Source organism: Xyrauchen texanus, chromosome 21, assembly GCF_025860055.1.
Source record: "Xyrauchen texanus isolate HMW12.3.18 chromosome 21, RBS_HiC_50CHRs, whole genome shotgun sequence".
NCBI classification, from domain to species: domain Eukaryota; kingdom Metazoa; phylum Chordata; class Actinopteri; order Cypriniformes; family Catostomidae; genus Xyrauchen; species Xyrauchen texanus.
In genome coordinates this window covers 36,909,664-37,198,021 of record NC_068296.1, presented here as the reverse complement: position 1 = coordinate 37,198,021, position 288,358 = coordinate 36,909,664, and the positions used below count along the sequence as shown (strand labels likewise).

General features: G+C 39.2%; 6 protein-coding genes, 1 long non-coding RNA gene and 1 pseudogene across 12 annotated transcripts in view; 4 read left to right on the top strand and 4 right to left on the bottom strand.

Moving 5' to 3' along the window:
* The window catches only part of leo1 (LEO1 homolog, Paf1/RNA polymerase II complex component), a 21,932-nt gene extending 1,124 nt beyond the window's left edge, over nucleotides 1–20,808 (bottom strand). Inside the window, exons 1-9 of the mRNA XM_052152990.1 lie at nucleotides 20,724–20,808; nucleotides 15,415–16,080; nucleotides 10,517–10,618; nucleotides 10,335–10,429; nucleotides 9,027–9,175; nucleotides 8,530–8,709; nucleotides 8,310–8,444; nucleotides 4,392–4,527; nucleotides 3,627–3,819 (exon numbers count right to left, since the gene is read on the bottom strand). Of these exons, the coding sequence (XP_052008950.1) occupies nucleotides 3,627–3,819; nucleotides 4,392–4,527; nucleotides 8,310–8,444; nucleotides 8,530–8,709; nucleotides 9,027–9,175; nucleotides 10,335–10,429; nucleotides 10,517–10,618; nucleotides 15,415–16,080; nucleotides 20,724–20,781 (1,714 nt within the window). The 5' untranslated portion in view covers nucleotides 20,782–20,808. The remainder of the gene's footprint in view (nucleotides 1–3,626; nucleotides 3,820–4,391; nucleotides 4,528–8,309; nucleotides 8,445–8,529; nucleotides 8,710–9,026; nucleotides 9,176–10,334; nucleotides 10,430–10,516; nucleotides 10,619–15,414; nucleotides 16,081–20,723) is intronic.
* A 2,596-nt stretch (nucleotides 20,809–23,404) lies between these two features.
* Nucleotides 23,405–67,472, top strand: LOC127661522 (tropomodulin-2-like). The gene is made up of 10 exons (XM_052152260.1): nucleotides 23,405–23,552; nucleotides 35,752–35,927; nucleotides 39,389–39,545; nucleotides 56,910–57,032; nucleotides 58,221–58,292; nucleotides 58,432–58,562; nucleotides 59,723–59,830; nucleotides 60,167–60,310; nucleotides 62,211–62,355; nucleotides 66,034–67,472. The coding sequence occupies exons 2-10, from the start codon at nucleotides 35,802–35,804 to the stop codon at nucleotides 66,063–66,065; spliced, it is 1,038 nt and encodes a 345-aa protein (XP_052008220.1). The 5' UTR covers nucleotides 23,405–23,552; nucleotides 35,752–35,801; the 3' UTR covers nucleotides 66,066–67,472.
* Nucleotides 67,473–97,831: 30,359 nt separating this feature from the next.
* LOC127661774 (lysM and putative peptidoglycan-binding domain-containing protein 2-like) lies at nucleotides 97,832–112,609 on the top strand. Its single transcript, XM_052152658.1, has 3 exons — nucleotides 97,832–98,333; nucleotides 105,380–105,714; nucleotides 111,973–112,609. The coding sequence occupies exons 1-3, from the start codon at nucleotides 98,079–98,081 to the stop codon at nucleotides 112,019–112,021; spliced, it is 639 nt and encodes a 212-aa protein (XP_052008618.1). The 5' UTR covers nucleotides 97,832–98,078; the 3' UTR covers nucleotides 112,022–112,609.
* Nucleotides 112,610–121,015: 8,406 nt separating this feature from the next.
* LOC127661336 (E3 ubiquitin/ISG15 ligase TRIM25-like) lies at nucleotides 121,016–175,236 on the top strand. 4 transcript variants are annotated; one of them, XM_052151970.1, is made up of 7 exons: nucleotides 121,016–121,539; nucleotides 162,345–162,449; nucleotides 166,183–166,278; nucleotides 166,375–166,608; nucleotides 166,770–166,914; nucleotides 167,079–167,114; nucleotides 173,320–175,236. In XM_052151970.1, the coding sequence occupies exons 1-7, from the start codon at nucleotides 121,066–121,068 to the stop codon at nucleotides 173,847–173,849; spliced, it is 1,620 nt and encodes a 539-aa protein (XP_052007930.1). In that variant the 5' UTR covers nucleotides 121,016–121,065; the 3' UTR covers nucleotides 173,850–175,236. The 4 variants fall into 4 exon arrangements, with proteins under 4 accessions (XP_052007930.1, XP_052007928.1, XP_052007929.1 ...); XM_052151968.1 differs by lacking the exons at nucleotides 162,345–162,449; nucleotides 166,183–166,278; nucleotides 166,375–166,608; ... (1 more) ...; nucleotides 167,079–167,114; nucleotides 173,320–175,236 and adding exons at nucleotides 121,850–121,945; nucleotides 122,042–122,275; nucleotides 122,437–122,584; nucleotides 122,782–122,826; nucleotides 126,516–127,732 and having other exon boundaries at nucleotides 121,016–121,644; XM_052151969.1 differs by lacking the exon at nucleotides 121,016–121,539 and having other exon boundaries at nucleotides 161,814–162,449.
* A 1,409-nt stretch (nucleotides 175,237–176,645) lies between these two features.
* LOC127661338 (secretogranin-3-like) lies at nucleotides 176,646–203,628 on the bottom strand. 3 transcript variants are annotated; one of them, XM_052151974.1, is made up of 12 exons: nucleotides 203,264–203,628; nucleotides 202,476–202,528; nucleotides 201,672–201,702; nucleotides 201,336–201,560; nucleotides 196,451–196,593; nucleotides 196,024–196,176; nucleotides 193,537–193,771; nucleotides 193,284–193,400; nucleotides 188,875–188,958; nucleotides 188,641–188,748; nucleotides 186,992–187,078; nucleotides 176,646–183,932 (listed from the first exon to the last, which is right to left on the bottom strand). In XM_052151974.1, exons 1-12 carry the CDS (start codon nucleotides 203,358–203,360, stop codon nucleotides 183,859–183,861), a joined length of 1,407 nt encoding a protein of 468 aa, XP_052007934.1. In that variant the 5' UTR covers nucleotides 203,361–203,628; the 3' UTR covers nucleotides 176,646–183,858. The 3 variants fall into 3 exon arrangements, with proteins under 3 accessions (XP_052007934.1, XP_052007932.1, XP_052007933.1); XM_052151972.1 differs by having other exon boundaries at nucleotides 176,785–177,634; XM_052151973.1 differs by having other exon boundaries at nucleotides 176,785–177,634; nucleotides 196,030–196,176.
* Nucleotides 203,629–207,593: 3,965 nt separating this feature from the next.
* LOC127661849 (long-chain specific acyl-CoA dehydrogenase, mitochondrial-like) lies at nucleotides 207,594–218,721 on the top strand (annotated as a pseudogene).
* Nucleotides 218,722–229,527: 10,806 nt separating this feature from the next.
* LOC127661916 (uncharacterized) lies at nucleotides 229,528–230,950 on the bottom strand. The gene is made up of 3 exons (XR_007972809.1): nucleotides 230,196–230,950; nucleotides 229,913–230,101; nucleotides 229,528–229,805 (listed from the first exon to the last, which is right to left on the bottom strand). It is a non-coding gene; the product is annotated as an uncharacterized LOC127661916 (long non-coding RNA).
* A 7,589-nt stretch (nucleotides 230,951–238,539) lies between these two features.
* Nucleotides 238,540–281,031, bottom strand: LOC127661722 (tumor necrosis factor alpha-induced protein 8-like protein 3). Its single transcript, XM_052152562.1, has 2 exons — nucleotides 280,777–281,031; nucleotides 238,540–241,486 (listed from the first exon to the last, which is right to left on the bottom strand). Exons 1-2 carry the CDS (start codon nucleotides 280,820–280,822, stop codon nucleotides 240,924–240,926), a joined length of 609 nt encoding a protein of 202 aa, XP_052008522.1. The 5' UTR covers nucleotides 280,823–281,031; the 3' UTR covers nucleotides 238,540–240,923.
* Between the last annotated feature and the right edge of the window lie 7,327 nt (nucleotides 281,032–288,358).

The following is a 288,358-nucleotide window of genomic DNA, read 5'->3' as shown; positions in this document are numbered from 1 at the left end:
GTTTTGACATCTGCCTTGGGCAGTTAAATAGTGCTGGAATTACTGGTGAATGTAGTGTTTAAAACTCATTGTTTTTTCATGCTTTCTTTATGGCTAGACTGTTGCTGGGTTACCCAAAGTGTTTTCAATTTACACATTGTATACTTCGGGCATACATAATTTATTTTTTGCATTTCCCCAATTGTAATGATCAATATCCAGTTGAAGTCAGAAGTTTACAAACACATAATTTGAAGTCATTAAAACTCATTAAAACCAATCCCCAGATTTAATATTAGCAAACTAAAGTTTTGGCAAGTAATTTAAGACATCTACTTTGTGCATGACACAAATAATCTTTCCAACAATTGTTTACTGTACCTTCAAACAGCTTGGAAAATGATGTCAAGCCTTTAGGCAATAAACCAATTAGCTTCTGATAGGAGGTGTAATGCATTGGAGGTGTACCTGTGGATGTATTTTAAGGCCTACCTTCAAACTCAGTGCTTCTTTGCTTGACATCATGGGAAAATCAAAAGAAATCAGCCAAGACCTCTGAAAAAAAATGTGTGGACCTCCACAAGTCTGGTTCATGCTTAGGAGCAATTTCCAAAAGCCCAAAAGGTACCATGTTCATCTGTACAAAAAAAAAAAATAGTACCCAAGTATAAACACTATGGGGCCACAAAGCCATCATCCCGTTCAGGAAAGAGATGCATTCTGTCTCTTAGAGATGAAAACAGTTTGGTGCAAAAAGTGCAAATCAATCCCAGAACAACAACAAAGGACCTTGTGAAGATGCTGGAGGAAACAGGAAGACAAGTATCTATATCCACAGTAAAATGAGTCCTACATCAACATAACCTGAAAGACTGCTCAGCAAGTAAGAAGCCACTGCTCCAAAACCACCATAAAAAAGCCAAACTACAGTTTACAAGTGCACATGGGGACAAAGATCTTTTTGGAGAAAATACCTTTGGTATAATAAAACAAAATTTTAACAGTTTGGCCATAATGACCATCATTATGTTTGGAGGAAAAAAGTTGAGGCTTGCAAGCTGAAGAACACCATCCCTACTGTGAAGCACGGGGGTGCTTTGCTGCAGGAGGGACTGGTGCACTTTGCAAAATAGATGGCATCATGAGGAAGTAAAATTATATATATTGAAGCAAAATCTCATGACATCACAAGACAAAATGGCTTAAGGACGACAAAGTCAAGGTATTAGATTGGCAATCACAAAGGCCTGACCTCAGTCAGATTTGGAGTCAGAACTGAAAAAGCATGTGTGAGAAAGGAGGCCTACAAACCTGACTCAGTTACACCAGTTCTGTCTGGAGGAATGGGCCAAAATTCCAGCAACATATTGTGAGAACCTAAGTTAAACAATTTAAAGGCAATGCTACCAAATACTAACAAAGTGTGTGTAAACTTCTGACCCACTGGGAATGTGATGAAAGAAATAAAAGCTGAAATAAATCATTCTCTCTACTATTATTCTGACATTTCACATCCTTAAAATAAAGTAGCGATCCGAACTGACCTAAGACAGGGAATGTTTTCTACGATTAAGTGTCAGGAACTGTGAAAATCTGAGTTTAAATGTATTTGGCAAAGCTGTATGTAAACTTCTGACTTCAACTGTACAAAGTTCAATAGGCTGTTATTCACGTTCATTTAATATTCTTGATGAAATATAACGCTTGCCAGCCCCAGTCAGAGGTGTGCTTTGTACACTGCGAAAGAGACCGCCCCAACACACACAAATATACGCACTTACATTGACCTCAACGGATAACACGTGTGAAACTCGCTTAATTTCAAGTGGCCCGCGAGCTCATTTCTGAAACGTAGGATGGCAAGGAGATTGCAACGTTTCAATGAAAAACCCTCTAGCGCTTTCCTTGTGAATATTAATGAGCCTTCCCGTCATCTGTATGTTTTGGAGCGCATTTGCTCACTTCAAATGCGGAATGAAACAGCGCAACACGGGTCAATAATCAACTCAATCATGGACAAAACAAACAGCCCCAATATTCTAAACGGCACTGACAAAGTAAACAGGAGAAAACATAAATTAGAAGGCTTTTCAATTCTCAGATCACGATGCTTACAAAACTTTACCATGGATTTACTGCAGTAACACTAGTTGTGGCATAAATTCCAGAACACGGCTATAGTTTAATCAGTATGTTACTGGGGGCCTCAGCAAGTAAAGGTGCTGACTACCACACCTGGAGTTGCAAGATCGAATCCAGGGCATGTGGAGTGACTCCAGTTAGGCTTCCTAAGCAACCAATTGGCCCGGTTGCTAGGGTGGGTAGTCACATTGGGTTAACCTCCTTGTGGTTGCTATAATGTTGTTCTCACTCTCGGTGGGGCGTGTAGTGTGTTGTGCATTGATGCTGCGGAGAATAGCATGAAGCCTCTACACGCGCTAGGTCTCCGCAGCAACGCGCTCAACAAGCCGTGTGATAACATGCATGGATTGACTGTCTCAGATGTGGAAGCAACTGAGATTCGTCCTTCGCCACCCCAATTGAGGTCAGTCACTACGCCACCACCAGGATTTGGAGCACGTTGGGAATTGGGCATTCCAAATTGGGGAAAAAATTCTGTATGTTTCGGTTGTTAATATCATAATTTCCATCTGCATTCCAACATCGATGCTGTACTGTCAAATGTGTATTTTAATGCACATAACATGTAAAATAATTGGTAACTGCATGAGTGCTACCAAAGCAGGTGCTGGTGCTGGTGCAACATTTTCAAGGAGCTCTTTGAAGGCACAAATAAACCCTGATGTGGCCCAGGCTGAAATGGAGTTTGACACCCGTTTTAAATTATTCTTCGACCAACATGCATTCATTTAGGTCTTGCATTGCGGGCTTGTGGATGCACACATGACAGCACTGCTGCTGAAAAAAATCCTAGGAGGAAACACTACAGAATATAATAATTTATTTGATTGTGTGCTGAAAGCAAACAGAGACCATGCTAAAGATGACTAGACGTTGACCAATATATCGGATTTGCTGATAGGTAACTTTGAAACACAAAAAGACTAAGAAAATGTTCTTATAAAAAAAAACATTAAATAAGCTGTTTTAGAAAAACTTTAAACCAATTAATCGGTTATCTGTTTTTTTCCCTCCACCATCTGCCAAAATCCAATACTGGCTTTGGGCATTCTGAAATAATTTTTGCATTTTCCAATTGTTAACATCCACATATATATATATAAATACAAGATAAGCTTTAATACGATATAAGGTTTATTATTATTCACAAGATATGAAGTTGGAGACACAATGTATGTGCTGATAGGGCACGTTTCCAGTCGCATTTTTCTTTGTATGCCCTCGCTTCAATTTAGATTGCTTGATTAGCTAATCAAAATAGCTAAACTATCGGCATAGATTTTTGCCAATCACGATAGTTCCATAAAGCAATTATTGGCACTGATTAATCAGTAAAACGGATATATCGGTCTGCCTCTAGTCTCGTCAGCTTCCGAGGCATTATGGGATAGTACAGTGTCCAGTGGATGCACACTACAGAATCACATGTATGTAGTAGTAGTAGTAGGTCGTGTGGGTTTTTCTTGCCTACTTTTTTCTGAATACTTCGACTTTTATTCACCCACCCCTCAATCCTCCTCCACCCTTGTATTTGCTCTTGATGGCAGCAAGGCTGATGGATTCTTCACCCTCCTCATCGTCATCATAGCGGTCTGGCTCCAGGTATCCAGCATTCAGACCACGCTGATGCTGTTTCTCTCTCATGCGCCTCTGCTGCGACTCACGGCGGATAGATGCTCTCAACCTCTCCTCTTCTTTCTTTATAGACAGACAGAGATCACTCAAATTAAATACAAACTCTTATATTACTGCAAAATTTCACTTCAACGTCAAAGACAACTACAACAAACATAGAATATAAGTTCACTTACAGGTTGAATAAACATATCAACTCCCCAATTTAAACAAAAAAAATAAATAACTATACATAACTTTTTTCCATTTTTCAAATTGGCCTCCAAACACTCCCTCCATCTGCCATTGGTTGAGCCAGTATTGCTGTTTTGGGCTGATCGAGATGCTTCGATCGATATAGCAATTAAATTCCCCAGCACGACAGCTGTACAACACCTTTTGCATAAAATCCCCAGATTTGCAGGAAATAGAGGTTTTAGAGATATATATCTAGAAGTGCATTTATGCGTACGATATCACAATGATTATGCTTAATAAGCCGAGAATGTTTAAGGTCATGTAAACGAACCCTGATATAACCTCTCTGAAATCACAATTTGGGTGTATGTGTGTTGATATGAATCTCTCTGAATGTTTTGTCAGTCTAGGGCTAAAATGATACCTCAAATCTTTGTGGATGTTTGTGTGCCCGTTACCTTTATCATCTCATTTCTCTGGGACTCAGGGTCCCGTCCGGCCATGGGAAGAATTCTGATCTTCTGTGTTTTAGAGCAGCGGTCAGCGAGAGAGAGGGTCATCTTCCTGTGTGTGGCGCTGTCTGTGGAGTGGGGTCTAAACACACACACACACACACACACACACACACACTTAATACGTGCAGTAATACACACATATACACTGCCGTTCAAAAGTTCAATTGACTGAAAGGTTTCTCATTACATGAACCAAATAATAAAGAAAAGCAGCCAATAAGTGCCCAAGATAGATGTGAACTCCTTCAATACTGTTTAAAAGCATCCCAGGGCGATTCCTCAAGAAGTTGCTTGAGACAATGTCAAGAGTATTTGGATTTTGTTTAGTCAACATAATTCTCATAGTTCCATTTATGTTATTCCATAGTTTTGATGACTTATCTATTATTCCAAATGTGAAGAATTTTTTTTTTTCAATATCGGTCACATGAATGAAGATTGAAATCAAGAGAGCATGCAAACTCCATGAAGCTTTTTAGAGTGGCTTTTTTTCTTTGAAGGCCCCATGAAATCAAAATAAACGTTTTGCTGGTTTTAGAACATATCTACAGGCTTTAAGGTCATCTATATGCAAGTGTACTTCTAAACGTTGGCAAAATTTGTTTTCAGAAGATGTAAAATCTGCCGTCTCTCTCTTCCGACTAAAAAGACGCTGCAACACCCCATGACGTCATATAGAGGACCTTGTCCAATCAAATGCTTTCTATAACTAAAATGGTCCCTCCCCTACATCTGTTCAGCACTCACTGCCACTGATAATGCCTTCACAGGGCACTTCGAAGGGAACACAATCCATGCTGTAGGGTTGTTCCAAACAGATTTTCCCAATATGAATCTCTTAAAAAAGTGAGTTCTGACTGAACGTTATCACCTTTCAGCTAACTTTAGCGCTTAGAGTGGAGGGCAATTGTCTTCGTAGGGAATAGGGATGATCACTTGTGAATGGGACGCGTGGACACGGGAGCTGGATATGAGAGAAGTTGCTGGAGTTCATTTATATTTTGTGTGCAGCTTAAGGGGTATAGAGCACCTGTGAGTGTTCTTTATGCCTAGTGTATTGTGATTCAAAACATAGATATATTATCTTTCTCACTTGTTCGTCATTCATTTTGCAAAACGGCTCCAGTCTTGTCAAAAGCAAAGACCTGTGCTATGTGCGTTTTTGGACTGTTATGGATTAATGCTGTCAGATCATCATTTGGCTCAATCAACGGCAATTCCGTTGATGCTAGTGGCGCAGAAACGACACACTTTTAAGGAGCATTGTGGAGTGTGTATGGAACAGATCTGCAGTAAAACAGTTGTGGCAACATAGTGACTCCTGCTGGTGGACCAGTGGCTGTTTAACAACTAAACTGCTGATTAAAGGGACCGTTCACCCACAAATAATAATTATCTCATAATTTCTCACCCTCATGCGATCCAAGATGTGTATGACTTTCTTCACCAGAATACAAACAACATTTTTTAGAAGAATATCTCAGCTCTGTAGGTCCTCACCATGCACATGAATGTGACCAAAAAACTTTATTTCCAAAAATCACAAAGGAAGCATAAAAGTAATGAATACAACTCCAGTGGTTTAATCCATGTCTTCTGAAGCGTGAGAAATTACCAAAATATTTTTTTTTAAAAATTACGTGTGGGGAGCGAAAGTTAGCAAATTGCTGAAAAACGTAATGCTGGCCATGATAGATAGGAGTCAGTACACAGTGCATCGCAGCTTGTTGTGTATGGGGCCAAGTAGACGCAGACCGATCAAAGTGCCCATGCTGACCCGTTCACCACCGAAAGTGCCTACAATGGGCACGTGAGTGTTGGAACTGGAACATGGAGCAATGGAAGGTGGCCTGGTCCGATGAATCACGTTTTCATTTAGATCATGCGCTTGCGTTGTTTATCTGTGGAAGAGTTTGCAGCAGGATGCACTATGGAAAGAAGGTAGGCCAGCAGAGGCAGTGTGATGTTTGGGGCAGTGCTGGGAAACCTTGGGTCCTGGCATTCATGTGGATGTTACTTTGACACCTAAAGATTGTTGCAGATCATGTACACCCCATCATGGCAACGGTATTCCCAGATGGCAGTAGCCTCTTTCTGCTGGATAATGTGCCCTGACACACTGCAAAAATTGTTCTGGTTTGAGGAACATGACAAAGAGTTGACAAAAGTGTTGACTTGGCCTCCAAATTTCCTAGATCTCAATTCGATTGAGCATCTATGGGATGTGCTGGACCAACAAGTCCGATCCATAGAGGCCCCACCTCACAACTTACAGGACTTAAAGGATCTGCTGCTAATGTCTTGGTGCCAGATACCACAGGACACCTTAAGAGGTAAGAGTTCATGCCTCAACAGGTCAGAGCTGTTTTAGCAGCACGAGGGGGACCTGAACGATATTAGGCAGGTGGTTTTAATGTTGTGGCTGATCAGTGTGCATATATTAGGGATGCAACAATTCTCAATATAATATTGACCAGTTCGGTACATCCACTGTTGTGAATTGCGTTTTAATAATTTCTCTCCTAATTGGCTCTGTGTGCTCGTGAGTCTACACGCTTAGATGATGAAACACATCCCTGCAAGTAAATATCCAATTCAGACTTTAACATGGCAAGCGGTGAAGTGAGGCTGCAGCATGAGCAAGCACCACAGTCTTTCAAATCTGTGGTGTGGGGACATTTCGGATTTGCCATCAAGTATAATGCCGAGGAAGAAAATGGCAAACATAAAAATGACTGTGTGCTAGCATTGTTTTACACTCAAATGGAAACACTTCCAGCATGACTACACATCTGCAGTGCCATCACCCAGTTATATCACTGTCTGTAGGATAGAAGGGAAGGTAATACAGTCATCCAAAAAGCAACAGTCCCTTGCTGATACAGCATACCAAAATGGTTCTGAGAGACACAAAAAAATAACAAAAGGCAGTGGGGGTGTTCCTTGCCAAAGATTTGCAGTTTCTTTTATTTTTTCTGCTTAACTTCTTACTGTTCTTGTCGCCCAAGCATAGAATAACAAAAAACAACCTGATGTGCCAAGTCATCAGAACCGAACACCGTGGTTAAAAAAACTAGGTATTTTATTCTGTATTCTGCAGCGCTGACACGAGTCATGTGATGACCCTTAACGCTATAAATATCAGTCACTTTTGCACAATAATCATTGCTTTAACAATCACAAAAGTTAATGATTATGGTTTCTAAATGGCGACTTATCAAAAGATGAGGAGTTTGGATCCCTGAAATATATATATTTTTTCTGCATTTATTTATTTTGTGGAGTTTGTTCATTTTCCACTACAGTGTACATTTTACACTAGTGTCGATTATGTAATCGTCACACCTTTTAATTAATTTGATTGACAGCCCTAAAAACTAATATGTTTAAAACCCATTTTTTATGCAAACTCTAAAGCTGATTCTGGACTAGTTTTGGTAAAATAATTTTCAAGGGTTTCAGGAACTAAGTTTAGTAAAATTATAATGTAAAATTTAATAATACCTTTTAAACCGTACCTTATTTTGCTTATTGGCTTTTTAAAAAGCAAATACAAGCAATTTGTGTTCATGAGTTTTTTTCCATAATTGGCACAAGAACAATATTTTCTAGTTAAGTTATGACGCCATCTCTTGGTGTGTACATGTATTATTGACTGGGACACTGAGGTTGGAAGTGCAAAATTTCAATTTGGGTACCTCAGATTTCATATGGAGCAGCATCAGTACTAACACTGTAGAAAAACTGATATATTTACAGTTAACATGGTACCGATTTTTTGATATCATTAATCTCTACTGGAGAAAGGGTGCGTGCGTGCAGAGAGAGAGAGAGAGAGAGAGAGAGAGAGAGAGAACGCACCTGAAGGTGAGTTTGGTCTTAAACACAGCTTGTCCCTGCAGTCCTGTACCCTGACGGATGAACAGGTGGTTGTGATCACCCTGCAGTGGAGCTTTATACACGTCAAACACCTCATTCCCCAGGTGCAGAGACATGCTGCATGAAGAGAGAGAGATTCATCAGCAGCTGCTCAGTGCTTTTGCATGATTATTCAACAATCATATCTGCACTGTGTCCTCACCTGCCATCGGACCATTTAACAATCCGTGCGTTGCTCTCTTTAACTTCATTGCCCTCCTCATCACGGCGAGCCCGCCACCTGATGGTGTTCTCCACCTTCAGCTTGAGACGTGTCCGCCCTTCCTCATCCAACATCTCCTCATCTTCAAACTCATCCTCGTAGTATTGAGGGTCAAACGGCCTGCGAGACAGCAAGAGAGAGGTGTTAGATCACCAAGTCATCAATTGTGGCTTTTAGCCCACATATATCATCAGACATATCTGCTACTCCTAGCATACAACATGACTGAAAGTCTTTCTGCTTTGATTTTGTGCGAGAACTAATTTCAGGATTGTAACTAGATTTTGCAATTGAATCGTGAAAACCAACACGTCAGAAAACAAGAGACTTTAAGTCTTTAAATGTGCACAGGATGACAAACTTCAGTCTTGTTGTGTGCATATGGGATAAGCTTTTTATAGCCTCTTCAAGATGCCACTTGCAGCACACTCACATACCTGGGCTCAACACTGAGAAAGTTGGGTAGTTTGACGAAGTAGAGTTCACTACCCAGATCTGTGCTGACTTTAGGAATCTCCACCTCGATTCTGGTCTCTGGAACAGGCTCCTCCTCGGGCTGATCTCCCTCCAGACCATCCTCTCCATCCTGTTTATTCAGATTAGATCAATAACATTGTTGGGATGTTGTTCCGGAGTTCACATGCAAAGTGATCATTTTCTTATAGAATTCTTGAAGGTACAGTTGTGAAAACAGCCTGTTAAATTCAAAGGGCCAAAGTTCACGAAAAACATTATATAGACTGTTTTTGGTGCAGGAATTCTCAACTGACATAAGTCGATAAAAATAAAATGATACAAAAGTGAAGACTATGGATTATTTCATTTACCAAGCAGTTTCATTTGAAAACTTAAAAACAGTCACAAGCATTTTTGTCTTAAAAGATGAATAATCCAAACTAAAGCATTGTTACATCTAGGAGTACAAAAATAATTTTTCTGTCAGAAAGACTTCTTTTGTTGTTCCCATCTTTTCTAGGTCTTAAAGTCGATGTTTCAATTGATGTTTCTTTTACCAAGTTTTAATATTCAAAACTTAACAGTAGAGATGTTAACGATTAATCGCTAAATTGATTAACTTTTATTAACAATTTGATCAACTTAGCATATCGATTGTCGATTAATTATTTTCAGGACAAATGCATTCAGTAACCATGCCAGCAGATGTTAATAAGGCCATATATACAGTCATCCACCGCTAGATATATATTTAGATATGATCAAACTATTATTTGTCAGTTTACTGCAAGTGTCAGTTTTTGCAGTTAATGTCATTATGCTTGCAATCAAACCTGACCATGGTGTTACAAAGAGAAGACACAGAAAAGCATTTTCTAACAATATATTTCAAACATAAAAATATAATAACTCAAAAGTAAATACTAAATAATGTCAAGAAAATGAACATCAAGAAACAGAAATAAACTGCTAAATTATGAAAATATTATAGTATAAAACAGAGCAATTGTAAACATTTTGCAATTTCAAAACATTCTATAGTAAAAATCTATTTTTCAAAGTGTGTCTGTGTCAGATTACCATCATCAGATGGAAAACAACAGATGACCAAAAGATGGTTGTCGGGACCAGGTATCATAATATTGTAATAATAGTACAATAATACAAGTATAATAGTCCAGATTATGAAAAGGTTAGAAAATTGACATCCACACTAAAGAGTGTTCTAGTTCTAATTTCGTAGGCACTTTTATTTTGATGTTGCGTGTGCATTTGTGTAAATGTCTCACCATTGGTTGCCCGGGTGTGGGGGGCTTCTCTGCATCGCTGTCTGATGAAATATCATCTGCTTCCCCAAACAGATCATTTGCTCCTGGTTTCTTATCTACACACACACACGTGCAGTTTAAAATAGGTGCTGTGTGTGTGTGTGTGACATTGTGTTTCATCATAGCAAGTGTCGGTCATTCACCTCTCTGTGTTTCTGCATCAGAATCGGAGTCTGAGTCTGAAGCCATTTTCTTCTTTTTCTTCCGTGTGAATTCCTCCTCGCTATCACTGCCTTTCACAGATTCTGAAATGAATAACCAAAAGAAAAACAGAATGATTCCAGTTCCAGGAAAACGACACATTGATTGTTTTTGTCCATGTTTACACCAGTGGTTGGACTCTTCTTACTGTTGAGTTTTATGTCAAATTTGAAGATGAAAAATGCATCCCAAGACCTTCTATTCCATTTAGCTTTGCTGCGACTAGCTGTTTTTTAACATAGTCCTTTTAGGCCCAGATATACTTCGTCAGAAATCGAACAATGAAGGGGTATGACATAAATTTACATCTGGCCAAAAAGAAGGTGTTTTTGCATTCGTTTCGGTGGTTCGTAACAGCTCGTCTGGGCGAACATTTAGGAAAACTAACCGGCTGCTAAACACCTTCTTGCTGCCATTGGTCCACGTCATCAGTAATGTAGTTGTGACCTGAAGCTTCACCTACTACTTTATCAGGGCTCAACGCTACAGATTTTTTCTACTGGCCCGGTCAGGCCAGTGCTTCAGATTTTTCCATTGTGTAGATTACTGCATTTCACCAACATGTAAAAATGAAAAATGTGGGGATTTCACGCACTGTGAACACTGAATATAGAATAGAATCCTTTATTTTGGTCACACATTATACACACAGTTTTTTTGCATATATACAGTGAAATTTATTGGTTTTCACATATCCCAGCTAAGCTGGGGTCAGAGGGCAGGGTCAGCCATGATACGGCACCCCTGGAGCAGATAGGGTTAAGAGCCTTGCTTAAGGGCCCAACAGTGGTATTCTGGTCAGTAACCCTGAGCCTCAACCACTGAGCCACCACTGCCCCTCATATGCAGGGATACTTAATGAATTTCGTAGCGGTATTGCGTGTCTCACGCAATATTATAAAACGTTAGTTTTTTCCTTCTATTTTCTACACATTGGTAATAGCTGCTGCTAACACACTTGGAAAAGAACGAGGACAGTGCTAGGAGAGTGCATTTGGGGTCTACACGATCTTGTGCATGCACGTGACTGTGCCTTGGCGCGTCCAGTATATTACGCGCTCGCGCATCTTTGCAAGCTATACAGAATTGCATTCACTCCTCGGTTACAATACTTCGTTCACTCAGTGTAATTGTTGTGCTCTCTCACTTGTTGTTGTCTTGCACTAATGTTATAAATGAGGCACTGGCCCGATTGTGCACACATCTGCACAATAATAAGCCTCTATAATAATTATTTTGTTTTTATTCTGCACATTAACACTTTTTTTACACCAATCTTTGCAGTAGTATCAGTGTCATCATAAATTACTACAACAGATTGTAATCGGCGCATATTATGGCCACATGTAGCATATTAGCGCATTAACGTCATGAACTGAATATAAACAAATTAAAGATTTTCTACTGCATTTATATTATTTAAATCCTTGAGTGGTTAAAGCAACTTTTTACTGATGTCGTGAGAATTCTACTCAAAGAATGAGGCACAAAGTCATTGACATCACATTTTAATGTCACATTAGTTTAGGTTTTTACATGTAGTGTTCTCATATTTACAGTTAAAGCTCCTCTACGGTGGAGCCAGTGTCTGAATGTTCATAAACACTATATCGTTTCTCAGTCGTTTAGAATTATTTATTTTTTACACCTGAACGAAGAACTTCTCTGAAAGTATATCAGGGCCTTTAGAGATTACTTTACAAATGCAAAGGTGCCATATGCATTTACTACTGAGTGTGGTTCGAGTAAGAAAAGGAATTTTTTTCCCCTGCAAAATGAAGGTGAATGGTGACTGAGGTTATCATTCTGCTTAACATCTATTGTGTTCTACAGATGAATAAAATTAATCTTTCAGCGTTTCCATCCCATGTGTTAAAAAACAAAATCGTCACCTCCGGAGAAATTGTAGCCACTGTGACTCTTTTATTAATAAAATACACACGGGACAAAACACTCTAAAACAAGGGTTTCAACCAGGGGTCCACCAATTAATATTTGATCACAAATACATTTGTTATAATTAATACAATTAAATACGGGTACAAAACAACCCAAAGTTAAATATAATATTTCATTTAAAATGATTATTACTTTTACAGCATTAATAAAACCCATGCATCCACCTGCTGTCATGAGGATATATGATATCATCAATGTAATGATCGTTACTGAAGACTATGAGCACTACAGCTTGCAAACCCTACTGACTAATAATTTATACAATTTAGCACAACAGGATGGATCGCTTTGCAATATCTACACCAGAGAACACGACTCCACCTCTTCAGAAAAAACTGGTGCAAATCCAGATGTGGAGGCTAACAGACCAGCTACAGCAGCAGCTCAGGCCAAACGCAAACAAGATAAGTCCAGAAAGTATTCTGAAACATTTAAAGTTTGAATTTACATACAAGGACACGGATAGCATTGAATTGCTGGTGTCATTTGTTCAGCTGTACTGTCAAACAAAAGCATGAAGCCATCAAAGCTGCAGCATCATTTGGAGACAAACCATGGTCACCTGAATGATGAACCACTAAAATACTTTCAGGCTAGCCTCAGATCTTTCAAAGGCCAACAGACAATAATGAGACAATCAGCTTAAGTTGGTGAGCTTGCTTTGAAAGCCTCATCACAGGTTGCTCTTAGGATTGCTCAGAGTAAAAAACATATACAAATCGCAGAAGATCTGATATTGCCTTCAGCCAGAGAAATGTGCAAAACAATGTTTGGGAACTAGGAGTGTGTAAATAAAATGAAAACCATTCTGTTGTTGGATACAACCATTACTCGGTCCTTTGCATTACAGCTGGATGAGTCTATGGACCTCTCAAAGGATGCACAGCTTTTGGCATTTGGGCATTTTGCAGACCAAAATGAAATGCAGGAAGAATTGTTGTTTTGTAAACAGTTGCCTGAACGCACAATCTATGAAATTTTCAGAGTAATTGATGAGTTTTTCCAAAGAAAATGACATACCCTGGGCAAAAAATATTGCGCCGTGTGCTGATAGTGCAAGGTCCATAACCGAATTGAAAAGTGGACTAATAGTGCTTGTAAAACAAATAGCCCCAAATGCACTGTTGACACTGTGGAATTTGATGACGTCATGGATTCTGTTGTAAAAGCTGTTAATTTTATTAAGAGTGCTTTGCAAACACAACTTTTTGCTTCTCTGTATGTTGTTGTGTTCTGAGGTCCGTTGGCTTTCTCGTGGATCAGTATTGTCATTGAGTTACGTGCATCTATTAACAAGTTTTTACTTTAACATTGTGCAGAGCTAGCTGCAAAGTTCAATAACAATACCTGGCTCACTAAACTGGCATATCTTGCAGATGTTTTCTTGGAAATGAACAGACTCAACATTTCTATGCAGGGCCGTAATCCACATGCCATTCAGCTCTATGACAAGATGGATGATTTACTGAAGAAATTAAAAGATGGAGAGAGCGAGTCAAGGGGGAATGTTTTCCATGTTTCATCAGTAGATGACTTGGGTGATTCTGCGGTGCTTTCGCCTCAAGTGACGCGCATTTAATTATTGCACAGTTGGAGGCACTCGAGGGGCAATTTGGAAAGTACTTTTCTGAAGCCGAGTCCTGGCGAAGAGACATGACATGGATACAGTTTCCATTTAAAGACAACGCATCAGATGGCTCAAACTTGACAGCGACAGAGGACGATCAGCTGATCGAGTTAAGCACTGACAGTGCACACAGAAACATATACGAGACAAAACCTCATCCAATTCTGGATCCCTTGCCAGAAAGCCTTTACCCAGCTGGCAACAAAGGCCATGATGAGTCTTTTGCAATGACATATGTTTGCGAAAGTGCATTCTCCTCCCTCTCTGCAGCCCGAGTCAGATATGATGCTCTGCCTAACAACCTCCATCTCCCCCAGAAGACAAACTTTGTGCCATTCACCAGGGTCAGCTGTCTCATTAAAAAAAGTCTCTGTAATCTTAAAGCTAAAAGTATATTGTTTAATTGTCCATCTCACATTAAAATATATGACTCTGCAAATCCATTAAAACAAATGTGACTAATGAGTTGATTTTTATTGCAACATGTAGTATGTCAAATCTGTACGATGCTTAAATCTCCATTTTAATAATGTAATAATTTAATATTAAGACAATGATGCATGTACAACAAAAATAACATGCATATAGTTCTAATGAATATTGGTAGAGAAGTTGGCAGAGGCCTTTGCATTACAGCTGGTTGAGTCTACAGACATCTCAAATAATGCACAGCTTTTGGCATTTGGGCATTTTGCAGGGATGAAAAATAAAATATGGTGAATCTGGGGCAAGATGGACATCTAACCTCATTGGTTCTTGGTCTCATGACCACATTTTATGACATTAAAACGGCACCATAGTTGACATATTTAAAGTAGGTGTTACAAACTGGAGTTGATCACTTCTTTGCTTTGAAAGTGAATAATGACTTTAATTTTGATCTAGTCATTAGTCACACCTAACCATTCATTATATGGAAACAAAGCTGTGTGAAGAATCTTTAAAATTACACCTTTTGTGTTCCACAGAAGACAGTCATACAGTCTGGAGTGACATGAGGGTGAGTAAATAACGACAGAATATGTATTTGAACATATGGACCATTTTGATGGCGCATTTCTGCCTAAATTTAGCCGATTAAATCTGGCAAACTTCTTAATATTTTCAATATAAATTTAGAACATCACATATTCTTTGTTATATTATCATAGCGTGAATAAAATAAAAAATCCAAACCCTTAAATTTGAAAGGAGTCCATTAGATGTAACCCAATGTGTTACATCAGCACATGTCTGTCTCTCGTTCTCACTCACCTGGTATGCGTCTCCCTCCATCATCAGAATGCTCCCTCTCGTCATCAGAGTTCTGCAGTTTCTCTTCATCCTCTGATTGGTCGCTTTGTCCACCCCTACCCCACTGCTCATCTCCAGAATGACCGTCTTTCCCAGACATCTCTCCTTCTGAATGAGGTGTGCCTGGATCTGAATGACCACTTCCTGCTTCGGAGCGTGGACTTCCTGCATCTGTCCCTGGACTTCCACTTCCTCTCTCAGACCGGTGACTTCCTGCCCCTGAAGCCGGGCTCCCCACGTCTGACCTGTGACCCCTGATGTCATCATCCTCTTCATCCTCACGATGACCCTCAGACCCACTGTGCTCGTTGTCAGAGTGCATGGTCACATCTGATCGGTTGCCTGATCGCTCTGATTGGCTCCCGCTGTGGTGGCTCCCGCTGTGGTGGCTCCCGCTGTGGTGGCTCCCGCTGTGGTGGCTCCCGCTGTGGTGGCTCCCGCTGTGGTGGCTCCCGCTGTGGTGGCTGCCGTGCTCATCTTCGCTGTCATCTCCGAACAGTTCTTTATTGCTCGGTTTTCCCCCGTCCTCATCCTCATCATGATCTCGGTCACTCTCGCTGCCCGAAGCGTTGCTGGCAGATCTTGGTCTCTCGTGCTCCGAATCAGAGCCAGAACCAGAAACAGACTCTAAAAAACACAAAGCATATATATTTATTTATATAACTGGCAGCGCTGTAGTACCTGAAACCGGTCGAGACCACTTTTTGAAGGTCTCCGTATTGACCACATTTTTACTCTGTCTTGTCTCGGTCTTAGACAAAGAGGACTCAGGACTTTATTTCAAGACCACATCTGCGGGGATATCACTAAATTGCCTGTGCATTGACGGATTTATTTGTTAACATCATTACTGTGATTGGATGTAAAACTTCCTGCTTCAAATGCAAACAATAACTTCACTCATTTCGAACTTGAAATTGTTGTTACTGGTAACGGCTGTCACCCCTCCCTGCACACCTTCACATGCACTCAAAGAAAGTGAATGCGGGAGACAGGAGAAGAAACTGTGGCTGTCTGAGAGATGTCAGCCAAACTTTCTGTAATACAATTTGGCTTCCTAAACCAGTGTTTCCCAACCACTGTGCCGTGAAAGATTGTCACGTGTGCCATGGAAAATGATCCAATTCCTCAAAATTAATAAATCGTTTTTTTTCCTGTATTTAGGTGAAGGCATAGAGACTAGGGTTGGGCGATGTCCCCTAAATTGGCAGTTGACGATGTAGACAGTAAAATATCGCGATGGACAATGATATCGTCTGTGTGTGTGTGTGGGAGCGGTTTAATATAATTTCATATAATTTTCAAAAATGATATGAAAAATTATAATTTCGTTATTTTACTAACCCAACTAATGACTCGGCGCTTCATCACTAGGTTGCACGACACGTGAAGCATTTTTTTTTTTAGCTTTCACTTAAGAGTTGTGCACTTTTTATTTTAATATATCTCTTTACATAAATACTATTTTCCACTTAAAAACTATAATTTCGTTATTTTACTCACTGATGAGCAAAAGGTCGAGGCAGAAATGACCATGTACCTGCAGCAAATGGCCATTGATGGGGAAGAGGACCCGCTGACTTGGTGGAAAACGAACGACAAAAGGTTTCCGTTCATGGCAAGTTTAGCACGGAAATATCTGTGCATATGTGCTACCAGTACTCCATCAGAGCGGGTCTTCAGCACAGCGGGTAGTGTAGTTACTCCAATCCGCAGCTTATTAAAACCAGATAAAGTGAATATGTTGGTATTTCTGGCCAGAAACATCGTAATTTAAACATGGTCTATGGTGAAAGATATTAAACTTCTTCACGCATTTTTCGCCATCCGTTGCGGAGCTATTCGATTTTGCATATTATTTTTTAAACGTTCATTTGTGTAGTTCATATGACCACTTTACAATATTTCAATAACATAATTTATTTTGTAGCCTGTGCTGAAGTTAATTGTGCTGCTAATTATAAGTGAAATGTTAATGCCGAGTTTCGGTCTGAGTGTTGTTCCCGTTTTCTTGTTCTTTATTTGTTGTTCTTCTATGTTTTAATAAATGTGTGTTATTCATATTCACCTTGTTTCTTTCATTTGATTTGACATTATGGATTTATGGCCAAGGAAATTTTTCTTTAAAAGTATTAACCAGACAAAAGTTATTTGACGTTCGCTGGTCTGGGTTTATCTTAAACTGCCGCTTCAGTGTATACAAGAGCATTTGACAATGTGACAATGAGCAAGATTTTCTGAGACACTAATAATTAATTAATTAAGGCTATTTTCTTGTAGCCTACAACATAAAATATTTTAATCTCAATGTACAGTGTAAGACATGTAAAAAAAAAAGAGAAGAAGCTAACAATGTCAAGATCAATATTTGTGTAGCCTGCCTGACACGGTATTTTCACAGACTAACACGTCACGTCTCTGGCATATACTACAGTATTTAAAATAGCATATATGCATTAGTTATATTCTCAATTTAATTTACAGAGCAATCCCTGCAAAGTTTTTAGGTTAACTATAGAAGAGACTTGGATTAGTGAGTCACACTAGCAAGACTCGCAAAACGGGGCGTGGCATCACGATGGTGGCTCGACATCGTGATGTTGGTCAGCCATCACGATGGACGATGATATCGTCCATCGGCACAACCCTAATAGAGACAGTAGAAGTTTTAAAGTTGCCAATTCAGTACATTATCCATTACAAAGTATTTTAAGCAACCAGTTTAAATATTTTGTCCACCATAACATTATTGTTCTAACAAACTCTAGTGCGCTGTCAAACGCAACTGCTCACATGCCCACAAAATGATGCTTCATCATCACACTTGTAGTAAAATCATTCAGTCAGTGCCCCAAATGAATTAATAGAATACAACAGGTGTATTATTTTACTCAGACTAATAAACAAGCTGTATTTGTGCACAGCATAGTTACAGATGTTATGAACAGATGAGGCTTACTTGTCGGGTTTCTCTCATGAAACATAAAAAGAATATGTGAAACTGTAACATACGATTACTAAAGCAAATTCTCCTGTTTTAAACAGTGATATGATGTGTAGATTCTGAGGTACTGTAATCTTCACAGTGAGTGTTTGACATCTGGACCGGTGAATGGAGGACTGGCGGCTGCTCCTGGGTCTTAGTGCCAGATCCAACCTCTTTCAGTGCGACTTATGTTTTTTTCTCTTTATAAACAACCCGATTTTGACCCGGTGCGACATAGTCAGGTGCAAATGTATTTCCGGAAAATGCTGTAAATAAAATATGTATTTGCTGTGCCGTTGTAAATTTAATTGGCAAGAACAAATCTACAAATTGGAAAAGACACAAATTTGTTTGTTTTTCATTATCCAATTAGCACTCTTGGCATCTGTGACCTCATTATACAGTACCTATGTTATTTGCGTTATTTGCATTGCTGAATTTCAAACATTACAAGTACATGCTACAAAGACAGAAAACATGGACAAGTTCTTGAAAAGTAAAACTATCGACAATGGTTATGTGGGATAGTGGTGTGCCATGAGATTTTTTTTTAATCGTAAAAAGTGTGCCGTGGCAGAAAAACAATTGGGAAACACTAACCTAAACCACAAAGAGTTCATATTCAACTAGGAAAGCCTGATTTTACAACTTCCTGCAGGGAAAGTGCAATGGAACGCCACTTGAAGTTGTAATTACAACTTGGAAAGTCGTGCGGAAATTGTAAACTTCGATTTCGCCGAGATGCAGGTGCGTGATATCACACAATCTTGGCAGCAATCACGAAGATGAATGGAATGCAGAACCTGTACCTAAACTCATCTTCACTTCTCACACAAAGAGATATAGCGAGTATTAGCTACCTTTGTATTTAATGTTTTTAGGGTACTGGTTTCAGTTGCTTGCCAGCTATTTGCCACCTAGCTTGGGCAAAATACCTAATTTAGTTAACATATATTGAGGGATGTAGCTAATGCAGAGATAGCTTTGTGAGAGATTGAGGGGACAGGGCATATAGTGAATTTTTTTTCCCCAAGTTACGTTTTTGCTTGTGATAAACAATGATGAGACACATAAAGTTACAGTTGAAGTCAGAAGTTTACATACACCACCAACAATCATCCATGTGATAATCTAATCATCCAATCATGTGGCAGCAGTGCAGTGCATAAAATCATTCAGATATGGGTCAAGAGCTTAAGTTAATGTTCACATCAACCATCAGAATGGGGGGAAACGTGATTTCAGTGATTTAGAGCGTGGCATGATTGTTGGTGTCAGACGGGCTGGTTTGAGGATTTCTGTAACTGCTGATCTCCTGAGATTTTCAACAGTCTCTAGAGTTTACTCTGAATGTGGCCAAAAACATCCAGTGAGCAGCAGTTCTGTGGACAGAAATGCCTTGTTGATGAGAGAGATCAACAGAGAATGGCCAGACTGGTTCAAACTGACAAAGTCTACTCTACAAAATAACTCAGATAACCACTCTGTACAATTGTGGTGAGAAGAACATAATTTCAGAATGCTGTTCTGAGATGCGGGTTGGTGCTGTTTTGGCGCCACGAGGAGGACCTACACACAGGCAGGTGGTTTTAATGTTGTGGCTGATCGGTGTACCTATAACGGTAACTGCTTGTACAATTTTAACAAAAAAAATTACTGTTACTCATTTCCCTTCATATTGTAGTTGGGGTTCATTTTCATTAATGAGTTCACTCAATAGAATTTTTATTAAATTACTTTTTTGTGTGGCATCACTGCGTGTCATATTCTTCATGTCCACATCCAAAACAAGCCGTTTTTGAATTAGTACACTGATCTGCCTTAATATCTACCTGTTATTAATGCTGTAGTAATTTTGTTCTTGTATTAATTTATTTACAATATCTAATTATTCTATCTACGAAAACATGTTTTGTGCCTGTAATGCTTTACATAAATCATTGGGGCACTAAACAGCACAGTCGTGGAAAGTGTCCCGTGCTGTTTCCAATAAAATGTCATAACTACTACAGCTATTGTACAACTACTGTAATAACAATACCTGTAGTAACTATGTATTTGGCGGAAATTATGGTTACCATGGTAAATTACTAGCAAAGATAATGTCTAATCCTCCTTATCAAATGCAATCTATGAAAACAGTGTGCTGTACCGGTGCTCTGACTTAAGATGAACTAACAGGATTCAAACAGAACATATCGCTAAATACAATATGAGCTGATATCAATATGTTTAACACATACATTGCGTACAATTGAAATTATTAATGAAAAGCTTAATGCACCTCGTTGCTCATTGTCGCTGTCTCCATCACTGCCGAACAGTTCATCCATGTCCGCCATTTTCACCAGCGCTCAACCTTCATCGACATCCGGGTGAATTTTTATAAAATAAAAGCCCTATTGAAATGTCATAAAATAAAAGCCAGTTGAATGCAGTGACTAATTATAACCACAAGATGACCTCAGAGACCTTGACTCATTTGAAAGTTTTCCGTTTGCACTTCTTGTCAAAGTTTGGACTTGACACTTGACTGAATTTATGGTTCTCATGATGTTATCTAAAATATTGCTTAAATATGCACTCTTTGACTTTTGTCTTTGTGTCATCTTGGACTTAATATTGACACCTAGCTGCTTGGATGCAGCATAATTTAAAATAAATAGTTTTCAGTTTCAGATGTCATTGTAAAAATGTATTATTCACAGTCAGACATGATTACTTTAATCAATGAGTGAAAGTGTCATATAACAGGACATTTACTGAGATAATGCAAGTAGTATTCAGCTGGTCATGTGATTCAACATGGCAGCCCCCATGTGCGGACCCTCTTCATGCAGAATAATACAGCTTTTATAATGTTACTGATATGACTGAAGTCTTTAATTTAATGCGAGTGGTCATGATTCCCTTCATATACTGCAAAATTACAATTCATGTCTTTAGGAGTTCATCCATCCATCCATCCATCGTCAACCGCTTATCCTGTGTACAGGGTCGCGGGGGGCTGGAGCCTATCCCAGCTAACATTGGGCGAAAGGCGGGGGACACCCTGGACAGGTCGCCAGTGTCTTTAGGAGTTACTTTTTATTATTTTTTATCCCCTTTTCTTCCCAATTTGGAATGCAAAATTACCACTACTTACTAGGTCCTCATGGTGGCGTGGTTACTCACCTCAATCCAGGTGATGGGGACAATTCTCAGTTGCCTCCGCTTCTGAGACCATCAATCTGTGCATCTTATCACTGTGCATGACTCCGCGGAGATTTCCAGCACGTGGAGGCTCATGCTTTCTCCGCGATCCATGCACAACTTACTACACGCCCCATTGAAAGCGAGAACCACTTAATAGCGACCACAATGAGGTTACCCCATGTGACTCTACCCTCCCTAGCAACCGGGCCAATTTGGTTACTTAGAAGACATGGCTGGATTCACTCAGCACACCCTGGATTCAAACTCACGACTCCAGGGGTGGAGAAAATAGCATGAATGCACTATAGCATGGCTAATATATTTTAAAGAAGCTTTAATGGGTCAGTCCTTGTCCTTCATCAGTGATCTCACTTCAGGTTTTAAACCATATATACCTTCATGTTTGCACTGGATTTTGCTACAGAACTGGGCAACTAGGTTCTACATGTTAACAGTAGTGTATGTGTAACCACACCTGCTCAACCCACTCCGATCGGGATTCCAACCAGAGTCTCTGGCATGGGAGGAGGGCACACTAATGAGGATGCTAAAGGCTACAGCCTCTAGCAAAAGTCACTGGTGCACCTCTTGAGGCCAGGGGAGTGAGGTTTAACACATACCGCACAGCTATCAGGTACCAGCTGGCTCCCGTTACCTATGCATATAAAAAACTTTCAATGCAATGAATAACACTCTTTTACAGTATTTATTAGGGTGAATTTTCCTTCTAACATTACATTTTTACTCTAATGATGGTTAGGTTTAGGTTTGGTGTTTGGGCTGGAGTGTACAGTTTATAAAATTAGCATTTCTCTTCACTGTATTACAGCTTGTACAGCTGAAAACAACTCGCTTCGCAACTTGCTTTTAGCACCCCTCTGTGGACATCACACCTGGAAAACGAAGCTCACATGTGCCCATATGCCCAACAACAGTTTCCGCTTTGGTCAGTGGGGGCAGTGTTTCACATTTCGGTAAACGCAGATTGATTTTAACAATCCAAAAGTCAATCAACTGCTTCCAGTTTCACTGTGAGATCAGTCTGACCTTTAAGATTGCATCGTAGTACTGGACCTGCTTGAAACAATGTGCTTTTGAAGTTAAGGGTATAAAAATACAATGTAGAGAATACCCCCCCTCCCCTCCCCTCCCCTCCCCTCCATTTTCTTTCAGGTGGATGTGATGTGGGCAACAAGTCATTCAACACAGTGTGCACTGATCTGACCAGTTTCCCTACATGTTCTCACAAGTATCTTATTGCTGGTATTTTCATTGATGCCCCTTTATTATTCAGTAAAATGCTTCTAAAGAACTAAAGATTTGTCTGAACATGACTAGGCTACTCCAGAGATTTACACAATTCTAATAAAAATCCATTTGTGTCTCTTTTTATGCACATAAAATCACAAAAAAAACTATTAAATTCACCCCCACGATAACATATGAGTTACAACAAGTCTTGGGTAGAAAAATATTAAATTTAGCATATCAATATTTTCACATTGATACATAGACATTATTTGCATTTGTTATTATGTGCATTATTAATTAACTTCAAAGATATGTATGAGAAGATACGACCAAAATGACTCGACAAACAATTAGAAAGATGTTCTTGTGGATGACCCACAATGACGCAATCTTTAAACTTCATATCCCATACTTCTTTGTGTTCTTACAATTCTACACTCTCTGATTGGTTGTGTGGATCCAGTAGGTGGTAAACAAGATAATAGGCGTGTTCTTACGTTTTAATTGGCTGTTGTAAGTGTCAATCATCAAGGCATTTCTACAGTCTTGTTTCCTTGTTACCGCCCTTGGGTTGAGAGAGTAGTGAAGTGGGGTGCGGGAGTCTCTTACATTTCCGAACAGGAATAGGAGGATAAAGGTTTCAAACGCGTGGTGAAATTCATTTAAGGTAAGAGATACGCTTTGTCCACTTTCAGTCTGAGGAATATACATTGTAAAAAGACATTAGTGTTACTGTTTGTATGTTTTTTGGTTTAGCTGGCTAAGCGCTCGAGCGCTACTCTCTCTGAGCGCGAGCAGATGGGCCAACTGGATGATATCAGACTTACTATATGTCTAACATATATGCTATCGTTATGATAACATAGTGTAGCACATTGAACTCACTAATATATGCGGATTATCAATCTCTTTATCCAAAAATACGTTAGCTTTACTCATCTTATTCAGGTAAGACTTGAGACCACATGTGATGTGCGCTGCACACCCATCATAGTATTTAAAGCAATGTAGTCAAAATTACAGACAACTATATACACGGATCTGAATATATCTGATCCCTCATAGCTAAATCTGAAATGCAGTGAATTAACTGAATTTGATAATGAATATTTTCAATACAACTACTATGAATTCAAGATTGTGGGGGGAAAAGACTGTATATGAATATTTGTTTGCCTGTTGTCGTTACTCATCTGTATAATGTGATTGATATGGGCTGTTAAAACAGGTGTGAATAACTTCAGCTTTTGTATTAGTGCTGTTTTAAGTATTGCATAATAACATGCTGATGTTATCTCACGCAGGTGTCATGGTTACCACTATGGTGACAGGGGTTATAATTATTACTTGCCCATCTCGCGCAGAGCTGCCTGTCCACGAGCGCAGCTGTGAGCGAGTTTATGTCGGGTGTGGTGTCCACCCGGGGCGTGACTTTACATAACTGACTCATGGGATTTCATTCATAATATCATTATTATTGTTTTAAACCTCAATATAGTGCTCATAACAAAATATGCCTCTGTGATAATGCAAATTGCTCCAACAGCTACAGTATAAGCTCCTGAATTGAAAATAATGCAAACTATCACCAAGTATTAATTGTGATATTCTAAATGAAGGCTGTCTGTCTGTCTGTCTGTCTGGGGGACTCTGTGGCACCCCCTTGAAAATGGGCATTTAGGGGTGGCTCTGTAGCACCTCCATTTTCAACTACAGTCACCAAAATAGGTACATATATTGTTCTCAATCCGGAAAACTTTCGTAATTATAGTTATTTGCTCGCCCAAACATGAAGTCGACCATTTTGGATTTTCTGTAATTTGCTGGCTTGGAACTTTTAAAATCCTCCTTCTAGGGGGATTCATGTGACTAGCACCAAATTTGTACAACATCATACCAAGATATTGTAGATGCTAAATTGCAAATAGATTGTGATATTTTTAAAGTTAAATTTATGACAAAAAAAAAAAAATGGGGAAACAGGATGTGCCTTATCTTCTGTATGAATTGTGAGATTTTTATGAAAATTCAGATATATTTTTGGTAATGGGGGCTGATCAAATGGATGCAGCTGTTATGGGTCACGGTCATAGCGCCACCAACTGGCAGCAGGAAGTATGGCACTCTTAATAGACTTTGAAATAGCCCTCTTATGTTTACATGAATTGCTTCAAAATTCTTTAGCATAATGTCTAGACACTGCTGATGTAAAAAATTGTCAAGGGATATTTGATTTCTTAAATATTATTGCCATGGCAACACATTAATTAATATAAATTTATTCCTATATTTGGGTGTTTTTGAGGCACTTGGCATACTTAAAATTTGAGTCTTCAGAATTTTTATATATCGAACAGTGTTGCCATGGCGAGTCATTATATTAGTGGCAAAAAAAGGGAAACAGGAAGTGCCTCATATATTCTGTGCAATGTGTGATTTAGATCAAAATTGAGATGTAGGCCTATGTTTAGACTTGGGGGCTAATCACATGGATGTGACTGTTTTTGGTCACGTTCATAGCACCACCACCTGACAGCAGGAAGTGTGGTGGTGCTTCCTGCTGTCAGGTGGTGGTGCTATGAACGTAGACTCTAAAATAGTCCTCTTATATTTACCCAAATTGCTTCAAACCTGTTTAAAATAATGTAAAATGGCAAGTGCATGTGTCCACTTTGCATTGTTTTCTGAAAGCCACCAGGTGGAAATGGACCCATCACTGCTTGCAGCTATATTTATTATTTTATTATTATTATTATTATTATTATTACTTTCAGGACATATACAAAACAGTTCCTTTTCTTGACTTTAAAAAGAAGCTTTAAAAGTACTGTTTATTAGAGAATAAAACGATCTATCAGGGATGGAGTGGGACAAAAAAAATCAGCAACTCCAGCAGATGGCATTGGTGACACCAGAATAGAAATATTGATAATTCTGTCCAGCTGAAAAATACATAATTATGTTAGATTAGGGCTGGGATAAACGATTATTTTTTAAACGATTAATCTAGCGATTATTTTTTCCGATGCATCGATTAATCTAACGATTCATTTTTCCAGTTCGATTTCGATTATCTCCCCATTAATTGACTAATAGCAATTTATACATGTTTTTTTCATTCAGATATGTAAATCAACATGAATTCCTTAACATTGCAATATATGTTTATTGCTCTTAAAATTCCAAAATAAAAGACTATACAAGTGCAAAGTAATGCATTCTTAGTCAGAGGTAACATTAAATAAAACCTTGAAGCCTTGAAAACACATAGTCCTAGCTTACTGAAAAAGTGCATCTTGTAATTCTTCTTTCAGAATAAAATAACAACAACTTGATGTCTAGCATTCAATAAAAAGGTCACCCAAAATTTAGAGCTATTTAGTTTAGAGCTATTGAAAGAATACAGTAACCAATGTAAACTTGAGGGCTTTAAGCTAATACAGAAAGTGCTTTTCCAACAAAAAATAAATAAAAATGAACAGCGACAGTGGGAGCCAGCAGCCTGTCATGGCGTCCTTCCTGAACCAACAGAATTGAACATTTATGTTGAAAACACATAGTCCTAGCTTACTGAAAAAAGTGCATCTTTTAATTCTTCATTCACATAAAAATAACAACAACATATAGTAGTAATACACTCTGCCACTCACCTTTTTCTTAAACTCAAAAATAAAATTCAAGTAAAAGGTGTACAAGAGCAAAATAATGCATTCTGATGTCTAGCATTCAATAAAAAAATAAAAAGGTCACCCAGCAGCCACCCTTTCTTAGAGCTATTGAAAGAATACAGTAACTATTGTAAACTTGGGGGCTTTAAGTGCTGGAGCTGCTCATGCTAAATATTTACTTATTAATAAACCCAGCCTTTTGTGATTCACAGAGCTATGGTACGTCTTCAAGTGGCTGATCACTTAACTTCTGGTGAGGGGTCTTTAATGTGAAACTAGGGCAAACTAGTGAATTGCAATGTCTTATGCTTTTTTAACACTTATAAGATTCAGTGATATTTTTGTTTGTATTTTGTGCTGTTACACTCGTTTAAATGTTTCTGTTATTGTCCAAGCGAACACTGTTAACGGGCAATGCTGATAATCACTGTGGCAGGGCAGAGGGCGGGGCCGGGTCGTGATTCTACACACCCGGTCCCTTATCAGGCTAATCAAGCCTCCGAGAGGGATAAAGGCCGACTGCGGAGGATTGTGCGGGAGAGAGAGATTGTTTACGGACATGTCCGTCAGTGTGTGTGTTTGTTTTTGTTTAAGTTAATCATTCAAATATAATTTATATTGTCAAGCCGGTTCTCGCCTCCTCCTTTCCATCGAACTGCTTTACAAACACAAACGGGCTAAATATCGGCTGATTAATCGGCCTGGGCTGCATTTCCCAAAAGCATTGTAAGTCTAGGTAAACCAAAGAAACCAAAAAACATGAGCTTGCGATACTTTTGAGAAATGCAGCACTGGCCGATATACCTGTCTATCACTACTAAGGCTATAATATTGTGAGAAAAAGTAGTGTGATATCGATATCTGATTGAATTAGCACAGCCTTATTTGCGCTTTGTTGTGTGGAATTCATAATTCCTATGTGCATTTGTAAGAGACTTTGATAATATTATTTTGATAAGTTGACATAAAAAATGTATCACTATGAAAGCAGCAACTTTAAAATTAAGCGTCAGTAGACAACCAGATAATACAAGCTTATTGAGTGTTTAGACTATTGGAGGGATGTAGCCAGGAAGTGGTTTGAATGCATACTTTGTTGTTTCGTGGGCTGACATGAGATGTGACCAACCCGATCTCATGAAAATTCATTCTAATTTATGAGCTGGCTATTATGTTTGGTGTCGCACGATGTTGTTCGCATAAACTCATGTGACTTCATCACTTGTAAATTCCCGGATGTCTAATGCGGAAGTAAGCGTGAGTTCCGTGCACAGCGTTAAGGACATATTAATATTATGCCCTTACCAAACCCCTTATCTAAACTTAACCAATCAGCAGAGTGTGTAAACTTCATAGGAAGCTGTTGTGTTTGACAGAAGCAAGTTTTTGTCGTGTATTAGATGGAAACAATGTCCAGCGATGTCACTGGCTGTAGTGAAAGTCGTAGGAATTGAAATGAGTGCAGTCGCACGATATCATACAAATTAGACAAATTTAGAAAAGTCGTACGAATCCTGACAATAATGCAGTGAGAGTGTGTTGGATGTGGCTGTGTGCAGGTGTAACTGGGCGATGGGATGTTGAAGATTCATCTTGTATGCTAATCTTTAAAGTTGGAAAGATCTGCTTTCTATGAAGTCAGAGCAACAATACTCACTAAAGGCTCTAAGAAATGGGCACTTTTTTTGTTATTTCCTTTCCTGTAATAGCCCTTTAAAGAGCACTTGTCTCTTACAATTCTGATGAGTACCTCTTACACAATAATTGTTTCAAAACACACCCTCCATCTGGCCTTGGTTTCTGCCTTTCAGAGGAAGTAGCCCAATGGATGAGAAAGAGTGTAAGAAAAGATTATGAATGTTGTCACTCTTGGGAGCCCAGCTAAATTTAGCATTTTCTTTTCAGTGAATTTCTGTAATGAAGCAGATCTCCTCTGGTTTCTGTTGTTTTTTTTATTTTTTATTGTGTTTCAAGACACTATAGGGTTCCTGTCTAAGATCAATCCCTCAGCTCTTTCTAGAGCTGTTTAAATCATCACTACATAACATCTTGTCATTCTTTTCTCCGGAACGTTCTACAGAATACTGATGCCTTGTTTATGTGTTGTGGTTGGTTGTGTGAACTTTTGCCCTGAGTCATCCTTATTATGGGTTTGTCTTGTAATGCACTTAAGACAGACAGCAGAGGACATAGTTGGACAGACCTCCTCTGTAGTTTGCCTGTCTACTGGATTAACAGTGTAGAAAATGTTTACTTGGAGACAGCCACAGAGAATATAAGAACATATCTAACATTATTATATTTTCGAAAGAAATTGTGAGTGGTGCTTGCCAATGCAAAGTCACATCCATGATGCTATGCGTTTGCCAGGGTGTTCTGGGCATTTGCTATGCCATTGCTGTGTTCTGTTTGGTTGCAAGAGTGTAGCTTACTGCTTTGTGATACTCTTTAAGACTTAAGTTAACACCAGGCACATCCACAGACGAATGTTATGGGTTTTTTCAATGTCTGATGCTTAGGGCCGGGATATCGTTAAAAAAATTTCGATATCGATACCAGTACCGATATCTTCAATACCGGTTCCTAAACGATACCTTTTCCAATACTTTGGTCGGGGGAAAAAAAACTCGAGAAAACGACGAACGTATTACAGGTTGGACATTAGGTGGTACTATGGGATAATTTTCTGTAAACATGGTTAGGGTTAAGCTTACACAATAAAGCAACAAAAAACGTATATAAAATACATTTCTAAATTCAAATTGCACTCCAAACGAAACTTAAAAGCAAATAAATAAATAATAAAGTGATAAAATAATATATAAATATATTATTATTTTATGTAACAACCTTTCCATTTACCGTCAGGCAAGAATCCATCTAAACATGCAGGCAGAAAAATACTAACACAAATGATTACATAAAAACAATTATAAATGTTAAAATAATAATTATAATGATTTTAATGATCACTGAAATATAACTCATGGTTCGAGGTGAACCGTGTTTTTGTATTTTATATAGTTTGTATTATTTTACAGGCTGCAGAGTTGTGTTCACAATAAATTGCTCTGTGGAAATAAAGTGAACTGAGCTCAAAGCACCTCCTGAGCTGAGGTAATTTCCAGCACTCATAAAAAATAAAAATCGGAAGGCAGAAACAAAGTGTGAGATCCTTAGATGCGCATGTTCCACGAGACTGCACGTCTCTGTATCAGCACATCTTATATATATCCATACGGCTTTTCTGTCATATGCACATAATAACATAATAAAGAGTGTTTCCTCAAATGCGTGTCTTTGTGTCTACAGGCAAATTATTTGTAATATTAATTTGATAATAATAATAATAATAATAATAATAATAATAATTTAATAGATTCATGGGAAAACGAGACAAATTTTTGTCATGACATGGTCAAAGGCATCAGTAATTGGTGATCACTGTGTGACCATCATTGATCCTGAGATCATCGTCTTTTTACTCAACCTGAATGTGCATTTCTCTCTATAAATTAACTAAATGTTCAGACAGCCTCTTGCTGATTTTTCCGACACATTCAGAATCATTACTGCTTTTCCCGGTGTCGCTGCGGCTCGCTTCGTGCATGCGCTTGTTAAAATGATATTTTAAAGGCTTATTATTGTTACGGTTTAGTATTTCTCTGTAATGTAGAACAGTGACACTTTTTTTCCCAAGGAGTGCATTCGCTCCTAAATGAAAAAATGTAGGAGCACAAAAAGAAATTTAGGAGCACAGTGAAAATTTAATACAGAGTTTATTAATAAACAATTTATTACATGCATATTTATACTGAGTGCGTGTACTAAGGGACACACATCTGTGGAACAGCACATACCTCCCAAATCACACATTGGTCCGCAAATGACTGTTTGATCCACCACCGGCAATCGTTATAATAACTCCCACGCGAGTGATAGACAGTATCGCCACTCCCTATGTGCATATTACGCAGTCTGCGCAGGGCACCAACTCCCTAGGGGCAGGGATGGATTACCGACCGGGCCAGTGGCCCTTGACTGCCCGGGGGTGCCCTGGGATTTAAGGCAGCACAATCTAGTTTGGCGACCATAATATTGTACCTCATTATTAAAGTTAAAATAAGCTATTACACCATTCTAAGTTGAAGTTGATTTTATATTTGAGTTTTATAAAAATGCTAAATGCATTAAGCTGAAGACATCTTTTAGTTACTATTGTTTACTTAGTTATTTTTGTAAACAAACAAAAAACTGTCTGCAGCTTTATTATCGAGGCAAATACAAGTATCAGATCATGACTCTGTATCTATATTTAAAATTTAAATATCGGATCAGGATCGGTGGCTAAAAAAGCTAATCAGACATCGCTAATAGGAGCAGTTACATGCCAAAGTTTTATACTTGGTGTAAGAGTTTCTAAATGCAGCTTTGCCTTGTTAAAATGGGAAATTAATGGGAATATGTCCATTGAGAGTCTTACTGTACACATCTCAGCTTAGATTTGAGCGTTAAGCCGACACCAATCCTTCTGAACGGCCCAAAAGCGATTTAAACTTCAGCTGGATTAACCACAGGCTTTTCTTAGTCTTAGTGAAAGTCTGGTTTGCTTAGCCAATAAACACTCATAAGTTAAATTGAGTTGAATATAAAAATCTTGCTGTGATTTGCTGTTGGGTTTGGCTCAATATTCAGAACTCTTTCATATAAAAACACACATGCAGTTTAAATGGATCAATGCTTAGCTTGAATTTTATATCGGGTTTTGCTCCAGCGCAGGAAAAAGAGGAGTCTGTACAATAGTAATACGTCCTTTAATTCTTGGTCACATACAGCTTTTCTACACTTAAAAGTTTTTCCATACTCATTCAAAACAGCTCAAGTAAATGGGCTGTAATGTAAACATACAAATAAATGGCATAATTGCATGCACTTTGAATAAACTTTAATCTTGTGCAGTGGTTTTTCCCAGGCACTGTCATTACGTATTTTGGCAACATCTAATTAGAATCTTGTATGTGCTATTTTTAATAGCTAGTTTGTGTTGGAACCTAGGCATTTCCTTTGAGTTATGAGCCAAAGATTGCAAGTTATTTGAGATGATGAATATGACATCAATTATTAAAGTAATTTTAGGCTGTCACCATCCAGCACAGCAAAGTTGCATACACAGTAACAGTTCTTGGTTCATTTCGAGTCAGATATGATGAAATGAATGGCTTCCAGTTCAGTAAGTAATTCACTACAAAGATACGGCTGGTGAGAGTCATTCATTTGGGAGATATTATATTTTGATGTGTAGCTTTTAAAAGAACCAGCTCATAAGAGCCACACTGTATGTTTTATGCTACTGATAGTAACGGTTCAGGAAGGAAAGTCAAAGTATTTTAGTACAGTGTTGAGTCCAAATTGACAGAAGAATGTATGTTCGAGGACCATTAACCGATCATTCAGTTCTGGTGGAACTGGTTCCGAATAAGAACTGTAACCATTTCTTGGTTCTAAACCCTAATCTTGGCAAAGAGTTTTGGAGATTTGTTTTTTCCCCCCATTCAAGTAGATAGGAGCTGTATGTGCCTGATGGAAATGGCTGCTTTGAGGTCTTACCAATATGGCCACTTGCCTTGAAGTCATGGATGAATTGCAGGCTTGGGATCGATGCCTTTTTCACACAAAGATAATCGGAAGATTTTATTGATGATTGTCTGGATTCTTTTCAGATATATTAACATATTTCTCAACACAACTTTGGTATAGTGTGAGCAGCAGGTTAAATTAAAGGGGGCACAGGTCCGGACATGTCTGGTGGACGTTGTTTCGCATTCTAAAATTCAAAACAATGATTTTCTATGAAGGTAAGCACGCACCGCCAACTCTCAAGTGTAGAAATCCTGCAGTGCCATGGAGCACAACTCGCATAGTTTTCCATTAAATTCAACACTAGTCATTATCAAAGGATAAAGATGATTTACACTCTCAATCGCAGGATGATATATTGTAGATATTTGTCTTTTATATAGCCTACACAATTTACTTTTAGTTGCAAGTATAGTTTTGTGGTTTGACAGCTTAGTGTGAAAGACATATTCAAGGTTACATACAGAGAAATTGTATAATAAATGTCACCATTTATAATTGTTTAGTTTGCGCAGTTAAACCAGTTTCATACACTAACCTTCAAACTAGGGCTGCACGATTTGGGGAAAATGTCTGTGGCAGGGCGGAGGGCGGGGCCGGGTCGTGATCCTACACACCCGGTCCCGTATTAGGCTAATTATGCCTCCGTGAGGTTTAAAGGCTGACTGCGGAGGGCCGTGCGGGAGAGAGAGATCGTTAGCGGACATGTCCGTCATGTGTGTTTGTGTTGTCTTTTAAGTTTTCCATTAAAGTATGATTTATATTGTCAAGCCGGTTCTCGCCTCCTCCTTGCCCATCGTTTAACTGTTTTACAATGTCATATTGCGATTATTGAGGTTAATGTGATTTGCGATATAATAAACAAATGGTAACATGAGTCAACTTGCTTATCAAGGAAAATGCACAAATAGATTACTGATAATGCTGAAATGTGTATTTTTGAACTCAAACATAAAACTAGCAACAACAACAACTAATAAATGCACAGTGTTTTAAATTAAAATTATATTTTTACTAAATCAAATAATAACAACATCTTTGCAGTACTGCAAACTTATTTTCTCAATATTACACCTAAATAAAATAGAACAATAAATAAGAACATACAAATTTTCACGAAAATAAGATTGTCCAAACAAACAGGACATTTTTTCAGGATGTAACATGTACTTTCTATAAACTCTTTTGAAAAGGAAACTGGATATAAAAGTGCGGTTCACTCAAACCACTAAAATTGTTGTTGCTGTTGTGTGTTTTTTACTTTTCTTTTTTTTTTTTTAAACGGCCAACTGGTATTTCCAAATCCTCTTTCTAAAAAGTTCTACTTATCACTGGTACCTTTGTCCAGTGTGTGTGGATCATTTTCTGAAATCCCATTTTGCTAACGGTGCGTCATGTCTCTGTGAAGACTGTGTGACACTTGCAAACACATCTGTACTTGTGCTTTGTTTTGTTTACTGGGCTATTTAATGTAGTTTTCGTCAATGAAAACTGTTGACATTTTAGTAACATTTAGTCATATTGACGTGTTAGTCACTGAACACTGTAAACATTTTTGCCATAAGAGTATTATTGATAAGCATTTGTCAATGAAGTCCATCCAAAACCTATCTATATATATATATATATATATATATATATATATATATATATATATATATATATATATAATATATACACACACACACACACACACACACACACACATTTTATTGTTGTTGTCATTTTAGTGTTATTTGTCACATAAGATTGATCTTATCATGATTATCTCATCAGTGATGCTACACGTTGCGAGCTTCAGACAGTGGGGTGAGTGACGAGCGTCTTCCTGTTTTTAGTGCGCATCACCCGGCGGAACTTTATATCTCTCCCGGTCTCGACTCCCGCTCAGATTGTGTCTCTTCCACGACTGGTTGAAGCGGCTCTGACCGCACAGAGAATGACCGTTTTGGAGTTTGTGCTTATTTACAATTTCATGATCCCGTATTATATGAACTTTAATTATGGATGAAATAAGGATATATCGGCAAGTGTTTCTGTGTTATTTTTCCTGACCACCAGTTCAGTGTCTGTCTGCTCGGCGTCCATCTTCACCAGATTTCTACGCTGCTCACCGGAAACTAACATGACATGACCACACGTGCCACTCCCTGAACTGAGACTGACTGGTCATCTGTTTATTAGCGGTGTTGAAAATGGGCAAACAGCTCTGAATCTTAATCGTGCAGCACTACTGCAAACTCTTCAACGTCATTCTTGAAGAAGTGCAAAACCTTCGTAACTTTGGACTGCCATGTGCTGCACCACATCAGCTTGTCGTGTGTGTGTGTGTGTGTGTGTGTGTGTGTGTGAGATCATGTCCGTGACCTGCTTCTTTAAATGTTTTATCAGCCTCTTGTGGTCTCCCAACGCTATTACACCAGACTGTTAAAGAAAATGGAACTGAGTGAATTGAAAATTACATAAATGAATTTTCTATTTTAAATGTCAGCTAGTTTTAACATGTCGATGCCTCAAAAGTATATTGATAAAATAATGTATTGACAATAATCAATATTTTATAGCATCTCTAATGAATTGTGAACAATAAGACCAGTAATGTGTACTACGATAAAAAGGTTTGTTAATATTTTGATTGCATGTTTACTTTAAAATTTAAATTTTACCCAGTTTTTATTCATCTGAAGCAATGTGCTGTACACTAGCTTCAGTGAGCACTCTGAAGTGTTCCTCTCAAGGGTCCTGCAGTGATTATGATAAGTATATGTGTTGATAAGCTAGATGTGGAATTTGGAGATGCTGGAGTTCTGCAAGGGAGTGAAGGTCAAAGGTCAGGTTGTTTCCAGATGGGAATGAGATTGAGCAAAATTAAATTCCACCACAAAGTTAAAGGTCATGAGAGGGAACAGTACATGGAGGACATCTGTCAGATATTATCCTACACCGTTTTGTATCTCTTTCATTGATTAGTGGAAAAATCAGCTTATGTAATGTAAGACTAAGTGTGTGTACTAAATATTACAGGATACAATCTTTCATACAGTTTCATACTGCTAAAAATAGTGTCATGAAGGATATTGATTGGAAGGATATTGATTCTTTTATTGCAATGCATTGGCCAAGTATTTGTGTTTCTAAATCTGTGTTTGCACACTTGTATAGAGCATGTTTTTGGCTCTATGCATGCATTAATTTGCATTGTATTGCTAACTCATTCCCCACTCACAAGTTACCTTGTCACGTTTATTGCAAATTACGCAACATTTTTAATCTCTCCTTATACACTCTTACTTTAGTTATAGATGAATGTACACAATTATAATCAGATCTACTACTTTGTCATTACAATTGTTTGTGTTTAAAAAATGGTTTTATATTTGTTCATTGTTGAAGCATTTTTTTTATTTTTAAGAACACATGGAACAGATTGAGTGGGATGTGAGTGCATGAATGAGACTTCAGTTGTGTGTGTCCCGTGTGATCTCACCCCTTCAAACACCTCCACTGAGAGAGAGTTACGATATTGTGTTTTATTGAATAATCCTGTGTGTTTCTGTGCAGTGGCTCACTCAAACTGGACGGTGGCTTCTCTGCGACGGGTGGTGTGAATCATGGCTCTTCCATTTAAGAAAGATCTGGAGAAGTACAAGGACATTGATGAGGATGAGATTCTGGACAATCTCTCAGAGGAGGAGCTCAAGCAGCTGCAGTGTGCTCTTGAGGAGATCGACCCAGAGGTGAGGGATTGTCATAATTGTAAGTCACTGAAAGAAGCAATCAGTTAAAGCAACAAATAAATTAACCTTAAAACAGCAATTTCTCCATGTTAACATCCATTCATATTTATCTGCAAAACTCTAGATGATACCTTTTTTATTTATTTATTTGTGTATATATATATTTTCAAAGGTGATGTTTCATGAGTAGGGATGCACCGTTACCACATTTTCTCGGTATTGAGAAGTTTGTCACTTCTCGCCGGAGCTTACACTACACCTACATCATACGCCGGAACTCGACTCTCGTGAATGTGCAGACGGCCGTTACCGGAAGCCAGTGATTATGGTTTATAAAGTTATAAAAATGTATGTTTTTCTCACAAAAACGCATAGCTTCACTTCAGAATGCCTTTATTAACCCCCTGGAGCCGTACGGATTACTTTTTTGATGGATGAATGCGCTTTTTTTGGGCTTCAAAATCTAAAGTACCATTCACTCCCATTATAAAGTTTGGAAGGATATTTTTTAATATTGCTCTGATTGTGTTTGGCTGAAAGAAGAAAGTCATATACAACTAGGATGGCTTGAGGGTGAGTAAATTATGGGATAATTTTCATTTTTGGGTGAACTAACACTTTAAAGTTAGAAGTTATTCAAAGATCCATGCATAAAGTGCATCTGGAATTTAATTAAATTAAATCTGGCCCTCCTCACAGGAAAGAAAGATTAAGAACATTTAATACCAATAAAAAAATACTATTACCAGACTAACTGGATTTCTTTCAACACATTATCAAATCAGCACAATCCAGTATCAGTCGACCTCTAATTTATATAATGGTACTGTAATGGGGGGGGTGTTAAAATGGGAAAGGAGGAGGTGGGAACTGGACAAGCCATCAAAGTAATATTTTTATAAAAACTTAGACACAAACATAAACACACACACACGGCAGCTGCATGTGGCTCTCTCTCTCAAACTGCCACATCTGGCTTTTCTTTATCCCTCTCCTCGGCTGATTAGCCTGATTGGGACCCGGGCGTGCGCACTCACGGCCCGATGCCACCCTCCTCCTCCTTTGCCTCAGGCTGGGGAACCCCCGGCATGGCGTACATCCGCCCCTCCTTTCCGGGGAGACAAGAGGAGAGGGAAAGAGCGAGGCAGAGCGACAGTGAGAGGAGAAAGAGAAAAATTGCTTGCCGGTTCCCAGACATGCCGTCGCCTGGTCCTCGACTATCCTTCCTCCTCCTGACGGAGGACAGCTGTTAATCCCAGGGAGGACAGCAGCGAGTCTTCCAACACCTGGCAGCTGCTCCACTGCTCCAGGCGGCCGGCAGCAAGCCCCTCCTCCCCTCGCGGACTGCGGCTGTTCCTCCACGGCCGGCAGCAACTCCTCCGTTCCCCAGCGGACGGCAGTGGCAAGGACTCCACGACAGCGCATCCCGGGGGGGAGGGGTTAAAATGGGAAAGGAGTAATATTTTAATAAAAACTTAAACAAAAGAAACAAACGTAAACATACACACGTCAGCTGCGTGTGGCTCTCTCTCGAACTGCCGCACCCGGCTCGTCTTTATCCCTCTCCTCGGCTGATTAGCCTGATGCATGCATGCGAGTGTGCTATTTCCAGCTCTCGCTTTCCCCTTGAACAAACTTGTCGATCTCTAGTGCAATATTCTGCTCAAGGAGAAGTGTTATACGGCCACTCTGTGTCAATTCTTTAGGCTGCTTGTGATGTTTGGTGCTACTAAGTTTGCAGGTAAACCTTCTCAGTGATGAAACTAAATATCTCTGCATCATTGACACATGGAGGGGTAATCATTGACACGCAAGCAAAAGCAAGTGAGAGATAAATATGTATTTTAATTTGTGAAATTTAGAAATGTTAAAGTCCCTTGCTCCTGTATGTTAATCTAACTCTTGCAGTAATCATTTATCATAGTCATGCAGCCGGTTTTATTTAGTTATGTGCTGAATGGAAAGTCAAACCATTGACGAAACCCACATCATGACCCTTTTTGCGTGTAAACGGGTAATGTTTTGAGAATAAAATAAATAATCTTGCCTGCTTTGCGACCAAACATTTAAAAGTACTATATTTTTTTTTATTTTATGAAAACAGACCCCTGATATAGAGTGTTAAATTGAATAATAAATTAACAGTGAAGTAGAGATGGTAAAATAAATATAATTTATAATAAGCTCAGCCTTTATTCAGTTTTTTAATGCCTGATAGAAAAGTATATACCTTTTGTAGAGCAATACAATACTTCAGGCATTTGCAGAATAGTCCCATTAGTCACATATACACTTCAGAAAATTGAGTACACAATGATGGTTACAAATGGGTACAAAACTGGTTGTGTGCGTCTAGTTTTCACCGCTTTGGACTAAGTATGTGCACCATGTGGATGTATCTTCTGCGTATTTCAGCATGGATTGCTTGTGAACAGTCATAAAATGATTCAAGCTTTGCAAAGGAACTGTTATTGAAGGATAGGGCAGTTAAAAAACACTTGGACCTGATATAAAACCGTAAGTAAACCGTTCCATTCATGAATATTTCAAATGTCATGACTGTTTGATAGTTTATGGTGCTGACATCCTGTTTACACTGGGCAAAACTCTACGGCTTGAGGCTGTCTTCACCGGATGCGTCGACACAAACTTTCTAAAGCATTTATTTGTGTTGTTGGCAGTAGTAGCGCCAGCGCGTGCAGCGCAAAATGGAACAGGACATCTGCTTACTGTCGGTGCATCGCATCGGACGCTTCCATTGTAGACAGCATCATTGATTATAATGGGTTCTATTGCTTTTGGCACAACCCATCCAGTGTAGACGTTGTGTGAGTTTTAACAGTTGTACTTGAAATGAACAGTTTAATATATTCAGATGCAGTGTGTTGGATGTGCGTTGTGTAACCCCTGAAATTTAGTTTTATAATATTGTGGAGCTTGTTCATTCTCTTCAGATTGAGTTTATAAATATGGCTGTATTTGAGGGGCTGCACTGTAAGTCAATCAGAACAGTGGGCGTTTACACTGAAGTTTTAAGGAGGCGCTTATGCCAAAACCGAGCGTTTCAGACATAGGGCCAGAGACAGGTTGAACTATGATCATATATTGCTAAATTATGACCATTTCAATGGACTTTATCAGCCTGTGTAAATCTGCTGTTAAGAGTTTCGGCTGTGTGTAAGAATTCTCATAAACAACTCTGTATCTGTTTGTTTATCAGTAAACAAATGTAAATATGCTAATCTATTTGGTGGATTCTAATACTTTTTTTTTCTCATTCATTTTGTTGTGTTGCAGCCTTATTCCAAAATGGATTCAATTAATTATGTTCCTCAAAATTCTACATTTTTATATAAATAAGTATTCACAGCCTTTGCCATGCCACTCAAAATTGTGTTAGTGATCATGTTTTTGACTGATAGTGTAATTGATACTACATCTGTTCTAAATCCATTACACAGAATGCTTTGCTGCCAGCTGGACTCAGACAGAAGGAACAGACCACAAAGGCAGCCACCGGTCCGTTTAACCGTGATAAACTCATGCAGTATCTGGAGAAGGAGGCCATGGAGTATAAAGACAGAGATGATGTTGTCCCCTTCACCGGAGAGAGGAAAGGTACAAAAATGTGATGGGCCACGTTTATGCATTAAATTTCAGTTTAAGAAATAGTGCTTTACTCAGAGCGTAGGAACCGTTTTAAAGTCTCAAGAAAGCTTGAGTCACGGTGTAACAGATCTCATCTCTCCTCAGTTATGATCCAGAATCTTGGAAGATGTTTGGAGAGTTTATTAGAATGAATCAAGGCCAAGCAGTGATAGACTGTAGTAGAAGTTCCTGGAAGGAGACTGTGTGAGTGCTGTCTCAGCTCCTGTAGTGATATAAATTTGCTGTCTCTGCAGATATGATTCATTAATACTGTCTGCTCTTACATAACTACACATACACTGCATAGTGCTTATATCTCTGTGTGTACCTACAGACTGGGAATGTGAATGTCCTGCCCAGTAAATACACACACATTGATTCTATAGACTGAAGCTCTGATTTTGCTCTTGCACACCTGATGTACATGCTCACGCTCAGTCAAGTGATCTTTAAAAATGAATGGTCCTGTGGGACCATTTGGTTTGGAACACTAAAATAAACTACAGCAGGGTAAACTGTAGCATTCACTTTCATTCAAACAACAAAATAAAAAAATCAACTGTTACGTTTCCATAATACAGTGAAAAAATAAGTAGCTTATACATTAAGGGGCGAAAATGTATATTTGCTAGGGTGGCAAAGATGCATCGGCCAAGCATTGGTATTGGCTGATAAAAGCAATAATCTGTGCTATCCGATTTCAGCCATTTGTTTAAAAACAGCAGATCATCAGTGCAGATTATTTCCAGTCAATCAAAATTGGGCAGATTAAAACATTGATCAATAAGCCTACAACTCATGCTGTGTGAAAGAAAAGGTGTTAAATAACTTTGAATTGGGTGACCGTGATTGCAGAGTTGCAATTGGCATGCTTTGCACTGCTAAAATTTCACAAGATAGAACTTCTGTTAAAAAGATAGGTACTAGAACTAGATAAGGCTGAAATGATTAGTAGACATTATCGACCACGTCGATAATAAAAAAAAATTGTGTCAAAAATGTTAATTGACGAATAGTAGTTTGATGTAATTTAACATACTGATATCATATAAAACTAATGATGCACACGAGAGGAGAACTTCAGCTCATGCCTGATTGAGGAGAGGAATTATTACACAGCTCACAGTCCAGATGCTCTCTAAATGTTCCAAACAGCTTCAGGTGATCGTAAAGTATGGGAACTATACAAAAAATACCAAATAAGTAAATACAGAAGCACTCTTATTGTCGAGCTTTTTGTGCCGCTCCGCTGAAGCAAAACTTGCATGTCGAGCATTTTTAAAGGAAACACTATGGTGTTACATCTTTAATGCATTATATTTAATGTGTAATGGCTTTATTAAAGTTAAAATAATACAGAAGCAGATCATGTAAATAACTACAAACTCCGAAACTGTAATTTCTCTATGCGGTTAGCACCTCCTTCTATGAGTTGCATGAATGTCCCGATCTAAGGGGGAGCGACTGAAACTGCATCCGGCTGATGCACATTCTGTCACGTGGATGCTCTTATAATATAGATTATAATGTGATGCCTCACGACTAATTGAATCATAATACAGTATACAGGTGAAACTCGAAAAATTAGAATATCGTGCAAAAGTTCATTAATTTCAGTAATTCAACTTAAAAGGTGAAACTAATATATTATATAGACTCATTACAAGCAAAGTAAGATATTTCAAGCCTTTATTTGATATAATTTTGATGATTATGGCTTACAGCTTATGAAAACCCCAAATTCAGAATCTCAGAAAATTAGAATATTGTGAAAAGGTTCAGTATTGTAGGCTCAAAGTGTCCCACTCTAATCAGCTAAACACCTGCAAAGGGTTCCTGAGCCTTTAAATGATCTCTCAGTCTGGTTCAGTTGAATTCACAATCATGGGGAAGACTGCTGACCTGACAGTTGTGCAGAAAACCATCATTGACACCCTCCACAAGGAGGGAAAGCCTCAAAAGGTAATTGCAAAAGAAGTTGGATGTTCTCAAAGTGCTGTATCAAAGCACATTAATAGAAAGTTAAGTGGAAGGGAAAAGTGTGGAAGAAAAAGGTGCACAAGCAGCAGGGATGACCGTAGCCTGGAGAGGATTGTCAGGAAAAGGCCATTCAAATGTGTGGGGAGCTTCACAAGGAGTGGACTGAGGCTGGAGTTACTGCATCAAGAGCCACCACACACAGACGGGTCCTGGACATGGGCTTCAAATGTCAAACGTCTTACCTGGGCTAAAGAAAAAAAGAACTGGTCTGTTGCTCAGTGGTCCAAAGTCCTCTTTTCTGATGAGAGCAAATTTTGCATCTCATTTGGAAACCAAGGTCCCAGAGTCTGGAGGAAGAATGGAGAGGCACACAATCCAAGATGCTTGAAGTCCAGTGTGAAGTTTCCACAGTCTGTGTTGGTTTGGGGATCCATGTCATCGGCTGGTGTTGGTCCACTGTGCTTTATTAAGTCCAGAGTCAACGCAGCCGTCTACGGGACATTTTACAGCACTTCATGCTTCCTTCAGCAGACAAGCTTTATGGAGATGCTGACTTCATTTTCCAGCAGGACTTGGCACCTGCCCACACTGCCAAAAGTACCAAAACCTGGTTCAATGACCATGGTATTACTGTGCTTGATTGGCCAGCAAACTCGCCTGACCTGAACCCCATAGAGAATCTATGGGGCATTGCTAAGAGAAAGATGAGAGACATGAGACCAAACAATGCAGAAGAGCTGAAGGCCGCTATTGAAGCATCTTGGTCTTCCATAACACCTCAGCAGTGCCACAGGCTGATAGCATCCATGCCACGCCGCATTGAGGCAGTAATTAATGCAAAAGGGGCCCAAACCAAGTACTGAGTACATATGCATGATTATACTTTTCAGAGGGCTGACATTTCTGTATTTAAAATCCTTTTTTATTGATTTCATGTAATATTCAAATTTTCTGAGATTCTGAATTTGGGGTTTTCATAAGCTGTAAGCCGTAATCATCAAAATTATATCAAATAAAGGCTTGAAATATCTTACTTTGCTTGTAATGAGTCTATATAATATATTAGTTTCACCTTTTAAGTTGAATTACTGAAATTAATGAACTTTTGCACGATATTCTAATTTTTCGAGTTTCACCTGTATGTGTCACTGTGCATTTCTTATCGTGAAGAAAATTGGCAATGCACAGCTTTATTAATAAGAGAGAGTTTGATTTTGTGTGAGTTAAAGATGGATTGAAGTGAACAAAGGTTTGAGAGGATAATCTGTGCCCCATTATACACTGCAACAAAATTTGTTTTTGTTTTGGCTTGTTTCCCCATAAACATATCTAAAACTCCTTTAAACAATGTGCATTTACATTAGCAGCTATACTGCAGAAGAAAAAATTGTTATCTGAGAATGTTGAATATAATATAAAAATATTTTAAAAAAGATGCATTCATCTGAGAAGCAGCATGTAAGATATTTATAATTGCTTTTAGAGAATAGATCTTGAATATAAGTATATTTAGTATTTTATGCACTCGTAGAAGTTTAACTTTGATGCAACAAACACTCTTTTGTCTCTCTTTTGACATGAGATTTCCCTACTGCCACTTTCAATACTACACCCTATACATCTGAAGGATGTTAGTGCATTTTTCTACTGCTGTGTGCATTTTCACTGTGGTACTGTCATTTTCTGTTGTTGTATTTGTTTCTAAAGAAGAAAATCAAACTCCTGAGTAAATGATTATACTTGTGTGTGTCTAGAGTTTCTTTCCTAGGCATTCGTTTCTTGTCTGTTAAGTCCATCATCTCAGATGGTTTTAAGATCATATTTCTCACATTCATCTTAACACACACATGTGCATCTACAGTATTTACACTATAATGCATGAATACAGTCCAGCTTTGTCGTGGACGTGTATTAGCATTGCAGCAACGCTGTTTAGTGATGTTTCTTTAGGCATGCAACACTATTATTATTATTGTTCATACATAAGGTTAAGGATTTGAACAAAATCTTTTTTTTTAAAACTAACCCTAAGTATCACATAATTTGTGATATAGACATGAATGAAGGCTCAAATTGTGCTGCTTTTAAGGAGACACATGCTTTTACTTTAAGTATAATGTTTTTAATCAGCGGACGATAAAACAGATGAAAACATGTCACAGATTTACATGGTGGCCTGAGCCGTATCTAGAGAGCAGAATGTCTTTATCTTGTTGTTAGTCACGTCTCATTAGCACAGTTTAAGGTTCTTAAGGTCATCAGATACTAACAAGGAAATGTCTCATCATTAATTTAAGTATCTCTGTCTACAGTAGACACACAACTGCCGTTTAGACACTCCCATTACCACATCTATGCACTGTCCATACTGGACCGTTAACAGCAGCTCTCTTCTGCATGAATGTGCTTCTTTTTGCCTTTTATTCTATAAAAGTACCACAAGTTTTTATTAGAGAAGTTTCCTGCTTCAGAGTTTGTGTGACTGGACTGAAATTTGTTCAGTGTCACATTTGAGAACACAGGAGAAAACAGGAAGTGCTGGGATTCCTCAGGGATGAAAGAGAGAGAATGTCAAATGCTGCGTATCTCTCTCTTTATACTTTATGTTTCTGTGGTAATACTGTCAGTGTGGGCAGGCATTACAAACAAAGGGTTTGTCACTGAGCCGAGGTATACTGCAATATCCCTCAGTGGTAAGGTTGCTTGACTGATGGTGAGTGCAATACTTAACAAGACTGTGTGGTATACTGGCACAAAAATATTATGATACCACGGAATTAAAATGGGACAATATCTATATTTTGCACATTTCTGTAATGTGGATTCGTAAATAATTTAACAATTCCGGTTCCAATTCCTCTTAACAATTTCAGTACTTTAACGGTTCTATTAATGATTCTTTTAGTACTTTTGAGGAAGAATTATTTGAAAATAAGAAATGCAATTCTTGTTGGATTAACTGCTCTCAGCAACCTACTAAACTGTATGATTTCATATTTTGACAACAGATTCTTGTAAAAGGTGTGTTTACACAGACACTGTAATTATGAAGATATTTTATTAATTCATTTCTATATATAATATATAAAATACCTCTAATTACAAGACTCATAATGTGTTCAAAAACACATTGTCATACCAACAATCATCCAGAAAAGAAGAGTCATTTGTTCGGTATTTATGAAAGATTAATAATCTTTTCAATTAATTAAATTGCTTCACTTTGCTCTCATACATATTCAATGGTCTACCTAATTAACTTACAAGCAAATATATATTAACCATGTTATATTCTAGCTATTTTTTCATGTGATAAAAGTATCATTTGTTGGTCTGAATTGTTTAGGTGACAACTGCAGATGACCAAACTCTTATATCACGATATGAGTAATTTAATGTCATGATACAGGGCTCCAGATTGCGACTAAATGGACGAAAATGCGACCAAAAACAAATGATTGTGACAATAATTTATAATCTAGTCGCCACTGGCGATTTGTGTTTTCATATGCAGTTTCATCAGATATCATCTTGTGAGTTATTGAATAAATCTTGTGTACTCCAGTGTGTCTCGTGCCCCTTTTCACCCTTTATGTTGATGATATGAGCTTGCTGGCTGCACGCAACAACAAACACCACGCAAGCCATGATGTCCAATTATTATTATTATTATTATTATTATTATTTTTTTTTTCTCCCAATTTGGAATGCAATTCCCAATGTGCTTTTAAATCCTCGTGGACACGTAGTGATTCGCCTCAATCCGGGTGGCGGAGGACAAATCCCAGCTGCCTCCGCATCTGAGATCATCAACCCGCGCATCTTATCACGTAGCTTGTTGAGCGTGTTGCCACGGAGCCATGGCGCATGTGGAGGCTTCATAGCATTGATGCTCAACTCACCACGCACCCCACCGAGAACTCACCATATTATTGTGTCCACAAAGAGATTACCCCATGTGACTCTGCCCTCCCTAGCAACCGGGCCAATTTGGTTGCTTAGGAGACCTGGCTAGAGTCACTCATCACGCCCAGGGATTTCAACTAGCGAACTCCAGGCATGATAGCCAGCGTCTTACCAATGAGCTACGCAGTCTGGAGCCCTGGGATAACAATACAATTACGATATAGTGATTTTTCTCTGAAAATATAAATAAAAATGGTTTAAAATATTAAATAACCATATATTGTAATGCCCTATGGATAATCCAGTCAGTCAATATGGGTTTTTTTAATATCCAGAGAGCGGGGTGACCGATAGGCTGACACAGTGAATTGACTGACACAGTGAATGACATTTACTTATAGCGCATACCACGCTCTTGCAGATCCATCAATCTCCTGACAGTTTAAACTGCCTGGATCGCGGACTGCTTCATGATTTGTGAATCCGATGATCCTGAAGTTTTTATTCTGGCTGATTAGAATATGTGCTTCAATGGAAGATCTTATTTGATGAGTGCTAGACGGAGGTTTGTGAATTACCTGTTTAAATGAGACATCTGTATATTTGCAGATGGTATATGATATTAGTTTTATTGATATTTGCAGTTAAAAGTTACAGGGAACTGTTGTGGAGAAGGAGAATGAAACAAACAAGCACTTTAACATTATGAGCTCATACATGTCTGTCACAGCTTTGATATGTGGATTGCTTAAATGAGTGTGTTGCACACCGTTCTGTTATTGTAGTTGCACCATGGCACGTAACAAAAAAAGGACTGTGATTGCTCATTTACATGTGTCAGACACTTCAAATGCAAGCAGGCGATTCTCTGCACCCATGCGACCATAAACAAATCGGCCAAACAGGAAAATGTTTCGGCCTATGCGATATATCGGTCGACCACTACTTGTGATGCTCGTGTCAGATGAGAAGCATATTTAGTGCTTATGAAGCACATAATGCCATAAGAATGTCATTGAATTTGCTGAATTTCATTCATTTTCAGTGGTGGAAAAACCCTGTAAATGTCTCTTCAATTCTCTTGAAGCCCTGCCCACTGATAGATATGCACACGCCACGCATATGTATATTTACATATAGCCATATACAAGATCTAGCAAAATCTCTTCATTGACACTTTATATCTTCACCATGATATCGTCATATCCCCCAGCCCTAGTTGATACACAAGGGTTCTAATTCTTATAATTCTGATAATGTCAAAATGGCTAATTAATCAGCCTTGCTAACATAACAGTCCATCACTAAATATTCCGAAGCCAAGATTTTTGGTACAAGTCAAAACCTAATCCATAAAATCTTCACTTGTTGTCGGTTTTGTTAACGTCATGTTGATTTATTCCCTTGAAATCTTGTGATTCATTACTGCATCTATTTGACTCCAGTCTCTATGACTTCCTCTGTTGTCTTGCTGTGATCCTTTAGTGTTCGGCTGGCTGTGACAGCGCCCCAGCGGAAAGACTCATCTGTGTTGGTCCACAGGGAAGAGAAGAGAATGTGATTGGATCTTGAAAGTAGAGGAAGTATTTAGGGAGGTTGAGGTCAGCCAAGATCAGCCAAGCCCAAGAAACCTGCTGAGATATGCAGAGCTCCTCTCTTCTGGTTCTGACTGGTTCTGTTTGTGCCACAAGCTTTTCTCTGTACCACAGAGGTTTAGATGAAAGAACAAAAAACAACCACCAAATAAAGGACTTTTTAATAATGCTTTCCGTCTTTTCATGGGGCCCTGGCTGTTACACAAAGATGTCCCTTCAGATCCAGTACAGAACTGGTGTGTTCATAACTTTTGTGCTGTACAAACTGGTGACTTTTCTTCAGGAAATGTAGAAATCTATTTATTATCAGTTTAATGGCCATGTTGTCTCTAGCAATACAATATTCATAGTTGTTACTTTAAAAGGGCAAGTATCTTGCTCAAGAGCACCGTGATAATGGGGGATTGTCTTGTAATTCTGAAGTTATCATCTACCCAGAATATCGGAAAACATTAACTGTAAATCATCATGTGACTGAATCAGTTACACTAACTGCCGGTTTGATCATTTTTGCTAAAAGCGCAAATTCTGCAGCCAGGTCAATATCAATAATACTACATTAATTATTCATTCATTGATTGTCACACTCTTTGTGAAAGTGTCTTAAAGGAATAGTTCACCCAAAAATGAACATTTTGTCATCATTTACTCACCATCTTGTTGATCTAACTGCACAATTCTCTTCTGCGAAACACAAAAGCAAATGTTGTTCAGTATAAGGCTGCATCTAACGTTTATTTTGATAATCGACTAATCTAACGATTATTAGAATGATTATTCGACTATTTGGTGATTTATTGCTTCGATTAATCATTAGTTCTTAACTGGTTATTCAGCTTGTGCCCAGAGATAAAAGGTTGTATTAAATGTGCTTACTAACAATAAAGAGGGAAAATAAATTATCTTTTAAAAATACCTCTAAATGACATTCACTGAATTTCAAGGGGAATTTTTTTTTATTAAGTTTAATTCAGTAAACCTTCACTGCAAAAAAACCTATTGTAATCAAGAGTTTTTGTCTTGTTTTCCACATATTCTCTTAAAGCAAGTCTAAATATCTTATATGTTGCTTCTCAGGTAAATGTATCTTGTTTTAAGTAGGCTGTTTTTATTTATTTAAACATTTTAAATATTGTATTCAACATTCTCCAATAACAATTTGTTCTTCTGCAGTATAGCTACTAATGTAAATGCACATTGTTTTAAAGGAGTATTTGATATCATTTTTTGGAAAACAAGCCAAAAAGACTGATCAATAACTTGATCAAATACTGATCAAAAACTTTGTTGTAGTGTATAATGGGCTAAGACTCTCTCACCTTTATTTTCCCTTTGATCCATCTTTAACTCACAAAAACTATCTTCCTAATAGAGCTGCGTATCGCTGATTTACTTCACAATAAGATACGCACGGGACACATAGGCTACAGTATATTGTGATTCAATACGTTGCAATCCATCACGTTATTAATCTATCTACAGCAAACGTTCACGAGGGACGGGCGTCCCCGCGCCAGAGTGTGCCTCAGTGAGGTGCAATTTCAATCTCTTCCCCCTTCACGCGACTCATAGACGTGGCACTGACTGCACAGAGAAATGCCATTTTTGTAGTTTGTTTATGATGCATTTTGTTATTATTTGAACTTTAATAAAGAATGCTTTAAAGATATATAATGCCAGGTTGTTTGTTTTTTAGATTCTCTGACATGCAGGTTTTGCTTAAGTGGAATGCTAGATCCCGCTCTGCTTTATTTCACAATGACAGTGCTTCTGTATTTCCTTATTTTGCATTTTTCCATTATAATTCTGTTATATTTTGTGATCTACATCACCTGAAACTGTTTGGAAAGTTTAGAGTGCATCTGGACATGTTTTCTTCCTCTCTCGCGTCATCATAAGAGTTTAATGTGATCTCATGTTACGTTAAATGACATCAAACAAATATTTGACAACAGCAATTTTTGTAGACAATTGTTTTTATTGTTGACATTGTAGATTACGTTGACTAATTGTTTCAGCCCTAGTTAAGAATGACCAAGCTGCTTTTTTCCACACAATGAAAATGGACAGTTATTCACATTCCGTACATGTAAATGCACGGTTATAATCGAGCTACTGCAGGTTTTTGCATAGTAGACCTATCTGTCTTCATCTGCCTGTCTAAGTATACATGACATAATATGAAATTTAATATTTGGAGGAAGGACATCAGCTCAAGAAGTGTTAAATACGAGTGCGCCTCTGTCTTTAGGAGTACGTGCACGGCGCTAAGGCCAATTGTGGCCTGATTAACATGTATCAATGCTGGACTAAGCCGAATTACAATTGCATTATCTAAGTCAGTTAATCCGACTTCACAAAAAGGTACGGTTTCTGTCTGACTAAGCATTTAGGCTACATGACATTCTAAAAAATATTATTTAGGGATGCGCTGATGTATCAGCCATTTGTATTATTGACCAACTTTAAACCTTCGGCATATTGGCCAAGAATATTGGCGTATCTTGTGATAACAGTCATAACAGTGAATATGGCAGTGGGAGGGAGTTCCCTCATTTCAAGCTTAAAGCAGATTTGGATTTGTGCTTGTTAAAATGGTTGCGGTGTGATCTAATCCACAGCATGCTGTCCTGCTGTTTTCACTTCAGTGCTGCTTGTTCCAAGTGGTTTCTATTGCATAAGAACCCATTTTAGTACATTTTCTACCTTGTGTTGTTCATTTTAATGACCAGGTCTTGAAGTGTGTGTGTGTGTGTGTGTGTGTGTGTGTGTGTGTGTGTGTGTGTGTGTGTGTGTGTGTGTGTGTGTGTGTGTGTGTGTGTGTGAGTGAGTTTGTGTTTTTCTGGCAGTGGAAATTCTGTGCTCAAGTGAGTTTTATGAATTATTTTTAGTCGTGTGTGTGTGAATGAAGTAATCTTTGAAACACACCTAACTGAGCTGACAGTGAAATTGGAAACAGTAGGTTGAGTTTTCATTAGCTAAAACTGATCTGTGCTTACCAAAATGTGAAACACTGCCCCAGTGACCAAAGCGTTGTTGGGTGTATGTTGTAATACAGTAAAGAGGATTGCATATTTTATAAACTTTACCCCCAGCCCTAAACCTAACCATCAGTGAAGTAAAAATGTAATGTTATAGGGGACAAGGCTCCCATATTAGCATTCAGTATGCTTGTCTGTATGTAAATAAGCTTAACTTGCCTCCAGATTCATCTGATTGACCCATTGTTTTAAAACCGGAATAATCTGCTGTATTGTATCTTAAAAACAGAGTGCTCAGAAAACAACACATTTTGTAGTGACCAAAAACATTCATCTAACACACGTGTGCATAGACCAACTGTTAAAAATGGCTAAACCAGAGAACAAGATCGCACCCTGTGTGAACGGCCCCTTATACAGACTCCCTCTGACTTCTTCTCCAGTAGCTCTTCACCCTGAAATACTTTTCACTAATCTGTTTTTTTATTTTCTTTAAATATGTCCCCATTCATTGCCTGCACTGATAACATGTTTGTTTGCACTCAGTATGTTTCTACCATGAAGGAATTCAGCCACACCTAAAACTCAAAGCCTGCTTTTGTTTCCAGAACAGTCATAGAGGTCTAACTACTTCTAGACATTCTGTTTGGAAACATTGAAGAATACAAGTTTCTAGTTTGGAATTCAAGAGCAGCAGTCGGCCCAGTAACACATACGGTTTTCAATTGACCAAAAATTTGAATCTGTTAAAACTGGACATCAAAGTCGTTTTTGCCTTTTTATAAGGTGGTTATTGCATTATTACTAAAATCTTATTTTCAAACAATGTATTTTAAGTGTTTTAATTGAGAATCATGAATTTTCAAAATATTATCATATTAAAACATTTTTAATCAATAATACCTAATGAATATATAAAGTGAGGCAGTAACCAATATTTAGAACTCTGAAAATAAAACTTACAGTAATTTTTTCTCATTATAATGTGCTTGCTTTAAGTGTGACCCTGCTTGTTAAAGTTCTTTACCCGCATTTTAACGCTGCAAGGGATTTACATTTACATTTATGCATTTGGCAGACGCTTTTATCCAAAGCGACTTACAGTGCACTTATTACAGGGACAATCCCCCTGGAGCAACCTGGAGTTAAGTGCCTTGCTCAAGGACACAATGGTGGTGGCTGTGGGGTTCGAACCAACAACCTTCTGATTAACAGCCCTGTGCTTTAGCCAGTACGCCAGATGCAAAAAACTTGGCATCATACTATTACTGTTTTCTCAACACCATAAAATGAAATTATGCGTTTTAAGGAGGGGAAAATTCAGCGTTATCCCGCCTGACTGAAATTGCTACTCAGTATGATACCTTATGAATTTACAAGTGAATTGTCATTTTTACACAACTTACACATAATTGATGTTCATAATACATTTTTATGTTATGCAAAGGGAGTCACACTGAAAATAGTTTTTTCAAGGAAATGAATTGGGCTACGCTGTAAAGAAACCTTGCTGCTCTTTGTTTGACAGTGGCATCTAGAAAAATCATCAAAATGTGAAAACTGTACATATACATATTAACTGTTAATGATGAATAATTATATCAATATTAAGCATCTAGACAAATGAAAACATTATGAATATGGTGCATTCTCTTTTGACACAAGTTTAAAAATGTAATAACTAATAACGCACTGTGTACGATGAAGTATGCTTAATAACATGCTTTATTAAGAGAGAAGTTTTCATGTTTATTAAGGCTTTATTAATGTGTAATGATGCTACACTTAATATAAAATGTGACCCAACAGTGAATAGTTGACAAATTATCCAAATAAAGCTGAAATCTGTATAAAAGAATATAATGTCAAACATAACGGATGAAATTATGGGCTAACAGAAAATAACGGTTATCCTATATGACAAAATTGTTATCCGGTATGTGTTATCTCAAATGACAGGATTTTACTACATAGTGTACCAGTGAGCAAAAGGGTAAATTAAACACATTTTAAGAGAAACTTACTAACCTTTCACCATTGTTTGGTGGTCCTTCAGGGTCTTCCTGATTGTGTAACATCCTGTCTGATAATGTATCAAAATAAAATGCCCCTGAAAATTGCTCCAAATTGCTTGTTATCCCGGATGACATTGGCTGACTGCCAGTTTTGGGATAGAATGCTCCAAAGCATAATAAACAACTGGATGGCATATTGTTTTAAAAATTTCAATATATTATTGGCAACAATCAAACAATAATGTCTGTAGCAGAGATTTTAGGTTTAATTAGATTTTTAACACTTTTTGTAGCTTTTTTGCATTTGACCATGATGTCCGGACTGTTATCCGGTATGACATTGTGTGACTATAATGTCTAATAATTCTTAAACCCTAATTACATGTTCATATCATTTGATAAACCTATATTAATAGATTAAAAAAAAATGTTTTTATAAACAGTTTCCTGATTTTTACTCCATAAAGGGGTTTGGACATAAAAATTGCATGTCACGTCATTGGTCCAGTCACAAGTTTAAGCAATAACCCTTAAAAGCCCAACGTGCCCCATAAATGTATAGTATTTCAAAAATGAAAATTCTGTCAATTTACAGATTTTACCATTTTATGACTTCCTTATGTGGAACACAAAAGCAGGGCTCTACACTAACATTTTGTTTAGGAGCACTCATGCTCCTTTTTGGCAGTCAAAAATGTAGGGGGACAGTTTGTGTTCAGTGCATTATGCTTAACTATCTGTTAATGCGATATTTTTAAGATATCCGTCATTTACCAAATGAAAAACATTGACCACTAATTCAAAATACAGACCATAATTTTGACAGATATAAACAAGGAAGAAACTCTGCTTAAACCATCTTTACTTTGTATGTATGCTTAGGGTATGAGCGCTGTCAGCCATGTCAGTGTGAGAAAATGGCACTGTTAATGCAAAACATTTAATTCAACTCGTAAATGCATTTGAAATGCTCGCACAGTATATTCATGAAATGGAAAACGTTTTATGAATACACCGTTCTGTCTTTTCAGTAAAATGACAGTTGATAGTGACTCAATTTAATGTTAAAAAAGGACCCACATCTCCATGCATCTTCTGCTTCATATTCAAAGTCTTTAAAAGGCATACAATTTGCTGAGAAACAACCTGAATTTTAAGACGTTTTTCACCACAACGGAGGTGAGGTATTGGTTTCCACAATCTAATATCAAGACTGTATTGCTTGCCTTAGCAAATGCCACTAATAATCACCATAAATAATTCTTCTGCTAACTGATATGGGTTTTTAGTCTAACTGTAGGATGTTTACGGTTGCCAAGCAATATAATGATCAAAGCTTTGGACATTAAGAAGTGATAAAATAGAATTAAATTAATGTGCTGTCATATGTGGCTCATCCAATCAAATTTTAGTCAGAACCAGTGTTAGGTACACTGTGTGTGTGTTTGAACACAGCCATAGAAACCCTGTTTAATGACCTTCAACTGTCTTAAAAAAGACAAGCAAATCATGTGTTCCGCTTTGGTGGGGTTGGAGTCTCTCTGAATTATGAGAAAACGCATAATAAGTGCGTTTCCAGTGCTCACAGGTCTGACTGACTGACTTGGCTGTCAGAAACACTTACTGAATGTGAAAAGGAAGGAAATTAAGTACGTGTGTGCGTGCGTGCGTGCCCAGGACAGAGCTGAGGTTTTGTTCAACATTTTTTACTTTATGTAATGAGAGGTTTGTGAGATGTAGGGCTGCTGCCAGCAGCTTTTATGATGGTTGGAAAGATTCTGTCCCACATAAAAGTCCAGAATCATCTGTGTTACATCAACAACCCTTAAAAATCTCTCGGAATCTGTCAAGAATTGGAAGTTTCCATAAATGTTTTAATGGACTGGAGGAGCTGCACATATCTTAATCCACAATATTGAATAATTAAATTCAGGAAGTCTTTCTAATGTCTGAGGATTATGTAATTGGTGGTTTTTGGTAAACTATTACTATTGGTTATACTTAAAGGGATAGTTCGCCCAAAAATGAAAATTCAGTTTTTACCCTGATGTTTTTCTAAACCTGTGTGACTTTCTTCCTTGGAACACAAAAGGAGATGTTCATCAGAATGACCAACTTAGTCACCATTCTTTTGCCTGCCATTACATTTCGTGCACCATGGAGAGTTCTAGCTTTTCAAAGTAACTTTTGCACATATGGATGCATAGAGAATTGAGAATGACTTGGCCAGTCTAAAGAACAAATGCAAGAAATAGCAAAAGAAAGAAAGAAAGAATGAACAAATAAGAAAAAAAAATCCAAGAACAAATGAATGAACAAACAAAAAAAAAACAAAATGGAAAGTATGAGCGAATGAATGAAATATAATGAATTAAAGGAAAAACGCAAAAAGATGAACAGAAGTGCAAATGTAAGGAAGTATGAACAAAAGAAAGTACAAATGAAAAGAACAAAACATGAGCGGAAGAAAACGAACAAAAGAAAGAGATGGAATGAACGAATGAATGAACAAAAAGAAAAGTAATGGAAAGAATAAAGAAAAACAAACAAAAAATGAAAAGGAATGAAACAAAGAATAAATTTACAAAAGAATGAACGTACAAAAGAAGGTTCAATAAAAGGACTAGAGAATAAATTAACAAAAGAGCGAAACAAACAAACAAAAGGACAAACTTTAGAACAAATAAATGAAAGAATGAATGAAAGAACAAACAAAAGAACAAATAAATGAATGCACGATCGAAAGAATAAACAAAGGAAAGCACGAACGAAAGAACAAACAAATGAAATCCCAAGCGAACGAAAGAACAAATCAAAGCACGAAAGCAAACGAAAGGAAAAAAACAAATGAAAACACGAACGAAAGGACAAACAAATGAAAACACGAACGAAAGAACAAACAAATGAAAGAATGAATGAATGAAAGAACAAACAAATGAAAGAATGAACAAAAGAACAAACAAATGAAAGAATGAACAAAAGAACAAACAAATGAAAGAATGAACAAAAGAACAAACAAATGAAAGACTGAATGAAAGAACAAACAAATGAAAGAATGAACAAAAGAACAAACAAATGAAAGACTGAATTAAAGAACAAACAAATGAAAGCAGGAACGAAAGGACAAACAAACAAATGAAAGCACGAACGAAAGAACGAATGAATGAAAGAACAAACAAAGGAAAGCACGAACGAAAGAACAAACAAATGAAATCCCAAGCGAACGAAAGAACAAATCAAAGCACGAGCAAACGAAAGGACAAACAAATGAAAACACGAAAGAACAAACAAATGAAAGAATGAACAAAAGAACAAACAAATGAAAGAATGAACAAAAGAACAAACAAATGAAAGAATGAACAAAAGAACAAACAAATGAAAGACTGAATGAAAGAACAAACAAATGAAAGAATGAACAAAAGAACAAACAAATGAAAGACTGAATTAAAGAACAAACAAATGAAAGCAGGAACAAAAGGACAAACAAACAAATGAAAGCATGAACGAAAGAACGAATGAATGAAAGAACAAACAAATGAAAGCACGAACGAAAGAACAAACAAACAAATGAAAGAATGAACGAAAGAACAAACAAATGAAAGACTGAATGAAAGAACAAACAAATGAAAGAAGGAACATACAAAAAAGAACAAACTAATGAAAGTGAAAGAACAGACAAAAGAATGAAAGAGAAAGAAATAACAAACGAATCAAAGAATGAAAGAGAAAGAACAAACAAATGAAAGAATGAACGAAAGAACAAACATGAAAGAACAACAAATGAAAGCACTAACGAAAGAGAACAAATGAAAGAGATAATAATCAAAAGAACGAACAAAGAATATAGGAGACAACGAATGAAAAAAAAGGATCGACAAAAAAACGAATTAACAGAAGAGATGAAGAAATGAAGACTAGCAGAACATTTCTCCCATCCTTGACACACACCGTGTGAGAGATCTCAGCAGCAGTCACTTGTCCTGAATGAAGCTGTAGACTGTGTTATTCACTGTACAGAGAGGGCAACCTCATCACAAGACTGGTTCACAAGATGGTACCCAGCTTGATTATTAGCAGCAGAGAGAGTCTGATAGCACATAAATGCAGTCTGATGAGGTGAAGCTGTTATCATGATGGGCCTGCTGTCTGTGTCCAGTTCATCACACCAGCCATTCGTACACATGTCTGACCACTAGCCCGATGTATCTCTCTCTCTCTTCTGTTGTTTTGTGGTCTTCGGTATGTTTTAAGACTGATGATGATGTAGCTCTAAAAAGATCTTGTGTTTCTTGATATAAACAACCAAACAAATAGATTCAAAATGTTTAATGCAATAAGTAAAATACATCATAAATCGAAAGGCATTTTGTCTACACTGTTTTTCAAGAAGGCTCCATTTACGTCTGATATAATGCGTTTTCAATGCCTCTTGTTAATGGGGCATAAATTGATGTAAAGAAGAATCATATATAGTCATTTTTATTTACATGTACATTTACATAGTAATAAATTACAAAGCAATAATTACCAATATGTATTTTTACGAAAGCAGTTTTGAATTAAATCAATGAAATTGACAGTTTGAACTAATTCAAGCACATTTATCCAACTTACTAAGTCTAGCCATTTTTGTTACTGAAGTTTAAATAAACATCCAACTCATACTCTTGAGTCCTGAGACAATAAAGTGAAACTAGTCTAATGGCACACTTCAAGAAACATAATGGCCATCGTTGCTTAATGTCGCTTAATTTTACATCGCCAACTAAGTCATCATGAATATTCCATAAATCACCCAACCCTAGTGTTTATAGACAGATTTATGTGACTAATTGCTTTTTTCTTGTGGTCCTACAGGAAAGGTGTGGGTGCCCAAACAGAAGCCAACCGAGTTGCATCAGATTGAAGTCACAACCCTTGACCCGGAACTGGAAGAGGCACTGTCCAGCGCTACTGACATTGAACTGGGTGATCTGGCAGGTACAGAAAGAAATCATGCTATAAAGCAGGGGTGCCCAATACGTCGATCGCGATCTACCAGTCAATCGCAAAGGCAATGCTGGTAGATCGCACAAAATGTAAATGTACTTTCGTTAAATTTTAATAAAAATAAATATAATGTCTTTCCATCTTTTAGTTTCTGTCTAACTTGCACTTGACGAGTAAATATTGACCAGATCAGGTTTTGTTTATTCAGTTGCCATGACAACTGTTTGCTCATACGCGCCTTCCAAGGACTTCTGAGAACATAGCGCGAAATTGCGATGCTACTGCCCGGATTAGGCAAAACTGAATGGAATCGGACAGTTTTGCCTAATCCGGGCAGTAGCATCGCAATTTGTTTTGCCTAATCCGGGCAGTAGCATCGCAATTTCGCGCTCCGTTCTCAGAAGGCCTGGTTCAATATTTACTCGTCATCAGAATAAGGTACCCTGGCTATTGTAATCTATTGTGCTGTAGGTGTTTTGGGTTTAGATTTAAAACTGAATGATATCAACATTGAACATTATTATATATTTTTTTATTAATTAGAAAAAATGAATACATGCAGTAGTCCCAACAAGCATTTTCTTATTTTAAATGAAACTGTTTTTTAGTTGGTAGATCTTATTGAGTTGGTCATTTAAAAGTAGATCATCACACAAAAAAGTGTGGGCACCCCTGCTATAAAGTAAGCTAGAGACAGACTCCCAAACAGAGGAAGCTCAGAGATAAACAAGAGTTACAGAGGCTTTGTTCAGAATTGCACGCTTGCATAGGGCTCTTACTGTTTCTGCAGGGAATAGTATCTTCTCTTTTAACTCATTATTTCTAGTGTTTTCTGTTGTTGTTTTTATCATTTTACATCCCCTCTTTGACTCTGGGAGTCTGAACGCCCATGCTGCATCTATTCACAGCCTGAGAAAACAGCACAGCAAACACATCCTCTGTCTCTTTCAGCACGCTATTTTATTGCTTCTGGCTGCTCGCCCTCCCTACACGCCCTCCCCTATTATTTTAAGCAATGACTATTTCATTTTTTTTAGTAGCCGAATATCACGCATGCATATTAAAATATGAAAATAGTATTGAGGTCATTAAAAGTACTTATTTTGTATGTATATTTTAATGTACAGCATGTGTGTATATACTGTAAATGTAACAGTTTGTGTTTTGTTGTTCATTTAGCTATTCTTGGAGTGAACACACTGGTGACAAGCACACAGAGTTACGAGTACACCGGTAAAGACGGTTATAACAGTGAGTTCATTCTCTTCCTCTTGTAGTGGAGATCATCACATCTCAACATTTGTAACACACATCCATTCATATGCTTTTGGAATCTCACACTAATGTGACACACAGTTAAAGCTTGTTTGTGAATGAATTTCTGTTGTAGATGTTGTTATAGGAGAGAAAGTAAAGCCAGTTTTTGATGAGCCACCGAACCCCACAAATGTGGACGAAACTCTACAGCGGATAAAATCTAACGATTCCTCATTAACTGAAGTCAATCTCAACAACATAAAGGTAAAGAGACCCAGTTAACTCCACTGAATGCATTAAAATACTGCTTTTTATGGAAAAAAAGCACTAGTTTCACTAATTGAAAAATAAACACATAATATGGTTGTATATTGGTGAACAAATATAAATGTGAACATTTCATTAAAAATTATGTTCATTATAAATATTAACCTTCCAATGTTCAGTTCCAAAATATAGTTGTTGTTGTTGTTGTTTTTGTTTTTTTTATTTGATCTTTATTATGCGACCGGTAGTATTCAGTCCATAATATTTTGCATTGCAAATTCACCTCTAAAGTATTAGTGGCTAAAATTCGGTTGGAAATTCAACCTATTTTTAAATTAAAGGAATGGTTCACCTAAAAATAAAAATTGTCTCATCATTTACTCAAACTCATACCATCCCATATGTGTGTGACTTTCATTCTTTTGCTGAACACAAACAAAGATTTCTAGAAGAATATCTCGGCTCTGTAGGTCCATACAACATGAAGCTCAAAGAAGCTCAACATGCTCATAAAGGCAGCATAAAAGTAATCCATACGTGGTTAAATTCATATCTTCACAAGCAATCTGTGAAAGGATCAATATTTAAGTCCTTTTTTACTACAAATTGTCCTCCCTGCCCTGTAGGTGGCGATATGCATGAACAATGTGAATCACCAAAAAAAAAAAGAATGTGAAAGTGGAGATTTATGGCAAAAAAAGGACATGAATATTGATCTGTTTCAGAAGACATGGATTTAACATCAGAGTCATATGGATTACTTTTATGCTGTATTTATGTGCTTTTTTGAGCTTCAAAGTTCTGGCCACCATTCACTTATAGTGTATGAACCTATAGAGCTGAAATATCCTTCTAAAAATCTTTGTTTGTGTTCAGCAGAAGTCAGTCAGTCACACATCTGGGATGGCATGAGTGAGCAAATGATTAAAGAATTTAGATTTTTGGGTGAACTAACACTTTAATAGCGTTAATTATTTTAGTAGTGTAAATCAGTGTGCTTTTTATTTTTCCAAAGACATTTGTCATTAATATACTTCCATATGCTTGCACATTGTGAAAACTCATGACGTTTTTAATTGATTTTTGTCCTCCAGTCTATTGATTTATTTGTATTTTTTTTACATATGAGCCAGTCAGATCAAATCCTTTTCTTCCAGAACATTCCAATCCCGAATCTGAAAGAGTTAGCCAAAGCCATGGAGAGGAACACTCATGTGAAGAAGTTCAGTCTGGCTGCCACCAGGAGCAATGACCCTGTCGCCGTGGTGAGGGACATGATACAGTTCATATCTTGACTTTAAGGCCATGTCTTGACTTTAGGGCAGAGTAGCACTTAAGCAATGAAAACTCTTAAAATCATGGCTCTGAAAACCAGATAAATTCAGTGGAATTGCAGTGTTTGTCTAGTATCTTTAACCAGTTTCTGAACCGAAAGTTTGCTGTTGTTTTGCCATCACTGGTGTTTATGCTGGTGCTACATATATCATTAACTATAAATGGGATTTCTTTAACCTCTGAAGAAGGTTGTTTAACCAGTTAACTTCTTTTCAAGTTCGTTCTTTCTAAATGTGGTTACTTGTGGTTACAATGTGGTTATGCAGGCGTTCTCAGATATGCTGCGAGAGAACAAGACCTTAAAGAGTCTGAATCTGGAGTCTAATTTCATCACTAGTACAGGAGTAAAGGCTCTGGTAGAAGCTCTGCTGGACAATGACACACTCTCAGAGATCAAGATCGACAACCAGGTACAAACACACAACATTATTTAATATCAATACATGGTATCCTTTTTATTTCATAAGTAATAGAAGATGAGCAAAAGGAGACATGCATCAGCTGGCACTAGCCTGCACTATAGAGCACAACAGTCTGCTTCCAAAAGTAAAAATCCCATTAATTTTTTCCATGCGGGAATAGATTTTTTAAAAGATAACTATAAAGACAGACCTACAATGAGCTCCAAAATTGTTAATCAATGATAAATGCTCCTGTTGAAGCTATCAGTCTTTGTTATTTGAACTTAATTTTTTAAAACTTCATGTCAAATAGCAGAAGACCTACAATACCCATGATTCTGAAAGAAAACAAAACCACCAAACCTTCCAAGATGCACTATTATCAACAACTTAAAATCAGTAGTTTTATATTTTTCCATCGTTTTTAATTCAATTACATCATTTGCAACGCTTCATGGGATTGCACTTAAATCCAAGATGGCTGATAAATTGGCACTGTTGGGATCTATTGAAAACTACATTTAATTTGTTACTTTTATTCCCATAATAAGTCAGTTATGTGGTATTGAGTCCTAGAGAGTTAATGATCAATTAATAATTGATGATAATTTAATCAGTTAAGCTTATATATTATAAGTTTAAGCACAAATTCAATACTAGCATATGAAAGGGCCAAAATACTGTCTTTAGACTTTAGTCCGCTTAGATGCCACATTTATTTTTTCACGATTGAAACCTGAACGGCTTGTGAGTGATAGACATACGGTATAGTCTGTTCAATCTAAATGATTAAAGTCACATCTAATTATAACAACCCCATTTTTCATAGGAGTGTTTTTTTGTCTGCTTCAAAGCAAGTAATATTTCAGTTTTAAATGTTTAACTGTAAACAATAATATCAACATTAAAATAGAACAATATGACTCCAGCTCTGAATATCCCCCAGTCATTATCACACACAGTTGATGCCCAGGCAAGCTCAAATCATCAGATTCATCCACCAGTAGAGCAGTGCACAAACACGACTAATGTAAAGTGTTCTTCCACAAATTGCTTTGCAATTTTACGTTTCAACCACAGATGCCGCTAGAGAGCACAAAGTTGCGTAGTGCAGGTTCAATACAAGTTAAGCTCAATCAACAGCATTTGTGACAATGTTGATTACCACAAAAAAAAAATATTTTTACTAGTTTTCTTAAAAATAAAGCAAAACTCTGTGTTACAGTGAGGCATTTACAATGAAAGTGAATGGGCCAATTTTCTGAGGCTTTAAAGGCAGAAATGTGAAGCTTATAATTTTATAAAAGCACTTGTTTAATTCTTCTGTTAAAACTCATGTGTTATTTCAGCTGTAAAGTTCTTTAAATTGTCATTTTTTTTAGGGTTTGTTGACTTTACATCGTCATGGTTGTAAAATTAGATATAACTTTACACAGACATTTTTATTACACTAAAATCATGTTAACACATATTTTTTGTCTTATGGCTATACTTTTGATATAGTGAGAATTTTCACGTTTACAGATTGTCCCCATTGACTTCTATTGTAAGTGCCTCACTGTAACCTTGCTTTTTTTAAAAGGAGGGGCAAGTCAAATACATTTTTGTGGTAATCAACATTTTGCCACAAATGTTGTCTGTTGAGCTTTACTTGTAGTGAGCACAGAATGTTCCTTTAATTGATCTTTAATTTGAATATCAATCAAGTAGGAAAACGTACATGCCGTAATTGCATCATTCTGCATCTCGTATAAATATGATTAATTATTTGTTGAAATGAGTTAAAACGCTGTATGCAAGACACAATGCAAATAAATGCAAATGTTATTCATAGTGAGTGTGTGTGTGCATATGTAAGCTCATGTAATAGATATGTTTCTGACGTGTGTGTGTGTTATTATGTCATCAGCGTCAGCAGCTCGGCACATCAGCTGAAATGGAGATCGCTAAGATGCTGGAACAGAACACAAGCATTGTGAAGTTCGGGTACCACTTCACTCAGCAGGGTCCTAGAGCCCGCGCTGCTGCGGCCATCACAAAAAACAATGACCTGGGTGAGAACACACTTCCTCTCTCTCTCTCACACACACACTCTGTGAACAAGAGTTACTCTCAACAGCCAAGAGGCAAGAGTTTGATTTATGAGAGAGGAGGGGCTTACTGTGAGTCAACATTGGTCATTTCCTGTTCAGTAAATAAATTCTCCTTCAGGGCTCCACGTCCATTCTACGCTCTCTGCTGTTGCCATGGTGAAATTAAAGGGGCCACATGATGTAAAACAGATTTTTCCTGCATGTGGGAAATTAAAAGAGTTTGTTGAACCATATTCAGACATTCTCAAAACTTGCTCCTCATTCCACACAGTACATTTATTGGTACTAAACATCAAAACGAATCATTACTTTATTAATGTTTGGGTGTTTCTGTATCTTTGGGCACTTTTAGAAGTGTTGACTTCTAGAAAGTAAAGTCACGTAAAAAAAAATGTATGCACAATTATTTCTTTTTTTTGTCTACTAACAATGTCCAACCATGGCTGTGCATTTATAATAGGTCATGTAAATTTCCAGCACATGTTAAATTCTGTATTGTTTTATAGAATTCTGTGGTAAAAATGACACTGATAGAAAGGAATTATTTACATTTTTGGAATAAAATGGCTGACATCTTTGTGTTGCTTAGCCTAATTTTATAGCTAACATTTTATTGATCTTAAATACACTCAATAAAGTAATATTTCCATTTCAATATTTCCAATATTGAAAAATGTATTAAAATCATTTTCACGCAATAATTAATGAAATCTCTGTTTACATTATCATAGCTTTAAACGTGTAATAATTTGTATTTTTATCATGGATTTTTATAGTTTAATATTGAAAGTCAGTCTGGGGCAAGGCAAACATTTTAATCTATAAAAATAAATGAAGACGTCAAAAGTTTCAAAGTCAGTTTCAATGTGACCTTCATTTCAAAGAATTTGAAATCAGTTTTTTTATTTTTTTATTAAAAATAACCGCTGGAACATGAAAATGCCCGACGTTAAAGAAACACCCATGTACATGACTGCCACATCTACACATCAACACCTATTCAGTGTTCAGTAACACAAGTATTCTGCAGGGATGTTATCATTCATTTCACATGCAAAATGCAGGTTAGCCAATCAAAACAGTAGTCATTTACATGTACAGTGGCAAGAAAAATAATGTGAACTCTTTGGAATTATCTGGCTTTCTGCATTAATTGGTCATAAAATGTGATTCATCTTCATCAAAGTCACAAGTATAGACAAACACAATGTGCTTAAGCTAACAACACACAAACAATTATAATCTTTCAAGCCTTCATCGAACACATCCCTTTATACATTCACAGTGCTGTGGTAAAAGTAAGTGAACCCTTGGATATAATAACTGGTCAATCCTCCTTTGGCAGCAATGACCTCAACCAAGCATTTCCGGTAGATGCGGATTCACCTGCACAATGTTCAAAAGGATTTTTGGATAATTCGTCTTGACAGAACTGCTTCAGCTCAGCCATAGTTTTAGGATGTCTGGTGTGAACGACTCTCTTCTGGTCATTCCACAGCATCTCCATTGAGTTAATGTCTGGGTTCTATCTGGGCTTCTCCAAAAGGTGGATTTACTCTTTTTGAAGTCATTCTGTAGTGGAGTTACTTTGATGTTTTGGGTCATTGTCCTGCTGCATCACCAAACTTCTACTGAGCTTCAGCTGGCACACCGCCACCCTGACATTATCCTGTAGGAAATCTTAATGAACTTGTGAATTCATTTTTCCCTTGATGATGGCAAGTGGTCCAGGCCCCGAAGCATCAAAGCCATCCCAAATCATGATGCTCCCTCCACCGTTCTTCACTGTTGAGATGTTTAATTTTTTTTTATGTGGTGCTCTTTTTATACCATACGTAGTGCTGTGTGTTCTTCACCAACAAATTAGTTACATCAGTCCACAAAACATATTTAGTATTGTTGTGGAGTGTCAAGTTGGTCTTTGTCAAACTTCAGGCATACAGCTATGTTTTTGTTGGAAAGCAGCAGCTTCCTTCATGGTGTCCTGCTTTGGACATCATGCCTGTTTAATGTTTTCCATATAGTAGACTCGTGAACCGAGATGTTAACCAGTTCCAGTGATTCCTTCTTTAGTCTTTAGCTGTCATTGTAGGGTTCTTTTTTACCTCATTGAGCATTCTGCAGTGTGCCCTTTGAGTCATCTTGGCTGGGCGGCCACTTCTAGGGAGAGTAGCCACAGTACTAAATCATCTCCATTCTTAGACAATGTGTCTAACTGTGGACAGATGAATATTAAAGCTCTTTAATATAACTGTAACCCTTTTCAGCTTTATACAAAGCAACAATTTTTGATTGTAGTTCTTCTGAGATCTCTTTTTTTGCGAGGCATGGTTCTCATCAGCAGATGCTTCTCATGAATAGCAAACTCAAAATGTTTGAATGCTTTTTAATTGGCAAAGTAACCGTAACCCACACCTCCAATCTCATTTTATTAATTGGATGCCAGTTTTGCCAACTCCTGACTCAAATTTAGCTTATGGGGTTCACATAATTTTTCCAACCTACACTGTGAATGTTTGAAGGATGTATTTCCTGCATTGTTCATGGTACTTAATCTGGTCTCTCTCTCTCCCTGTGAAGTTTGGATATGTCTCCTGCCCTCAAGACTTATTATATTACCACAGACTGTTTTACACGCGTGTAGAAGCACTATTCCAGTGTCACACGCATCTTTAGGTATTAGCGTGAGAGCATGGGGTTTGACCTTTAATCTCTGATGTTCTGCATGTACTTAACGGCACATATGGGAAAGACTTATAAGGTAATGTTGTAATGAATGTGTGTAGTTTTGTTGGAGTGTTTGTATGACTCACCTGTACATTGGACAAGGTTATGCAAGTCTGATAAGTTATCAAATTCACACTGCAGTCAATTCAGGCGTTGTCTGGAAATGAACAAGACATCACTGTTTAAAGGGGCAGTGTTTGAAATTTCTGTTTAAAATAATGTACACTCACTTGAAATGACAAAGCTAGTCACATCAAGCTGCTTTATTCTTCAGACATATGATGTTGAACGCACATTCACGAGTGCCATAAATCAATAGTCCTCTAATTATTGAAGGCTTTCACTCATGGAATAAATCTTGGGTATGATTTTCACAAAAAATAATCCACTACAAATTACTTCTCTAAAATGTGTAATCAGATTACTTTATGGATGGATTTTATTGGAAAGTAATCACATTACTAATTACTTTAAAGTTACTTTCTAAAACACCTTTCAAATACGTTTAAATTTTTACTCCCAAGAAATGTACTTAAAAGTAATTAAGTTAATTGAATGTCAGTACCTTTAATCCAATTACAAGAATTTACAATAATAATGTTTTGCTACTTTTTTTACTTGATTACTTTTTAAATCAGATAAATTTTTATTTTACGTGTTTTTACGTCGCTAGGTGTCAGTGCAACATAAACACAAATATTACTGAGCGTACCTTTATTTTGAAATTTCGTAATTGTGTGAAGCTGTGTAACAGGATAAAGGTTTGACTAACACAAGTTTGATTCATTAAGCCTCTTAAATGAGCAGATCTTATTATCGGTTCTCATAGATCACAGCATGTTCACACGGTGTGTTGATACTGAGCGCTGTGAAAATTAAACGATTACTAACACATGTTTTCCTCTCTTTCAGTGCGGCAGAGGCGAGTAGAGAGGGACATGTAGACTATTCTGTATCTCTCTCTCTCTCTCTCGAGTATTGTGCCAAACCCTCTGAGGCTGTTTTACCTGAAGAAGGGACACAACTGGATATTTTCCCTATCTATTGTTAATACTCAATGATCTTATTTTGTCATGTAATATTTTTGTTTATTGTCATTTGTTTTTACCACTGCAACTTCTTTTTTTCATTCCGTTTTTGCAAATGTAAAACCTTTTTTGCTCTTATCTCTTTAAAATTTCTTTAAAACAAACTGGTTTAAGACAGTTACACACATGTGCTAATGGCTGGACTGGGTCAGAACCTGTCACCCACATTGACTCTGAACAAATCTAGACTCAACTTAACTGGATCTGCGGTGTTCCCTGCTAAATGTGAGCTTAATCTAGATGTGTTGAGTCTGGGTTTGAAGGAACACACACTGAAGTATCGGCCAGTGAGAGTGTTGCTGATCGTAATGGATGCTCCTTAGAGAATGTGATCGACACTTCAAAAACCTTTGATTTGAGTGTGTAAGATGATTGTGTGGCTGTAATTCTATCAGCACTGGCTGTTTGTGGATGTCGTCAGGCAGCTTGATCTCTTGAGTTAAATACCGTTCATGCGCTTTTTCCAGGAATAGAGGTTTGTTCTAGAACTATCAGTTTACAAACTCAAACCACATCACATCTACATTAACATGCACAGCAAAACATCTTCATGGTTTCCTGTAAAAATATCCAAAACATTCTTAAAACCAGATCAGCTTACTTTAAGCAAAATTATATTGTAATATTTCCCAATGGGGTTAGAAAAATAAACTTGATTTAAAGGGAAAATAAGTTAGTTATTTTTTTACCCTATTGGCAAATTTATTATTTTTTTTTTTTTACATTTTAAGCATAAACCAAATTGTGTTCGATTTCCTGAAAACAAGACTTCATATTCTGTTTTACAAGTATTTTTTCTTCTCTCAATCCTTTTTGGATGTTTTTACTGAAAAATAAGTCAATAAAAAAAAAAAGTGTAGTCCCATGTTCAGCAACTAAGAAATTTTCTCACTGCAAAAATAATTTTCTAAATCAGTACATTAAAAAGAATTCAGATTTGCACATTTCAATTTCATAACAAAATTCCATCAAATTGAATTGAATCATTTTTAATAAAATAAAATGTTAAAAACGAAACATCACACAATTCAGTTGGAATTTTGTTATGAAAGTAAAATGAGCAAATCTTAAAAATAGGCTAAAAAACATTCAATGTAGTTTTGTCTTTTTTTTCAGTGAACGATATGCAAACATCCTAAAAACTAGTGAAATGTAATTGAGAAGCAAATTGCATAAGATATTAAATATATAATATGTTAATTAGCTTGATTTCAGATCATATAGGCCTATCTTTCATTTGTTGAAAACAGAAATCTGGCCATTCTCCCCTTCGTTTTAAGCAAAGTAAAAAAAACAACAACAACATTGTCTATTTTTAAGATCAACATATTTCAGTTTTATAACAAATTTCTATTCAATTGAATTAAATAATCTTTAACTAAATGTAAGATTAAATATCTTTAAAAGCGTTTATTACAGTGCTTGAAAGGAAGTACTATACATTTTTGTCTTATTTGAGTGAATCTGTTATTTTACTTTATTTTGTTGAAGATTTCTCAATTAAATTTTATGGAAATTTGTTCTTAAACTGAAATGCGTAAATCTTTAACATAGGCTTAAATATTTTTTTGAGAGTAAATCTGACTACATTTAGTTAAATTTCTACTTAACTGTTTTGTTAAAAGGGAAAAGTTCAAAGTATTACTACAGTTTTACACGTGCTGGCATGTCTGATGCAAATGTCATCGTCAGCATAGTACACATGGACTGTCGCTATACGGCCTGATTTTTCTAGACTCACAAAGTCCTTGTCTTTGAGTGTCTCCGGCACATGCACCTGCCATTGACTGTACTAAAGAGTACCACAAGCACTTGTAATGCATATGGGTCAAATACATCCCCATGGGCTCACTTAGAAGTGTAGCAAGTGGGAAAAACAATGTATACCCTAACCTTGTGAAAAATAAGCTTCGTTCACTGTATTCTGTAATCTTTTTTCTTGTTTTAAGGATGTTTAGATATTTTACTGAGAAAAGACAAAAATACTGCTTTTTTTTTTTTTGCAGTGTATCAGTTTGTATTGTAAAATTCATGCCTGTTCCAAAGACACAAGCTACTATCAGAATACAAGTGTCAGTGGAATTACAGGGCTAAATTTGGATCAACGACCCATTTTCATCTAATTTCATAAAGACATGGAAAGCAAAACTCATTGTAGATCAGTACTAATAGGAACTTTGGCCCATTTGACACTCAGGTGTGTAACTAAAGCATCTGTGCAGGTTTCAGGTCCAAGGTTGACGTTTCACATATGGCTTAAAAACAGCAGACTTCTAAATTGTTATTCGCACCCAGTAATGCACTAAGGGAGATTTTTGTTATTTTTCTATGTAATGTTGTCATCATCTGTAGATTGAGAGGAGAGTATCTCGACTGTAGATAAATCTGAAATGGCTTATCTAATACCATGCCAAAGACTAACACCTAAATTCTCTGTAGCTGTAGCTGTAGCTGTGGTCTGGTTGGAAGTAGGGGTTTTGGTTTCATTTATTTACGTTTATTAAGGATTAGTTTGTGTAGGATCTCTGCGCCTAGAGGCAGAGAGAATATTTTAAGCACTTAACCTGTGCTGATGAGGAAAATAGGGAACTGTAGTTAAGAAGTGAGAGAGGCTAGAGAATCGGTTTAATCGTAAATAACGACCAATTACGTGATGCGCGGTCCTGATGAGGGGGTGGCCCTGGTGTATACAGAGCACCCCACACACACATTCATGCATGCATGTAAGGCAAATCTTTATCTTCTAAATCTATCTAACATACTTTCAAAATTCATCTTTATTGCTTTGCATTTTCTGTGAGCTTACACGTCCTGTGAAGTTCATTGATTGTGGACACGTGTAATATAGAGCACAGAAGCGCATTTTCAAGAAAGGTGGTGAACCCTCTCTTTTAGAACAATGTACGACATCTCTGATTGAGCGATCTGAGCATGCCCTGTATGGATTATATAGCTGGATTACATAGAGGAACATGCTTCTAATGCAAATGTTTGGACCAACTTCCTCATTTTCTATTTCTCATGTGGTTTTATTGTATTTTGTTCTGTTGACAGAGCCTTGTGTATCAATTGACTTTGTCCTTTATTTTTCTTTGTGAACAAATGCTGAATTGAATGAAATTGTGGGTTTGTGATTTTTCAGGTTATGGTTCATGTTGCATTCCATGTTTAATTGATTATGGGTTTAATGGTTCATGCTAAAGCTTGTATTCGTAAGCAGGAGCTCTGATGTCTTAACATTTTCATTTGAAGTATCCATCTCAAATCCTCTTCAGAGGACTCCACACATATAAAGATCTATATATCATTTCTTGTACACGCCTCTTATAATGCTGAAATTTTGTATGTTAATACTGTGTGTCTGGACTCCAAAAGAGGAAATCCTATTATGTACTGTTAATAACACACAGCTCTGTAAAATGTCAGACGTCCTTAATAAAATGTATGTTTTTACAGATACACCCATTTATTTATTTTTTCTTTAACCCTGATACATGAGATTGGTACAGAAGATCCATACATTAATGGAAGGAAAAATTAACTTACTCTCAAGTAGACCTCACTCAAGTTTAAGTTTTTTTTCACTGTAGATACAGTGAGGAAAATAAGTATTTGAACACCCTGCTATTTTGCAAGTTCTCCCACTTAGAAATCATGGAGGGGTCTGAAATTGTCATTGTAGGTGCATGTCCACTGTGAGAGACATAATCTAAAAAAAAATCCAGAAATCACAATGTATGATTTTTTAACTATTTATTTGTATGATACAGCTGCAAATAAGTATTTGAACACCTGAGAAAATCAATGTTAATATTTGGTACAGTAGCCATTGTTTGCAATTACAGAGGTCAAACGTTTCCTGTAGTTTTTCACCAGGTTTGCACACACTGCAGGAGGGATTTTGGCCCACTCCTCCGCACAGATCTTCTCTAGATCAGTCAGGTTTCTGGGCTGTCGCTGAGAAACACGGAGTTTGAGCTCCCTCCAAAGATTCTCTATTGGGTTTAGGTCTGGAGACTGGCTAGGCCACGCCAGAACCTTGATATGCTTCTTACAGAGCCACTCCTTGGTTATCCTGGCTGTGTGCTTCGGGTCATTGTCATGTTGGAAGACCCAGCCTCGACCCATCTTCAATGCTCTAACTGAGGGAAGGAGGTTGTTCCCCAAATCTCGCAATACATGGCCCCGGTCATCCTCTCCTTAATATAGTGCAGTCGCCCTGTCCCATGTGCAGAAAAACACCCCCAAAGCATGATGCTACCACCCCCATGCTTCACCGTAGGGATGGTGTTCTTGGGATGGTACTCATCATTCTTCTTCTTCCAAACACGGTTAGTGGAATTATGACCAAAAAGTTCGATTTTGGTCTCATCTGACCACATGACTTTCTCCCATGACTCCTCTGGATCATCCAAATGGTCATTGGCAAACTTAAGACGGGCCTTGACATGTGCTGGTTTAAGCAGGGGAACCTTCCGTGCCATGCATGATTTCAAACCATGACGTCTTAGTGTATTACCAACAGTAACCTTGGAAACGGTGGTCCCAGCTCTTTTCAGGTCATTGACCAGCTACTCCCGTGTAGTTCTGGGCTGATTTCTCACCTTTCTTAGGATCATTGAGACCCCACGAGGTGAGATCTTGCATGGAGCCCCAGTCCGAGGGAGATTGACAGCATTGTTTAGCTTCTTCCATTTTCTAATGATTGCTCCAACAGTGGACCTTTTTTCACCAAGCTGCTTGGCAATTTCCCCGTAGCCCTTCCCAGCCTTGTGGAGGTGTACAATTTTGTCTCTAGTGTCTTTGGACAGCTTTTGGTCTTGGCCATGTTAGTAGTTGGATTCTTACTGATTGTATTGGGTGGACAGGTGTCTTTATGCAGCTAACGACCTCAAACAGGTGCATCTAATTTAGGATAATAAATGGAGTGGAGGTGGACATTTTAAAGGCAGACTAACAGGTCTTTGAGGGTCAGAATTCTAGCTGATAGACAGGTGTTCAAATACTTATTTGCGGCTGTATCATACAAATAAATAGTTAAAAAAATCATATATTGTGATTTCTGGATTTTTTTTTTTAGATTATGTCTCTCACAGTGGACATGCACCTACGATGACAATTTCAGACCCCTCCATGATTTCCAAGTGGGAGAACTTGCAAAATAGCAGGGTGTTCAAATACTTATTTTCCTCACTGTATATATCACTATTGCAATGGTAATTTTCACTAAAAAAGTACTAGTAACTTAACTATTTAAGTTTTAATGGTTACACTTTATTTTTACAGTACATGTATACTTTCAGTTTACTTACAACTGAGAAAGAAATATATTAAAAGAGTAATATCAGATAACTACTGTACTTGATGTACTTAATATGGATTAAGGTTAGGCTTAATATCTAATAATTACTATAGTTTTTGTAATAATATAGTACATAAATGTAGAACAGGACTGTAAAATAAAGTGCTACCGTTTATTATATCTATATTAAAACTGTAGTTTTTACCAGTACTTATTGAATATTTGTAATAATTACTTAAAATGACCACTTATTAAAATGAGTAGTCTTTTCAAAAAGTACCAATGAAACTGGAAAAGATACTAGTCTCTATTGGATTTGTATGTAGTAAGTAAAAAGGAGTACTAATAAATTGTCATTTTATTTTTTGATAGTTTTTTTTCTGGGAAATATTGAGTGTATGATATCTATTCCAATTTAATTAGTAATTATAGAATATTGAATATTTCAGCTCTTTAGGTCCATTTAATGCATCTAAATGGGAACCACAAATTTGAAGTTCCAAAAAGTGTATAAAGATAGCATAAAGTAATCCATAAGACAGTGTTTAAATCAATGTCTTCAGAAGCAATATCGATATTAAGTCCTTTTTGTTATTATAAATTCTCCTCCAGCACAGTTGGTGGCGATATGAAGAATTTGAATTACCAAAAACAAAAGAAGAAGAATGTGAAAGTTAAATTGGAGATTTTGGAGCTTTAAAATTTTGGTCACCATTCACTTGCAGTGTGAGGATCTGCAGAGCTCAAATAAAAGATCTAAAAAGCTTTGTTTGTGTTCTGCTGAAGAAAGGAAGTCATACACATCTGGGAGGGGGTGAGTAAATGATGAGCGAATTTTCATTTTTGGGTGAAATAACCCTTTAACTAACCAAATAGTAAAACTGGAACAAACGTAAGTATTGGCTATCTGTAACTTTTCAAAATGACTACTTCATAAATATAAATGTCAATTGGTCAGTCATTAGTTACTATTGAATTAAAGCTTATTCTGGGGTCATGTTGTTACACTTATTCACATACTTATCACATTACCTTAGAAACAACTTAAATTTGTGTCACACGTTTACGTGATTGTGTTAGAAACCCAGAGTAAGAGTTAACAGATGAACAGATTGCAGCATGTGATGGGAGTAGAGCGCCTGATTCTGCAGATGAATTTTATTTTAATCAGATCCAGTTTCTGTGTTTATTTGGAGATGCCTAAGGTATGATGCCATTGTGATTACATCACTCCTGCCGTGCCTCAAAACTCTAAAACTTATCTCATCCTTAACCCTCAAACCTCACTGCTGCTTCAGGGGAAATGACTATGTGTGTGTGTTAGAAAGAGATGGAAAATGTTCAGCTCTCAGACTGACGTCACTGACGTTCTGTATTTGCACCAGATGTATTCATGTACTTCTGCGATCAGACTTGTCCCGTATGACTGATGGGCCTTTCTGTGAACTCGTATTGGAATCAGATTTTAAAAGTAACCACAGATCTCAGCAGACAACATCAAATCACTCATTTATCAGCTGGGTTTACTCATGGAATCACATTTCAGATCCTCCAGAATGTTCCAAGCCATAATCCTGACAGTGAATCAGTTCTCCATTATGGAATGTGGGTTCCGTTTGGGAACCAGTGTGATCCCTGAGTTTGTTTATTTTTATTGTGAACATGAGAGAGAGAGAACAGAATCTGATCTGAGGTGTGTGTGTGTTTGTACTTTCTACTGTGGCCTGTTCCAAACACTGAGCGACCTACGTAGGGCAGAATTTTAACACATCATATGTGCTGCTGACCCAAAGGCTGTTCCAAGTGGTAGACATGATACAGCCCACTAGATTTTGAAACAGAGTCATAGTCACAAGCTATTGCTAACTATTTACATCATTGATCGGAACAAGCCTGAACTGTTCGAATCCATGTGAATGAACACAAACACTTCTGCTGTGTGTGTGTGTGTGTGTGTGTGTGTGTGTGTGTGTGTGTGTGTGTGTGTGTGTGATGTGATGTCATATTCACAGTATGTCAATATGAGTCAACACAGAGTGCTTTGTATTAAATGCCCTTGTAAGATAAAGGACAAATCCTAGGTGTGACAGAAGTTAAACATTGACCTGTAAACTATGTTTGTGGTCTTTGCATGGTAAGAATTGTTTAAGCCCAGATCCCCAAGAGACACTAAATGATAGATAGATAGACAGACAGACAGATGAAAGATAGATAGACAGACAGACAGACAGATGATAGATAGATAGACACACAGATGATAGATAGATAGACAGACAGATGATAGATAGATAGACAGACAGACAGATGATAGATAGATAGATAGACAGACAGACAGACAGACAGATGATAGATAGATAGACAGACAGACAGACAGATGATAGATAGATAGACACACAGATGATAGATAGATAGACAGACAGACAGACAGATGATAGATAGATAGATAGATAGATAGATAGACAGACAGACAGATAGATAGATAGACAGACAGATGATAGATAGATAGACAGACAGACAGATGATAGATAGATAGACAGACAGACAGACAGACAGACAGACAGACAGATAGATAGATAGACACACAGATGATAGATAGATAGACAGACAGACAGATGATAGATAGACAGACAGACAGATGATAGATAGATAGATAGATAGACAGACAGACAGACAGACAGATAGATAGATAGATAGATAGACAGACAGACAGACAGACAGACAGACAGATGATAGATAGATAGATAGACAGACAGACAGACAGACAGACAGACAGATGATAGATAGATAGATAGACAGACAGACAGACAGACAGACAGACAGACAGACAGACAGACAGACAGACAGACAGATAGATAGATAGATAGATAGATAGATAGATAGATAGATAGATAGATATGAATAGTGATTAGCCTAAATATTTGCAGATTGGCACGTTTATAACAGGAAATAACAGGCTTTAAGTGCTGATATGAACACACTGACTGTGAGCGGAATAATTGCCGCAAAACTCACATCTCGAGGAGGAATGAAGTTAATTATCATTACATGTATGTCATCTGCAGACAGAAAGAGGAATTGCATGCAGAGACAACAGTAACCAGCAGGGGGAGGTATTTCCTAGGCATTTCACGACTGCTTGTGTAGCTAACAGCACTTTAAACAAATATGGTTTCAACAAATATGTTTTTTAACTGTAATTAGACATGCAAATCTTAGTCATTTTAGCCAAAAATGTATAACTTCACATAAAGTCAGTATAAAATTAAACTGCTTAAACACATATTTAGTTTAAGGAGTGGTGGTGGTGTAGTGGCTAAAGCACAGGGCTGTTAATCAGAAGGTTGTTGGTTTTAACCCCATGGCCACCACCATTGTGTCCTTGAGTAAGGCACTTAACTCCAGGTTGCTCCAGGGGGATTGTCCCTGTAATAAGTGCACTGTAAGTCGCTTTGGATAAAAGCGTCTGCCAAATGCATAAATGTAAGTTTAACCTTTTGAGCATGATCAACCTTTTCTGAAGATTAACACAAATTCTAAAGATTTCACCTTCTTTCACTGACCATTTGTTGAAACTTAATTTCACCATATTAACTTATTTGTGTAACGAGTGATAGTGAGAACAAACAGACACAAGAGTAGAGGAGCAGTTAATAAAAAGGATTTATTTACAACAAATGGGTGGAAAGAGTACTGAAAAATAATACTCAAGTAAAAGTACTGTTACTTCTTAAAAAATGTAGTTTGAGTAGAATAAAAGTACCTGTTCTAAAAACTACTCAAGTAAGAGTAAAAGAGTAGCTAATTTAAAAGTACTCATGAGTAGTGAGTATTGAGTACTGATTTTGAAAGCTATGACCCTTTATAATAAAAACTCGATGCTGCAAATTAAAAATGTAGCACAAAGGCTGTAATTTACATTCCCTTTCATGGCTGTTTGCCAGAAAGAATAAACAATATATGTATCTTACAAGTGTTTGTGACTGACAACTTTTAAAATACATCACTTATCTTTGATACTGTAAACACTACATGAATATGATGTAAAAAATAAAAATAAAAGTGCGACATGATTACAAAAATTAAAAGATGAAAAAGTTATTTTCAATATCATAATGTATGAAACAATTACATTAAAATCTGTTTATGTGTAATGCCAAAATGTTCCTTAATGTTGACAGAGAGTTATTGTTGAGCATAAAACATGTGGTTTGCAAAAAAACAACAACAAAAAAAAAACACTAAAAAAAGCAGGCTCACTTGGCGTGTCATGTCCCGCACAATAGAGGGGTAGCACATGGGGGGCCACATTGTCCTGTTTGTGAGATACAATGTTCCACAATTATTTAGTTCTTGTATCTTTTAAGCCCATCAATAGTGTTCTCATTCTAATGCATGATGCAGAATTTTCTGAAGTTTGTGACCAGTGGAATGTTCTGCTGAAGTATTGCTCTGCGAAGATTGATACTTTTCTATAAAGGTTAATAAAAATTATAAAATGTCTTATACAAATTAACACTCTACATCAGGGGTCGGTATTATTAAAAAACTAACAATATTATAAAAAAATCTTGTTATTAAAAATGTCACTGTTTTCTTTAATTACGGTAATACTTTTAAAGCTACTCAATTTATTCATTTATTCGTTTCCTTGTTATTGTTGTTTGAAAGCCTTTATATGACAACCTACTAGACAGTACTCAATTCGGTTACACGTACATTTCCAGTCCAACATTTTGATGCAAATAAGCTTTTTGTCCCACTGTTTACATTCACATAAGACCAAACCGACTGCGTTTGCATTAATGCCTCATCAAGACGGGCATTAGCGGAATTATAACGTGTATTTGATCGTTTAGTTGCATACCCGCTTTAGCGCACAAACATTCAAACAGCACGCAACAACAGACGTCAGGAAATAAAAAGTCAATCTATTATTTTTAATCTAGATTAACCAACCAGTGGTAGTCTTGCTATCGCAATCGATGTAATGAACACCCCTGTTCTATATGTAGAACATATGCTAAATATAGAAAATAAAAAACGTTTTATCATCCATATAGAGGACATCTCTCTCTCTTTTTTTTTCCAGATAAATATCAAGATTGTTTTATCGCCCAGCCCTATTGATAACATTGCATTAATCTCTCACATCAAACCCAATAATCTCAGTGATAGATAGTTAAATTACAGGCTACATTATAGACACACAGAATCTATTCAGCAGAAATATGAAATTTACCTCGATATGTTTCTTCAAATTAGATGCAGGATTAATGCTGATATCTGGCTTGAGCAAACTAAACTCACATGACACAGTCAAGCAATTGGTCTTTTTCACTGCAAAAATCCTTTTTAGGTGCGGCCGTGATGTTCAGGTGTTGAAATGTGTTTGAGGCATCCTCCACATCCATAGCAGTTAGCGCCCGATCTATGGCTTATATTCAAGTTTTTTATGTATGATTTTATTTGACGGGAGTCACAAGACTCTCCTTAGCCAATCATGTTGATAGATAAAAATTCAATCAGGAATGGGAAGTTGCGAAAACAGATGGTGGGAAAATAGCAAAAGTAGAGTGACAGCACTTAAAATGTACTCAAGTTAAAGTATTTTTAAACTACTTAAAAATGTACAATTCCTGGGAAAAAATACTTAATTACAGTAACGTGTGTATTTGTAATTCATTACTTTACACCCCTGACAACAAATAATAGCCTCTGTGTGTTGTGAAAGTCAGGAATAGAATCGTGAAATCCTCCGTTGAAGCTTAACTGTAGCTGGAGGGGAACGGCCTTCATGGCTGTGGATGCTGTCAGCGACTGAGGAGCAGGCACCTGGTTCCTCCGCTGCTTCCTCCGGTTGTTGATAGGTTCATCACACTGCAGCAGGGCCGAATCGAATACTCAGCAGAGCTCCATGGAAAATGCTAAGAATGATGTGCAACAATCACGTCCATTGTCCCACATGGTGTGTTCCCACACCTCAGTTCCCCAATCATCGGCCCATGTAATGATGTAAGCCACCTTCATTCTCAATGACGGGAAAGCAGATGGCTGTGACGTGAAGAACAAGGAACATTTTGAAAGGAATGCACTACAGGATTCAGCTTCACCTGAATACGGGCTGGAGGAGGATACAGGCTTCAAAGAGTCCAGGAAGCAGGGGAACTGCTGGAGCCGATAAGGATGCTTCCTGAGAGGGGTGGCATCAGGAGACAGGTGGAGCTGCTACACAACGGAGGTGAGCTCGGTTCGAAGTGGAGATTTGATCCTGCTGACGTCCCAGAAGGTTCACTGTTGAGAGAGGGTGGAGTGAAGAGTAGATTCCTCCGCTGGGTCTATACTTGGCTGGATTGTTTTGTAATGAGCAATAGAGAGAACAAACAGACCCAAGAGCAGAAGAACAGTTCAAAGGATTTATTTACTATAAATAATAGTCTCTGCATTGTGGATGTCAGGAATAGAATTGTGCAATCCTCCATTGAAGCTTAGCTGACATGCAGCAAACTGGAAGTCAACCACACACCCGACATGCGGGCAACCAACAGATACATTACACAGGGCAAACTAGGCAGAGAGAGTGGGGTTAATATTCAACATCAAACAACTATCTATAATGTAAACGCATTACAAACTACACTCAACAGTAAACAATCCAGCAAATCACATGACACATAAGGTGATTAATATTGGCATGAACAAACAAGGGTAGGGTTTCCATGGAAATGCTGATTCTGCGTGCCAGCGGCACCTGAAACACATGAGGGCAAAAACGTCAACACGCTTAGAACGGCAGTAAATCATGCACAGCGGTAACCAATAACCAGACCCATGAGCTCACACAAAGAATGAACATGAAACACGAGACAGACAGGGGATGATGATGCCAGGGTCTTCGTCAGACATAACCCAACCTGACAAGGTGACAGGACCTTGTCACAAATGCTGTGAGAGATGCTTTGAGCAGATACAGATGATAAATCCTCCTGAGCCCTTGAACACCTGCCGTAAGAACACCCAGAACTAAAAACAGAGCACTGTGACTCTTCAAACACTGATTGCTTATACTTAAGCAAACATTGACATATCTATTCATCACCTGTTCTTCACATAGGTTTTATGCAGATAATGTCAAACATCTTTTACTGTTTTGTTAGTCATTCTTGATGACCAATTGAAACGTCCAATACATATCAATGTTAGTACTGTGATTTTCAGTGCTTAGCCCAGAGTTCAGTGGATACGCACAGGGCCCTACTTTAATGAAATGTCGTAATAAAATGCACTTTATACAGTAAAAAAACTCCAATACATCTGTGGTATGTCATCAACAAAGTTCATCTTTAAATTAGTAATGTCAGTTGATTAAATCATGATTAATTGCATAATTATTTGTAGTTAATCACAATTAATTGCAGATTTTGTAAGTGCTTGAATTTTATACTATATACACTTCTTTTCATGTCAAAATGCATTTTTTCCATCTTAGTAAACAAAAAAAACAATATGTAACGATATAATGCTTTATTAACATTTTACCAACAAAGCCTTCCACAGTATAAATATAGAAATATACTAAAATATCACAAATTCAAGTAACATTACATGTTTCCCAAAGTCCAAGTGGGAGTTTGACTAATTGATCAAACTAGTCCCTCCATATAGGTTGCATTTTCATTGCAGTGGTCATTAAATCTCTTAAATGTTTATCCTCCACACTGTTAATCAGTCATTAGACTGTGGCTTTCCTACAGCAATAATGAAGCCGTGTTCATGATTCGTATCAGTGCGACAATGCCAGTGTCAAACGTTGCTTTGAACTCCACATGAAAAGCGCTTGCAGACAAAAACGTTTCTATCTGCATTTTGATGATAGGTAAGACATGACGTGCTTTTGTGGTAATTAAAATGCATCTTACTTAGGCTGATAAATACTTGATTTCTATTACAAGTCCCATCTGGGCTTGTTTTGTACATAAATTAACATTAAGAGCCCCTTTCTCCATTACTTTATCACTGACACTGAATCACTGCTGTGAATGTTGTGACGTGTCAGTCAGTGTAATGACTCCAGGCGTACACATCTCAAAGCTTCCGCCCTTCCAACCAGTGTTTATAATAGTTTATGCTGTATTAACGGTAAATGTATTAATAGCAATTAAGAAAAATGAATGCGTTAAACTTTTAAAATCAACCACATGCTATTAAATATTACTAAAGCTAAAAGATCCCATTAACTTTTGTCTCAGCTTCAGATGCTCAAAGATAAGCTGTTGCATTCTTTTAACACTATGTCCTTTAAAACGTGATTTATAACCTATTTTTGTCTCTTTCGGCTTTCTATACAATTTGTGTACAGTTTACAGTTTTGAAGGCTATATTGGTTTGACAGTTGTTTTAAGTTATTTTAGAATAAAGCAGGCTGTAAATAGGCTGAAATAGGTGCATATGAGAAAAAAATAATTGCCAAAGTTTGCGAGATTCATTGCAATGCTGCTACTGTAGTGGGGACCCGACACATATCATTAAGAGCTGTTATCAGTTGTTTGTTGTTCACCTTGAGCAGACGAAGGACAGTGTGGCCCTGGCATTGTGGGAGTGGCTGAAGTGCTCTCTCAGGTGGAGGGAAGGATGAGCTGTGTCCGCAGGCTTTGGCAGTTTTTGGTTTGTTTCTGGGGGCTCATAGCAATAGAGTGGGAGAGCTTTGTAACCGCATACACTATTTCCTCCATTTTCTACATGAAGCTCTGAAGTGGGGATGTTGGAAAAAGCAAGACAGTTTGTGGTGAGAGGGGCTGTGGCTCTGGTTGTAGTATGCTCTGTGGATGGGGCTCAGACTGGATTGTGGATTGTTTGATTCCCTGAACAGTGGATTTTGTGGCTGTGTGGTGTTATCATTGTCCTTGTGGTATATGCTGTGCAAAGTGTGATACTGTGGTCATCCAGAAACTGAGCAGGTCTTTGTGTGCTGTTCAGGATTAGTGGATTGGCTCATGTTTCAGACTGAACTTTCAATCTTTCAAGTGTTTCAAAGAGTTTATTGAGTTCATGACTGCTAATTTACACCAGAGGCAGTGGAAGGCAGCAAGTAGTGGAAGCCCTGCTACCAATGTTTCTGATAATTGTCTCACTCACTGGAGTGCTGGGCTCGGCTGCAATTTCATCAAAGTTGTGCTGCTTGCTCGACATTGAGCGTCTGCTAGCTGCAATGCTATCTGTGAACTGATATGATCTATATCCGATTATTTTGGGGTTTATTTATCCACATTCATCAATAGTTCAAAACCATTTTCAAGACATAAAGGGTCTGGTAGAATACCAAAACTGGAAGATGTTAATACTGTAATGTCTGAAGCACCTTTGGGTCTAGCTCCCTGTTTATACAATCGGTTTGTGCTCTTACTTTCATCAGTTACATTTGGCACCCGTACTGCTGGTTTAACTAGACTTAGAATAGCTTGTCAAGGAGCACAAGATATTCTGGACTCACTGTCCTTTCAAAACTCTTCATCAGCCAACAAACATGGACGATGCATCTATGTGAACTTCTGCAGTTAATCAAGATGAACTTCAAAGACATTAGTCATTAATCTTACAGTTCATACACAATCTTTGTTTAAACTCTGACCCTTAACATTTACTTAGTTTAACAATTTTAAATCATGACTTGCACTATACATAAGTAATTTTGGCATTATATTCATGCTGTTAACCAGAGGTGTACGGGCCCCCAAAGTGAGCCTGGTTTCTCCCAAGGTTAATTTTCTCCATTAACCAACATCTAATGGAGTTTTGTGTTCCTTGACACAGTCGCTTTCGGCTTGCTCTCTGGGGTTCTAAATACAATTATTGTTTAATTACTTATTTTTAAACACAATTCACAATCGTATTTGATCAAACTACACAATGATGACTCTAAGACATTATAGATATTACAGTTTCATTTTCTGTTAATGCATGATTTTCTGTAAAGCTGCTTTGAAATGATGTGTGTTGTGAAAGGTGCTATACAAATAAAAATGTCTTGACTTGACCGGCTGTAGGCTGAGGGGGTCCATGGCGAAGTCCATGTCTGTTCCGGAAGGCGTGGCAGTAGTGATAAAAACATCATGATTACTGTCGTAACCTTCGTTCCCTGAGAACACCTCCCATTCTTTGAGAAAGGCCAATGAGAATTGGCGAGTGGAATTTGCATGCCACTCCCCCGGACATATGGGTATAAAAGCTGGAATGCAATTCCATTCAGGTTTTGTGCTGAGGGGCTGAGACAAGGTCCGGCCATTTCAGTGGCTAGTACAGTGTTGTGGCAAGAGGGACAGGGGGGGCTCTACAAACACAAGAAGGCTCACTGGGGGGAATGCGTATTTGCACATCCCCCCGCGGCCAGCTTCTGTCCCGAGGGGGGTTCCTGTCAGTGAATACCAGAGCGGACAGTGGGAGAATTCCTGGGAAGCGAACAGGTCTACCTGTGCTTTGCTGAATCGACTCCAAATCAGCTGGACCACCTGGGGGTGGAGTCTCCACTCTCTGCTGAGCTTTGCCTGCCTTGAGGCATTCAGGCTGTCCAGGATATGAGTGGCCTGCAGTGACCTCAGCCGCTGCTGACTCCAGAGGAGGAGATGGTGGGCGAGTAGCGGTAGTGTTGTCGGACCGGACCAACACATGCTTGCCCTGGATCAACGGCATTTGCCACCGCAGGGTGATTAGTACAGCCACCTACTCTAGCCAGTTGATGTTCCAACCCAGTCACGGTCCTGACCAGGAACCGGCAGCTACGTGCCCATTGCACACACCGCCCCAGCCCAGTTTGGAGGCGTCTGTTCTGACCACGACATGTCTGGACACTTGCTGTAGGGGAACCCCTGCCCATAAAAATGCAAGGTCTGTCCAAGGGCTGAATAAGTGGCGGCAGAGCGGCGTGATATATAAGCGATGTGTGCTGCGGCGCAATGCCCATCTCGGGACTCGAGGCTGAAGCCAGTGCTGAAGCAGTTTCATATGCATCAACCCGAGCTGCGTGACTGCCACTGAGGAAGCCATATGGCCTAGGAGCCTCTTAAAGTGTTTCAGTGAAACCGTTGTCCTCCGCCTGAATGATTTCAGGCAGTTCAGCACCGACTTCGTGCGCTCGCTTGTGAGGCGCGCTATCATTGAGACAGAGTCTAACTCCATGCCAAGAAAAGAGATTCTCTGAACCGTGGAGAGCTTGCTCTTTTCCCAGTTGACCCGAAGTCCTAGATGGCTGAGGTGCCTGAGCACCAAATCTCTATGCACACACAGCAACTCTCGAGAGTGTGCTAGGATCAGCCAGTCATCGAGGTAGTTGAGTATGCGGATGCCCACTTCCCTTAATAGGGCAAGAGCTGCCTCTGTGACTTTCGCGAAGATGCGAGGGGACAGGGACAGGTCGAAGGGGAGGACCTTGTACTGATACACCTGGTTGTCGAAAGCAAACCGTGGAAGGGTCTGTGTTGAGGTAGAACTGAGACGTGAAAGTACGTGTCCTTCGGGTCTACCGCCGCAAACCAATCTTGATGCCGGATGCACGTCAAAATGTGTTTCTGCATCAGCATCTTGAACAGGAATATGTGTAAGGCCCGGTTCAGAACTCGCAGGATCAAGATTGGCCGCAACCCACCGCCTTTCTTTGGCACGATGAAGTAAAGGCTGTAGAAACCTATCCCCATCTCGGCTGGAGGGACAGGCTCTATCGCGCCCTTGCGAAGAAGGAATCGCATAGTTGAGTCAGATAGTCCTGGCCAGCCACCATAACAGATTGGAAAGCGTTAGCCAGCTTAGAGTTAGCTTAGAGACGGGGGGCATCAGCTTTCTGTGGGGGGCTCTTCACTGGGGCTGAGAAATGGGCTCGGGTTGAGGCGGAGCTTTCTGGGCTTTCGGCACCGCAGGGGGATACCCTCGGTGAGCAGACGGGGAGCAGAATCTTGAGCTGTGCCGGGGAAAGTTGTGCTGGATGGTCTGCGTCTGCTTCGTCATTGCCGAGAACTGCTGGGCGTAGTCCTCAACGGTATCGCTGAAAAGTGCAATCTGGGAGATGCTCCACAACCTCGTCAGTTCGTCGTGCACCTCCGGAAAGAAGAGGGGGTTGTGTGGCCATGAGTGGATCATCCAATCATCAAGCTGCAAGCTCTCATGGGGAGGGTGGAGGGTTCCAGTTCAACCCGAAGCTGGAAGCCCAGTCGAGTCATCAACAGTGCACTCTCTGATGTAGCGATTGAAGACTCATCCTGTTCACAGGCCCCGAAAGAGACGTCATACTGGCCGTGAGGCGGGCTGGTCTCATTTCGGGACCGGACGAAAGCAAACGAGCGTGCTGGGAAATGGGAAGTCTGCGAGGAATTATCCGGTGAGACCGCGCCCATTAAACTCCCTAAATTGCCTCCAGCGCCAGCCGGGCCGGCCTCATACCCGTGGGTAGAAGGTGCAGTGCGGGGCGGCTAGAGTGGCTTTCCCATGGAAAGAGACGATAAACATCAATGTGTGTGCTCTAATAGAGAAAATATACTCTTTAGCAGGAATATACACTCTTTTAGCTCTGATGAAGCACCCAGGGGAGAAATTTGCACTTGACGTGCAGCAGGAGAGAAAGCCGCTGGAAATGCATTGTATATACAACAGCGTAAGCTTCTAAAGTATTCAGCTCTCTGATAGTACAACCGCTCGGCTTCAGATAAAAAATCTGATTGGATTTGCATTCCAGCTCCTTTTATACCCATATGTCCGGGGGAGTGGCATGAAAATTCCACTCGGCAATTCTCATTGGCCTTTTCTCAAAGAATGGGAGATGTTTGGGGCTCTCAAGAGTGAACCCTAGTGTCACTACATCGACACAACGTTGAGTAAGTGACAGAAGGGGAACTTTGTTTTGAGACCTGTAATCTTTTGTAGAAGTCTAGGCATTTTAAATCCCATCTGTTTGAGTGTTGGCAGCTGCTTTGTCCCATTTCCGTAATGTAGACTGCAGACTGTAGAAGTCTTTTAGAAAGCTTTCACAAAAATTCCCCTTTTTGTAGAAATTTTCCAATCCGGAAAGTTTCTATCAAATCAAATCAAATCACTTTATTGTCACACTACCATGTACACAGTGCAACAGTAGGTGAAAGTCTTGTGTGCAGTTCTGAGCAACATAGCAGTCATGACAGTGATGAGACCAATTACAATAAGCAACATATTTACACAACACAATTTAATGATCTAATATACACATAATTACACAACACAATACAATATACAATGTACAGTAAACAATACACACAATATAGAATACACATACAATAAAAAAATAAAATAAAGAGTATATAAAAAAAATATATACTGTAGTTGTATTGAGGAGAATATATTTGACAGTCCAGTGTGAGATATAAGATTAATAAAGTGCAGGGCTGATTATTTATTGTGTGAGATCAAATGTTCAAAAGTCTGATTGCTTGGGGGAAGTGTAGTGTAGTCGTAGTGTAGTCATGTAGTCGGCTGGTGCGGGTCCTGATGCTGCGATACCGTCTGCCTGATGGTAGCAGTGAGAACGGACCATGACTCGGGTGGCTGGAGTCTCTGATGATCCTCCAAGCCTTTTTCACACAACCTCTAGTTTTAGAGTGGATGCCAAATGTGGGTGTTTGAGCACTGTGCTGAAGTGCTGATATGAAATTAGAAGTTAAAATTAAAAGGCAGCAAAGCACAGAGCAGTAAGCACAAGCACAAACAGTTGTGAAGCAGGAAGCATTGCTTGGTGGCCTGTAAACAATAGATGTGCTGGGGGGAAATAAATACATTAATTAATTAATAGTATATGTGTGTGTGTGTGTGTGTGTGTGAGCGTGTATTTATCACTTTGTGGGGACCAAATGTCCCCATAAGGATAGTAAAACCCGAAATTTTTGACCTTGTGGGGACATTTTGTCGGTCCCCATGAGGAAAACAGCTTATAAATCATACTAAATTATGTTTTTTGAAAATGTAAAAATGCAGAAAGTTTTCTGTGAGGGTTAGGTTTAGGGGTAGGGTTAGGTTTAGAGGATAGAATATAAAGTTTGTACAGTATAAAAACCATTATGTCTATGGAAAGTCCCCATAAAACATGGAAACACAACATGTGTGTGTGTGTGTGTGTGTGTGTGTGTGTGTGTGTGTGTGTGTGTGTGTGTGTGTGTGTGTGTGTGTTTGATAGAGAGAGAGAGAGAGAGAGAGAGAGAAATAGAAAACAGACTAACCTACTAATTGGTTCTCAATACCAATTTCGATATCACAGCTAAAATATACAATATGGTAATGTGCAATTAAACACACTCCTTAAGACTATATAAAGATACATGTCAATGTAAATAATAAATTAAAACAAATGCAAGTTTTCTTTGTGTTTTAGCAATTAAGTATGCATTGCTTAAGTGTTCTTAAGTAGGGACATCCAAACACACCACCAAACGGACCTCAGCAAGCTGTACTGCCTCCGTAAGCGACGCCGGGCAATGGCACTGGACCCACGCAGCCGTAGCTTTTACCACCAGATCAGGCATCTCCTCAGTGTCGCGATCTTCAGCATTCACACTCACACATGGCTTTTCAGTATCACTGAAGAGCCTTTGGAATGCTGAAGTATAGGTGGTACGCAATATTTCTGAAATCAGTGATGGATTGGCACACATTTACCTGAAATGTTGTCGCAGTGTGCACCATTCATTCTTCTCAAAACTTGGGCTTGGCAACAGGAAATGAAGAGGATTCCATGCATACAGAGGCAGAAGATGAAGCCAAGGACCTCATTAGGAGAGCAAAAGAGTATACATCATTGCTTGAGTAGCAGAACAGGTTTCAGCCCCACATTCACCCGGGACATTGAGGTTGGACGACCTTGGTGTACGCACATGTTTGTACATTTGTACAGAGATGATTTCACCTCTAAAGAACTAAATTCTGCCAAAAATGACCAAAAAAATTACTAAAACAGCAATTGCGAGTGGGGTGGCCAGGCTTCGGCCCTAGCTCTGCCACTGCAGAACCCTCTTTGGTGCTAAATTGAGGCATTTTTACAGGTTCCATAAAGAACCTTCATTTGAAAGTGCTATATAGAACCCCAATATTGCTAAAAAAGATGCTCTATATTTCTGCTCCTATAAAACAATATAGCCTCAATTATGGTTTTATATCAAATATAAACACAAACAAATAAATACATAAATAAAAGAAAGGCATGTCAGTTAAGTACTTTTATTTTGTATTTAGTGTCTAATAGAGATGTTACTCTCGATAACATCTGATTATTTATATTCATCATCCCAGGGAAAAAAATGGATGTAGTAATCCAGAAATTACTTTATTTTCTCTACAGTCACACAGAACAAATAGTACAGATCTGATGAAAACTCAAAGCGTATCTTCCGATGAAGTCACACACACACGGAAACGTGAAAGTGAAACGGGAGATCCTCTTTGGATACTTTGTTAGTTTTATTTTATTTATGTTAAGGGAATCGTAAAATCCTCTGAGTAGCAGCTAGTTGTTTACTAATGGTAGCTGTGGACTCCTCTTCTTTCTCAGTGCTTTGTGTGTCATGGGTTTTTGACCAATCACATGCTGTAGCACCTCCTACAGTCTCCCACAATCCATGCATGCTCCCAAAGTACTTACTAAAGTTTAGGAGCTAAACTTCGCCCGAAACGGCTCAGAGGAACTATAGTTCCTTAGGTGCGAAAGCAATGAAAAGTCCCAGGGGAAAGTACCTAAAACGGGCTTTAGCACCTGCAGTGGGAAAGGGCCTGAAGATATGGTTGTAAATAAAACTATTAAGGGCAGTAAAGAACCTTTGAAGAGCCATCTTTTTTTAGAGTGCAATCTACATAAAACTGGAGGACAATGACAACATTTGACTTAGTTTGGAAACAGAAACAGAAAATAGTTAGAGCTTAAAACAAAATGTAAAGCAAACACCAAAAATTTGGTAAAGATGAAATAGATGAAGCTGATGGCCCTGGTTCATCCTGAGTGGATGAAAAAATTAAAACAGGTGGTAAAATTAAGGGATGCATGTCAGTTGCCTCATCCATCAGGATAAATTAATTAAATAATGGATCACAACAAGACATCGATTGTAGAAATATGTTTTTTGTATTGTGGGCTAATTCCATGACTGCTGTCTATTATTTTGAATGGTATGGAAAATAAACTTTAATAAATAAATAATAAATGGCTACTGTGATTAAATTAATCACAAACAGTGGCCATTCATTTGTTCTCCTTGCACTTGTCGATGACAGGAGAAATATATGAGATATTTGTGTTGGCAATCCTGTAAGGAATGAAGTTAATTATCATTACATGTATGTCATCTGCAGACAGAAAGAGGAATTAAATGCAGAGACAACAGTAACCAGGAGGGGGAAGTATTTCCTAGGTATTTCATAGGTATGCTCTGCTTTTGTGCTTGATGAAAAGGAGATGATGAGGTAAACACGCACTCACGCACGCACACACAAAGAGAAACAAGAAAGACAAGAGAACAGAGATAATCTGGGATAAATGTGAATACAAATATGACATGACTCATCCTTTATTTCAACATTTCTATATCAACCACAACCGTCTAATGATAAAAGGCCATGTGCTGGCGTCAGTGCTACTGTCTGTTTGACCCCTGAATTGATCCCTGACATTCACGTCACACTTATTTCATCTGTTCAATGGCAATAGCTTTTTCCACACCTCATAAACTATGAATGAGCGAATGCTTGTGTAGCTAATGACACTTTCCACATTTCCAAATATGGTACACTTTTCCCATTCTTCCCATTACTTTTTTTTTTTTAAAGCATTACAGGCACAAATTCCAAGTTTTATTCCATTTTATTCACATCTATTCCAGTACAGCGTAGTTTTAGTACCCCACTACTCTGCATATGTCTGCTAGGGAGGTGCCATTGGCCAGTGCCCACGAGGATGCCACGCTTCTTTTCGAATGTGCTTGGACCCACAAGGGGGCGGGCATGGCCTGGGTGTGATAGGCCAGTGCGATGGCATCAACAACCAAGTGGGATATCCTCTGTTTGGGGACAGCGTTCCCTTTCCGCTGTCCACCAAAGCAGACAAAGAGCTGCTAAGAACATCTAAAGCTCTGCGTGCAGTCCACATAGGTATGCAAAGCACACACCGGACACAGCAACGAAAAGGCTTAGGAACTTTGGGCACGTAGCCCGGTCGTGGTCTTAGGACGACATGCGTGTCTGCCGGACCGAACTCCAGGCAGGTGTCACTGACAGAGAACGCTTGCAGGTCCCCAACCCTCTTGATGGAAGCGAGCGCGACCAGGAGGGCCGTCTTCAAGGAGAGGGCTTTGAGCTCGACTGATTCTAGCAGCTCGAAGGGTGGTCTCTGAAGCCCCGAGAGGACCACTGAGAGATTCCAGGAGGGGAACAGGCTTGGCCGGGGAGGATTCAACCTCTGGGCACCTCTAAGGAACCTGATAATCAAGTCGTGCTTACACAAGGACTTGCCGTCCACTGCGTCGTGGTGGGCCGTGATAGCGGTTACATACACCTCCAGCCTCTCCTGCAGAAATGAGAGCACTGACCCGACTGCACTCCTCTGTGGGTCTTCGGGCCGGGAAGAACACCAATTTGAGAACAAGAGCTACTTTAGGGCGTAAAGTTGCCTGGTAGAGGGAGCTCTGGCTTGGTTGATCATGTCTACGACAGCAGGTGGTAGGCTACTTAGATCTTTCACATCCCGTCCAGGGGCCAGATGTGGAGGTTCCAGAGGTCTGGGCACGGATGCCAGAGGGTGCCCCATCCCTGAGAAAGAAGGTCCTTCCTCAGGGGAATTCGCCAGGGAGGGGCTGTCGCCAGGAGCGTGAAATCCGAGAACCAAGTCTGTGTGGACCAGTAGGGGGCCACCAGAGTGACTTGTTCCTCGTCCTCCCTAACCATGCACAGCACCCGTGCAAGTAAACTCACTGGTGAAAATGCATACTTGCCAGCTGTTTGCCAACGCATCTGTCCAGAGGAGAGCCTCCATTAGGGAGTACCAGAGTGGGCAACAGTCCAACCCCACGCTGACGGCGGCCCGGGCAAGCATGTTGGCTGGGCGTTAGCCTCAGATTGGACGTGCCGACCCGAAGGTGGCCGTCCAGTCGAGTCTTCTGCGTCAGACACCCGGATCGCTTTCCAATGCAGCGGCAAACTCATCATCCAGTTTGGGGGGCTCGAGGGAGTAAGCAGACTGGCCGTGAGGCGAGCCGCTCTCACCTTGAGCCTGGACTGAAGTCAACGAGCATGTCAGGGGGCGGTTGGTTCGTGGGGATTTACCCAGCGAAACCGAGCCCGCTGCCATCCCCAAATCGCCTCCATCACCAGCCGGGTCATCCTCAATCCTGTGGGAAGAAGGAGCGATGTGGGGGGCGGCTGGAGTGGCGTTCCTCTTTACGAAGGAAAGCCGTGACCGCAATGTTGCCATGGTGAGATTCTTGCAGGGAGAACACGAACCATCCACAAATGCTGCCTCGGTGTGATTGCTGCCCAGACACATTAGGTAGCATCTGTGACCATCAGGAGCGGTGAGAATTGCCAAGGAGACAGTTGTCAAGATGTACAATGATTAAGGAGTTAGTCTGTTTCATCCAAAACCAACTGGATCGCTTCACAAGATATTGATTAAACCACTGGAATTACTTTGACATTTTCTTTATTTCCTTTTTGGATTTTCAAAGGCCTGGTCACCATTCACTTGCATAGTATGGAACTACAGAGCTGAAATATTCTTCTAAAAATCTTTGTTTGTGTTCGGCCAAAGAAAGTAAGTCATACACATCTAGGACTGCATGAGGGTGAGAAAATTATGAGAGAATAAAAATTTTGGGGTGAAGTATCCCTTTAAATTATGATTTTGGTCTTATCAGGTCAGAGGTTTTGATGTCTCGATTGTATCCAACAATTAAACCAAATAACAATGACATAATTTTGATGAAAACTGTTGATATTCAATTTGTTGTAGTGAATTAGAAAATTCATCAAGCCCATTGATCATACAAATATCTTTCTTTAATCTATAACCACAAACCAGCATTTGGTACCAAGCTAGCCAGCCCCTACTAAGTGACAGCTTAATTTAGGCAGAATACACAACCCTGTTACCCATTCTGGTGTAGGTTTATATATATGTTTAGGGTTGGGGAGTAATGGAATACATGTAACGGGATTACATATTTAAAATACAAAATATAAGTAACTGTATTCCACTACAGTTACAATTTAAATATTTGGTAATTAGAATACAGTTACATTATAAATGTATTTTGATTACTGAAGAGATTACTTTGCATTTTATTGTCATTTGTTTCATTTAATATTTAGTGCTTTCAGATTGAAAACATTTATACATATTAATGATGTGATCCAAAGAGCATTTGAACAGCGGTGAAACACTTTCTTATGATGTGTTACATTCATACGAGCAGACAGAGAAGTACATGTGAAGTAAGTTTGGAGCAGAAGAAATAGAAATAATCTTTTGTAAATTGTCAGCTTTACGCTAAGCTAAAATGCTATTTCTATATGCTATGTCTGCTATGTTACCAGACACGATAATATTTTTTTATCAAGAAAATTCACATTGGATCATAATTTATTTTTGTCTAGTGAGACCTTTGATATTAGGGCAAAAATCATATTCTTTATAATAATTTTTGTATTGTTTTCCTGTAAAAATATTTAAAAAAATCCTTAAAACAAGATAAAATTTTCTTTAGTAACAACAGTGCATAAGATATTTAGGTTTTTCAGAGAATGAATTTTTAACATGTGTATTTTTTGAAGAAGAAAAAATAACAACTTCATTTCACCATATTAACTTATTTATGGAAAGTGATAATATATGAGATTGGACAGATGCTGTGAGAGATGCTTTGAGCAGATACAGATGATAAATCCTCCTGAGCCCTTGAACACCTGCCGTAAGAACACCCAGAACTAAAAACAGAGCACTGTGACTCTTCAAACACTGATTGCTTATACTTACACAAACCTTGACATTTCTATTCATCACCTGTTCTTCACACAAATTGTCCTTATTAGTAGTGTTTGTTCGGGCAAGCATCACTTTTATTGATACAGTTACTGTATACTACAGTAACATGGTGCTAATAGTAACCATGTTTAATTTTGTGGTCACTATGATTGTACTACAAAATACCATGGTAATACTATGGTTACTGTAGTAAAACCATGGTAAAGTTTTGTAAGGGAAGGTTAGGGTTAAGTTTAGGGGTAGTGGTTGGAGTAGTGTGTCTGTGGGACTTTAAATAAACACAATAAACATGCAGCAGTGATGTCCTTAAACTTTTAGTATTTAAATAAGGGTGAAAATAGCTTCTGCCAAAAAAAATAAAAATGGAGAGAGGCCTAGCAACTATATAACAACGCTCTGGAAATCACCTAGAAAACCCTTGCAACAACATAGCAATGTGCTAGTAAATAATTCTGAATATCCTAGCAACTGTACAGCAACATTCTGGAAAACAAAAGACCACTCAGAAATGCCTACAGCAACCACACAACATGCTAAAAACCACTTAGAACATCTTACCAATCACATAGCAACACCATAGCAACCACATAGCAATGCCCTAGCAACCAACCAGAACACCCAAGAATTGTGGCAACAAGTTTTGCAAGGGCAAACACCATTCACATTTTCTTCAGATAGCTTGCGTATCTTCCGTAAAAACATTGTTTCATTCATATAAAACATTAGCAATTCTATTTAATCTGATTTGATTGTGACCGCTTGAATGATGTGTTCTTGTTGCTCTAGTAATCAGCGCAATGTAGTTAATTTTTATGTCTTTAAAACATTTTACAACATCAACATTAGCAGATATCTTAAAGGGATAGTCCATCCAAAAATGTTTATTCTCTCATTATTTACTCACCCTCAATTCATCCCAGATGTGTATGACTTTCTTTCTTCCGCAGAACACAAATTAAGATTTTTAGAAGAATATCTCAGCTCTGCAGGTCCATACAATGCAAGTGAATGGTGACCAAAACGTTGAAGCTCCAAAAATCACATAAAGGTAGCATAACAGTAATCCATACAATTCCAGTGATTAAATCCATGTCTTCAGAAGCAATATGATAGGTGTGGGTAATAAACAGATCAATATTTAAGTCCATTTTACTTGAAATTCTTCTCTCTGTCCAGTAGGTGGCGATATACACAACAAATGCAAATCACCTAAAACAAAAGAAGAAGAATATGAATGTGGAGATTGATAGTAAAAATGACTTAAATATTGATCTATTTCTCACCTACACCTATCATATCACTCTGGATGATATGGATTTAACCACTGGAGACTTATGGATTACTTTTATGCTGCATTTATATCATTTGGAACTTCTAAATTTTTGTACCCATTCACTTGCATTTTATGGAGCTAAAGAGCTGAAATATTTTTTTTTTAAATATGTGTTTGTGTTCAGAAGAAGACAGAAAGTCATACACATCTGGAATGGCCTGATGGTGATTAAATGATGAAAGAATTTTCATTTTTAGGGTGAACCTCTGGTCATTTCTCCTCACCTGCACAGGTAATCTCTGCTACAGGGGCAATGAATATAATATACTGCCCTCAGACTCCATGTTAAAATATGTATAACCACATCACCCCTCTTCCACAGTCTTTTCTATTAAAGAATATGAGTGCATATGTGTATGAATGGCCCAATATTTATAATTAAAAGCAGTAATTACATTATGGAAACATTATTCAAGTGTCTCTGAATAAACAAAAACATGATGCAGATGAATTCAGTCATTCTGTAATAAGCTTTACAGAGGACCAGAGGCAGTTCTGTTGTTTGTTGAGGGTGTTAGGTAACATGAACAGCACCTGCTGCTCCTAATGAAGGCTGAAACCTGGATTCACTCTGCTTTTCACTGGACAGTAATGTCATCTTAACCATTTAACGTCATTTATTGAGTCAGACCGCAAGACTAAAGCACTATAAACTGAGCTGAAATGGAAGGGCATGATGATTTGTTTGTAGAGCAGTTTATAAAGAGACATTTACTGTGGTCATGATGATGAAACAGGTGCATTTGGGTACCCTAGTTGATATATAGCATGTCCATTAAATGTATATAATTGTATAAGGGAATGTGTATATTATACCTGCAGATACAATGACTGGTCTCGTTTTCTTTGGAGTTTTTACTGTTTTTAAACACTTTTTTGGAGATATTTTGCTGTTATATTGATAAAAGAGCACTGGGATGCTGCACTATTGTATCACTTTGCTTCTCTGTGTTCACAGCGTTCCAAAAAGTGGTGTGGATTTTGGTTCATTGTTCATTTTGAGTTTATTCAAAGATTAGTTTAGCATTTATGAAGAAGGTGGTGGCAAATGCGTGTCATTTTGTTATGAGTAAGTCACTGAATCATTGATTCGAGGAAAATACTTCACCACCGAAACAATGGAAGTGAACAGGAACCATTTCCTTAAATTTTCTTAAAAGATTCATTCAAACATGATTTCATTCACAAGTGAAACACCACTTGTGCAAAACCACAGGAAGAAACCCAGATAGAACACAAACATCTCCGCAATGTCTGTGGAGAGGAAATGTCTTATAGACGTATTGCAAATGAGCAATGCAAATGTCTTAAAGACGTTTATGATTTAGAATGTTTGTAAATCTGATCTTTTGAAGATGTTTAGCAGATTTTAATTAGATTTTGATGCTTTCCAGATCTAAAACAGGCATCTCAGAGATGTACAGTGCATTCAGAAAGTATTCAGACCCCTTCATCTTTTCACCTTTTCTTATGTTGCAGCCTTGTGCTTAAAAGCTTTAAATTATTGTATTTGTTTCACATCAATCTACAAACTCAATACCCCATAATGACAAAGCAAAAAAACTTATTTTTGATAACATTGCAAATTTATTAAAAAGAAAAACTGAAATATCACATTGACTTAAGTATTCAGACCCTTTGTTATGACACTTGAAATTGAGCTCAGGTGCATCCCATTTCTCTGGATCATCTTTGAGATGTTTTTGCACTTTGATTGGAGTCACCTGTGGCAAATTCAACTCTGATTGGACATGATTCGGAAATGCACACACCTGTCTATATAAGGTCTCACCACTGAAAATGTATATCAGAGCAAAAACCAAGCCATGAGGTCAAAGGAACTACCTGCAGAGCTCAGAGTCAGGATTGTATCGTGGCACAGATCTGGGGAAGGCTACAAACACATTTTAGCTGCATTGAAGTTTCCCAAGAGCACAGTGGCCCCCATAATCCTTCAATAGAAGATTGCGACCACCAGGACACCTCCTATAGCTGGGTGCCCGGCCAAACTTAGCAATCAGGGAAGAAGGACCTTGGTAAGAGAGGTGACCAAGAACCTGATGGTTACTCTGGTTGATCTCCAGAGATCATGTGTGGAGACGGGAGAAACTTGCAGAAGGACAACAATCACTGCAACACTTCACCGATCTGGGCTTTATGGCAGAGTGGCCAGAAGGAAGGCTCTCCTCATTGCATGACATGTCAAAAAGCACCTAAAGGACTCTCAGACTGTGAGAAACAAGATTCTCTAATCTGATGAAATGAAGATAGAAATGTTTGGCCTCAATTCTAAGAGTCATGTCTGGAGGAAACCAGGCACTGCTCATCACCTGTGCTGCAGGGACAGGGGACTGGTCAGGGTTGAAGGAAAGATGAATGCAGAAAAATACTGCGATATCCTTAATAAAAACCTGGTCCAGAGCACTCCGGACCTCAGACTGGGGCAAAGGTTGACCTTCCAACAGGACATTGACCCTAAGCATACAGCCAAGACAACACAAGAGTGGCTTAGGCACAACTCTGTGAATGTCCTTGAGTGACCCAGCCAAAGCCCAGACTTGAACCCAATCGAACATCTCTGGAAAGACCTGAAAATGGCCTGACAGAGCTTGAGAGGGTCTGCCGACAAATGTGCTTCAATGATGTACTGAGGTAAGGGTCTGAATACTTAGGCCAATGCGATATTTCAGTTTTTTCTTTTTAATAAATTTGCAAAGATATATAAAAAAAGGGGCCCTGCGATGGACTGGCGACCTGTCCAGGGTGTCCCCCGCCTTTCGCCCAATGTTAGCTGGGATAGGCTCCAGCCCCCCGCGACCCTGTACACAGGATAAGCGGTTGACGATGGATGGATGGATGGATATAAAAAAAGGTTTTTGCTTTGTCATTATGGGGTATGGAGTGTAGGTTTATATGAAAAAAATATTTAAAGCATTTTGGCATAAGGCTGCAACATAACAAAATATGTTATATGACTTCCAGACTTAAACACGAAGTAACTGTGTGCTTGTGTATAGTACCTGCATAGTCCTGTATGGGCAGAAAGGACACTATTCTCCTGGGTGATGATAAATGATTGGATTAAACACACTGTTTTCTATTCAGCAGAATAGCAGGGCAAGCACATTCCTTCAACCTGCACATTAATGGCATATAATCTCAAATTGAGGGTAAATAAATCCCATAGACATACATTGAAGGAGGGACCAGCCTATTGTGGAGACTTGGGTGTGGGATCTTTAAACAACAACCTAACACCCAATCATCTAGCAAAGTCATCGTAAACACACACACACACACACGCACACAGCGTGACTATTTTAGTTTTTATAGATCTTATACATGGCAAGCTGAGCACCTGAGCTTTGTATAATTTAAATTCACAGCAACAACATCAAGCTAAAGGGAATCAGATTATATTGATATAAATATGCAAACAGTATCAAGTACAAAATTATATAGTCATTTCTTCCTGTCTATTTGGTTTAAATGTCCAGTTCTAGTATGTTTCCTCTCTAATGGTTCGCTTGATGATGATTCTTCCACAATTCAGCAAACTGTGGGCATCTGCTTCCTCTTTACAGGTCATGTGTGGTTTTACTGTGTTTGAGAAACCGCTCCGGTGAGAATGGAAACAATAGCCTCATGATGAATAGAGATCGAACAGGCTTTTTCATTTTACGTCTTTAAGATTTTTGATGATATTTGCACTGATGTGCTTTATTGCATTAATGACCAAAACACAAAAAGAAATCTGTATCATTCATTATTAGTATTCTAATTATAAAAATACAATTGAGATGTCCAATACAGGCCATCCTAAATTTGTGTTTGATTATGTTAGGTGTGAGTAATATGTACAGACTAAAATCTTAATCTTCTTGTTGGATTACAGTTTTGAGCTCACTGCCCTTGTTTAAGATGAAATAAGTCTTTAGACAGAACACATCAACTTTTTTTGGTTTCAGGCTGTAAAATCATCATGTATGGACATTTCCTTCAGTTATCAAACCTCTTCTCAATCATTACAATTATTTTGCTATGTTTTACTATGTTTAGTTCATCATATGAAAGCGGCTGAAAGCTTTTGAGAGTGTCAATGCAGTTTGTTTGGTGACGTTACAGTGTTACATTTCTTCAGCTTGTGTAAATTAACTATTTTCAAGCAAATAACTCACAATTGTGTTCTAAAGACACACACAAGATACTATAAATAGATACATGCAAAAATAAAATAAAAGGTTTCCTTAAACAAAGGGAAATACAAATAAGAATTTAAAAAAACTTGTCACATTTAAAGAAATAATCTTTTTGTTAGATTCTTTTTTATTTTCTCAGAACACTTCAGAACCCATCAAAACCGCTCATTTAAATCAATGATGCTTTCTAAACGGCTAGTGACTCAATGCTCACAAACAAACTCTTTGATAGGTCGACTGGGTGCTGTTGTTGTTTGCTTGAAGTGTTGAAAGCATTGTTGATTTAAAGAAATAGTTCACCCAAAAATAAAAACTCTCATTTACTCCTGCCATCATAAAAGGACTTCAATAATTGATCTGTTTCTCACTCACACCTGTCATATCACTTCAGAAGACATGGATTTAACCACTGGAGTCATGCAGATGACTTTTATGATGCCTTTATGTGATTTTTGTAGCTTCAAAGTTCTGGGCACAGTTCACTTGAATTGTATGGAGCTGAAATATTCTTCTAAAAATCTTTGTGTTCTGCAGAAAAATAAAGTCATACACTTCTGGGATGGCATGAGGGTGAGTAAATGAGAGAATTACATTTTTTGGGTGAACTATCCCTTTAAATGGCAAGCGGTATAGACATTCGCGTTGCGTCGTGATGCTCGCATAAATACAGTCTTTGATTGGTCAACTAGCTTCCAACGTCACATTCCTGCCGCAACTCTGAAAGACGCGACGCGCTCACTCGCATAGATTGGCGTCATCGTCACAAGCGCTGATCAGGTTTCACCGGACTGATCGCGTCCCTCGCGCAGGCCCACGGTAACAACAATGACGACTGGAAAAACACTCATCTCTCCCGTTTCCTCTAAATATCACTTCTAAAATGCGCTGCGTGTGGTGTGACGCTGGAACATGCGTATTTTTATATTCTTAATACTAGTAGTCATTCGGCAGTGAAGCGCGTGCGCGTCGCGGCAGCTTTCATAGTAATAATAATAATAACGAATTGAAGATGGCGGAGTTTTCTCCGGTGCTGCCTCATCTGCGCGATGATGGAGGATACGGTCGGTACGGGCTGCCGTTGTTCCCCAGATCTCGGTCTGGTTCGGAGTCGGACAGTGAGTTATCGCAGAGTTTGGCCCAAACAAAGACGCGCTCGTATGGCAGCACAGCGAGCGTCACGGCGCCGTTAGGAGAGAAATACGTAGAGCACAGGGTAACGGACGGGGACACACTGCAGGGTATAGCCCTCAAATACGGGGTTACGGTAAGAATATAAGTCCAATATACATTTTAATATACACATACATATAAGACCATGGCTGTGTCTCAAAACACAGTGAGTTCCACTGCGGTAAAGTTGTTTTTATATTATTTAATATCGTAAGACAAAGTTAGGGAGTGTCTCTAAAGAGTGAAACGGACAAAGGCTGGTGAAAAACAGATTACTCTGTGGCTATAAAAACATGTGCAGCTTTATCCAGATGTAACGTAATATTGTCAAACAAGTTAAGTAGAAATATATGGTACAAAACAAACAAACAAACAAAAAAACATTTAAAGCCATAAATGGCTTATTCCCTAGGATATGTTATAACAATGTAATGTAACTGAAATTGCATTTAACATAGCTAACAGATACTGATGAATGTCAGATCTTCTGTAGCACATGTATAGACAACACTTTCCCACCTTGCATGACTTTTATTTTGGAATTGTAACTTTATATTTTTCGTTATGATTTTTTAAATTTATTTTTATAAAAAACGTGTGTGACCTGATGATGTCACACCACATGTTATATAGTAACAAACATCTATTACACATCTTACATGACATGGATTTTGGAAATATGATTTTGTGTATTTTCTATGAATTTTGGAAACGCTCAAATCCATATAACTTCCTGGTCATGTGACCTGATAATGTCACACCACTGTTATATATTTACAAACCCCTATAACACATCAGTGATGTTACACCACATTTAATGCTTTAAAATCCTACTCATAATAATAATAATAATAAGAGTTTTTTAAAATCCTTCCCGTCTTTGGTTTTTGAAATCCTCCTCAACATTTGGACTTGACACTTAACTTTTTGTATTTTACTTGGCTATGTCACGCTTATTAGGCCCTTATATTAATTTAATTAGTAGCATTGACAACACACAATTTGCGAGGAGCTGTAAAAAAAAAACAACTTATTACAGTAACAACATGTTTTTACTTTGAATAACTCATTACTTACCCGTACTTACACACTAATATAAAGTCCTAACAGTTGAATTGTTACAGCTGTAATTGCAGTGCACTCAAATGCCATAGGAAAGAGGGAAAGGAATTTGTCTTGGTTAAATATGTAACCTCGGTTCCCTGAGTTGAAGGGATCGAGACATTACCGTGCTGATGCAAAGGGAAATTCCTTTCTCAATGACCTAGTTGAAGCCCTTTGTACAATAACGGCAATTCTAAAATTGGCAATGGTGTTTCAGCCCCGTCCCTTTAGGCGTGCAGGTGGCCTAAATAAGCAGGTGCGAAACCATTTCCTCCGAATTTTTCGACTGAGGACCAAAGGAGTGCAACACTCGCACCTTGAAGCTCTGGATCAGTAGCGCATCCAGCTTATGCTATGTCTCGTTCCCTTTATCTCTGGGAACCTATGTTACATGTGCAATCAAGACATTCCCTTTCAATTATGGCCTCTCAACAGTGTGTCGCTGATGCTATGGGAACAGCATCCAATCACGCTGCACGACTGGCGTGACGTCACACCCCTCAGAGGGGCCTCGCCCGAGGCATAGACACTTGAAAACATGCCTCAAAGTGTATATAGTAAAGATCAATCTCCCTACATAGTGAAAACCCAGGAGGGAAAATGTATTTAGACTGGGCATTTATATGAATATTATAAATACACACAGTATAAGTACTTCACAACCAGGGGTAGGAAGGAAGAGACTAATAAGAAGCATTCTCAATTTTGACAGTGGCCTACATACCAGCGATTGTCTCAAAATTATAGCAGACAGCCCGCTCGTATAAATGAGCCTGGGCTTATCTGCTGAGTGTTGGTACAATTAGCTCTCTTAGACAGTTTGGAACTGTGAAGAGATTCAGGGTCTTGGCAACACCAAGAGCCAGGTTCAAATCCTGTGTCAGGCATCATCCAAACTACAAGTTATGGTCACTTATTAAAATTGTGTATTGCTGCATAGTAAACAGCAGCAAAGCAGGCTGAGATTTGGCCTAGTGAGTAGTGCAAGTGCTTTGCCATGATTCATTACGGTAGGCATGTTGGTAACATAAGTTGAAGTCTGGGCTGTGTCAAAGGAGGTTGATTGTTTTTTAAATATTTTAGAAATTAAAATTAATAATTAAAAAAAAAAATATGCATTTTAATCCAAAAAACAATTCGTGTGAGATATGCGTTTGTGAATATATTACAAGTGGTGTGACATCATCAGATCACATGATCTGGAAGTTATTTGGATTTGAACATTAAAATAAAAAAAAAAAACGAAATAATATTTCTAAAATAAGTCATGCAAGATGTGTAATAGATGTTTGTAAATATATAACCAGGAAGTTAAATGGATTTGAAAATTTCATAAATTCCTAAAAAATACACAAAATAAATAAAAGTCGTGTAAGAAGTGTGTGAATGCATTGCAGGTGATGTGAGATCTTTAGGTAAAAAAAGCCAGAAAGATAAATAGATTTCATTAAAGCATTCAGTTTACATTAAATGGTTACAACAGGGATATATATCTTAAGAAAATAAAAAAAATATCTAAATTTAACTTAATTTGTTTACCAACATAAATATTACACATGTAAAAAGAACCACTTTTTAATGTAGTCATATAATAATGTATCTCTTAACTGATAGTTGTGCATTTTGCACTTTTGAGATACTCCCTAACTTAGATTGCCCTTGTTGGGATGGCTGTTTTGCATTTTTCAATTTTGATGTTTAAAACAATTACATTTATCGAATAACATCAGAATTACTTTTGCTATTATGATTAAAAGTGTTATCTGACACAGCATGAACAGCCAATGTTTAGCAATTATATTCCAAAAAAGGAAGGATCGAATTTCTAACAAATATTCAATATAAAAACAACTTTACTGCAGTGTTAAATTCCTACGTATTCAGCATTTTCGAGCATCATATGAGTGTACATGAAATGTTGTGCCATGGACTGTCTCCAAAACTAGTGAGCTGCCTACCTAGACAGCATTTTTGGACCATAATAAACGCCTGCAGCATGTTTGGGCCCATGTTGTGACATGGGCTGTGTTTCAAAACCTAGTGATCTGCCTACGTAGACAGTTTTTCCCCCCGACATTTCAGCTGTGTGCAGTAGTTTTGGGCATCGTATGAATGTCTTATGATGCCAAAAAATGAAGTGGGCTGGCCTGGGCTGTGTTTCCAAACCCAGTGAGCATTTTTGTTCAACACGAGCACCTGCAGCATATTTGGACATAATATTTGGGGCATCATAAGCATGTGGAGCATTTTTGGACATTATATACATGTATTATGATGTCCAATGTGGCATGGTCTGTGAATAAAAGCGCTTTTAAGACAGCATTTTAAAAGCTGTACGGGCTGTAGCTCAAAACGTTGTTAGTTCCCTACTTAGCATTTTGGGCATCTTATCCACATTTGTGGGCATCATATGCATATACAGCATTTTTTGGACATTTTGGTCATGTGCAGCATTTTAAATGCGCAAACGCATCTATATTGCCCTAAAATGCTGTCTATCACTAGGTTTTAAGACTAAGTAAACATAGTATATGTGACCTTTAATTACAGAGGATGACCATTTATGCAAATATAGCCTAAGAGATGATTGCATATTATCTGTGTGGATACCGAGTGCAACTTATGCAATGATGATGAAAAAGATTTTAGAAGGTACATTTAACTAATTGATTATAACAAATATATTGATGCATTTGAAATAAGCTAAATAAATCTAAATACACAGATTCATGTACTGTGTGTGACCTGTAATCTCAAAGGATGTGACTGTTTGCAAATACAACATATGACTGCATAATGATCTGACCCTGCAGGTTTAACACACCTAAGTTTCTCCTGGAGAAAGCTTCATATGTGGCCATTTAAATTCATAAGTGGCATTCTTACAGGTTTTTGAAGAGTTCACATGTGCGTGAACAGACCGAATAAAAAACATCATAGGATGGAGCCCAACAAAAAATGTCTTTGGAGTACAGTGGGAAAAGCAAATACACTATACGGTACCCATTTATAAACACCACTGTAAAATATCGAAGGTCCCTCACATTTAAATATATGTGCTTGTATTTTGAGGTAATCCCAGAGTTTTACATAAGGGGAACCCCCCCATTGAAGCATAAGGAAACAAACACAGCAACAACTCTGGAATATCTCAAAATAAAGTGAAGCAACAGAGAATAAATAATGAAGTCTTTCTGTGGTACCATGTTTGTTATTTACACAAGTGTAGCAAGGAGAGCTGCTTACTGACCAAGAAGTTTACATACAAGTTGTTAGTATTTGGTAGCATTGCCTTTAAAACGCTCTACTTGGGTTTAAACGTTTTGGGTAGCCTTCCACAAGCTTCTCACAATACGTTTTGGCATGGAATTTTGGCCCATTCCTCCAGACGGAACTGGTGTAACGGAGTCATGTTTGTAAGAATCCTTTGCTCACACACGCTTTTTAAGTTCTGCCCAAAAATATTCTATCGGATTGAGAGGTCAGGGCTTTGTGATGGCCACTCCAATACCTTGACTTTGTTGTCCATAAGCCATTTTGCTACAACTTTGGAGGTATGCTTGGGGCCATTGTCCATTTGGAAGACCCTTTAACTTCCCGGCTGATGTCTTGAGATGTTGCTTCAATATATCCACTTAATTTTCTTTCCTCATGATGCTATCTATTTTGTGAAGTGCACCAGTCCCTCCTGCAGCAAAGCACTCCCACAACAGGATGATGCCATCCACATGTTTCACAGTTGAGATGGTGTTCTTCGGCTTGCAAGCCTCACAATTTTTCCTCCAAACATAACGATGGTCATTATGGCCAAAAAGTTCAATTTTTGTTTCATCACACCAGAGGAAATTTCTCCAAAAAGTAAGATCTTTGTCCCCATGTGCACTTGCAAACTGTAGTCTAGCTTTTTTATGATGGTTTTGGAGCAGTGGCTTCTTCGTTGCTGAGCAGTCTTTCAGGTTATTTCGATACAGGACTCGTTTTACTGTGGATATAGATACTTGTCTACCTGTTTCCTCCAGCATCTTCACAAGGTCCTTTGCTGTTGTTCTGGGATTGATTTGCACTTTTCGGATCAAACCAGGTTCATATCTAGGGAACAGAATGCATCTCCTTCCTGAACGGGATGATGGCTGCATGACCCCACGGTGTTTATACTTGCGTACTATTGTTTGTACAGATGAACATGGTACCTTTTGGGCTTTTGGAAATTTCTCCCAAGGATGAACCAGTCTTGTGGAGGTCCATAGTTTTTTTTCAGAGGTCTTTGCTAGGGCTGGGACAACGCAAAAAATACGTCGACGCAAAATATGCGTGTCGATTCGTCAGACCCAAAACAAAGATGGCGGCGCCGGAGAGTAGTAGCAACACAAGTAGCTCCTCAGAAGTTGTATTGGTATCAGAAGTGCAAGGCGGCACGCACTCGTTCCTCTAAAGTATGGGAATTCTTTAATTTAAAAGGAAACAATTCCGTGATAGGTCATCTTTGCAAAATGGAGATGGCCTTCCATTATAGCACCACGGCAATGCACCAGCACCTGAAGAGGCGCCACCTGGCACACGCGCGCACACACACACACACACACACACACACACACACACACACACACAGTATTCTTAAGGTGAAAGGAAAGTGTCTGAGTGTAAGTTGTTATTTGCATGTGAATGAAGATGCTTTTTTTCAGTATGTTCAACATAAATGTTGAATTCTGAATGTTTATTTTTATTATTAATTTTTTGTTGGAAAATAACTTTCTGTATTAGCTTAAAGCCCCCAAGTTTACAATAGTTACTGTATTCTTTCAATAGCTCTAAGAAAGGGTGGCTGGATGACCTTTTTATTTTTTTTTTATTGAATGCTAGACATCAGAATGCATTATTTTGCTATTGTACACTTTTACTTGAATTTTATTTTTGAATTTTGAGTTTAAGAAAAAGGTGAGTGGCAGAGTGTATTACTACTATATGTTGTTGTTATTTTTATGTGAATGAAGAATTAAAAGATGCACTTTTTTCAGTAAGCTAGGACTATGTGTTTTCAACATAAATGTTCAATTCTGTTGGTTCAGGAAGGACGCCATGACAGGCTGCTGGCTCCCACTGTCGCTGTTCATTTTTATTTATTTTTTGTTGGAAAAGCACTTTCTGTATTAGCTTAAAGCCCTCAAGTTTACATTGGTTACTGTATTCTTTCAATAGCTCTAAACAAGTATTTTGGGTGACCTTTTTATTGAATGCTAGACATCAAGTTGTTGTTATTTTATTCTGAAAGAAGAATTACAAGATGCACTTTTTTTCAGTAAGCTAGGACTATGTGTTTTCAAGGTTTTATTGAATGTTACCTCTGACTAAGAATGCATTAATTTGCACTTGTATAGTCTTTTATTTTGGAATTTTAAGAGCAATAAACATATATTGCAATGTTAAGGAATTCATGTTTTTTTTCATTCAGATATGTAAATCAACATGTATAAATTGCTATTAGTCAATTAATGGGGAGATAATCGAATCGAAATCGAATCGGACTGGAAAAATGAATCGTTATATTAATCGATGCATCGAAAAAATAATCGCTAGATTAATCGTTAAAAAAATTATCGTTTATCCCAGCCCTAATCTTTGCTGATTTCTTTAGATTTTCTCATGATTTCAAGCAAAGAGGCACTGAGTATGAAGGTAGGCCTTAAGATACATCCACAGTTACGCCTCCAATTCAGTACACCTCCTATCAGAAGCTAATTGGCTGATTGCCTAAAGGCTTGACATAATTTTCTGGAATTTTCCAAGCTGTTTAAAGGCACAGTTAACTTAGTGTATGTAAACTTTTGACCCACTAGAATTGTGATAAAGTCAATTAAATGTGAAGCAATCTATCTGTAAACAATTGTTGGAAAAATGACTTGTGTCATGCACAAAGTAGATGTCCTAAACAAGTGTATGTAAACTTCTGACTTCAACTGTACACAGATAGATTGGTTTTAGGTTAGATGCTCATATTTGAAAATAAAAAAATAATTTGATGTCTGTTTTTCCCCACAGATGGAGCAAATCAAACGAGTAAATAAGCTTTTCGGCAATGACTGCATATTCCTGCGAAACACTCTCAATATTCCGGTTAAGTCCGAAAAACGTTCCCTCTTTAACGGACTGTCTCTGGAGTCACCCGACAGTGAGGGAAGCATGCTGCAGGAGCCACCCTGCCTGAGTCAGGACATGGACATCCCGTCCCCCCCACCAGAACCAGCAGCTCCAGAACCCAACACCCGACCCGTGCAGACTGAGGAGCTATCTGCGAAAGACTACTTACACCGACTCGACTTGCAGATCAAACAGTCCAAACAAGCCGCCCGCAAACTCAAAGAGGATGGTGGGAGGTAAACGGAGAGAATGTGTGACCTTTTTTTAATAAAGCGTCTTCTGTACTATAATAAATCTACTAATAGAAATCTAATTTTAATTAAATATACTTTTTAGTATTGAATGATGCATACTTATTGAAATTTCCCATGACTCTGCCTACCTAATGTCGTAAGCTAGCCAACAGTATGATGCCTTAAAATGCTGTGTAGGTAACAGCTCACTATGTTTTGGGACTGGGCTATAGTCTGTTATGAAGCTCAGGTCTCGTTCTGATGTGTTGGATGGTTGAAAATGAGGTCTGCTGATCTGTGCTGAGTACGTATTGAAATCTGTCCATCAGATGCCTCAGTTTGACTTGCTGCAGTTTTTATTTTAGCTGAGTTAGTTAGATTGCCTCAGATGTGCCTCTGATGTACACATCTTCTTGTGTATGAGACAGCATGATTGTTTGCTTGTCGTGTTCCCCTTAGTTTAAAAGAGTCAATCACTAGAGGATCGTGAATTGTGAAACATGTTCTTTTATTGGTACTTTTAATATGGCATATTGCAAGAACTTCTGCTGTAATCTCTTTAGTTTTAAAGGTGATATATGTATGATTGACAACAAGCGTTTGAAATGGGTACTACAGTCCAAATTCAAAATATTGGAGAGTTGTCTGCCCCGCCCCAGACTTGAAGCTCATGCGAGTTGCCAGAATCAGCCAACTCAGCATCCGTTTTAAAGTATTTCTGGACTTTAAGCTGTCTCCATCTTCCAAAGGCATCTCCAATACTTGTTTTACAAGGCCTCTGGTCATGGTGGTTTTTAGATGAATGGAGAAGCTTTTTAGGTAGGGTGGAATATATTTAATCTGATCCAGTTCATTTGCTGGCTTCCATGGCTGCAGCATGCAGTGTTATTTGCCTGCAAACTTGATTACTATTGGCGAGTGGACAGTGGGCGGGATCACACAGGCCAAAACATAAAAGAAATTCCAGCCCAGAATGGAAACTTCAAAGTAGAATATACTGGCTGTAGCATTGTTATCGGAGAAACCAGTATTTCAACTTAGCATGTTTCCTAATTCTCTAATGACATATTATAGAAATTTTATGATGGAATGTTTGTAAAGTACAAAGGAAGTGCATGGGAGATTCAACTCACAATTGATGTAAATGTTAAATTTATTTTCTCCATAGGCGAACTGGTTATTAATGATAACTTATAAACCTTTATAGACAGACCTACCATGAGCTCTGAGTTTGTGAATCGAAGAACAGTCTTGTACCTTGGTCTTTATGTCTGATTTTATTTAAATGTTCCTTCAAATCAAAGTTTGTAATGTTGTGATTAACCTTGGAGATGGTCGGTTTGTTTGATGGCTTAGAACTCTGTTAGCAAGTCTTTTATGAAATCCTTATGGAAGAAATGAAGGAAAAAATGTATTTAGGAACTAGAGTTTGGTGGTAGCCTGTTGCTAAGCTAACAAGACAATACTATAAGCCTAAAAATACTGAGCACACTCAAATATACAGAAATCTAGTTCATTTTTAATTAGATTAAACATTTGTTTTGATGTTTGTAGGAAATTGGCATTTCTCACAAGTCATCCACCATCTTAATGTTTGTCACAAAACGTTCTTGGATTGGCATTAGAGGTCGACCGATTAATCGGCCGATTTTTAGCATTTTTTAACATAATCGGCATCGGCCAATATCCAAGTATATCAAGCCGATTATTAGGCAGGCGCATCTGTGGGCAGCCTAGTGTTGTTGTGGAACACGTGTTCGACGCGCGCTGCCCCTAGAGTCATTTTCCAGCAGAGTGAGCAGACCTCAAGGAAGGAGCTAAGTTCCTTGGAGAAAACAGTAAGGATTAAATTTGTATAACTTATTTATATTTAAATAAAAACGATTGATATGTTACTGCCAACTTCGAGAAAAAATGCGACATGACGTTCAGCTACTTTGGGTATTGATAGCGTAGTTGAAGTTGCATTATCACAGCAGAAGGGTTGCTATCATGTCACAATAAGTAAGCAAGAATTTAGCAATTACAGACAGTGAATCTGAGACTTTTATTTGTTCTGTTTGTGTGTCTTATATTTGAGAGGGTTGTCACTCAATGCAGAGAAATAAGTAATAAAAAAGATACCAACGCACTATAGGCTAGTGAAGGACTGGCTTTGGTAAGCTCGGACGTTATCGGTTCTGCTGTCGGTACTGGAGAAATTAAGAAAATGATTTTATCTCGCCAGCCATTTCTATGTATAATAATATGAAACCATTTGTCTGTGATGCAATATAGCTATTCGCAGTCGGAGAGAGAGAGAGATCTCGCGCACAGCGAGCACAACAAGAGCCCTGCATAATGAGTGACGACGGAGGACAGAACTAAACATTTAAACGTAGCCTGGTTTAGATCTGTGATTATTAGTCTGATTTTATTTTAGATTTCGCCTTCCAAAGATTATAAAAAGAATATTTATACATAAGCCGCATTCTGTCTAGCACAACTTCCTTCCCTTCACAGCGGTGCACTGACATTTCTCCCTAAAACTCAAACTTAACGTCAGAATCAGCACGATCGGTGATTGTTGTAAAATGCAGTCTAGCTACTGTTGCTAAATTGCGGACGCGTTTAATAATAAAAAGAGGGCAAGAGATACCGTTCCCAAGGCGGCGCGGCCTCAAACACACACGCAACGAGACAAGCAAAGTATAGGCTACTTTGGGTTTCATGTCGCTGCCTAAACGATCAATTATACACAAAAATATGTCAAAACGACCGCTTGGAGATTCACTTAAACACAGTTTATGTCTTAAATGGACGTAGTTATGGAAATAGTTGGGAGAAAATATGATGCATCAGGAGCCTATTAGACTCGGTCTTAAAGGGGAAGCGGTCTAATAAACGTGACGATTGAGCCATTACTGCGAATCAAACAACAAAAGGCAAATAGAAAATCACTTACAGCTCTTGAATGAATAACTTCTGCACTAATAAGCATTAATCTATCTATGATAAACTATGCAGTGTTATTTTACAATTGATTACTTTATTAGATTTCTTTTTAGACCACACCTGAACAGTAATGTTAGTAGACCTTCCTGAAATTAAATCACTGTGCCTATATAACGCTTATCTTTGTTTATATATATATATATATATATATATATATATATATATATATAACAAAAAGAACCGTTAAGAATACCGTTAAAGTACCGGATCGATAAGCAGTATCGGTAAGAGTAGTAATACCATTAAACCTTAACGATACCCATCCCTAGTTATGCCTGTGCTTCTCTTGGATGCTCTGAATATTGAATTACCCCTTAATTAAAGCTGCATTTGGACCTCAACCTTCGGTGTCTCGGAGCAGTTCGTAACACCTGCTTTGTTTATTTAATATATTTGTTATACATTATTTATACAATATGTTTTTACATTATACATTTTTAATTTAAGTGTACAAGTGCAGATTGGTCAAGTGTTCAATAAATGTATTTGTTGAGAAATGTTGTCTATCTTAAGTAATTATTTGTGTTTCAAAAAAAAGGTTCAAATAAGAGGGTAAATACAAGCACATATCGGCCAAAGTAAATCGGCAGCATTAATCGGCCATCGGCCGACCCGGATTTCAAAAGATCGGCATCGGCCTGAAAAAAAAAAAAAACAATATCGGTCGAGCTCTAATTGACATATTCATGACTGGATACATGTAATGCAGACTTTGCATTTGACCAATATGAATGAAGGCAGCAACCATTACATCAGGAGCACGCTTATCATGCCTTAAAGGTGCTGTAAGCGTTTTTTTTTAATAGAAAGATATGCAAATAATTGTCCTATTCCCTGAAAGATATTAATGAAATAAGTGTCGTGAGATATCTCACTAGTCTCTGTGACAGCTCTAGACTAGTGAGATATGAACATGTGTCAGTGAGCACGGCCTCTGACGCTTTCTGCCTGTCAGTCATTTTGCGCATTCTCATAGTATTGAGGCCTAATTCCATTTTTATGCCATGTTGTTCATTACAGTTGACAGTTGGGGGTGCTATTTTGCCTCTGTTGTTTTCGACAAGCACGTCCGCTTGATGTTGGTCTCAATAAAGCTAATTTGGTATTTTTGGAGTGCAGGATTTTAGAAAGAGGGTCATGGCTAATCCAACGGCTCAGTTTGGGGAAATTCTAGAATGGCTACAATCGCTTATAGCACCTTTGATGGAAAATCGCTGCCAAACGTTTGAGCACTCGGTTAAAGAGTAAAATTCTGTTTTAAGTAGGGAGTTCAGTTGGTTTTGTGTAGAGCTATTGATTTTGAGTTATAAGAGATTCTGAATAGTAAACAAACTGGTTTAACCAGAGCAAGTGTTTGCCTGAAGGCCTGAAATCTAATGCTTTGTCTTAATGGAATTAGCCGAGAACAAGTCAGAACACAGGTTTCTGTCTTATGGTTGTGTTTACGCTGTGACAGAGTTTTGGTTTTGATCAAACATTTGGAAAAGGCATCTCTAATCACTTAACACGTGTTGTGAGAAAGCATTAAAAACTTTGAAGGTGAAACTTCACAATGTGTTTCCTCAGCTCTGTGTTGCTGTAAGAGATATGTGTAGCAGAATGGCACAAATCTGCTCAATTAATCATGAAGCTCTGGAAAGAACACTTCTCACACGCCTACCATATTCTCTTTCTACGCACAGTCAGATTCACTGTCAAAATGTAACTTTTTTTAAGAGCCAGATTTACCCCTTGGAGTTCATTTCAGGTAGAGCATTTTTATTTTAATGAGAGCATTTTATTTAACCATAAAAAACACAGTGTGTTGTCCATTGATTTCAAAAACTTCAAGTTAACATTGTTTTCAAACAGCTGTTTGCAAACGCCCTGGCTTGGCATTCAAATTGAAATTAATTTCCTGTGCTTAAACAGTTTGTTTGGGGAATACAGGAAGTTAAACAGGCCCAGATCAGAGGCTGATGCCTTAATTTGCTCAGATATCACTGTAAACTCAGTGCTTCCTGTTTGAGGTGGAGGATGTTTGACTGTGTGTGTGTGTGTGTGTGTGTGTGTGTGAAAATTATACACAGAAATAGTGAGAAATTTGAATTTGTTATATCAATAATTACATTGTTACTAGCGCAAACGTCCATTCTTGAGATCAACAGAATTAAAACTAGTAAAAATGCTAATATTTTATATATATAATTTGGTTTTCACTTGTGGCAATGTCAATTTCAGATATATAGAAATGGATTTTAGATATCATTAAATTGAAGTGTAATGAAGATATCGTAAAATGCTTTCTTACTGGTTACAATCACATTTAGATATCTGAAAACCAAATTACAGATATAACAAATTAGTATTTTTGTAGAAAATAGTACATTGCTGTTATGTTCAATAATATTCAATTATGTTTAATTTCAAGGAAGGTGTCACTTGTTAATCTGTGGGTATTATTACATGTTTTATTATACTTGCATGTATATTAGCATTGTTATATTATACAATCATATTGATATTTTACATCCCCTAAACCCAACCACTTTTCAACAATATAAAATACATTATTATGCTCCTCATGTTAGTCTGTTGATATGGAAGGAAATTAATGACAAATGTCTTTTGAAACAAAAAAATAAATAGAAAAATCACTAAATTGCATTAATTGATAAATAAACACATTGCATTAACAGTGATCACATTTTTGGTGGATGCAGTTTCATACAGTTGTATATTTAAGCTGTGAATATTTCAACTGAAAATATTTCACACAAAATGTAAAATATTCATCTTCCAAAAGTAAGTTCCAAAATATTTCTCTTTTTTTTTTTTATTTATTTCATCTTTATACAGCAGGTAAAGTTCAGTCCATTTATATTTTGCTTTGCAAATTCTCCTCTAAAAATAAAAGAGGTTCAAATTTGGTTAAAAATTCAACCTTGTATATCCCAACCTGTTGAATAATAAAGATGAAATATGAAACTGCAAGAACTGTTACTGCAATTAATTCAATTAGTGCAATTCAGTGTGTTTTTTTTTTGTTTCAAAGACATTTGTCATGAATTTACTTCCATACACTGATGGCAAATGTTTCTTGTTGAAAGCAATGGGTTTCCCGGCTGTGTCACAATACAGACGTTAGCGGGCTTTTGGCAGGGCTCTTGCAGAAGCGACTGTATTTGACACCTTGGGAGTAAGAATAGGTTGGTTATACATCTATTACAAGTTTCTGTGTTGTGCAGATGATTAAAAAAAAAAATTGTGTGTTTTGTTTTATTCCAGGGAGGAAGACGACTCCACAAACTCAAACTCATCATATCAGGAGATCTGATGGAATCTTCATCATCTAATTACCTGGAGCACTGACAATGACCCATCCTCCTCCTCCTCCTCATCATACCGCTTCACCTGCTTTTTTACATGTCCTTTACCCAAACCATGAAACAGGACCATTCATCATGCTCTTGAGCTGAGGGACCGTCATTGCCTTCTTCAGCAGTATTATAGTGATTTTAATTCAGATTTTTCTCATTATTGTTACAGTTCACATGGCGATTTAGACGCTACAGCAGGGTTTTTCTTCTTTAGATAGAGAGCAGTAGCTCTCCACATGTAGATCACAAAGTCCACTTATGATAAACCTCTTCACATAGCCTCTGCTTGTATGAAATACTGTACCGTATCCACAGTCTATCCCATGATGTACTGTCTCAAAGATACAAAACAAGCTCGGTCTCTTGTGTGGCTGCCTGCTGATTTTAATTTATAGTTTTTTGGTTTGCCTATAAAAGCTTTGTGTGTGGGATTGAAAGGGATAAATAATTCTGTGTGTGTGTGAGAATGTTGTTATTGTGTGTTGGGGTTAACATTATGTTTTACTGTGCTGTTTGATTTGGTTTATGCAGAATAAATGCTTCTAAAAACTGATCATGAGAGCTTCCTGTTTCCCAGATTAATGCAAATCTGTTGGATTATTATAGGATGGAACTCACACATTAGCATCACCATGGAAACTGCTAAAAACATGAAAACTAGTAGAGATCTGTCCCCTGAGAATTTATAAACTGCATTCAAAAACATATTTCTTTAGTTGATAATTAAATTGAATAATTTTTGTATGTAAAATAGAAAATCTTTATTCGCACGTCTAAAGTTGGTTAGTCCAATTGAGTCACATGTTCCGATTGGTTCTCAGCAACTTGCGCTCATGGGGTAGTTCAAGCGCCAAAAGAAAAGCGTGGTGTCATATTAATAAAAGCTAAAAGAAAAATGTATCAAATCATGTACAGTTATTGTTTAGCATGTATGTCTGATCTATGGTCATAGACAACCTGGAAATATCAGGGAATTTTATTCCCTAGTGTTTTCCAAATGTCATGGAAATTTCTGTAGTGAACATACCTATATAATTTTATACTTATTTACTGCTCTGAAATATTTATTTCTTGGAAAATCACACAAGTTCATTTTTTAAAACAAGGTTATTATTATTGTGTATTCATAAATACATATATGTTTTAAAAAATGTCCAATTTCCAATTATTATTTATTTTGTAAACTGTTTTCCAGTTTAAATCAGTGTTAATCTCGTCAACAAAATTACTGATGAAAAAGTTTAGTTTTTTGCTAAATTAAGAATTATGACTATAATTAATTTAAGCATACTGTTGATAAAAATGTCAAAAATAACATAAGATAATAATAATAATGTGTTTTATTTATAAAGCTCTGGGATGCTGTACAAAGACATTATGACATGAATCAACAAGACAATATACAACAATAACAACAACAATAAACAGCTCAGCAACACTATTCAGAGGTGTACAGATAATAATGAGAGAAGAGATTGGTTATTAGTTGAGACTTAGAGGAGGAGATAGTGGAGACTTTATGAAGTGTCTGTGGAAGTGAGTTCCAGAGTTTAGGTGTGATTACACTGACCGATCTGCCACCCATTGTGAAGAGTCGGAAACATGGACAGTGAGGAGTTTGGAGCCAGAGGACCTAAGTGCATGAGCAGGTGTATAATTCTGAAGCAGTTCAGGCAGATAATGAAGGGCAAGATCATTGAGGCATTTAATAATTTTGTACTCAATACAGTCAGAAACAGGTAACCAGTGAAGCTCATAGAGTATGGGGGTGATGTGATCAGGTTTTTTGGTATAAGTGATAATCCTGGCAGCAGAATTTTAAATGTATTGCAAACTGGAGATGGTTTTAGCAGGCAATCCATGTGAGGTTATGAAGGCATGAACTAGAGTTTCAGTGTCTTCAGATATTATCAAAAACGAAAAAGATTTTAGAAGAGGAGTAAACATCTAGAAAGAAAATGGTTGATTCAAATAATGCAATCATACTAGTTTGCAGATTGCCCCGTATTTAGAATTTTGTGTTAATTTGTGTGAAATATGCTGTAAAATCTTAATTAGTGGAAAACATTTAGATTTTTTTAAGGAAATCAGCTTTCATGCTTTTTCATACAGTAAACATGCACTCACAAAGCACTTTATTAGGAGCAGTATGGTGCTAATAAAGTGTCCAGAGTGGTCTTCTGCTGTTGTTCCCAACCACCTCAAGATTCGACATGTTGTAGAATCTGAGATGATATTCTGCTCACTACAATTGTACAGAGTGGTTATCTGAGTTACTGTAGACTTTGTCAGTTTGAACCAGTCTGGTCATTCTCTGTTGATCTCTCTCATCAACAAGGCATTTCTGTCCACAGAACTGCCGCTCACTGGATGTTTTTTGTTTTTAGCACCATTCAGCGTAAATTCTAGAGACTGTTGTGTGTGAAAATCCCAGGAGATCAACAGTTACAGAAATACTCAAACCAGCCCACCTGGCACCAACAATCATGCCATAATCGAATCATTGAGATTGTGTGTCTTCCCCATTCTAATGGTTGATGTGAATATTAACTGAAGCTCCTGACCTGTATATGCAGATTTTTTGCACTGCTGCCACATGTTTGATGATAATCGCATGAATAAGTAGGTGTACAGGTGTTCCTAATAAAGTGCTCAGTGAGTGTACTTATTTGGCTGAAGTAAAGTGAGCTTTATTATTTTAGTGCAGTTTACTAATTACAAGTAAAATTTACTCATCTGTGTTAAAAGTATCGATTTTATTTAATTAGTGTAAAGGGTTCAATGGAAAGGAGTCGTCGAGAACCGGCTTGCCAATACAAATATTTTAATGAAAAACAAACAAAAACACACACATGATGGTCAACTACCATAAACGATCTCTCTCTTCTGCACCACCTTCCGCAGTCGGCCTTTATCCCTCTCGGAGGCTTGATTAGCCTGACAAGGGACCGGGTGTGTAGATTCACCACCCGGCCCTGTCCTCCACCCTGTCACATTCCTCCCTCGTTCTCTCAGGCCGGGGAGCCCCCGGCATGACGTACATCCCTCCCCTCTTTCCCTGTCTGCCAGCTGATGAGGGAGTGGACAAGTGGATCACAGGTATTCCTCCAGCCCCTTTCGGATGGAACACCCCGGCGCGTTCTTGGGGAACAAAAGGGGTCTCCCCCGCCCCTAGCAGCGGTTATCCCACTCCAGGCGGTCGGCAGCGAGCCCCTCCCCGCTCGCGGTCGGCGGTCTCAGACCCCTCCGTGTTTCAGCAGTTGGTAGGGGACTCCTCAGCCCCTTGCAGCGGCCCTGACCGCTCCAGGCCGTCGGTTAGGAGCCCCTTCTCCCCTCGCTGTCGGGGGCTGCTCAGTTGGGGTGGATGGTAGTGGCGAGAACTCTACTATGGCGTATCCCTCCTCCTTCCTGGGTCTTCGGCACCAGTGTAAAGGAATATAAGGGAAAGGAGGAGGAGAGAACCAGCTTGACGATATAAATAATAGTTTTAATGATAAACTATAATAGATTTATGATAAAAAGACACAAACACACACACACATGACGGACATGTCCGTAAATGATCTCTCTCTACTGCACCATCTTCCGCAGACGGCCTTTATCCCTCTCGGAGGCTTGATTAGCCTGATAAGGGACCGGGTGTGTAGAATCACCACCCGGCCCGCCCTCCGCCCTGTCACATTGAGTTATAGCATGTCTCGTACAGTATTAGGGAAATTATGACTGGACTCTCGATCAGCCATATGGTATTTCTCCGTAAGATCCCTTGTCTTGACCAAACATACATAATATTTCAAGTGCAATGGCTTATGTGTATCCTACACAACCACAATTTTGTACTTGATAATTTTGAGTTAGTTGTACTTGAGTTTAAAGAATGTACATATTCTCTTTTGTTTCCTGCTAAAGTCCACAATTAGCCCCTTAGTTTTGCTGATGTTCAAATAGAGTTTGTCTAATGGTGTGTTCTGTTTACCTTGGAAGTCGGAAATCGGAGCTGGGAATGACATTGCACCCTTGTTGACCACATTCCAGTACACATGTCGGAAAACCAAGATGGACGCATCCAGGCACACCTTTGTTGTGCTTGCTCTTGCAGAACACAAACAACTACAGAACAAATATGATGTCCACCTAAAAACATCATGGAAGAAGTATCATATCCATATATAGAAGTTGGATAGTACTGAGTTTATTGAGACACGGACAAACAGAGGTGCTAAAAAACAATATATTACTACTGTTTCACTTACTGTTGATGCACTGAGCAGCCATTTTGGATTCTGAAGTCGGGGTTGTGTCGAGTTTCCGAGTCGGAGCCCACCACCACAGTGCCATCAGCAATTGAAAGAGCTGTCTGTGGCCACACAGATATGTGTGTACAGGGAACAGGAGAGTACTCACCACCACGCAGATGGAGTGACTCAGTCCTAAAGTCCAGTGAGGAGTCTTCTGGGGATCATGATGTTGAATGCAGATCTGTTTTGAATGAAGAGCACTCACATACAGTAGTTCCCACCCTACAGTCCAAGGGCCTTATGTATAAATGTTGTGTACACACAAACTGAACAGCACACATCGTAATTTATAAAACAAAAATATGTGCATCCGCACACTCTGGATAGTGCTCTTTTACTGGTGTGAGCACTTTGACGACTCCAGTTGCCATGTAATACACTGAATAGGATGAGTCAAAACTCTGCCTTTCATGCACTATACATTTAGATGAAATATGCCAATCTCATGTATGTAGTTAAACACTCAAATTAGATGCAGTTAGACATTTATATTGATATAAGCTTTACATGGAAAAACTGTTAGTGGATGTGCTGCTTTTGGAAGAACTTTCCTATGGCATGACAGTGAGGTCTGTTCAAATCATATTAACACTGCTTGGAATAGAAAACACCTAGAATTGAGTTCCAGAAGTCAAAATCATAAATTTTTTCTAGAGGGAAATTGTTTTTTAATGATAACATAGAAACCATTAAAGACAGGAATACCGTGTCCATTTGGACAAACATGCCAAAAGAAACTATTAAAATATTATCTGTAGGGATGCACTTATTTTCAAGCTGAGCAGCGGAAACATGTTAGGTAATGTTTATCAGATCAACTTAAATAGTTTAAATTAAATAGTTTAGTCTTGTTTTGCTGGATGGTGAAAGACATTTGATAGGTCCTGGTTTCCTTCTCTCCCCCTCCATGTAAAACATAGCTGAATGTCAAACCATACTTTCCTTACTAGCCATATGGGTGTGTAAGAAGAATGTGCAGGTGAATTTCTAACTTTCTCCAGGTCGAACTCAGTAATATGGGGCTGATGAACACTAATGTGTCTTCTGTTTTTTCCTGTAGCGCTTTACTTTTGATTTAAAGATGGAATTGCATGAATTGATGATGTTGGATTTTGTAATGTGACAGTTAATCCCGGCTATGAGGCTCATCAGAATTGCTACACTATATTCAAATCCAGAAGTAGTTTGAACAGAGGCATAAAACTCGCAAAGTAAATGTGCATTAATATAGAACTGTGATTAAACTGACTGGAACTACCTGTGCATTAAGCGGTTTTAAAACACATATTCCAGGCAATTCTAATGTATTCAAATAGACCATTAACCATTAACCATTAATTAATAGACCATAGACAATTAACACATGCTAATTCTAAGTGCCTGTTATTTCATTGCACAAAATTAAAGAATTAGTAAAGAATTAAAGTATTTAAAAAATTCACTTAATAGTGCTCTGAAGAGAAAGGCTAGTTTCAGAAAGATGATGTAGACTTTAACCTGACTAGCCAAACTAGACTGTTGGTTACAGATAAGTTTATGAAAACACATACAAAACAAAACATGTTCATTCTCTGTGTACACATATGAGTCCACAATTATGACCACCTGCCTAATATGCATTGGCATGGACTCTACAAGACCCCTGAAGGTGTCCTGTGGTATCTGGCACTAAGACATTAACAGCAGATCCTTCAAGTCCTGTAAGTTGTGAGGTGGATCCACCATGGATCAGACTTGTTGCTCCAGCACATCCCACATATGCTCAATCGGATTAAGATCTGGGGAATTGGAGGCCATGGCAAAATATTGAATCATGATCTTCATCATGTTACTCAAACCATTCCTGAACAATGTGTGCACTGTGGCAGGGCATATTATCCTGCTGAAAGAGGCCACTGCCATCAGGGATTACCATTGCCATGAAGGGGTGTACCTGGTCTGCAACGATGTTTAGGCAGGTGGCACGTGTCAAAATAAATATCCGGACCCAGGGTTTCCCAGAAGAACATTGCCCAGAGCATCACATTACCTCCACCGGTCTGTCATTTTCCCACATTGCATCCTGGTGCCATTCAGAGGCGGCGGCAGCCGATTTTACCGTGTCTTCAGCCCCGAATGTTTTGAGTGTAGCCCCAAATGTATTTTGAAAAGTTGACTGACAAATATGAAACCGGACAAAAGCCTATGTAAACCCCCGAAATCACAAGTTGCCTTATTTCATTGTGCTTTGGCTTTGCACATACTGCATACAGCCTGTAAAAATAGACATAGGCATAATCTAGCCTATAGAATAAATTCCTTTGCTGTCGGTAGCCTATGGGCGACTCCGTTTCTTTCTCTCTGTTGAATATGCAGCAGGTAGGGGAGGAGCTTGCACAGTCGTTGACATCAACTAACGTTACTTAGTGGCGAGTTAACAACAGTTAGCAGGAAAGACAGCAAAAATGAAGCAAATGAGGCTTTTGGGATTTTTCCGAAAGAAGTCAGTGGGTAAGAATTCACATTTGTTTTTGTCCTTAAAGTCTGAAGATCATCATCTAGCTGGCTTTCACCCACAGTAGGCTAAACCTCAAGAGGTCCACTACCGACTGTCATTACATGTTGTAGCCTCTAGCCTCCTTGTTAGCGCATTCACCTCTCATGCTGGAGACCGCGGTTCGAGTCCCAATCGGAGTGTACTTTTCGTGTTTATCAGGTGTTGTTTTCGCTGAGGATAACCAATAAGCATTAGCATAAAATGTATGTGTGACTTGTTTTGTGATATTAGTTTGTAGTAAATATACACCTTGATTTGATTAAATGGTTTTGTAGAGTGTAGCAAAGATGAGCAACAGACTGAGGAGCAGCAGCAGCAGCTGTGCCAGAATCAGGCATGGAAACTGGTAACAATTAATCAGTCACTTTACTTTAGAGAAAGTTAAAAGTGAAACGTTGTTTATCTCAATGATCCTAATGAAAGGATTTTGACAGATGAACATGAAGAATTATATACAGCTCGATGCCATGGTGTATCAATGAACTTACGGTAGACTAAAGTCATTCATGTATTGCTTTAACTTAGGATCTTATACATAATTTTGACTATTTATGTCAAAAAATATAAATCATTTATATTCAATATTTTTTTACTTCACTTTACTCACTATAATATAACTCTTTTGTGATGACTTTATTGTAATGTACATAAAAATTCAAGAATCATGATAGATCTTAGGGCAATCCCACTGATCTGCTCTTCCCAATACATTTTCTTCAATGGTATTGGTCTACAATTTGACATATGTAGCACTTGATGAATTAGTTGTTTGAAGCTGATTTGCAATAAGTTATGTGCTGTATCTGTTCTTTTGCATCACAGATGATTCAGGGAGGAGAGAGGATGAGTTAGTCGAGGATAGTACTAGAGTGGAAGATTTAGGAACTGTAGAAACAGGCCCAGCAAGAGCAAAACTCAAAGAATACCATCTCACCAGCTTTGGACTACAGAGAAGTGGTTGCTAGTGTGAAAATAAAATTATCTGGGCTAAGCCCCGGATGTCCTTCAAAGCTGAAAACGCATCTGGTGCCATCACTTCTCCAGATAAACAGAGCACACATTCAGTCCATGTGATATAAAAGAAAATGAGACTCATCAGACCAGGTGACCTTCTACTGCTCCAAGGTCCAGTTCTGATGATCGTGAGCCCATTGTAGGTGCTTTCGACGGTGGACAGGTGTCATCATGGACACTCTAACTGGTCCGTGGCTACGCAGCAAGGTGCGATGCACTCTGTGTTGTAACACATTCCTCCCTTAACCATCATTAAAAGTTTCGGTGACTTGTGCCAGAGTAGACCCTCTATCGGTTCTGACCAGAAGGGATAGCCTTTGTTGCTCTTGCACATTGATGAGCATTGGGTGTCCAACACCCTGTGACATGACTTGTCCCTCCTCGGACTACTCTCAGTATGTTCTCAACACTGCTGACCGTGAGAACTCACGTGAGAACTTTCAGAGATGCTCTGACCCAGTCATCCAGCCATAATAATTTGGCCCTTGTCAAAGTCACTCAGGTCTTTACTCCTGCCCATTTCTCCAGCATTCAACACGTTGACTACGAGAACTGATTTTTCGCTTACCAACTAATCTACCCAGACCCTGACATGTGGCCTTGTTGGGAGATGGTCAATGTTATTTGCTTCCCCTGTGAGTGGTCATAATGTTTTGGCTCATCAATATGTCTTTATGTATTACTGTGTCCGTGTTTTACATTTTAACTTTGGTCATGGTGAATCTTGAGCCCATATTTATCTCAGAATGTTTTATGCTGCGTTGTACAATGACCAATAATCAAATTCAATCTCTTTTCTATTTGTTACCATTATATGTAATTATAATATGTATATATATACTTTATATATAATTTTTTTTTTGTAGAAATGTTGAAATAGTAAAAGTGCTCTCATAAATAAATGTGAATTCAGTAAATGTTTTTAGTGTTGTGAATTGGTAACTTTTTTGTGTGATATTGACATTGCTGTGGTTTGTTTAAAACTGTGAATGTGTATTACATAACAGTTAAGTTGCATTTTAAAGACACACCTATTTTACCCACGTCATTCAAACACAGAAACAGGAAACTATTTCAGCTCTTCAGTTCAGAGAAAACGAAACTTAAGTGTGGTTTTGATGTTATACGTGCCTCTCTATTTACATGCATTGAAATGGCAGAAGCCAATTTTTCTTCAGATCAGTTCAAATGTCCAGTGTGTCTGGATCTACTGAAGGATCCAGTGACTATTCCCTGTGGACACAGTTACTGTATGAGCTGTATTACTTACTGCTGGAATCAGGATGATCAGAAGAGAGTCTACCGATGCCCTCAGTGCAGACAGACCTTCACTACAAGACCTGCTTTAAATAAAAACACCATGCTGGCTGAAGTGGTGGAGAAACTGAAGAAGACTGAACTTCAAGCTGATGTTCCTGTTGATGCTGGAGCTGGAGATGTGGAGTGTGACGTCTGTAATGGAAGAAAATACAAAGCTGTCAAGTCCTGTCTAGTGTGTCTGAACTCTTACTGTCAAAATCACCTTGAACAACATGAGAGTTTCTTTAAAGGTAAGAGACACAATATGATGGATGCCACTGGACGACTCCAGGAGATGATCTGCTCTCAACATGGTCGACTGTTGGAGGTTTTCTGTCGCTCTGACCAAAAGGGTATTTGTATTCTGTGTACGATGGATGAACATAAAAACCATGACACTGTATCAGCTGCAGCAGAGAGGACAGAGAAACAGGTTTGAACTCAAATTATACATTAATGTATTAATCATGATTTATGCATGAAAAGCCAACTGACCACCTTCGGGTACTAGTCCAGAACCAAACCACTACATCACACCAACCTTTCCAACATCTGACTCAACTGTTTACAGGATCATTTTGTGATATGTAGTTTTATGAAATATTTCTGATGTTTACTTTTATATCTGTGTTCAACAGAAACACTTGAAAGAGACCCAGAGAAAATATCAGCAGAGAATCCAGAAGAGAGAGAGAGATCTTCAGCGGCTGAGAGAGTCTGTGGCGTCTCATCAGGTGAGTTTTGAGCAGAAGAGAAGTTTGAGACTCAGTTGGGACTCTCCTCCAGTGCTGGAGTTCTTTCACTGTGTGATTGTAATGTGTGTGTAACAGCGCTCTGCACAGACAGCAGTGGAGGACAGTGAGAGGATCTTTACTGAGCTGATGCGCTCCATTGAGAGAAGTCGCACTGAGGTGATACAGTTGATCAGAGATCAGGAGAAGGCTGCAGTGAGTCGAGATGAAGGACTCTTGCAGCGACTGAAGAAGGAGATCGCTGATCTGAGGTGGAGAGACGCTGAGCTGGAGCAGCTTTCACACACAGATGATCACATCCATTTCCTGAAGGTAACAGAGATCTAGAAAAACACCACAGTGCTCTCTAGCAAGAACATGCTGTTAAAAACTACATCTACTGGCTCTTGAGTCACTAAAGATAAGTCAACAAGACCAGCATCATTTGACTATAGTGCAGGTGATGAGCTGTTTTTATTTTGTGTGTTTTGTAGTGTTTCCAGTCTATCTCTGCAGCTCCAGAATCTACAGGCAAAATTACTATCAGTTCCCCTCTCTCTGTTGAAGATATAAAACAATCTGTCTGTCAGCAGAGAGACAAACTGGAGCATTTCTGCAAAGAAGAGATCAAAAAGATTTCTGGTAAGTAAAACATTGAACATTTGTTTGCACTCACAAATGAGTCATGCATGATGTAATATCTTGTATAAAAACATCTTAGATCACACACACATATATATATATATATATATATATATATATATATATATATATATATATATATATATATATAATTTTTACATGAGAATGACACTGTTTCTGTTTGATGATTCCTTTAGTCAGACACGTCAACATTGTTCCAATCAGAGAGGAGTTCCTACAATGTAAGTCATTAAGAAAACAGATGTGTCTTGCTGCTAGTCTTTGTGTATGTATATAATGCCCTCTATATCATGTAATTTCTTGTAATTTGTCCGGCTATTTTGTGGTGAGTGTTGTTAGAGTTCATGTTTTGGTATTTTAGTCTATATTATCTCTTGAATTCATGAACCTTTGCTTTTGGATTATTATAATAAAGGCTGCCCCATAGATCCTTTTATCTTCTGCTCATTGAGACACCGCATTAAACAAAACTGACCCTACCATGGAACTAGCAGCAGAATTTACAGAACTATGACAGGCAGGACTTCCCTTTTTGAAATACTTGGCTCACATTGTTGCTCTAGCAAACCGATCAAACTGAGAAGATTCCCTTTTAAAATCCATTTACTGGATTGGACTTCATTTTTATGGCAATATAGATTTGCCAGATATGGGAGAACTCACATGGAGGGAACATGTCAACATCACTCTGTAAATTGTATACCCTTCATGTGAAGATGAGGCTAGCGCTCTTTCATTGGAAGGTCACTGAAGGTGGAAGACGAAGTGGAAGTCATCTGCTTCGGTGCTTACAGAGACTTTTATGACAGAGGCTCCCCCTCCAATTGACCCGGTAATCCTAGCCTCGGTGGTCCCGGTGATCCTAGCCTTGGTGGTCTCAGTTTCGGTGGTCCTGGTGATCCTAGCTTCGGTCATCCCAGAGGTTCCTGACTCGGTGCCATTGCCCTCGTCTGAGTCCCCTAGTGCCTTGATATTTCCTGAGTCCCCTAGTGCCTTGACATTTAATTAGTCCCCTAATAACTTGACATTGCACAAGACCCCTAGTATCTTTATTCTGATTAACAGTTTTTATTGATTCATACAATTAACAAAGAAAAGCAAAACATATATTCACATACTCAACATTTAACCCCCACTATCACCCCTCCCCCTCCCAATCAAACCCTCAAAAAACATCCCTGTGGTCACACATACATATACACACACACACATAAAAAATATATAATAAACACATACATTTAAAACTATACTTCTCTCTCCACTGCCCCCCCCTGAGAGCCCTCCAATATTTCCAAATTGCTGCCCCATTTCCCATCAAACGAATTCAACCCCAGCCTTCTACATGACACTTCCTCGAAAGCCACCATCCTCCCAATCTCTGTGCACCACTCTTGAAATGAGGGTGCTCCAGCCGACTTCCATCCCCCTTAAAACAATCTGTCTGCTGATCATAACACTGTTTAGGACCTAATGTTTTATGTGTTTATCCCCTATATTGATGACCGCCTCATAGCCTAAAATACAGAGTCTGGGGCAAAATTTTATTTTAGTGCCCAATACGTCACACTTAATACTCTGAACCTTCAACCAAAATTCTTGGATCTTATCACACCACAAAAACATGGGTTGTGTCTCCATATTCTGATTGGCATTGCAAGCAGGTGGGTGTGTCTTTAAGACCAAGAATATACAATCTAGTGGGATTCCAATAGAATCGACCTAAAATCTTGAATTGCATAAGGCACATCTCTAGATGCAGACTTAAAAAAAATTTGAATCCTAGCCCATACTCCCTCCTCCAAGTTTAAAACTTTCTCCTATAATCTCTTGTTAGAAGTTATAGCTCCATCCCCCAGACTCTGAATTAGCAGTGAGTAATACACTGATGTCTCATGACCTTTTCCAAAAGCAGTAATCACCACTCCCAGAGTATCTGCCGCTTTTGCTACTCCGAAAAATAGTACAGATCTGGGAATCCCAAAATGTTTAATCAAATTTTCATAGGATCTCAACACTCCAATCTCATATAGGACACAGAGTGTATTAACTTCCCTCACAATCCACTCTGACCAGCAGAAAGGGGACTTATTAATACATAATTTGGGGTTCAGACAAATGCTTGAGGCAACATTTATATAAATGTCCAAATTAAACACTCCGGACACTTTTGTCCATACCAAGAGCAAATGTGAGATAACGGAGTGTAACTTAACTTCTATTAGTTTGATAGAAAGGCTTTTCAATGGCGAAATAGCATCAAGAAATTTCTGTTCAATCCTCAAAATGAAGGAGTGTTACTCCACAAAACAAACTCCAGCCGCTAGGTGGAACCAGTTAAAAAAAAAAAAAAAAAGGTGCTCAGTTTCCTCAAACAGTCAAGTGAATGTTCAGTGAGTCAGTTCACTCGGCTGCAATGTGAGTACCACAAAATAACTTACTCAGTCCATTGACTTTTATGAAGGCCATCGCTTGCTGTGGGCATGTGAATGTTTTACGGCCATCCTTAGCATCTATTCTCAATTTGGCCAGGAATATCAGTGCAAAAGTGACCTTTTGTTGATGAAGTCTGGGAAAAAGGAAAATGCTGTGGTTCAAAAAAGCCTTCCTTTACTCCTCGCTTTACATAACACAGTCAGAGATTTAGCCAGAATTGATCAGGGCCCATCTCCCTCAGCGGCTCGCTGATCCAGAACCCTGTGAGCTCAATTGATTTCCAGCTTATGGCCTGTTATGTCAAGCACATTCAGGAATTTCACCATATCCTGACCCTCTTCCGCCTCAGGAATTCCAACAATTCTGATGTTATTTTGCCGGCTACTCTTCTCCATGTCCTCCAACTTCTCCCAGACACACTCCAAATCCACCTTGGTCGCTAGCGGATTAGCATATAATTCCCTTTCCGATGACTCTAGATAATCGATCAGTTTCTCGACTATCGATCAGTTTCTCTACACTCTTGAACCACCTCAGAGAATTTCCTCTTCATGCCTGTGATCGATTGACATATTACAGCAAGATCCTCCAATTCAGCAACAACCTTCGTCAGCATTGCCGACAAGTTCAAAATCTCTTGCCGAATTTCCCTCATTTCTCCAACCAAATCGACTCCCTGACTCGGGGCCTTCTCGGGGGTATCAGCTTGAGCATTTCTAATGTCTCCATAGCCCAATATTTTGAATTCTTTGACATATTGTCCTCCTAGAACAGTTATGGAACAGAGTGAAACAAATCTCATCGCTTTATGTCCGAACCTCGCATGGCATCACGTGACCCAATGTGACCCCTAGTATCTTGACATTGCATTAGTCCCCCAGTATCTTTTCATTGCCAGAGTCCCCTGTTGCCTTGATCTCGCCAGTGTCCCCTGGTCTGTGACCACTGGAGTAAGTGTTTTTTTTCTCTCTCTCTCTCCTCTCTCTCTCCCACTGCCGCTCCGTGTTGGCCTTTCCCTCTTTTTTTTAATGTTTTTGTTCATTTCGAATGTGACAGGGTGGAGGGCGGGGCCGGGTCGTGATTCCACACACCCGGCCCCTAATCAGGCTAATCAAGCCTCAGAGAGGGATAAAGGCCAACTGGAAGCTGCAGTGTGACACCTTTATGTTTTTGTCTTTATGTTTAAGTTTCTTATTCAAATGTTATTTTTATTGTCAAGCCGGTTCTCGCCTCCTCCTTTCCATTAATCCCTTTACAGTCTTATTTAAATCTTATTAAATCCAATCTTAAAATGTTTAAAATAGACTGTACTAGAAGACAAAATTAATTATAACTGATCATGTTAATTTATATATACATAAAAGATCATCTAGTAAGTTCTAATAAACACAATACATAATACATGACACATTTACAGTCTTTATTTTCATGTTTAAAATTAATATTAGCTGATTCAGATGTGTTTTATCTCCATCAGATTTCCAGCAGTTCACTCTGGATCCAAACACAGTTAATAAACGCCTCCGTCTGTCAGATGGGAACAGAGTGGTTTCTTACACTGACACAGTCCAGCAGTATCCTGATCATCCAGACAGATTTAATAGTTTCCGTCAGGTGTTTTGTAGAGAGAGTGTGTGTGGACGCTCTTATTGGGAGATTGAGTGGAGTGGGTGTGATGGTGTGTACATATCAGTGTCATATAAGAGCATCAGCAGGAATGGAAGGATAAATGAGTGTGGATTTGGATATAATGATCAGTCCTGGAGTTTGTTCTGTTCTCCCTCCAGTTACTCATTCATTCACAATAACAAACACACAGATCTCCCTGTACCCTCCAGCTCATGCAGAATAGGAGTGTATGTGGATAACAGTGCAGGAACTTTGTGCTTCTATAGCATCTCTCACATAAAGACCCTCATCCACAGAGTCCAGACCACCTTCACTCAACCTCTATATCCTGGGTTTTGGGTTTTTAGAGGATCAACAGTGAAACTCTGTGGTGTAACAATATAGATTATATAGAGATGATATCAGTAATACTGTCATATAGCTATAATCAGGGAGTCTCTTATATTCTGAATAAATCAATAATATCTCGTTATCATGTTGAACATTTTTAAACATTTAAAAAGTAAAAGCACTCAAAATAATTCACTCAAGCTATTTAAAGAGGGTAAAAAAAACAGTAAAGAAAGTGAAGTCACATATTCTAAATCAGAACATGGTCTCTAATCTTCAAACCAGAGAATATCATCTACATCATAGATAATGTTACTATTTAGGCAGGGGAGAGAACTGTTAATTAAAAATGTTTCAGGGGGGTCTGGGTAGCTCAGCGAGTATTGACGCTGACTAACACCCCTGGAGTTGCAAATTCAAGGTATGCTGAGAGACTCCAGCCTGGCCTCCTAAGCAACCAAATTGACCCAGTTGCTAGGGAGGGTAGAGTCTCATGTGGTAACCTCCTTGTGGTCACAATTAGTGGTTCTTGCTCTCAATGGAGTGTGAGGTAAGTTGTGCATGGATCGCAGAGAGTAGCATGAGCCTCCACATGCGTAGTGTGTCTCCGGTGTCATGCACAATGTGTCACGTGCAAGATCATACAAGATCTGGCAACAGGACAACCTTGGAATAATATATTGATGTGAATATATATATAATGAGGTTTTGGCCATACAAATTACAGGAGTTTCCCGGGAGAAATAACAAAATGGGTGGGGGGTGGGAGATGGGTGTGAAACACGGGAGACACCAGGGAATAATTAAGGAGTGTTGACAGGTATGGTGCCTGAGTGTATGCACAGAAATCTGCCTTATACAACCTTATATTTAGCAAAAACAACACCAAAGCATTCAATTCTGGTGACTTTGAGAGCCGCATTTTTTTTCTCGGATCTACGGTCGTGAAAGGAACCTTAGGCAGGTAGTCAGGGTGAGGGTGCAATATTGCTATAGCATTTCCAGGGGCAAAATCTAAGCAGGATGGCAAGATGGACAGAGCCTGTAGATCCCCAATTCTTTTTAGAGAAGTAATTGCCATAAGAAAAACCATCTTGAGAGTCAGAAGTTTATCAGACGCTGACTCTAGAGGTTCAAAGGGGGTCTGAACCAAACCCTCAAGGACTATTGCTAGTTCCCATGTAGGGATCCTGGTCCTAGCCGGAGGTGTCATACACATGGCTCCACGAACAAAGGGAGCGAGAAGGGATGTTTCCCCAAAGGCATCCCGTCAATGGCGGGGCATGTGCCTGCTGATAATTTTTCCTGCAGCAAATCCAGGACTGAAGCAATCTGGCAGGTAAGTGGATCTGCATGATGTGCACTTCACCATCTTTCAAAGACACCCCATTTATTGGCATAACTTCTTCTAGTAGAGGGAGCCCTAGCACTTAGAATGGTCTTAATGATAACTTCAGGTGAAAGCCCAGTGTCCCTCAGTTGGTACCTTTCAGGGGCCAAACATGAAGGTTCCACAGCTCGGGCCGGGGATGAAATATTTTCCCCTGTGCCTGAGACAGAAAGTCCTTCCTGTCTGGAATCGCCCAAGGCGTGCCATAGAGGAGAGACATTATCTCCGAGAACCATACCCTGTTCGGCCAGCGCAGCGCTATCAGTAAGAGGCAGGACCCTTGCTGGCAAACTCTGGTCAAGACTCAAACAAAGAAATCAGAGGAAACGCATACAGGTGCATTCTGGGCCATGTATGTGCCATCGTGTCCAGACCCAGGGGGCCTGGGTGACTCAGAGAGAAGTAGAGGGGACATTGCGCTGTCTGTTGGGATGCGTAGAGGTCCACTTCTGCTCTGTAAAATCTCAACCAGATTTGTTCCACCACTTCGGGGTGAAGTTTCCACTTCTCCGTCTGTATTTTCTGTATGGACAGTAAATCTGCTCCCACATTCAGGCATCCAGGGATATAAACTGCTCAGATTGACAGGAGCTTGCCCTAGGCCCAAAGGAGAATCTGCCGTGCCAGTCTGTTCAGCTGGCGTGAACGTAGACCTCGTTGATTGTTTATGTAAGAGACTACTGCTGTGTTGTCCACCCACACCAGGACATGGCAGCCTCTCAAATACTGGAGGAAGTATTTCAGAGCCAGAAATACAGCCATCAACTCGAGGCAGTTGATGTGACAATAGAGCTGATGACTCTCCCATTCTCCTTGAGCTGGACGACCACTTAAGACCGCTACCCAGCCCGTCAGGCAGGCGGCTGTCATTAGCAACTTGCGACGGCAAGACGCACCTAGAGTGGGACCCAAAGTGAGGAACCGGGGTCTGAACCACATAGAAAGGGTACGAAGCGCGCGGCGCGTAACCCTTATCTGCCTTAGGGGACTGGCCCTTGGAGGAAATCCCCTGGCTTTGAGCCAGAACTGAAACGGTCTCATGTGCAGAAGGCCCAAAGTGATCACCGAGGACGCAGATGCCATGAGACCTAGTATTCGTTGATACCGATGAACAGTGCAACCTTAGCCTAGCCTGACTTTGTTCAGTGTGTTCTGAATAGACACGATTTGAGCGGGAGACAACTGTGCCTGCATCATGATCGAATTCCATACAAACCCCAGATAGGTAATTTGCTGAGTGGGAGAGAGAACGCTCTTTTTGACGTTGAGTCTCAGACCTAGAGAAACCAGATGAACTAAGACGATATCCCTGTGCTGAATTGCCAGTTCTTGTGACTATGCTAGTATCAGCCAGTCGTCTATATAATTCAGTGCTGACCAAAGCAGACATAGTCCGGCCAATGGCGCGAGCCATCTGTTTGGTCACGCGGAGTGACAGATCTGTGGCTCAACGAAGCTCTGAGAAAGCCTCTTCGTCATATGACAAAGAAGTTTCCAAAAACACCAGAGAAAAGTGATGTCCATTGGACAGAGAATCTAACAGAGTTAAAAAAGAGACTAATTTAGACTAGTTGATAATTTTGGCAAGTTTTCACCTGAAATATGAAATATACGGCATCAGATTGCTGGAAGCATAGTTCAGTACATTGAAAAATCAAGCAATTTTCTGATTTGGTTTTTATGTGATTTTATTTTCCTCACAACAAAAGAGAAAAGGAAAAATTACTAGTTTTTCAGTTTTTCAATTTGTGAAAATTGAAAGACAATTAAAAAAAAAAAAAAAATTAAGTGAAAATTTAATGTCTTTCAAGTACACAGACCCAGAAGCCATTAAGACTTTTTGAGTGCTGAGATGGGAGAAGGGAAAACCCAACCTCTTTGACACCCCTCCCCAACCCTAGACGGGTGGGTCATAACAGATGTCATGGTAGTCTATTAAATGTATTAAAATGAATGAGAACAGAATAAAATTTAAAGTTGAAATGAAAAGTTTGATGTTAATAACATTATGAAAGGCAATTAAACCATAATAACACTAAACAAATGGTGGAAATATTACTATGTGATTTTGTGTATTGTACTAAATAAAAATATGTTGAAGTGTTTGGAAAAACCTTTTGATGATCTGTTGTGATATAAGTACTAAGAGTTTTTAAAATGTACCACTTCTGAAAACAGTATCAAAGCGAATAATAATAATAATAAAAAAACTGTATACAGGTCAAATATTTTCCGACCTGTATACAGAAATATGTGAACATTATTTCTGTAAGGCTTCAAAATGCTGTGTTCGTTGTAGATGTTTTATCAGGAATAGTAGATATATTTACATATTGATCTACTTGTACATATTTATTTTAGTCTGTCTATAAAGCTGTAGGTAGTGAATGAGCAGAAGCTGACAAGGTTTTATTGTTTTCTAGTAATAAGATAAATTACAGTACTTTTTTTTAAGCAATATAAATATCACATGACAGGTGTTTTGTTTGTGGAAGGTTAATCCATAGCTCTGGGTGACATTTGTAGCTGTCAGAGCTGTTTAAATGTTTAGTGTTTCATTATAATATTATTTTTATGGTCCTTTGATTTATATTCCCAGAAAATCTAATTCACAAAAAGGTATAAAAAAGCATGTTACATAATGAAAGACAACGTTTATAGCCCACTGCCTACTGCCTATTTTTTTGGTGGTGCTTAAAGGAATATTTCACCCAAAAATGAAAACGCTCTCATCATTTACACATTTAAATGACTTTCTTTTTTTCTGTTGAACACAAATGAAGATTTTTGGAAGGTAGATTATGAGAGAATTTTTACTTTTGGGTAAGCTATACCTTTAAGATAAACCAAGTTTAGGCTGCACTGACAGTCCCAGATTCACAAAACCATTAAGGTGGTACATCACGCTTGCTCCGATGGTAGGAGAATTCCCAATTACATATTGTGTTAGTGTTAGTATTAGCTCCTTGAATGCAGAATGTAAACATGACAAATTACACATTATTTACTGATGTTATATTACTTTAATTCATCATCAAGTTAAAACATCTTCTTTCACTGATCACATGGATAAGGTTGCCAACCGTCACGTATAATATGGAATCATTCTGTATTTGAGGGAACAAAATTGCATTCCATATGAAATCCATATGGGTCACTGTTTTTAGGATGTTTACACACTAGTATTTTTAGTCTGAAACCAGGTTCGAATGACATTGAATTTTTAGAAGTTAAACTTTTTAAATTTGAAAAAACAAAAAATGACTGAGTGAACCTTAAATGTTAGTTAATAAACATATGATTGTTCACTGTTAGTTCATGTATGTTCATAGTGCATTAACTAATGTTAACATATACAACTTTTGATATGAAAAATGTATTACTATGAGTTGAAATTAACATTATTAGCAAATGTGTTGTCCATTGTTAGTTCAAACTATTGTAAACTATTTTTGTTAACTACTGATGTTAACAAATGGAACCTTATTATAAAGTGTTATCAAGTGCGTGTTCTGGAAGAGATACTCAGCTAAATACTGGTAAGAAAAACAGTAGCACATTAACAAAAGGACAATACAGTACAGGTTTAGTTAAAATTATGAATGTGATTTTCTTACATTTTGCTTGTAATAAACACTATTTACAGCCAAAACAGTGAAACTGTAATCCAAGGAGGAATATGCTATTTCATGTTAAGCGTTTTCTCATAAAAATCCATTATAATGCATTGTTAATTAAAACAGTACTTAGACAGTGGCCCTGGAAGGCTAAAATATTATTTTAGTGATATCAATCAATCAGTCAGACTTTATTTGTATAGCACTTTTCATACAAACAGAATGTAACACAAAGCCCTTTACACATTAAAATACCAATTCCCCACCATTGACATACATAGCATTAAACAATTTTATAAATAAAAAGTTATAAATAAAAAGACTCAGGGAGAGGAACTAGGAGGTAAAATTAATTTTAAAGTCATACTAAAAAGGAAGGTCTTAAGTTTTGTTTTAAAAATATCAACATTTTCTTCTGCCTTCAGGTCTTCAGAAAGGCTGTTCCACAGACGTGGGCCATAATTATAAAAGGATGCCTCACCGTGAGTTTTTTGTCCTGACTTTGTGTATAATTAAAAAGCCACTACCTGAGGGTTCTAGAAGGTTCATAGGATAGTAGCAAATCTGATAAATAGGTTGGACCAAGCCCTTTAAGAATTTTCTATTTGTTCTTTGTCTTCTTCATCATTAAAAACTGCTATTGGGCTCACTAACTTCTCTCTCTCTCCTTGCTATTTGCTGACAGAAGACTAGACCAGCATGAATCCAGCAGTAAGACTTTTCCAGCTGCGTCAGGGGAATCGTTCGCTGGAGGACTATGTAGTGGAGTTTTGTGAGTTGGATAATGGGTTTGACTTCAATGATGTTGTATTGAAGGATCTCTTCCGTGTTGGATTGAACGGGCCAGTGAAGTCCGTCATGCCTTATGACTTAAGCCCAGATCTTTACAGATTTGGATACAATTTTAAACATTCCCTTACTTTTGAAGGATTTGGCAGTGGATATATCAGAGGAAACAAAGTTAGGCTGTCCAAGATATATGCAAACGTAGTTGACGCATGTGAGCATTGTCGCTCTGCTTCAGCAGACTTGGCTCATATGTTCTGGGCATGTCCCAGACTGTTTGAATACTGGACAACTATATTTAAAATGTTGTCTGAGGCATATAGTAAGGATATTAGGCTTAGTTTTGAAATGGCTGTTTTTGGAACATATATATATATATATATATATATATATATATATATATAAAAACCAAGACTTCAGTTTTGTCCTGATTGAGCTGTAGAAATGTTGAGCCATCTGTGATTTGATATCTATAATATAGTTAAAAAGAGCATTGATTGGCCCTGGGTCATCAGGAGACACAGAAATGTAAAGCTGTGTATCTTAATGTCGTGCTTCCTGATGACTTTCCCAAGTGGCAACATATAAAGTTTAAAAAGTGTAGGACCTAAAATTGAACCTTGAGGATGCCCACACTTAATTTGATAGATTTTAGATGAAAATTCATCCATGCTTACAAGATCTTATATCGGTAAGATAAGATTAAAACCAATTAAAAAATTTACCAGAGATGCCAGTCAATCTGTCTAGAAGAATTGATTGGTCTACCATATCAAATGCTGTGCTCAAGTCTAGTATTACTAAAATCGACAGTTTTTTCATATCCATATTGGACCTGAGGTCATTTACAACCTTGAATGATGCTGTCTCTTAACAATGATTGGTCCGAAAACCAGACTGATATTTTTCAAAAATATTATAAGTGTTCATAAAATCATAAAACTGATTAAAACAAGCTTCTCTAAAATTGCATTTAAAAATGGCAGATTGGATACTGGTCTGTAATTATTAAGGATTGTGGCATCTAAATATTTTTTCTTCAGAAGTGGTTAACTATAGCAGTCTTAAGAGCAGTAGGGAAGACACCCATCTGAAGAGAATAATTTACAATGTTTGGTAAATCCTCTTTAAAAAAGCTAAAAAGTGTTTTAAAAAGGATGTGGGAATGGGATCTAAAACGCAATTTGCTGGTTTTAGTTGGGAGATAACTTTACCAAGCATCTCAGCATCAACCAGGACAAAATTCTCTAGTGTTTCCTCGTGTGTAGAAAAGGATTCTGGGGTGTTAAAATGTACATACTGACATTGAGATAAATTTGATCTAATAGTGTCTATTTTACTTCTGAAGTGGGCTGCAAATTCTTCACATCTAGAGTTGGTCGAAATAAGGCTGGATTAGTTAAATGGTCAAAAGTTGAGAAAAGGATTTTGGGATTGTTCCAATTGTCAGTAATCAATTTTGAGAAGTAAGCTAGCCTTGCCTGTTTAATTGCCTTATTGTAATTTGTCAAAAGTTTGTGGAAAATCTTATTTGAAAATGTGATCTTGCTGCTGTTTGACATTTTCTCTTCAATTGTTTATTTCCTCATTTCTCCAAAGAGGATTAGGGTTAGCCAAAGACTTTTTCAGTTTTTATGGAGCTACTATGTAAAGGGTTGATATTAGTTGACTTTCAAAATTATCTAAAATAAAATCACAAGAGGAGGGTAGAATATCAGCAGGAGTGTTACATAAAATATTAATACAATTTGCAGCCTCTTCTGTGGTAAGATAGCATTTCCTGAAAGTTTGTTCTGGGATATCCTGTTGTATAAAACCATTAACAGTAAAAAATACACAAAAGTGATCAGACAAGCCTACATCCACAACTGAAGAGATATTAGCTGACAGGCCATGAGTTATTACAAGATCTAAAATGTGGCCTCTGTTATGAGTAGGCTGCGTAACATGTTGAATAAAGTGCAGTTGAGTAAAGTTCGAGACAGAGAGAGAGAGAGAGAATGACATGCAGCTGCTCTGTGTGTTTATGTTTGTGTGTTTTTGGTTCAGTTTATCATTAAACTATTATTTATGTTGCCAAGCCAGTTCTCGCCTCCTCCTTTCCCTTAAATCCCTTACCCCATTGGTGCCGAAACCCGGGAAGGAGGAGGGATGCCCGTCACGGAGTCCTCGACACAGCTGTCCACCCAGGGGAGTGCCGCTGCTATCCACCGGGGGATTGAGTAGCCCGACTGCCCGGACGTGAAGAACGGCCGCCGTTCTCAATGCGAGTGGGGACTGTACACCCCGACCGCCTGGAGTAAAGGAGCCGCTGCCAGAGGTGGAGGAGTGCCCTGCCATCCTGCAGAAACACGGGTTCGAGAGGACCGCCATCCACGAGGGGAGGAGGAAAGCGACTCACACATACATATCTTTGGTGTTATGATGTATGGTGCTATGTCTGGTAGTGTGAACAACCGGAAATACTGAATTGTTAGAAATATCAAATGGTCAGAGTATGGTAAGACATGTTATTGTTAAAAGTGAACTAAAACCGAAATGAACTAAATGAACATGATGGTGCCACAGATGGGCGCCTCGGAGTGGAGCTCTCCAATTCTTTTGCTATTTTTGTTTGTTTGTCCTGTGTTTAGTAATCTTTTTCCAGTCATTTTATCAGGGACAAACTGTTGAACAATTGGCAGCACATACCAGATAATCTTTTCCCGGAATTTAAATACTTGGACGTTTTGCTGGACATTTTAGTCAGAGGCGCAGCTGTGTTGTTTTAACGCGCTAAGAGACTCAGGCAAGGGAAACGAGTCTGTGCGCTGATTAAACTCTGTCAGCGCAGCGTTCGAACGGCACTGCAGAGCATTCATCTAGCAAATCTTGGCTTTCTTCCTAACAAAACGGATGAACTACATCTCACATTTATAAATAAGGACTTTTCAAACTCTGCTGCACTGTGCTTCACAGAAACCTGGCTGAGTGAAGCCATTCCGGACAGCGCATTACATCTGCCGGGCTTCCAGCTGTTCAGAGCGGATCGCTTCGCGGAGTTAACGGGGAAAACGAGAGGCAGTGGAACATGCTTTTACATCAATGAAAGTTGGTGTACAGATGTAACAACGAACAACAAGAGGATGTGCTGTCCTAATTTGGAAGCGCTCTATTAACTGTAAGCCCTTCTACTCACCGCAGGAGTTTTCTTCGTTTATTCTGGTGTGTGTTTACATTCCACCAAATACGTGTGAGAACATAGCGCTGCAACAGCTGGCTGATCAAATCACAGACACAGAACAGCAATACCCGGACTCAGTTATTATTATTCTTGGGGATTTTAACAAAGCAAATCTCACATGTGAACTGCCCAAATACAAACAGCACATTACATGCCCCACCAGAGACAGGAATATATTGGATCACTGCTACACAACAATAAAGGATGCATATCGCTCTGTCCCACGTGAAGCTTTGGGACTCTCTGATCACTGTCTGGTTCATCTTCTTCCGACCTACAGACAGAAATTAAAATCAACAAAGCCAGTGGTAAGGACTGTTAAGAGATGGACCAATTAAGCAGAGCAGGAACTACAAGCCTGCTTTCACTGCACTGATTGGAGTGTTTTTGAAGCTGCAGCCACAGATCTGGACGAGCTCACAGATACTGTTACATCATACATCAGTTTCTGTGAGGGCATGTGCATCCCTACTGCCCATGTGCATCATTCAACAATGATAAACCATGGTTCAAAGGAAAACTCAGACAGCTTCATCATGCCAAAGAGGATGCTTACATGTGTAAGATTATATATGCAGAAGAATTCCACTAACATGATTTGAAACGAGAAAAAAAACAGCTTTTCAGTTTGGAATGTTTCAACGTTGTAAATCACCGGCCTTCACAAGAACCCCCACCCATTTAACCCTTTCCAGCCTGAGCCCAAAATTACGTAAATTCCATTCTGTGCCAGACTATGGTATTCATATCCAAATTCATATTATATTCATATACATAGAACATCACACACCTGAACTCTATGTATCATTTTGAAGAGAAGAACTAGGGCTTTCAAATGATATAAATATATGTATGATTATTTAAGTATAATCATCCTTTATCAATAAGATTTCACAAAGCAATTTTTACAAACATTTTCTCCCCCTATACTTCATCAGACAACTGCATTTTCAACCATTTTAATTACAAGCTAGAGGGAAACTTAGAAAGTATGAAATATACATAATGTTGTGGGCAATGTAGAATAGCAGACCGATTAGAAATTTAATCTATTGTTAAAAGTTATGACCATTCTAGTGCTTAGTGGGAAAACAGAATAAAACAAATATTTAGAATGTTAATATACATTTCAACTGTCGGAAAAGACAGCCCAGTTGACCATGTGACTCTGAAAAGTCACTTCTGATGGGCGCAGAACACCTTTGGGGGATGCGGCCAATTTCAGTTCAAATAGTTCCAAACAGGAAGAACACACTCTCTTGCTCTTCATCGGTCTCTTCAGCTGCTCTTGCTCTCTTCTCTTCGCTTCTCTTCAATCTTCTTCAGCCTGCACGTGCATCGTCTGGTCGCTCCACTGACGGCCAGGTCCTCCCATGTGAGATCCAAGGGAACTAGGGACTCAACGTCCCGAGAAGGAGTGAGAAGGCCTCGCTTCACAGCTAAAATCATCAGTCATACAGACAATAAATTAGATCACACAGAGATCAAAACATTGACAGAACTAACTTTCGACCAAGAACCGAACCTTTCAAATAACGCAAGGATACACCATAAAGACAAGCAAGTACATCTCCAATACTGTGCTCAAAGTGCTGGTGTATTAATAAAATAATTTGGGTAATCCGATAGCAAATCAATGTAGACTCAAAGAAGGATGAAATGGTTCTGAAGGTATTGTCAACAGACACCGTAGAGTTCATCTTCACTGTACTGATCAGTTATTTCACATTCTGTCACTTTTCACCAACCTGTCTCATGTATATATATATTAGATATATAGTTAGATTAGATTTATGTTTAGAATAGTAATAAAGTTTGTCTGTGTTCAAAGACGACTTGACTGTGGTATATTTTGATAAATAATCTCATCCTTGTTTCTGAAAGATTTTGCTTCTAAGCTGTACCTAAATACATGTGCTATTATTTTCAATAGGCCATGAGTATAATATCACTCCAATAAGTGAATTAATCATAATTCACTTATTAAAGCTAATTCCTTACTGTAGAAATTGTGAGCTGATACAGCTAGATGGTGTATTACGATTCAATGGTGGAGAATCTATTAAGACAAATAATCTAGTTATTTGTTATTTATCTAATTTATAATGGTTGTCGAATGTGACTTATTCCGTTATACATTTCCTTACCTAATAAGCACAGTTTAATTTAGTTCATTGTTCACATATTTCAAGACTTTAAAAAACCCTCCAAAATTTAGCATGCGTGCACATTACCCTACATATAATGATGGTAAAATGCATGTCCACATCTCTAAATTATATATGTAATACCCTACACAGGGGTGGGAATAAAGTATTGTACAATTAGGCCAGGAACACACTGAATAAGGAAATCAGAGTGGCTAAAAGAAGTTACTCTGAGAAGCTGGAAAACACGTTTTCAGCTAACGACCCTGCATCAGGGTGGAGTGGCCTAAAACAACTTACTAATTACAGGACTCCTACCCCCAACCCTGTGGTGGACCAACAACTAGCTGACGACCTGAATGTTTTCTACTGCAGATTCGAAAGGCCCAATCTCACTGACCTTCACTTCACACCAACATTAATAACTCCTGCAACCACCCTCCTCCCCCTCCTGCTACTCAACCTGCACTCAAGATCTGTGAAGATGATGTGTGCCGTGTATTTTGGAAGGAAAAGACGAAGAAGTCTTCAGGCCCAGATGGTGTCTCACCAGCGTGCCTTCGATCCTGTGCTAACCAACTGGCCCCCATCTTCACATAGATCTTCAATAGAGCACTGGAGCAGTGTGAAGTCACATGCTGCTTCAAATGCTCAATTATTATCCCTGTCCCTAAGAAACAAAAAACTACAGGACTACATACCTGTCGCCTTAACGTCTGTGGTCATGAAGTCATTTGAGAGACTGGTGTTGGCCCACCTGAAGGACATCACTGGACCCTTTCTAGATCCCCTTCAATTTGCTTATCGTGCAAACAGGTCTGTGGATGATGCAGTCAACATGGGATTGCATCATATCCTGCAACATCTGGACAGACCAAGGATATACGCAAGGATCCTTTTTGTTAACTTCAGCTCGGCTTTCAACACCATCATCCCAGCTATCCTCCAGATAAAGTTAAACAAACTCCCTGTTCCTATGCATATCTGTCAGTGGATTACCAGTTTTCTGACGGACAGGCAGCAGCTTGTGAGACAGGGAATTTTCACTTCCAGCACCTGTACAATCAGCACTGGTGCCCCCCAGGGATGTGTGCTCTCCCCACTACTCTTTTCCCTCTATACCAATGACTGCACCACCAAGGACCCCTCTGTCAAGCTCCTGAAGTTTGCAGATGACACCACTGTCATCGGCCTCATCCGAGATGACGATGAGTCTGCATACAGAAAGAAGGTTGAACGGCTGGCTCACTGGTGCAATCAAGAACCTGGAGCTGAACACGCTCATAATGGTGGAGATGATAGTGGACTTTAGGAGGAACACCCCAACAATAACCCCCCCTCACATTCTAAACAGCACTGTGGCAGCAGTGGAGTCATTCAGGTTCCTGGGCACTACCATCTCGCAGGACATGAAGTGGGAGACACAAATTGACTCCATTGTGAAAAAGGCCCAGCAGAGGTTGTACTTCCTTTGCCAGCTGAGGAAGTTCAACCTGCCATTGCTGCTGTTGAAACAGTTCTACTAAGCAGTCATTGAGTCTGTCCTCTGCACTTCAATAACTGTCTGGTTTGGTGCAGCTACAAAATCAGACATCAGAAGATTACAGAGGACAGTTCGAACTGCTGAGAGGATTATTGGTTGCCCCCTGCCCCCCCTCAAGAACTATACACTTCCAGATTGAGGAAAAAGGCTGTACTCATAAACAGTTAAAGCCGCCCCATTGAGCAACAATTATGTGCAATACACAGTTTATTCTATTTATATTATCCAACATATCCCCTTCTACCATTACATACATTGCACTGTACATAACATACTGTATTTTTGTACTTTATATAGCAGATTAGTATTAGATTTGCACTACGTTTGTGTATGTATGTATGAAGGTGTGTGTCTGTGTGTATGTATGTATATCTATAATCATTTTTTTATTATTATCTATGTCTTGCTGCTGTTTTTGGTATTGTTTGTATTGTTGTAGACTGGAAGCTCCTGTCACCAAGACAAATTCCTTGTATGTGTAAGCATACTTGGCAATAAAGATGATTCTAATTCTGATTCTGATAAAACAATAAAGACTAGGACCTAGGGGACATCAATCACTGACAAACTGGTCAGCAAGCGCCGACTGATGTCATAGACAGTTGCAGTTAGTGGTAGTTGTGTTCACATGAGCATGCTGTATGCCATATGATATGTTGGCAGAGAGCAAACGGCTGCCTGATTTAAAAAAATTAGTCCTGTCCCAAAAAACATAACAATTGCCTATAAAGCCTATACTGTGGGAGACACTGACAGAGGAAAGCCAGGCGTTGAGGCTGAGAAGCCTGCTGAATCGCCCCATTTCTCGGCCACAAGTGGGGGTTGAGCCAGAGATCTCATCTGACATCTTGCAGAGGTCTCAGTTCCACAGCAGCAGCTGACTGAACCGCTCATCATCAGTCAGAACCAGAATGCAGAAGAGCTGGCTCGGCAGTGTGTGGAGGCAGCCGCACATGTGCCCTTCCCCGAGCCAAGATAGACTGCCTAACGTCTCCTGATTAAGTTATCTGAGCAGGTTGATGTTGAGGCATATTTACATACATTTGAGGTGGTGGCCGAACGCAAGGGTTGGGACCCTGCTGAGTGGACAAAGTTGATCGTTCCTCTTTTAACCGGGGAAACCCAGCAGGTCTACTACTTGCTGCCACCCTCTACCACAAATGATTATGACATTCTTAAAAGAGAAATCCTTGCCAGTGCTACGATGAGCAGGTAAAGGCAGACGAGGGTGAGGATCTAAATGCAGTTGGTTTTTAGTGGTTGTGGCATAGTGGCTAAAGCACAGGGCTGTTAATCAGAAGGTCACAGGTTCTAACCCCATGGCCACCACCATTGTGTCCTTGAGCAAGGCACTTAACTCCAGGTTGTTCCAGGGGGATTGTCCCTGTAATAAGTGCACTGTAAGTCACTTTGGATAAAAGTGTCTGCCAAATGCATAAATGTAAAAATAAAAGCACAAAAACATCAAGGGACCATGAACGGGGAGAACAAAGGGGTATTGCACAAAAGCAAGATAAGGGATTAAGCTGGAATTTTCCAGTTATCCTGTCTGAATTTAGCCCTGACTCGGTTGCATGAAGGGAGGCTAAATTAATCTACATTAAGTTACTATGGAGATTTACACTTTGCAGCTAGCCTGCTCTGGAGCAGGCTAACAACCAGGCTAAGATTAATCCAAGTGATTTATCGGCTAGTTCCACCCTAAATCCTACTAGATATTAATGTGTTTTAGTCACTTCATGGTCCTGCATTAAAATACTAGATATACTGTCATTCATCTAAGTATGCGTACTGTTATTTTAGTTATTATTGAAAACTGCTGTTCATTTCACTGTCAGAGGTTTGATGAATATATATATTATTCGAGATTTAAAGCGTTTATTGTCATACACCCAGTGAGGAAAGCAGATTTTCCTGAGCAATTATTACTTTGCTGTCCACAATGAATGCCAACACAGTGCAAAAGAACTATAATATGAGAAACAGAATATAGACTATGTATATCTATATATGCAAGTATAGAGTAGAAATGTACTGTTGAATGAGAAAAAATATCAATATATTATATTTTATTGCAGTTGATGAGATAATAAGAAATGGCTCATGAAGTTGCAAATGTGGTTTCAATTAAGTCCGTAACGAGGTCAATATGTAGTATATATAGACTAAAGATTTGTGTTTCCTATTCACAATGGCTTGCCCTTTGTTGGATGATGTAGTTGATGAGGAAGTTTTAATACTCAGACGAGCATTCAGGCATGAAATAGTCTTCCGAGATAGGGCAGACCCAATGGCCTTTTCAGACGAATATCTGACTGAGAGGTACAGATTCTCAGGTGATGGCATCAGATATTTGTGTAGGCTGCTGGGTCCAAACATACAGCACAGGACAGCACGGAGCCATGCTCTCACTGTCCCACAGATGGTCTGCGTAGCACTGCGATTCTTTGCAAGTGGCATGTTTCTGTATTCTGTCGGTGATGCAGAAAACCTCAATAAAGCCACTATTTGCCGCACAATAAGAAATGTAAGTCTGGCATTGAAATCTCTTGTGCACTTATTTATCACCTTCCCTGGTCACAGAAGATTCATCCATATCAAGGAGGAGTTCTACAAGATTGCAGGTAACACGGATAATAACAGATTACTACAAAATGTTACATTAGCACAGTCACAGTATGATACTCATTATTTTGTGTTACAGCTTTTCCTAATGTAATTGGTACAGTGGATTGCACCCATATTCGTATCCAACGCCCCTCAGGGGCACATGAGGGAGATTATGTTAACAGGAAATCCTTCCACAGTGTCAATGTTCAGGCAAGAATGAGTTATGGTTACTGTCAGCTACATAATTATTCTGTGCATTAAATGACCTTAATATGCTATATATTTTTACAGATGATCTGTGATGCTGACTGCCTTATCACAAATTTAGAGGCAAAGTGGCCTGGCTCAGTCCATGACTCCAGAATCTTTCGGGCCAGTAGAATTCACCAGAGACTCTCTCTAGGTAAGCCACCCCATTTTTTAAGCACCTTGAACATCAAGAGTACAGTACTTGTAAGAATTATGTTTTGTATTCGCAGGTGAGTTCTCTGGTGTGCTGCTGGGGGACAAAGGCTATGCCTGTGAGACATTTCTGATGACTCCCCTTACAGACCCCCAAACCCCAGCACAGCAAGCTTACAACCATGCCCATGCCAAAACCAGGGCTCGAATTGAAATGACCTTCAGCCTCCTGAAATCACGATTTCAGTGCCTGCACCACCTGAGGGTCTCCCCAGACAGAGCATGTGATGTAACTGTTGCCTGCACAGTGCTGCACAATATTGCCAGCCTAAGAAAAGAAAGGGCTCCCAGCGTTGCTTTGGATGTTGATTGGGACAATGCTGCCATATTCCCAGATAACAGAAATGGTAGACTTGTTAGAGAACAATACATTGCAAATTATTTCAGTTTTGATTTAGCCCATCCCTTAATAAAGGATAATGTAGGCTATATAACTTTTTCATGTGTACATGCATTTTATTTGGCATCGGTAGCACACACTGTGGTTATCTTCCCAAATTCTAGTTCCACTTCACTGGATCAATAACTATAAAGTGTACTTGACGTTCATAAAAAAAAAAAGTTACAAAACCACAATGGTTTTGGAATATTTTTCTTTTATTATTTTGCTGTTATTACTTGTCAGCTTGGAGCTTTGGAGAGAAAAAATTATGATTAATACATTGTGTTACAGTCATGGTTACAGTATGAACTGAAGTCACTTCTCTTTCTAGTTTCCTCAGTGTCTTACGTCTAATTTGCATCTCAAGGTCCATGTCCTGCAGCTTTCTTTTGTTCACATCAATCTTGACTTCTGACAGCTCGATCTGTCTCTTAAGATGCGTTGTGTAGAGATATCTGACAGTTTGTGAATTCTGTGAACACTTTTTCATTAGCATAGCAGAATTTTTGCATAATGTAAATTTACTTTAGGCAATACTCACTATGTTACCAGGCTGCTTATCAGGCTGCCCAGTGTCAGGATCTTGTAACAAATGATATTTTCTATTAGTACCACTTCCCTGACTTATCTATTATGAACTTAAAAAAATGTGTCCATTTCCACAAAATTGACATGATACCTCAAGCCTTCTGGAGTCCAGCGACACGGTCTCATCATCGGCAGAAGTGCACTCCACTGCTGTAGATGTGGCTTCCCTCTGCCATATTCAATACTTGTATTGATATTTTTGACAGGACATGCAAAGCCTATGATTTAATAAAGAGTACTCACCGGCGAATCATAGTCTGGTGGCTCCAAAAGTGTAAGGGTGTTGCCAGCCACTGCAAGGTAAGGCAAAGTCACAGTCCACATAGCAAAATATATTGGATTTCAATATTTTCCATGTGCAGTAGTATGGCAATTATGTACCTTGTATGAAGAGGCCAGTATCCCTTGCTGGGCCAGAGTCAGTGGCTGTCCCTCCCTGGATCCCTTCAATCACTGGCTTCCCTTTATTTAAGTCCAGGACCTGCTCCTCTGCTGTGGTGAAGTCTTGGGTTGGAGGGCCACCCCCCGTACCAGATATATGACTTTTTTTTTTATTGCTAAAATCAGCACAGACAAAAAAAATGTCAGCAAACATGTCACCTATGTTCTCCGCAAACAAGTCACTTACCAGCCTGCAAAATATTCTTGTATTTAATCTTGACTTGCTGCCAAGTCCTTTTTTGGCCAGACATGTTTGTTCTTTAAGAGGAATAGATAGATCCAAATGAGAAAATAGATTAGATGGATAAAAATAGAGCAAATTATCTGATTATAGATTACATCAAATCAATTAGAAACAAAACCTACATACAAATAGAGTAAAAAGATTAAACAGATTATAGACATAAAAGAAACTAAATAGATCAAATAGATGCACATAGTGGGTAAGTGTTTGCAATTATACTTCATGTTAAATGCATGTCCACTGGTCACATTTAAGGCAAAGTATACAATTATTTTTGAAAGTGACAAGTAACTCCTTGAATTGTAATTATGAGGGTTTCAGTGGAGCACTGGTTATTTGGACTACTTCCGCATTCAATCGGTCCGCTATTGTTTGCCAGGCATTCTCTCTTTGTTTTATTACAGCAGCTGTATTGCCTTTTTTACATATTATATGTTTCACTTCTTCATACGTTTCCATAAGAAGCTGTTGCTCATTAGGCGAAAAGTGTGCCGCACGGGTTTTGTCCATTTTTGCATCGGTGATTCTGTGATCGATTTCGTGATCTTTTTAAGAATGCTGTGAACATGCATTTATCCAAACTATATACACCTGGCTTGACATATCCGCGCGTTCTCATCCTGGCTCAGCAAACGTGCCATGGATTAAGCCAGGATGCACTGATTAAACTAGGTCAAGCCACGACTGTTCTGTTATCCTGGCTTTCTTAATTCTACTTTTGTGCAATACCTCACAGGTTGAACAGGGCGAAGAACAATCATCCATACACATCAACAGTCGACAGGGGAATGAAGAAACAGCAGGGTTTAAATACACAGGAGACATGATGATGACAAAACGAGACACAGGTGAGAACAATGATGCAAAGATGGCAGTGATGAGATCAGGGAATTGTGGGAAGTGTAGTTTTTAGACAGACAAGTGAAACATGGGGCAGACAACAAGGAAAACGTGACATGGAATGTGATCAGTGACGAGTGAAACAGAAAACACGGGGCAGACAACAAGGGAATCGTGACAGCCAGGGTGGAGTTTTCGCCCGTATGTGCCACGGAGAAATTCCATGACTGGATTTTGGTTTTGGATCCCACATTCCATTTAGGGTTCAGGCAGCGCAATTAGCAAGGCTTGCGAACTTGTGGCTTCACGCTGTCGATCATACATGCCATACTGACCCAGTGCTGGGGCAGAAAAGAGCACCCAGTAACATCCCAGTGATCTGGAAGCTGCACCCAGCTGAAAACAGGTATGTGGCAGTGGAAAAAGAAGCCCTGGCCATAAAATGGACAGTCCTAGAGTTGCAGTACTACCTGCAGGGAAGCCCAAGTGGGAATTCAGACTGGACCCCTGAATTCTCGCACCCCTCACGGCACAGAATGCATGGGCCAAAGAAGACATGACTGGGCACCTCACCTCCTCTTTTCTTCTCTACTTACCTTAATTGTCAATAAACCACCCTCATTTCATTGAAATGCACTCTTCTGTTCCATGCCTCCTTCCTTCAGCTCACATTCGCTACACAGCAGTACTGAAAACTGCAGGACTTCTGTGTCCAAATTACCATAGTTGTACTGCTGCTGCATTACCACACTTGAACTGTTACTAAACTACACACACTTTAAAGACGCACCTGGCCATTAAGACACCTGCTCATCAGCAACACAATATTTCAAATTAAACATTCCCTAGCAAATATAAACATATAAAATAAACATGAAAAATTGGCAATGTTAAAGGCAACCATTTTCACAAATTATCAGCACAATTGTCATGAACATGTGAGACATTACATGCAGTACACAGTACAGCATATGAGCTCTACACTGCAGTACTGTAATGTACAGAACACCCAGCATTCGCAATGTCAGTTAAAATATTTGGACAGTAATTGTTTTACATGGGAATGTAAGGTAATTCCAGTATTTATAGGGGCTAGACAGTGATTTTATTGCCATCCAAATCCAAAATGTCTGTGTTTTTCTCCCACCATCCACAAGAAAATCCCCGGCCTAATAACCTAATTTATTTTTTATAAACACCAAAGTCGTATGGTAATTTAATTTCCATCTGTATCCACATCACTGAGTTTAAATGCAGGAATCAATCCAAAAGTATTTTTGGAAAACCTTTTTGACCTCTGCCAAGTACCGTACAATTACAGTTTGTCAAGATGCATGGTAATGTGCATGTGTAGAAATGTTGGAAATTATTCACATTAATAAAGTTACGTCCCCGCTCCACCACACTGAGTAGGAGCTGTTACGTTGAAGAAAAATACAAAAAAAGAGGTTGCGCTCAACAAAGTTTTCAATATATATTCCACATTTTCTTTACTGTACATGGTAGGCCTACATGCACACTGTTTCTCTCTTTCCCTATGCACTTGTGTGTGTGAGTGTTTGATTGTGTGCTGGAGAGAGACAGAGTGCATGAGCAACTGATGATGCACTCTCATTTCATCTCGCAAAGGTTCCACCCTATTGCAACTAGTGTTTAGATCTCACACAGTGCTGAATAAAATGCCATAATCTAATGTCAAATTGGTAATTGAGTTAATAGCATTAAAAAATATATAATGCATCAAACATTGTAAATTAATTGCATGCACTCATTTTGACAGCCCTAGTTTAAAAGCTTTAGAACTGCAGTTTTGCTCAATGTGAAAACTGCATTTGCAAGTGAAGCTCCATTTATACTGCAGTGCAGCTGTTTAACTGCACTGAACTGCACAAACTACAGTTCTACTGTATTGATTTCAACTGTGTGACTGACTGAGCACCAGTGGGCAGGGCCAAGGGTGCAATGACGGAAAAATAGGCATTGCATATTCAGATGTATTTGATCCTTACAACATCACAAGTTCCACAAATGTTTTAAATGAATTGCAAATTTCTATTTTCTCTAATGTTTTTATTGCACAATGATATAATAATAATAATAATGTTTTATTTATATTGCACCTTTACAATCTCAATTACAAGTATTTTTTGTAGATAATATAATATTGTTTATTACAAATAAAACATCAATCAGTAAAAGACAGATAATGCACTGAGAAAAGATGTGTTTTATGATGAGATTTAAAGATAGAAATAGAGATGTCATGGAGTCTCTTAGGTAGAGAGTTTCACAGTTAATGTGCAACTACACTGAAGGATATCCCACCAAAAGTGGATAGATGAAATCTAGGGACAGACAACAATTTGGAATCAGAAGAATGAAGAGTGTATGCTGGTGTGTATGGATGCAGCAGATCACATATATAACTAGGTGCCAGATCACTGAGAGCTTTGTATGACAGGAGAAGAATTTTAAACTTACCGTAATCTCCGGACTATTGAGCGCACCTGAATATAAGCCGCACCCACTGAATTTAAAAAAAAATATTATTTTGAACATAAATAAGCCGCACCTGTCTATAAGCCGCAGGTGCCTACCGGTACATTGAAACAAATGAACTTTACACAGGCTTTAACGAAACACGGCTTGTAACAAAAATTTAACGAAACACGGTGTGGCAGCGGGGGCACGGTCAAGCGCCCGTCCGGGAGAGAAAGGTGGTAAGGGCACTTACATCAAGTGCTGAAAACTGTCACACTGGTGCCAGTGTGACAGTTTTCCCAAGAAGGACACGTGAAGCAGGGCACTTGACGTTCCAGGTAAGGCTTTTAATGGCCACAGCAATGTTTACAATCAATTTGATAAAGTTTCTCAATTCTTGGTCTTCTATGCGCCAACACTAGACTGAAGTGTTTCTGTCTGTCACTCTCTCACTCACACTCTGTCTGCTGCCTTTTTATTCCACTCTCCCCATGCTTACTGAAATTAGACACAGGTGTTAGACATTAGCTCAGGTGTAAGCGCCCTTACCGCTTTTCTCTCCCGGACGGGCGCTTGACCACGCCCCCGCTGCCACACACGGCTTGTAACAAAAAAAAATAAAATTTGCAGTAAACAGTAGCCTAGCAAGAAATTCATTGGTCACTATCTTCCTCCTCTTGTGCAAATGAAACCACTGAAGTCATCTCCTTCGGTGTCGGAGTTGAATAGCCTCAGCTTTAGTTGTCTTTTTGCACTGAGTCAATTCCTCACGCTGCTGTTTCCAACGTCTCCCGTGCAGCAGCTCTATTTCCTTTTCCAACAGCCAAATCAATCGCCTTCAACTTGAAAGCTGCATCATATGCATTTCTCCGTGTCTTGAGGGTGACAAAATGACTACCGTAATCAGAATGATGGGAAGTTTGAGCGCGCTCGATTTAATCTAAACAGTAAACAAAAAAGTAGTTTGACCTTAACCCGTTCGGCAATTTCATTGGTCTAATGAAAGCTTCATGCCGCCAAAAAACTGAGCACGTCACAGAATGTTTTTTTTTTTTTTAAATAAAATGTGAAAGCGGGAAAAATCCATATATTAGCCGCATCGTTGTTTAAGCCACGAGGTTCAAAGCGTGGGAAAAAGTTGCGGCTTATAGTCCAGAAATTACGGTAATACGGCATGAGACAGGCAGCCAGTGGAGACAAGATGGGAATAATATGTGTAGAACACTTGGTGTTAGTGAGAATTCTAGCTGCAGAGTTTTGGATGTGTTGTAATCGGGCAATAGTTTTAGCTGGTAGGCCAGTAAAGTGGCAGTTACAGTAGTCGAGACATGATGATTTGAAAGCATGAACTAGTGATTCTGCATTCTTCAAACTGAGAATGGAAGAAAGCAGTTTTAGTGATGGTTCTGATGTGGGCTTCAAAAGTAAGAGGTGGATCGAAAGTGATTCCCCGATCCTTAATGGTTTTAGAGTGTTTGGTCAGATTTCCATCAATATTGACGCCACGTGTTTGTGGCCCAGAAATCATGAACTCAGGTTTGTCAGCTTTTTTTTCGTTTGAAGCGACACTAGGGGTCTCTCTTGAGCGCCGATATTCACCTCTGGACTATGAAAAAAGGCCAATGAGAGTTGGCAACCAGTATTTGCATGTCCCGCCCCCGGACATACGGGTATTTAAGCGGTGCAAATACGGGAGTTCATTCAGAAAATTTCTTCGGAGCCGATGGTCGTGCATGCAGTTACACACCAAGTTCCTGTTTAATCCTCTGACGCTCTGCATGCTGTTGGATTTGACGGCGCACAACAGCGGCTTTCTCATTCGTGCACGGCTGTGCATTCTTGCCCCTGGGCGCTCGACAGCGCAGACAACTCGAAAGAGTTATTCTAAAAGAGTGAATTTCACTCTAAAGAGCAAAACACAGCGGCATTGAACGCCCTTCTCAGGACGCCGTCTTTTTAAAGACGATTTTCCGCCTCTGTGTAGTTTCTGGATGCGTTGATTCTCCCCACCTCTGACGGCCATAAAAACTGCCTTGCATTCCTGGGTTGCGATCACACGCAGGCAGCGTTTTTATGAATGGTCTATGTTTTCAGTACAGAGAACATAGCCATGACAGCATTGCGGTCGTAGGCTTTTTCTTGTAGTGAGAAAAAGCCGCTTCAGCCGCCCCCCGCGCCTTGCCTCCTTCCTACGGGATTGAGGCAGGCACCGCGGGCGATGAAAACGATCTGGGGACAGTGACGGGCTCCGTTTCGCCGGGTGAACCCCCTCGAAAACCCCCCGCCTCCCCGGCACGCTTGCTTGTTTCCGTCCGAGCTCGGGATGAGCATGCTCTCCAATGGGTTATGTTTTCAGAGTGAGAACATAACCGCGGCAGCGTTGCGATCTCTGCTTTCTCTTGTAGTGAGAGAGAGCCATTTCAGCCGGGTAAATCCCCTCGAAAACCTCCCGCCTCCCCGGCATGCTTGCCTGCTTCCCCCGAGCTCGGGATTAGTGCGGTCCGCTTAACAGCCTACCGCCGGTCCCTCGAGCTCCCCGGCATTGGATGGATAACTCGCCTGGGCCGCCACCTTCGGGTCTCCGCCCAGTCTGAGCCTGACGCAAGAAGGTTCGCTATGCTTCCCTGGGCTTAAATGGTTCCGCGGGCATGTGCGCCGCTCACAGCCGCGCCCCCCCCGGATTCCTTCCCAGACGTGCATGACGAGCTGAGCAAGCCCAGCTTCCCTCGCTCCTCCGCTCTCGCTACCCTCGGGGGTAGAACGGTCCCAGACCGCTCCCCCCTGCACGCCATGGCCCCCTCCTGCAAGTCCACTGGGCCAGGGCACTTCAAATCTGCACTTGGGTAGTCCTGTTCTTGACGTGCTGCAGGAACTGCACTCAAACAGGCGATGGCCACTCCGTGGTCCAGAAACGCAACGATGGACAGGCAGTACGGGAGGCAGACAAAGCACGCTTTCTCAAACACCCCGTCTCCCAGCTCCGTCCATTTGGCGACACCACTTGACGACTTCACCCAGCAGTCCTCAGTGGTGAAGAAACAGACCAAGGCTATTTTCAAGCAAAAAAGCATCCCGCCCTGCCGCAAACCTGCCGCCAGGGGCCATGCCCTGTCTGCTCACCGAGGGCATCCTCCTGCGGCTTTCAAGAAAGAAAGAAAGTGGTGCTCCGCCTCAACTAACAAGTGAGTGGGCCCAGCTCTCAGCCCCAGCGTTGAGCTCCCCGCAGAAGTTGGAACCCCTTGAGGACCCAGAAGGCTCCCAGGCGCTCCTGAGATGACAGACCCAGAGACCGAGACGTTAGCTCCGGAGCTGGTAAGACCACTCTGTTCCCCGGTGGAGGGCCGGAAGGAGAATTTTTTTGTTAAATTCTTTACACTCTATAGAGCTATTTCCTTGTTGTCTCTGGGGTCACCTGGCCCGCAAATGCCGTTCTCACGGCACTCTGCTTTCAGGCCTCAACAGTCCCGGCTCCATGGACGCGGTGTCCCCGCCTCCAGCCCCACGACTCTTCCCCGGCCGGCCGGTTCAGACGAGTCCAGAGGACGCCAACATCAGACCTCCTTCTCAGTCACGAACCCGCCCCCCGCCGGGTTCGTGGAGCAAGGTAAGTGCTTTGAGTTTATTCTCAGCACCAGAGCCTCGGGACGCCATGTTGCCTCCCGACGCCGCGTTACCTGTTCCGCACCGCTGCGAAGCCCCGCCGGGTACGTCCAAAAAACCCGTCCCCTTGGTGCCCCTAGCACGGAGTTTAGAGGCGTGGCTTTCACTGCCCAACCCGTCACGCTGGCTGCACTGGACCATTTGACTCGGTTACGCAATTCAGTTTGCCAGGTCTCCGCCCCCCTTCGTGGGCGTACATTTTTCCGCAGTACACGGCCAACATGCCCTCTCCCTGCAAAGAAATCACCTCCCTTCTATTAAAGGACGTGATAGAGCCTGTCCCTCCAACCGAAATGAAGAAGGGTTTCTACAGCCCTTACTCCGTTGTACCCAAAAAAGGCGGCGGCTAACGACCGATCTTGGACCTGCGAGTTTTCAATCGGACCTTGTCCAAACTCCCGTTCAAAATGCTCACCCAGAAACAAATTCTATCTGGCGTCCGGCATCTAATTTGGTTCGCAGCGGTAGACCTGAAGGACGCGTACTTCCACGTCTCAATTCGCCCTCGACACTGCCCCTTCCTAAGGTTCGCGTTCGACGGCCAGGCGTATCAGTACAAAGTCCTCCCCTTCGGCCTGTCTCTGTCCCCTCGTGTCTTCACGAAAGTCACAGAGGCAGCTCTTGCCCCACTCCGAGAAGCCGGCATACGCATACTCAATTACCTCGACGACTGGCTCATACTGGCCCACTCCCGAGAGTTACTATGCGCACACAGAGACCAGGTCCTCAGCCACCTCAGCCGTTTGGGGTTTCAGGTCAACTGGGAAAGGAGCAAGCTCCCAGAGCATCTCTTTTCTCGGTCTGGAGTTAGACTCAGTCCCAATGACAGCACGTCTCTCCAACGAGCGTGCTCAGTCAGTGCTGAAATGCCGCGCTTCCTTCAAGCCAGGCGCCATGGTCCCGCTAAAACGTTTCCAACAGCTCCTGGGGCATATGGCATCCTCCGCGGCGGTCGTAGCCTACATAAACCGCCAAGGCGGAGTACGCTCCCTCCACATGTCACAGCTCGCCCGCCGTCTCCTCCTTTGGAGTCAGCAGTGACTGGAGTCACTCACATCCCCGGCAACCTCAATGTGATAGCGGACACGCTGTCAAGACACAGCTTGCCTGGCGGAGAGTGGAAGCTCCACCCCCAGTCAGTCCAGCTGATTTGGGACCGGTTCGGCAAGGCTCAGGTAGACCTGTTTGCCTCCCAAGAAACCTCCCACTGCCCGCTCTGGTATGCCCGGACAGAGGCTCCCCTCGGGGCAGACGCGTTGGCACACAGCTGGCCTGCGGGGCTGTGCAAGTACGCATTCCCCCCAGTGAGCATTCTTGTACAGGTGCTATGCAAGGTCAGGGAGGACGAGGAGCAAGTCATTCTGGTAGCCCCTTACTGGCCTACCCGGACTTGGTTTTCGGACCTCACGCTCCTCACGACAGCCCCTCCCTGGCGAATTCCCCTGAGGAAGGACCTTCTTTCTCAGGGACGGGCACGCTCTGGCACCCGCACCCAGACCTCTGGAACCTCCACGCCTGGCCCTTGGACGGGATGCGGAAGATCTAGCTGGCCTACCACCGACCGTCATAGATACAATCAATCAAGCCAGAGCCCCCTCTACCAGGCATCTCTACGCTCTAAAGTGGCGTCTGTTCGTGGACTGGTGTTCTTCCCGAGCTGAAGACCCGCAGAAGTGCGCAGTTAGGTCAGTGCTCATGTTTCTTCAGGAGAGGCTGGAGAGGAGGCTGTCCCCCTCCACCCTCAAGGTGTATGTCGCCGCTATCACGGCCCACCACGACACGGTAGACGGCAAGTCTCTTGGTAAGCACGACTTAATCGTCAGGTTCCTAAAAGGTGCCCGGAGGATAACTCCCTCCCGGCCTAACCTGTTCCCCTCCTGGGATCTCTCGGTCGTCCTTACGGGACTCCAGAGACCCCCCTTCGAGCCGCTTCACTCAGTTGGACTCAGGGCCCTTTCTCTCAAGACCGCCCTGCTGATCGCGCTTGCTTCCATCAAGAGGGTCGGGGACCTGCATGCGTTCTCTGTTAGCGACGCTTGCCTGGAGTTCGGTCTGGCAGACACTTTCGTGATCCTAAGACCGCGACCGGGCTATGTGCCCAAGGTTCCTACCACACCCTTCAGGGATCAGGTGGTGAACCTGCAAGCGCTGCCCCGGGAGGAGGCAGACCCAGCCCTTTCACAGCTGTGTCCAGTACATGCTTTGCGTATTTATCTGGACCGCACATAGAGCACCAGACGCTCTGAGCAGCTCTTTGTCTGCTTTGGGGGACAGCAGAAAGGGAACGCTGTCTCCAAGCAGAGACTCGCCCACTGGGTTGTTGACGCCATTTCCCTGGCTTATCACACCCAGGCTGTGCCCCCTTTGCGGGTCCGAGCCCACTCCACCAGGAGTGTTGCATCCTCATGGGCACTGGCTAGGGGCACTGCTCTAGCAGACATTTGTAGAGCAGCGGGCTGGGCAACACCTAACAGTTTTGCGAGATTCTACAATCTCCGAGTTGAGTCGGTATCGTCCCGTGGCTTCTCAGGTACCGAGCCCGTAGAACTCGGTGGCACGCTGACAATCTGACCAGGTGAACCGCTTGCACCTAGCGCCCTTCCCCCTAACCAGGGGAAACAGTGCGCCTTCATTCCCAGGAGATCCCATGTTTGGGACACTGGTTGATTCCTCCCTAGCCCTCGTGGGCGCAGTTCAGCGGAGGAACTCACCGACCGAAGCCACTGCGGGTACCGCAGGCTACCCTGTACTAGTATAGGTGCTCCACAGGTAAGGCCTCCTTCGGACTCCCCCTGTGTGTAACACCACGGTTCTGTCCCCTCTGGCGAGCGGACTCCCGTGTATCCCTTAGGCAGTCACGGCTGCCTCGGTTGCCGTGCTGTATGTTCCCCCCTCTACGAGGCTGGATCCACCACCGCAACAACTTTTCCACATAGGCCCTCAGTCAGGCCTCTGATGGTTTTGCCACTTAAACTTGCCTCCCCTCTCGGGTATGCGTGGCCTCCGCAGGGTCTTCTCCGCCCTGAATAAGGGCTAAGACCCCCTTCCCTCAATGCGCGTAAGGGCCCCTGCCTTAGTTGCTCTATGCAGAAACATAGAGAGAAAAGAGGCCCGCCAGGCTTGGCCCGTTCCCAGGTTGGCGGCCAGCACCTTGTTCCCCTTCCAGGGTAACGATAAGGAATCCTGATGGCTTAAATGGGGCATTGGGGAAGGATACGTGCAGCCTGATACAGTTGGTCGTCCTGCACGTAAGAATACCTGCTCGCTCCTGTATCAGCAGTTCACGTACACGGCTCAGCGCAAGGCACTTTTATAAGTGGACCCCTAGTGTCGCTTCTCTGACACAACGTGGAGAGAGCGACAGAAGGGGAACGTCTAGGTTACGTATGTAACCTCCGTTCCCCGATGGAGGGAACGAGACGTTGTGTCTCCCCTGCCACGTCGCTGAGCCGAGCCACTGTTGTGGCCGGACCATTTCCGGCTCCTCAGAAAAATCCATGAATGAACTCCTATATTTGCACCGCTTAAATACCCATATGTCCGGGGGCGGGACATGCAAATACTGGTTGCCAATTCTCATTGGCCTTTTTTCATAGTTCAGAGGTGAATATCGGCGCTCAAGAGAGACCCCTAGTGTCGCTTCTCTGACACAACGTCTCGTTCCCTCCATCGGGGAACGGAGGTTACATACGTAACCTAGACGTTATGCTAGTAAATTTTCAACTCAGTTTTCAGTTTTTCCACCACTTCAAGAAATTGACAGCTCCTCGATTGCCCGATACACTCACAATGAGACCCTGCAAGCCAGTTAAGGGAATGGTCACCTCAAAGAAGCAGTCCTGACAGGTCCCATAATCACACACCTGGCAACCCTGAAGCACACAAGTGAGAACTGTGCACAGGCAGATCATGAACATAAAAATCAGCCAAGCAGAATATATACAGTGAAGATAGGACACAGGCAGGAATGTAAATGCATGCTTGGTGCTATGAATGTGCATGGCCAACCGGCCCATGACCCCTTTTCCTTACTCTCTCTCTCTCCCACTATATATATATATATATATATTCCACAACAATTCCTCATATGCTTAGCACATGCAGGGTGGACAGGGAGAAGTTGTTTTCTCAGGCCGGTAGGGGATCCCAGGAGTTTCCCGTTGTACACATCCCTCTCTTGGTCAATAGCACTTTGTAGGGCTGGCCATTCAATATTGAGGCAAGCGGCCACTTGCTCACAAACCTCAATTAGAAGAGACTGGGGTAAGGGTGTGGGGGCGTTAGCCTGGGGAGACGGGATGGCCTCTTCATCCTCGTCACCGAGGACGAAGCTAGCAAAGCCACGAGTAAAGCAGACGATTCATCTAAAAAGATGGCAACTTTGGACATTGTGCTGCAAGAGCTCAGAGATTTTCGCAGTGAGAACGGGGAAAGCCTCAAAGTAATTCGGGAGGACATTCAAAAAATAGATAGCAGGTTGGATGAGGCTGAGCAGCGCATAATGGAGTCAGAAGACCAGATTCAAAATATTGAAGACGCCACTTTGGAACTTTTGGAGTTACAAAATCAAGTTGCACCTAAATTGACGGATCAAGAGGGTCGCTTAAGAAGGGACAATATCAGGATTCACGGCTTAAAAGAAGGAGCAGAAGATGGGGCCCAGTCGATGGTCACATTCATCGAGTCCCTCCTGAGAGAGAAGCTTGAATTACCGCAGTCCCTAGAACTCACCATTGAACGAGCTCACCGGTCGTTGGCTGCGCCACCCCCGAATGACGCTCCACCGAGATCAGTAGTTGTGAAGTTTCTCAGTTACAGATGCAAAGAAGAAATCATGAAGACGGTGTGGCAGAAAAAGGGATTCGAGTACGAAGGCAGGAAGATAATTATAGATGAGTCAGCGGAGGAGGCGACAAAAGATATGGCTGACAGGGGCTTCCAGGTGAAGGTCGTGGAGCCCACGGAGGACGTAATGGAGAAGATAAAGCGCCTGACGTGGCGCCGTGACCGAGCCACGAACGGTGGACAACAGGCGGATGCTAGACCCGGGTATAAGCAGAGACTGCAGGCTTTTAGGAGGATGCCGGAGGAGAATGACTGATCCAGAAGTTTTCAGGACTTTTTCCTTTCATTTTTTTTCCTTTCTTCTTTTCTTTCAGTGTTTTAGGGTGAGATGTATAAGAAGAACTCCCTCAAATTAAGGTACAATTGTCGGTACTGTATTCTCAGAGTTGTCGTTATGGTATGTAGTTTTGGTTAGATTCTTGTTGCAGAGAGGGCCCTCTGGCCGTTAGGGACAGAGGCTATCCCTCCGAGTCTTATCTAGGCTCAGATAAGGTCGAGAGAACGACCTTAATATTGGAAGTCTTTTGGTTTTTGTTTAGTGATTTGATAAAAAATTGTTCTAGAGCTTGTTCTGTTAGGCTCATGGTTGTGTGTTTTTACGGTGACATAGGGGGAGTACTGGGGATAGTAATAAGAACAATTAGAGCTAAAATATGGCTATACAAAAAAACTTAAAGTGGTTTCCTATAACGTGAATGGTGTTCTCAACCCAATTAAAAGAAGTAAAATTCTAAGTAAAATGAAGAAAGATAGGGCGGGGATAGTTTTCCTGCAGGAAACCCATCTGACAGAAAAAGAACATGAAAAACTGAAGAGAAATGGCTATAACCAGGTATATGCTGCTTCATATAAATCAGGCCACAGGAGAGGGGTAGCGGTTTTAATATCGAATCAAATCCCATTTCAGAAACAGTCAGTGATAAGCGATAAAGATGGAAGATATGTCTGGGTTAAAGGAAGAGTAGAGGGAGTATTAATTAGTCTTCTGAATATGAAGCACCCCCTGGCTCAGATTGGACGTTTTATAGAAAATTGTTTGATTTGATGGCATCAGAGGGGGAGGGGGTTTTAATCGCATGAGGGGATTTGAACCAAAGGTTGGACCCTCAATTAGACACCTCAGGGAGGGGAGTAAAAAAGAATGTGATTCCAAATAAAATTGGAAATATGATGGGGGAATTAGGTATCATGTATGTATGGAGAGAATTGAATCCTACAACCAAGGACTACACTTTTTACTCTTCTCCGCATAAAATATATTCAAGAATAGATTACATCCTAATGTACAATAAAGATAGACATATGGTGGGGAATTGTGAGATTGGGGTGGCTGACTTATCTGATCATAGTCTGGTTTATGCAACTTTGGCTTTGACACCTGAAAAAAGAACAACATTCTGGAGACTTAATGCCAGTATATTAAAAGGAAGTGTTAAAGAAGAAATAGAATCGGAAATTCAAAGATATTTGGAGGAGAATGATAATGGGGAAGTGTCCCCACCAGTACTATGGGACGTGTGTAAGGTGGTGTTAAGAGGGAAAATAATTTCCAAATCTGCTTATTTAAAAAAATTGAGGCAAAGGAATCTTGATGCATTACAATTGGACCTACAGAAATTAGAACAGGAACATAAAGAAAGGCCGAATGACAAAACTTATCAGGAAATTAGGAAGAAAAAAGCAGAGATAAATGAAATTTACTCAGCAGACATACAAAAAAAGTTACTGTTCACAAAACAATGGAATTATGAAACAGGTAGTAAATCGACAAAGTTACTGGCATATAAGTTAAGAAAACAGCAGGCTAGAAGTAATATATATAAGATAAGGGATTCTCACAATAAAATAATAAGGTATAAGACAGAGGACATAAAAAAATGCTTTGAATCATATTATACACAACTTTATGACCAACCACTCATTGATAATATAGCAGATATAGAAGCCTTTTTAGATACACTTTCATTGCCTAAGGTAACAGACAAACAAAATTAATTCCTGATATCAGTGATTACAGCTCAGGAAATAAACTCTGCGATTTCTAAACTCAAAGTGAGTAAGTCCCCGGGAGCAGATGGATACTCCTCAGAATGGTATAAGTTGTTCAGGGAATCATTAATTCCAATGCTAGAAAAAACGTTTAACTGGGTGTTAAAGAATGGTGAAATACCAATACAGAATAATTTCTGTAATCCCTAAAGAAGGCAAGGACGAATTGGACTGTTCCAGCTATAGACCTATTAGTGTCCTGAATCAGGACTATAGACTTTTCACTGCAATATTGGCTAGACGTATTGAGCTGTTTTTACCGGGTATTATTCAGTTGGACCAGACGGGATTTATTAAAGAAAGACAAACACAAGATAACATAAGAAGGGCTTTACATGTGATGCAGCATATTAAAGAAAATCACACTGAAGCAGTTGTGATGGGAATGGATGCTGAGAAAGCGTTTGACTCTGTCAGGTGGGATTTCCTTTATAGAGTGTTAAAAAAATTTAACTTCCATGATACAATAATTAGGACAATACAAGCCTTGTATACTGACCCAACGGCCAGGATTAAGATTAATGGGAGTTTATCCAATTCTATATCATTAAGGCGTGGATGTAGGCAGGGTTGTTCGGCTAGCCCCCATCTCTTCGCAATTTTTTTGGAACCACTTAGCCAATCCATAAAACAAAATGCACAAATACAAGGCATAGAGATAAAGGGGACATTTCAGAAGCTTGCACTATTCGCAGATGATGTTCTAATATTTTTGTCTAATCCCGATACATCCTTGCCAGTACTCATGTCAGAATTTGTAAAGTTTGGACAAATGTCCGGCTACAAAATAAATGTTTAGAAAACACAAGTCCTCACTTTCAATTATAGCCCCTCTGAAGCGATTAAAGAAAATTATGAAATTAAGTGGAATTTGAAATCAATGAAATATCTTGGAATTGATTTAACAAAAGATATTAGCCAATTGAAATCAGCAAACTATGACCCATTAATATCCCAAATAAAAGAAGACATTGCAAGGTGGAATTTAATTCCCTTTATGACGCTTACATCTAGAGTTGAGGTGGTCAAAATCAATGTTCTTCCCAGGGTGTTATACCTGTTTCAGAATCTTCCAGTGGAGATACTGGATAAGGAAGTTATAGAATGGGACAAAATTATCTCAAGATATATCTTGCAAGGAAAACAACCTAGAATAAGACACAAAACATTACAACTATCTAAGGCGAAGGGGGGGCTAGCTCTCCCTTGCTTAAAAAGTTATTATCAAGCAGCGCAAATAAAGCCTTTGTTGAACTTATGTAATCTTTCCTACTCTGCTAGGTGGAAAGAAATTGAAATGAAAATGACAACGGAAGCTCCAATACAGGCATTAATCGGGAATTACAAACTCAGGCACCAATTGAAAAATGTACCCAATCCATGGCTGGACGTTTCACTTAAAGTGTGGTTTGAAATTGTTACAAAGAATAAATTGACACACAGCAATAAGCTGCTAAGGTGGATAGGATATGATACAGAATTTTCCCCTAAAAAATTTGGGAAAAAGGACCACGAATGTTCTGGCAACTATTAGAAAATAAGAAGTGTAAAAGTTTTGACTGGCAAATCAAGATTTTTATAGATTTCTGCAAGTGAGGCATTATTTAGAGCATGATATAAAAAAGGAAAATTTTGACATAGAGTCCAACATTATGAAACTCTTTATCTCCGCATACCAATCTAAAATAAACAAGAAATGAATTGCAAAGATATATTCAGGGATAGAAGCTTTATAAGGAGACGATACACACTACATAAAACAAAAATGGGAAATTGAAGCAAACATAAAAGTGACGGATGAGGAATGGGAGGATCTCACTCAACAAATATGGAGAGTGACATCATCCCTAACCTGGAGGGAACATGGATGGAAAAACTTAGTGAGATATTTTAGAACTCCAGCTCAGACAAAATATCGGGATACAATCTGTTGGCAGGGATGTGGGGAAAAGAGTGCTAATCATGTTCATATTTTTTGGAGTTGTCCTTCGATGGTGAAATATTGGATGGAACTTAAACAATGTATGGACAAGATTTTACAGATTGATCTACCTTTCACTTTTGACACACTTTATTTGGGAAGACTTAATATGCAAGGTAAAAAGAATCTGAATTGTAAAATGTTTAAAATCATGTTACTAGCAGGAAAAAAGGGAATTACTAGGAAATGGCTTAAGGTGGAAGCGCCAAGAAAGGAAAATTGGGTTGATGTGATGCATGATAAATACGTTATGGAGAAACTGACTTCCACTTGTAGATTTGAAATGGATAAATTCGAGAGGTTGTGGAATGGATTCTTGAAATTTATTCGGCCAATAAGATCAGACTTTGTGTGAAACATAATACCTGAGGCTGTCCCCTGTTTTTGTTCTTGCTACCAGTTTGTTTGTTTGCTTGTTTGCTTTGTTTTTGTTTTATTATTATTTTCATTAATTAATTAATTTATTTATATTTTTGTTTTATGGGAAAAAGATGTAGTAGGACAAGATAAAAATGTTGTATAATATGACCAAATGTATATTTATGTCTTGCAACATCAAGAAAAAATTAATATAAAAAAACCAAAAACATTTATAAGTATAAAATTTATAAAAAGCATTTATAGGTTCTCCACGGGGGTAGCCGTAGGTTTGGAAAATGACTGATTAGAGGAAAACTCTGTAAAATCCATGGCAAGCAGCCTAGGAGCAGGGGAAGTGGTGAGAGAGAAAGGAGGGCAGCCTGACTGGTAGTTTAAGTGAGTGTGGGCAGCTTGCAGCAAACAGAAACAGCTAACCTGGCTGAAGCAAGACAGTCACATCTGGTGGAGGCTAATCTTAACGATGTGTCCTCATGTAGACAAAGTCCAATTTCAACCAAGCTGAGAGAAACAGAGATCACGAGAAGCGAATGTCAGCTGAGGAACAGCAACTCATGCAGGTCCTTATATGCTCTTAGGAAAGGGGCGGATCCTTACAGGGCATAGGTCACGCACCTGTTATTTCACTGCATAAAATCAAAGAATTTGTCAAATCTGATTAAGGATTGCACAGATTCACTCAGTAGTGCTCTTAATAGAGAGGAAAACTTCCGAAAGACTGAGGATGTCGACTTTAACATGGCTAAACTAGACAAACTATACTTGGCCACAGATAGATTTATGAAAACACATAATAAACAATACAATTCTCTTTGTGTCTTTGTGTTTCTTTGTCCTTTGTGTTTGGTCAGCTTTGGTCATGGTGAATGTTTAGCCCATTTTTATCTCAGAATGTTTTATTCTGTCTTGTCCAATTATTCTGATAATCAAATTAAAAATATTTTTTTCTCTTTACTGTTATCTGTAGAAATGTTGAATTATTAAAAGTGCTCTGACAAACAAATGTGCAATAAATGTTTTTACTGTGGTAAATGTTTTACTTTTAATGTGCTTTATATAACAAGCAAGTCATACTTTACAGACACACCTATTTTACACGTCACTCAAACAAAGAACCAGGAAACTATTTCAGTTTCATTTCAGAGAAAACAAAACTGTTGTGGAACAATCGTATGTGTCTCTCTCTATCTGTTTACATGCATTGAAATGGCAGAAGCCAATATTTCTTCAGATCAGTTCAGCTGTCCAGTGTGTCTGGATCTACTGAAGGATCCAGTGACTATTCCCTGTGGACACAGTTACTGTATGAGCTGTATTACAGACTGCTGGAATCAGGATGATCAGAAGAGAGTCTACAGCTGCCCTCAGTGCAGACAGAGCTTCACTACAAGACCTGCTTCAAATAAAAACACCATGCTGGCTGAAGTGGTGGAGAAACTGAAGAAGACTGAACTTCAAGCTGATGTTCCTGTTGATGCTGGAGCTGGAGATGTGGAGTGTGATGTCTGTAATGGAAGAAAATACAAAGCTGTCAAGTCCTGTCTAGTGTGTCTGAACTCTTACTGTCAAAATCACCTTGAACAACATGAGAGTTTCTTTAAAGGTAAGAGACACAATTTGATGGATGCCACTGGACGACTCCAAGAGATAATCTGCTCTCAACATGGTCGACTGTTGGAGGTTTTCTGTCGCTCTGATGAAAAGTGTATTTGTCTGCTGTGTACGATGGATGAACATAAAAACCATGACACTGTATCAGCTGCAGCAGAGAGGACAGAGAAACAGGTTTGAACTAAAATTTTACATTAATGTATGATTTACATACATGATTTATGCATGAAAAGCCAACTGACCACCTTCGGGTCCTAGTCCAGAACCAAACCACTACATCACATCAACCTTTCCTTCATCTGACTCAACTGTTTACAGGATCATTTTGTTATGTGTAGTTCCCTTTTCAAAAAGCTACACTTCTGATGCTGTGCTGGAAAGCGCTTTGGGAACAGCTTTAGCTAGGACCAGCTGTGAAAATGTGTGCAACACGTCAATGAACATTGACCGGAATTTATAGCCTCTGCCGGTGTAATCATTGGATGCACCTGGGGCAGGGCTATAAATAGATGCATCACAGGATCATCGTCAGATATTTTTGTCTTCAGATCACTCTGTGTGTGTGTGTGTGTGCTCTTCATGAGCCTGTCAGAACTTTCTTTCCTCTGTTAGGAGTTAGAATTTGTTAGGCAGTGCACAGAAACCTTTCTCTTTCTCTTTTCTTTTAAAAAAAAAGAAGAAAAAGAATGATTGCTAAACAAAGCAAGAGGTTTTTGTTTTGTGTGTTTGGGGGAAGAGCATGCTGCTCTTGCGTTGGGGTGGGGCGGGTGCGAGCATTGCGATCTGTTTACAGTCAAAGTGCTTCGCACTCGTCTTGATTACTTCCAAGAGCCAGCGCCACTCTTTCATCGTGGGGCTCTCGGATATATCCGGCTGAGGAGCGAGAGACGGGTCCGTCCCTATCACTCGCTCTCTCCCCAGATCCAGCTGATCCTTCTCATGAGCCTCAAGCGTGCCTCAGCGCCTCTTCGTTTCACGAGGGGGGCACTGAACCTCTGTACATTCCATGCATAATAATAAAGCGGCTGGGAAATTACTCGAGGTGGTTACTCGGGCTATGGACGGACTACAGCTAGACTGGCCACACAAACAAGAGACCACCCCCCCTCCAAACGCTCAAAACTATAAGACAGATTTCTAGTCTGGTGGCTAAAAAAACTGAAAAGAAAAAGAGGAAGGGAACACTATATTAGTCCCTTCCTTTCTTTGATGACCTCCATGACAAGATTTCTCATTCATGGAGGAATCTTTTTACTTCCTGTGTCTTCGTGCCCTTGATGTCGACATATTCGACTATCGTAGGTGCTGAGACACAGGGCTATTCGTTGATGCCGCCAGTAGAAGAGACACTTGCGGGTTATCTCTCGCCTGGCTCGACATCATCACTAAAGAGACCCACTCTCCCCACATAGCCATGCAGGACTACCTCCATGCTAGTGGAGAGGGCTTATCAAGCAGCTGGTCAGGCTGGTGCTGCTCTGCACACAATGACAGTCTTGCAGGCATACCAGGCTGACCTGCTAAAGGACCTGAGTGTGGGTACCACACTCAATGAGGAATCTTTCTCTGAGCTTTGTCGAGCCATGGATCTATCTCTCCGTGCGACCAAGCAGACAACCCATGCCATTGGCCAGTCTATGTCTGCTTTGGTCAGCACAGAAAGACACTTATGGCTCAGCCTATCGGGCATCAAAGATAAGGACAAAGTTTTCCTTCTTGATGCCCGGTTTTGCCTTCCGGCCTATTCGGGGATGTTATGAATACAGTTATCTCCAGGTTCCAGGAGGTGAAAAGCCACGAGGAAGCATTTGGGCAGTTTTTTCCTCGCCGCACTCAGAGGGTGGGGCCGTCGGCCACCCAGACCCGCCCTGGTCCTGCTAGAAGGAAGGCTCAGAAACAAAGCGTTGCGAATCGTGCTCTCCTTCGACTGGGGACAGGCTCGTCGCCCTCAAAAGCCCCCAAAGCAAGACCTCAGGGAAGTAATTTCTAAGAGGAAGAAACCCTAATGGCCTTGCGCCCAGCCTTAGGGGGTAGCTCCCCTCGGGACGGGCTGAGTGTATCATCCACTTCGCCCCTCCCGGTACCCCTATGAAACCTCTCCATTCCCGCCACCTCTGGTGTTTCGGGAGTTAGAGGCTTCCAATGAAAAGTTGGGTGTACCGCTGTTTCCTGCCTTAGTCCAGGACGCAAAACACCCGACATCCCCTCAACAGGAAGTGTCAAAATTAATACCCATCTCAGAGAACCTGGCAGCGTGGAAACTTCTGCCAGATATTTCTCTGTGGGTCCTAAGAACAGTAGAAAAAGGCTACAGAATTAAATTTGTTCTCCGCCCTCCGTGTTTCAGTGGCGTGGTCCCCACTACCGTAAAACCGGAGCAGGCATGTGTACTGTTGGAAGAGCTGCAAAATCTCTTGGTCAAAGGGGCCATAGAATGTGTTCCCCTTCCAGAGAAAGAGTCAGGTTATTACAGCAGATACTTCCTGGTTCCCAAGAAGGGTGGGGGGTTGCGTCCGATCTTAGATCATCGAGGCATGAACCACTCAGGGTGTTCAAGTTCAAGATGCAAACTATCAAGACGGTTGTGTCACAAGCCCAACATCACGATTGGCTGGTCACGATCGATCTCATGGATGCATATTTTTCATATAGAAATTCTGCCACAACACAGGAAGTTCCTGAGGTTCGCTTTTGGGGGCAAAGCTTTCCAATATCGGGTTCTTCCGTTCGGTCTAGCCTTATCATCCCGCACATTCACGTAATGCATGGATGCAACACTGGCTCCTTTGCGACTCCGGGGCATCCACATTCTAAGTTACATTGACGACTGACTGAGACTAGCACAGTCATAAGAACTGGCTTTACAGCACAGGGATATCGTCTTAGCTCATCTGGTTTCTCTGGGTTTGAGGCACAACGCCAACAAAATTGTCCTCTCTACCACTCAGAAAACTACCTATCTGGGGATTGTATGGAATTCGATCACAATGCGGACACAATTGTCTCCCGCTCGAATAGAGTCCATTCAGAACACCCTGAGCAAAGTCAGGCTAGGACAAGGTTGCACTGTTCTTCAGTATCAACGACTATTAGGTCTCATGGCAACTGCGTCCTCGGTGATCCCTTTGGACCTTTTGCACATGAGACCGTTTCAGTTGTGGCTCAAAGCCAGGGATTTCATCCAAGGGCCAATCCCCTAGGCTGATAAGGGTTACGCGCCACGTGCTACGTACCCTTTCTATGTGGTTCAGACCCCGGTTCCTCACTTGGAGTCCCACTCTAGGTGTATCTTGTCATCGCAGTTTGCCTCCCCTGACGGGCGGGGTAGCAGTCTTAAGTGGTTGTCCAGCTCAAGGGGAATGGGAGGGTCTTCAGCTCGATTGTCACATTAACTGTCTCGCATTGATGGCTGTATTTCTGGCCCTAAAATACTTCCTCCAGAGGCTGCCTTGTCTTGGTGCAGGTGGACAATACAGCGGTAGTCTCTTACATAAACCATCAAGGAGGCCCACGTTCACGTCAGCTGAATTTTCTGACACGTCGGGTTCTCCTTTGGGCCCAGGGCAAGCTACTGTCACTCAGGGCGGTTTATATCCCTGGATGCCTGTGTAACCCTTGTTCCTTTGTTCAGACAAAATACCTGACGATGCTCCTGTGACGCATCTATTTATAGCCCTGCCCCAGGTGCATCCAATGATTACACCGGCAGAGGCTGTAAATTCCGGTCAATGTTCATTGACGTGTTGCACACATATTCACAGCTGGTCACACCTAAAGCTGTTCCCAAAGCGCTTTCCAGTGCAGCATCTCGTTCTTCTTTTTTTCAGGGATCAAGGGTTACACTTAAGTAACCCGAGACGTTTTATGAAATATTTCTGATGTTTACTTTTATATCTGTGTTCAACAGAAACACATGAAAGAAATCCAGAGAAAATATCAGCAGAGAATCCAGAAGAGAGAGAGAGATCTTCAGCGGCTGAGAGAGTCTGTGGCGTCTCATCAGGTGAGTTTTGAGCAGAAGAGAAGTTTGAGACTCAGTTGGGACTCTCCTCCAGTGCTGGAGTTCTTTCACTGTGTGATTGTAATGTGTGTGTAACAGCGCTCTGCACAGACAGCAGTGGAGGACAGTGAGAGGATCTTTACTGAGCTGATGCGCTCCATTGAGAGAAGTCGCACTGAGGTGATACAGTTGATCAGAGATCAGGAGAAGGCTGCAGTGAGTCGAGATGAAGGACTCTTGCAGCGACTGAAGAAGGAGATCGCTGATCTGAGGTGGAGAGACGCTGAGCTGGAGCAGCTTTCACACACAGATGATCACATCCATTTCCTGCAGGTAACAGAGATCTAGAAAAACACCACAGTGCTCTCTAGCAAGAACATGCTGTTAAAAACTACATCTACTGGCTCTTGAGTCTCTAAAGATAAGTCAACAAGACCAGCATCATTTGACTATAGTGCAGGTGATGAGCTGTTTTTATTTTGTGTGTTTTGTAGTGTTTCCAGTCTATCTCTGCAGCTCCAGAATCTACAGGCAGAATTACTGTCAGTTCCCCTCTCTCTGTTGAAGATATAAAACAATCTGTCTGTCAGCTGAGAGACAAACTGGAGGATTTCTGCAAAGTGATAAAAAAGATTTCTGGTAGGTAAAACATTGAACAATCATTCACTCTCAAACATGAGTCATGCATCATCTCAGATCTTGTAGAAAACATTATAGAGCATATTAAAATGATGTCAGAATGGACATAGATATCATTTTGTCTTTACATGAGAATTACACTGTTTATGTCTGTTGATTTCTAGTCAACATGGATCCGATCAGAGAAAAGTTCCTACAATGTAAGTCACAAAAAACAAGCACAAAACACACTATATGTGTTAAGATACTTCTAGAAGGTTTCATTTCTGAAAAGGTAAAGGTGATTTATGTAAACAGAAAAAAATAATAATCATAATGATCATCTTTTTCAGAATGTGCAGTTAAAATGCACTCTGTAAGAAACACTTCTGCTATTTTAAAATACTTTGTAGAGTTTTTTCAAAAATGTCTTTGTAGACATTTACCTTAAAAAACCCTAAATTATACACAAAAATGTCAAGAATAATTCACAGAAAAATAACAAATTCTGCCAGACTTTCCTCACATTGTTCTGAACCCATATAATTTTATTTATTTAGTGGAATACAAAAGGAGATATTTAGTAGAATGACCAAGCTGTTCTTTTTCATATAAATGAAAGAATTATTTTAGCTACTTATTAAACAGACAATATTTTAAGATTGTTCTCAGATCAGACTCTGTAGCATCACACCTTTACTGAGAAATAAACCCACGATGATTGAATACATTACATGAAAAATCCAACTTGTGATTTGAATCCATGTTTTTGTGTTGTGAGTACTGTAACTAATACACTACTGGATCATCTGAACACTCAAAAACTGATCAATGTCCAGAAAAACACATTTTAAACACACATGATACCAATATACAGGATGCTAAAGTATCTCAGAAGATAATGAACTTAATAAACATGCTCTTATTTGAACCTTACTAAATGTAATCTCAAAATCTTAATATAGACAACAGACTGAAAGACAGCATTAATCATAATTCATCATGTCAATTAACATTTGCATTAAGGATCTAGGGTTGCAAATAATGATTATTTTGATAATCGATTAATCTTTAATTATTTCTTTGATTCATTGGATACAAAATTGATTTCCTGTATTTTATTCATTTTATATATTTTTATATAAACAGAATTGATAAAGGGTATACAGATTTGGTTACATTTACATAACTGAGTTAATGATTAAATACTACAAAACTTTGAACAAAGATTAAATAATTAAAACATTTTTAAGTTTTAATTTAATTTATTATTATTATTACTTTCATGACATATTCAAAACAGTTCCTTTCCTTTGCTTGTAAAGCTTTAAATGTACTGTTTATTAGAGAATAAAACGATCTATCAGGGATGGAGTGGGACAAAAAAAATCTGCAAATCCAGCAGATGGCATTGGTGACACCAGAATAGAAATATTGATAATTCTGTCCAGCTGAAAAATACATGATTATGTTAGATACATATGCTTGTATCTAACATAATGCTTGTACACTGCCACTGAATAATATAGGTATTTTAAATTAATAATGTAAGTTTAAAAATATTTTTGTCACTTATAGCATGTTTCTAAAGTATTCTTTTCAAAAATAAATGTTTAAGGGTAGTGCATGCTTATCCAGTAAAATAATATCTGCCATAATATAAATTTACTGGTGAAATCAGACATTGCATATGGCACTATCAGGACTATCATATATCAGGACCCGTAGGATTATTATACATTATATTCAGTATTATATACAGTTTAACACCGTATAATCATCTGCAAACTCAGATTCACTTTTGTGCTGAAAAGTCTCATCCTGGTGCTCATTGTATTATATGCAGTTAAATGATGAGAAAATATCTAAAACACTTTAAAAACAAGCACACATGACCATGACATCCATGAAAGCTGCACAATTGTTTACATTGAAACTGAAAGTGCTGTTGCACGAGTTTCCTTTCTCCATTACAATCGGTTTGATTGACGTGGATGTGCGTGCTCGCTTGCTCAGTGAGGCATAACGGAGACTCACATTTGGTAAAAACAAAATGTTTCGCAAAATACCTGGAAATATGTGCCTGATTTTGAGTTCATAACATGTATACATTATAAACATAGAAAATAGCAGTAAAATGTAAGTTACGTGCTGAGAGAAACAACTCTTAAGCACACATGCTCTCTTTCAACGCACCTGATGCAGCATCCGCTCCACATTAAACGGCGCCTCTTTGGTTCATGAGGGGGACTGTGAAACTCCTGAGTCTACGGACTTCAAGTTATCCACCTCCGAGCATTCCGTGCATGACAATACATCATTGGAGGAATTACTCGAGGTGATTACTTGTCCGGTGGCCAGGCTTACACTTTACAATGTTGTCTTCGTGCTTCAATTAGACCGGCCACGTGAACAAGAGACCCCCAAACGCTCCAAGTTGGAGGACAGACTTCTGTCTGTGGCCAAGGGAAGGGAACGCCTCATCAGTCCCTTCCTTTCTTTGATGACATCCATGACGAGCTCTCTTGTTCATGGAGGAAACCTTATACTTCCCGTGTCTTCGTGCCCTCAATTTCGATATACAGAATTCGACTATCATGGGTGCTGAGGCACGGGGGTATTCGGTGATTCCACCGGTTGAAGAGACACTTGCGGGTTATCTCCTGCCTGGCTCGGCATCATCGTTAAAAAGACCCACTCTCCCCACAAAGCCATGCAGGACCACCTCCACGCTTGTGGGGAAGGCTTATCAGGCAGCAGGTTAGGCTGGTGCTGCCCTGCACACTATGGCAGTGTTACAGACATCCCAGCCTGATCTGTTGAAGTACCTGAGTGCGGGCACCACGGTCGACGAGGAGGCTTTCTCCGAGCTTCGTCGAGCCACGGATCTGTCTCTTCGCGTGACCAAGCAGACGGCCTGCACCATTGGCCGGTCTATGTCTACTTTAGTCAGCACGGAGAGACACTTATGGCTCAACCTGTCGGGCATCAGAGACAAGGACAAAATTTTCCTTCTCGATGCCCCGGTTTCGACTTCTGGTTTATTTGGTGATGCTATGAATGTTGTTATCACCAGGTTCCAGGAGGCAAAAAGTCATGAGGAAGCCTTTGGGCAATTCCTTCCTCGCTGCACTCAGGGGGAGGGGCCGTCAGCCACCCAGCCCTGCCCCGGTCCTTCTAGAAGGGAGGCTTAAAAACAAAGCGTGGTGAGTCATGCTCCCCCTCGTAGAGACTGGGAACCAGCTCGTTGCCCTCAGCAGCCCCCAAAGCAAGACCTCAGGGCAGTAATTTCTAAGAGGAAAAAACCCTGACGCTCTTGCGCCCAGACTTGTGGGGATATCCCCCCTCAGGCCGGGGCGCATATATCATCCACTTCTACCCTCCCGATACTCCCACGAAACCTCTACATTCCCGCCGCCTCTGGTGTTTCGGGAGTTAGAGGCTTCCAGCTGAAATGTTGGGTGTACCGTTGCTTACTGCCTTAGTCCAGGACACGGAACACTCGACATCCCCTTAACAGGAAACGTCAAAATTAATACCCATCTCAGAGAACCTGGCAGGGTGGAAACTTCTGCCAGGTATTTCTATGTGGGTCCTAAGAACAGAAGAAAAAGGCTACAGAATTAAATTAGTTCGCCGTCCTCCATGTTTCAATGCTGTGGTTTCCACAGCATTGAATCTGATCTGTCTCTTCGCATGACCAAGCAGACGGCCTGCACCATTGGCCGGTCTATGTCTACTTTAGTCAGCACGGAGAGACACTTATGGCTCAACCTGTCGGGCATCAGAGACAAGGACAAAATTTTCCTTCTCGATGCCCCGGTTTCGACTTCTGGTTTATTTGGTGATGCTATGAATGTTGTTATCACCAGGTTCCAGGAGGCAAAAAGTCATGAGGAAGCCTTTGGGCAATTCCTTCCTCGCTGCACTCAGGGGGAGGGGCCGTCAGCCACCCAGCCCTGCCCCGGTCCTTCAAGAAGGGAGGCTTAAAAACAAAGCGTGGCGAGTCATGCTCCCCCTCGTAGAGACTGGGAACCAGCTCGTCGCCCTCAGCAGCCCCCAAAGCAAGACCTCAGGGCAGTAATTTCTAAGAGGAAAAAACCCTGACGCTCTTGCGCCCAGACTTGTGGGGATATCCCCCCTCAGGCCGGGGCGCATATATCATCCACTTCTACCCTCCCGATACTCCCACAAAACCTCTACATTCCCGCCGCCTCTGGTGTTTCGGGAGTTAGAGGCTTCCAGCGAAATGTTGGGTGTACCGTTGCTTACTGCCTTAGTCCAGGACACGGAACACTCGACATCCCCTTAACAGGAAATGTCAAAATTAATACCCATCTCAGAGAACCTGGCAGGGTGGAAACTTCTGCCAGGTATTTCTATGTGGGTCCTAAGAACAGAAGAAAAAGGCTACAGAATTAAATTAGTTCGCCGTCCTCCATGTTTCAATGCTGTGGTTTCCACTACCATGAAACCGGAGCAAGCATGTCTACTGTGGAAAGAACTGCAAAACCTCTTGGACAAAGGGGCCATAGAACATGTTCCCCTTCCAGAGAAAGAGTCAGGTTATTACAGCAGATACTTCCTGGTTCCCAAGAAGGGTGGGGGGTTGCGTCCGATCTTAGATCTTCGAGGCTTGAAGTGTTCTGTTAGGGCATTCAAGTTAAAGATGCTAACTATTAAGATGGTCGTGTCCCAAATCCAACATCACGATTGGTTGGTCATGATCGATCTCATGGATGCATACTTTCATATAGAAATTCTGCCACAACACAGGAAGTTCCTGAGGTTTGCCTTCGGGAGTGAAGCCTTCCAGTATGGGGTTCTTCCATTCAGCTTAGCCGTATCACCCCGCACGTTCACTAAATGCATGGATGCAGCACTGGCTCCTTTTGCATTATAAGTGCTAGGGCTCCCTCTACTAGGAGACGTTACACCAATAAATAGGGTGTCTTCGAAAGATGGTGCAGTGCACATGATGCAGATCCAGTTAACTGCCAGATTGCTTCAGTTTCTGGACTTTCTGCAGGAAAAATTATCAGCAGGCACATGCCCGCCACTCTCAGGGTTTACGTGGCCATTCTATCGGCTTGCCACTCCTTGACTGACGGTGTGCCATTGGGGAGACATCCTCTGCTCGCTCGCTTCCTTCGTGGAGCCATGTGAATGAGACCTCTTGCTAGGACCAGGATCCCTTCATGGGACTTAGCAATAGTCCTTGAAGGTCTGGATGAGACCCCCTTCGAACCTCTAGAGTCAGCGTCTGATAAACTTCTGGCTCTCAAGATGGTTTTTCTTATGGCAATTAGTTCTCTAAAAAGAATTGGGGATCTACAGGCACTGTCTGTCTTGCCAGCCTGCTTAGATTTTGCCCCAGGAATGGCTAAAGCAATTTTGTACCCTCATCCTGACTACCTGCCTAAGGTTCCTTTCTCGAATGTACATCCGATCACTTTCGAAGCCTTCTGCTCCCCACCGTTACAATGCCGGAGCAGGAAAAACTTCACGGAGTTTGTCCAGTCCGTGCCTTTCAGACTTATGTCCACCGCACTAGCCAGAGGCGTAAGTCAGGGCAACTATTCGTTTGCCATGGGGGCCGCAACAGGGGGGCGGCCGCCACCAAGCAGACAATGTCGATTGGGTGAGGGACTCTATTGCCCTGGCCTATGAGGCTGGTCCTCTCCGCACACATTCATAAGATTTTATAGTTTGGATGTTTATCCCACTCCGGGCTCTTATGTCATTGAGTCAACATCACAAGCTCATGTCTGAGACCTCTCGCGCTCTTGTGAGCACAACTACACAAGCGTAAGGGGTCCGGACATCCACAGTGTGGCAGCATGGGTATTCTCATTCCCAAAGCGCTAAATCAGCGCAGCATCAAAGTGTAGCTTTTTGAAAGGGAACGTCTCGGGTTGCTTAACTGTAACCCCTGTTCCCTGATAAAAGCGGAACGAGATGCTGCGCTTTATTGTCACACTGGGATGCCCCAGGACTGCACTTCAGACAATATACCTGATGATGCACCGGTGACGCATCTATTTATAGCCCTGCTACAGGTGCATCCAATGATGTCATCAGCAGAGGCTATAAATTCTAGACATTTTCATTTACGTGTTGCACACATACAGTATTCACAGCTGGTCACACCTAAAGTTGTTCCCAAAGCGCTAAATCAGTGCAGCATCTCGTTCCGCTTTTATCAGGGAACAGGGGTTACAGTTAAGTAACCCGAGACATTTTTCATTATCGATAATTATCGATTAATTGTTGCAGCCCTAAAAGGATCATTTAGTAAGTTCTACTAAACACACACAAAAAAATTACGTGACAGCTCGTGTTACATAAAGTTCAGTTACAAAATTTTATTTATTTTCATGTTTAAAATTAATATTTGCTGATTCAGATGTATTTTATCTCCATCAGATTTCCATCAGTTCACTCTGGATCCAAACACAGTTAATAAACACCTCCGTCTGTCAGATGGGAACAGAGTGGTTTCTTACACTGACACAGTCCAGCAGTATCCTGATCATCCAGACAGATTTGATTGGTTTCAAGTGTTGTGTAGAGAGAGTGTGTGTGGACGCTGTTATTGGGAGACTGAGTGGAGTGGGCTTGTAGGTGTGTTTATATCAGTGTCATATAAGAGCATCAGCAGGAAGGGAAGGATGAATGAGTGTGGATTTGGATATAATGATCAGTCTTGGAGTTTGTTCTGTTCTCCCTCCAGTTACTCATTCATTCACAATAGCAAACACACTGAACTCCCTGTACCCTCCAGCTTATGCAGAATAGGAGTGTATGTGGATAACAGTGCAGGAACTTTGTGCTTCTACAGTGTCTCTGACAGAAAGACCCTCATCCACAGAGTCCAGACCACCTTCACTCAACCTCTATATCCTGGGTTTAGTGTTTATAAAGGATCTGTGAAACTCTGTGATGTAACAATATAGATTATATAGAGATTGTATCAGTAATACAGTCATACAGCTTTAATCAGTAACAGTGAGTTTTGTCAAGTCTTTATTTTCTCATTATTAAATCTATTTTATATCTAGACAAGGTATCTACTGTTGTAATAGTTGAGGTGTTAAAGTGAGATACTAATACTGTAAATTATGTAAAATCCTCATATAGACACAATCACACAACACAAATTCTGGTGTTTATTTATGGTTTTGTAATGAGTGATTACACACTCAAAATAATTCACTCAAGCTATTAAAGAGTGTGAAAAACAGTAAAGAATGTGACGTCACATTTATTTTGAATCAGAATGTTGTCTCTAATCTTGTCAAACCAGTGTTATTATAGTTAACAAAAACTGAAACTAAAACTAAATAAAAATATTTTCGTAATCTAGAATAAAAATAAAAATGGAAACTATTGGAAAATCTGAAATTAAACTAAAATACTTTTTCGTAAATTAAAAACGAACTAAAATAAAAATGATCTCAAATTAATTTTCGTTTTATATATACTAGGGTGAATTTGGGCAAAGTGGGACACTTTTGAAAATTTTTCCATTTGTTGACACTTTTAATGTGTAAATGTAACTCCTTTTACAATGTTCTTCTTGAAATTACAGTCTACAGGAACTATCATGTTTTCAAGCTCAGTTACACATAGAGTTTGCAGACTGCTGATGTCAAGATTTACCGTAAAAAAAGACTTCAGAAGACATGGATTAATTTTATGCTGTCTTTATGTGCTTTTTGGAGCTGTGGCAGCAGGGGCGTGGTCAAGTGCCCTTCCTGAGAGAGAGAAGCGGTAAGGGCACTTACACCTGAGCTAAATTATGATTAACACCTGTCACTAATTACAGCGAGCATGTGGAGAGCGGCATAAAAAGAGGCACACCGCCAGCAGAGGAGAGAGAGAGAATCGCGGTCCGGAAGCCTTTATTGTGAATCTAAAAGTTTGTGAATCTAAATGTTTGTGAAGCTGGCGTGTCGTGGCGCCCCTGAAAGCCAATAAAAGCTCATGTACCTGAGTTGAAGGAACCTGTTTTCTGGTGTCCTCCTTGACGTCCCTCCACAGTCACTTTACACATATTCTGTAAATGTATAATGCCTGTAATATCAACCCTAACTGTAATCAAAAGAGATTTGAGACTGGACTCTTTTAACTCAAATGCAAAATTCATAGTAGCATCCTGACAACGACCCATGACTGTATCATGCATCATACAAATGACTCCTGAATGTGTAAACACTGTTCTTCTTTCTTCAGAATGTGAAAATGATTTCTGTAATGCATCAGCTTAATGTGTTCTGTGTAGATGTTGTTGTCTAGAAACTTTTTGTTATTCTTAATATATTTAAATATATTTACTTTAGTCTGGAAGAAGCTGACATTGTTTTATAGCTTTCTTATCAAATGCTTATTATCATTTTATCACAATTATCACAAATGCTTTCTTATAGCTTATTATCAACATTATGTATACATTTCACATGTATACGTTTCTGATGTAGTTTGTTTGTGGAAGGCTAATCCATAGCTCTGTTCCTGTCAGGGGGTAACATTTGTTCCTGTCAGGGCTGTTTAAATCATTGTTTCCCAATGTGACAGGGCGGAGGGCGTGGCTGGGTCGTGAGTCTACACACCCGGTCCCTTATCAGGCTAATCAAGCCTCCGAGAGGGATAAAGGCTGACTAGCCTGATAAGGGACCGGGTGTGTAGACTCACGACCCAGCCACGCCCTCCACCCTGTCACACCCAACCACTGTGCTGCGGTACACTAGTGTGTGGTGAAAGATTGTCAGGAGTGCCGTGGAAAATTATCAAATTCCACAAAATAAATAAATGCATGAATTTTTTAAAAAATAATTTTAGGGATCCAAACTCCTCACCTTTCGGAGAAATTCACAGTTTTGAAACCATAATCGGTCACTTTTGTAATTGTTCAGAGCAATAATTAATGTGCAAAAGTGACTGATATTTATAGTGTTAAGGGTCATCACATGACTCATGTCAGCGCTGCAGAATACATTGAAGTCTATGAAGTGACGTCACACCAAAGTGTTTTTCACACACGTTTTTGTTTCACCAGTAATGTCTTTGAGATACTAAGCAACAAGAAATATTTAAAAACTGTCCAAATTTGTGAAGAAACATTGAATGTCTCCAAATTTCTTTTAATTAAATATTACCTTATTGTTTATGAATATCAGAGACCCCAGTTATTGAACTCATTTAAATTCACCAAGGAAACGCTTCGACCTAAACTTAAACGATTCCTTTTATTACTTTCTGCTTTTCTCTCTCTTCCAAATACATGTTTTCAATGTTTATTGTGAACACCTCCTGCTTTTTTAAGTGGCAAACTGAAAAAAAATCACCCCTCTGTGACGCTTTCTGCAGCTCTTGTCATGTGGAGGGCGATGCGGCGCTTGACGCTGGGTTCAGCCTCCAGAATCAAATTAAAACTGACACGAGAAGTCGTCTGTCCAAGTCAAAGACACAAAATCTAATGACAATCACCTCAGCATCAGTGTCTCTTGATGCATTTGATTACGTACAGGCGAGCGCCCAGTTTAAGTCGATGCGGACGAGGAGGAAGGTTTGAGTGGTCGATTGAGTTCTGTTCAGTTAATTTCTTACGTGTTTTGTTCATATTTTAATCATATTTGTTTTTTTGTAATACTGTGTTGTTCTTCTGTCAAGTTATTGAAAAGGAAAAATATTGACGATGGTTAGACTATGTGGGATAGTGGTGTGCCATACAATGTTTTAGTCATAAAAAGTGTGCCGTGGCTGAAAAAAGGTTGGGAAACACTGCTTTAAATGTTTAGTGTTTCATTATAAAATCATTTTTTATAGTCCTTTGACTAATATTTCCAAATTTAATATGAACAATAAATAAATGAATAAACACTACCACACATGCTACATAATTAAAGAAAGGCAATGTTTAATAGATTTTTGGAAAGATCATAATATTTACATTTAAAAAATACTTGATTGTTGTCAATCTATATAGCATGTGTAATACACAGATTCAAAAAGTGGAGAAACAAATCCCAGAAAACCAAACTTGACAAAGAGAAGGGAAGACTGCCCCCTATTGACTAGGAGAAAAATCAACAGAAGAGGAAAGTAATTTACTGACAATAAAAGCTCATTTTTTCGTTGACTTAGAAACAATACTGGTTAATTTCTTCAAACAAGACCAAATAAAGAGAAAATGCTATACACCATACATAAAGGAAAATGATGCACAGATAAATATGTATATGATGCTGTAAAAGTCTATTGCAAAAGAAGGACAGGTGCAAAAGCTTCTATTTCACACTGATTTGTAAGTCATACCACCAAATTCACTGAATTTCAGACTTCTAGTTAGCAAATGCTGTTATTCAGTCCAACTGTGTAAGAACATTTACATCTCAGATGTGATGTGTGGATCCTCTAGCATTAGATTGTGTTCTATTGCTGACCGCACTGAGACTATATTGCCTTCAGGAGAGTAATATTCTGCTCAGATTTTGTCTTTGCAGACTACATCATGTTTATTAGGAGTTAAAGTATTAGATCTGTGTTATTATGCCCAGTTGAAGTATTTAGTACGCATTCAGTTACACTGTCACATGAGAAGCTATGTAGAATAGTGGCTCCTACAGGCTCCCATAGATTCTCTTGATGACATCACCTTCATCTTTGGCGATGATGCCCTTATCGATGTACGCATCCACCTGTTGGTCCATGAAGTCCCGCAGCTTGGAGAGATCGTAATCTTACATGCACAAACAGAGAGAACAACACATGAGAACTAATGAATATAAGGCCTTTTCCCACCTACAGTCCCAGTACTTGTCCTTTAATAATTTTCTAGATAAGAACTCTAATGAGGAACGGTGGAGACTTTTCCTCTTTTGCATTCCGACTCACAGAAGTACCCTCGAAATGACGTCATCTATCGACCATTTTTCTTGTGACATTATCAGCACATGTGATACAATAGCAACAACACAACAGAGGACGGGATCAGAGTTACACTTTTGTTAGGACTGTTTTACAGGAGCTTTGGCTGCATCTGAAAATGGAGGCAGCTGCCTATTCAGTTACAAACGACAGTGTTTTTGGATGAATGGAACTATAAAGAAAACGGGTTTCAAAAGCACCTTATTTTGTCCTACCTCCTTATACAGCCCCCTGAAGGTAGCATTTTCCCATTTTCGGATGCAGTCTGTGTCTTCAGGTTACAGTTTAAACTGGACACGAGAGCAGTGCGAGTGATGCTACATCTTGAAGTGAGAGGAGAGGAGAGGGGAGGCAGCCAGACTACCACGCATCACACGCTGAACTCAGCGGATAACATGCTGAAAGCACTATATACCTATTATGTTCTATATAGTCATACAGTACAAACAGCATACTTTGTTGGTTTTGTTTTATTTCTGTTGAGGTAACTGAAAAATAGTAGCAGGCTAGCAGCTAGTTGTTTACTAATGGTAGCTGTGCACTCCTCTCCTTTCTCAGTGCTTTGTGTATCATGAGTTTTGACCAATTACAGGCTGTAGCACCTCCCAAAGTTTCCCACAGTCCCTGTATGCCCCCAAAGTACCTACTCCAGATTAGGAGCTAAAAATCCCCCAGAAATGTCTCAGAGAAACTATAGTTCCCTAGGTGCGAAAGCAACGAATAGTCCTGAGGGAAAGTTCCTAAAACAGGCTTTAGTACCTGCAGTGGGAAAGGGCCTATAGACACTCAACTAAACTCACTTATATGTGATGCATAATCCCATACATAATAATATACAGAGTAATCTGGGATAAATGTCACATGTTGTTTGTTTTCTATCTACACATGCCGCTGTTGTTTACATTACACTACATGGAAGGCCAATGGATCTATTACTTTGTGTATGTGTGTGGCTGTATTCAGAAGGGAATACTAGAATACTACTGTCAATCATCAATGAAACATTTGTACTGAATTAATTACATAAAATGCTGATTAATTTGTCAAATATATGTACACTAATGAATGCTTGTGTGTCTATTTTATCTAATAAATCTCTTCCTTAAACAAGTGTTGCTGGATTTATCCTCTTTGATTGTACTTTGTCTTCTCCATGCACCTTATTATTACACTACATATTATTTGAAATCATCATTGAGTGGTTAAAATAGCTTCTTTTATCGATCTCATGTGAATACTATTCATATAAAGAGGCATATAGTAATTAATAACAAATTTTAATGTAACATTGGTTAATATATGTAGTCTGTTGTCAGGACAGTGTGCTTCACATTTAAAAGCTACTTTAAACGCAGGCCTCAGAAGCATGGCTGCTGTCCGTATGTTCCCCTTCTACCTCTCACTTGATATTGTGTCAATGTAGTGACACTGGGGATCGCTCTTGATAGACCCAAACACCTATATTCTTTTGAGAAAAGGCCAATGAGAATTGGTGAGTGGAATTTGCATGCCACTCCCACAGACATACAGAAAGGAGAAGGAATGCCCACTCTCATTCAGATTTTTTCGTCGGAGCCGAGCGGTTGTACTATCAGTGAGCTGAATACTATTTCATCTCTTAAGAAGCGTCTGCTGGGAGGAAAATCTTTTGTTCCCTCCTCTTTTTTGTTCGCCGCAGCCCAAATTGTCAAAAAAAGAGTGGTTTCCTCACTCCTTGGGTCATGTAATTGGTGTTTACGACCACTGTTGTCACGGCGACCAGACACCGAGCACTCGCAGCCAGGACCCCGCGAATGTGGTCCCCCCATTCGCACGCCCAGCTACGCCATGCCTAGGGCCAACCGGTTGTGACGAGTCTCGAGGATGACCTAAGAGTTCCTCCACCTCAGTCGCTCACCTGTACTATGCCGGATATGCAGAGCAAGGTAAGTGCTTCAAGGCTCCCCTCAGCGCAGCGACCTCGGGACGAAGCAATGCTCCTTGACGTGGCGTCACCTGCTCCTCCCCGCCACGAGGCCCCACCTCCAGGTAAGTCAGACGTGATCTGCCCTTTAGTGCCCCAATCCCAGACCTTGGAGGTGGGTTGCGGCCAATCTTGGACCTGCGAGTTCTGAACCGGGCCTTACACAGACTCCCGTTCAAGATGCAGAAACACATTTTGATGTACGTCCGACATCGAGATTGGTCCGTGGTGGTAGACCTGAAGGATGCGTACTCGGTTTTACCTCGACATAGACCCTTCCTATGCCTTCGGCCACTCCCTGTCCCCTTGCATCTTCACGAAAGTCGCAGAGGCAGCTCTTGCCCCATTAAGGGATATGGGCATCTACATACTCAACTACCTTGACGACTGGCTGATTCTAGCACACTCAGACCTGGTGCACAGGCATCTCAGCCGTCTAGGGCTTTGGGTCAACTGGGAAAAGAGCAAGCTCTCCCCAGTTCAGAGCATAAACTTTCTCGGCATGGAGTAGTCTCTGTCTCAATGATAGCGTGCCTCACAAGGGAGCGTGCGCAGTTGGTGCTGAACAGCGAAGAGGACAGCAGTTCCACTGAAACACTTTCAGAGGCTCCTGGGGCATATGGGTTTCTCGGCCGTGGTCATGCCACTCGGTTTGATGCATATGAGACAGATTCAGCACAGCACCTTGGACAGACCTCATGTTTTTGCAGGCAGGAGTTCCACTACAGCAGGTGTCCAGACGTGTCGTGGTCACCACAGACACCTCCAAGTTGGGCTGGGGCACCGTGTGCAACAGGCACACAGCCCCTGCTTCCTGGACAGGACCGCGACTGGGTTGGCACATCAACTGCCTAGAGTGGCCCCCCGTGGCCCCATACTGGCCCACCCAGTCTTGGTTCATCATGCTCCTTGCGACAGCACCTCCCTGGAAGATTCCCCTGATGAAGGACCATCTTTCTCCAGCAGTGGCAGACACGATCACTCAAGCCAGAGCTCCTTCTACGAGGCAGCTTTATGCCCTGAAGTGCCACTTGTTGGGGAATTGGTGTTCTTCCCGATCCGAAGACACCCAGAGATAAGGGTCAGTGCTTTCCTTCCGGCAGGAGAGGCTGAAGGGGCAGCTGTCCACCTCCACCTTGAAGGTATATGTAGCTGCTATAGTGGCTCACCATGACGCAGTGGATGGTAAGGCCCTAGGGAAGCACGAGGTGCCCGGAAGCTGAATCCTCCCAGGCCACGCCTCTTCCCCTCGTTGGATCTCTCCATGGTCCTCCTGGGCCTTCGGGGAGCCCTCTTTAACCCACTAGAGTTAGATGAGCTGAAAGCCCTCTCCTTGAAGATGGCCCTCCTGATTGCGCTCACCTCCATCAAGAGGATTGGGGACCTGCAAGTGTTTTTGTGGCTGGAGTTCGGTCCGGCAGATACTCACGTGATCCAGTTACCCTGGCCGGGCTATGTGCCCAAGGTTCCCACGACCCCCTTCAGGGATCAGGTAGTGAGCCTGCAAGTGCTGCCCTGGGAGGAGACAGAACCAACCCTGTGGTTGCTGTGTCTGGTGCGTGCCTTGCAGACCTACTTGGATCACATGCAGAGCTTTAGATGCTCTGAGCAGCTCTTTGTCTGTCTCCAAACAGAGGCTTGCCCACTGACTCATGGATGCCATCGCTCTGGAATACCAGGCCCAGGCCATGCCCACCCCTTTGGGAATACAAGCACACTCTACTAGGAGTGTGGCATCCTCGTGGGCACTGGCCTATGGCACCTTTCTAGCAGACATCAGCAGAGCAGGAGCTCCTCCCTTGCCCTGTGGCTCATCAATTTGGGGGAGGAGTTCGCAGCTAGACCCACTACAGGTACTAATATGCCCTGTACTGGGATAGGTGCTCCACAGGTGCCTATTACTCAGGTAACTCCCTGTGATGTATATGTATTTTCCGCGGTACATTCTCCCTATCAGCAGACCCGCGTCTCCCTTGGGCAGAGCCCTCTCAGCCCCGGAAGGCGTGTTTTTAGGGCTCCTCCCCTTTGAGGCAGGACCTATCAATGCGTCCATTCCATGTGCAGCTGGTGAGCCCATGTGTTGTATTGTCACATGCTAAACTCCCCTTTTAGGCAGGATGTTGACTCCATGGGGTCTTTTCCCCCTGAAATAATAGGAACGGATAAAAACACCTTCCCCGATACATATAATACTCACAAACGTAGAGAGAAAAGGCCACGGCTGGCCTGGCTAGTTATGTTGCCCCCCCTCAGGAATGTGAGGAATTACATGACGTCTTTTTGGGGTGTTGGGGGAGGTTACGTACAGACTGATACACCTGCTACTACGCACGCAGCAGCTTGCTTGCACCTGCATCAGCAGTTCAAGTAACACAGTTTAGATGTTGTGCCGTTTTTCTATAGGGACCCCTAGTGTCACTATATTGACACAATGTCAAGTGAGTGACAGAAGGGGAACATCTTGGTTACTGTCGTAACCTCCGTTCCCTGATGGAGGGAACGAGACACTGTGTCCCTCTTGCCACAACGCTGTACTAGCCGCTGAAATGGCCGGACCTTGTCTCGGCTACTCAGCACAAAACCTGAATGAGAGTGGGCATTCCTTCTCCTTTTATACCCGTATATCCTGGGGAGTGGAAAAATCTTTTCACAAAAGACTAGTGGTGTTCGGGGCTCTCAAAAGCGACCCCTAATGGCACTACATGGACACAAATTCTCATTCTCTCCAACAGGGAATGGAGGTTGCAACAGTAACCAATATGTTTGCAAACAGAATACTGCTGCTCGACTATTTCCACTGTCTCTCTAGCTCAGTGCGAAGGATGAAGAAAACATTCACAGGGAGTGTTTTGGAGCCTAAGTATTAAACTTTGGAATTGTTGGCACAGCATTATTTTGTGTGGGTTGCTAAAGTTGCTAGGTATCAGAAGAGCATTTGTGTTTGGCATGTTTGTGTGCGTGGGCTCTGGCAAAATCAATACTGTAGCTGCTAAGAGACCAACAGCCTCTACCTACACTTCTGACCATTAAATATGAAAAAGAATGATGTGTTAATGACTCTCACTATGTTTATATCTATGATCATAATGACCACTGTGACTCATAGAGGAGAGTTTATTTAATATGAGATGAATATGGCTGAAAGACAGATCTCTAATTTGACTCATTCTGCTGACAGCTGTAGGTCAAGGCATTGCACTGGGATAAATGAAAATTCTGGCATAATTTATTCAACATCATGTATCAAACTCGTTTAACTTTCTTTCTGTCATGGAAAATGTTAGCCTCACTATTCACTTTCGTTGCATTTTTTCCCATAATGAAAGTGAATGTGACAAAGACTGAATACTCTGCCTAAAATCTCCTTTTTAAATTCCATGTCATAAAGGAAGTCATATGGGTTTGGAAGAATATGAGTAAATGAAGACTCTTTATTTTTTGGGTTAAATGTTTGTTTAAGTGCGCAAATATATTTGGGGCAACTGTATTTGTCATGTTGCTTTTACTCAAAATGGTAGTAAAAAGGCTCAGTAAATACATCTATGAAAGCAAATCTAGCTTCAAATTGTTTTCGAATCGATATTAATTCCAATGCTAATTGCCTTGCCATTATACACTCCCTGCGCACTTTAGTAGGAACACTATGGTCCTAATAAAGTGCCAGACATGGTCTTCTTCTGCTGTAGCACATCCGCCTCAAGGTTCGATGTGTTGTGCATTCTGAGATGTATTCTGCTCACTACAATTGTTGTTATTTGAGTGTTCAGTGAGTATATGTCTATACTATAACAGACTGCTGCTAGTGAATCTGTTTGGAATATGAACAATAGAACAATAGTTCTCAACACAAAATATGCTCTAATTTGAAGAGATGTTCACATATTGGCTGAATAACACATACAGTTGCCCAGTGTCATGCTGGCAGGTATGAAGAGAGAAAAACACAGATCTTTTGTGTGAAACACAGCACTTGAATCACTGTAATGAAGCCAAGCTCATCAAACCAATGCATATTCATGAGCTCTCTCACCCACGCTTATTTTAATTGCAAATTAAGGAACAGAAAAGACTCTTTAATTTGACTGTTCTTCTCCATCTTTCCACTGAATTGAGTTGAACCTTTCTTTAAAAACACCCTCAGACAGGGCTAGGAGAAAGAGAGAGACAGATTAACATGAAGTACTGGATAGTCCCTGAGAAATGTAGTCAATAGTATTAATGATAGACTGATACTATGTCAATGAATAAATATTTTTGTCAAAGTAAATATTGTTATTTTATTAAATATCAGCAACTGGTGATTGTATCATTTGCCATCTTTAAATTGTATTATGTGTATATCGCCATTATATCTGCAGTTGGTCACCCTGCTCAGCAATGGATAACATCAATGACATCGATCATTGGAAAATCCATAATGGCCGAACACTAAACACAGAACATGTTTTACAGTTTTTCTCAGTCGCTTTGGTGCATTTCTCACATCACTATTTACATTTGCACAACAGTTAGTTCAACCTCCAGAACATTTAGTCATTTGTGCACATCATAGTAGCAGTTTCTCATTCCTTCCAACAAATTGCGAATGCTTTTGGACATGCATCAACTGCTTTCATACAACTCTCTGCTGTTCTATAACATTATCACTTGCTTATGTCATGTCAGTCAAAATGAACTATACTTGTGAATGCTGAATAGTCATTCCATATAAAACTAATAGTCCTCATTTCATTGCTTGAGTCATTACATACAAAAATGTTGAACTAGTTGTCAAAATCTGTCAAGCAAATAAAATTAAAAAAATTAAATCTTTTTTTCCTGAAAATATCTCCTAAATTGAACAATTTCTCTCAGGTGAATCTTTCACTGATGAGAAGGGGTGTGTGACGTATTAGTTGCAACCAATGATAAGCCACTTCTATACAATCACTGTCAGAGCTGAATCCCATAAACCCCCACTTTACAAGCATATATGAACCAAGCAGGACATAGTGTGTACCATTTCTACAATACTGTGACACATAAATGGAAGGTCAGCCTCGTGGAAGAGGGGTGAGGGTGCGGGGAGGAAGAGGAAGGGGACAAACCACTGTAACCACTGTAAATTCAATTATTCAAACATTTCGTCGGGAGAACAGGTGTGTATAAATGGACAGTAATTCAGCACTAAACAATCTGCACTGCACTACTGTCATTGTGTCATACATGAAGCTTGCAGTGGGACAATAACTTGTCACTGTACATTTTACATTTAGACGTACAGCTTTAATGTATCACACATTTAGTGTATTGTAGTGTTACAGTAAAGATTTGCCATATTTACTGTAATTTTACTCTGCACCACACAGGATTGCAAGACAACCTCGCAGAGGTGGAAGAGGGCCCCTTTTTACTCCGCAACAAGAGGAAGCCATTTGTGCAATGGTGATTGCAAACAATGCCATAAGGTTGAGAGAGATACAAAGTGCTGTTATAGAGGATGACAACGTCTTTGGGAATATTGAATCTGTTTCAGTCGCTACAATTGACAGAGTGCTTAGGAGGAATGAAATGCGCATGAAACAGTTGTACAATGTGCCATTTGAACGGAACAGCGACAGAGTGAAGGAGATCCGTCACCAGTATGTACAGGTAAAACATGTATGTGTTCTATGCATATACTGTAATGTTCAGTGCTGTAAACTGTTTACTTTGTGTAGTATCATGCACTAACTACACTTACATGACAGTTCTGTGTATGTGTATTCACAGTGCATACTGTACAATATGTTGTCCAAAATGCATTATGTTACACAGGAAAAGTTGTTATAGTTTTTCTCACTCCCTCTTCTGTAATAAAGCATGTACTGGAGCTGGAGGCCAGGGAACCGCTGCACACATTCATATACCTTGATGAGGCAGGTTTCAATCTGGCAAAAGGTAGAAGACGTGGAAGGAATCGCATTGGACAGAGAGCAACCATTGATGTCCCAGGCCAACGAGGAGGAAATATTACTATGTGTGCAGCCATCTCAGAAAACGGCGTCCTCACCCATATCCCCCGTCTTGGTCCATACAACACACAACATCTGCTGACTTTTTTAGACGCTCTTTACAGGGACATAATCCCTGAGAATGAGAGGGGTCTAACTGGAGACCATCTGAGCAAGCATGTTGTTGTTTGGGATAATGTGCGTTTTCACCACTCAGATCTCGTCAGACAGTGGTTTGCAGCACATGATAGGATGCTGGTGGAATATCTCCCTCCCTACTCACCATTCCTAAATCCAATAGAGGAGTTTTTCTCTTCCTGGAGGTGGAAGGTATATGACCGTCATCCACATACCCAAATGGCCCTGCTAGTGGCCATGGATGCAGCATGTGATGACATCACAGCAGAGTCCTGCAGAGGGTGGATTCGCCACTCGAGAAGATACTTTCCTCGCTGCATTGCAAGAGATGATATTCGCTGTGATGTAGATGAAATTATGTGGCCAGACAGAGAGGAACGTCTGGATGTGCATGAATGATTACAGTACTATGTATGTTCAGTTCCAATATGTACTGCAATATTGTTTACAGTTGTGCACAGCTCTACCCAAAGGGAGTTTATGTTTGTTGTAAATAAGGGTGTATTTTTTCTTTGGCACAATGCTGTGAACAAATTAGAATTGCAAAGAAGTAACAATGTGAAACATACATATTCAGTGTCTTGTACTCAGTTATCTCACTAAATACAGTAATGTGTAACTTTACTGTATTTTTCAAATGGCTGTGCAAATAGTATATAGTGCTGTCTTGAGCATTTTCAGGTAGTGTCACCAAGATCTGACTTTTTGCATTGGAAAACATTTACAGAGTAAACTGTCATAATGAAAACATGACAAAGCCATTTGACTATCTTGTTCATAAACAATGGTGTCAGGACTTTTCATCTTGACCACACGGACACTTTCATTGACATGAATACTTGCTTTTGAGGAATGAGCTATCCATTTTGAGCAAGTGACACGCTTTTGCAGGTTATCAACTAGGTTTTGCAGTTTGAACTAATTGTTTTGAGAACTGCATTAACTGTTGTGCAAATGTAAATAGTGGTGTGAGAAATGCACCAAAGCGACTGAGAAAAACTGTAAGTTCTCTTGCAATACTTTTCAGGTCTCTAAGCGGCTGTAAAGCTGAGAGGTAATATATGGTCCAGTGTTGTTATATCTGATGAATATTTACCTTCTTTGTTGCCATCCTTGTGTTTTTTCAGCCATTCAATATTCTTCCTTATTGCATCCAGATAACTCTCTGACTTCCCTGGATGACCTGATAGATAGATAGATAGATAGATAGATAGATAGATGGATGGATGGATAGATTTATTGATTGATTGATTCAACTAGGGTTATTCCATGTCAAATCTACCAAATTTCAGAAATGTATCTACCAAATTTCTTTGTTCCTCAATATTTTGCTAAAACATAAAGAGGTGAATTCATGAATGAATGTAGCGATTAAATATTTTGTTGACACCATCAACCAAGCCACACATGGTTCCATTTTGGATATGCCATTTTGGTTATTTGGTTATTTTTAAACGGTCGATTGCTTCCTGTTTCTTTGGTAATAAAAGAAGGTAATTATTATAATGTAAATGTCAAAGAATCAATAAAACTCTCCCTGAACTGGGACTCTCATTCACTGCTGTTAGTACACTATAAGTATATTGTAGAGATGTCTAGAATCTGCTTGTATGCTGCAGAGACTCCCAATGAGTCTCACGCTCACTCTTTCACTAAAAACACACACACTGCAGTCTGGGCAGGTGTTCATCATGGATATTAAGGTTATTGCAGAAGTTGCAGAATGAGACATTGGTTACAGAAGTGGAGGGATACACATAACCACAATTCAGAGTTTAATTCACAATTTCATAAAGGCTTATCAATGTACAGGATGTAGTAACACTGCACTAACTGTCACGTCAGCACAGAACCCCACTAAACACAGCTTGATGAGCAGAATATCTGGAAGAGGCTTTTTAAAGTTATTTCAAACCATAAAGAGTTGAATCAGATGAAAGCATGTACAGGTCACTTTTCATCCTCATCTTACACATATTGCACTAAACAGATTTTTGTCCAATCAAATGCTCTCTTGAAGGCAACCGACAAGCAACTAGGAAATCACGCTTCGTGGCTGTGACATAATTAAAGCCTGTACTGGCTATTTTAATAACAAAGGGACTTGTCCAGTTAATTCCTTTAACGAAAGAGACTCCGATACGCTAACTAGTTACGCAGCCCTGTGCGGTCAGCATCCAAGTTCTTAGAGGTAAAAATGGAATTCAGCCACGCGAGATGGAGCAATAACAGGTCTGTGATGCCCTCAGATGCCCAGGGCTGCACAAGCCACAATGGGTGGATCTGCATGTGTTTAAACCACTGAACCCCACTTGTGATCGAAACTGGGGATTGCAATTTCCATTAAACAATAAATTCCTAGTAAGCATGCATCATAAGCTTGCATTGATTAACTTCCTGTGCTTTATAAACACCGTTCATCACTTCTACCGGTTGGATGGTTTAGTGCAGTCCTCTGATTGGCCCCTCCTTGGCGGTGCGCTGAGAAAACGATCAAATTTGACTATGTACAGGAAGTAATGTGCTTAATTGTCATGAAAATAATGCAAATGCAAGACAATCTGAATGGTTCTAAACATAGGCTTAATTGTCTTTATACAAAATATAAGTTCTTATTTATTTATTTATTTTGATTTGGGGGTGAAATTTGACTTGGATATATGTTCTTTACAAGTTTGATGAGATTCACCGAAACATCATGTTGAAGATGTGAAGAGATGATACAGGATTATAGTTTATACTCACTGATCTCTGTTGCAGTCTGGATGTCCTTGGTTGAGTCTTTTAGAGACTCGTTCTGCTGCATTTTGGCAGCCCCTGCTTTAGTGTTGTCATCATCATCCAATGCTTTTCCTGGAAATTGGGAACAATGAAAAAAACAACATTAAAGTGAGTCTTCAGTGAGTGACTTGCAGTTTACACTGTTGTGATCTGGGATGGTTTATGGGTGTGGTGGGGGTGCACAGGGTGATGCTTTACCTGTAGGGGGCATAATGCTGAGGGGACCCAGAGGTTTGCCCAGCTTGTTCTTGGTCTGTAAGGCAATCATTGCATCCAGGTTTTCTGTGAGGAAAACAAAACAAAAAATTTTATATACTGTATAATTCTCCTATTTAGCCTACATAATGAAATTACTTATTTGTTCACTCCTGTTTTAGTCTTTTTCATTAAAGTGATCATATAATGAGAAATAAAATTGTATCTTTTTCTTATTTTAGGGGATTTTCTCCAAATTTGGAATGCCCAATTCCCAATTTGCTTTTAAGTCCTCATTGTCACGTAGTGACTCACCTCAATCCGGGTGGCAGAGGACGAATCCCAGCTGCCTACGCATCTGAGACCGCTAACCCACGCATCTTATCACGTGGCTTGTTGAGCGTGTTGCCACGGAAACATAACGCGTGTAGAGGCTTCACGCCATTCAACGCGGCATCCATGCTCAACTCACCACACGCCCCACCGAGAACGAACCACATTATAGTGACCACGAGGAGGTTGCCCCATGTGACTCTACCCTCCCTAGCCAATTTGGTTGCTTAGGAGACCTGGAGTCACTCAGCACACCCTGGGATTCAAACTAGCGAACTAGTGAACTCCAGGGGTGGTAGCCAGCGTCTTTACCACTGAGCTTCCCAGGCCCAAATTTGATTTTTGAAGTTAAAGAGTCATTGACTAATAAGGTTGTCCCAGGTGACAAAAATTTGAAATCTTTTAAGAATCAAGTTTAAAACAGATGTCAAGTTCATAGAAATGTAATCTTTGTGTCCATGTTGGTTTCACACACTCACTTAGCACTTTAATGGGAACACAACAGTACTAAAAATTGCCCCGCGTGGTCTTCTGCTGTTGTAGCCAATTCACCTCAAGGTTCGACATGTTGTAGATTCTGATATGATATTCTGCTCACTACAATTGTACAGAGTGGTTATCTGAGTTACTGTAGACTTTGTCAGTTCGAACCAGTCTGTACATTCTCTGTTGACCTCTCTCATCAACAAGGCGTTTCCGTCCACAGAAGAACAAAAAATGGTGCCCTGTTTCTTCTAGATGTGGTTGAAATTTATTCTAAGCACAAACTCAACATGTCAAGCAGAATTATCTGTTATTTTAATGTATTACATGTATTAAAGGAGCTTCAGATGTTCGTGCTTTTCATCTGTGTTGATATCAGACACACTAAAGAAGATCCGTGAAGCTCTCGTAACTGTGTATCCACTTTTTAAAATGATCTGAACGAATGGTTATTTCCTTTTAAAGCTGCTTGTAAATGGTAAAGTAAAAAAAAAACACTTGTTTTAGGGCAGCGGTTGATTGACAGGTGGTGGCGTGTCATACCAGGTGGAAACGGGGTCTAAGATTCGAGCCCAGACATGAATAATAGACACATGAGATCAAAGTGATTGCTTCAGAAAATCGGCTTTTCATGTCGTATTTGATTTAAGGACACTATCGGTTTGGTTTATGTTTAGGGTAAAGAATGTCTGTTTTGTTCACCTCTCATAAGAACACTATTGGTCAGATTTAGGTTTAGGTTAAAGTTTTTGATAAGGGAGGTATGCTTTACTCATTAATCCTCCATCTAACATTCACCTTAAAAACCTTGTGTGATAACAACACCATTTCACTTGCTTTTGTGCCCCTTTTGAAGCAATTTCACTGGGAACCATGTAAAAGCATGTAAATTAGTTTTGCCTTAATGTTGCATTTTTTAATAGCACATCACAAAGTTATGAGGGTCAAAAGGGGTCCTCTCTGTTAGTTAATAAAAAATGTTTTGTTATTTTTTTCATATGACAACAAAATTGCAACCTATATGTTGGTTACACCACCTGACTTTGATTTGGTAGAACTGTTTTTTCCAAATATTCATAAAATTTTAAAACAAATTTATTTTATTTTATTTTATAAATAATATGGGAAATATTATTAATTACTTCTCATGTCAACATTTCTTTTTTAAGACATTCAGCTTTTAATGAGACTTTAATTGATTTATTTTATACCATCTCGGATGGTTACACCACATGACATTTTTTACTTTAAGCTGCGAAGACAATATAAAAATGACTTTGAACTCAGTAATTGAAAACATATTCATCATAGTAGAGGTGTATTCAAGTCAGTGTTGTGTGAATTAAACTAAAACTCAATTATGTTTGTTAGTAAAAAAACAGCTTGACAAGCATTATTCATGTACATTTTATCTCAGAAAAAAAAGAAAATGAGAAGAAAATGTATAATATCACCACTTTATTTTAAAAAAATAATAAACAACATGTAGTTGAAATGGCATATTGCGACTTAACCTACAGCTGTGGAAGTAATGTTTATTTTTAACAGCCTCATTAGAACAAAAGAGGTTTCATTAGTTTATGATTATAACCTCTGTCAACAGAGAGCTGCTTTCAAGAGTACATATCTAGGGTTTGCATGTACCGTGGCGTGTACTTGTTAGATTTACACACTTGTGTGCCTTGGAGCTGTTTGCCATAGACAAACCCTGTCTGACTGTGGAAGATTAATCCAATGCAGGAGCTTCATCACATGTTTAAACCACAGCAGATCAATAAGCACTGTATCCTGGCAACACACCCTTCCATTCCATTTGATCTTTACAGCATTTTCATCATGTGGCACAGGTTGCCAGAGTAACCCTAGGGCAAGGCTGGACTGGTAATCTGGCATACCGGGCATTTTCCTGGTGGGCCGAGGCACTTTGGGGCCGATCAGGGACAGACTGGCCATCGGGGGAACTGATCGGCCACGAAACGGGCTGAATGGGCCGCGATAAGCTAAAATGAGCCATTGCATTATGCAGAACAGACCACAAAATGGCACCAGGATATGCAAAAAAGCACGTATCGTTCCCCCCGGACGAATCTCAGCTGCGTTAACCCACACATCTTATCACGTGGCTTGTTGAGCAGGTTGCCATGGAGACATAATGCACGTAGAGGCTTCACACCATCCAACGCGGCATCCATGCTCAACTCACCACATAGAACGAACCACATTATAGTGACCACGAGTAGGTTACCATGTGACTCTACCCTCCCTAGCAACCGGGCCAATTTGGTTGCTTAGGAGACCTGGCTGGAGTCACTCAGCAAACACTGGTATTCAAAACTCACAACATCAGGGGTGGTAGTCAGCATCAATACTTGCTGAGCTACACAGGGCCTGCTCAAACAACAATTTGAATAGCACACTGAGCGTGTCTGAAAATGTGCGGGAGAGAACATTGCCGCTGTTGCTTTCTGACAATGATAACTGCAACAAGCTATTTTATAAAGTGGTAGGCAGTGTTGGGTAACTTACTCAGAAAAAGTCATTCACAACAAAAAACTGTTATTATATTACTGATTACTTTTAAAAAAGTAATAACATTACAAATTACTTTTAAGTTACTTTCTAAACACTTAAAAGCTGTTGAAATGTCAACAATAATGTCTATATTTCCTCCTTGTTCGCTGTGTTGTAAGGGCGCACACTCAGCAGTCACAAAATGCAAATATGTGTACATATTAATGTAATACAAGTATTAAATGTATTCTACATATATAGTATTACTTTAGAAATATTTGTAACCCAAGAAAAGTAATTAAAAGTAATAAACATGATTGAAAGTGTAATTTAATTTAATTTAATGTAATTTAAAATGTAATGCGCTAAACTATTTTTGTACTAAAAAGTAATTAGATTACAGTTAATTAATACTGTGTATTTAGATTGCACTCAACACTGGTGGTAGGGACAAAAGTGGATGTGGGAAAAAATAATGACTCTTAAAATCAGAATACATTCAACACTAGCCAAACACACATGCATATTTAACATGTAAGACATTCAGCTGCTGTGTCTCGCTCTGTCTCTTTCATAGGGCTTTATTTTAGGATGATTGTCTTTTAAATGAAGCATCTGCTAAATGACGATTAATCAATCTCTCTGTTTAGGTGACAGGACAGGTGATCATTCTTACCAGAGACATTATAACATTGTATCCTAACCAGTGTTAATCAATAATTTGTAGTGGATTACTTTTTGAGAACTTGCCCAAAACTGGTCCAAACTAGGCACACATTTCCAGCGATAAGTAACCTGTCTGTTTACCCTAAAAGCAAAAATGCTGCTTGGCACAATCATGTCCAATCAGAACATATTTCAAGTTTAATTTACAGTTATGGATTTTGGACCAATGAGATTTTAATGTAGACAGCTACACAGCACAACGCTAAGAAATATAAACCAACATAACGTCCTGTCGCTTTTTTTGGCAGGTTAGGACAAAATATCAAATTTACATGGGAAAGATTTATTACTGGTTCGGACACAATGTAAGGACAAAAAGACTGGCCATACACTTTCTTAAACAAGGACTTTGGTCTTACCCAGATAAGAAACTCCTTCTTCTGGTGTAATGGTTCCATATTTAACCATCATCTTCACAAAGTCGATCAACGTCTTCATGATGGTGATCAGGGTCTCTCTCTCCTCTTTATCTTGCTCTGTGATATGAGATGAAATTAATGTCTTACATCAACCAATGGAGCTAGATGTTTTACCTGAGTTGATGCTCTTGAGCAATCTGTAGAAGTGTGTGTGTTGTGTTGTGGTTGAGTTGTATTGGTATGCATTGCGTACCTGAGTCGAGGCTCTTGAGGAGTCTGTAGAAGTTTGGGAAGAACTGAAGATCCTGTAGTCCATCTTCAGGGTTCAGCTCGTTCCTATCATTCCCGTCACTCACATCGTCCCATGAATCATCAGCCCTAACAGTGTCATCTCTGCGCTCCTTCTCCTGCTCTTCAGCACCGTTATCTTGATCACCAGCATCCTCAACCTCTTCATCATATCGACGGCTGGGTCTATCTTCGTCATCCTGAGGGGAACAATATGAGCAAGCAGTGAGAAATATCAGAAAAAACTCTGAAAGACTATACAGAAATATTGTAAATACAAAATTGCCAATTTCCAAATTCTTGTGAGTTGCCTTGGTGTCTACTCTCTATATAGACAGCTAAATTCTAAAGGCTCTGATACATTCACACCAAAGTTCTTCATTATTTCCTCTGAGATAGGAAGAAGTTCGAAACACCTGAGCAACACTACACAGTGTGCAAACGTTCGGAAACCAGCCATGCTGCTGAGGCCTGTGATTAAAGTAGCTTTTAAATATGAGGCACACACTGTCCTGACAACAGGCTACATGTAAAACATTAACCAATGTTACATTAAAATGTGTTACTAATTACGACATGCCTCATTCTATTAATAGAATCCACATTAGATCAATAAAAGAAGCTATTTTAACCACTCGACAAATATTTAAAATAATGTTTTATGTGCAGTTGATAATGTCTAATTGTTTACATTCTGGTTCATGGCGCTAATGCTAATGCTAACACACTATGTGTGGCCATGATATGCAATGGTTACCATCTGTTATTGTATTTTATGATGCATTTTGGGAAAAGAATCCACATATGATCATGAAAAAGTTTTTTTATTCTTTTCTTTTAAAGAATGACATTGACACTATACTGCAAAGATTGATGTATTAAAGGGTGATACTCTGCACTCCAGTGTGTTCATGTTAACTGATCTTAACAGAGCAGAGAAATGAACCGTTAAAAGATGTTGGGATCAAAAGTAGGTGGAGCAGTATGGTGCCAATGGCAGTAAGGTGTTTAACAGTTGGTACAAAATTATCCTGAACATTTTTCTGGCAAGCTTTTGAAGCAGCATCAAACTCAAAAACATGTTATTTTTGGTCAGATTTTGGCTACGGGCAAATAAATCTGGTTATATTTTCAAACTGTGTTTTTGTTTTTCGAAAGCTCTCCGTCCACAGTGGTATTTTAAAGCATTTTCCAAAAGTTGCTCGTTCACACTGAAACGTTTGAAACCTCTTAAATCCCCTCACTGCGCATTCTAAAAATCGCTTTTCCTTGTACGGTCTGAAACACAATTGTCCTCGCAATTCTGAGAATACTTCCCATCACCATTGAAGGAATGTATTGTGAAGGTTGTATAAAGTAACATTTATCTTTAACAACACTTTCAAAATGAATAACAGGAACAACAATGTTGCTACATCATGGACATCCATTTGTAAAGTTTTGGGTCACATGACAATAAATACATCATCTTTTTTAGATATCTCTGTTTCCCCTGTCCACACTACAACGTGAAGACGCCGTTTTCAAATGTATCCACTTGGGAGAACGTTTTTGAAAAGTTTTCAGTGTCTAAAACGAGTCTCAGTGTGGACTTGAGGCCAAAACGTAGAGAAAAAGATGCGATTTCAAACGAAATTGTATTCGTGTGGATGTGACCTTTGTTCAAAATTACCAGCCACATGTTCTTTCTTTGATTCCACTAGAAGTATATTGCTGCCTTAAGGCAGCATCCTAACTGAAATGGTACATAATTAGTGACTCAGTGAATTGTCTTCATAGTCATTCATACACTAAACAGTCACTCGCATGACCCATCTAATGCTTAGTTGTGACCTTAGCACTTAGCATATTGCTATGCTAATGATACAATTCTCTAATGATCACAAATTTTGCACATAAATAAATTGGGTGAAATGCAGCATTTTTAATTAGATGGAACTACTATTTATCTTCTATTGACACTTCACAGTAATGAATACTAAATGCTTGGTATTCTTTGTGAAATTTCACTAAGCTTGGCGCAATGCATTCTAAGATTGCCTTATCTGTCTAGGATAAAGATTTGATGCCTAAATCCTAATATATTGAATGACTTGGTTTCTACGAAGAGGTACGACTTTTATTCCCATAGTGACCAACCAATAAACAAACTGAAATTTGAAATTCAGATAAAGGAACCGTCTGTGAACAAATGTGTTTACTTATTCCACATTTGTTTATGCAATACAAATGACTGATGTATGTCAACAACCTGTAATAAACTTCCCTTGTCTTTCCAAACCCGATGTTCTCTTTATTCTGTGGATCAAAAAAGTTATATTCCTATTAAAATCATGGTTTAGTTTAGGCTTTACACTTTATGGTTAGGTTTAGGTTTTTTAGGTCAATTTTTGGCTAGATGGGCAGCTCATTAGGTTTTGGATCAGAGCATTGGACAAAGATATTCACTCACTCGTACCATATTGCTCTGTGTGTCTTTAGCTGCATTTATGGGGTAGTCCATACTCAGGTCTCCAATAATATTTTCTTTGGCGTTTTTGGTTACTAGATCCTGCAGGGCTTCCGCAACTTCATACTCCAGCGTCTCTGCCTGGCTATTTGTGATCTGATGAACACAACAATAGAATATTACTCTCGCAAGAACAATCAATTCAAATAGGGATTATAATATGACAGACTATTTTCCATGCTTTCCGTGACATGCCAATTAAACTGAAAAGTGTTTCCCTAGAGCAGTTAATACATTATGGATGATGTTTAGTTCACAGCTCATCAATATAGCAGTTATGAGATTCAGCAATGTGCTTGCAGGTTTATATTATGTAAGCTGAATCTTACCAGTCAAATCTGAAATGTTAATGAAAAAGTGAATCTCTTACTAGGCCAAGCTTGAGCAGTTTGGACACAATCCTATCAAACACTCCTCTGTCATCCTCTTCATAGATTTTGTTTGCGATTTTCTGTACGATGTCCTGAGCTGTCAGCGGGGACCCGTCCAGCTGCCGAAAGCTTTCAGGATCATCTGAAACAAAAAAACATTAACATTTTCACTAAACTCAGCAGAATTAAATTCAAATTATCTCATTAATTCAATGAACTCATAAAAATTGAATACTAACAAACTCTTTGGACTTTTTTTTACTTTCTTTCTTTTGGCATTTTCTGCACAGTTTTGGGGGGAACTTAACAAAATGTTCTAAAACAGACCCAAGAGAACAACATTCTTATCGATATCTGAAAGTATAATGTAATCAAATAAGCCAAGTATACACCCCTGACTGCAAGATTAATTATTCATAGAAATTTAGAACAGAGCGTGTTCATTTTAAATGTAAATATCATCAAAAATGTGACCATGTTTTTGTTTTGTTTTTTACTTTTAGGAGTATACTACCATTTACAGTAGAAGGCCTCAAAGCTAACGCACATGGACTAAAATCCAAACAAAATCTTGAAGTCATGTCATGAGGAATCAAATTTTCCTTGATATGTGGACATACTGTATAAGAGGTCATTCTACTATAAAAACATACTGTACATTCTAGAACTCCAAACTTAATCCCAATGCAATAAAAGCATTTATTGAAACCAAGCTGAAAAAACTTTTTTGTTCTCTATTTCTGTGACTGCCATTCCTAACTAGGGGGCCCATTAATTCATGATCGCCTCTACAGTGAAAAAACATCAACGTCTTCTTAACATCATTGCATTATTGGCCCCGCCCACTGCTGTTCAGATTGTTCACATAGAGAGAGCAGGACAAACAGGCCTAGTGTGGCCTAACTATTTCTGAACACCAAAGGGGACTCATCTGGACCATTTTGAATATTTTTTGTATATAAACATGCTTTACACAGACGTCTTTGTCCGCTGTTATGATTCTGGAGAGGCTTTTAAAAGACGCTGTGTCAAGTTACAACTTGAAAAGGAGAAGCCATTCAGTTTAATTCAGCTGCTGTGCCTCTTGTTGTTTTGAGCACTACTGCTCAACAAACTGTTCTTTCGCTCATCTGTGCTATTTTTAATTGCTGATGTTATGTAAACACACACCAGATGGGCATCTTTGACTGCCAAAACAGTGCCAACAATTGCATTCTGAGATGCTAGTCTTCTCACCACAATTGTACAGAGCAGTTATCTGAGTTATCGTAGACTTTGTCAGTTCGAACCAGTTTGGCCATTCTCTTGATCTCTCTCATCAACAAGGCATTTACATCCACAGAACTGCTGCTCACTGGATGTTTTTTGTTTTTGATCATACCATGCTCCAAATCACTGAAATCAAATTTTTCCCCATTCTGATAGTTGATGTGAACATTAACTGAAGCTCCTGACCTGTATCTGCATGATTTTATACACTGCACTGCTGTCACACGATTGGCTGATCAGATAATCACATGGATGATTGTTGGTGTCAGAAGGGATGGTTTGAGTATTTCTGTAAAAAACAATTCTCCTGTTTTTCTCCCAATTTGGAATGTCCAACTCCTAGTTTTTGCTCTAAGTCCTCGTGGTGGTTTATTGACTCTCCTCAATCCGGGTGGCGGAGAACGAATCTCACCTGCCTCCACGTCTGAGACGTCAATCCACGCAACTTATCACATGGCTCGTTGAGCGCGTTACCACAGAGACATAGCCTGTGTGGAGGCCCACGGCCTCCATCGCGGCATCTACGCACATCTCACTACTGAGAGCGAACCACATTATAGCAATCACGAGGACGTTACCCTGTGACTCTACCCTCCCTAGCAACCGGTCCAATTTGGTTGCTTAGGAGATCTGGCTGGAGTCACTCAGCACACCCTGGGATTCTAACTCACGAACTCCAGGGGTGGTAGCAGCGTCTTTACCCAGGCAGGTGGTTTTAATTTTGTGGCTGATCAGTGTATGTCAGGCATATGAGGAATAATTTGAAAGCTTAGAATGTGAACTTTTCATAAATAACCATCACTTCTGCATGTATGCTACTTAAAATGACAAAATAAGGCCTCAAAACATTTGGGTTGAAAATTAGCACACTTTAGAGGTAATGGGGTAGAAAATAAAAGTTCTGCAAGTCATCAAATACAAACGTCACTTTTATTCTGTGATAACTGATGTGGTAAGCCCAAATAGCCAAATATTTTATATCTGCTTTTACCTTAGTACGTTTTTAAAAAATGTGACATTTTTTCTTTGTCTGTGAACTTGCATGTCTGAATAATCCAATGTTATATGAGGGTGGTGCTTGAACTGAAAATTAGACTGAATGTCTATGGACGAGCACATCTGTGAAGGCTAAAATGCGTTAGAGTGCACCTATATTTCAGATCTATATATTGTATATAAAAAAGTTCTTTTCTAGTGATTACTGCCAACTAGTGGAATAAAATGAGACATCTGTGGTCAATGTTTGCTAAGTTTTTCAACTTTTTTATAAAAAATTAAAAATATTAAAATTGTGTTAATATTTAGTATAGATCATTTTTAGGTTTTTAGAGCTGTTGTATACTAATTAAGAATTTAATGAAATTTTAATGGTTTTCAATACGGGTCAAAAATGACCTGAAGGAAAAAAGTAGGGCTCAGTACCTCAAGACAATAGGAGGGTTAAAAAAAAATGTTGCAGGAAAATCAAGACTCAGTAGGAGTAGAATGTGTGAAACAGAGATGTGACTGTTATATCTGGAACTTGCCAGCAATTCTTGTCTGTCTGTTGTTGTTATTCCAGTAACAGTGAAATCGCACAAAAACACCTCCTGCTCCACAGTATCCACTCGCTCGCCTGTGCCATTATCTACCTCAGAGATCCACATCCACTGCTCCAATAGCTTCCTGTAATCTCTCCATCTCACTGAAACATGACACTGATCAATTTTCTGATGCTCACTTTGACAGAGAGAGAGACACAGTCAGAGGTCTTTGCTGGTCAGAGTGCTTTTATAAAAAGTCAGCCCTAAAATGTAAATATGATTTCAATTTGAAAAGCAAAAAGCTTTTCATTCTGAAATCTGTGATTTTGTGACATCACAACAGTGAATCCTTTAACACATGACCACTCACTATTCCATGAGTAAGTGTTGTTACTCATTTCACATGCATTGAGGTTAGCCAATCACAACAGAGAACATTTGCATAAAACAAGCCCTGATTCATTTTAAGTTTCAGAGCGAATGTGAGAAATGTAAGACTAAATTAAGATTATTAATGGTGCAAAACACCTTGACAAACCTTATTATGGAGAAAAAAAAATACTAATAAACAATTAAGACATGATCCCTTTAAAGTGACATTCTTTGTTTCTTTCGTGTGTGTTTAAACAAAATGACGAGCTGTTATTTGGTTAGGAGGATTTCTTAATGTGGGTGTTGGTGTGTTGGGATGACTGCACTGCTCTAAGTGACATCCTGTACAGCAGCCTGTAGAGGGATAATCCCCTCTCTGTCGATCTACAAAATGTCTCCTGTTGACCTATGGTGTCTGCCACCTGTTCCTGAATTAAAGATCACATACGAAGGGAGTCATATGAAGGGAGTAGCACTCTCTCATTGGTTTTGACATGTTACACATATCACTTTTTCATGAGGTTACCCATTTTACCACTTGGAATCCAAATTTCCTTACACATACAGTACATCCATTAAGACTAGAAAACAAAGGTTATGTTTGGAAACCAACTTATATAATTATATAATGTACCACATTCATTGTATACTGCCTAGTAATTTTTTGTAAATATAGTAGTAAGTTAAACAGTAGCCATTGTGCAACAACAAACATTTGAAAAAGTAGTATGCTACGTTGTTATCACATTATCACACCTAACTGCGTTTCGCGTTTAATTTAGTGAGTGCAGCCCAACTGTTTTTGAACTAAACAGTTATTTCACATTTTTTATTCATTTTGTGTAAAATGTTGTAAATTAATTAACTATTAAGTCTAACAATTAATCAGTCTAATCTTTTAGCAATCACAATTTATCACATATTTATACATATTTACTAAGAAAGGCCCCAAAAGTAAGATAATTTAGTACAAATAATTAAACAAACTATACATATTATATATAAGAAATATTTTAATTTAGATAATTAAAATACATTAAAGCATATGTACATATCTTGTTGCAGTAGGCATGTAAAGCATTTAGACAATACAAAAAGTGTCTTTAAAAGTCAAATATTGTTTGTTTTTTCCATATCATTGAACCTACTTTGATCTGTGCTGTCTTTAATTGTTGGTCTATGTACTTATGTGTTAGACTGATGCTTTTGAAATGTCTCACTTTGTTTGTGCTGCATCTCACAAGTTTCCAGCATCTCTACTCATAAGCGCTATGTTTTAAAACGCTGTGTCAAGTTAAGCGTAGCATGAAATGTTGAAAAACATGTCTCGAGATCCCTGCATTCTATTGTGCTTGTCCAGCTCTATATGAGTGCAAAAGCGCTTCTATAAAAGGCTGTGCTTCCTGCTCTCGTTGGTTTGATGAGGCGTTTTGCCTGTATAACTGGAGTAGTGCTGACTGCCCTCTACTGCCACAGAATCGCAAAAACATCAAGGTGGAACATCAAGCTTGAATTGCTCAGATGATAAGAACATTCCTTATTACAGAATTTGCATGGGTCGGGGGAATTAATAATTGCGTACATTTTTTAATGCGTTATTTTTCAGAAAATGTATTGCACTAAATGAACTGCATTAAATCGACAGCCCTAATTATGTTGGTATCCCGTACATAGCCGGCATCTTGCTGTATTTTGGCGGGATGGCAGTTGTAGCTCTCACCTTGGTATTTGTAGTCCATTCCATTCTTAGTTGAGTCGTAGTCATCAGCTAGTCTTCTGTTCTTGGTCGAGTCGGCATCATCAGCACCGTTTCGCTCATCTGCAGAATCTGAGATGGGAGTCTCGTTGTTCGACTCTTTGGACTTCTCAGCCAGAGACTTGAGAAAAGTGATGTCATCGTCTTCTGAGTTTGACTCTGCCTCAGCTGGTGCTGTTGGCTTGGGTTCTGGATGGATGGACAGCAAAGTGAGCCAATGGGCAACTTTCTAATACTTGTAAGGGGAAGCTATTGATTACTTTAAAGCATTTTGACAGCTCTGATTTGACTATATCTCACCTGTCTTCTTGTTGCTGTCGGCTTCTGCAATCTGTTGAAGAAATAAAACATGAAATCTTAGGTTTTTTTATGTATTGTTATTATTATTATTATTATTATTGTTCCTTATATTGTGGAGTTCAAGAATCTGCTTGTGAAAATAATTCTATTTAGCATTTTCCAAATAAATATCGTATCCATCACAAATTATTTAATGAGCATTACAATTTAAATTAAGAAGTAAAGGGGCCCGAGTAACTCAAGGTGAAAATCAAGGGTGTGCTGAGTGACTCCAGTCAGGCTTCCTAAGCAATCAATTGGCCGATTGCTAGGGAGGGTAGTGTCACATGGGGTAACGGAATTGTGGTCGCTATAATGTGGTCCTTGCTCTTGTTGGGGCGCATGGTGAGTTGAGCGTGGATGCTGTGGAGAATAGCGTGAGCCTCCACATGCGCTAGGTCTCTGCAGTAAAGTGCTCAACAAGCCACGTGATAAGGTGCACGGATTGATGGTCTCAGATGTGGAAGTAACTGAGAGTCATCCTCCACCACCCGGATTGAAGCGAGTCACTACGCCACCACGAGGACTTAGAGCACATTGGGAATTGGGCATTCCAAATTAGGGAGAAAAAAGAGAGAAAATCCCCCCCATACTTTATACTATAAAACTTTAAATTATATGGACTTTTGAACTCCATTGTATTTTTACTCTCTTGCAAGCAAGCAGAAACTACGATAGATACTATGTGTGACGGTGAACGTATATTCATCTTTAAAATAACATGTTCATGCTAATAACAATCATTCAACATTTCTGAAATCACACCTGCTGTTCTAATGGCTTCTCCTCTGTCAGCTCTCGGTTGAACATGCTCTTATCTGAAAAGGGAAAGAAAACACACATTCAATTAAAGCAAAGGTCGCTGATCAGTCATTGCTGACCTTAATACACCAGCGTCTCTGGATAACAGAAACACCAATGACCAGAATGGCAACTGTATTGAAGAAAAGATATTTAGTTTCATGACAGTACAGCCTGAGATTAGTATTGATTATTAGTTACATTGTAACTACACTGTAAAGACATTGTAACAACATAAAAGTTTTTAAAAGTTTTTTTTCCAATACATTTCAGCATTGATTTGAAGCATTTGTCACCCCGCATTACAAACGACAACTTTTACCCTATATAAATGTTTGTTTGTTTGTTTGCTTGCTTGCTTTATTAAGTAAGCCTTCATTTCCTTTACTTTTTGTAAATGTGGTTGTTTGGATCTTTGATGCATTCAGTTGCAATCCCAATAGTCCAAGTGAAGCTGGCTTCCAAATAATCGGATTACAGGGACAAAAGATGAAACGAGAAACAGCGCTTAGAGCTTCCTATGGAATAATCGGTGAGAAAAACAACAAAATAAAGCAGCTCCAATTCACAAAACAGATTTCAGGCTATTTGGCAAAACATTTGAACGGTGACATGGAGCCATTTCCAAATCAATTCGGTTTTATTTCGCGTCATGCGTCCTCTATGTACTTCATGAAATCAGAATAACTGTACATATAGATTATTATATTAAATATCAGACTCAGGCGCGCTGGTTATGCGGTATAACTCACCAGCAGGTCCAGCAGGTGTGGGAAATGCATTGATGTGCGATATTATTACAGCCAAAACCTGAACCACGACCACAAACCCCACACGTTTCGACACCATCCTTGAACTGCTTTCCGATATATTATGAAGCTTCGGTTATCCAGGAGACGCGTTCCTGGTTCTGTGTTTTTATCTGTTATTGTTATTTTCTGCTTTGTAGATGGTGCGCGCTCTCCAGCGCCTCTCGGTCTCGCGGATTTACTTCAGCGGGAGCTGTTAAATCCCTGCAGTGCTGAAATCAGGTCGCTGGCTATAATTAAAACAACATAAGCTGATGGGAACTCCCCGTTTGCACCTCTCTCTATAACGGGCTCTGCCTCCAGCAGCAGCTCATGGATGGAAGAGGAAGAAGAGGAGGAGGATAGTTCATCCGCCCATGTGCGTCACTCCGAACAACCTGCGTCACCTCTTCAATTCATTCAACAGCAAGAGCTGCGGGGCAATAAACGGCTGCAGGAGGACTTTGAAGAGAGCAGATGAGAGAAACAAAAACAAAACAAAAAAAAAAAAAAAAAACACACAAAAATATCTTTTTGAAACCAATGCCGATGGAAATGTAATTAAAGATTGGACCTGTTTTTGAATAATCACGCATTATCTGCGAGGTGTTTGTTGTAAACTTAAAGGGATAGTTCGCCCAAAAATGAAAACTCTCTCATCATTTACTCACACTCATGCCATACCAGATGTGTTTGTCTTTCTTTCTTCTGCTGAACACCAATTAATATGTTTAGAAGAATATCTCAGCTCTGTTGGTCCTTATAATGCAAGTTAATGGTGACTAGACCTTTGAAGCTCCGAAAGGCACATGAAGGCAGCATAAAAGTAATCCATATGACTCCAGTGGTTAAATCCATATCTTCAGAAGTAGTAAGATGTAAGTACTTTTTTTATTACTATAAATCTCCACTTTCACATTCTTTCTCATTTTGAAAGTGAAAGTGGAGATTTATAGTAAAAAAAGTACTTAAATATTGATCTGTTTCTCACCCACACATATCATATCGCTTCTGAAGATATGGATTTAACCATTGGAGTCATATAGATTACTTTTATGCTGCTTTCATGTGCCTTTCGGAGCTTCAAAGGTCTGGTCACCATTAACTTGCATTATAAGGACCAACAGAGCTGAGATATTCTTCTAAACATCTTAATTGGTGTTCAGCAGAAGAAAGAAAGCCAAACACATCTGGGATGGCATGAGTGTTTTTAAATGATGAGAGATATTTTAATATAGACAATGCTGTATGCTATATGTACAATGCATGCTATAGAAAAGTGCATCTGGTGCTGAGAGGGATAGTTATTTTGGTTCTACTTTTCTGTAATTTCTAGTATGCTTTTCAACTTATAATAACATGATCTATTAGGCATTATAGAATCAATGCATGTCTGTTAATGTTATTCATGACAATTATAAGTATCTTCAAACTGACATTGAAAATTTTGCTATTTGCTATTTTGCAATTTTGTGAATTTGTGCTCACAGTAAATGAGTGTTATAGAGCTTGCATCACCCTCTGCAGGATACACGTGTGAGCTGCTCGTGTCAGGTGACGTCAAACAGCTTGAACACTGCACATCCTTCCTTTAGCATGCATGCTGAGATCATGACCATTGAACTAGTCTAAACTAAAACAAAGAATGTCAGATTGTCAGGTTATAATAGGTTTGCCTATTCCCAAGTTCTACAAAATATCCTTGAATATACATTATACAATATAATTGTATAATTATCACACAAGTGAATATTTCCCAGGTTTGTTACAATTATGTTTAAAGCCAGTTTCTGTGAAGGCACATAGAGTCTTGACAACAAAAAGCTTTTTAACATTCACAATGTTTTACCACAGGAATAAAGAGCCTACAGTTCATTTAACAAGTTGGGATTTGTGACAAAATGACACTATAATGGGGGTAAGTTGTCACAACAGGAAACTGCCATTTAGGCTTTTCAGCTAAATCTAAAACAATTATGAAGTACATAACAATTCATAAAAGAGATTCAATTATTTTCCCAAAGCCTCTTGTCACAAAACGTTTGGAGGTTGGGAGGATCATTTCAATTATAACTGATCCAATTTCAGTGTTTAACATACCTGTGCATTTTAAGTAAAAAATATGCCCTTATAAAGGCAAAAACTACTGGTAGAAATATTGCTCAATAATAATAATCAACTTATTTGCACACACTAAAACATGTAAAACGTATACGTGTCCAAAAGTGTATTTACGTGAATGACCACGCAATGACAACGTTATGCACACGTTTATAATATTTATTGAAATTCATCAAATAATCACCTCATTTTGATTTGACTGTGTATGCATGTGCAATGTGTGTGTGAATATCACTGTATATGTCATAGTGTGTTTGAGTGTGTTTGTATAGCAGACAGCTGTATGTCTGTGTGAAAGTGGGTCAGAGGTCGCTCGGCTCTTCTCTGAGTCTGAACACAACACACATTCTGTTCACTCCTTCCATGCGCTCTGATTCACATGTTCTGATGCACTGCCTCATGCATCAATCTCTGCTGATTTTAGAAGATCAGGCTTCTCGTTTTAAAGCATTTGAACTCAGATTAAATGTAATGCTAAAACTTTAGACACTATTTCAAGGGGTGGTTTGTTGAAAATGTCTAGTATAAACAAAATAATACTTAAAATGTAAAACTTTACTGAAAAATAAATAAAAATAAGTAAAAATGCAAACAAAAACAAACAACAATACATTATAAATAAATAACTGAAATGAATAAATAATTCAAAATATCCATTAAAAACTATTAAAAAAAATTGGTATGTATGTAATGATCAGTAGTGTCCGGTAGAGGTCACTGATGTCATTTGTTTCCGGGAGAAGACAGACATTTTTATAGGACGAATACTACTGACTTAATCTCATTAACTGTCCTGTTATTTGACACTTTCACTCATTGATTAAAGTAATAATGGCTGACTGTGAATACTATATTTCCACAATGACATCTGAAACTGAAAACTATTGATTTAAAATGATGCTGCATCCAAGCCACTAGATGTCAGTGTCCAAGATGACACAAAAACTAAAGTTACAGAGTGTACCTTTAAGAATTTAATACTCTTATATTTATTCATGAAAAACTTTTTTGTGTGAATACATTGAGAATGTGTTTGTGAATGCATTTCTAGATGACCTGAGCATGATGTCTTGATCACGTAGTGGTTTTAGGGAGGCTGGAAATCTCCACTTTCACTTTCATATTCTTCTTCTTTTGTTATTGCATATTTGAGTTCTTCATGCATATGACCACCTACTGGACAGATGGGAGAATTTACAGTAAAAAAAAAAAAAAAAGGACTTAAATATTGATCTGTTTATTACCCAAACTTATAATATGGCTTCTGAAGATGTATATTTAAAGGGATAGTTCACTCAAAAATGAAAAATGGCTTATCTCTCATCATTTACTCACCCTCATGCCATCCCAGATGTGTATGACTTTCTTTCTTCTGCAGAACACAAAACAAGATATTTAGAAGTATATTTAAACTCTGTAGGTCCATAAAACGCAAGTGAATGGGTAACAAAATGTTACCAAAACTACATAAAGAGAGAATAAAAGTAATCCATATGACTATAATGGTCAAATCTAAGTCTTCTTCAGTGATATGACAGGTGGGAGTGAGAAACAGTTCAATATTTATGTAAAATTTTGTTAGAAAATCTCCTCCCTGCACTATAGAGGCATGTGCATATAGAATGAGAATCACCAAACACACAAGAATGTAAAAATGAAAGTTAAAGCGAGTTGAAAATTGAATGAACAGGGAGTAGAATTCATTGTAACAATGGACTTAAATATTGATCTGTGTCTCACCCACACCTGTCATATAACTTCAGAAGACATGGATTTAACCATTGGATCCATGTGGATCAATTTTATGCTGCCTTTATGTGCTTTATGGAGCTTCAAAGATTTGGTCACCATTCACTCATTGTATAGACCTACAGAGCTGAAATATTCTAATAAAAAACTTTGTGTTCTGCTTTTAGAAAGAAAGTCACAAACATCTGGGATTACATGAGAGTGAGCAAATGATAAGGGAATTTTCATTTTTGGGTGAACTATCCCTTTATTGAGGTAATAATTATTTGTATAATTATATAATTCCATATATAATTATATAAGTATATAGCCTAATTATTCTTAAAAAAATCGTGCTTGAATTCATAACTGTTCACTTAGCTGCTCCGTCAACAAGGACTCTTAGTTTGGCTGTATTCATGTATTCTTTGGCGGAAGTGATATAGTGAAGTTCAGGGGCGCTGCTGTTTGTGACCTGTCAATCAATCAGAGGGCAGTATTATTGATCATATCGACAACATGTTTGCTCTCAAAACACTCGAGTTTTTCTCCTGTCACGAAAAATGTGTATTCGTGTCCCTGCCGAGGTGAGACGTCATATGCTGTTTAGTGTTTGTTTTGGGACATTATTGTTTTTTCTACAGTTTGTTCCACAGGCACTTCAGATTATTTCATGTTTAATATGCATATAAATCGTATTTGTATTCCCATTTTGTTTAATAAGCTTATATTTTACTTTGAACAACCTTCAAAATACAGTATTTATTACATGAATAAGGTAGCCATTCATTATGCTATATATCAGTATTGATATGATTTTTTTAAGATCACCATGTAAACACTATGATGGGCAAATATGGTAACTGTTACATAGAATCAAAGTAACAAGATATATTTAAATATCTTAAAACCTCACTGTACTACGGTACAGCCACAAAACCTCTTTGTAAGGGTAATTTTAATTTTATGAAATGGTTATTTATCAAAGCTATTTAATCTCTTTTACAATATAAATTATATTTATAATATGAGACAATAATATATATTATTGCTGTTATTATTATTTGTATTATTATGATCAGAATGCAGCATTCATGGTAAAGACTGATGGACATCGGCATCCAACAGATTATCTCAGGGGAACATGACCTGTTCCGTCAACTTTCAGGAGGAAGTCATTCTGTATCATTCTGAGTGAGTCACTTAACCTGTGTGTATTATCTAATCCTGATAATGACATGTCCTGATAATATAATGGAGATAGAGACATAAAGTGGCACACTCTAAAGCATATATATGTGTGTTCACAGGTGGGAGAAGAAGGGTGAGTTTAGCAGAGAGCTTTGGGAAAAGGCTGGAGAATAGGAATTATTGGAAATATTCACTCCTGAAGAACAGGGAAGGGTGGGAGGAGACCTGCTGTCTGCTGCATTGGTGTGGGAGGAGCAGTGAGTAGGCCCGCCCTTACCTGTCATACATATACATACATATAAACCTCATCTATCACCTGTTATAATGTTGCAGAAGCGGTGTGGCTCTGTATGTGTTTTAGAATGAATGCTAACTGCAGTGGTCGGGTTTCTCTCTGCACTCAAAGGCTCAGATTGAGCACTATATTCCATAGACGACTGCTGGGAAATGCATCAGGGCCATTGCTATGAATGAACCTGGAGCCGGAATGTGAGCCTCAGTGAAGAGTAAATTACATTTCAGTCCTTCAAATGGTTGTATAGCTAGATGTCACTTTAAATATAAAAGACCCTGACTACCACGGTGCATAATTTTTACTTGTGCTACAAAGCCATTTCGTTATATGTGCACAATTTGTTCTTTTAGTTGTCCCAATTATGTTCTGTTTTGTCTCTGAAGTGACCTTCAAGGAGTGAAGACTTATGCTAAAAGAGATGGCATTGACTGGATTCTTAATGGAAGCAAGGTATGTAAAACGCCATCAGTGATGTAGAGAACTGTACAGTATTTTCAGTAGAATCAGTAGAATTAAAGTGTTGAATTCAGCAAATCTGTGTCCCTTTTCTTTTTGTCCCAGGAATACGGAATCAGTAAAACTATATCACTCAATGGAAAAGTTCACTTATGGACTTCATTCTTAAACCCCTTGACCAATTTTTTATATAAATGTACATATTTGCCAACTGGCTGGTAAATGTTTGAATAATGTTTCTTTTGATTCTCTTTCTTTTCTCTAATTAGCTGTTGATCAAAAACAACAAAAAATACAAATTAAATTCGAATCACGCATAGAATGAATGAGATATAGCTATTCGAGTCTCTCTCCTTAACATGCGCTCATTTCCAGATGCTTTTTACAGAAATGACGGTTTTGTTAAAGAGACAGTATAAAATATAATTTGTAGGATTTGTTCATTTTTAAAAAGCCAATATGTGACCAGAATAATGAAAAACGAATAAAATATTATTGGTACTATTGATTTTTATTTTTTGTAATGTACCTAGTTAGAAGGTCCCCTATTTCATTAACGGCATTATCTGGGAGATAATTACTTTCATCTGTAAACAAAAGGGACATTTTAAATAAAATATCCCTTTATGAATAGATATCGAATCGAAATTGAATCGAGAGCTTATGAATCTGAATTGAATTGGGAAATCTGTATCAATATGCAGCCCTAGTGAAAGTGAATGGTTTCGGACACTGTCGAGATCCAAAAGGGACAAAAAAACACCATAAAAGTATCATAAAAGTAGTCCATGCGACACATGCTATATTCTATGGCTGTCAAAATTGAAATAGTAGTTTAATTTAAGATAAAAATGCACATCCGAATGATGAAATGATCGTTCAAATTTTGAATGTGCCAAGCACTGACAATGACATTCGCGGGCTAAAACAGATGCTGTCCAACAAATCAAAAAGGTAAAAACCTTTCAAACGTGTCTCGATACACCTGCGTTTTAAAGGTTGAATTTCCTTTTAAATTGACACAGCATCTAAAAAAATGCATTGTTACTGCATGAGACTCAGCGAGATGCTGCACAATGGTCAAAGACGTCCGTCTAGCGCATGTGTACATTCAAAAAGATGGATGCATTTGGAGTGAACGTCACTGTGAAGGTCTTTGGTGGTTGTGTCTCGCTGCATAAGAATTAGGTACATACATAGTGTATTTAAACTGTAGTTAATGAAAAACACTGTGGTACTGCCGGTATTATGAAGGTTGAGTCCATGGTTTACTATGGCACCAGTGTAGGCTACTGTGCAACACCAAGTTAATGTAGGACCGTTTATTGAAGTGTTTCTTTTCTCGTTTTACTTTTTTACTACATATTTAAGAATATGAACTGGATAAGTCTTTTGACTTTATCATTTTACGCACATTTGTTAATAGCCAGATATGTTCTTTTCAATAAACAATCGCTACAATGCAAAAATTTTGAATTTTGTTTCTCCACCTTGTTGACAGCCGTACTATATTCCATGACTTACGAGCCACAGTTTTCCTGAGCAACCACGGGGGTGGTGCTATGATGATTCTGATTGCCGCTGGACTGTTTCCTGGTTCGAGTCTCCATAACAAGCGATACAAAAACTACCGAAATGAGCGAACCAGATGGAGAACAATTACCATTTTATGTGTTGTAGTAAAAATTAGTTCAGGCTCAACCTGTGCATTTGAGTCATAACAACAACTCAAAGTAGTTAATGATATCAGTGTAACTAATCTCGGCTATCGCTTCACGGCATCAATCCGTTCAGATGAGTCACTGTCGTAATACTGTAAATATTAAAATATTAGACTGGAAGTGGTTTGAACATGATATATAATCTTTTGTGAGTGAATCTTCTGTAGATGAGTTGTTGGTTCATTGGTAGTTTTTTGTTCTGAATCTTTTTGGCTGCTATAATTTTCCATCTTGTTTTTTAATTCACAACACTCTTTCTTTCAGGAGTGATGTGGTGATCATAATTACTGTGACTGCAGCTCACAGAATAAGTCTGTTCTTGATTAACAACAGCATTAAGGGCTTCCAGACACGCCGCAAGCTGGAAAAAATCTGACGGAAAGCTCAGGTTCTCTCAAGCTTTTCATACACAGTGTTTCAAAACTAAAAATGAATATGCGTTGTCAGGTTTTATGAGAACTCAGTGCGATATATTGAAGCATTATGGTTTAATATCATTGATTAGTCAAAAGGTTTAGTGAGATTCAGTGGATATAATCATTGTTTTCACACAGGATACAGCCGAGACGTTTTTGAGGATGTGCGTTTGCCGGCTGAGGCTCTGTTGGGTCAATGCCAATAAAGTATTCTATTACCTAATGAACGAGCCTCCACAGGTATATGAGCGAAAGCACAGACATACTGTTGGTTACCAAGTTAGCATTTGTGTAGTTCTCAAGTTGACTCTGTGACCAATCTAAAAGTAGAAGTGTTTACAACGGCTGTAACACATTACATTGTGCTTCAGAAGATCTTTTGTACTCAGATTGCATTGTTACTATAACATGTCATACTGCATATGCAAAAAGATTTAGCACATTTGAACAGCTCAACAAACAGGCTGATATCCCATTATAATGTACTATAATAGGAAAAGGGAGCTATTTCAGTTTGTATCTCTCTCTCTCTCTCTCTCTCTCTCTCTCTCTCTCTCTCTCTCTCTTTCTGCAGTAACATCTTATAATAGCAGCTATGGCCATCTGTGAATTCATGTTTGAAGTCACATGTAACTACGTGATGTTGAGGAAGGCATTTGGCCGAACCATCGCTCACTTGCAGGTAAACGTGAAAAGGGTCATATCATACAAATTTTTATTGCTGGTTAAAATTCTAAATACACTTATTAGCTATCTTCTTATTCAAAACGGGATGCGTGCTCTCAAGTAAATGATTAAATGGTTACTTGTGCATTCCTGATATTAACAATTAAATTATAACTAGTAAAAATGTTAGTTTAACACAGATATCTGTAATGTAATTTTAACCAGCAAGAGTTACACTTATTTATTTTTTTGAATATTTGAAATGCATTTCCAAATAGTGTAAATACCAAAACTAACATTTTTTATAATTTTTTGAACATTGAACAAATTAAAATTTTTATTGTTGATGTCAGGAATTGTATCATTTTGTATTACAAGATTTGTACTAGTAACCATGTAATTATTGATAAACTGACAAGTTAAATTTAAAGTTGAATTATTAAGAAGAGTATAGCTAATAAGTGTTTTTGGAATTTCAAAAAGTAAAAAAATTATTATTATTACTATTGATTATTCATTAATATCTGCGATTGCATTTTGAAAAAGACAAGGGCTGACCAATTAATCAAAATAAAATCTAAAACGTGTTATAACGTGATATAACGATTATCAAACCGCAAGGGCTGCTATTTAATAAAAAATATTTAATAGTCTGCATGTGCTGCTCGCTGCATGTCTATTACACATACTGGATGCACGAGCGAGGCTAATCAGCTTTGGCACTATATTTTCAGCGTTCTAGATTCGCTAATTGCACATTTGTGTTATTTCACATAAGTTTCTATACAAATCTAAAGTAACCTCTTTTTGCAGACAGATGATGATGATGGATGAGAGCAATTCTCTGCATTACAATGCCATTGCCAACTCAACCTCAAATAGAAATGATCTGGCAAAATAAAATCTTTCACCAAAATGAAGGCTTTAACGTTTAACCAGATCACATAGCAATACTGCATACAAGTTAAGAAAGTATTACATAAATATGGTACTGTTTCAAAAAATATACTTATGGAAAAATGTCTTAACTTATTACTGGGTTCCCAAAAAAGAAAATAATGAAAAGTGGGCTCAGACTTATCACAAAGTCTACAAAAACAGAGACTCTCTTTCTTCTGCACAAAGAGTTTTAGAAGAATATTTCAGCTCTATAGGTTTATACAATGAAAGTCAACATGGTCCAAATTTTAGAAACTTTAAAAAGCACATAAAGGCAGCATAAATGTAATCCAGAAGACTGCAGTGGTTAAAAACATTTATTCAGAAGTGATATGATAGGTGCGGATGAGAAATAGATTGATATTTAAGTTTGATTTTAATACAAATTCTCCTCCCTGCTCCATAATAAAAATGTATGCAAAAAAAAAAAAACATCAATTAGTGTTATGATTTTGGGTTGCTTTAATTGGTCAGGTCTAGGCTCAGCAATGTTGTGAGGCAATAAAATGAAATCAGCTGACTACCTGAATGTACCGAATGACCAGGATATCCCATCAATGGACTTTTTCTTCCCTGATGGAACGGGCATATTCCAGGACAACAATGCCAAGATTTATAGAATCCTTTATTTTGGTCACACATTATACACACAGTTTATATACTGTGAAATGTATTAGTTTTCACATATCCCAGCTAAGCTGGGGTCAGAGTGCAGGGTCAGCCATGATATGGCGCCCCTGGAGCAGATAGGGTCAAGGGCCTTGCGCAAGGGCCCAACAGTGGTGTCTTGGTGGTGTTGGGGCTTTAACCGCTGAGCCGCCACTGCCCTGTGCGCTTATTGTGCTCAAATTGTGAAAAAGTGGTTCAGGGAATATGAGGAATAATTTTCACTCATGGATTGGCCACCACAGAGTCCTGACCTTAACCCCATTGAAAGTCTTTGTGATCAACAGCGTATGCAGACAAGCAAAGTGAATTGCCACAGTGATTTAATGCTAAATACCAGCACTATATGAACACCTCTTAGCCAATCAAATTTGAGGACCAGAACTTACAGTTCAATTTAATGTATGTTTATCCTGATAAAAGAAAAAATAATAAAAAAAAAACAGTCTAATTCAGTTCTCTTCCTCATCAGAATGAGAATCCATTTTCTAATTTGTGTAGTTCGCATTTAACCTCACGGTCATGGTCACGCGCACCCTCCGTAACTGTATCCCACCGTCCTGTTCACAGTTTGAGACAGATGCTTGGAGAAATTGAATGAGCTCCATTATGTAGTTCATTTGTACATATAGTTGAGTAGAATCAGTGAGCTGTAAATCAGGTTTGGACTAATAAAATCATCAGTCGTGTAAGTGCTATTCTATCTCTCTGTCTCTCTCTCTCAGACGGTGCAGCACAAACTGGCTGAGCTGAAGACTGAGATCTGTGTCGGACGAGCGTTCACTGACAGCTGCTTTCAGCTCCACAGTGAGAAGAAGTTGGACTCAAGCACAGCGTCTATGGCCAAATACTGGTGAGCCTTTCAGGCTCCATTTACATTATTACATTACATTTATTACAAAACAAAACTTGCAAACATGTATCTTTAACTACACATTATCATATATACACTCACCTAAAGGATTATTAGGAACACCATACTAATACTGTGTTTGACCCCCTTTCGCCTTCAGAACTGCCTTAATTCTACGTGGCATTGATTCAACAAGGTGCTGAAAGCATTCTTTAGAAATGTTGGCCCATATTGATAGGATAGCATCTTGCAGTTGATGGAGATTTGTGGGATGCACATCCAGGGCACGAAGCTCCCGTTCCACCACATCCCAAAGATGCTCTATTGGGTTGACATCTGGTGACTGTGGGGGCCATTTTAGTACAGTGAACTCATTGTCATGTTCAAGAAACCAATTTGAAATGATTCGAGCTTTGTGACATGGTGCATTTCCTGCTGGAAGTAGCCATCAGAGGATGGGTACATGGTGGCCATAAAGGGATGGACATGGTCAGAAACAATGCTCAGGTAGGCCGTGGCATTTAAACGATGTCCAATTGGCACTAAGGGGCCTAAAGTGTACCAAGAAAACATCCCCACACCATTACACCACCACCACCAGCCTGCACAGTGGTAACAAGGCATGATGGATCCATGTTCTCATTCTGTTTACGCCAAATTACTGACTCTACCACCTGAATGTCTCAACAGAAATCGAGACTCATCAGACCAGGCAACATTTTTCCAGTCTTCAACTGTCCAATTTTGGTGAGCTCTTGCAAATTGTAGCCTCTTTTTCCTATTTGTAGTGGAGATGAGTGGTACCCGGTGGGGTCTTCTGCTGTTGTAGCCCATCTGCCTCAAGGTTGTGCGTGTTGTGGCTTCACAAATGCTTTGCTGCATACCTCGGTTGTAACGAGTGGTTATTTCAGGCAAAGTTGCTCTTCTATCAGCTTGAATCAGTCGGCCCATTCTCCTCTGACCTCTAGCATCAACAAGGCATTTTCAGCCCACAGGACTGCCGCATACTGGATGTTTTTCCTTTTCACACCATTCTTTGTAAACCCTAGAAATGGTTGTGCGTGAAAATCCCAGTAACTGAGCAGATTGTGAAATACTCAGACCGGCCCGTCTGGCACCAACAACCATGCCACGCTCAAAATTGCTTAAATCACCTTTCTTTCCCATTCTGACATTCAGTTTGGAGTTCAGGAGATTGTCTTGACCAGGACCACACCCCTAAATGCATTGAAGCAACTGCCATGTGATTGGTTGATTAGATAATTGCATTAATAAGAAATTGAACAGGTGTTCCTAATAATCCTTTAGGTGAGTGTACATTAAATGATACTGCAGAATGACCACATGCAATATTTAAAGGAGTAGTTCTCCAAATATGGAACATTTTAGCAGAATATATAAGCTAAGTGTTTTGCAATACAATGAAAGTAGATGGAGACTTGACTTATCAAGAAGAAAAAAAAGAGTAGTCCATTAAACTCATGCACTATATTCAAAGACTTCTGATGCCATACAATAGTTTTATGTGAGGAACAGATGGACATTTATTTAGTTATTCATTATAAATGATCTGGACTACTTTTGGGAGGAGTTTAAAATCACCGAAACCCATCTACTTTTGTGATATGAAAAAAATAAAATAATTAAATCAGCATAGAAATTCTGCCAAATATCATAAAAAGTCGTACAGGTTTGGAGCGACACAAGGGTGAGTAAATGGTTACAGAATGTTCATTTTAATTTAAACTGAAAACCCAAACACTCACAGTGCAGTATTAATATTTTAAAGTATATATAAATATATAAGTATGGTAGAAGTTTTATATTAATATATATGTGTTATATACTTTTTATATTTGTAGTATTTTAAAGATTCAAGTATTGCAAAATTTTACATTTCGCCAAATTATCTGCAAAAATAAAGGGCATCTTGTGGAGCACTTGCTTTTGTTTTAAACATGACAATAAAAGACTGAATAAATTATTGAGCATGTGCACAATTACATTACTTGTAATTTGTACTTAAATGAACAGAGGCTCATTGATTAGACTGTCTGACTGACGGCCTATTACGTACAAGGTTTGTTTCGGCTCATGAAACTCACCTGTGATTGGCTGGATGGTCGCTCAATCAGCCCAAAATAACAAAACACATAGAATACTGTATACAGATCCACCATTTGTACTCCATATGGGTTTATCTTGAAAATGTGCAGAGGACCAAATCACCTTTTTAAAGAGTACAGTGGACATGTCCTTCACGTCCCATGTAGTCTTAGTATTTGCTTTTCCTTGGCTGTTATTGTAGTGTCCAGCAGAGGGTGTATTTCTCTCAGCTCAGTGTCATTAATAGAAATGTTTTTGAAAGATACTGCATCCTTTGTACTTCACATTTAAATATTACTTCCCTGGAAGCTAAAATGTGACTATGCGGTTATCAGGAATGACTATTTTAAAGTCAGTCTTTTGTACAGTATGCTGGCAGCACCTCTTTTATAAGTAGGTGGGAAGCCTTCCAGAATGATCCAAGTCTTCTAAACCTGTGGCAGTTTAATGGAGATTCACTTTTGAATAACATCTAGAAGTTTGTATAGACAGCTGGAGTGAAACTCAGGAAAGCAGCCAAGAATATGGCATGTTTGTAGTGTGATAAAATCACTTGCTAAACTTATAAATTAAATTAAAGTTATATCCAATAACGGGGTTATAGGGTTTCACATTTTTTATATACAATTTTACACAGATACAATTATTTTATCATACTAACATCATGTTAACACACATAGTGCAACATTGTTAGCCAGAAATAAAACAATAAAAGACAGATTAGGGTTTATTTAGTGCCTTTCAGTGCTTCTCATGACTATATCAGGAGCTTCACGGACTGTTTATTGATTATGAAATGATCTCAGATGAGTTATTCATCACATACAGAATGTTAACCTGCCATGTGACACTCTGAGCATATCATATGATGTTTGCTGAGCGAATGTCTCCTCTGTTTGGGACTTCACACTGTATGTATGGATATTTTAAGCAACTATTTTCCTGCCAGAAGAACAATTTGTAGCACTTTAGAGTGGAGAAAAGATTTAGAGTTGTAAAGTTCACATATTCTTGTAGCAATATGATTGTGTGAATGTCATGAATGCATTTGTATAAAGATATAAATCTGTAAATAGATGGTTTAGAAATGTTATTCATGCTCTGTGTTGATTTGTGTAAACCAAGAGTCTGTCTATGTATGTGTGTTTCTGGCTGGCTGGTGTGTTCATTTAGTGAGTCATGGAGCAGAGGTGGGTGGTCTGTGAGAGTTAGTTAATTAGTGTTATAAATAAAAAGATTAAAAGCAGAGTGAACGACTCTCTTACCATCCCAACCTCGCCTCTCTCATGGGTATAATTATTGAGCCATTTTCCTTTTATTCAAAGATATTCAAATATAGAGGCATGCTATGTAAGTTGAGGGTAACTATGGATTAGACAGAGGAGCTAAAATCAGCTTTCAAAAGCAATTCTGACTGCCACTCAGAGGTTTGGAGTTTCACAGAAGTCATGTCCAATTTATCAACGGTCTTTTGAGATTCATAGTTTTTTGAGGGCAGTGAATCTCTAATGAATTACAGGATTGTTAGGGAGAACTTTTTTGGAGAGCAAAACTGTAGTGGAAACAATCTTGTTTTCAAGCAGGTAGAAAAATATAGCTATGAAACATATTTCAGGGTCGAGTGGCAGAAGAACACATCATTCAATGAAAAGAGGAACATTTGTGTTTCGTGCACTAACAGGAAAATCTGCTATTAAGTGATTTGCGTGCTTGAAAATATCATATCAAATACATTCTAAACATTCTGTTCCAAAATATAATTATTTTATGTGATGATAAATCATATATATTTTTAAACACCAAAATTTTGCCATGATACAATTTTTATAAGTTCCTATTCTCAATAGATCATCACATTTATGACACAGTGTTTAAATATTTTAGACAGTCTATCACATTGCTGTTTCAGTGTGCTAACACGGCTACCTCCACCACCCCACCACCACCAGTTGTGTCCCGTCCTGCACGGGGGTAGGCTCCTCACCCCTGCCTCCTATCTCTGGCAGGATATGACGGTTCCAAGTACAACTTCTTCAGACCGCCAGACGGGGCTTACGCCAAAGAGAGACATCACATTTCTGTATTATATTCATCATATAAATGTCATCATGTATTTCACTCAAGTCGGCGAGTCTTCCTGATAGAATTGACACTTTGGTGGGAATTTTCATTACTTTCAGAAAAAAATACATAAATCTATGTATAAATCGATAATTCATGTAAATGCACTGTTGAACAATGTTAGCAGACAAATAAAAAAAATTCAGTGAGAGTGTACATTTTTTTTCAAGAGATTTTACTTTCTATCGAAATTCACAGTGCTTAAATTGCCAAAAGTGACACGTTGGTATATAGACTGCACTGTATATTAAAAACATTATTGGTTATTATAATTATTTATTGTAAATAATTTGTGTCCACCAAAATCAAATAAGTCTACACCCACTTTCATCCAGATACATTTGAAAACAGCTTTACAGAAGTTTCTCGTCCACTCTGAAACGTATGAGAACACTTAAATCCCCTTACTGTGCAAGCGACAAAAATCGCTGTTCCATGTATGGTCTGAAATTTTATTGTCCTCGTGCTGTGTTGGCGGACAGCAATTCAGAGTAAACTTCCCATCGCCTTTGAATGAATGCAATGTGTAGGTTGTACAAAGTAACATTTATTTTTAACAAGGCTTTCAAAGTGAATATCAGGCACAACAGCGCCGCTACAACATGGACATATACATCTTGAATGTATTGGGTTGAATGGATCACATGGCTGCGTCATATGACAACAAATACATCATCGTTTTCAAATATGTCCGTCTTTCACGTCCACACTTCTAGGCGAAGACGGCCTCAAATGTATCCACTTTGGGAGCGTTTTCAAAAAGCTACGTTTTCTCAGTGTGGATGAAATGCTAAAACGTTGGGAAAAAGATGTGATTTCAAATGAAAACATGTTGGTGTTGACGTGGCCTCAGATATCTCCGTTTTCCCAGTCCACAATACATCGCAAAGATACATTTTCTAATATATCCACCTGGGAGAGCATCTTCGAAAATGCTCAATGTGGATGGAAGGCCAAAACAGAGAGAAAAAGATAGTGTGGATGTGTCCTAGAATAGACAGAAAAGGTGTTTATTTGTTACTATTTATAGAAATAGTTGAGTCTTTAATGCTAATGACAGGAGGTCATAATCTGAAAACAACAGGTACTGTAACTGGTAAATGAGCAGCAAAGGCATTTCTAGACTCTATTTAGGGGGGATTCAGCGCTCCCAAAATTCAATATCAGCCCCCTAAAAATCTGTGTCAAGGCAATCAGCATGCAAATCTGTGAGCACCCATTGTGAGCTCTTGTTCGCAGCGTGACTGCTTTGGTAACTTACCTGTAAAGACTGACTACTGAAAGAAACAAAAATAAAAGACCAACAGATTGGGGCTGAGCACCCTAAGATTTAAGATCTCATCAAAGATTTCAATCCTAAAATCGCCCCTGATGAGCAGCAGTAGATGAGCAACCCCCTCATCTACTACAAAGTAATTAGTTACTGTAATCTCATTACTATTTTAGTCCAAAAAGTAGTATAACACACAATCTAAATTGTTATCAGATTGCAGTTACAGACATTTCAATTTAGTACATAATTAATACATTACACGTGTTCTATACGTGTTTAATACATGTGAAATTAATTATGTTCATATGTACATGTCTTTGCATTTTTGGTGAGAGTTGGAAGTGCTACCATCCGCTATTAAGTCATTGTATGGGAGAAACAGTGAAAAGTATTTTAGAAAGAAACTAGTTATGTGATAACTTTTTCTAAGAAGTAATCATAAAAGTAACCTGATTACAACATAAAGTAATTTTTAGTAGATTACTTTTTCAGTAACTTACCTGCACCTTCTTTATATAGCCCTTGTGATGAGGAGGAGGGCGTGGCCAGGCCGTGAGGGTGCACACCTGGTGCTAAGTAGCCCAATCAGTGGGAGAGAGATAAGAGGAGGAGCCAGGGATGCCAGTGAAAGAGAGAGAGACACACACACACACACACACACACACACACACACACACACGTGTGTGCGTGTGTCTTGTCGACGTCTGTTGTTGTGTTCCAGTTCAGTGTTTTATGTTATAATTAAAGTCTTGTTAACTGTGAATCCGATTCCTGCTTCCTCCTTTCCCGGTGAACAAGAGGCTTGTTTGCCACAACCCTACAGTGATATCAGTATTTACTCAAATATTGTATAACTTTGATAAATACATTTTTATTTAAAAACCATGAAAAATGCCTTGTACTTTTGGGCACACTTTTGTGTGATGGCTCAAATGAATCAAATCAGTGAAACAATCCGTTCAAATGAACTGATACACTTAAAAGAATCTGAATCCCCAAAGTTGTTCCACAGAAAGGCTCCTTCTTCCTGAGGGTTTTAAAACCACAGCTTTGATCATTCTAGGTCTTTACAAGCGCTTTGTCATTCGTCTTACTAAGATCCCCCTGTTGTGTGTGGGTTGATCTGTAGCCTGTCAATGCTTAACAGCTTGTCATTTCTTTCTCTGTTCTCTAATGATACTATTACAGTGGATATAAAAAGTCTACCCTGTTAAGACAGCAGGTTTTTGTGATATCAAAAATGAAACAAAGATAAATCATATCAGACTTTTTGCACCTTTAATGTAAAAATTACAACCTATGCAATGCCACTGAAAACCAAAGTGACACATTTCAGAGAGAGAAAAACTTAGAATAACTTTACTGCATAAGTGTGCACATCCTTTTATAACTGGATAAGTGGCTGTGTTCAGAATCAACCAATCATCAAGTTCATGTGAAATAGTACACACCTGTCTTCACCTGAAGTGACTCTGATTAACTCCAAATAAATCTCAGCCATTCATGTAGGATTTTTCTGACATCTTGTTTGCATGCTACTACAAGAGCCATGGACAACAAAGAGATATGACAAAGATTGCATTTTTTGCCCAAATTTTTAAACTGTATGTTTTGGCGCAAAAACAACACAGCACATCAGCAAAGGAACACCACACCCACGGTGAAGCATGGTGGTGGCAGCATCATGCTTTGGGGCTGCTTTTCTTCAGCTGGAACTGGGGCTTTAGTGAAGGTGGAGGGAATCATGATTCGCTCCAAGTACCAGTCAATTTTGGTACAGAACCTTCTGGTGTCTTAAAGAGATCTTTCACCTTTCAGCATGACAATGATCCAAAGCACACATCCAAATCAACAAAAGTTTGGCTTCAGCAAAATAAAAATGAATGTTTTGGAATGGCCCAGCCAGAGCCCAGACATGAATTCTATAGAAAATCTGTGGAGGGACCTGAAGAGGGCCGTACACAGGAGATGCCCTTGCAAAAATGTTTTGGCAAAGAAAAAATGGGAAAATATTCCCAAGTCAAGATGTGCCAAGCTAATAGACTCTTATCCAAACAGACTTAGTGCTGTAATAAAATCAAAGGGTGCCTCAACTAGGTTTAAGTTCAGGGGTGTTCACACTTATGCAGTTAGGTTATTCTAAGTTTTAATTTTTTTTTCTCTGAAATGTGTCACTTTGGTTTTCAGTGGTATTGCATATGTTGTAATTTTTATATTAAAGGTGCAAAAATTCTTTGTTTCATTTTTTACATCACAGAAACCTGCAGTTTTAACAGGGGTGTGTAGACTTTTTATATCCACTGTATATTATTTATGTGTGACCCGACACAGTGCTGTCTGATGCTGCTGCAGCTAAATTTGGGCTCCCAGTTGCACATTCTTGATCTGTGATGCCTCTGCGTGGGAGATCCCGCCCACTGGAGCTGTTAAAATCCATTGTGTTATTGCTCATTAGGAGCACCGCACAAATTCTGCACTTGCACTTATTTGGAGGGAAAAGTTTAGGGATTTTGCCAAATGGATTTAAACATGGTAAAATGCATTAAACACAGCCGAGAGAACTACACTATTAATTATTTTAAACATAACCAACTTATATAAATATTTTCATATTTTAAATATTTATCTATTAACAAACACAAAAGGGCTGAGAGATGTGTGGGAATCGGGTGGTAAAGGACTAACACAGTGTCCTAACTGTGCTAAACTATCGAAAGAATGTAATGTTACATCACTTATCCTGGTTGCGGATGGTAAGAGGGAAAAATCTGATTAACATGAAAGAGATACCTTTTATCTTGTGTTGTTCATTTTATAGTGTTATGTCTGGATAGAACACAGTGTAAAGGGCCGTTCATACTAGCAGAGACAATGTGACCAGAAACCATTCATTGAGTTGCTGATGTAACCAGTCGTGGAATATTCCGTGTTTATCACATGTTAAGTTTTATCAACAGCATTTGTGGCACAATGTTGAATACCACAAAAAATATTTTGCCTTGTCCCTCCTTTTCTTTAAAAAAAAAAAAAAAAGGCAAAAATCAGGGTTACACCGAGGAAGTGGATCAATGAAAGTGAATAGCCATCCGAGGCCAACAAGCTCATAGTCAACAAATGCTAAAGCTCTCCCATGGTGGTTTGTTTTATGCAAATAAATAATTTGTTTATATACCATGCCTAAATAAATCCTAAAAGCAATGCAGGTGTATTTGCATTTATACGCTTGACTGGTTCAACAGAAAAAAGAGCTTTTGCCAGTTGTTTTGGTTTGAGTAAATCTCAATAGTATAACAGTGGGTAAAATGTACTTAATTTTATGACATAATATTGATTAAAGTTAGTGAGTAAATTTAACTGAAACATTTGAGTAAATACAGTAACTAAGACATGCTACCTAAATAAATAGTAACATTTAAACAAGCATATTATTTAAACATGTCACATATTGAACTTTCCTTAATCATGTTCCGCATGACATATTGTAGAGACCTCCCACAAGGAAGTTTAATGCAAACAGTGAAACCATGCAAGTCTATTAATTATTCAAGCCTATTGCATTCTGGGAATACCAGCTTCGAAAATTTCAGTAAAATGTACTTATTATTTACCAGTGATAATCACTCAAATGAGCAAATAAACATGACAATGTTTTCTACTTTAGGATTGATATATGATGACACACTGTAAAGATAACAAACCATACTATATAATATGCATTTATGTCATTCATTTTTACATGTTTGAATGTAGAATTTACTTAATTTTTTTAAGTTCAAGCTTAAACTAGCATTCAATATAGAAAGTACTTAATCTTTTCTGCTATATTTACTTCACTACAACATTTGTGCAATGATCAAAAAAATCACACTTTACATTAAGGTTTCATTTGTTTACATTAGTTAATTACATTAGTTAACATGAACTAACAATAATTTACAAAGCATTTATTAATCTGAGTTAATGTTAATTTACGGTATATACTAATACATCTTAAAATGAAAAGTTGTGTATGTTAACAGTAGATAATGCACTATGAACTAACATGAACTAACAATGAACAAATGTATTTTTATTAATAACATACAAAGATGAATAAATGCTTTAAAATATATATACGTACATTATATTGTTCATTGTTAGTTCATTATAACTAATGCGTTAACAAATGTTAACAAATGGAACCTTATTGTAACATGATGCCAAATGGTCTTGTCGCTTCTTGTGGTAGTGGCTGGATTTTTTGGTTATTTTTTTTCCAGATTTACATGGAAGGAATATCTTTTATCTCTTGTTGGTTTATTGCATTGTGCCTGGTTTATCACAAGCCCTTTCAACATTTATTCACATGCAGGATATGCTTTATAGATATCAATAATTCAATTTTCACAAGTTAAAATGCTAATTCATAAGATCAACAAAGGAATTAAAATGCTAATATTTTATATCAGTAAATGTGGTTCAACATGTTAGATCTCGAAATGGAGTAATTAAAGAGATCTTAAAAGGCTTTCAAGAATGTTTTTCACTAGTAGTAATTCCATTGCTGATATCAAGAATTAACATGTCTGTAATAATTATATGTCAAAAGTGCTGGTGATACCTGTACATGGTGTAATGATTAAAAGTTAGGACTGATTATTAAAAGGTTTTAGTTCGAAGAGAATTGATGTTGTAGTAGAGTCTCAATTTTGTTTTATCCCCGTTGAGATCTCGAGGACTGTCCTTGCAGTTTGAGTGCTGTTAGTAATTTTTACTAAATACATTTAAGAAAACAGAGACATAGCCTGTGTGGAGGCTTCATGCTATTCTCCACGGCATCCACACACAAATCATCATGCACCCCACCGAGAACGAACCACATTATAGCAACCACAAGGAGGTTACCCCATGTAACTCTACTCTCCCTAGCAACCAGGCCAATTTGGTTGCTTAGGAGACCTGGCTGGAGTCACTCAGTACACCCTGGATTCGAACTCACGACTCCAGGGGTGGTAGTTAGCGAATTTACTCGCTGAGCTACCCAGGCCACCCTCAATATAATATATATATATATATATTAATTCTATCAGGTGTGTTTACACGCACTTAGGAAAACTGCTTATTCCGGGGTTTTGAAGAAAGCGTTGTTCAAACGTTACATAAAAGCGAATGCAGCTGTTTAAGGGATTAAAGACTGTTGAGAGAAAGCGCTTTAACACACAGCTTCTGTCAGAGAACTTATTATCTGTCCATGTTAATGAATAAGTTAATTTCTTATATGATTTTGAAGAGTGCGCATGTGCGTATGTGGTGAAGTGCGTCGGGGGAATCCCAAAGTCTGATGTAAAGGGAAACCCCACTATTGCAGCACAATGTACTGTCACATTTACAATACATAGTTCACGCAGCTTCCGTGTCTTCAGCAGCTTTCGTGCATTAAATAGCTTCCTGGTGTACCTGTAAATGAAGTATAATAATTTATATTGGAAGTTATTGCTCCACCCCCTGTGTAATGTCATTAATGACAGCTTGTTGAACCAACATGGTTCGAACGATGTATGTGCGACATAGTACAGTTTCAGGAAACAGTCGTGACTAGCTAGTTAATTTCTCCAACAACGCATTGTACTATGGTGGTTTAGCAGTGTTACATTCCCTCAAATGTTGTTATTGTTTTCATATTTAAGTATTTCAAAAGGAGGAACAGTTTTTAACAACATTATGTTAAAGGTTTTACATTTCTGACAGATATGATTTGCTAATGGTGAGACATTTCTCAAATTAACAAGGCTTTGCTCCATGTTTTCGGTTTGTTGCCTCAAATTTCCAATTTTAGTGGAAAACAAAAGTCTTCTGGTCACTTTATCTCTGCAGATTGCTGTCAGTTTGAACTCCCCTTTAGAATTAAACAGGTTGGATTTTGCTGCTGTGCCTTTAAGGCATTTGAAATTAGTAACAACACTTACTGATGGGTTGTGGGTTTGCTGTTGGGTCAAATATAGCTGTCGGTGTCCCATCCTTTAAGCCTTTAAGGTGAGGCTGGTCAAAAGAGTGAGAGTGTTAATAAGCCTCACTTTCTTCAGACACCTCTGGACTAATGTGCCATAACTTAAATTCTCACTTTTCCAGGGCATGTAGAATGTCTTGTAGAGTTATTCACTTGGATGTGTTTACTTGAATTACTCTACTGAAACTATAAGTCATACGAGGCTGTACGTTACAGTGCTTTCACTATGGGTAAATTACTTAGCTGCTTTAATAAAATAGCAGCAACAGCAATATGATAAAAGATACTATTGTTCAATAAATCATTTACAAAAGTTATATTTACTCATAATAATAGTCAGAATAAACAGTTCTTCCACCATGTAGTTCAGTAGTACATTCATTACTAAGGGTTGTCACTTGGGTAGTACCCTTAAGTGGACCTTCAATCTATTGAGTACCTTTTAAAGGTGCATTTATACTATTTGTTTTGTTGTGCAGGGACGTCGGATTGTGGGTAATGATGGACTTGAGTAACAGGGGCCCTCACTGGAGGGGGGACCACAGAAAGTCTACATTGATATTCCATTATATTATCATTTATTATATACATACAGTAATAACATGCTATTGTTTTGAATTAAAGGTGGCAAGAGTCTGTTTTCCACTTGTGAAAATTTCCCTTGTAATAGGCCTTGTCTCCTCCCAAGTTAGCCACCCCTACCCCTTATCAGAAGTGAAAGTGGTCTGGTCCATCAGCCAGCATGTAGTCTAAAATGAGTACACATCATGATGTACATTTACATTTATTAATTTGGCAGACGCTTTTATCCAAATTTAAATATAAATATTTAGCCGTTTGTTGAAGACAGAAAGTGAATCAGCTTCACGGATGGAGTTGAGAAGGTGGTACGATGAAGCCGAAGGTTTGGGAAAGTGTTTTGGTGCCTCTTTGTGTTGGTACAAAAAGGTGATGTTACTTAGCCGACCGCAGGCTTCTAGTGGGCACGTAGCTGTGCAGAAATGATTTTAGGTATGCTAGAGCAGACCCAGTGACTGATCTGTATGCCACCTTCAGAGCCTTGAATTTGATACGAGCATCAACCAGCAGCCAGAGGAGAGAGACAAAGAGTGGTGTAACATGTGCTGTCTTTGGTTCATTAAAGACCAGACGTGCTGCTGCATTCTGGATCATTTGCAGAGGTCTAATTGCACATGCAGGGAGGCCTGCAATGAGAGCGTTACAGTAGTCCAGTCTAGTTATGACAAGTGACTGAACAAGCAGTTGTGTGGCATGTTCAGAGAGGAAGGGTCTTGTCTTCCTGATATTGTTGAGTGTAAATCTACATGATCTTGCAGTCTTTGAGATGTGGTCTGTGAAATTTAGTTTGTTTTTGATAGTTACACCTAGATTTCTGACAGTTTTGGAAGGTGTTACTGTAGTTGAACCCAGCTGAATGGTGATGTTGTGTTCAACAGCAGGGTTGCAGGTGGTGTTCCTTCATCCAGGCTGAGATGTCTGCCAAACAGGCAGAGATTCGAGCAGTTACTGTGGTGTTGTGGGCTGGAAAGACAAGTAGAGCTGCATGTCATCGGCGTAGAAGTGGTAAGAAAAACCATGTGCCTGAATGATGGGTCCCAGTGATGTTGTGTATATTGAGAAGAGAAGTGGCCCAAGGACTGAACCCTGAGGTATCCCAGTAAGTAGCTGATGTGGCTTGGACACCTCACCTCTCCAGGCTACCTTGAAGGGCTGACCTGAGAGATAGGAATTAAACCAGATAAGCACAGTTCCAGTGATGCCCAGCGAAGTGAGGGTGGAGAGTAAGATCTGATGGTTGACTGTGTCAAAGGCTGCAGAAAGAACCAGCAGAATCAGGATGGATGATCTGGATTCAGCTTTTGCCTGTCTCAATGACAGACAGCAGGGCTCCACTCGGTAGAGTGTCCACTTTTGAAGCCTGGCTGATTGTCATCCAACAGCTTGTTCTGTTCAAGAGAAAAATGCACTTTCAAGTGTTTTTGCCATGAATGGGATGAGAGAGACTGGTCTGTAATTTTCTACTTGTGTGGGGTTACGTGCAGTATTTTCAGCAGCAGGGATACTCGAGCCTGATTAAATGTAGTGCGAAAAGTGCCTGTAAGTAGAGATATGTTAATTATGTGTGTGTGAGTACAGGTAGTACATTGTACATTGCTCCAATCTGTTAATGTATCTACAGAAATGAATCCAAAATCATACATTTCAACAGAAAAAGGAGCAGAGAAAGAGCAGGAGGTAGCAGACAATTTGTGAGTTTTTCACAGTAGAAAAGTGAGTCATACCTCTCAACGTAACTACTTTTTGAATATTAGTTTGATATTCATGTAAACAGTCCAAAATGAACACATTTTGCATGTGCCACATGTGAGGACAAAATTGCTTTTGGTGAGAAAATAAAAGGGAAATATTCACCAGGTGGTTGGTAACATTATTAGCAACTGCATAATTTCATGTTTTTTATAAAACAGTGAACAACAATCAGATGCTTGCTTAATAAAGTGACGTGCACAATTCAAACCAAACTGTCAACATCTGCCGCTACTCACGCCGCATCTACTGTATAAACATATTATCCTTTAGTGCAACATTTACCATCAGATGATGTTTATCTATGATGATCTGTTATGTCACATGAGTTACATGTGAAATTTTCCTCACAATATGCCACTAAAAGATTATGCGAGGAACAAAATCAACTGTAGTTGCGCTCAGATGCCGTTGTCTATTTAAAGAGACAGTACCGATTTAGCACATGTTCTGAGTATCGATGCAAATCATTGTAAATAGAACAATATATGCATGTAAATGTTACGTTCCTGTGTTGTCTGCCCTTTGTTCTCGGTTTCACTATCACGTTTATTTCACGTTTCCTTGTTGTCCGCTCCGTATTTTCCATCTCACCCATCACCGATCCTGATCCATGTCATGTTTTCCCTGTTGTCCGCCCTGAGTCTCACTGTCCGTGTGTTAAACTACATTTCCCACAATTCCCGGCCTCCCCCACTGCCTGCACTCATCATTGTTTTCACCTGTGTCTCGTTCAGTCTCCACTTTGTCTGTGTATTTAAACCCTGTCTGTTTGTTCACTCTCTGTCGGTCGTTGTTTGCGAATGTTTGTTTCTGGAATGTTGTCAAGCCTGGTCTGTGTTCCCTACCCGAGTTCTTAGTTTTGTTTGAGTTTTGTTTCATCGTGTTTAAATCTGTTTTGTTGTGCTTAAGTTTCCTGTTTTCCCATCATGGACTTTCCTTTGTGTTTACCTTTTAGTAGAGATGGGCAGATCGAGGCTTCGTGAAGCAATGAAACAGTCGAAGCAAATGTGCCATTTTGTTTCGAGGCTTCGAATCAATCCGAAACCCGTCTCCACGGTGACACCTAGTGGTCACTTGCAGGTGTTGATCTGAAACAACCTTTACAAAGAGCTAATAAAAAAATGTGTTGGTTTTTTTTTTTTTTTATTGTATTTTTGTAATATATGAAGCTTGTAACCTGTAGTCTCTTCACATTGCATAATGTGATTTTGGTCATGAAAAATGAATATTAATAAAAATAAATCAAGCCACAATGTCTCCCTTTCTTATAGATTTTTATTCAAAAATATTAATTTCTCTGCTGTTGAAGGACTCAGCCTACTTCTTTTTTACAGATAATTTCTCCAGCCTTTGAAAAATTCTCTCACAAGGGACACTTGTTGCTGGCATACAAAGATATTTTTTAGCTAGGACATACAAATGAGGAAAGATTACTGCTCTCTCTTTCCAGTAAGTTAGAGGATCATGAGTTCTGGGCAAAAACGCATCGCTGAGGTATTTTTTCACTTCCACTGTGGCATCAGCTGTAGGATTGTGTATCATCTGGGTCTCACGGATACGATTGTCAAAATGTTCCCATAAACTGTCTTGTGTTTCAACTGGTGTTGATGATGGGCCTGATGTTGACATTTGTGGTTCTGAATTAAAAGAAACGGCAATTAGTAACAAATCATAAACTGACAACACATATGAAGTATAAATTTCATGAATCACATTACATAAGATAACATAGACTGAAACTCACCAGGAGTTGTGTTTGAACGCATCAGTGAAGCACACTCCAGTGTGATGTGCTTTTCAGCATCCAGGGCTTTGGCAGGATTTCCAAAAGCCACATTTTTAAACCTTGGGTCCAGCAGTGTAGCCAGTGCCAAGGCTCTAAAAGTCTCGTACCCTCCACATCTGGAGTGCAGACCTTCTTGTAGATGTGAGCCTATGAGCCAACACAAGAGAAAACCATATTAATTAAAATAATGACAACAATATGAGAGTTATGGCCAATTACAGGTATGGTCATAGTGTCCTACCTAATTGTACAGTTGATTCCTGCGTTGCATTTCCTTTTTTCTGTGCAAGCTTGTGCTACAACATCCTGTACAATGGTATGAGCTTTGAAGCAGACACTCTCTGTTCCTCTGACATCTCTGTTGTTGCTAGTTTGAATGGTTGAAGAAGTGTCAATGCCTGTTGAATAATGTCATACTCAAGACTTGTCAGGGGAGCAGTATCACTGTTTAAATTGGCAAGTGCAGCAGCCACTGGCTCACGTTGCTCATACAAGCGTTGTAGCATGTCGAATGTGCTGTTCCATCTCGTTTCAACCTCCTGTATCATTTTCAGACTTGGTCTGCCCATCAAGCTCTGCATCTCCACAAGCTTGTCCTTTGCTTTGCAGCTGGATCTGAACAACCCCACTATCTTTCTGGCTTTCTGGCGAATTTCATTGATGACTGGGGTTTGATCCAGGGCCTTTTTCACTATCAAATTCAAATTATGAGCAAAACATGGGACATGGCGAAGGTTGAGTAGCTGGGCACTTAGGATCATGTTGGATGCATTGTCAGTCACCATGCAGTGAACTTTGGAGGTTATTCCCCACTCAGCCATTAGCAAGGCTTTAGCCTCCATGAGATGCTGGGCTGTGTGGGTTTGGTAAAACCTCCTTACACCCAGTAAAACAGTTGCCATTGTTGCCTCTGGTGTTATGTAATGGCATGTTACACCAAGATATCCATCCATATTAATGGAAGACCACATGTCAGCCGTAAGGCTAACAAATTCCGCCTTTGTAGGTCCTCCATTGTCTTCTCCTTGGTTGTGTTGTACCTTTCAGCTGACCATTGTTTTAAGCACCTTCGGGATGGGAGGACATAGCTTGGATCAAGCTTGTTCACAAAGGCCCTGAAACCCTCATCCTCCACGATGGTGAAGGGCTGCAGATCCTTCACCACCATGTTCAGAAGAGCCTCATCCAATTCCCTCTGTCTGCCTTTTAAAAGAGAAGATAAAACATACTTTCAGACAAATATATTGGAAAAATAGTAGCCTACCGTGAAAGTAGTCTACTGGTTCATTTGAAACCTTCCTAAACAAAGTTATGTTATGAATATTTATGCTCAGTGTGCAGAGAAAGATAAAGTGCATTATAGAAATACAACAATTACAAAAAAACAAAATGATGTCTTGGCTGTAGATTGGGTACTCATATGTAGACATATAAAATGTATATTCACAAAGTATAATATTATATTGACAACATTTGTTTTTAAAGTGATTGGCAGTTGTGATTGGGATGTTAGGCATGTCTTAGTCCATGGCCTTTCTAAACAATGGCCCAACACTTAGTTATTATATTTCACTTATAATTAGCCTATATTTCAAACAATGCATACCTTGCTTAGATGGCCCAGCAGTGTCAGTAGCAGGCCTTGGTACAGGGGAACACTACCATCCTCTGCACCCTGCAGAATGGCAGGATGAATGCTCCTCAAATGGCGCATCATGGATGATGTATTGTTGCAGTAGGTGAGCTGCCGATCACAATACACACATCTCACTTTATTTGGGGTTTCCAAATGGAAATGCTCCCACACCACAGATGTACGGCATCTCTTCTGTGGAGCCTCCATTTCTTTCTTATCTATCTATCTATCTATCTATCTATCTATCTATCTATCTATCTATCTATCTATCTATCTATCTATCTATCTATCTATCTATCTATCTATCTATCTATCTATCTATCTATCTATCTATTTTATATGTAGCCTATCTATCTAATAATCTATATGTATCTGTAATATATGTATCTATCTATTAATCTATATATATATATATATATATATATTTCTATCAATGCATCTATTCATGTGTCACTATATGTACTCTGTGTGTCTCTAAGTCAATGTGTAAATGTAAATTAAATCCTAAATATAACTAAACAAATCGCACTATAAATGTCACTATATCACCAAAAATCCACTATCTCAAAACCAAACTCCTCTCACAAAAACCCACGATATGAAAATGCGTTGACAAAACTTTTATACTGTGTGATTGTGTGATTTGTTCCCGAACCGACCAATCAATGAAACCCTGATTCGGCGGAGCACTCCACCTGATGAAACACTTAGACGCTTCATTTAGCCGTTGTCACGTGACGTGGGTGTTTTGAATCACGCTTCGGATCAGTGTTTCGAATCATCTTTGCTTCGGGATCTCGCAAAGCTTCGGAACGTCTGTTTCGCGCCAGCCATCCTTACCTTTTAGTTCTTATGTGTTTATCTCAATAAAAACCACGTCTGGATCCGCACCTCTTGTCCGTCTTGTCCTGCCTCCACACCCAGCATAACAGAATGACCGACCAAGAAAATGGATCCAGCGGTCCAACAGGCCAACTTTCGGCTGATGTGTTTACAACAAGGGGACCGACCAGCGGTGAACCACATTGGCGACTTCCTCAAGCTGGCTAGCGTATCTGACTTCCCGGACTCTGCCCTGGTGGTCTACTTCAGGGGCAACCTAAACGCCTCATTGAGGGAGCGGTTGCCACCAGCAACGCATGAGTGGACTCTATGCAGCTTCGTGGAGATGACGTTGCGGGTTTGCGGCTGGCCGATAACCGTGGGCGTCGCTGAGGAGGATCCTACCTCGCCTCCCTCAGTGGTGACTCTCCAGTCACCCATGGCGCTTCCTGTCACACCAGTTCCACCTGTCAACGAGGTCACCCTCACGCCAGTCATCTTCCATGAGCCAGCGCGGCCCACTTCGTCTGCCCAGAGGAGGGAGAGAAGACGGGCTTCCGCCTTCCGGCCCACGCCTGCCCCGGTCTACGAGCCTGAGCCCTCGTCAGCCATGGTCAGCGAGCCCGAGTCCTCGTCAGCCATGGTCACCCAGCCAGAGCCACTATTCCACGATGTCAGTGAGCCAGCGCCTGTCGCCTCAGCCGTCAGGGAACCAGCGCGTGTCGCCTCCGCCAGCAGTGAGCCAGCGCCTGTAGCTTCGACCGTCCCTGAGCCAGCGCCTGTAGCCATGACCGTCCAAGAGCCAGCGCCAGCAGCCAAGACCGTCCAAGAGCCAACACCTTCCGAGCTTTCCAGAGCTCCACCTTCCGAGCTTTCCAGAGCCTTGCCTTCCGAGCTTCCTAGAGCTCCGCCTTCCGAGCCTTCCGAGCTTTCCAGAGCTCCGCCTTCCGAGCTTTCCAGAGCTCCGCCTTCCGAGCTTTCCAGAGCTCCGTCTTCCGAGCTTTCCAGAGCTCCGCCTTCCGAGCTCTCCAGAGCTCCGCCTTCCGAGCTCCCTAGAGCTCCGCCTTCCAAGCTTTCCAGAGCTCCGCCTTCTGAGCTCCCCAGAGCTCCGCCTTCCAAGCTTCCTAGAGCTCCGCCTTCTGAGCCTCCCGAGCTTTCCAGAGCTTCGCCTTCCAAGCTTTCCAGAGCTCCGCCTCTCGAGCTTTCCAGAGCTCCACCTCTCGAGCCTCTCGAGCCTTCCAGGGCTCCGCCCCTCAAGTCTCTAGAGCCTTCCAGGGCTCCGCCCCTCGAGCCTTCCGAAACCTCCTACGGCGCCACCTCCCTCGCCTTCTATGGCTACGCCTCTCGAGCCTCCAGAGCCTCCTACGGCTCCACCTCCAGAGCCTCTTAAGCCTCCTACGGCTCCGCCTCCAGAACCTCCTACGGCTCCGCCTCCCGAGCCTCCTTCGGCTCAGCCTCCTGCGGCTCTTCTCCCCGAGCCTCCCTCGGCTCTGCCTCCAGAGCCTCTTAAGCCTCCTACGTCTCTGCCTCCAGAACCTCCTACGGCTCCGCAACTCGAGCCACCCGAGCCTCCGACGGCTCCGCCCTCAGAGCCTCCCGAGCCTCCTACGGCTCTGCCTCCCGAGCCTCCTACGGCTCCGCCTCCAGAGCCTCCTACGGCTCTGTCCCCAGAGACTCCAGAGCCTTCCAGGTCTCTGCTCCTAAAGCCTCCTACGGCGCCGCCTACCTCGGCTCCGCCTCCTGAGCCTCCTTCAGCTCCACCTCCTGAGCCTCCCTCAGCTCCGCCTTCTGAGCCTTCTAAGTCATCACCTCCCACGGCTTCGCCTCCCGAGCCTCCCTCGGCTCCGCCTCAGAGGTCCTCCTTGGCTCCGCTTCACGTGGTTCCGCCGGCCTCCCCAGTGGCCACTCCTCCCAGGTCCCCTGAACCGGTCCTTGCCCCACGGCCATCTCCCAGGCCACCAAAACCGGCCTCTGTCCTGTGGCCTCCTCCCAGGCCCCCTGAACCGGCCTTTGCCTTCTGGCCAGCCCCCGGGCCATCGAAACCTGTCCCTGCCCGGTCAACACCTCCCAGACCACCGAAACCTGTCCCTGCCCGGTCGATACCTCCCTGGCCTCCTAAACCTGTCCCTGTGTGCCCCCAGGGACTGCCTAATTGGCCCCGTGGACTGTCTGATTTCCCTTTGTGCCCCCACGGACTGCCTAATTGCCCCTTGTGCCCCCATGGACTGCCTAATTGCCCCTTGTATCCCCGTAGACTGTCTAATTGCCCCTTGTGCTCCCATGGACTGCCTATTTGTCCCTTGTGCCTCCTTGGATGGTCTCTGTGTCCCTTGTGTTCCCTTTCATCTGTCTGTGTTCCCCCGGGTCTACCCCCTCACTCCTTGGATCTTTTGTTTTTGTTCTTCTTTGTGGGGTTTCTTTTTGCTATAAGACCATCTGGAATCCGGTCCTTTTAGGGGGGGTTATGTTACGTTCCTGTGTTGTCTGCCCTTTGTTCTCGGTTTCACTATCACGTTTATTTCACGTTTCCTTGTTGTCCGCTCTGTATTTTCCATCTCACCCGTCACCGATCCCGGTCCATGTCATGTTTTCCCTGTTGTCCGCCCTGAGTCTCACTGTCCGTGTGTTAAACTACATTTCCCACAATTCCCTGCCTCCCCCACTGCCTGCACTCATCATTGTTTTCACCTGTGTCTCGTTCAGTCTCCACTTTGTCTGTGTAATTAAACCCTGTCTGTTTGTTCACTCTCTGTCGGTCGTTGTTTGCGAATGTTTGTTTCTGGAATGTTGTCAAGCCTGTGTTCCCTACCCGAGTTCTTAGTTTTGTTTGAGTTTTGTTTCATCGTGTTTAAATCTGTTTCGTTGTGCTTAAGTTTCCTGTTTTCCCATCGTGGACTTTCCTTTGTGTTTACCTTTTAGTTCTTATGTGTTTATCTCAATAAAAAACGCGTCTGGATCCGCACCTCTTGTCCGTCTTGTCCTGCCTCCACACCCAGCATAACAGTAAACAACAAACATGTAACAAATATATGTATGCAAAATAATAAATGCAGTTTCAAGATATTTATTGATGGAATATAATGAGTTTGACCATTTTTCAAGAGCTACAATGTGACCAATATGATGAAAAAATATATATTTGAATCTGGAAACCTGTAACAATACCCAGGCCAGCCCTAATTTAAGTTTCTAAAACTTTCTAAAACTACCTGACAGCAGAAATGTCTCAGGATAGACTGAACAACATTTCAGAAATGTTATGGTGACTTTGCCAACAAGAAAACTAATAAATGTATACATGTATAATTATTTAGGTAAAGTTTAGTTGTAATTTCAGAGGCTTGTGTATAGATAAATCTTGATATGCAAAAAAACATTTTATATAAGAATAAATTGTTAGTAAAGATTTAGCAAGTTTTCCACAAATGAAAATGGTAACATTGCAATGAACACATAGGCTATGTCTGGTAGCGTCAATTATTATGAGGTTAACTCTCAGTATAACTCTTCTAAACTGCTTAATTGGCCTAACTTCACCAACATATGTAAACAAATTTCCATTATATTATTCACTAAAGTTGTGTGGGGTGGGGGGTGAATTGTGATCTGCTGTGATGTCACAACTGAGTTACATTGTGGGGTATGGAGCTTCCTGAAATGTACATCTGTGTAGGCTAGCTCCCTCGATCAAAACAAGGGGTTGAGGGTCTTTTAACCGAAACTTCCCTCACCCACGTAATGAAGTAGTACGGATTTCCAAAATGGCGGCGGGGATTCCCCTGACGGGAAGTGCTTAGTGAAGTTAGCAAGTGCATGTTAAAAGTGAAGGGGAATGCTGCCTAAAAGTGGTCATTCAGAAGTGATCATCCCTATGCCCTATTTCCTTCGAAGACTTTACCATCCACTGTGAGAGCTGTGGAGGGCTGAAAGGTGTGAGGCTCACAAATAAAGTTTTTTTGGAATACACCTTTTAAGTCATTTTTATTTGATATTCTGTTTGAAGTGATTTCCCAGCATGGCTATCATGATTGTTCTCCCCGTGAGAGTCCTTCGGAGGCTGATTTATCCCTTTCAAAATGCAGAAAGAGAGAGAATCCACATGCAGTATGTTCAGAAAAAGTTGTGGTTGTGTACACTCTGTGGGGTTGGAAGCAGAAATAGTTAACATTGTGTAAATTGTCATGTGAATATTAGCTTTATGCTAAGATAAAATGCAATTTCTTGCCCAGGCACGGGTTAGGGTTAGTGGTTAGGTTAAGGGTTGGGTTAGATGTAAGGGTAAGGTTTGCATACTTACAGTGTAATTACAGATGTAATTAAATGCAAGTACTTTAAATGTAAGTAAAATGCAACAAGTATTTATTGGGGCTGTTGATTTAAAACGTGTTAATTCAGTGCAATTCATTCTATGAAAAATAACATGTTAAAAAAATTGGCGCAATTAATCATGTCCCCAGATCATAATAAGGAATATTCCATATGTCTGAGCAATTCAATTTTGTAGTACCATCTGTTTTCTCCAGGGGGCAGTAAGTGAAACTCGCTATTTATAATTATTTAATCATTATATCTTGAATTAACGTTATCTGAGGTCTTTTTCTCAGCAAATATTTATGTATGCGATTAATTTGATCAGCATAGCATGTAATTCATTTGATTAAAAATGTAGAATTGATTGACAGCCCTAGTATTTACATAATAAGTACACTGTATCAAATTCTAAAGTACACCTAATATAAAGAAGGTCCAGTTGTTGTAGTATTTTCCTGTAAAAAAAATCCTTAAAACAAGAAACATTCTTTATCTTTTTTTAGAAGAAACATTGCATAAGATATTTAGTTTTTTTTGTTGCAGATACTCATGATGAAAACAAGCCCAAATACAACATAATACGATTCATATTGCTTGATATAATCTTCACGGAGTGACTTGAAATGCCAAGTGATGCGACGTGACTCTCGCGTCCGGTGTATACATTGTGAGTGTTAACTGTGAGTGTTAACTGTTGTGCTTGATGAACAGTTTAAAATATTCAAATGCAATGTGTTGGATGTGCATTAGATGTGGACTCTGAAATTGAGTTTTATAATGTTGTTGAGCTTGTTCATTCTTGTTCAGATTGAGTTTATAAATATGGCTGTATTTGAGGGGCTGCACGCTGTAAGCCAATCAGAACAGTGGGCGTTTATGCTGAAGATTTAAGTAGGCGCTTATGCCAAAACTGAGCGTTTCAGACAGAGGGCCAGAGACAGGGTGGAAAATTATCATATATTACTATATAATAATTGTTGTATTGCAAAAAAATAAAACGTTACTAACATTATCAATGGACCTCAGGGAAGATAATAAAACTATATATATATATATATATATATATATATATATATATATATATATATATATATATATATATATATATACACTGCCGTTCAAAGGTTTGGGGTCACTTACTCATTCTTCTTTATTATTTTAATTCACATTTTAGAATAATAGTAAAGTCATCAAAACTATGGAATAACATAAATGGAACTATGGGAATTATGTTGAGACTAAACAAAATCGAAAATAAATAAAAACTGTGTTATATTTTAGCATCTTCAAAGTAGAATTTGCAGACATGAACTCTTGACATTTTCTCAAGCAACTTCTTGAGGTTTCACCCTGGGATGCTTTTTAAACAGTATTGAAGAGTTCCCATCTATGTTGGGCACTTATTCGCTGCTTTTATTTATTATTTGGTCCAAGTCATCAATTTCAAAACCTTTTTTTAAAATTACATTTTAGTTTCATAATGAAATAAATTAATATGCTGGCACAATTATATTTTTGTCTACAAAACTAATTTCAACATTTAAGCGTACGCCTTCAGATCAAAAGATTTTTAAGATCAAGAGAAACATTTCAGTCAAGTGACCCCAAACGTTTGAACAGAGTATATATATATATATAAAGAGCATTTCATGACCCCTTTAACAACCCTAATCAGTTAGAATTTAGAATCTGGATTATACATTACATTTGAATTGGCTCATCAGCACAGACCTATCAAACTCACAGTCAATCAAACAGAGACTAATTAAATGATGTTGAAATAACAAAGGGACACTTAAAGAAGTCCATGTGGAATGTTTAATGATAATCGTGCTACACTCAACAGACTTGTGGAATAATCACATTTCTCTCTACACACACATTTACATGCTAAAGCATCAGGCTCTGGATAGACCTAGCACAGGATCATGGGAGCTGCTGTGACAGAGTCATTACAAAGGCAAAAGACAGAAGACCAAAACCCCTAAGTTTATTTACAATCTTTCTGCTGCACTTCATCTTATTCTTTTCACTCACACTCTGTTCTACAAAGGTTTGTGCCATTTATTTGATCAGCTCTCAAAGCTTTTGTAATATTATAGGAATAGTTCACTCAAAAAAGAAACTTCTGTCATTAATTACTAGTTCCGAACTCACGTTCATTCTTCTGTGGAACACCAAAGGAGATGTTTGGCAGAATCTCTGAGGTTCTTTTTTCTATCCTATCAAAGTGTTTGATTGGATTAAGTCATATATTTTTGTCAAACTCAATCAAAAAGTTTATGTATCTAAAGCTGTTATGCCGATGCAGCTCTCAAATCTCATTCGCATTTATGTTCAGATTCAAATATGAGGCATTGACACAATGCACAAGGTTTGACATAAATAATGCAAAATGAATTATTGGATACATTGAGGGTGTTTACTGGAGCTTAGAAGCCCCTGTCCCCTTTCACCTTCATTATTTCAGAGCTCCTGCCAAACATCTCCATTTGTGTTCCTCAGAAGAAAGTCATACAGTTTATGAATGACGTGAAAGTGAGTACATTTATTTTTGGGCGAACTATTAATTAAACATCCTCATTGGTTCTTGTACGCACATTGAAATAAGCTAAGGTGGCATTGCTAGATCATTCTAAAAGGATAGGTAGGTTGAATTTCATACAGTGCATTTAAAGGAGCTTGTAATTTAAAACATTCCTGAAGTTCTACACAAAGGGCAGTTTTACGGGACACGGATTCATTCAGGCTTTGCACTTTAAAGGATTTTCCTCAGACAATCATCTGGTATGTTGGAAATACAAACCAGGATTTGACTTCAATTTGCACCAGGGCGATCATCCTTACACGCTGGCTTTCAATCAGGGCTGGGTGATATAACTAAACAAATAATGGCAAATCTCAATATGTTTAAGCTTTTGATGAAAATGCTGTGTGGAGACTTCAGGGAACATACTTTTCAGGGATTTCATACTAAAGTTGAAATCAGAGATGCTGTTAAGCTTGCTTAACTCTTTAGTATAACATTTAAATAGATCAAATGTCCCACAGAGAGACTTCCTTGAACATTTTCAAGTGATGGCACAAACATATCACTGATTCAGAGTTATGAGTCAATTCATTGAAAAATAATTGAACCAAAGGAATCAAACCTAACAACGAACGAGTGTTTTTACTACTGAAGTTTAATGCTAAAGTCGTAATGCTCTCATGCTAGTGAGTTTCGAGACCTAGTCTAACAAGACAATGTTAGAAACTTAACGGCTGAAAATAAAGCACGTTAAAATCGTCGGAATATTCACAATTTTGTATCTCCATCAAAACCATTACAGATGGTACAGAACAAAGGTAAGAACAATTTTAAGTGTGTCTGAAACGTTTTTTAAACTGGTGGAATATTTGTCTTAGACAAAGTATTTTTAATTAACGTAAGAACGCAACTTATACGCAATTATTAAGCCACCTTTTCACTGCATCTGACAGAAGATCATTCATTCATTTCCAATGGAGAGTCCCACAGGGTCTGCGTAGATTTCCGACCATCTGTGGATGCACAATTTTCAGATTGGATTTGAGCTTTGGATGTATTTAAATATTTCAACTTTGTGCGACTAGACCATATGCAACGCTCGAACTGATATGATGTTTTTCATTAAAAACTATCAATGGTTTTTGTCCTAAACTTTATTCTAAATGCCTGCTTCTTTGGAAAATTGTATGATTATGATAATAATAATTTACTTTGCAAATATATAGGAACTGGGTACTTGACAAGGCGATCCACGAGTGCCTTCTCCCTTGCAACGAATACAGTCCATTGCTAACAAATGTTATAAACGTATGTGAATGCCCTTTCAAAAACTGAGAGTTCATGGCAAACTTGTCAACGTTTTGCAACAATGGACAATTTGCCGCAAGTTTGCCGCAAAGCTAATTTGCATGTTGAAATAATCAGTGGCATATTTGCTGAAAGTTTGCATGTACTCTTAATTTTTGTAAAGTTGTCGGAGACAGTGAAAAGGCAGCTTTAGAAATAAGAACCAGTGTGTATATTTAAAATATTGCCCAGCCCTAGTTACAATCACATCATCAAGTTGCCACGACACCCTAGATTTCTCATAGAAATAACAACACATGTTTCTGTCAGTTCAAATCCCGACAGCCTGATGGAGTCTGAGAAACCACAAACTGGAGGTTTGGTTAAAGTACGCCATCATCCAGGAGTTTGTTTACCCCATCACAGATCTTCCTCAGGTTTAGTCTGTACTCTTCAGACGGGCCATACAACTCAGTTAGGAAATCCACATCTGCGAAATGGTTGAAAACATGGTCGATCCGCCCGTGGGAGCGTGTCGTCAAGTGATGCTCCACCAACTCATGGAGAAGGTCCCTACATTCCATCAAAAGCTCAGATAAAATGCCACGGTCAAATGTGTACTCCACCTCATAAAAGCTAACAACCGTCATGGCCGCCTGGTTCATCTTTTTTTTGAAACGCTCAACGGTCTCCATCTCCTCTGAGCTGAACTGGTGGTTCCGGTAGAGGATGCCAATCTTCAGCGCGATCTTGATGATGTCTTTGATGATCTTGTGGGCTTCCTTCTTGCTCTTGGTATACTCACGACTGGCCTTGTAAAGCTCGTCCAGAATTTCGCTACTGATGTCGTCCGTGAGGAGGTTAGCCACTGCCATGGTCGCCATTTTACTCAAGATCTTCTTCTGGGCCTGAATGGCCAAACTCTTGGAGTTGAAGCTCTCTTGACCTTTGAAGAGATGGACAAAGAAGAAACCAAAGTAAGCCACCTAATTAGGTTTTTTCTTATATAAATCACCATGAAAGTCAAGAATGTTGCTTTTCCTAGGGGAATTTTTTTCTGTGAATGGGCTACAGCATTTTAAACGTTGTGTTGTACACAGTTCGTGGACAGTCTATAAAACATGAATGTCAAACAGAATGCTCTACTGAAAGATTTAAACCCCCTAAGACATAAAAGTGTCAACACTGGAAACATATTCTGCTCTGAAAGAGCCTGTTTCAAAAACATTTCTGCTTTGATAAAACAAGAGATATAGAAACAAATTCACTTAGCATTAGCATTACTTTATGAACTGATAGTCTGCCATTGTACTCATGATTTGTGTGAAAGTAAATAGAAGTGGTTGTTGTAGTGTGTCTTATGTTCATTTTACCAGGAAAGTGCATCGATACGTACAACGAGCAACGTAAAAATCATTTAGCAAATGTTGGTTTACTGTAATAACATGATTCTAGAATCAGAATCAGAATCAGCTTTATTGCCAAGTATGCTTACACATACAAAGAATTTGTCTTGGTGACAGGAGCTTGCAGTCTACAACAATACAAACAATACCAAAAACAGCAGCAAGACATAGGTAATTAAAAACAAAAAAGAACACAAAATAAAGAATTATACATATACGTACATACACTCACGTAGTGCAAATTTAATACAATCTGTTATATAAAGAACAAAAACAGTATATTATGTACAGAGCAATGTAAGTAATGGCAGAAGTGGATATGTTGGAGAATATAAATTAAAATTAAACTGTGTATTGCACATAATTATTGCTCAATGGGGCAATTTAATTGTTCATTAGATGGATGGCCAGAGGGAAAAAACTGTTCTTGTGTCTGACGGTTCTGGTGTTCAGAGCTCTGAAGCACCGGCCAGAAGGCAACAGTTCAAAAGGTAGTGGGCTGGGTGAGTGGTGTCCAGAGTGATTTTACCAGCCTTTTTCCTCACTCTGGAAGTGTATAGTTCTTGAAGGGGGGGCAGGGGGCAACCAATAATCCTCTCAGCAGACCGAACTGTCCTTTGTAGTCTTCTGATGTCTGATTTCGTAGCTGCACCAAACCAGACAGTTATTGAAGTGCAGAGGACAGACCCAATGACTGCTGAGTAGAACTGTTTCAGCAGCACTGGTGGCAGGTTGAACTTTCTCAGCTGGCGAAGGAAGTACAACCTCTGCTGGGCCTTTTTCACAATGGAGTCGATGTGTATCTCCCACGTCAGGTCCTGTGAGATGGTAGTGCCCAGGAACCGGAATGACTCCACTGCTACCACAGTGCTGTTTAGAATGGTGGTGGAAGAGGGGTTAGTGTTGGGGTGTTCCTCCTAAAGTCCACAATCATCTCCACCATTATGAGCGTGTTCAGCTCCAGGTTCTTGATTGCACCAGTGAGCCAGCCGTTCAACCTTCTTTCTGTATGCAGACTCATCGTCATCTCGGATGAGGCCGATGACAGTGGTGTCATCTGCAAACTTCAGGAGCTTGACAGATGGGTCCTTGGTGATGCAGTCATTGGTGTAGAGGGAAAAGAGTAGTGGGGAGAGCACACATCCCTGGGGGGCACCAGTGCTGATTGTACAGGTGCTGGAAGTGAAAATTCCCTGTCTCACAAGCTGCTGCCTGTCCTTCAGAAAACTGGCAATCCACTAACAGATATGCATAGGAACAGGGAGTTTGTTTAACTTTATCCGGAGGATAGCTGGGATGATGGTGTTGAAAGCCGAGCTGAAGTCCACAAAAAGGATCCTTACGTATGTCCCCGGTCTGTCCAGATGTTGCAGGATATGATGCAACCCATGTTGACTGTATCATCCACAGACCTGTTTGCTCGATAAGCAAATTGAAGGGGGTCCAGAACGGGTCCAGTTATGTCCTTCAGGTGGGCCAACACCAGTCTCTCAAATGACTTCATGACCACAGATGTCAGGGCGACAGGTCTGTAGTCATTAAGTCCTGTGATTTTAGGTTTCTTAGGGACGGGGATAATAACGGAGCGTTTGAAGCAGCATAGGACTTCACACTGCTCCAGTAATCTATTGAAGATCTGAGTGAAGATGGGGGCCAGTTGGTTAGCACAGGAACGAAGGCAAGCTGGTGAGATGCCATCTGGTCCTGGAGCCTTCCTTGACCTTTGCTTCCGAAAGACACGGCACACATCGTCCTCACAGATCTTGAGTGCAGGTAGTGTAGCAGGAGGGGGGAGGAGGGGGGTTGCAGGAGGTGTTAATGGTTGTGTGAAATGAAGGTCCGAGTGCATGTGGGGTGTGAAATCGGGCCTTTCAAATCTGCAGTAAAACACATTCAGGTCGTCAGCCAGTCGTTGGTCCTATGAGACCAGATTGGATTTTACTACCATGTTTGCACTGTTGCCTTATTTACATAATTTCTTTAGTGCATCTGGCACTAAAACAATGCAGACAGTGTATTCAAATAACATTTTAAGTGTCGCTGAAGTGTCTAAATACTTCTTGGAGGCCACTGGATGTGTGTCACCATAACTGTGTTGTGTGCAAAGTGTCAGTGCTGTCAATTCCTGAATTGTTTATACAGTGTCAATAAGCTGTCATGAATATTAGCACTAGCTGCCTGTTCAGACTGCTGAGACTGTGCTCTTTGGCTCACTGTGGGTGGTACCCAGACATCCTGAGTGGGTTTATGAGAGACCGCTGTCAGTAGGTCTGCGAGTCGAGTCTGCTGAGGTTGCTGTCTCTCTGATCTGTTGTCCAAGAGGTGGAAACTGCACGTTCAATAGCTCAATAACAAGATCTGGGCCAAAAATAGGGGAATGAACAAATGGATTGAGTTTATGGAGGGCTGTGGGTTGTTTTGGCTCTAACAATGAATTGCAAGTAGGATTTTGAGACCTGAGAAGCAGATTTATGGTTTAGTTTGGGCAGGTTTCTCCTCTGAATCTTTACTAGGTCAAACATCATGTCACGGCACATTGATGCTAAACAGACTGAAAGAAACCATGGAGATAATCGACATAAGGGATTTGTAATGTGCACTCATTTCTGAAGTACACACTCCCAGAAGTTATGTCATTGTCTAGACATATTCCTCTTTAATTAATCTCGCCCGCAAACTTACCGCAAATGCACCACTGATAATTTTCATATGCAAATGAGCTTTGTTGCAAACTTGCGGCAAATTGTCCATTGTTTTTAAAGGTTTGCAAGAGGTTCACCACTATTGGCGAAGAGCTGCAAACTTCTGGCAAACAATTGTGGCGAATTCACAATTCGAAGATGGTTTGGATGCTGCCTTAGAAGGTAACTACCTACATAGGGAGTAGACAGCAAGACAGGCCATTGTGATGCCTGATATTGCAGGGTTTTTGTACTGTGTGGGTTTATCTTGGGCAGAGCATGTGAGATAGCATAGGGAGGAGGGTATTGGTTTTTTCGTGTTTATCTGTGGGAGGTGTGGGCAACCTGAGAGGAAATTTTATTTAGATACCTCCCAGTTCAAATGACACACTACAGTGATTAATAAGTGATTATCATTACAGAAGCTGGTCTATCCTCTGCAGACGGCTCATTGCTCTCAATTAGTGCCTCACACAAATCACTCTTATGTGTCAACAGGGTTGTCTGCAAATATGCCATTTGAGAATGGGACAGAATGGCACGAGAATGCCACAGAAATGCCCGACTAGCATTCAAATCTTGCTCTTATTTCATATACTGAGTTCAAAGTGCCGTGAATCATGTAAATGCAGCTTCACGATTGCTGTAGCAAAGTGGATAGCCACTATTAATATTGTGGAGGATGAGGGTTTAAGAGATTTTATGCCCATTGCAATGAATATGCAGACTACTAGTTATTTCAATTAGTCATCCTTCCACTTACACTTTGTGTAACTTTTAATGTTACATGAATTGGTTAAATTTTAGTAAATTTTTGTCTTTTTACTGTGGAATGCTCTTTGTTTGGAAAATATGAATCATTATTGTTACATATTGTTTTCTTTTCTAAGAAGGGACTAAATGCATTTCCACAAGAAAAGAAGTATAGAGTCAAGTTTCAGCACTTTTGAAATCTGCGATTAATCGCGATTAACTATGAAAAATCTGCAGATTAATTGCGATTAAAAATTGTCATCGATTGAAAGCACTGATTACATACAGTAAATAAATATGGAATGAGAAACCAATTTTGTTTACAGATGTTTAATTTCTAAAATAAAGTGTTGGTAAAGAGGCTAAAATCTGATGACTGTATTTTATTGATTTTAAATTCTGTTTGTTGATTGGTTGCTCTATATGGGAATAAAAGTCATACCTTTTTGCAAGAGCCAAGTCACATAACATTTTATAATTTCACCATATCCTGCTTAGAATTATGATATAAAACAGACTATTACTAGATTTTTAAGTTTTCTAATTTTGTTCAAATCATTAGCCCTCAGTTTAATCAATAGTTATAATCATTCTTGCCTTATCAACCACCATTAATATTAAGCAGTGACATTTTGTGTGTGTGTGTGAGTGTGTGTGAGTGTGTGTGTGTGTGTGTGTGTGTGTGTGTGTGTGTGTGTGTGTGTGTGTGTGTGTGTGTGTGTGTGTGTGTGTCTGTGTCTGTGTCTGTGTCTGTGTGTGTATCTGGAATAAATTGTGGGTTATAAAGGAAAGTTTAATGTTTGTGGCGTGCTGGCATTTGTGGGCTCTGTAAGGAGAGCTTGGTTGGCTTATATGGGTCATGTAATAAAACAGGATTTATTTGCTCTTTTGAAATAACAGTTTCAATTTGATATGTAGACACAACACATAGCTCACTTAGAACATTTATGAAAATTACAAAATTGGTCCTGCAAAATGTATTTACACAGCAGCCTGATCTCATAAAATTCTCATGACTGTGGTACATTTTTTACAAAATGATATTATATGGTTCATTACACATATTGTAGCAATTTAGAGTGAAATGTCCACTGTTTGATGTTAAAAGCGAGTTAAATATTCTCCCAAACAGATACGTTTTTTTATGGTTGATGCTCTATTGAGTTTTAAGCCTCACAGCAAGAAGGTCCTGGGTTCTAGTCCTGGCTTAACTGGGCCTTTCAGTGTGGAGTTTGCATGTTCTCCCCATCTTTGTGTGGGTTTCCTCCAGGTGTTCTGGTTTCCCCCACAAGTCCAAAAACATGCCATTTAAGTGAATTGGAGACTCTAAATTGCCCCGTAGGTGTCAGTGAGAGTCCCCCAGCCACTGGGGATTGCGTCAGGAAGGGCATCCGGCGTAAAACCTGTGCCAAATATGCTTACAACGGATGGTCCGCTGTGGCGACCCCTAAAAGTAGCAGCCGAAAGAAGAAGAAGAAGCCTTAAACACTTAAACCTCACCTTGCAAATGCAAGGTGAAAAACGCAATTGCTAAAGCAGCCACGTCATTTTGTGGTGCTTCTATGACACTTTTGGCTCAAATGTTGACGGTCTTCAGGACTCGTACGCAGGTCCTTTACATCACATCACAAGTGCAGTCAGTTGAGCTGCTGCATATTGTAATTGCATTCAAATAAGCTTATAAATGTAGATGGATATGTAACGTGTAACGTCTGTCGGAGGGTTCGAAGTCTGCCCAGATGAATTAGGAAAACAGAAGGCAAGAAGGAAAACCCGAGGCAAATGTATTGGTTGTCCCAAGAGTCTTTATAGCTGATAAATTTATGGGGTTTCTTCACCATTTTATTACCCACCAGGCAAAAAGTGTGTGTTTAATTGCATAGAAAGTAATAGCAGAACCTTTCCTCAACAAGCCACACAATTTGAGGTATCATCCAACAAATGGTGTGGGATGAGTTACACAATGATTCTGACATTTAATACTTGGGGATAGTTTATTCAAATGCATAACCCTCAGTATGAGTAACAGTAAAAGTGACGCTTTCCTTAGCAAACACCACTAAAAATAATCACCCAAATGATTTGAAAATAGCTCTGAATTTGGAGTCTGTATTGCATGTGGTTGTTTGTGCAGTGCACAGGCGTTTGACTGTCTGTGAGTTACTGCTTCTCCCTGTCAGTACTGTTGTTTGTTGTTGATGTGAATCGAGTCTTTGTTCTTCATCTCTCTCTCTCTCTATGATGATTTAAAGTTTGTGATGACCTGTGGCATCAACAGAACCACAAGTGCCAAAAGCAAACCTGAAAACACTCTCTGCCATCTTTAGTGCCGTTGTTTTCAGGAGGCATAGAGGGTCAGGTGAAAAAAGTACAAACAGAGCATGTGTGTTTGTTTAGCTATATTTTGGAACAAAATTGTCCCCCTGAAGTCAGCTAAATCTGACAGAACTGTCCTCAAAAGGTCTAGAGGGAACGTCCTCAGAGGTTAAAAAATGAATTGTAAAGTAAATAATGTTTTATTGATGTGAAATGCCTCTTTGGAATAAAAACATATTTGTCAGCTTCTGTCCTATAAAAGAGGTGTCTGTTTGAAACACTGATTTTCTCTGGCTGTCTCCATCCACACTGTGTGCTTTTCTCTCCTCCCTAGTCGGGTCTGTTTTCAGGTTGTTGCCGAACATGCTGTACAGAGGTGCTGTGTACAGTAACCCGAGATGAGGTGCTGTATTACTGCTGTCAGTGTGAATCTTGTCAATGAAATTACTGATGAAAATGTTTGTTGATGAAGAGTTTTTTTATTTTGTCAATAATGATGATGCATAATAAAACATGCATCATGACGTTAATAAAATAGTTTTAATGACAACATCTAGAAAAATCTAGAAAATCATTCATTCATATAATCCAGATATATTATGTTGGCTATTTCCCTATTTGAGCTGTGAGAGCTTTTTTAATATTTGTGTCCACAGTATGTGAAGGTTCTTTACCACTAGCACCACACAAAATATTCACTGACCTTGATTTAAAGGGACAGTTCACCCAAAATTAAAATTCTCTTATCATTTACTCACTCTCATGCCATCCTAGATGTGTATGACTTTCTGTCTTCTGCTGAACACAAACAAAGATTAAAAATATATGTATTTGAGCTCTGTAGGTCCTTACAGTGCAAGTGAATGGTGACCAACATTTTGAAGCTCCAAAAGCACATAAAGGCAGTTTAAAAGTAATCCACACGACTCCAGTGTTTAAATGTACATCTTCAGAAGCGATTCAAGTGTGGGTAAGAAACAGATCAATAATTAAGTACTTTTTTTATATCAATCTCTATTGTTCACCTATCTTCTTTTGTTTTTGTCGATTTGCATTCTTCCTGTATATCGCCACCTACTGGGCAGGGAGGAGAATTTATAGTAAAACAAAGAAAATACTTTAATATTGCATTCTTAGGGTAATACATTCTCAATTTGTGTTAATAATTTGTATGATTTTTATGAATGGATCATCAATAAAATGATGAGACAGTTTCTTTTAAATGGTTAGAAATAATATGTCCCTATAAAGATAAAAAAAGTCCCCTGAAAATAAATCCAGGGGGCAAATATTGCCCCTTAATATATAAGTTAATTTCAGACACTGATCAAACAGATAGTCCTGCCCCAACTCATGCCATTGGTTGAGTCAATGTTGTTGTGTTGGGTTGGATGGGCCTCTCAAAACAAATAGAGGAATTTTTATAGCATGCTTGACGAAGGTTGAGTGAACGAAACGTTGCTTAATAAATTTTGATACTTTTTTGCTAGCCGGAATAGTGTGTGGGATTTTTCCCATTTCGTTGACTTTGCTATAGCCCCACAGATACAATGTTTTTACAGTTTTCGAGAAAATGGCTTGCTTATAGTTGTCTCTGCATATTAAGGTGTGAAAGGAGAATATGGTCAATATTTTAAGCTCGCAAGCATTAAGCGCAGTCCAATGCCTTCACTCATAAGCGCTAAGTCATTGGGCATGGCCATGAAGTGTTGGTATTTTCGCAAGTGGGTTTGGCGAAATCGTGCGTGCAAGGAGCTAATCGGGTCAATGGAGGTTCTTCTCCGGCACCGCCTCGGTCCTATAATACAGTCCATTCCCTGTCAAGCACCAGTGATATAAACAAAGACAGCACATTCATAAGAAGTTGGTAGTATAAATGGACTGTACGCAATGGATTGGAAGAATACAATTATGAATTTACATTATTTTGTGCATCCTTGTTAAATGGGACACTCACCTTTTAGAAGGAAGATGTGGTTCAGGATATGGATGTAAGCTCCATAAAATTTCAGAGAATGTAAGTATTATTAATCATTTGCATCCACTGACACACAAATCATGGCTAGTATTGAGTTGACATTGATTTTGAACTGAATTTGGGCTTTTTGGGGATTTTGAACTTAGTTGAGTTAACAATTGGTATTGAAACGTCTTATTGCAATGACATGTTTCTCAGGAAAATAGCAAATTGAGCTTCACCCCAATTCATTTACATACAATACACCCACAGTTTGCGTGCCCATACCAACAGTACTGCAAACGCTCCCACCCACGCCCACTTGCGCTTTGTGCTGGCACAAAAATTGCACTTACAATTACAATTAATGAAAATTGGATATGATTTTGTTCACAGTCGTAGCACATAGTGCTGTGCTTTACGCACTCATGAAAATAGAGCCCAATGTGTCAATTAATACAACACAAGTATATGTAGCATTCTCAATGTTGTCACAAGGAGCACTATAGAGCGCAACAGTGCCCACCGACTTTTTCAGCCGTCTTGGATCCAGAAGTATTATTCCAATTCATATTTTTTTCATAGGTATTTCATAAAATGTGTATATATATATATATATATATATATATATATATACACACTCACCTAAAGGATTATTAGGAACACCATACTAATACTGTGTTTGACCCCTTTCGCCTTCAGAACTGCCTTAATTCTACGTGGCATTGATTCAACAAGGTGCTGAAAGCATTCTTTAGAAATGTTGGCCCATATTGATAGGATAGCATCTTGCAGTTGATGGAGATTTGTGGGATGCACATCCAGGGCACGAAGCTCCTGTTCTACCACATCCCAAAGATGCTCTATTGAGTTGAGATCTGGTGACTGTGGGGGCCATTTTAGTACAGTGAACTCATTGTCATGTTCAAGAAACCAATTTGAAATGATTCAAGCTTTGTGACATGGTGCATTATCCTGCTGGAAGTAGCCATCAGAGGATGGGTACATGGTGGCCATAAAGGGATGGACATGGTCAGAAACAATGCTCAGGTAGGCCGTGGCATTTAAACGATGCCCAATTGGCACTAAGGGTCCTAAAGTGTGCCAAGAAAACATCCCCCACACCATTACACCACCACCACCACCAGCCTGCACAGTGGTAACAAGGCATGATGGATCCATGTTCTCATTCTGTTTACGCCAAATTCTGACTCTACCATCTGAATGTCTCAACAGAAATCGAGACTCAGACCAGGCAACATTTTTCCAGTCTTCAACTGTCCAATTTTGGTGAGCTCTTGCAAATTGTAGCCTCTTTTTCCTATTTGTAGTGGAGATGAGTGGTACCCGGTGGGGTCTTCTGCTGTTGTAGCCCATCCGCCTCAAGGTTGTGCGTTTTGTGGCTTCACAAATGCTTTGCTGCATACCTCGGTTGTAACGAGTGGTTATTTCAGGCAAAGTTGCTCTTCTATGAGCTTGAATCAGTCGGCCCATTCTCCTCTGACCTCTAGCATCAACAAGGCATTTTCAGCCCACAGGACTGCCGCATACTGGATGTTTTTCCTTTTCACACCATTCTTTGTAAACCCTAGAAATGGCTGTGCGTGAAAATCCCAGTAACTGAGCAGATTGTGAAATACTCAGACCGGCCCGTCTGGCACCAACAACCATGCCACGCTCAAAATTGCTTAAATCACCTTTCTTTCCCATTCTGACATTCAGTTTGGAGTTCAGGAGATTGTCTTGACCAGGACCACACCCCTAAATGCATTGAAGCAACTGCCATGTGATTGGTTGATTAGATAATTGCATTAATGAGAAATTGAACAGGTGTTCCTAATAATCCTTTAGGTGAGTGTATATATAATTTTTTTTATAAATGTTTTTATGTAAATGAAATAACACTGATGGCTTCAACAGGAGCTTTCTGCAGCTCTTGTCATGTGGAGGGCGATGTGGCGCTTGACGCTGGGTTCAGCCTCCAGAACAAAATTAAAACTGCCATGAGAATAGTCTGTCCGAGCCAAAGACACAAAATCTAATGACAGTCACCTCAGCATCAGTGTCTCTTGATGCATTTGATTACGCACAGGCAAGTTTAAGTCAATGCGGACCAGGAGGAAGTTTTCAATTGAGTTTTGTTCATATTTTAATCGTATTTTTTTTTTTAATATTGTGTTGTTCATATGTCGTGTTTTAGTGTCCTCCGCTGTCACTGCGGGGAAAAATCATTCATCTGCTTCGTGTCTCTGTTATTCAGCTGTTCTCTTCATAAATAAATAAATATATAATCTGCTCGCCCTGTAAGTTCATGATTAAAAATGAAAATGTGAACAAAAATAAAAGCTATTAAATGTCTTATTATCATTCAAATATGAAAACTAAAATTACGGTTAATAATAGATTAAGACGGAATTTTACAACCCTGTCCGTCAATATGACGGCCGATGAGAAAGTCTAGCGCAAGCACTGTATGTGACTTGTTGTTGTTTTTTTTTTATAGCCAAATTTCAAACATCACAACTAAACACGGACAGAAAACATTTTATTGAAGTTATTGAAAAGGAAAACTATTGGTTAGCTTATGTGGCTGTGCCATGCCAGAAATCAGGTTGGGAAACACTGCTTTAAAGAATACCATGGCATTCTCATGATTTATGTCCTAAAAGATAAATAAATAAAACAGGGCATTTCCATATCCAAAAAATATAACCATGGCAAGTACTTTGATTAATGTCATAGCTGCAGCAGCCACAAACTCTACTTGAAAATCTGAATAATGATGACTGTAGTGTATCACAACGGGCAGACACTGAGCCCAGGGCACTCTGGTACCCATAATCCTCCATTTTTACTAGTCATTTATGATGGTGACAGAAAGAGAGAGCTTCTAATGACTACTGAGTTGTCACGGCATCACACTTAAATTCACCTGACAAGCTCACAGTTCCAGAGTCAGGGAGTGGTACATCTTCCTGCCATAGGGGGAAGTGTGTGTGTGTGTGTGTGTGTGTGTGTGTGTGTGTGTGTGTGTGTGTGTGTGTGTGTGCGTGTGTGTGTGTGTGAATGACACAAGCTTGTCACAGTGTATGCCATAAATAGACATTATTGAGGGGTATTTTAGCGTGTGTGTGTGTGTGTGTGTGTGTGTGTGTGTGTGTCTCCAGAGGGCTTGCTTTAGAATCACAGTAAATTTAATCAGTGATGTCAGTGCAGCAAGTTTAATCGACTGATTGATGAGGAAAACAGGCAAGAGAAAACATAAAATATAATTTTAATGTAAATGTAATTCAGTTAACCCCAATGAGGTACTTATTTTGTCTATGTGTGTAAGTCAGGTTTTGCTTACATTATGGGGACATCATGATGCTTCACACCCGGCCCCTAATCAGGCTAATCAAGCCTCAGAGAGGGATATAGGCCGACTGGAACCTGCAGTGTGGGATAGAGAGATTTTCGGGCAGCTGTCCGACACCTTTGTGTGTTTGTCTTTTCTTCAAATATTATTTATATTGTCAAGCCGGTTCTCGCCTCCTCCTTTCAATCCCTTTACAATTGTCTTTGAGTATGTGGTAAAAATAAAATACTTTCGGGTAACATTTTTCAAGTGAGCTTGCTTGCTTATTTTGGACACGAACCAAAGAAACTAATGGATTAAATCATTAGTGATTTTCCCCTTGCGTCCAGCTGGCTTTGTATTTACTGTGCCCGCGGGACCAAACCCAAATACTCTACTTTTAGAACAGAATCTGCTGCTTTAAATGAAACAGTTTAAACTCCATCTGGATGACATGCTAGCTTTACCACCGCAGCAATGTGGAAAACGGTTTGGTGTGTATTTGGAAGTGTGTTTAGCGCATTGACGTTAATGCTAGTGTGCTAGTATGTTTGTATAGTGGGAGTGTTTATCACATGTGTTTAATTTCAACCTTGGTGTGGAAAATATCTTCTGTCAGTAATTAAGTTTATTGCAGTTTACATTTGTGTTTTTATATCCTCAGCCACTGATTTCTGTTATAAATATTTATATAATTTATGTTTCTCATTGAGGTTTTACAGCTGTTGACACACTTAGATTAAAGAAACTGGTGACACTATCAAAGCAACAAGTAATTTTTACATTTTAAGCACAGATGGGAGAAAAAAACATTATTGTCAATATATTAATAACTACAGTTTTGACCAACACAAAATAGGTATCGTTTGAAAGCTTAGAAGGTAAAAGAATTGCACCGTCATGTTATTGCAATCAGTAAAAACATCAGACTCCACAACCAGACTATATGTACATGTCTTTAACAGTTATGTTGGTGTTGCTCATAACTTCACAAAAAAGAAATATAGATAAATATCACATACATACTCTATTAGTGTATAATATAGAGGTGATCATCAGATGCATAGATAATTAGATAATCCACACAAAGCACAATGTTACATATGACCACCAGGAGATGGTGCCATGTAAATATCTAAAACTCTAAATCATTCTAAAATCATGTCTATGAATGCCATGCCAACGTGTAATGAGTTCTTCTGTACAATTATTATGTTTTATTTGTTTGGAGAGGCACAATTATTATAAATGATACATTTAGAAATGATACATTATTTTTGTAATGCTATAACTTTTGATTGCTTTTCGTATAAAAAAGAAAAATGTCTCCGATACTATAGACATTATTGGGAACAAAACAAAAGCAGTTTTTTGGACCAACCTTACACCCAGATATATATAATGTCAAATAAGAAAAAAAAACAAATAGGCTACATTTTCTAGCTGTGCCACTGAAACAGGAAACAGGAAACAGGAAATGTTTTAAAGCACCTACAGAGCTTAAAGGGTTAAACAAGCAGGTGACAAAGAGTAGTAATAGAAAAATCCCAGATTTTCTCTACATGATCACACAGGAAACTGCCATGACAAACAACTGAAAAGCATCATCACCATCAGATATTATCGCTAGTGATAGTGCATCTTCTGACACGGGTTCAGGTCATGTAAACAATGGTGAACATGATTCAGAGGTTGCATTTGCTCTCTAAGATTACATTTTTACTTCTCTGATGGTTTGGTTTAGGGTTGGGGTTTGGGCTACGCTCAAAAAATTATTATAATATTTACACATTTCAATATAACAAAATTTCCATCAAACTGAATTAAGTGTTCTTGAAAACAAACTAAATGTTTTTAACTATGTTTTATTAAGTTAATCTGTTTAAAATAACACTATTTAATTTGATGGAATTTTGTTATCGAATTGAAATCTTAAAAATTAGGGGATTAGGCTTAATAAAATATGTATTACTGTTGACTGTGTGTTGTAATTTACTACAAAAAATACAACTTAGTTTTGCTGCCACTCTGTGGACATTTCACCTCACAACACTTCCAGCTTCAGCCACTGGGGGCAGTGATTCAAATTTCGGAAAGCACAGACCGATTTCAGCAACAGCACTTTTGACCTCCCGTCACTGAATTCAAAGAGTATTCAGTCTGAATGTCAAAAGACAGAAACGTCTTTCATCACAAATGCCAGTCAATTGTAACAGATTAAAGAGTAAGCAATTTTAAAGGTGTTTGCTAAGTAATATTTTTATTATTATTATTATGTGACTAGTATTTAAAAAATATTTTATTCTTTTTTTTTCTTACAAGATGGAGTTGAATTTGTAGGCTACATTAACTGTGGAATCTGTTAACTGTGTTCTCCTGGTATTTCTGATATTAATATCTGCATGAAACTGAATTTTCATTTGTTTGTGCAGGTATAACAACATTATTCTAAGAAGGAGGTGTCAAGCTAAATGTGAAATGCCAAGTACAAATTTTTCAGTGTGAATAATAAATACAAATTCAAACATTAAAAGAAATGAAAATAAAACGAATAGCCTATAATCAGGTGAAATTCTCATAAATGTATCAGAAATGTTTACAATAAGACACCATTATTAAGTTAGATAATAATAATGTTACATTTAAATAGCGCCGTACCAGAGGTAGCACAGGTTAAAGAAGGAGAAATAAAAAGGTAGGGAGGTAGGTTTTATTATGGGTAAGGGTTAAAACACGATAGAGCATTAACCTTAAAATCCTCATCTGTTTGGGAGAACAACTCGCTTTTAGCGCCACACAGTGGACATTTTAGAACAGCCGCAATATGTATAAAGACACACGTAAACATCGTTTTACTAAAATGACGCCACAGTCATGTTATTTTCATGAAATCAATCTTGCAGCGATCCACAACAAGCTAGCATCATGAAGTTTTGCACAGGTTCAACATTTCGAACCATTTGATCCAATGCATCTCTCCCTATATTTTCATACACACTTTCTGTTGTATAAGATGCAGCTCAGATATAAAGTGTGAGATTTTGTTCAGATCTGTTTTTTCCTCCCATGTGTGTATGTGTGTGTATGAATGTGTGAAGCTGTCAGCTATGATTATTTTTCAAACACTGAAGAATTAATTAAAAAGGTGTTGAAAACACATGATACTAAACACAACACAGGTCCCTGCTTCTCACTGTCGTCCCCACCCCTCGACTGTGCAGAAAGAAAAACAAATATGACATTTTACATAAACAAATGCTGTTCTATCTGTGTTCATGTGCTGATTTGTGTGGATGGGATTGTGGTGAAGACATTATGAATATTATGAATGTATAATGTAGCTGTCGTTTAAGAGGAAGGAACTATATGGGCACACATGTCCCAAAAGAGGCTTGATATGCACAGCTCAGACATGAACCATGAGAAAAGATTTTCTTATTTAATGAGAGTAAGAGAGACAAAGAGATTGAAATAATGTTACCAGATGAGATGTTCTGAGGAATAAATGTCTGAAAGTATTGAAGAATTTAAGAGTAATGTTCACTTTTATGAAAATGTGCTTGTGTGTGTGTGTGTGTGTGTGTGTGTGTGTGTGTGTGTGTGTGTGTGTGTGTGTGTGTGTGTGTGTGTGTGTGTGTGTGTTGATCTCTTTTGATCAGAAATTTGACCTTGAGCCCATACAAAAACACAATCCACCCACACAGCACTTAAAGGAATATTCTAGAATATTCTTTTTATTTATGGACAGCATCTTTGACTTGCAGTCGATGATGAAACAAAGATTTCAACTAATTGTATATAAACAGTATATTTACAGTATTACACTTGTACACAATAATGGAAGTGTATTGTGTAAAAATGGGTTTAAAGCAGGTATGTAAAGATGTTTGTTTTGTTAAATCACAAATTATTCTGTTAAAATACTTGCTATTGAAGTAATGAAGTCTAAATTGTCCTTCTGAGGCAGGACTTATTTTCTAGGTGGTTGAACTATGCTATAACTGATGTCATTCCTGTGATTGGAGTTTGTAGAACTCAGTTGCATGTAAACATTTCTTTATTAATAGTTACATCACATCGCTTCCTGGTATCCTTGCAAAGACATCAAGCACAGTTTTTTTTTTTAGCTGCTCATTTAGCCACAGAAAGGATCGAGTTACACGGACTGGTCACATTGTGAATTCGGCAAACAGGAGGTTGAAAGTTCTACTGCTGTAATCGGTCTGTGCTTGTCAAAATCTGAACCACTGCCCCCAGTGGCTGAAGCTGGAAGTGCTCCTGACCAGTTACAAGTGGCACCAAATGCAAGTTGTATGGAGCTAGGACAATGACAAAATTATTTGAATCTGAATTTTGTTCATTTGAATTCTAGACATGTGACAATTAACAAAATGTTAGATTTTGTGGCGCAATTTATATATTTGTATGTTTTTACAGAAGACTTTTGGTTTAGATTTTTAAGATGTGAAATTAGCTGTAAACATTCAGATTAAAAAAAATTATAATATCGTGAACAAACTAGGCGAAAGATCAAGCTTCCGTTTTCCATTGAGAAAAGTGGCGGTTAACTGAATAGTCGAAATTAGCAATTTAGCCAGAAATCTAAGGGAGTAGAGCTCTGTGATTGGCCGAAATGCTGTGTTTGACTATTCTGATAACCTCTACTTGTCCATGTACAACACAAAAGCTTGACCCTTGGCCTAGATATGATCTGAAATTCTGCGATCTGAATTTGACAGATTTGTATTTGGAGTTCTGAATTTCTTCATAATCTGAAAATTTCAAAAATTTCATAATCTGAATATTTACAATTCCACCTCTAAAAAAATTGTGTTTTTGAAAATACACATTTACAAAATACACCATAATAATCTTCATAATGTCACAATTCTGCAATTAAAATGAATATATATATATATATATATATATATATATATATATATATATATATATATATATATATATCATTAAAATACATTAGTCACTGTTTTAGCTCCATAGAGTTACTACTATGGAACTTTTACTATCAATACGCCCTAATCCCAACCCTAATCCTCCATCAGTGGAGTAAAATGTAACATTAGAATCACACTAACCATTGTTTATGGTTCCTTATTTCTAGTTTCCATGGTACCAAACCTGTGTCTTGGAGTTTACACAATTACTTCCAAGTTTGTAATGTTGTGTTGCGTTCAATATCGCATGCAATGTTGAATTGTTGCACTTTCAAAACAGTGACGCTTTTACAAACTGAGGGAAGTCTAAATTATCGTATGTTCTAATCAACAGCTACATATGAGGTACAGACAGTATTGAAAATAACCCTGGAATTTCCTTTTAAATTCTTATCCCTGTCAGACTTTAAGATATCTCAGCCTTGAGGTGGGTTTGACACCTTCAGCTCCTTGCAAAAACAGAACTCCTCAACAACCCAGCCAGCCAATTAATGGACCACAACATCACCATACAGCTAGACTCAGCAGTGTTTGATGACCACTTGAACATCACTGCCTACATCTTGGCAACCCCTTGCCTGGTAATTCACATTCACACTTGTTCAGGAAAACATCAGGAAAACCAGACCCTTCCTGTCTGTACATGCTGTGCAGCTGCTGGTTCAAGCTCTTGTCATCTTAAGACTGGAGTACTGCAATGCCCTGTTGCTCTGCTAGTGATCTACAGTAGAGCATGTTACAGTAGCAGTCCTCATCAGCCTTTTTTCCACATCCCTTTATAAAGCTCAAACACTTATAATTTAATAAGCACTAAAAAGACATCTTAACCATAAGACCTGAAGTCTCCCAGCTTTGAGAACAGATTGCCACTGGGAATATTCCTGTTTACGAAAAAGAGAAGATTTTTTGTTCTGTCCCTATATATTATATCTAATGTTTCCATAGGCTACATCTCTCTCTCTCCCTCTCTCTCAAATTCTGTCTCTGTCTTTTCCGGTGGTTATTCTACTGTTATGACACATCAAACCAAACTCCCTCCGCTCTCTCCCCAGAAAAGATATAGAAGAACAAATAATCCCTTGAAGGCTAAAAAATGGACGAGATGTGAGGAGGAAGTGATGTCATCCAGAGACAGGAACACTGCAGGTCATGAGGTTTATGGTATATACAAGTATGCCTGGAATTTGTACAACTTATTCTCTCTCTTCATCCTTGTCTTTGTCTCACTCAATCTCTCCCTTCCTTCTTTCTTTAATGGGAACACTCTGTTTTCTGAAAGCTTCTCTGGTGTGGCCCCTGAGGGACAGGCTCAACATAAAAACAGCTTCTACTTCTCTCAAATCTCTCCTACCTCTCTGGGCAAGAAATCACGACTCATACAATAAATGATAAAAACAGAGGCAGCTAGAGAAAATCTAACTTTGTGAGTTGGAATCCCAAGTTGAGAGATCAGTTTTAGTTTGGAAACTGAATTTGCATTTCCCAAATGGAAATACCAGTGGTTTCAAAGCAGAAAAACAATAGAGTTAAAGTTTTAAATAAGTTTAGGTTTTAGGCTTTGGTTGAATGGTGAAATGTAACAAAGCAACAAGGAATATTTTCCATGTAAATCTGAGTTTTTGGCCTAACTAGCTGCAACAAGTGCCATTTTATTTATTGTTTGGTTTCTGTGTCTGTAGTGTTGTGCTGGGTAGCCCCGCCCACATTCAAATGTCATTGATCATAAATTCCTCTTCACATAGCTGTATATTAAATATCAAATATTTTCCGAATGGCTGAAATGGCTGATATCGTGCCATGTCGTGCAACATTTTTGCTTTCAGTTTGAACAGGCAAAGTACTTGTCACATTACATTTGGTTATGAAACGATGCAAAGGGTTGTTTCAACATGATGCATTCTTTCATTCAAAAACAGCTAGACACAACTCATATGACAAATTGCATTGGGAAATTTTCACACTATGATGTTTTGCTGCAAACATGTTTTTTCAATGAGTTCATTTATAGAAGCATATTATCACATGTGTGCAGTGTTCCAAAATAAATATATAGTTAACAGACCTTCCAACAAGCTAGCCTGCTCCTGTGGTCCCTCATCACCACCGTATATCTTGGGTTTGGCTTGATGCACCTTTTTTAAAGTTAAACCTAAACATTTACGTTTACATTTATGCATTTGGCAAACGCTTTTATCCAAAGCGACTCACAGTGCACTTATTACAGGGACAATCCCCCCGTAGCAACCTGGAGTTAAGTGTCTTACTCAAGGACACAATGGTGGTGGCTGTGGGGATCGAACCAGCGACCGTCTGATTAACATTTATGCTTTAGCCCACTACGCCCACTATTTCAGCTGATGCATCATGATTGTTGAGGACACTGCAGATGCCAACAAATTTTAGTGATTTTTTTTAAATATTTTGATCAGTGCACTTCCTCATTATAAAAGTTGAACTCCTAAAGACATGAACTTTAATTTTGCAATATTCTGTATGTAAGAATTCATGACCATTCGAATTTAAAAGAAGACTCCAGTCATATCACTAACCTTATAAAAGCTGAATACTACTCGCTTAATCTCAGTAACCGTCCTGTTATTGGACACTTTCACTCACTGATTAAAGTAATCATGGCTGATTGTGAATACTACATTTCTACAATGACATCTGGAACTTTTTAACTATAAACGATCTCTTCCAGTCAGGCGTTGATGAATGGCCTAATTTACCCGAGTGCTCCCGTGATGTTAGCGTGTTAGCATGTTCCTTCAACTGATTGGTTGTGTGTCTGTCACGCATCAGTTCACATGCCATCGCGCTTCAAGGTAGCACTCGGGTAAATTCAGCCATTCGTCAACGCCTGACTGGAAGCAATCATTTATAGTTAAAAAGTGCTTATTTATCTTTTATTTTTTTCGCACACAAAGGGATAGATTCGCTTTAGAAGACATTGATGTCACCGCTGGAGATAGGATGCATTACTATCTGTGCTTTTTGGACCTACGAATATCTATACACCATCCACTTCCATTCTTAGGACCTGCTGAGCATGGATCTTTTTCTACAAATCTTCAAAAGTGTTTTGCAGAAGAAAGAAAGTCATACACATCTGAGATGGCATAAGGCATGAGTAAATTATCAGAGAATTTTCATTTTTGGGTGAACTATCCTTTTAAGGATTACCTTTACGCTGCCTTCATGGGGCGCTCAGAGGGTAACAGTTCAAAGAGGAAGTGGGCAGGGTTTGTGGGGTCCAGAGTGATTCTGCCTGCATGTTTCCTCACTCTGGAGACATACAGGTCACACAACTGTGCCAGAGCCCTTCTACCAAGATAAGCCTACAAGCTTAGCATTAAACAGCTTGATGCTTCAGTCCCATAGACATTCTATGGGCGGTACTGTCATAACACTCTCCTATGATAGAGCCACGGAGGTTGTTATCTCAATAAATTAAATACTCTTTGACAGCGTTTCCTGTCAGTGGTAAAATGATGGATAAAGGAGCTGTTAGCGCTGAATGATGTACAAAACAAGCCCAGATGAGACATGTAAGGCACATTTTAGTTACCACAGAAGCAAGCCAAGTCTTATCTATCACCATCACGTTTTTGTCTGGAAGTGCTTTTCATGGTGAGTTCAAAGCTCTACGCTTGTGTTGATGCCTTGACGCGAATCTTGAACACAGCTTCACGATTGCTGTAACAATGCGGATAGCCACAGTCTACAGGCAGATTCATATTGTGGAGGATGAGAGTAGATTTAATGCCTATTGCAATGGATATGCAACCTATGTGGGACTAGTTCTTTCATTTAGTCAAACTCCCACTTCAAATCAAATCACTTTATTGTCACTCAACTATAAACACAAGTGCAACACTACACGCAATATGTAATACACAGTATACAATAATATAATATATATATATAAATGTGCAGTAAGGTTGTATAGTGATTGTATTGACATTCAGGTTGTCGGTTGATAGTCAGTTGCCAGTGTGTTGTTAAGAGAAATATCTTTTATTAGAGTCCAGTGTGAGATTAATAAAGTGCAGTGCTGATATATGTATCGTGATCAATCAAGTGTTCAGAAGTCTGATTGCTTGGGGGAAGAAGCTATCATGGAGACAGCTGGTGCGGGTCCTGATGCTGCGATACCACCTGCCTGATGGTAGCAGTGAGAGCAGCCCATGGCTCGGGTGGCTGGAGTCTCTGATTATCCTCTGAGCTTTTTTCACACACTGCCTGTTATAGATGTCCTGGAGGGAGGGAAGCTCACCTCTGAGGATGTGTCTGGCAGTTCGCACCACCCTTTGCAGGGCTTAGAGGTTGAGGGCAGTGCTGTTGCCGTAAATGGCGGTGATGCAGCCAGTCAGGATGCTCTCTACAGTGCTGGTGTAGAACCGTGTGAGGATGTGTTGGTTCATTCCAAACTTCAGACCTCAGCTATCTCAGGAAGAATAGGTGCTGGTGAGCCAACGGCCTCAGTGTGGATGGATCACGTGAGTTCCTCAGTGACGTGGAGACCGAGGAACTTGAAGCTGCACTTGAAGACTCTCTCCACCGGTGCTCCATTGATGGTGATGGGGCTTTGTTCTCTGTCTTTTCTCCTAAAGTCCACTTAGACTGTGGGAAACGTTTAATGTTACTTGAATTGGTGATATTTTAGTGCATTTCTATCTTTATATTGTGAAAAGTTTTGTTAAAATATCCAACTAATCACGATAAAATTTGTAATCGACTGACAGCTCTAGTGTGAACTGTTCCTTTTAACAAGTTAAACTTGACATGGCATCTTAAAAACGCACCTATGGCTGAAGAAATATAGACTTCTAGCACATGTTTACAAAGGCCAACAATTACAAATAGCACAGAATAACACAAAGAAAGTGTCCTGTGTTTGGTGCTTATAAATGTTAACTATATCAGTATGTAAATATTACCATGACATGCAATCAGTTTCTTACATTTTAAATGCTAATCATTCGATCAATTTAATTCAGTGGCAGATTTCCAAACTTCTTAACGTATAAAGTTTACAAATATCAAAATTGGATGACACATAAGGCTGAAATTATGAACAAAACAAAGTTTGAGAGGTCTGGGCTGAATTCATAACAAATTTAAAACAAATTCTAATGGGAAAGTTTGAGGAATACCAAGACAGTGCTGCATTGCAAGCACTGCAATAACATTTAGTGGTATGATTAGTTGTGTGGTGGCGGCCAAGTTGTGGGCCTCTCCGACTGGGATCTGCACCAACTCCACACTGACGTTTAGTCCTGTGAGGAGATGTCAACTTTCAAAAGACGCACAGCAGAGATGGCACTCACAGCGAGTGAACGCTTGGCACAACTAAACGACACTTCACTCTTTCCATCTCAGGGAGGAAACGGGAATGGAATAATGGGTAAAATTTGAAAGGAAACGAAAGAGAGAGCAGAGCAAGGGAAAGTGTGAGCAATGATGGAGAGACAGAGAGTCAAATGAATTTGCTTTTGGCTTGATGGAAAAGGTCAGAGCTCCTTATATTAGAGACAAGAAAAGAAAGATGCAAAGATTAAAGAGGGTAAATCCCTTAGGAAAAATAATCAGAAATCTCTTTTGTTTTCAATTGTTTCTCTTTCAAATCTGATTTCTTGTGGTGTAATTTCTTGTCATTTCACGCTTAATATCGCTGAGGTGATCACTACTTAATACAATGAGACTCGGATGCTTCTAGAGTTCTCGCTCTTTTCTCAACAGGTACAGACTCACCATAAGCAAAAACCATGATGTGCTATTATCAGTAAGTTAAGATCGCTGCTCAATTTCCCCGGTAACCGGCAGCAAAGTGTAAGGGGTGTGTTTGTGTCTGAGTTGACTGCAACTTTTGTGGTGTTCCCTATAAAAATAGCTTAAAAATCTTTCATATTGGATTAGATCTTTTTAGCCAACTTGTTTTCTTTCAATTAACACTGGTTTTGTATTTCTTTTTGGAACTTGTTCATAAAATATATAAACATTCTGTACTATTTATCACACTAGTGTGATTTAATGTTTAACCAGGAAGTTTGTTTTGAAATGATTTTATTTTGTACAAAATGGCACAAAGTCATAATTGTGGTGTTCCTGGTTAAAAATGACCGGCCATTAAGAATGAATGGTGGATATAAATTCAGAATTAATTTAAGATAAATTAAATTATCAAAAATAAGACAAAAATTTTGTGTTCAGGAGTATGTTCATCATGTTCATGTTCACATATGAGCATGTGTGCTTGCTCATAAAGGCCTCAGAACTGTGCACATACACACAACAAAGACAAAGATCCCCCATTTAGCCTTAACAGACTGTAGGGGCAAGTGCTGTTAGCAAGCACCTATGAAGGCCAGAACAGTACACAAGGGGGTGGGTGGCCAGCACCACACCCAACCACCTTTGTCTCCCCAGTGGCAATGATTTACACACCACACCAGGTACTCATTTTAGGCTGAGTCAACCTAGGGGAGGCCCAGGACCAGTTCAGATAACAGTGTTGGCCATGAGCGGGAATCAAACTCAGGTCGCCAGGTTCGTAGCACAGCACGCAAACCGCTACACTACCGCTCCCCACATGCACACTAACACACACTCACACACACGTGCATGCACACATAAAAACATACAAACTCTTTTGAGTATTACATGCTTTCTTTTTCACAAAGATGAACTTTATCCTACCCTGAACTGCATCCAACATCCATTCAACCACACACACACACACCTACAAACTTGCATGCACACACACACACACACACCAGGGCTGTCTTTGCCCCACAGTGACCCCTCTCCAATAGAATCAATAGAATTGTGGTGTTCCCTGTCAAATCTGAACATTGTGACAAAGAAAACTGGCCTAAGCCTATTTACACATTAATACTCAGATAAAGGACATTTCATGGAACAAAAATACCAACATTGTTCATATTTCTGTTATATTTTCTAATCAACAACAAACCAAATCAACAAACCACTGGTGGTTTTGTGTCTTCATGCATATGACTGACAATAGCTTTTTGCATGTGCCTTGCAAATGTGTGCTCTGCATTTGAAACACACAATGTTCATCAAAGAAAGATTCTGTTGGAAAGTGTGTGTGTGTGTGTGTGTGTGTGTGTGTGCGTGCGTGCGTGCGTGCGTGCGTGCGTGCGTGTGTCTTAATGTTGAATGGATGGATGTTGGATGCAGTTCAGGGTAGGATAAAATTCATCTCTGTGAAAAAGATAGCATGTAATACTCAAAAGAGTTTGTGTGTGTACGTGAGCATGTGTGTGTGCTAGTATGCGTGTGTGTGTGTGTGTGTGTGTGTGTGTGTGTGTGTGTGTGTGTGTGTGTGCATGGGCACAGGTCCGAGGTCTTTATGTTTGCAAGCACACATGCACATATGTGAACATGAACATGTAAGAAAGCATGTAATACTCAAAAAGTTTGTGTGTGTCTACGTGAACATGTTTGTGTGCGTGTGTGTGCTAGTATGCATGTGTGTGTGTGTGTGTGTGTGTGCTCCTGAACACACAATTGTTCTCTTATTTTTTTCCGCCATTCATTTTCAGTGGCCGGTCATTTTTGACCGGGAACACCACAAGTGTTACTTTGTGCCATTTTGTACAAAATAAAAGCATTTCAAAACAAACTCCCTGGTTAAACATTAAAGCACACTTGTGTGATAAATAGTACAGAATGTTTTATATTTTATGCAATATTGCCAAAATTATCCACAAAAAAAAAAATTCACTCAAAAATTGAGGCGCATAATCTCAGGTCAATGAGGCCTACGATCAATAAGTTCCAAAAAGTTTTGAAAGAAAACAAGTTGACAAAAAGATCTAATCCAATATTTTGTGATAATAAAGCATAATGAGAGATTTATAAGCAATTTTTAATAGAACAGTCATTTTTTGACAATAAACAAAACATGTCAACACAGCACAAGGGTTAAGATGTTTCCATATCGGTTAGAATTGGTCATTCATTTAGCAGCCTATGTAATGAGGCAGCCCACTGGGGTTTGGAAAAGCTGTCACCGTCACACACATTGAGGTTATGATGGTTAAAGTTAAACTTATTCTGTGACTGCATGTGTTTTTTCCACAAGTTAGCTTTCCTGTTATGTTTGATTAGACATTATCACACATATCAGTTCAATTAATTGCTGGATTTTGTCTCGAGATGATAGTTTTATTCTTTTATCAGTTTATTGTGTGGTATTTCAGATCTCTCTGATTCACTGACTGCATAAGAGTTTTTAGGTCAGGCTAATTTGATGTACAGTTGTATAATGTGTAGGCTACTTTTGACGGTATGTGGACTGTTGACCTGCGTTATGCTTTTACACAATTCTTTTACATTTACATTTATGCATTTGGCAGACACTTTTATACAAAGCGACTTACAGTGCAATTATTACAGGAACAATCCCCCCCGAGAGCAACCTGGAGTTAAGTGCCTTGCTCAAGGACACAATGGTGGTGGACCTTCTGATTAACAGCCCTGTGCTTTAGCCACTACGCCACCACCACTCCACTTTTGCTTTGTGTTTTGGCCCGGTTAGAGTTGTGCCATGCATTTTGAAATCTTCTCCAAACCCCATATAAATGATGACCTCATTGCTACAGCAAACTCATTGACAGATATGATTTGCTTATCAGTGCTTGTAAATTATACAGCTTGGTCAGAGTTATTTAATTGTGAAAAATGGTGTAAACTTGAACTAAACCCTGAGCTGGTCATGTGACTATTCTGAAGGATTCATGAGATTCAGCCTAACTCTTTAGAGCTCTTCTGTATTCTGTAAGGAACACAGTTTTAATAAAATTTGTTTTATTTACAAAAAAATAAACAAGAATAACTACAAAATGGTACTAATATGCTAAAAGAATAATATAAATGAATCGGTAAATAAAAGTGCATAGGATGGAAAGATGCTTGTGGATAACTGGATGTAGCAATGGCAAAGTATGACTATTATCTGATTTCTGTTTGGCGCTTCTTGTTTCAGGGCTATGATTGGCTGGGGGCAAACACAATGTGGCTCATCCTCCCCTCTCTGTGCGGAACATTTGCATATTTTACATATTACATAGTTAGAAGTTGTCCGAGCAGCTTATCTGATGACTGTTGTTATGAGGCGTGATGGTAGTGGCTTTCTGCACAAGAATGATGACTCAGCCACAATAGCACATAAGATGCAAGGATGTTTATTTATAGAGTCCCAAAAAGTGCACAATAAAATGTTTATAAAAATAGTGGATGAGAGAAAAAAATAATAGATTAAATATTTACAGCTCTTAGCTGGATTTCCTTCTACTAAAAGGATCGCACTAATAAATTCCATTGCCATTTCACTTGCACAACACACTACAACTCCAAACTCCCACTACTCTCTTTTTCCCCCAAATGTAAGCAAGAGCCATCTACAAACAGGTAAGTAAACATCATTATATACATATATAATATACAAAACATAACATAAATATACATCTTTTTCACACTCTCTATTGTTATTCTTCATAAACGAACAACAGGAATGTTCCCCTCCTCCCCCAGACACATAAACGCATAGGACAGTCCAGCCGCCAGAGACATCGCACAGGCGATGTGCGGAAAACTCTCTGATTTAAGGATTCATGATCCGGCGCTTGTGTTTAGCCCCTTGTGCTTGCCGTACCCTTGGTGGACTGGACCCGGAAGACATGACGTGGCACATAATCCACAACACAAACACAGACAAAGACAACAAATATACAGATAAGTAATATAGATGTATTGATTAAACGTATCTGGTGAGTGCGTGTGGTTATTGAGAGGATGAATAGCGGAGATATTCAATGTATAGTGAGACTGTATGTGTGTATGAGATTAGCGGTAGCGAATCCCAAGTGTGCACCCGAGGGAAAAGCTAAAGAACTGTAAGAGTGTGTGGAGATGACGTGTAGTGAACAATAAGGGAGCGGGAGTGGGAGTGGGAGTGTGAGTGTGAGTGTGAGTGTGAGTGCTGTCCCGGCCGGTGACAGAGTCCTTTGTCACACTGTGCTTGACATTTGTTTGTTTTGGTCCTGCCATGATCCAGTCAAAATGGAGCCACTTTTCTTTGCCTTGACAGTTAGGAAGAGGCTCTGCCATAAACTGGCTCATAGAATGTCATCTGGTCCAATTGTTCCTCACATTAAATTACTATGCAAAGTAGGTAAAGTAGCACAAACACACCCACAAATTGCTAATATGCATTGGGCAATTCCCCATCTTGCACAGAGAAGCACATGTTTGAAATCAAATCTAATGATGGAATATGCACTGAAGATACTCAAAGGCCAGACATAATACATTTAAAGAGTGAAATGTCACTCTGTTTATCTGCTGTTGTGATATATCACATTGAGAAGCTGCTGAGGTGAACAACAAAGGAAGAAAACCAGAAAGATAACTGGCCAACCACTGCCAAATATAAGTGTTCCCCTTCAGAAAAGAAGCAGAAACAGCCCAGGGTGATTATATGGATTTAAGGAACGCTTTGAGGGCTGAATTATGCTCCCTCTTGTCTGGCACACACGTGCGTTTTCCAGACTCTGAACAAACCACAGGATCTTTGCACCCGGCAGCTGATTTTTAAATGGTAGCTAACAGTTTTAGTATCCTCCCCAACAGATTTTGAAATGCCAGATGAGCCCTGATACCTCACTTGTACAACTTGATTTAATATTAGTGTTCTTCTGTTTCAGTGCTGATGGACCTCTGTGATCAGACCACAGACATCTGCCATACTATAAAGAGAAACACACTTACTGTAGATACGTGAAGCCAGTTTCTTATAATCTGACCTGCCTGAATTCAAACTTCCCTTTCTAGATGTTTTAAGTAATGTAATTTCTCTCTCTGTCTCTATCACAGGGACATAAGTTAGAGCTTTTAAGCTTTTATCGTTTGGTTATATTTGGTTATCAGGTTTTGCATACTGTAGGTAAGCAGCACTCACAGTTGCCTCAGTGAAACAGATGATATAAAACACCTTACACAAACCATACATCTTATCTAAAGTACGACTTGCGGCTTTTTTAGAAGTTAAAGACTTCTTAAAACATAGGCCCAGATTTAGGTAGGGTTGGTATAAAAAATGTCCCAATCAAAATTTGGGCAATTTTACCACATAGAATATACCTTATAGACTATCACATCATTAATTGCGCCTTGAAACAAAAGACCCTTCTTTCACATTGTTACGTATATCCTGTCACCGTACACCGACCTGCCAATCACCCTCTTACAGGTATCATGACATGCACTTTCCTCATTTCATTTTTACTATCATTCATTCATTATTCTTCATATGTGATACGTACAAGGATTCCAACCTTATTGGAGATGAAACAGCACGTCGTTGAAGATCTGTCACAGGGTATTTCGTGTGGAGAGCCACTGATGTTTTAATAGAATTATGCACGTCAATTATAGTTAATGCAAATCAAACTGGTCTCTTTTCCACTTATATTTAAAGTTACAGTTGTGATCTTATGTTTCATCAACTACTAAAGTCAAAATCTTGGATTATCTATTTAACCCGTTGATACGCAATCGCCTGCACGCGGTGGTGACGTCACTCTGCTTACATTTAATATAGAATTTACCATCTATAAATGTAATTAATGTTAACAAATTTTACATCTTTTCAAAGGTCTAAGGGTTCAACATTGATATCCGATCTCTGTTTCTTGATAGCAATGCTCCAGACACAGAAATTTTGTTATTTGTTCCAGGAGTACAAATGAAAACATGCAATATCAAAATGAGACTTCATACCTTTATTATGAAAACACGATCGCCAGATGAATCCAGTTCAACACACTTGGGTCAATTGTCCATGTCAAGCGTTCATTGAAAAACACAGAATAGCACTTTTTGTCAATAAAAGTGATAAATCTGAGAAATATTGATATATTCTCCATTGTTTACATGCGATCTCGCCTGAAAGATTTACCCTTCATCATCATTCTTCAACAAACTATATAATCTGAGCAGCATTCATGCTGTAAAACTGTATATGATCTTATATATTAGAGTCCTGTAAACAAAATGAGCCTGTCTCCAAAGTCTATTCATAATAGCCAAGCAGTGCAGTCAGATTTTGTGTCGTTTTGAAAGGCGGAGCCTTAATTTTACTCTGTCCAGGATATATTTAGTTGCATTATGATGCGCATCTGGTCTAATACTTAATTGTGTGTGCGTGTGCATATTTGCATTGCTTTAACCCCTCTTTGTAAGTCTCACACACCAATTGGTCGGTTTATAAGAGGCTTGCAACAACTATTAGCCAAATTCCTTCCTGTCAATCTCTCCACGAACACTGTTGTTTTCGGCATCAAACAGTTGCTTGACAGTATCAGCAAAAGTTGGAAACAATGCCCAAACGAAAGGGCAAATTTACAGAAGATTTGCACAAAAAATGTCCATGCTTTGGTCCAGGTGGAGCTCCGTGGGAAGCAGAATGTATGACAATGTAAAGCTGGCACTTATGTGTCAGTTGCTAATAAAGGTGCAAGTTATTTAGAAGCACACATTAGCTCTGCAAAGCATAAAGGGTCAGCAAAAGGTGAAAGTTCATCAGGTAAATTAATGGATTACTTTATGCGACCAGGTAAAATTATCACATTGCTTCATTTTCCATGACCATTCAAAATAATAGTAATAGTCAATAAAGGTACACTCATGACATCAAATATTTTATTTTTAGTACATGGGACATTCACAAGAATGTTGGACATTTATATTTATTTATATGTATATATATGTTATGCTAATAGTGTCTTTTTCACTGTATTAAAGTTTGCATTCATAGTAACTCTATGCAAAACTAGTTTTGAACCCTATTATTCACAAAACTCTGAAAAGAATTCAGCCGCTCTGACTGATTAAATGAGTTCATCAGACTGATATAAGCTTGTGTTGTGTCACCCGCATATCTATCCTGCTGGCTGTATGTTTGACATCTCTGTCATAAACACTTGTTTTGCATCAACTGAAATACATTAGACATGGTTATCTGTTTGTTTTCTAAGGAAGAAAACCATTATGAAACTGCTTATCCCTGATCATATTAAACAATAAATAATTTGCTACTGTGAATATTAAAGAATAACATACTATTGGCATATAGTCAATTAATGTACTAATGACTTAAGAACAATAGTGCATAATTAATACATTAACAATAAATGAATGCTTTATAAATACTTTAAACAGTGTAGTTAATATGAGGTGTTACCTGAGGTTTTTATCAGATTTAGCTTCTGGGGACATTATTCAATTTTGTACTAACAAGACTGGTATAACTAGGTCAGAAATAACCAAATACACGTCCAGTGAAAGACTACTCAACTCAGCGCAGACACCCCCCCCCCCGCCACAGACAGACTGCGGTCTCAAACTCAGTGGGTCACTTCCTGTCCAGAAAAGCTCTCAGCTCCAGTCAGGCCTGCCAGCTTTCCCATAACTCTAATGTGTGTGTGTGTAGGGGGGGTTGTATCTCATTCACTCTTACAGCTCTCTAAATGGATTCTTTTATAATTACAGAAGCCATATATTTATTATTTATTATTAATTTGGAGAATGGCGCAAGGAGATTAACAATTCCTTCAGTCTGATGCAGTGAGTGTTTTCTTCTGTAAAAATTCTGATAAACTAATAGAAATACAGGGTTGGGAGGGTTACTATTGAAATGTACTTCACTACAGATTACAGGATACATGCTTTAAAATGTAATTTGTAATGTATTCCATTAGATTACTCAAGGTCAGTAACGTATTCTAAATACTTTGGATAACTTCTTCAGCACTAGTAGATTTGTTCTCTTGTTTTGGCTAGAAAAACTCTTCCAGTACAGTAAGACAAAATACACATGTTAAAAAACATTCTCTGAAAAAACGGAAAAACAGGAAAAAAAATAAAAAAATTATTATCAAGAATATGATTTTTGTCCTTATATCAAATGTCTTACAAATGTCATGTCTGGTAACATGTGCATGTAGAATGGCTAGAAATAGCATTTTAGCTTAGCATAAAGCTAACAATTTACACAAGGTTTATTTCTATTTCTTCTGCTCCAAACTTACTTCACATGTACTTCTCTGTCTGCTCGTATGAATGTAACACATCATAAGAAAGTGTTTCACTGCTGTTCAAATGCTCTTTGGATCACATCATTAATATGTATAAATGTTTTTTATCTGAAAGCACTAAATATTAAATGAAACAAATGACAATAAAATGCAAAGTAATCTCTTCAGTAATCAAAATACTTTTTGAATGTAACTGTATTCTTATTACCAAATATTAAAATTGTAACTGTAGTGGAATACAGTTACTTATATTTTGTATTTTAAATATGTAATCCCGTTACATGTATTCTGTTACTCCCCAACTCTTTAGAAAGAGCTAAAAGACATTTGTGGCATAATGTTGATTACCAATTAACAGTAGATTTGACTCGTCCCTCCTTTCTTTTCAAAAAAGCAAAAATCTGGCTTCCAGTGAGGCACTATGGAAGTGAACGTGGGCTAATCCGTAAACGTTAAATACTCTGTTTTAAAAATATAGACACAAGACCTAAACAATATGTATGTTAACATGATTTCAACATAAAAAGTGTATGCTTAAAATGCTCAAGTCCCTGTATACATACAGAATCTGAACTTGTCATAGATAACCAACACTTCTGCATTTATGTTACTTAAAATAACAAAAAAGGCCTTAAAAAATCTGTGTCGCAAATAAACGCCACCTAGTGGTAATGTGGCAGAAATATGAATATAAAAGTCTTTAAATTAGCATGACTGTACAGTTTATCAATTTCAAAAGAATCACAAAGTGAAATATAATATTTGTAAGACATAAATGACAAAAGTCTCTTTTATGCTCTGATAACTGCTGCTGTAAGCCAAAATAGCAAAATATTTTAAATCTGCATTTACCTTTGGAAGTTCTCTAAAAAATGTGCCATTGATTACTTGTCTGTGAGCTTGCTCTTGTGTATAATCCAACGTTATATCTTAGATCTTAGATGTCCAGAACAAAATATGCTGTGCTGCAGGAAAAGCATGCTAAATAAATCATCGGAAATATATGTTATCGACTATTAATGTAATACTATACTATACTATAATATACTATACTATTAAAATGTTATACATCATCGCAAAGGGGAGGATTTCAGCTTTCTAAATTGAGCTTCTAGTCCACTCAGAGGCCGAGATATTCAATGTAAAAATGGTGGTGGTGCAAGAACAGAAAATTAGGCAGAAAACACATCTGCGAGGGATAAAATGTGTTATAGCGCCACCTACATTTCAGGAATATTTGTGATGGAAGCTCTTTTTCTAGTACTTCCTGCCATCTAGTGGAATAAAATAAGACTATTTGGAGGGAGATGGGGTGAACAGAACCAAAATTACATTCTTACAAAATTGGGACAACAACAACATCATAAGACTGTAAACATATACTATATTATGAGACTACTATGTAGTCTTTTTTTATTTGGTGGTGGAGAGGGGGGTCTGAACAAAATGAGACCAATTTTTAGTCCACAGTATGTAGCAGTATGTAGCTTTTAAATTTGAGTGTGAAACATTACTGGCGGCAGCCCAAAAATGCTTCAGAGTTAAGAGGTTAAAGTTTCACAAAATTGGCCCATTCACTTCCATTGTAAGTGCCTTACTGTAACCTCGATTTTTGCTCTTTTTTTTTTTTTAAAGAAAAGGAGGGACGAGTTAAAAATATTTTTTGTTGTTATCAACAATATGCCACAAATGCTTTGACTGAGCTTAACTTGTATTCAATTCCTTTAACACAATGGTTTTGCTGCCTTAGCTTTAGGAAATGCAAATCTACATATTATTGTTATTATCTGAACTATTTAGGCAAGCTGTAAACATGGTGACTTACTAATAAAGCCCTGACAGACCACAAGCAGTTCAATTAACAGTGCTTACGACAGCATTCCTCTGTTAAACAAGAGAATGGAAAATAAATAACTGTGGAACGCCTTGGGGAGAAAGAGATAGTTATAGCCACTAATGTTTTTGTCTGTTTTCACTGATGTGATGTTGTTAAATGTGGATGAGAAATATTCCCCCATTTCAGCAAAATGCTCTGTTTTCTCTCTCTCCCCTCTCTTGATGTCTTTGAGCTAAAATTATGACTGTTTCTACTTTCCAGAATAAAACACAGAGTGCCAAGTAGCTCAGAATAGTGTTGAGATGGTTATTTCTCTCACTTACACACATACACACACCAACTTTTCATGCTGCGAGAAAGGGAAAGCACTCTCTCTCTCATTCCTGATCTGTCCAGTTCCGAATCTTTGTCCTATTAACTTTTTGGAGGGCAGATTTTTCACTGGCAGTGCACAGATCCACAAAATATAGGTGAGAGAGAGATAGGGAAAGAGTGAGAGAGAGAGAGAGAGAGAGAGAGAGAGAGAGAGAGCGAAAAGAGAGTTTTTTCTTCATTCTGTTCTTGATCTCTCTCTGCAATATGTATGTGTAATGATGACTGCTGGTTGGTCATGTGGTGCAACAGGTCATAGGTCAACTTGAGTGAGTCTTTATAAGCTTGTTACTCTGGTTGGATTGAGCTGATTTCAGAACACTTGCGCATCTTACATGGATCCAGACTTGATTTAACTCTTTTAAAAGTGAAGTCTGTAATGTTTAAATGATAAATTCTTCAGGGGCATTTACACTGACTGATTAAATCGTTAATGGTCACTGAGTTTCTGTGATGTTGATTAGGCATTGCTACTGGACCACACTATCCAGCTCAATTTTGGCGCCCCCAGATGGACATTTCACTGGGAAACAGCAGCCAAACATATAATAAGGCAAGCAATTTTGTTTTGCATAAAAGTTACCATGGTCACATAATGCTCATGAGGCAGGCTGAATAAAAGAGCAAGAAGTGTTTTCCAATACCAGCTGGTATAGAGCAGAGTCTATTTAGTCTGACATGGTGTACTTGTCTCAAAATGAATGGGAGAAATTGGAACGCAAAGAAAAGAAAGTTCCAGCCTTACAGGTAAAAGAGCCAATCACTTTAGCTGGATCATCCAGAAAAACAAAAAAACAGATTTTATTTTGCTTGATCTGATCTAAAGAAGCACGATTTATAATACCATTGTCTGATTTTACAGCTGATTTGAAATATGTTCTTTGATCGTAATCTTGACCAACTGTTTTGGAGATTTCGGTCTTTCCCAAATCAAGTAGATTCTGTTGTGGTACTTAAATATATAGAACATAGCTGCCCTGGAGCATTCCCAAGATGGCCGTCGAGTGGACTGACTTGCCTAGAAAGGGACTTTGGTTCAGACTCTAAATTCTGATTGGATGAGCCACGTTTGAGGTCAATATAATATAAAGACACATCTATGACCGCCCACTTTATATCAAGGCGCCAAGTTGCTACATTGCTTGGAAACCCAAAACAGCTTACAAGATAACAAACAAAATTCCTTTTCAAAAGAATAGTTTGATTTTTATTTATTTTTATTGTGTATTGAACATTGCTCTTTTACTATAGTGCTGTTGTTGCTGTTTTATAAAAGCAATATGCCACTCAAGTCCATTTATTATCATTTTTTTGTTCCATTTTACCAAATGGCTTTGAGCCCGTGGAATGCACATACACACAAACACATTCACATACACACATGCACATTTATTATTCCCTAAACAGTATTGTCAGTATGCTCCAGACTGTCTATGTTCAGATATAAAGGCTCAAGCGTGCTGACACAACAAACACATGCATGCAAACCAATTCTCTGGAAAAACAGTCTAAAGATTTCCCAGGTAGATGATCAAGACCTTTGATTACTAAAACACACACTCTGAGCCAAAGCACAATGTTTCAGCAGTATCCACTCAAAACTGCTGGCTTTTGGAAAAATAGACATTCCAAACAGTCTGCCGTTTCTATTTCCCAGAGGACTCGTGCTGACACACATGTACAAACGCTACACAAACTGTGAGTTGTTTTGCTTTTCTGCTTGCTTTCATCTAACATGTGGTTCTGTGTGTTGTGATGTCTCTAATCAACTCTGCAGTTACTCATCATGAGTACAGCATGTGTATGAGAGAAAGAATATATGAGCTTGTGTAGAACAGAAGCATGTGGATGCTATTCTACCGTATGACTGAAAAACTGTCAATTTTGTTTTATGTACCATTTAGGTGTGGGATTATCTGAAATAGATGGTAAAAATAGAGCACAACAGTGCCCACCCACATTTTCAGCCATCTTGGTTCATAGTCCCATTCATTTTTTTCTATTGGGATTTCATAAAGTGAATTAATAAAAGACAAACTGACAAAAAGACTCTTTACGTTTACTTAACGTCTTTCAAAAGGGAATTAACTACAGTCCCATGAAGCATTGCGAATGGCATGACCAAATAAAAAAGTGTACAAATATTAAACTGCTGATTTAAGTAGATTATAAGTATAAAAACAATATATTTGTTAATTGCGTTGCAGAACATTTAGATATAAACAGTAAGTAGTTTGAGAGTGTAGGGGGAGTGACTTGATTGCATCATTCACAGTTGGTCATGGAATGGGCGGTCGCTGATAGGGTTTGTTTGCCATAATTCTACAATTGGTTGATGTGTTCTGTTAAGAATTATGGGTAGTGTAGATCATAACCAGAAATCCCAATATTAAACACAATTTAAAAAAAAATGTAAGTTGAAATAATGCATACTTATGGCTTTAGATGCATATACCATCGGTATAACCCTAAACCTTACCCTAACCATATGGTGTGGCAGTCAGTCTCATGAACAGAAAAATAGCCGATACTGTGTGTAGATTTTGTGATCAGAATATATGTGTCCAAATGTAATAATTATTAGTTAGACATAAAGCATAATATACAGTTCTGCAAGTCTTGGATAATTAGTTAACGTTCAAACAAAACTTTCAAAGTGCACCTTTTGATGGCACTAACCTGGTAAACTTGGGCAAATCCAGTGATTAGTTCTTCCTCAGAAGCACTCATTGTTTCAACCCGGTACCTTGTAAACATGACTATGTTTCCAGGCAGACTGAAATGAAGCCTATGCCACACAAAACTTGCGTTAGCCAATTAGACTGGAATTGCCTATTTCAGCCAGTTCTTGCCATTTTTGAGTGCAGTATGCATCAGATGTGAGTGAATGGACTCTGGGTGGTCTGCAGGCATGCTGTATGAGGCTGAAACTTGAGGTAAACTGGTGACTTAGTCAGCCAATAAAACAAAAAAACAAAGAAAAATAAACCACAGAAGAGTATAAACACTTAAGTCCAGAACCCCAGAGATCTCTAAATGAGACCTTCATCTAAACCTCACAGTAGCCTGAGGACCTCAAACTTTCCCTCAGTGAGGCATACTGAGCAACTCTCAGAGCCCAAATACAGAAACGAGCCGGTCTGATGGACGCCCCTAATTTAATGACTTACACATGCACAACTGACATTACCACATTTATGCTACATCAGCAACGGGCTCGTAGTTGCCCAGCAGTCCAGGATCCAACAGCACTAGCCTATTTTATGGGCTTTTTGCCTTTTAACTTATAGCAAAGTTGAGAGAGACAGTAAAATGGAGAGCAAGAGGAACAAAGTGATCGAGACATGATGGCAGACAGATGAAAACATTTTCCTGACTTTCATGCAACCCCAATTCCGAAAAAGTTGGGACTGTATGAAAAATGCTAGTAAAAACAAAAGGAGTAATTTGTAAATTATATTCACCCTTTGCTATATTGAAAGCACTACATCTACACATTATATGATGTTTTTCATATATTTTTTTAAATATACAGTAATTTCATGTCAGATGATTGCAACACGCTCCAAAAACGTTGAGACAGTCGAGTGTTTACCACTGTGAAACATCACCATTTCTTCTAATAACACTTATTAAGCATTTGGGCACTTAAGACACAAGTTTGTTAAGTTTAAAAAGTGGAATTGTCCCCTTTCATCCATTATGTAGGTCTTCATCTGCACAATTGTACAGGGTCTTCGTTGGCGTATTGTGCGCTTCATAATGCACCACACATTCTCAATTGGAGATGGTCAGGACTGCAGGTAGGCCAGTCTAACACCCGCACTCTCTGCTCACACAGCCTTACACTTGTAATCTGGTCAGTATGTGGTTTGAAGTTGTTCTGCAGGAAAATTCCTGGACGTCCCTGGAAAAAATGGTGCTGGATTGCAGTAAATGTTGCTACAAAACTTGTACATATCTCTCTGCATTCATAATGTTCTCACAGATGTGTGAGTTACCCATGCCATGGGCACTGAAATGCACTGGCTTTTGGACCTGATGATAATAACAGCTTGGATGGTCATTTTCCTCTTTGGATCCAGATAACATGACAGCTGAGTTTTTGAAATGTGGACTCTTCAGACCAAAAAACACAGTTCCATTGTTCTACTTTCCATCTAAGATGAGACCGAGACCGAGACTGGAGAAGTCGGCAGCGCTTCTGTACTGTGTTGATGTATGGCTTCTGCTTTGCCTAGTGAAGTCTTAACTTGCATCTGTGGATGCAGCGGCGAGTGCTGTTGACACAATTGCCTCACCCTGTTTCACATCGCCTTGTTATTTTAACTCGTCATATTATTGTTAGTCTTAAATTGCCCCTATCTCAACTTCTTTGGAGCGTCTTACGATCAATTGATTTGAAATGACTGTACATTTTCAAATAACAATGAAATTCACATGGTAAAACATCATATAATTTGTAGTTGTAATGCTTTCAATATAGCAAAGGGTGAATATAATTTACAAATTCACTCCTTTTTGCCCCTGGATCAGATAGGGTCAAGGGTCTTGCTCAAGGGACCAACAGTGGTATCTTGGCAGTGCTGGGGCTTGAACCCCCAACCTTTTGGTCAGTAACCCAGAGCCTTAACCACTGGCCCTTTATGGACAGCACTCAATAATTTATTTTACAGTACTACTCCTACAATGGTAGTCAAAGGAGCAAAATGCTACACATGGATAGACATTCAAATACATATGCAAATTCGAAAGTATAGACACAACACTTTACATTAAACATCTTAACTTGAGAATACTGTGATTAAATTGCTAACTAAATGGGTCTGTTTTAACCAATTTGTAAACTCCTGTCATGACTATGCAATGCCTTTAAACCTAATCATTTTGCATGGTACGCACAAGGATACGAGAAATTACATTGGTAACACATAACCAGAACTTCATTTGCCCAATAACACACATGTTTGTATGAAAGATATAAAATAAGTGGTTTAACAAAATATGAGCTACACATTCTGACCCAGACCCGGCATGATATAGCAGAACTGCAATGTTTGTTAAAAGCATACAAAAAAATACACATAACAATAGCTGACACTCTTAGCTGTATCACAACAATAGTTTTGGTGGGGAAAAAATGCATTTTAACTGTCAGCGCTTGTTAAATTTGCACAAAACATTCCTGGCTAGTTGACACAATAACACATATTTACTGATTAAACACTGATTACATTCCCTAAAAACTTTCGTAAATTTGAGACAAAAATGCAACAATGGACAGTAATGGTCCAACTTTTTCTTCATTCACATAATGGAGCCTATTCAGTTTTTCATAGTTAAACTTTTGTCAGTTATTTTCAGCTGTTTTATGTGATGGACGATAAATAATCTTTTTTATGGGATTTATGACAAATTAAACATAGTACATCACATTGACATTTTACATTATTTTGATTATACCAATGAATATATCATAAATATCAGTCGTCCTCATTACTTTTATATAGTCATATTTTTAAACTGATCATGAATTTACCCTTTCTGCTTGAAATCAATTATTTGTCTTATACTTTTGTGCAAAAGTGTAAAACTGCAGTCAAACGTGTAATGAAGCACATCATTTTGGTTTGCAAACATGTTGCCATTGTCATGTTAATCCGGCTGATATACAGTATATACATATACCAGCCTGATTAACTGGTGAATCCCAAGGTGACATGGTCAAGTTGAGATCACTATCTTGCTCAGTCAACATGAGTCCTTGAGTAAAACATTTAACCCAAAGCAAGTCCCTGAAATCATTGTTTGGCAAGTCATTTTAGCAAATAATCATCCATTTAAACAGTGAAATGCAAATAAGTGAAAAAATGAAAGTTGCTGAAGTTATTTGAACTCAAGAAGTTCAAAAATGTTGATAAGACTGGTTTGTGATATTTAATGTGTGAAGGCTCTCTTGTAAATACAAAGCTACTACGAAATATTGATCATACTTTTTTGTATCAGTACCAGCATGCAGTTCCTTTCACACCAAATCTTTTATCGTAATTTCAAGGAACTACCTACTATGCTTTTTTTAGGTCTCTTGCCCCTTAGTTTGTTGCTATTGTACAGTCACACAGGTTGTATCATGAGCAGTCATCTGTAAACCTTTGGAATATCAGACACCCCAGTCATAAAGTGTGCTGGTGTTCCAACGCCCTGCGTTCAGAGAGCTCAAATATCACAGATTAACAGCTCCTCTCAGAGAGCAACCAAAGAAATACAGCTCTGAAGAGACTGGACCTAGCGTACAGCCCTGAAGAGGGTTTAGAGGATAGACGCCGTCTCTGGCTGTCACGCTTGGCAAAGAAGATGAGCATGATGATGAATGTTAAATGTGCTAATGAGAAAAGTAACAGCACGTGCCTGTGCTCGCCTGCGCTGCCAGACAGCAGTTGCTGAACGGAGTTTGAGAACTGAAGAGAGAAAGAAGGAGAGAGAATGGATGTCTTACCTGGAGAGAGTTCTCCCTCACTCTGATCTCCAGAATCAGAGTCCATCTTTCCACGCAGAACCTCTCCTCTCCTTATCTCTTTTCTCTCCACTTCCTCTGTTTTTGTGCACTGAAAACTGTTTTCTTCAGCTCAAATGCACCAGCTGTCCGTGTTCAGAATTGCACTGACACAATGAGTGCGAGCTGTTTGCTGAGCGCTCTCTTTTTTCTCTTGGTAGTCAGACTGCCTTTTTTACTGACACTCGCTCACTTCCACTTTCTCCTCTCGTTTGCTTCGTTCCCCTCCCTCTCTCTCTCCCTCTCTCTCTGTCTTTCGTTCCTCCCCCTCTTCCCTTGGCTCAGACATTGTGATGCCTACAACAACATTAAAGAGAAAAAAACTGTTTCTTTACCAGTACCTCTCTTTAGCCTGAAATGAATGTTTTGTAGATTAAAGAGGTTTTCTTTTACTTAGGCATTGTTGTGTGCTATTTAAGGGCAAGTTCAGTTTTTCATGTAAATGAAATACTTTCACTTCACTTTTAAAATAAAACTGAAGTGAATGAGAAATGAAACCATGTTGAGGATGGTTCTGTGGAAGCTTTGTTTCTGTGCTAGCCTATCCAGCTCCAAAACATATATGAGCAAGATATTGTCTTAACTAGGTGATAAGTCAATAGGATCGTTCACACATCGTTATAATAATTCATTTTCAATGAGAAGTGCTGCGAGTACCAATGGGAGTGCAGACAGTGGAGCTCATGTGATCTGCTGCCTGTTACATTTGGATTCTGCAGATAAGTTGGAAAATCTGCTTACAACCAACAGTGCAGCATCTTGGCAACATCTTATGATATAATTGCGGTCAGTGTGAATGCATGCTGTGGCAGCGATGAATGAAAGTACATTTTGTTAATTGAGTGGTTTCCATTGCTGTGGTGTTGCACTGCATAGCTTAACCCACAGTTAAATATTATTGGTCCTAAATTATATTGGAATTTCATGATGAATAAAGCACAACCTTCTGGATCCGGAAGAAAAAAATGTAAATTATTTTCTCCATTGGTAAATTGATTTGATCCTATAACTTATAAACCTTTAAAGACAGACCTAGCGTGAGCTCCAAGGTTAATCGATTGGTGTATGCTTCTGTTGAAGCCATCAGTCTGCCAAATTTCACCTTTAAAAAAAAGAAAATCATGTTTGAATGCAGAATTTGTGATAAAGAACTACACAACCCATGATCCTGAAGTGATCCACCAATCAGAGGATCACGGCGAACAAAGCCAGCCAAAAGAGCTCTGCAGCGACTGCCGACTGTCCATGATTTTCAAATACTTTTTTGCTTAAAACAAATGTGATGTTGTGATTCACCTTTGGAGCTGGTTGGTTTGAACTCTTTTATGAAGGATTTAAAAATATATTTTTAAAAAATCCTAGAGAAAAAAACCAATGGGGAAAATACTTCTGTTATCGCACCAGATGCATTATTGTGTGTATAAAAAAATCAAAAATACCATCCGCTCCTACATTTCCACCACAGTATTCTCACACCCTGTCTATACTGGACGCGAGTGTCGCATCGTGTTCAATGAAAAAAGATCAGGGCCGTTTCTAGCTTTAAAAGCTAGAAACGGCCCACCAGGTGGCCCCCGCAAAGCAAGATAATTAAAAAAAAAATATATATATATTTTTTTTTATTTAAAGCTGCGAGTAAGACTAAGGCAGCTGTTATGGCTTAATTAGACAGTTATATAGTGTATAGTCGTGTGGCCCAAGAGGGAAGGGAGAATGAAACTTCAAGGAGAGAGTTGTAGCTACATGTGACAAGCACACTGTTCATGCTCATGTGTTTTCTACATGTTGGCAGTGGAAAAAGGAAGAGGTGGAGAAATGCAGCCATACCACTGGTAAGAAATGAATGTAAGCCAGCTACATTGCTTGATGGTGTTTGTTCGTGTCATGCATTAAATTGCAACAATTAGTCTAATATTTTGCAGTTGTGTCCTGTTTTTCCAAAGGTACATGTTTTCATACATTTCTACTAGCTATACTGTATAACTAAGCTTGGATAATGTAGTTATCCAAGATTAGCACACAGACTCGATGCTATCTCCATATCAGCTAATTAGCTAGCTAGCTAATGGTAGTTGCAGCACTAGAAATGATTCAGTCAACCAATTTTGTCTTGTCTGCATAATTTTCAGGTGCCATATTGAAATATATGGGGGCATCAAAGGCATCTTGGGATTCAGGTACAAGTAGGATTTCACTTTATTGAAATATGCATATGCTCAGAAACGGCCCTTGATCCAATTATAATCAATGAAGCTGTCTACACTAGAAGTGTACATTGTGGCAGTAAAGCACCGACAGTAAACAAATGCCCCATTCTATTGCTGATACATTGTAGAGCTACTCCAGCCACAACTTTATTATCCTGTCTATCTAAAATTAAATGATTTTACATAACAAATATCATACGCTTGAATCTTTTTGCCATGAAGTTTGTTATTATTTACATTTATGCATTTGGCAGACGCTTTTATCCAAAGCGACTTACAGAGCCCTTATTACAGGGACAATCCCCCCGGAGCAACCTGGAGTTAAGTGCCTTGCTCAAGGACACAATGGTGGTGGCTGTGGGGCTCGAACCAGCGACCTTCTGATTACCAGTTATGTGGTTTATTTAGCTTTATTTAGAAGAATGAATAATACCTGTCATTCACTACAGAAACTGTACTCTCCTCCAAAATGTTGAAAGTTTACCACTCCTCCCAAATGGGAAAACTGGGTTTCTAAATTATACGACTTGAGGGGTCATTCATGTGCAACTTCCGAGTGGGAAACTCGTATTTCCGATAATTCTGATAGAGTGTAAAGGCAGCATAACACTCAACTCTGATCTGCTTGAAACACTAATCAAAACATTCAAAAGCAATCTACTTGGAAATAAGAATGAAAAAACAAACAAAGCATGTGCGGAATAAATTAAAAGTATGTCTTTCTTTTGTCTGTCTGTCTGTCCAGCTGTCCTGTGATGTGTTTGTCCTTCAGGAGTGTCTGATAGCTCGTGGTGTCTCAGCAGGGGTCAGTATGGCAGCAGATGGCATGAAGGTGCCGCAGGGCTGAGGGTGTTTGTGGTCAGCTGTCATCTCTTAATAGACAGATGGTCGTGAACTTTCACTCTGCGAGCCTAATTTATGTCCCAGTTTAGCCCAGTGGAGCAGTCAATCGTCTCAAAGCACTCACGTTAAAGTTCAGCTTGAAGATTTGTGGAAGAAACCTTCATAGCCAAAGATGTCCCACTTGTAACTCATCTTTAGTCATGTCCTTTTCTTTTAGTTTGTGAAGCATGTTTCCTGTCTGGTTTGTAACCACATTGTTCTGAGAGGAAGTTAAGTTAAGTTTCCCTTAAAGATTTACTTTGGTTCAACCATTTCTTCAAAAATTGCTTAGTAGAAGTATAAAAAGACACAAATGAGTCAATTGTTGGCATACAGTAAGAGTGCAGACCTATAAAATTGATGTGGACATTATAGCTCAGATAATTTGGTCTTGGAAGCATTTCATGTGAGATGTTTATGTTCATATTGAGATCTCTGACATTTCCATGAACCATGAACAACCATGAACCAACCAAGCAGCTCTGAGGTGAATCACAACATCACAGACTTTGTTTTGAGCCAAGAAGTATTTGAAAATCGGACAAAAAGACAAAGTAGAAGTCTGTGTACTTGCTGTCTTTCATGAGGGCATGGACTACAATCCCATGAAGCACTGTGAATGACATAATCGAATATAAAACAATGAAAATATATAGAACTATTGATTTTAGGTTATTGATTATAAGTATAGAAACAATATAGTTTATGTTTATTGCAATATATTCAGATATAAACAAACATATAAGTAGTTTGAGGGTGAAGGCAGACCGACTCTTTTGTGTTATTCACAGTGTGTCATGGGAGAGGACAGTCACATCCCGGCTTATTTCACTGGCTTTGTTGGCCGCGGTTCTCTGATCGGAGAAGTGTCTCTGCTGGACCATGGGTATTTCTGCTATTAATGGCGGTTTTTAAACAACGAAGTTGAAATAACACAGACGGATGGCTTTAATGGTAGCATATACCAGCGATAAACAACATCAGAGCTCATGCTAGGTCTGTCTTTAAAGGTTTATAAGTTAGCCTTGAAAATCAATGAATTAATGGGATTTTTACTTCTGGAACAAGACTATTACACTCTACTGGGGCCTTGAGATATTTAAAAGATCACCTGTGGATGTTTGTCTTCATTGAGATGTTTGCACTTAGTTTTACAACAAACATCATTTGCAATTTAAGATTAAATTGAGAGTCTCTACTGGTAAAATATCTTTCTGATTGATTTTTAACCTTCCTCTCAGGGGTAAAGGGAATTTCTGTCCAAGTAAGCCTCCATTTTTGGTGCAATTCCTCGCCTTTTGCACATTGAAAGCCTGGACTTGTTTTTACTGCCACCTGCAGGATTGGAGCAGTATTACATAAAATCTACTTCTCTCTTTTTACATTTACATTTATGCATTTGGCAGACACTTTTATCCAAAGCGACTTACAGTGCAATTATTACAGGGACAATCCCCCCCAGAGCAACCTGGAGTTAAGTGCCTTGCTCAAGGACACAATGGTGGTGTCTGTGGGGCTCGAACCAGTGACCTTCTGATTACCAGTTATGTGATTAGACCACTACACCACCACCACTTTTTTATGTTTGATGTTTTTTTGTTTTTTTTTTAATCTTTGTAACATTTGGTGTTCTATTCCATAAACCGGCACTTTAAATATAAAAAGGGAATTTCACAAATCATGTTTACAAGTGAAGCTCAGTCGACAGCATTTGTAACTTAATCACTCTGCAATCTCCTCTCACAAATAAAAAAGTTAAATCAATATTTTATGTAATTTATTAAACATGACATACTGTGCAGCTTTCTAATATTCCATTCCAAAAATAGTCAAGGTCACTACCTTGTGACATGACAAAAACATGTATTAACAATAATCCTGGAAATGTAAATACTGTTTCCCATCTGTTATACACTTTTACACACACACACACACACACAGTTGTGTTTCCATGTTTTATGGGGACTTTCCATAGACATAATGGTTTTTATACTGTACAAACTTTATATTCTATCCCCTAAACCTAACCCTACCCCTAAACCTAACCCTCACAGAAAACTTTCTGCATTTTTACATTTTCAAAAAACATAATTTAGTATGATTTATAAGCTGTTTTCCTCATGGGGACCGACAAAATGTCCCCACAAGGTCAAAAATTTCGGGTTTTACTATCCTTATGGGGACATTTGGTCCCCACAAAGTGATAAATACACGCTCACACACACACACACACACACACACACACACACACACACACACACACTCACACAGCAGACAGACAGACAGACAGAAAGAGATGAAACCTCAATTTAATGTGAGTTAATTGCTGTCCAAGTCACGAGCAGTTACTGGCAAACAGATTCCCTGAAACACCGCCATTAAAAATATAATCCTCAATGTGCAGTGACAGAATAATCCTGACTCTAGGCAAACCACAAACTGCTTCTAAAAGCCCAGATTTTCTGCTAAATAGAGAGTGAAGATGAGTGTGGGTGAAATGCATGTGTTCAAAGTGTGTTTCTGATATTTTATCTGATAGATTACATGCACAGAATTGCTTTTACATGTCATTTAGATTGAGAACAAAATAGCTCAGCTCATTTTCCATGTGTTTGACAAATATCCTGAGATCACAGTATATATATGGATTTATGTAGAGGAAGAATGGTCTCTCAGGGTTATGAATACCATCTCATGTATGTATGTTGGATGTTGTTCTGTATTAGTTTCCCACACAGAATGAGAGGGCCCAGTATTTTATAAGGGCATTTCAAAAACCACAGCGAGGTTTGAGTATTTGATCCATCCGACGCCAAAGCCAGATCTGAAGTGAAATGTAACTTTGATGTGATCTCAATGCTGGCCGAGTGCCCATGATGAATGAAAGAGCTAATGCTTTTCTATTTCTCTTTGTGCCAGTATGATTTTAAAAGGAGGAAAGTGATTTTCTTTGCTTTACATACAAATGAAACTGTCCTTGTTTGTCTTTGCCACAGAAGACAAACTTGTTATGGCTAAGTTTACTTAGGAATAGTTCACCCAAAATAGTTCTCTCATTTCATTCTCAACCCATATGACTTACTTTCATCCATGAAACACAAAAGGAGATATTTAGAAGAACGTTCACACTGCTCTTTTCCACAGAATGATGCGTTTGTCATCAGACCTGGCCCAGCGTGTCTCGACGTGCCATATTTTAATGTATACAGTATTCACTACATTGAGATTTTGAGCTGAAGATTTTCAGTGAAAAACAGCTAAACTGAAGTTATCATGTGGTTTCTGAAGACTTGGAATAGTGCTCAAGTCATACATTTATGGTACTTTTATGTACTTTTCATTGCATTGCATTGTTGGATGCAATATCTCAAATGTTTTGTGAATTTATTATATTATCAACCTGGTCCCATAGCAGGGCTGGAATGGTATTCTGGCATACCGGGCTTTTTCCCGGTGGGCCGACGCACTTTGGGGCCGATCAAGGGTGCACTGGCCATCGGGAGAACTGAGCAGGCTGGTGGGTTGGCTGCGAAACATGCCAAATGGGCCAAGATCAGCTAAAATGAGCCGGCGCTTTATGCAGAACAACAATTAATTTGACATATTTTAACACAAATCACAAGTAAAACAGCAGATTATCAGTTCATGAACACTCTTTCACTCTGTTCCTCACAATGCTGTCTTATGACATCTAAACACTTTTACTAAAGTGCACGACTTTTACATTTTATGAAGCAATTCAGGTAAACATAAGATGGATATTTCAAAGTCTGTTAAAATGCCACACTTCCTTCCACCAGTAGGTGGCGCTATGGCTGTGAGCCACAATAGCCACATCAATGTGATCAGATTGCAAGGCCAGACATATGGCTCAATTTGGTGTATGAACGTTTGCCAAGCCCTAATGGTCGATGACTCTGACACGTGAGCATGTTAAGTGCCCCAAAAAATATAAAATTATTATACAAATAATAATAATCCTTAGAAGAACAATAGGGCCTCTGTTATGCAATACATAACTAACTACATTTACATGCTTGTTTAAGTGTGATCAAATTGATAGTGTTGCACTTGTGACGTAAAGGATCATGGTACACGTCCAGAAGAGAACACAATTCGACACCTGAGCCGAAAGTGTAAAGAAGAACCAGAAAATAACGTGGCTGCTTCAGTTTTTCTTCTCACATTTGCTTTTTCTGACACTACCAGTTAGGTTTAGGTTTAAAGTTTAGGTCAGGGAGGTATATTTTGTTGATTTAAAACTGGATAGAGCATTAACCTTAAAAACGCAATCTATTTGGTAGAACATTTAACTCTATTTTAGCACCACACAGTGGACATTTCACCTCAGAACTGCCGTCGATACGTGTAAAGAACCACGTAATACCATTTTTCAAAAATTGCCGGCACGTTAAATTATTTAAGTGCGATCAGGC

Bases quoted from the DNA above. Each gene is read 5' to 3' on its own strand.
- LOC127661522 (XM_052152260.1), top strand. From the start codon at position 35,802: ATGGCTCTTCCATTTAAGAAAGATCTGGAGAAGTACAAGGACATTGAT. The intron at 58,293-58,431 runs GTGAGTTCATTC...TTTCTGTTGTAG, and splicing joins CGGTAAAGACGGTTATAACA to ATGTTGTTATAGGAGAGAAA. The intron at 58,563-59,722 runs GTAAAGAGACCC...CTTTTCTTCCAG, and splicing joins TCAATCTCAACAACATAAAG to AACATTCCAATCCCGAATCT.
- LOC127661774 (XM_052152658.1), top strand. From the start codon at position 98,079: ATGGCGGAGTTTTCTCCGGTGCTGCCTCATCTGCGCGATGATGGAGGA. The intron at 98,334-105,379 runs GTAAGAATATAA...TTTTCCCCACAG, and splicing joins CCCTCAAATACGGGGTTACG to ATGGAGCAAATCAAACGAGT. The intron at 105,715-111,972 runs GTAAACGGAGAG...GTTTTATTCCAG, and splicing joins CTCAAAGAGGATGGTGGGAG to GGAGGAAGACGACTCCACAA.
- LOC127661336 (XM_052151968.1), top strand. From the start codon at position 121,066: ATGGCAGAAGCCAATTTTTCTTCAGATCAGTTCAAATGTCCAGTGTGT. The intron at 121,946-122,041 runs GTGAGTTTTGAG...TGTGTGTAACAG, and splicing joins AGTCTGTGGCGTCTCATCAG to CGCTCTGCACAGACAGCAGT. The intron at 122,276-122,436 runs GTAACAGAGATC...TGTGTTTTGTAG, and splicing joins ATCACATCCATTTCCTGAAG to TGTTTCCAGTCTATCTCTGC.
- LOC127661338 (XM_052151972.1), bottom strand. From the start codon at position 203,360: ATGGTGTCGAAACGTGTGGGGTTTGTGGTCGTGGTTCAGGTTTTGGCT. The intron at 201,703-202,475 runs GTGTGATTTCAG...TTTCTTCAACAG, and splicing joins AGAAGCCATTAGAACAGCAG to ATTGCAGAAGCCGACAGCAA. The intron at 193,401-193,536 runs GTACGCAATGCA...CTCATATCACAG, and splicing joins CCTCAAGAGCCTCGACTCAG to AGCAAGATAAAGAGGAGAGA.
- LOC127661722 (XM_052152562.1), bottom strand. From the start codon at position 280,822: ATGGACTCTGATTCTGGAGATCAGAGTGAGGGAGAACTCTCTCCAG. The intron at 241,487-280,776 runs GTAAGACATCCA...ATCTCTTCAAAG, and splicing joins TGAGGGAGAACTCTCTCCAG to GTCAAGAGAGCTTCAACTCC.